The sequence below is a fragment of the Lutra lutra genome, chromosome 5 (assembly GCF_902655055.1).
Source record: "Lutra lutra chromosome 5, mLutLut1.2, whole genome shotgun sequence".
Taxonomy (NCBI): domain Eukaryota; kingdom Metazoa; phylum Chordata; class Mammalia; order Carnivora; family Mustelidae; genus Lutra; species Lutra lutra.
In genome coordinates, this window is record NC_062282.1 from 27,828,297 (window position 1) to 28,116,654 (window position 288,358).

A 288,358-nucleotide genomic window follows, 5' to 3' on the forward strand; every position below is an offset into this window, starting at 1 on the left:
AGGTCCTTTGCCCATTTTTGAGTTGGGCTGTTTTGTTGTTGAGTTGTAGGAGTTCTTGATATATTCTCAATTCCTAGTCCTTATCAGACATATGATTTGCAAACAAATTACCCCATTCCATGAGCTGTCTTTTCACTCTCTCAATTTACCTTTTTTTTCTTTTGTTGCCTTATCCAAGAAATCATTGTCAAATCCAATGGCATGAAGATTTTTTTAATTTGTTTTTTCTTCTAAACTTTTAAGGTTTTAGCTCAATATTCAAGTCTTCAGTCCATTTTGGTTAATTTTTGCATATGTTGTAAGGAAACGGTCCAGCTTCGTCCTTTTGCATATAGGTATCTGGTTTCCCCAATACCATTTGTTGAAAAACCATCCTTTCTCCATTGAATGGTCTTGGCACCCTTTTCAAAAACTAACTGACCATTTACAAGAGAGTTTATTTGCGAGCTCTCTATTTTATTCTATTCGTCTTAAATTGTGTCTTCATTCCAATACCACACTGTTCTGATTACTGGAGCTTCATAATCAGTTTTGAAAACAGGAAATGTTTTCAAACATCAAAATCCTTCAGTTTTGTTCTTCTTGTTCAAATATATTCTTTTAAAATGGTGCATTGGGACAGTATGCAGTTCTAAAATATATTTTCAAGAGTGGCAAAATCTGAATTTTCAAAACTTTGATACAGAAACTAAATGGTTTTTTGCGTTTTCTTTGCTGCACTAAAAGGATTAAGTGAAGATGCATCTTGCTTCCTTCTACCCAAACTCACCACCTCCCCCCACAAAACTTCCCAATGGGTTAGATGAGTAAGGGAGGAGTTGATTCTGGGGGTAAAGATTCTACTTCAAGAAGCACAAAGAGAGGCATACATGTAGGGGAAGGCAATGCTTCTGGGAAGGGAAAAAGCTTCCTCCTAAAAAGAAGATGGAGGGTAGAATATTGCTAAAAAGAACGAAAGTGTGTCTAGGAGTTGACTCAGGGCTGTTACCAAGGATGAAGAGGGCCGTCTAGCCCAGGTTGGTGGAACTGACTCAGGACCCCTAGAGGAGCCTGGATCAAGTCCCGGTGCCAGGTCCTGGTGGATGGCAGTGCCGAATGGAACTTGCTAGAAGAGTCGTTTTTAATGACACCTCTGCTAAAGTTCACTTACTATATTGATGTACCCCTAGTACCATCAGAGGAAGAAAAAAAAAATCCTAAAAATATTTTATTCCTGGCATAATTTCATTCTCTCCTCCTACCTTTTGCTTTTTAAAATTTTGCTCCAAGTGGCAATCAATGATGCTTCCACACTGAGGTTCTGAGCTAGAACAGAGAAATAGTTAGATAACAGGAACCACCAATGGTTTAACTCTTGCATGGGTGAGGATGGGGATGACTGGCAGGGTGGGCCATGCCACAAGGAAGGAACAGGGCAATTAGCAAGACAAAGAAGGTCCAAAAGGTACCAAGGGCCATTGCTGAAACACTCCCAACTAGCCATGACGGCTAGGGCTAGGGCAGTTAGAGGAGGTGAGGAAGCTGTGGCCAGCAGGTATGGGGTAGTACAAAGGGATGGCAGGGAGGCAAGCCAGAGTTGGAAGTTTGGGCTGGGTGGGTGGGGAATTACCGGCACTGGGAACTTAGAAGAAGAAGGGGGCTGGATCAACCTGCATTCCAGGAAGGAGGAAGAGAAGGCAGAAAGCATTTAGGGGGAATGTTCAAGAAGTTGCTGACAGCATGAGTCTCTAACCCATGAGGCCATTGTTCTGGAGCTACTTTTGGGAATCCTCAGCATCTAGATAGTCAAAAGCCTGACATTATGGATCATGGATGAAATCACTCAGATGAAGTATATGTGGGGGGAGGGAAGAGCTTAAGCTAAAAATCCCTGGGGTATAACAACATCTGGAAGCAAACTAAACAAAAACCAATGTCTAAGAATACAAAAGACTCAAGAGGTGGTTAGATGGTGGGAGAGTATGGAGCCATTATGAAAAAAAAGTAGAGGAAGAGAATTTCTAGAAGAAGAATGTGACCAACAGCCACAGAGACGCCAAGTAAGGTGAGCGCTGAAGACGTTCTGTTGAGTTTAGCAGTTCAGGGGGTGTGTTAGTCAGTGCCCTCCAGAGAAACAGAACCAATAGAACTGGGGTCCCTGGCTGGCTCAGTTGTTAGAACATACAACTCTTGATCTTGAGGTTGTGAGTTGGAGCCCTACACTGGGTGTAGCGATTACTTAAAAATAAAATCTTAAAAATAAAAAGAACCAATAGGATCTAGCTAGCTAGATATTTAGCCATCTATCTATGTAAATAGATTTTCCACATGTATATATATCTATGTAGAGAGATATATAGCTATATCTAGAAAGAAATTTATTGTAAGTTATCGGATCACATGATTAGGGAAGCTGGGAAGTCCCACAGTCTGTTGTCTGCAGGCTGGAAACTGGCCAGCTGTAGTTTGAAGGCCCGAGAACCCAGGAGAGGAGACAGAGGTGCACATTCCAGCCTGGGGCTGAAGGCTTGAGAACCAGGGATGCTGGGCAGGAGGAGATTGATTTCTCAGCTGGTCAGACAGAGACAAGGCATATCCAGTCTTCCTCCACCTTTTTGTTCTAGTCAGGCCCTCAGCAAATTGTGGGATGCCCACACAGACTGGGGAGGTCCATCTGCTTTCCACTGTCCACCAATCCAATCACCCTGATAGACACACCCAGAAAGAAAAGTTAATAAGAAATCTGGAAAAATCTCATGGCCGGTCAAGTAGCCACATAAGAATGACACTTACAGGAGTTCCAGGGGACTTTCAAAGATTTATTTATTTGTTTGAGAGAGAAAGAGAGAGAGAGAGAAAACAAAATAACTAGAGAGCGAGTGTGGGTTTGAAGTGGAGCAGAGGGAGAGGGAGAATCTCAGGCAGACTCTGCACTGACCATGGAGCCCGATGTGGGGCTCAATCTCACAATCCTGAGACCATGGCCTGAGCCGAAACCAAGAGTTGGATGCTGAGCCTACTGAACCACCCAGGCACTCCTAGTTACTGGTGACTTTTTTTTTTTTTTTATTTGACAGAGAGAGAGAGAGATCACAAGTAGGCAGAGAGGCAGGCAGAGAGAGAGAGGGGAGGAAACAGGCTCCCTGCCGAGCAGAGAGCCCGATGCGGGGCTCGATCCCAGGACCTGGATCATGACCTGAGCTGAAGGCAGAGGCCTTAACCCACTGAGCCACCCAGGCGCCCCTACTGGTGACTTTTAAAAGAACACGTTTCCAGGAGCCAGCCTGCAGGACACTGAGGAGGTGGGAGGGAGGAAAGTTTGGAGCTGCACCCCACAATTTCTTCAGAGCAACATCACTTTTAAGAAGAGGAGATGAGCTTAAAGAATTTTTTTTTTCTATAGGACAGAGAAGCGCATTTATAGGTTGAGGGGAAGAAGGAAGAAGAACATAGAAGAGGAAAATCCAGCAGAGAAAGAACGATTTATGCAGCAAGATCCTAGAGAACACGAGTGATTGAGGGGGAGAGAACAAAGGTTTCTGTGAAATAACAACCTGTCCCTGAACGTGGCTGTGGGCTCACAAAGGATGAGGAAGCGGTGGGTGGGAAAGCCTGTGGGCGCGGCAGGGGCAGCAGTGTGCGGGGAACACAGGAGGGTGAGCACAGGTCCTGGGAGAGGGAGACCAGTGTGAGCACAGCAGGGATGTGAACTGGGGACCCGAGGAGACTGCTAAGAATTGGGACATCCCCTTGGAGAAGGTAGGAGAGGTATCTGGGAACCCTTTCAATTCTTTCTGTGGATATAGGGTCTTCTCACAATTCATCCAAGGGCGGCTTCCTTACTTTCTAAAATAATCCCAGGGGCACCTGGCTGGCTCAGTTCGAGGAGCATGGGACTCGTGAACTCAGGATTCTGAGCTGGAGCCCTCTGTTAGGTGTAGAAATCACTTAAATAAATAAAACGTAAAGAAATAAACAAAATAATCCTAGGTACTTTGTTACCTGAAACTCTATACTTAAGTAATATATTTCCAAATACATATTTCTATGTTATATATGTTTTTAATTACATATTCCACATGTTTAAGAATATGTACTATATATATTTCTAAACATATAGGTTTCTGAACAAACATACACACGGGCCTGTATCCAATGGCTCATTGTTTATTTCAGATGGACTAATTGCTCTCTTCAACTGTTGGTGACATTGCAGCATCTATGGATAAAAAGCAGAGTTGGTTCTTGCCTTTCTGTGAGGTGCACTGCGTTAGGCAGGCCCATGAGGATGGAGAATACAAGGTCACCTGCCAGTAGCGTCAAGTCTGAGTAGGGAGAGGAGTTGTATATGGGAGAATAAACGTTAGCCCGAGGTAGTGAGGCCAAGCACGGACCAAGGCAGTTCTGTGTCAAAAGGCAAGGGACGCCAAGGAAAGAGTTAACATGAATTGAGCAGCTGTCTGTGTATTGTCTTATTTAATCCTCACACGGGTCCCACAAGGTTCTATTATTCTCTGGACAGGGGAAGCTTTGGCACAGGAAGGGGAATTTGCTGGAAACAAATCAAGTGGGGAGAGGGTGCAGGCTCACTCCCTTGCATCGTGTTGCTCCGACTAATTAAAAGTTTGTGTTTGCCCGAGCTGTCATCTGCAGTGACCCTCCCCGCCCAGTTCTTAATTAGATTGTGTTCTTGACATCTCTTTGTGCGGCTGCTCCTTCATCATGGACGCTAGCATGACACGTTGCGTTTTGCCAAACACTTCCTGCGTCTGGACTGGTACAAAGAAGCCTTTGTTTCTGCACCTTTGCTCTTACTGAACAAGGAGGACCCTTTGTTTTTGTTGAGATACTTTGTGGAGTTGTATTCTGCTGTGCCCATTTTTAATGGGGCAAAGCTATGACCTGTTTCTACTGCTTGTGCCCAGTAGGAAGGGAGCTTTCAGCTTTAATGAGCCCAGAGTGATGGGCTGACGCCGGCCCCGCAGCCTTCTATCTGCTCTGCCCATGACAATGATGCTCTGGGGTTGGCATTCTGATGACTGAGTGGCAAATGTTGTGATTTTTTTTTTTTATTATTCTTTCATGTTTCTTTATAAGAAAGGGAAGATTTAAGTGGGATTCAAAAGGTAGAAGAACTAAGTCCCCCCATAGTTTAGAGATACCTTCTGAGGGTAGCTTGAATTAGCTGAAAGTCAAAAACTACACTGATATAAAACAATGGAGTTTTATAAAACAAATAAGAGCATAGTTTGCTATTCTGTTATCTCTTTATAGTGTTATTTTGCATCTCTTTATAACCATTAATAATGGTATAACCAAAGATTGATTTGATGGGGTCCTTGTTTTTTTTTTAATTTTAATTACTCCCTCCTGCGTGGATTGGCATTTGAATGTTTAAAGAGCTGCGAACATTTTACTGTTTTATTCTAATCACATGATGAACTGTCGATATGTTCCTTGTGTGGAAAAAAGTTTACTGGAGCTGAGTGTTCATTACCTTCACTCTAGACCATTTTCACAAGGAAGGAAATAAAAAAGAGCTTGGCACGAATGTGGGCTCCTTGCCTTATGTAAGCTGGCTTACCTCCCACCTCCTGTGGGTAGAGCAGAAAATGGAAGGGGGGAAATGGGGGTGCGAAGCTCCTGCCCACGGCTCCAAATGGAAAGAAATAAGAATCCGTCATGTCTATAAACTCGTTAGAGCAGTGAATGACCATCCAGCCTCGGAGGCCATAATTTTTGCCCTTTCTGCTCCATGCCTCTGATGGCTTGTGCATCTTAAGTCCCTAGATACTCTTCAAAAAAGAGGAGCAGCTTCTCAGAGCCACGCAACCGTCATAGTCAGGGAATGAGGCCCGGGACCCCCTTACCGGGCAGAATTCCATTGCCGGATTTTACTCTAGAGGGACCCCTGGAGGTGAGAGAGTAAAGTGCACCGTTAGGCGTACGCAGGATCCTGTAAGACTCTGGAAGCCACAGGGAATATGTTTTAGGAATTTATCTGAACCACTAAATTCCTTTAGCCCATTTCTTCCAGGAGATGATGTCCTAGCATTGGCAAGGACCTGGACTAGAGTATGGAAACATTTTGTTTTGCTTTGGTTTTATTTAAATTTGTGTTTTATTGTTTCCTCTGCACGTTTTGCTAAATTCCCAAATGGTTATCATAAACCTTATTTTCAGTGTTCTTCCCTTTTACTTTATTTTTAAATAAAATGAGTATTTAAAATGAGAAGGCTTTGAAGAAGAACAAAGAAGTAAGTCTTGGTTTCTTTGTCCAATCCCTCTGACCCCATAATTTCCTTGGACAAGGAAGAGAGGAATAACATTCCAGGTAGAGGGAACTACAGGATCAAAGAACCTATGTGCATAACATGGAAGGAACAGCAAGAGTAAAGCTCAAAAAGGTGGTTTGGGGGCAAATTGTGAGGGCCCTTGAATGTCATAATAGTTGGGAGTTTGGACTTTGTTCCATGGACAATAGGGAACCCTCAAAGTCTTCAGGAGATGAGAGATGTGATCATATTTATTGCTCAAACAGGTGGCTCTGGTATCAGTGCAGAGAATGGATTGGGGAGGAGTCCAGAATACCAGTTAGGAGGTAGTTTAAATCGTTTAGAAGAGAGAATGATGGTCCAAATTAAGGCAGTTTCAGTATAAATGGACATATAACCAATCTAGTATTGGCTAAGAAAAACTATGTTGGAGAACATATTCATGAGACTTAGTCATATGAAGGGCAAAAAGATAACTTGAAAGAAAATAATGCCATAAGTTTTGAGGCCAACACCAAAAGGTATCACTAATCCAGAAGGAGTTCCTTGGAGGAGAGATATTCAGTGTGTTTTATGTCAGCAATGCTGAATTTGAAGTGTCCTTGTGACATCCACATGAAGGTGTCTAGACAGCTAGAATCTTGGGGTTGGGGCTCAGAATAAAGGAGGAGACGGAAGATGAATATTTGGACATCATCAGCATAGTCAGGACAGGTGAAATTCCTTGTCCTGGGAAATTACCTATTCTACTTAGAGGAGAGAGTATATCATGGAGGAAGTGATGGCCCAGGACAGACCCAGGACAGAACCTTGTAGTGGAAGAGTTGCCAGGAAGGAGATTTAGGGGGAGCCATCCGAGTTAGAAGGACCACACTGTAGAAGCCAAGAAAATTGTATTCAAGAAGGAGCAGTTGTTTAGAAAGAACATTCAGGGATGCCTGGGTGGTGTAATTGATCACGCGTCTGCCTTCGGTTCAGGTCATGATCCCAGGGTTCTTAAATGGAGCCCCACTTCCGGCTCCCTGCTCAGTGGTGAGCTTTCTTCTCCCTCTCTTTCTATGGTTTCCCCTATTTGTGCTTTCTCTCTCTCTCTCTCAAATAATTAAGTAAAAGGAAAAAAGAAGAACATTTAAAGGAAACATTAAATTTTGGCCATGAGGAAGTCACCGATGGCCTTTTGACAAGATAGTTTCCAAGGAATGAGAGGTGGCAGTGAAAATTCTAGTTGTTGAGACATGGGCAGGAAGCAAGGAAGGATCACTGAAGCACAAAAAACTGTCCTTAGGAGTTTTTGTAGTAAAGGGAAGAAGAGAAATGGAGCTTGAAGGGAAGAATTTCTATTTGCATAGTTCAAAGTGCTTTTACATTCAGTAGCTTACTTGATTACCAACACAACTCAGGATGTAGGAAGGGCAAGTATCGATAAGCCTGGGAACAAAATGAGGTTTAAAAATTGGTTAGAAGGCACACCCATCGTCATCTAGAGCAAATAACTGGTGGAAGAACTGAGCTTAGAATTCAGATCATTTGGCTCTCAATTCAATGATCTTTCCACTTGTCAAAACAGAGTACTTCGGAAATGTTTGCTCTGTTTGGAAACTGGATACAGGAGGGCATGGAGCTCCTTGTCAAAGGGGTTTTGATCTTTTATTTGTATTTTTATTTTTTTAAAAGATTTTATTTATTTATTTGACAGAGATCACAAGTAGGCAGAGAGGCAGTCAGAGAGAGAGGAGGAAGTAGGCTCCCCACTCAGCAGAGAGCCTGATGTGGGGCTTGATCCTAGGATCCTGGGATCATGACCTGAGCCGAAGGCAGAGGCTTTAACCCACTGAGCCACCCAGGCACCCCAAAGGGGTTTTGATCTTATCCAGGGTGCAGTGGGAAGCAACTGGAAGGTTTCGTACAAGGGAATGCCATGTTTAAGTCGATATCCCCGGGAGACAGATTTGGCAGTGAGGTGTAGGATATGTTAGTGGAACAGAAACCCCAGGGGGTAGGCCACAGGAACATGACATCAAACTGGACACAGTTCAAATAAACATCTAACTGCATTCTGAGAAAGTTGTTTCCCTTTCAATTCTGTGGACCCTCTTCTGTTAGTGTTTAGGAAGAGGGTATCAATTTGCTGGTAGTTTTTGACACCCTTCAAATACTCTCTAATCTCCTTTTGAACAAAGAGAGAACAAGCCTCAGACTGGGAACTTCTACAAGCAATGTTGTCTCGCTAGAAATAAATCACGTTGCTTTGCATTCATTTTATTTGTATGAGTACTTTCCAGTATGACAAAAAGTACTGATTTCCCATTTCTTATTGTTATAGAAAGGTTACCATCAAATACATCTAAGTGAAACAAGTTAAACTAAGGAAAAATGTTAAGTCAATTCTAAGACGGGTGGTGTATCCATACGGGAAAAAACACTAGGAATGTGCATTCTAATGACTAAAGTTTGGAAAATTCTAGTCTTGGAGGCTATTGCAATAGGAGTAATGAGAATTTAGTTCCAGGTGAGATGATGGAAGCAGAAATCGAGAAGAAGGCTCTGATGGGTATTTTAAGGGAGTTAAAAAAGAAGGGGACAGTTATCTACCTGGGGTATTTTCTGCATCATTTCTTAGGAGGCCTATGGCTGCAACCACAGATAATAATTTTTAATCAAAAAGGCTGTGCAATGCACAGAGTTTATTATCTCATATAACAAGAGGCTCCAAGGTAAGAATCTAGGATTGGTTAAGTCAGAGGCTCATTGACCTTACTAAGGACTCAGCTTCCTTCTACTTCCAACCCCAGCAAAGAAGCTTTGTCTTCATGGTCTCAAAATGGCTGACATAGTTTGAGCAAGAAGACACGTCTTCTGGTGATGAAGAATGAAGAGTAAACAAACCTTCACCTTAAGGCATCTACACCAAAATATTTTCTTTCAGGATTCATTGTCCCCAAGTATTGTCACACGTGATGCATCAACCAATCACTGGCAAGGGGAACTAAAAGACTGTAACCAACCTAGAATAATTAGGATTTATTCTCTGAGTTAGTTTAGATCTTTTCTTGGAGGATGGCTTTCTCAAGATAATGGAGGCTCTGGTAACACATTTGGCTGGTGGGCAGTCAACCATGTCCTATACAACTTACACCAATTATCTAATGGAATTCCTTAAATTAACCCTTGAACAGAAGTGGAAAGTTCTTGAAGCTTATGGATTTTATTTTTAAAAGTTTTATTTAGTTCTTCTCTCCATGTGTTGGATTAAGGCAGACCGAAATACTTCCACTGCAAAATGAACATCTGGTTTAGTGATGCACATGGAGGGAGCGATGCGGAATGTCTGAGGAGACAAAGGGAAACAGCAACAGATCATCATAGAATCAAATATTGCTTTGAGAAAATGCACTAAGCTAAGACTCTTACCTTATTTTTATGACATGTCTTGTATTTCCCTCCTGGGTTGGTCTCCTCCCTCACCAATGTTGCACCCAGGCCATTTCCCTTCTAGTCTAACAATTCTGGTGCCATCTGGCTCTGCCCCTCTTCCTTTATTGCCATCTGCTCACCTCCTGGTCTTTCCACCACCTTCACTGAGGTCTCGGACACCTTAGCTACACCTCATTTCTGCGAGTGTTGAGGCTGGCCTCCACGTCTGGATATACAACCCTACAAACTAGCTTCTCAGTTTCCTGATCGCTGTGACTCCGCACCCCCACTCCCCTCTCCCCCAAACTCAGCCTGCAAACAAGGAGACTTACAGGTCTGCCAGCCCAAATTCAAACCACACCAAACAAAAAGCTATCGCCTCCCCCACTTCTAGCCATTATACAAATGCTATTGTCTCCTTTTGCCCAAACTGACTCAAAAGAGGCGTTGGGGCTTATTGGCCATTACTGTTCACTCTGCCCTCATCTCTTCGCATCCCAACCCAGGGCAGCCCCGGTTGGCTCTGCTCCATCAGCCTTCTGATGCCACTCTCACCACAGCTGCCAGTGAGCTGTTAAGTGGGGAGCCTGGGTGATAGGCATTTTTTAGTCCTCACCCTCCCCGCAGGGACACTGTCTGGGTCACCTTGGTCCCTCTCTCTCCTTGAGCTTTGCCCCCTCCCTCCCACCTCATGTCTCTTGGGCTTGCTAACTCTCCGGGCACCTCTGCCCTTGCATTTCCTCCATCTGGGCACCTTGCCTCCCACCGGTCCTGTAAACACTGGTGCCCCCCAAAGTGTGTGTCCTGCTCTCACTGCGTTTCCCATGAAGACTCCCCCGCAACCTCCGAGACTTCCTCCTCTCACCACTGAGAGGCTGACAACTCAAAAAATCGTGACTTGGCCCCAATTCTCTCCTCTGAGTTACCAACTTGTCTGCAGAAACAGATGTCCATAAACTCCTTAGCCCGAGCATGTTCAAAGCAGTGTTCATCCTGGCCATGTCTCAACCAAGTTAGACATGAGGCTTGGTCCTCGACTCTCCCTCATGCTTCGCATCCCAGTCTGTACACTCCACACTCCTGGAGTTGTTTTCTGAATGTCCCCTTAATCCCAACACTGTGGAGTGGGTTCAAACAGCACCATCAGCCACCCCACCCACCCACTCACTGCTCCCTGTCTTGGCCCCTCAGGTTTGTTCTTCCCAGAGAACAGACTCAGAAATCAGGCTGCCTGAGCTTGGATCCTGGTTCTGCCACTAACTCTAGCTGTGTGACTTGGACAATTTACGTAACCACTCTGTGCCTCTTTTTTTTTAATCTGTAAAATTGGAACAATAGCCGTATTTATTTCATAGGCTTGTTGAAAGGATTAAATGAGTCAATGCAAAATGTTTATAACAGTGCCTGACCAGCATTAAGGTTTTGTATTATTCCACTCAGTGCCTCAAGCCTTATGCCTCAGCTACACTGGTGAGCGTGTAGCTCTTCACACTCTGCAACATTTCTACCTAAGCTTTAGGTGTTTATTTCATTGTGTAAGGCTCAGCCTGGTTAGAAAATCTGGAACAGGAGTCCCTTGTCTTTCTTCCTGTGATACCCCTTTATTATAGCTGTAGATGAGCTTGCTACATTGTATTCTAATTGGCTGTTTATATGTCTTTCTTTCCTGCCAGTTCTGAGAAGGGAGGGACTGGATCTTATCATTGTCACATTAGTTCTAGCATAGTAAATGCTGCCTAGCATTTGAATATTTTCCAGATAACTAAGAAATAACTAAGTAAGTAAACAATTGTTTCATGTTTTTATAAGTTATAGGATTTTTAATCATTAATTTGTAGAGAAAAAATATTTGTGATCGGGACTAGAAATAACTCCTCGAGGATGTCCCACCAAAAGTGCTCATTCTGGTTTTATTTGAGGTGGTTTGGTTTGGGTGGGAGAGCTTTAAGCTTATTTCTTAACAGGGTGAGGGGAGGTTGAGGAAAAGTTACAGATACAAGAGAACACAGTGATGTCCCCTTGAACAAAGGTAGAAAGTGTCGGGAGTTAAGATCGTCAATCCAGATCTGACAGGAGAGACACCTCATTCCCTGAATCTTCAGGAAAGGAAGTAAGAAGCGGATGTGGGGAACAGATGAGTTTACATAGAGATCTTATTTAAGAGCTTCTGTGTTTTCCGAGAAGTAGGAGGCAAGCGCGTTCACTCAACTAGAATGCGGGGCAAGAAGGGAGCAGGAAAACCAGGAAGAAGGACCGACATTTAAAACGGGACAGAAAGATGACAAGGGACAAGAACAAATTAGAGGAGGAGCAGAAGCTACCCTAAATCTTACATGTCTGCCCTGGAACCACTTCAGGGGGAGGGTCCTGCTGGTGTGAGAGATCTGGGGAGAGGGCTTTCCCAGCAGGATCAGCGCTCACCCACAGCACCCACGGTGCAGAGCTGCCCCAGGACCACACCTGCTGGGGCTATCCCTGGCCTTTCCAAGAGGGAGCAGGGAGAGCTGGACTCTGCATGGGTGAAGGGCGCTGGGAGTGGCTGATTTTGGGTTCACATTAGGGACCCAGCCAGGGTGGTCTCCCACCTCTCCTGAAGGGTCACCTGGGTCGGCCAGCACTGTTAGGTTCCTCCCGACTGGAATTGCTTTCACAGGGTTAGAATTAATTCATACATGAGAGAAATTAGTCACTGCATGATTGTGATGACTCGTTAACTAAACAATTGGAACACAGCGCCCCCGCGTGGTCTTCAGGCCTCACTGCACCTTTTTCAGGAAAAGTTCTGAGCATTATGCCCAGAGGAAGTGGGGCTGGGTGGAGAAGGAAAGAGACCAGCGCTGGGACGTCAGGGAGACGCTTACGGAAAGACACAGGGAAAGACCAGCCTTTCTCTTACCTGGGCAAAAATGCCACCTCGGCCAATTAGAAGCCCCATGCGTTTGCAGTCGTCATGGATTTCATTGACTTCTTCCCGGGGAAGAGGCTGGCAGCTCACCTGCAATACATTTTAAAATATATTTTCTAGGGCACCTGGGTGGCTCAGTTGGTTGGGCGACTGCCTTCTGCTCAGGTCATGATCCTGGAATCCTAGGGTCGAATCCCCCATCAGGCTCTCTGCTCAAGGAGGAGTCCGCTTTTCTCTCTGACCCTCCCACCTCTCATGCTCTCTCTCTCTCCCTCTCAAATAAATAAATAAAAACAAAAATAAATAAATAAATAAATAAATAAATAAATAAATAAATAAAAATAAAGCTGTTAATTGCTGGATGGAGTCTTTTTGGGGGTGGTGTTATTAAAAATATCTGTTTTTATTCCAATTCAATCCAAATGCCTAAAGAAAAAATGAAGTTGAATGCAGATAGCCAGTGAATCTTGGCTCTGCCAATGGCTATCCTGGGAATTTGCTTCTTTCCTTGCCAAATTTGGAGTCGGCTTTATTGATGTGGTAATTCTCAACTGCTCATTTTGTTTTGCTCATGTAAAGGGCTCATTTCAAAGTCCAGGAAATGGTTCCAAAGTTACACAAGGGCATGAATGATCCAGGGTTTCCCTGGGCCATAGCGTGGCTTAGGGCAGCTGAGGTGGTGCCGGCCCTCCTCATCTCCCTGGCTTGTGGAATTTGCTCTTTTTTCCCCAAGACTTAATCCTCCAGGGTTAGGAAAAGTAAGCCCTTGGCTGAGGGGTGGGGGTGGAATGAGGGTGGAAGGGTGGGGGGGGTAGGGGGCTGGTCAGAGGCTGTTTCACGTTATCAGGCATTGGAGGTTGTCTCTCCCTGGGGGGTCCAGACATGCCACTTCCCTTTTGGTGCCCACTGGGCTGGGGGCCGGCGCCTTTTCTGTGTGTCTCCTGTCTTCCGAGCCTGAGTACAGACGCCTCCCTCTGTCTTAGTCATTTCAAGTCTGGCTGTGTGTGTGCACCTCCTGGAAGCCTTTCCAAACTACAGACATTTGGGGCTCACGCTCGGCCTATGGAATGAGAAGGCTTGGGGCAGGCCGGGGCATCTGGATTGGTGAAATGCCTGGCAGGTGCCCGTGTGGGAATTGCTGCTGTGATCCTGTCTTGAGCAAGGGTCTGTCTTCTGTGGCACATGGCTGTGGTAGCATCAACACAGGTCTGGCTCTCTGGTTCACATGTAGAGGGAGGCATGATCCTGGCTCCTGGGCCAGCCCCTGTCATCCTTGTGGGACACAGGAGGACCCCCTCTAGGGGTCCCAGCTTTGTCCTTCTCAGGGCTTCCTACCTACTCTCCCTCACTCTCCCTCTAGGCTTCAATATCCATTCCCCTCCCCCAACTCATGCCCCAACCCTTCCTTCCTGCTTAGATCTCAGTGTCTCAGCACAGAATAAGACTGGACCTCCCAGGGATGTTTGCGTTGTTGTCTGTCTTAAAGCTTTGAGATAAGGAAAATAAAATTCAGACTTTCAGATTGCAAGATGATGAGGACCTGGGATGGGGGATGAGACCAGGATCTTCTCACTGATCATAAAATGTCATCATGCATTCCTGCTTGCCCTTGACATTCTCTTCAAGTAGATGGGGAAGACTGAAATATGACAAAATAATTGAGGTAAACTGTGAGAGCCGTCAAGTGGTCAGATATGGTGTGGAGATAGTGAGAGGTCAGAGGGCATTCAGCACCCTCTGGAAAGGTTTCCCTAGGGAAAGTTGAATTGGTGGGGTCTTGCTGGAGAGTGAGGGTCTGCACAGGTGGAGTCTGGCTTCACTCTGGACTGGGCCAGCACCCACTCTGCTCCCTTGCCCATTTTATCATCCCCTAGCCTCAACTGCTGTGACTCATTGAACATCTTGTGTGCATTCCACAGAGAAGAACAGGGCAGAAAACTCTGAGGGACAGCCCCAGGACAGCTGCTCAGGCCCTGTGCTCAAGCCTGTGTCCCAGCTACTTGATAATCGAGTGGAGAAGTTCTAACTGACTCCTTGGTGGGTGTGTAAATGTCCCTTCATGTTTACCTTTTTCTTTTCCCTGCCCAATAGATCTGCAGTTAAATAAAATAATCCATAGTTATCGAGAAAAAACCTTAAAATGAAATGGAGGTGCATGAAGTGGAAAGTTTTCTCTCCCCCAATCTTACTCCTAGGTTTACCCCTTGTTGATAATTTCATGTGAACCAGACACTTTTTCTATTGTGCAAATTCATCTATATGCATATTTAGAAAAATGAGTCCTACTTTATAATGTTTTTCAATTTGGTTATAACAATTTACAGTCTATCTTAGACATCTTCGCATGTCATTGTATTTGGACCTCATCTTCTTTTTATAAAATTTAATTTTAATTTTTTTAACATATAATGTATTATTAGTCACAAAGGTACAGGTCTGTGAATCGCCAGGTTTACACACTTCACAGCACTCACCATAGCACATACCTCCCCAACTGGACCTCATCTTCTTAAAGGTTACCAGATATTTCATAGTTTGTTGGTAATTTGTTTAATCATCTGTTGTTGGATTTTTTTTTTAAAGATTTTATTTATTTATTTGACAGAGAGAGATCACAAGTAGACGGAGAGGCAGGCAGAGAGAGAGAGAGAGGGTAGCAGGCTTCCCGCCGAGCAGAGAGCCCGACGCGGGACTCGATCCCAGGACCCCGAGATCATGACCCGAGCCGAAGGCAGCGGCTTAACCCACTGAGCCACCCAGGCGCCCTGTTGTTGGATATTTTTGTTGTTTCCAATTTTTTATGATTACAAACAATGCCACAAACATCCCTGCTCATCTATATCTTTCAAACTTCTATCAGTATTTATTTTGGGCATATTTTTAGAAGTGGAATCGCTAGGTCAAATGCATACATTTAAAATGTTGATAGATGCAGGCAAATTGCGATGTAAAGGGCTATACCAATACATGTCCTCACTAACAGCAAATGGGAGTTTCAATTCTGGGTTATGTCGGACAGTGTTATAGGCAAGTTCTGAGCTGTCGTAATTATGCGAACATGGTCTGAATTGTTGCAGGGACCTGAACTCAGTCAACACACACTTTTAAAGTACTTACCATCTGCATGATTCCTGGCCTCAAAAGTGTATAACTTATTTAGGTAAGTAAAATATTTCTATATGAAACCTGAATCAACAAATACATGGTTTTGAAAGATCTTTTCAGAGGAGCTTTTAAGGGAATGGGTGCTAGGGGGCTTCTCTGAGGCCTGGAGTCCCTGTCTAGGGGAGACACAAACAAGCTAGGGAGGAGGGATGATGAAGAGTTAGACCTGGAAGAAGGCTAGGACTCCACAGGTAGATACAGACTGTAGAGTACTGTGGTCCATGGCTGGGGAAAAGTTTGAGTGGCATTGGATGTAGGGGAGTGAATGGCATTGAATGGATGTTGAATGGGACTAAGGAACGGACAAGCTGGGATGTAAAGCTGAGTGGTCAGCCTTCGGAGGCTATGCTTAATACTACCAAATGGCAGAGCTCATTTAGTAGATACTATTTGATAGCCTGTTTTATTTTTTCCATCACACAGTTTGCATACCTTTCTCATCGAACATGTAACTCTGCCATTGTGGGATGGATGTACCATAGTTTGGCTTGTCCTGTATCAGTGGCCATGTGGAGGATGCTGAGGTTTAATCATGAATGATGAAGTCCTGGTGAACATTTTGTTCGTGTGTCTCTGGGTTTGTGTTTCTCTGAGTATGCAGAAACTGGGTTTGGAACAGCGGGAAAGACAGGAACACTTTCTCTCTCGTTGGGTTTTCCTCTGTGGTATCTGGACTTTAAAGCATGGATTCTTTGGGGGAGCTCCTGCGTTGGGGACTAGGATGGACTCTTCTGAGCCTTAAAACAGCTCTTGACTGGACCATAAGCTGAAGATAAGTACTTGTGGCTTATGAGCCAGAAGGCCTAGTCTCATGTTACTCATATTTTGTTGTTTTCTTCCCTTAGCTTTAAAATCCTGTTTAAACATTCCAGTTTTGTACTGGATCTGCTGTGTGGCGTTAATGGAAGAGTCTTATATCCATAGTCTTGTCTGAGTCCTAAAATAATTGAGCATCAACCCTCCTCAACTAGGATGCCGTGTTAAGATAAATAGCAAGAAGCCACTTAAGAGAAAGTTGGACAAGAGTTAGGGTGAAGGGGTTAGTTAGTCTGACTTTGTCAGCCTGGTGCTAAGATTCTCCCCCTGTTGCTCTCCTCAGTGGGTCTAGGCTTTGCTTTTATGAAGGGGAGGGACATAGGCTGCAGGGACAGCCATGGAGACACAGGGAAGGATTTGAGAGACTTGGCAAAGAAAGGATCCACAGGGCTTGCTTGACACTAGAAACAAGGAGAGAAGGATTTTCAAGTTATTTTCTGGTTTGGAGGCTGGGTAATTGGGAGAAGAGTGAAGGGTGAGAAACAGAAACCACGAACTTGGAGGAATAACTGGTTTGGAGGAAAAAGCCAAGTTCAATTGTTGTCATTCTGAGTTTGAGGTCACAGTGGGAAATGTCATCAGAAAGTCACACCCTGCCTGGTTACTTGGAGACTGAAAAATATTCACAAACAGAAAAATTCAAAATCTTGTAGATCCTTAATGTCTTCACCCCAAAACATCCTCACAACTCTCTCCTGGCCTTCTCCCTCACTTCCATGAGCTCTCTGGGCCACCAGCTGTTCCCCAAATAACTTTCTCCCTTCTTCATATCCATATGTCTGATTCTAAATATTCAGTTGTCACCAATATTCTTTGCCTTGAGCGGCAGGAAAAATACCAGCTCCCTGTTCCAAATGCCCTCCCTCACTCTTCTAGAACTCTTGACCTGCTGGCTTTTGGCACTCCCCACTTGTCTTTGCTGGGCTTCGCTGAGCTCGCTGGCATTGTGTGCTCTCCCTGAGAATGAATGAAGTGACCCTGTGGCTCACGCTTCTTACTTTAATTCTTCCCAACCCCAAGAAGTCACACGGAGCACGGCAGATCAGAACCTACCTTGTCCTTCACCATTTCTATTCCTATCATGAGGCCTTTGCCTCGGACATCTCCGACAATCTCAAACTCATCCCGCAGCTCAGCAAACTTCTGTAGCATGTAGGTGCCAACATCATGACTATTTTCCTGTAGCTTTTCTTCTTTAATCACCTGTTTAGAGAAAGTCGCAAATGGCCTTGCATTAAAAAAAAAAAATTCTAATATTGACTGAGAAGCATTGAGAGATAAATGTGTACGACCTTTTTTATAGAAACTTGACCAGATGCTTGGAACTGAAAGTCTAATGGAACCAGGTCCTGTACAACAAAGAGCTTTGCTGTAAGGAGAAAAAAGAGGCTTGGTATAGCAGATATGGTCCCCAAACCCTCCTCATCTTCAGGGGTGATTAAAAATATAGGAAAGAGTAAAGACATGTCTCCACGCAGTCTGTAACGCCGACACCATTATCCTGAGGTTCATTATTACCTGGCCTGGCTGAGAAGTAGGATACAGTCGTGGGGAAGACAGTGCTCTGAGGGGAGACCTGTCACAGATTTTCACGCTACTGGGAGATTACTGGCCTCTGAAGAGTGGCCCTCAGCCAGGCACACACTATCATTGCTTGAGTGTCCCACTACAGGGCAGTGGCCTGACAGACTGACTGAAGCCCTGTGTGGGCCCAGAGTCAGGGCCCTGAAGATACGAAAAAATTTTTACCTACTTCCACTCCTGGGAGACACCTGTGATTTTTATCTCCTACACACAATATACCACATTTATATTTAGCTGATAAGAATTACATGACTTAAGTCCTGCTTATTCACCTAAATCCTCTCTACCGGGTCGCGGGGACGCAACACTTAAACAAAAAGTTGGCAATGTCTATTGAATGAAGCAAATGAAACACTCCTCTCCCAACTTTTCATTTTGTGATTTTATCCTATTTGAAGAAACTTTTTAATCAGCAAGGGAATTTTTATTTAAATATACTCAAAATTTTTAAATCAGTGAGTCATGTGCCTTGTTCAAAAATCAGAATGTATGAAAGTGTATGCAGTACAGCAGTCCTCGCTGACTCCCATCCCCCAAACACCAAGTCTCCCTCCCCACAACCAACCACAGAGAGTCGTTTCTTGGGCATTCTTCCAGTGATACCCTGCACTACTTAAGCAAATGTTCTTATTATGCACATTAGCAAGGGCATTTACCAGAGGAGACATCAGGGAAATTGAGGGACAGGGTCTGAACAACAGCTGAATTACCTCATTGGTCCTGATGAACGCAGTTTCTCTTTATGACTGTACCACCAAAGGACTGACTTCCTTCCAAAAGGAAGGAAGACAATAAAGGCCAGGCCAAAATTAACCCGAATTCAAGGATAGCAGTTGGTGACTATCCATTACATAGCACTCAAATAAAAAAGAAATTCCAGTGCTCTCAGCTAGTGACCTTTTCTTCTATTTCCTATGCATATGAAGTTGATTATGAATTATTTTGTATCTCATACTGCAAGCACCCAAAGTAGAACTTTAAAAAGGAGTGAAGGGGCAGAATAATCACTGGAAATTGAACTTAAATGCATGGATTGGTAATTACCTCTTCACTTGAATAATATGATGTGACAGAGGTCGGATAGTGTGTGTGTGTGTGTGTGTCTGTGTGTGTGTGTGTGTGTGTGTGTGTGTGTGGTTTTGAAGTAGCCATTCTGTGAAATGAGAGATGTTGATGTGGCTGTTGGAACATACCTCGAGCACAGCTGACCCAATGGCACAGGCCATGGGGTTTCCTCCAAAGGTGTTGAAGTGAAAAAGACGTGTAGCCAGAGACTTGGCAATCTCTAGGGGGAGAAGATAAAAGGTGAGTAGAGAGTGAGACGTTCCTATCTATAATCTCCCATCACACCATTTGAATTATATTGACTTTTGGGTTGTATTAATAATGTATTTCATGGCATCATATCCAACGCATTCTTCCTTCACCAGAGAGTGGAGGTTATGGGTGGAATTACATGTCTCCCCGCCCTACTGACCCCTCTTCAGATGTTGACAATGTGGATATATTTGGAGACGGGGCCTTTAGTGAAGTAATTAAGGTTAAATGAAGTCACAAGGGTGGGGGCTTTACAGCACTGGTGTCTTTCTAAGAAGAGAAAGAGACACTAGAGCTCTCTCTCTCTCTCTCTCTCTGAGGAAAAGGACATGTAAGGACACAGCAAGAAGTTGGCCATCGGCAAGAGAGATCTCACCAGAAATCAACTTTGATGGCCCTTTGATCTTGGATTCCAGCTTCCAGAACTATGAGGAAATAAATATCTGCTGTTTAAGCCACCCAGCGTGTGGTGTCTTGATATGGTAGCCCTAGCTGACTGATCCACGTGTCCAGTGGATCGGGAAAAATTGCTTATTCACCCTATGAGAAGTGTGATAACAAAATCTGTAATGTGTTGTGTGAGTTGAAAAGTACCTTAATGTTTGATTTATGAGAATTTACATGGAATCTTCATTATTAACCTTTCTTTCTATATTATACTCTTGGGACTAAGAAGGAAAAAATTTTTCTTTTTTAAAACAACACCAAGGATTTTGTAATATTATTTCTGGATTGTTTCTGGGTGAGCATATATTTGGTTCATTATACTTTACTTTCTACATCCACATTTTAATATCTGTAACAGGTAGAAACACAGAATGTCTGATTACATATTGCTTCATTTTCCCTTGTTGTTGTGACCTATAGTTTAGAAACTTCTGCTTCACCCTGCATGTAGACGTGCTAATCACTGAAGGAATTTTGCTTATAGCTGAGATTTGCATAAACTGGTTTTTTTTTGTTGTTTGTTTTTTTACCTGAAACCTACATCATTTGAGGAGATAAGGAAGTACAAACAGAAATACCAATGTTATGTTTAAGATTTATAGGAACGAGGGGCACCTGGGTGGCTCAGTGGGCTAAGCCTCTGCCTTTGGCTCAGGTCATGATCTCAAGGTCCTGGAATGGAGCCCAGCATCAGGCTCTCTGCTCAGAGGGGAGTCTGCTTCTATTTCTTCCTCTGTGTTCTCTCTCTCTCTCTTTGAAATAAATAAATAAAAATCTTAAAAAAAAAAAGATTTACACGACACCACCAGATACCTGTAGACAAAGAGCAACTGACCAAGGACAAAGAAGTTACAAGACCTTTCTCAGATGTCTACAGACATGGGTCACCTTTGTCTCCAACCCCTTCATGCTTCCCCCTTTTGCTAACAAACAAGGAATTTAGACTTCCTGCCCAGGGGAGACATTCCTTAGGATGACAATCTGCCATCTCCTCAGTTTGCTGGGTTTTGTGCCCCCAATCTCGCCTCTCAAATTATTGGCCTGTTGTGTGGAGAGCAGAGGGAGCTTTATTCATTCAATAAAAACACTGAAATATCAGAGCACTTAATTATCCTTTAGTATATCTAAAGTGTGCTTCCTACTGGTGGGAAGAGCAAAATGGTTTAAAGACTTAATGATAAACGGTTCATAAAAATAATTTTCTGTAAAACCTCACTAAAACTGAAAATAGGGTTTATTCTTATGTTCATTTTATAGAATATTCTGACTAAATGAGATGTATTATATTTGGCTATTTTGTTGATGAGACAGAAACAGAGAAAACTGTGCACTCTGGACCCTGAGTTTATAACGTAGGGGAATAGCAAGCCCAAGGAAGAGTCTCCCTCAAAACATGATTCCCTTGGAAATCTCACAGTTATCTTCAGGTTGGTTAAAAGGGGTCTCTTGTGTGGGTTTTGTTTTTGTACAATTTCCTATACCTTGTTGGAGTGTGAGAACCTGCCTTGCATTGTGGGCATGGGAGAATTAATTTGCTTACAGCAAGAGCAAAAAGGATTGGCTTTCTTCCATCTCTTCCACCATCTGGCAGACTGTCTCTCTTTATTATCGCTTCAGAAATGCACGTAGAGCTCCCACCACTGTCTTCAACACACACAAGTTCTGAAACACCTGTTTTCTACCATCGCTGATGGGAGAGACCCAGAAGAAAATGCAACTTCCCTGTTGGCCCTACCTGGGGTTGTTACAACTGCTGCCATGGGAAAGCCATTCCCAATCCCTTTAGCCATGGTGACAATGTCTGGCAGGATGCCATGGGTTTGGAAGCCCCAGAAGTGAGAGCCCAGTCTTCCAAATCCTGTCTGCACCTGATGAAAATAAACGCCAAACCATTGGAAACCTTTCAAGAAATGATGGCTTTTCTGACTTTGATCACTTCCCTCTCCTCCTCTTCCTCTTCTGTATCATCGCTGCCAGTCATCAGCCTCACTATCTTTGTAGGATCATGGACACAACACTTAATCTGTGTCTGAGCTTTCAGTTACCAGATCCCATTTACTAGCTTCGTGGGATTTTGGACATATTTCTGAAGTCCTCTGAACCTATGTTAACTCTGTTAAGTAGAAATAGTAATAGCAATACATCACAGGGCTGCTGTGAGGGTCAGATAAGTAATGCACATGAAAGGAACATTCTGGTTAGCCATCTTTAATAAGGATCTCCAGTGGGTAAGGCAGCAGGGGAGAAGCTGCAGTTATAGGGAGGGGATTGGGGCCGGTATGGCTGCTGCCTGATAAAACCGGGGCACCAGCTGGCTGAGTCAGTTGGCCCGCTGACTCTTGGTTTCAGCTGGGTTTGTAATCTTGGGGTCCTAGGTTTGAGCCCGTGTGGAGCTCCATTCTCAACAGGGAGTCTACTTGAGATTCTCTCTCTCCCTCAGCCCCTCCCCCACACTCACGCCCTCACTCACTCTCTCAAATTAATAAATAAATCTTTAAAAAAACAGTGATAAAAACACCCATCTTAGAAAATTCTGAAAGTCTGGGCACCTGGGTGGCTCAGTGGGTTAAAGCCTCTGCCTTCGGCTCGGGTCATGATCCCAGAGTCCTGGGATGGAGCCCCACGTCGGGCTCTCTGCTTCACAGAGAGCCTGCTTCCTCCTCTCTCTCCTTGCCTGCCTCTCTGACTACTTGTGATCTCTGTTTGTCAAATAAATAAATAAAATAAAAAAAAAGAAAATTCTGAAAGTCATATATTTTTAAAATTCAATCTACTTTCTCTCATTGTTAGCCCAACTGTGGCAGCTTCACTAAGTGCTGATTCCAAAGGTTAAAATTGATTCTCTTGCTGATGTAGCAAATTGTTAATCTTCTTCTTCTTCTTTTTTTTTTAATAGCAGTTAACTTTCTTCAGGACTATGTTTGGTTTGCATTCCCTAAACTCCCAGTAGCAGGTCGGGGAAGGGGGTGTGCGGTGGGTTGGCCGTGTGTATGTGTGCAGCACTCTGGGGGGGCCATCCCGGCCACCTGGGGTTATCAAAAACCTGGCTGCACATGAGGAAATTACCAAAAAAATTTGCAGAGGGGACAGCCCAAAGACTGCCATAGGGAATGTTTAGATGAGGAAAAATGTTCAGGTGGAAGACAGCAGGACTGAAACAGGTGGGAAACATAGTCACAAGCGCCCACCTGTTCTTGGTGGGTGGAAGTGCTTGTTTGTAGAATCATGACTGGTTACCCAGGAATGAGCCAGGGGCTCTCTGTGGTCCTGGGGACCATCCTCTGGTCCTTTGACCTCTGTTGCTATTCTCAGCAGACAAAAGACTACTGTCTTTGATATACCCTGATATGAGGTGTGATTATGATAAAATTGTTACCTTTAAAAAAGACACAAGCTAATGCTTGCAGAGTTGGTGAATTTTGTTCCCTTTGGAGTGTCCCCTTGGTGCTACTGTATGCTTATTCCTCCAATGATACCTTAACTTCAGCTATTTTAGAATTTTTTTGGAACTAGTTTTTAAATATCTGGAACGGTGTCCCTCTCCTTTCTTAGAGGCTGCATTTGTTTTTCTTTTGTGGGAGGAGGGGCAGAGGGAGAGCAAGAGAGAATCTTAAGCAGGCTCCATGCCCAGCACAGAGACCGAGCTGGGGCTTGATCTCATGAGGCTAAGATGGTGACCTGAGTCGAAATCAAGGGTCAGATGCTTAATCAACTGAGCCACCCAGGTGCCCCATGCATTTTTCTTTCTTTTAATATCTTTTCCAAACAAGGTTTTTTTTTTGTTTTGTTTTGTTTTTTTTGTTTTTTTTTTTTTAAGTTAAGGTAAGATGAATGCTGCCAGGCTGGTTAATACTATTTTGGAAAAATTAGGATGAAAACTTGGTTATGAAATTAAATTTCCTGTGTGGTTTTTGAACTACCCCTGACACAGTCCCCACATGAGAACGTAGAAAGTGCCCACTAGCCACTCATTTGATAGACTCCATTTTGGATATTTAAGTTCTGTTGTGCTTGTTAAATGGACCAAATAAGCCACTAACCAACCAGGCAACTAGCAAAGGCTTCATTAATTCATACCCTCACCCTGGAATTCCCACAGGAGATGCTTTTGTCTTGGATTTCGGAGGGAGGTTCGAAGAAGTTTCTCCCTTTGCCTTTCCTGCCCTGGCTCCCTACCCATAGCCGGTCCACAGCTCACCTCATCTGCAATGCACACGCCTCCCCGCTCCCGCACCAACTTGAAGGCTTCCTGTAGAAACCCCTTTGGATACTGGACGACTCCATTTACCCCCTGCAAAAGACCAAACCTGGGTGTCCTCTAAGAACAGCATGGTCCTTTGAAACTATTAAGGAAAAAAAAAGAAGCTAGATCATTATCATCAGTAGTATTAGTAATACTAGAAATTTTTAAAATGGTCTTTAGAACTGCTCCAACTGTGGGTGAAGAGAGGGACCATTACTCTATGCCATTCCTTTGGGGAAAACGAAGCAAATGCTTATTTCTGAGATTAGATATAAAGTGGATGAAGGGGATTTGGTAAAATTGAAGAGATACTCCCCCTGGCAGTATGGGTATTAAACAACTAAAATTTGCTGGGGTTTCCATTTCTTCAGAATTTTAGGAATTCAGTAGTTTCATCTATCTGTTCAACCCGGGAATGCAGGAGTGTTTGAAGGTCAGTAGAGAATCAGGGGCCCTCTTTTTTTCAAGGAGACCAAGAGAATGAATTGAATTAGGAGAGGGACACAGCAATGGTCACTTCAATATTTTCAAATTCTCTAGAATGTCTGAGTTAAAACTCTCTGATAATTTAAAAGTCAGCCCAATTGATGTCTAAGGTCAATATACCCACTTGAATTGGCTCTGCAAAAAATCCAGCAATTGATTTGGCCACAGAAGTGTTCAGAGTATCTTTGAACTGTTCAATATACTGGTCTTTCGCTTGGCAGCAGTCTGCAAAAAAACAAGAACCACCAACCAACAAACACACAAAACATAGCATTTGAAGATGTGAGAATGGCATTCAGTAGAATGGGGGGAAACAGAAAAAAAGAAAAGAGGATGAGTAGATTGATTAGAAACCTTAGAATGCAGTAAACAGGAAATGAGGGCATAGCATTCTGAAGGGGGGACATTCTTTTGCAACAACTTGCACTTTAGTTTGAGCAGAGAGAGTAGGAGAGCCATAAAAACATACAAGAACCACTTTAGTCACTTCCATCTGACGTTCCAAAGTATCACTGAGTCTGGAATACAGAGCTATTGCACCCAAGGATGCCTATCCTCTCAACTGGGTAGATTTAATTCAAATGTAGTTGGAGCGTGGATTTCATCTATTTGAAAATAACTCTATTTACCTTTTATTGCCCCTTAATCTGATGTACCGTTTTAAAGCTATAGAGTGTCTCGGTCTTTAGAGTTAGTAAATATGTTTATAGAACAATTAGAATCTGGTCTAAAGAGGAAAGTACTGGAGTCCGATAATGTTCACCCATGGTGACAGGGGGCAGGAAGCCTTTCCCAGAGCGACTGCATCCATACACGACTGAAACTTCAGAAATTTTATCCATGTCTCTAATTTGATTCTAAACAGCACCACACAGCCCGTATCCATGGACAGCAGAAGGGTGCAGAGGGAGGTGTGGACGTGGCAGAGCCCCAGCCCCAGTGACAGTGAAAGCAATCTGGGAGGAGAGCTACCACCTGCCATCCCAGCACTCGCTGAGATGCGGGGAGGTTGTCTTATTCCATCATCATCATCAACACGGAGGCACAAATTATATTTTATACTTCAGCTCTTCATTTAAAAATGGGAAAGAACACTCCCTGGTCCCAAACATATTTTAAGGTACATGTGGTATTTGGGAGAGCTGGCTCGACCAGGGACCTGACATCTTCGGTTAGTTGGAGTTGGGGGCTGGAAGTGCAAAGAAGGAAGTAATGGAAAGGGAATCAAGCCCAGAAAGCACATTTTTTGTCATCGCTGAAGTTGTTTGATGAACAGGATATGCTAGACAAATAAACCCATGCCCCTAGAGAATGAATTTTTAAATTCTTAGTAAGAAAGGAAGAGAAAACAGTCAAAGATGACTCTAAAGGATGGAACATATGTTCAAAAGATACAATTTGGACATTTAGCAAGCTGAGCTATAAAGAGAGAGATCAGAAGGTGGAGCAAAATCAACCCTAATGGCTTACATTTGGACAAAACCAACCCGAGACAAGGTTTTGCTTAAACTGGTGATAGACCTTTCATGATTTGTCCCCCACTGCCCACAAGTGCAGTGATGAGAGGGGTCACCTGCTGTAATCAGCTTCTTATTCCATTTCACATTTCACATTTCCTTCCTGAGCTCATTGCTGTAACTCCAGGTCAGGCTGCTTTTGGAGAGGGATGGGGTGCAGTGGCATCACCATGACAACAACAAGGGTGTAAAGAGTAGATGTTCTCCTGGAGACCACATGAGCAACAGAGTAGAGACGGAAGCATTTTTACTTTAGCTGCTAAGGGAGAAACCATTAAATGGAGTGAAAGGCCAAGAAAGAACAATTCTTAAGGAAAAGGAAACTCATTTTGCAAAAGGTGGGGAAGAATGACATGATAGGTACAAAGTCTGGGGTTTCCAGGGGCTGTGGACTTTAGGAGGTGAATGTCATCATGGGTGACATCTGAAGTTCAGGGTCTGGAATGAACACTTGGAAAGACAAAATCCTGACAAAAGGATAGAGGAAGGTAATGAAGTCTCCCACAGCAGCGACTAGATCAGGCTCACAACATGGACCCTGCTTATGCCCATGTGGACCATGAGGATGTAATCCTGAGATGAAAGAACTTCTACCAAGATTGGCACCTGTATGTGCCCAGTGAACAAACCCTAAGAGGAATTGAGAACTGGAATCTTCTATACTCAAACTATTTTATATGTTGGCTTACTTCTGCAAACCTATGAATCTGCCATTTTACAACAAGGACCAAACACTTCTCAGCTCCCCAAAGCCCTGGAGGAGGCTGAAGTCCTTTTTTGCATTCCTAGTCCATTTAAATATATATCAGCGGTGTCTCTTGAAGATATGAGTTAAGAAAACAGCTGACTTCAGATATGCCAAAGACGACAGTCCAGAGAAGCAGAAATGGATTCTGTCACTATCATTTAGCCTCCAAATGCCACTAGAGAGATGACCATGGGGTTCTAGCATTTTCAAGTTGGCTTGGAGCCCAGAAAGCCTCAAAGAAGGAGGAGGTGGAGAGGATGGAAAGGGAGAGGGACCCAGTGTGGGGAGGGAAGGCAAGAGCTATCTCTTGAGCACTTCTGCCTGCTAGGTTCCATGCTCATGGTTTTGTGGTTGGGTTGAAGTCCACGAGGTACATGAAACCAATTGTAGTTCTTGATGCCATTTAGGTTGGATCCACAGGTCTGGCTCTATGGGTACACTTGACATTGCTATTATCTGCCTCCCTGTACAGAAAGCTCTCTTCCCTTGATCTCATGAAGCCTAGTAATGAGAGACGGATACAGGTGCTGCTATCTCCATCTTCCAAATGAGAAAAAAGACACAATAGGTGGAGCCTTTGCTCATAGCTGAACCAGCCGGGGCTGGGAGTGGACTCCTGGTCTGCTGACTTCACGGGTCTCCTAAGTCTGGCCAGCAGAATGGGAATTATTGTCAAGCCTGGGTTCATCCTGCTGGAATGTTAGTGTGAACAAAGATGGCCATAGGCTGGGAGCACTGGTTTGGAGTCAGAAGGCTTAGGGTGAAGTCCTAGCTCCCCAGCCTCCCCTCTGTGGGCCTTGGTTTTTTCATTTTTAAAATGGAAGGTATCTATCTATCTATCTATAGATAGATAGATACACACACACACACACACACACACACACACACACACACACACACACAGCTTTAAGTCTCCTTACAGTTTTCAGTTCTGGGACCACAGCATCCTGTTTCAATGCTCATTCTTTCATCCTCCAACCTCCATTTTGCCATTATCCCATATGAACTTTAAGGAGACAGGGATTTTTCTTCCTTTCAAAGCTCATTTTTTTTTAAGACTTCCATTTGCATTCTTTTTCTCAACCCCGTGAGCCAGACTATTTCGTCAAATACCTTCCGCAGAAGCATTTAGCTCTTTCTTTCAGCACTACTTAGAAGCAGCTATTGAAAAGTCTTGAACTGTGCTGACAGGCACCAGGGGAGACCTGTTGATTAGCAAAGAAGAGAGTCTGCTTCCAAGCCTCCTCTCAGGATAAGAATAGGTAAAGAATGTCACTAAAACTGCCATGGGTAAGTGACAGCTTTCCTTTTGAGAACGCCTTTAAAACTTGCAAGAGATATCAGCAGCCTTTGGGAATGGCCTTATGCTTTGACAGATGCTGTCATTTTGGCTGGCACTCTGAATCCCTGGGGGTGGGGTGGTGCGCTTCCTGTCTGGCATTCAAGAGATTGCAAAAAGTATTCTCCCCCACCCTTCCCCACTGGGAATTGGTAAACAATTCTACCAGCCTTATTTTCTTTTAAAATTGATAGAAGAGCTGTTGCTAATAGAGCTAAAAGAACCCCTTTAATTAAGCACCAAGTGATTGTCTGTTTAGCCCAGCTATGATAGTGTGAGATGCTTTTCCTCACAGCCAGACAGCACCGTGGTGCGAGGCATGGGAAATGCTGATTCTATGGGGGTGGGGGTGGGGTGGGGTGGGTTTCTAGTTTTGTTTCCTTGACTCCTCCCGTTTCCATTTTTTTTTTTTTTTCCAATCTGTTCACTTAGGAATAGTACAGCCTTTCTCTAGTTTCCTTGCCCCTCCTGACCTTCCACCACCCACCTCCCTCCCTGACCCCTTGAACCTGGTGCACAGCTGCATTTCCTAATCGTTTGCACTGGAGAATCTCGACAGTGGCTTCCTCCCCAAGGGCCACGGAAAACATCTGGGCACATTGTCTGCAAGTGACAAAAGAAGGAATTTGGCAAACCAGGAAGACAAGGTAGCCAATTTGAAGGAGAATGTGAGGCCATCAGGGTAAGAGGGCTTCTTAGTTTGATATTGAGATGCCTCCCTTGCTCCTCTCCCACCTTGGATGAAACTCTAATATTTTGGTTTGAAAAGATAATTTTTTTCTTAGAAATCAGTTATGTGGGCACTTTACAAAGGAAACTGATTTCAGTGTCAGCCTGGAAAGAACTCGCTCAAGAGTTTGGAGAGTAAGGGCATCTGAAAGAATAGGAATAATTAGGTATCTGAGTCTTCTGCTGAGGTGGGTATATATAGCAAGTGAGGACAGAAGGTGAGTACAGGGATGATGGTTCTATAGAAATCTTAGGCACTCAAGGCTCTGAGAACTAGTTTCAATGTATTTATTGGTAGTTTACTTGATTTTGTTTAAAAGCAGAACAAACTTTAAAAATCTCTATCACTAATTATTACTCAGACTCTGAAGGCCTTTCTAATAAACATTTCCTCCAAGTGGGCTTTGGTTCCACTAAGTCAAATTCAGCCCCTGATTAACGATAGGCTTTACATTCATTTCGAATCCCAATACCTGGACAATCTGATCAATCATAGCACCTACCCAGCAGACTTTCGAGAGACAAGATAAAAATCCCAGAACTCACTGATTGGCAGCCCATCCCACTGGGGAGCTCCATCTTGTAGGGCCCTACGTTGGTCAGGCCAAGTGTGTAAGGACTGCACCCATGGTAGCCTCCTCTACAGAGAAGAAACAGTGAGAAGATGGGGTTAAGTTCATTTTTCTTCAATTCAGTAGAACACCATTGACGTGCAACTCCAGTGATTTCTAAGAAATCTTCAAAGGCTCTGCCAGGAGAATTTACTTATTTGTCTTTTCTCCTGGGGTCAGAGATTTGAAATGGTGAAAGGAAGCTTTGGAGAACATCTGGGCAGGAACTCTGACCTTAACTGATGCCCTACTGGATTCCTCTACAGTAATGAGACCCATCTTTCAGCAACATGCCAGAGATTAGATAGCCAATGAGCATTAGTCTTCAATGTAGTCACCTTGAGAAGCCAAGTATTAGTTCCTGAGATGTGGCTGGTGCACAAATGCCTCAAAAGCCACTTTATTTGGCGTATAAAGATCACAGGTTTGTTTCTTTTTGAACCCAAGACGATCATATTTTGTCCATATCATCCTCATCACCAGTCTTGGCTTCAAAGGGGTTTTGATGGTTCCCTAAATCAAAGTCACCCTGACACGAGGATTTACAACTATTAAGACCATTCAAAAGGATGGTCATCTATCTTGAAGGAGGAGACATGAACATGTGTTGAACCCCAGTAACACATGACTGTTTTGAATAGATCAACACTTATCTGGACATGTATATTCTGGGATGTTTATTTGGGTAAAACATCAATCACTTTTTTTTTCTTGCCGTGTTTCTTTGTTAACAAATGTTTCCTTCGTTACTACATGTGCGTTTTATACGGATTATGCAGTATTGGACATGCTGTGGTATTCAATCTTCTTTTGAATGGAGACAGAAATTATGGCCAGACAGGTGACAGACCAGGACTACCTCTTCATTCCACCTACTTTGAGTATAAGCTGCTCTTTGACATAAACCTTATTATAAGAGCCTATTTCAATGTGCTATATAAAATTACCCAGAGGACACAACTGCAAACAAAATGCTTAATTTTCTATTATTTTAACGCTAGTAGAGTTGCCAAGGGTTTATAATGAAGTTACTAAATTATCAGTTTTCAAAAGCCACCCAAAGAAGGAGAAATATACAGGTTAAATATGCATCCTCTGCACTTAAAGAGAATAAAGTTAAAGCCATGAGCATCTGTGGGTGTTGACCAGTCATTCACTACTCGGCATTTGTCCTGGTCAATACCATACCTTCAAAATAAAAAACAAAACAAAACAAAAAACTGACATATGACTATCTCTTTAAATTTATAGGAAGATCTGTGACATAACTAGTACTCCAAGCTGTTTGTTACCCCAGTCAGGGACCCCTAATTTAGGGGCTCCTAACTTGGATCAGGCCAGTTTAGATGGGTTTATCCAGTCATAAAATTCACTGGACTGATTCTTCCCTAACACGTAAAATTAGAACAATACTCCTGGGAAAGCCCCCTTCCCCTCCAGGCTATGTTTTAAAGATGCCCATTTAGTACTGGAGTAAGTCAATGTTATTGAGGTTGAATATTTCAGGGCGTGGTTACCTGAAGGAAATAATGTCTGTGCTGTTTGAGTGTGCTCTGGCCATCAGCATGGCTAGATCATTGGCCTCTGAACCACTATTCACCAAGAAAATGACCTGGAGGGAAACAGAAGACACGTGACATCATACGTTCATTTATTTCCTTTTTACCCAATTAATCTGAAATTGCTAAAGACTGTGTGTCCCAGCCTCTAATTATTAAGGTGAGTTCCCTGTAGACAAGCAGTCCCATCCCCGGATTACTATGTTAACTCTACAGCTTTTCACTGAACAAGCTGCTAATTGCTAGAGATACAAAAATGGCCAAGGGATCATCCCGATTGTGAAACATTCCAAGGTTTCACTGGCTCTCATCAATGTTCTGCAAAATGCCAAGATAGGGAGACCCGAGGCTGGGTATGGAATGGTTAATGGGTGAGTGCGTCTGAGGACTGGATCATTTAGCTCTTGAACTTCAACCACCTGAGTTTTGAAGGCTGGGACAAGGCAGGCCCCTTGACTCTGTAGCCCCACGGGATGTCCTAGCCTGTCTATTCAGTGTGTGTGAATATTGAAAAAACAAGCAAATGAAGAAAAAGTGCAGCTCCTCCTGGTTAGAAGAAAAGGGAGAAGTGAGGGCACCTGGGTCCTCTGGGCTCAGGGCCTGCACCCCTGTTGACATCCCTACTTCTACTTCTCTATGAACATGACTGGGCTGCACTTAGGTTGCAGCTGGTCCAGCTTTCTTCAGCTCTATAGTAAATAGAGAATCTAGAGAATACAGAAAATAATCCTAAAAACCAACCCTGGGTGCTGGGTACTGTTCTAGGTACGACATATATTAGTTCAGTGAATCTGGAAATGCAAATCTTGGCCAACACTTCAACATCTCAGTTCAGTTAAAAAGAGACCTATTCAGTCATTTTGGATGCAGAAAAATATCTCATTTAGCAAAACTATCTCAGTGCCTCCTAGGTTGAACGGACTGAATGGGATTTAATTTTAGTAAAAAATGGCTCCACTCTGTAAAATGAGCCATGCAAATGACTTTGTAGAGGGGCCCTGGAGCCAAGAGAAGGAACTCTCCCATCCCCCAGGAACACAGAGGAGAGTGTCCAGGGAGGAGGGCTGGGCTTCTGTGAAGCGACTTTTGCAGACCCGTGGCCAAGGACAGGCAGAGGCTGGGAGGTGATGTGTGAACATTGGCTAGCTTCACCAGCGATTCTTAAGTCCCTGTCTTCTTGATCCCTTTCAGATATGGCTATTAGTTCACTATTTCAGATGCTCAAAGCATGGACCAGATTCGCTGTTCATATTCCTGCTTCCCTGGGATCATGAGACTCCTGTTCCTTTGAAGAGCATCGTACCTTTAGAGGCTCAGGAAGAAGTGCCGAAAGCTTCTCTGCGAACTCGTGGATTGGAGAGTGGAAGAAGAGGGAACTTGTGTGCCACAGGCGGCCCAGCTGCTTTTGTGCCACTGCGTTTACCTTCCTGGAGCAACAGGAGAGCAGAGTTCCCCATGCTGCTGGTGGCCATGTTCCCCCCAACATGCACACACTGGCCATTGAGCCCAAACATGGGGCTACTTCTCAAATAGTTTCAAGAGGCTGGTTTCATCCACACATGGGAAGAACTCTAACCAGCAGAGCTGGTTAACCAGTAGAGCTATCTGGCAATGGGATGGGTGGTCTTGAAATGTTGTGGGTTCTTCACCAAGGGAGGTGTTCCAAAGGAGACCAGATGACAATCTTGCAGGGATTGTAGAAGAGAAATTCCTACTTCAGGACATAGACTCTTTTTTAATTAGGTTTTCTTATTAAATATCCTTTGAACAGTTTGGAAACTAGAGATGACTAGGTGTAAGACTGAGTGTCTTTTCATTTACTCTTCTAAAGAGTTAGAGATCCATCATGCATGTGTATATAAGGACCACATTTCTTTCTTCAAAGGAGAGTCAAGTATCTGATTCCTAACAGTGGTCAATGTTGATGGACATTTTGTGACTCTGAAACTATACTCTGTCAAGGATCAGAGGGCTCATGTTGAGGGTATGTAGGACCTGACTAGGAATACCTTGAAGAGATAGGCCAGGATGTTTGAACTTGATCTAAAGGACAGCAATGGCTAGAGTTAACACACCAGTTCTATCTGTTAGTAATAGTTATTCACACATACACATACACACGCAAGTTCGGGGCTAAATAAATAAATAAAAAATGAGGAATTTAAAAAAAAAGAATAATTTGAGAAGTACCAGATCAGACAGATTTCTTTACTGTAGGACTTGCCAGTGCCTTTGTTAGCCAAATACCCACTGTTTCTTTCCAGGAGGGAGATATAGTTTAAAGTGTTTTTAAAGCTTATTTTTTCATGGGATGCTTTACCAACTGACCTCTCCTGAAATCGGGGTTCCACGACTCACTTTAGAAAATTGCAGAGTATCAATAAACTCTTAAACAGAAGAGGTAATTGATAAAAGTGTTGTTCAACAAAATAAACATGTGAGCCATATGAGGGTAGGATAGATAGGGGAAGGCTGGTAATGGTGAGGTCAGCCAGGAGGGCAAGGTGGCCTTCCAGGTGTGGGAGGAGGAAAATTCCTAGGAGGCCGGGAATTAGTGGGGTACCTGTGGGTATTAGTGGGGGAATTAGTGGGAATTAGTGGGGGGGCTGGTGGGAGAGGCATTTCAGCAGAGGGAAAGCTAGACCTTGGAATCAGGTGGGCTAAGGGGAGTGAAAGTCAGGGATGAGTCAAAGATGACCTCACCATTCTTGCCTGTAACGTCGGGGAAACTCCAGGATTAGTCAAGAGATGCAGCCAGTGGCTGCCAACTCCTGGCAGACGACCTTTGCAGATTGCGAGGCTCATGTGTGCTCCTTGAATAAATGAATATGCAAGTAGAAACAGTATAGTGGAGGGTATGAGGGGTTTGGCCTCAGTAAGGCTGAACTTCAGCTGATGGTAGACTATCATGGAGAGGGGTGGGGATGTCCTAGATGCTGTGGGAAATGTGGGGCATCCTAATGCCCACTCTGGGTTTACTGGAGTTATAATAGTAGCTTGGTGAGGGGTCAAGTTGAAGAGACAGAGCTGGGAAAGGCTGTGGAAAGGTCACTCACTGACCAGGAATGGCCCCATTCTATGGGGGAAATAATAAGGCATGAGGAGGTTATAGAGAGAAGAGCAGAAGGCTAAGGAAAGGGTCAGGGGGTCAAAGGGCAAGCTGCAGGGTCAGAGCGAGATCAGGAGAAGCACAAAGGTCATGAACACCATTGAGTGGTCGACTCACAGGGACAATATCTAACATTATTAATGAAATCAAATTTTTTCTCTCCTTTGTTTATCTTTCCTTCTTTCATGTGTGCTTATCACATATTTTAGACTGCCTCTGAATTTTATTTTACAAGCTCCTTTGGACCTCACATGGGATGAGTGCCTCCCAGAGACAGAAGCAGGAAGGAGACGGCTGTGGGAGGAAGAGGTGAGCCTAGACCCTGGAGGTAAAACTCGCTCCTCCCACCTGACAGCTGCTGGAGGGGAAGATCTTCACTCCTACTTTGACAGAAGGACCCAAACTTACTCAGTCGATTTCGGCTTGCTGCTATATTCTGGTCTTACTTGAAGTAAGCTTTGTTGGATGGATGATTAAAGGCAAGAGCGAATAGGCAGGAAAATGAGAGAGTGGCATCAAAAATAAAAGAACCATAGAAGAACCTGCCCAGGGTATTTGTGTGGGTGGGTTGATAACGAGGGTCCAGAGAATCCCAGGATTAACGGATCCATGCATTTCTAATGTAAATTTCCAGCTCTGATTACTCCTCTCTTAGCATCCTTTCTTTCCTCATCCATCCATCCAACAGTCAGAGGTGAGGAAGATCCTTAGGCTAGAAGTGATTTCTCGATTTATCATTCCACACCTGACACCCAGCCTCCCCATGGGTTTACGAGAACTGCTTGCCTTTTCCTCAGTACTTTGCCTCTCTCTGGAAAGCTGTCACTAGTGAGGACAAGTACACACATACACAACCACACTCCAATCACGTGGTACACGCCTCATGGCAGGAGAATGAATAAATCTTGCATTGTCGAGAAAACAAAAAGGACAGTGTTAAGATTTTTTTGTTACCCAGGAAATAGGGAGCACGGTGGCCATAAACCAGATATGCCTAAGGAGAGAGAATTCATAACCAGAGTCCTGAATCACTAACGTGATCACTAGCCTGGTCTCCATATATTCTTCGGGAGTGAAAATGCCAGAATTTTAAGGATACTCACGGGTGGCAGTGACCGACACTGACAGTGACAATCCCAGAAAAGAAATCCAGGTATCTGTTTCCCTCATAATCAAACAGCCATTCCATGTGACCCTGGTGAAGCAACAAAGGCTTCGGGAAATACGCCGTCGACATGGGAGCGAGGTGTTGACTGTGGATCTCCAGGACACGTTCATAGGCGAGGGACTGTAGATAGGCAAGATTTAAGGGTTTAAGATCTCTTTTTCCCTCACCTTCACATTTCTTACAAGATCAACAGCAGGGCCTAATGCAGCGTCTCGCCTCTATGCTGACCGAGCATAGGCTGCCATCCTGTGCCCACACCTGGGGGTATTTGCCCCATGTCCTCCTTGCCCAAGGTCCTTCCTTCCTCTCCAGTACAGGAAATTATTAATGTGGCCCTTTGATCACTTTCTAGATCAAATATGAAGAAGGAGGCTGAAATTTTCTACCTTTCAGTGGAAAGCCTTGTCTTTGAATTCATGTTAGCTGTAGGAAAAAATATAAGGATTTTAGAAGTAAATGTCTGTGGTAATGTTCCTCCCTCCCTCCCTCCCTTTCTCCCTTCCTTCCTTCCTCCCTTTCTCTCTCTCTCTCTTTCTCCCTTCCTTCCTTTTTTTCCTGCAGTTTTTTTTTAAGGTTTTATTTATTTATTCATGAGAGACAGAGAGAGAGAGAGAGGGAAGCAGAGGCAGAGAGAGAAGCAGATACCCAGCTGAGCAGGGAGCCCGATGAAGGACTTAATCCCAAGACCCTGGGATCATGACCTGAGCTGAAGGCAGATGCTTAACCATCTGAGCCACCTAGAGGCCCAGTTTTTTTTTTTTTTTTTTTTTTTTCTTTTGAGTGAAAAGAAAGTGAAGTGCTGGTGGTGTTCATGTCTTTACCAAACTTTCTCCTATCCTTCTCTTCTTTATGGGTACCTCCTGACTATTGACTCTACAATTTCTAACCTATGAGTATTATATAGAATAAAGTTAATGGAAAGGAAGAAAGGGAGGAAGGGAGGGAGAGAGGGAAAGAGGAAATTAGGGAAAGAGGGAGGGAGGGAGAGAGAAAGAAAGAGAAGCCCAATATTTCTTAGTCTGAAAGCAAAATTATAATTTTATATTTTGGATGGAAGGACTCCTGAAGGTCAGATCACACATTGCTGTATGAGAGTCAAAACAACATTTTACTTATTTTTAAATTTTTTACTTTTTTAAAGATTTTTAAATTTATTTATTGGTCAGAGAGACAGCAAGAGAGGACACACAAGCAGGGGGAATGGGAGAGGGAGAAGCAGGCTTCCCACACCCCGATGTGGGGCTTGATCCCCAGACCCTGGGATCATGACCTGAGCCAAAGGTAGACGCTTAAGGACTGAGCCACCCAGGCGCCCCTCAAAACAACATTTTAGAAAGCAAATGCGTAGAATCACCTTTGTGATATATGTCTTTGTGTGTCTCTATCTATATTTATATCCCTGTGACAAATAGAAATAGTCTCCTTCTTGTAGTCTTAGTCTGTCTCCGCTGTGTCCCGCACATGCACAATTCACACAACATCACTGAATGGAGTAAGAGCGTTCAGACCCTTCCAGTGACTTAAGGGATAGAATATCTAAGATGTGAGGGCTTAGTAGCAGGCAGGGCCATCTGTCTGTCTTTCTCGAGAAAACAATTAATTTAGCCCGTTCAAGAAGAACAACTTCCTTGGGTTTTCCTAAAATTCTGACTCTTACCTGGTATTTTTCCGGTGTGAAGTCACAGGGAGGCATTCTGTGTTTTGTATGAAGACCAAGCTTGGCCACAGATGTCCGGAAAGCACCTATTAAAGGTGAAGTGAGTTAGGGTCCTCAATTAAACCTCAAACATGCCTGTTTGGAAAAATCACTTGTATGTGTACACAATCTGAACCAAGATCTGTAGGCAACTTCATTTATTCCTTAGTTTAAAAGAATAATTCAAATTGACATTTGGTTTGAATTTAAAAACTAAGGTATCTCAATAACAAGTTATTGGGAGGAAGAAAAGGAGAGTTTCTTTCAAATCTAGTCCACAAAAGCATGGAGGATATTTGGGGGGAGTCCACTTTTTTCCCACTGTGGTCCCTCATGAGCTCTTCCACATCCTGCACAAGGGATGACATTTCTCTCTACTGTCCACCAAACTTCTGTGCATTCCTGGAATAGATCTTCTTTATAATAGAGGCACTTTCTAAGCTTTGAGTGGCATAGTGCCCACATCCTGGTGCCAATCTCAGTTCCTGATACCAGATTGGACTTCAGTAAACAAGGCATGAGTGGCTGTTGACTATCCTTGTAGAGAATGAGGAGAGATAGGTGTTAGGCAATGTAGTATAATAACAAATACACATAAATAGGTCCAGAAGACAAAAACCATCCTCCAAAACCCAACACAAAGACCATGACAACACAAGACCAGACCATGGCAAAGCGAAGATAAGGTGAGCCTGGGGAATCACTTAATATTTGGAGCTAGAAGGGGCCTCAGATTTTTGTTGTTGTTGTTAAAATGCTAACTTTATAGATGAGGAAACCAACCCCAAGTAGTAAATTAATTTGCTTAAGTTCACCAAGCTAGTTAGAGGCAGAACAAGAATGAAACTCCAAATATCTTGCTCCCAGCCTACTTCTCTTTTTCTCATTCATTGGCCACCTTCACCTCTCCTTTCCAGCACAGGTTTTGACCTGTCGTTAGCAGTGGGATGGGATAACGGAGTTACAGAATATCATAGTTTGGAAGAGATGTCTGGAGACCTTGTAAGTACTCTTAGAAAAGAATACTGCTACTTTTGAAGATTCAGTGTCAGTATCAAGATCATTCTACAGGTGGAGAGAGCTGAGAAAATCATGCCTCTTATTCAGCATGAAGGTTTGAATCCATAGATGAGATGTTGGTGTTTTGTGTAGTGATGAAGTCACAGTCCTGAGCAACACAATGAACATTTGTGTTTTTAAATGAATCTGGAAAGTAACAGCTCTGAATATGTTTTTCTTCCAAGAGATCTCATTCACTTTTGTCCTCTAAATAATCACTAATGTCATTAATTTGCTCTTACCTTAAAAACAAGAGACTTTAGGCTATCCATGTATTAAAATGAGGAAAAAAATAACAGTTTAAGTTTTCTGAGAATTTCACCTTTTGAAAAGCTTTTCATTGTGTATCTCTGCATTACTCTTTTGAAATGGAAAAAAATATTCTGAGTGTTTCCAAGAATTCAAATTCCCTTTACTCTTTCAGTCCTTTTTTCCTACCTGCACAATTGGAGCTGCTCATTGATAAGACTCTAAGTTCTCTTGACTCTGAAGCTATAGGGATTATGAAAGTTAGTTGGGGGTGGGGCAGAGTTGGGGAGAAGGATTTGATAAAGAAGAGCCCAAATTTCAAACAGTCAAGGCAGGTTTATTCAGTTCTTTTTTCACCAGACTGATAGGAATGTGATAGTGGAGTGAGGGATCCAAATGAAATACATAAAATCCTGTTGGAAGGAAGGAAGGAAGGGAAGAAGGAAGGAAGGGAAGAAGGGAGGAAGGAAAGTGGGAAGGGAGAAGGAAGGAAGGAAGGAAGGGGAAGAGAGGGAAGGAGGGAAAGCGGGAAGGAGGAAAGAAAAAGGAAGGAAGGAGGGAAGGAGGGTGAGTGGGAAGGAGAGGGAAAGAAGAAAAGAAGGAAGGAAGGAAGGAAAAAAAGGAAGGAAGGAACGGAGGGAGGAGGGAAGGTAAGTGGGAAGGGGGAAGGAAGGAAGATAGGAGGAAGGGAGGGAGGAAAGGAGGGAAGGAGGGAAAGTGGGAAGGAGGAGGGGAAAAGGAAGGAATGAAGGAAAGAGAGAAAGTGGGAAGGAGGAAGGAAAGAAGGAAGGAAGGAAGGGAGAAAAGAAGGAAGGGAGGAAGGAATATTTGGAAAGGAGGAAAGAAGCAAGGAGGAAAGGAATCAGTCAATAGTGAAGTCAATCTAGGTAACAGCTCATAAGTCTATTGCCTTTCATAGCTCCTCTCTCACCAAACAACTCCAACTCAAAACTAGTAGTAATGATAATAGCTGATGGACATAAAGAAACAAAGGCTTTTCTTTATTTGGTTTTCATTATTTGCCAGAAAAAAAAAGCAAAATCTAAATATCTGGATATTTGCCTGCATTCTTTGTTCAAAATAGCCTCTGTTTTGAGGATGACACGAGAGTTGAGGATTAATAAACTTCCGGGTTCTGGGAGATTGTGGCTGAGCACATACACACATGGGGGCTATGTGTGTGTGGTGCGGGGTGGCGAGACAGACCCAAGACAGTGGGGGAAGGGAAAACTGAGATCTGGGGTCATAAAATGGAATTGCAATGGAATTGATCTATTTCTGTATAGGCATTTTTTTGGGCTTCTTTGTTATTATAACTGATCTCATGTTGCCCTTTTAGGCCTGATGCTAAATACTGATGACAGTTAATGATTTTCATCCAATTCACCAATTTTCTCTCCAGTTCACCTGGACAACCCAAGACATTTAAAGGTGGAATTCTCTTTGGAGAACACTACTGCCATTGTATAAGAAATGCAAATTATAAATGGCTAGTTGGGTTTAATTTTCCAGCTACTTAATTCTTACAGAGTTCCACTACAAAGTCACATTAACTTGGTTGTCTTTCCCCAAAGTATCAAAATACTACGATCATAGTATCAAACAGTGAAAATCTGTTGGGGCAAGATAAGGGAGGGAGATCAATTTTTGTGGGCATTTGAAAATTCTGGGCAGAAATTCTCTCTGTAATGAGAAAGAGTTTTCTAACATTCATAACCAATTTTCAGTGCAGGGGGTATTTAATAAGATCTTCCTACCTTTTCAAATAAAAAAAAGGTATAAATTATTTTGTAATACACAATGAACATAGTTTGCAGAACATTAAGGTGATTTATTAAAATGCTAACTATGACTTATTTCTGCATAGCATATTAGGTAACTTTAAAAAAGCTTGTCACTCGGGGCACCTGGGTGGCTCAGTCGTTAAACGTCTGCCTTTGGCTCAGGACAGGATCCCAGGGTCCTGGAATCGAGCCCCACATCCGCTTCCCTGCTCAGTGGGAAGCCTGCTTCTCCCTCTCCCACTCCCCCCGCTTGTGTTTCCTCTCTTGCTGTGCCTCTCTCTGTCAGATAAATAAATAAAAATCTAAAAAAACCCCCAAAACCAAGAAACTTGTCCCTCAAGATATCTCATTTTCGTACGATAGCCAATGAATTAAGAAAGGAAGATCTTATTCACCTAAGGGCCAAGGGAGGGACAGATTGCATAAGGGACATTTGCAGTTTTGAGAGACTTTGGTAGGGCTGAGGGCTAGAGAAGCTGTCTCCCATAGAAGCGTGTTGAGACCATGTTGAAGTCTGGATGAATGCAGGGCCATGGCTGGCGGGGGAGAAACGTTATGTCGTCTGCTTCCAGACCCAAGAGGGGATCCTTTTCCTTAGTAAACTGTTCCACGTTCTGCAGGAAGTTACAGGGTACACTTGGCATTGAGCTAGAGCACTAGGTCCCTCTGAACTGTGTGCTCTCAGTGACAGGATGCTCACAAGGTGCCTGCCTCCCACCAGTGAGGCCAGGGGGTGGGCACAAGACCTCCAAAGGATGAGCAAGGTGTCCCCTCTTTAGGATGTGGTGTCTTGAGCAGATGCCCCCCATTGCGGGGAATGGCTGCAGGCCCTCATCAGAACCAAGACCTGCTTCCGAGGCTGTTCCTGCAAGGAGGGATGCTATCCCTGCTAGGCCCTCCTGATGTCTCTTCACATCCACTCCTGCCCACCTCCTCACCCTCCCACTGATTCTTTCGGTTCCCTACCTCCATATCTTTCCCATCGGGGTCTTTTCCTTAAGCGAGGCAGGGTGGTTGCTGGTGTCCACAAGCAAGAGGTCTGCCCGAATCCAAGGCTGGTGGGTCCATCCCTCCTCTTGGCACTTTTGGGAGCAGGCCTGCCCCTCCTGGACTTTTTCAGGGGTTCAGTCAATTCTGCAGATGGCAGCAAGGACTGCCGGGGGGCGGGAGACCTCCCTTCAGGGCTCATTTTAATAATTCTCTTGGAAAAGACTTTGCAGGAGTCTTGGGAAGTTTCTCAGCTGGAAATGGGCACCATTTGCCATCCATCTGCCCTCTGGCACACCCTTCCTTGTGGCAAAGTAGGCAGACATGGGAAAATGGTACTTTCAAGCACACAGCCCATCTCCCTAGAGACTATATACACTTAACGACTATCATTAGTAAGGAAGAAGGCACATCGGAGATATTTTTTCTCTTCTTTTATCTTGAAACAAGTTTCTCCTATAACTCTGTGCACATGTTTAGCCCCAAGTGCCCGTGCATATCAGACATAGGCAAGGCTGAGTCCTTGACCCGCACATATATCATACAGACTATATGCAGGTGTTTTACAAGGACGGTGACATATTTATTTTCGCCTGCCTGGCCACACTTAACACCTGGTGATCTCCCCATCTAAACCAGACTCTGCCTCCCTCCTCTCCCATTTTAATTTTCTATCTTCCCACCCTAATTTGGTTTTATTCATCACATGTATCTCTACTGGGTGTTTTCTACATATTTATCTGTTGGTTTGTGCTCTGTCTCCCCTACTGGGATACAAAACAAAACCATGGCTTTTTGCCCTGCCGTGGCTCTTTTCACATGTGGGTCCCTAGTAGGCACTCAGATACTTTGCTTGCATGTGTATCTTGCACAGAGTGTGTTCCTAAGAAGGGAGTGGCCAATGAGTGTGTGTTGGAATGAACAAACCCAAGAAGGCGTGTATCTAGGCACAATAGGTCAGAAAGTAGAAATAAAGGCCCAGAGTTTCTTGAAAGGGCAGGTAGAGCATGGCATGGCGTTCATGTCTCTGTGGCCTAAGTTTGCAAGAGGACTTTCCCTCCGTAGTTTCTCAGTGCAGCTATGGTAAGGAATCCCCAGGACTTACTTGATCAAGAAGATTTCACCTGCAAGCTTCACCTCTACCAGCATCAGCCCAGCTCCGCAAGGGTCAGAGGTTAGGCTAGGAAAGGGGAAGGGGGGCAGAGAGGGCACTCTCTCCTGCTTCGTCAGCAGCTGGTACTTGCAACATAGTATCCTCCTTATGGAGCATAAGACTCTGGGTATAATTATAGCTCCTTCTCAGAAAATGACAGGGTTAAATGATATTCTGACAAAATCCCATGACTGAGGAAAAGAGAAGCCCAAATAGGGTTGGAAGAAGTATAGGGAAGGAGGGGCCTAGTGGAATCATTCTGACTTAGAGCCAGACTGGGTTTAGATGGCAAGTTGTCACTTCTGTGTTTCTCTCTTTGACCAACTTTCTTAATTGCTTTTACTCTTCTGTCTCCTCAGCTGTGAAATGGATTAATAATACTCACTAGTAAGTTTGGGTTAAAGATGAAAGAATAATCCTCTAAAGCATGAGAAGTATTAAATTTGAAAGAAGAGCAACTGTTGGGAAGATATAAAGCAAATAGGAGACGAAGGAAAGAGAGAGAAAAGGGAAAGATGAGAAAATGAAGATCACATTGACCGTAATGGGGGATGGAAGAGGATTTTCTGTACCTGACTCGGGCCTGTGAGCACACGGAAACCTGCAGACAGCTGCTTACATTCACGTTCCGTGAGGGGAATTGCGGAGGAGGTGAGGTTCAGGGAAAATCACGAGCACGGAAGAGAGAATACATAAAGCCACCAATGGCTGGTGACCCCGGGTCTTCTCACACTTTGTGTCCCCGCTGGAGAGAGAGTCTGAGTGGAAGGAGAGAGCTCAGGGTCTAAGTCCTAGCTCTTGGTTGTCTCTGAGGAAATGACTGCACTCCTCTGAGTCTGTTTCCTTGTCATTGCTTGAGGTGATGGTACCACCTCCTGCGGGCATGGCGGGGGCTTCATGAGGAGGCTTAATGCCTTCCAAAGTCATCGGCCTTGAGTATCTCTTTATTGCAGTTAACAGTTAATCATGAATGGCTTTCCTTTTATTTCTCCTTTATAATACAGCTAAGTTACCACATTGTTTTCATTTGGAAATTGTGCATCGTTGGGTTTTATTATCCGTGGATTTCCGTTCAGGCAAGGGGCAGGGTGGGGGTGTAGCAAAATATTGGGCTCAGATGGCTCAGATATTGTGTCAGATGGCCTCTCTCCAAGCCCCCACGGCAGGCTTAATCCCAGAGCCCCAGGCAACAGGTTCTGAGCTCAGCCCAGACCCTCTGGCCAACACTCAGCTGACCCACGTGCCCCTGGTTTCCACTCACCGCTCAAGGAAGGGCACATCTTGGGGATCCTGGAAGAGGAGGTCTGCAGGTACCGAGCTCTCAGCAGGTGTCTCCAGGCTGGAGTCATCCCTCCCAGGCAGAGAGCGAGCCCCTGGCGAAGCAGTTCTGAGGAAGGGCTCCAACTGCTCATGGGCCAGCTGGACTTTGAGTTTTAGGATGGAAGGGGAGGAGCTCCAGGGGGGAGGGGGGTCCTGGAGTGGTTACTGCTTTCACTTTGGACAAGTCCCAGAGCTCCTAGGGCAGGACCTCAGGGAGAAAATTTCCCAGTCCGTGACATAGGGGAGAGAAAAGAAAAGAAGGTGGAAGAGAGAAAAGAGAAAGAAGGCAGGTAAACAAAGTCAAGGCCTTCTGGAGGAGTTTGGTTAGTTTTCTGTTTCAACAGTTTCTTGTTAGTAGGAGTATCTGTCTGTGAGGGTGGTGGTGGCTGTGGGGGGGAGGGGGAGGTTCCAAAAACAGTTGAAGAGGCCAGAGACTGAGAAATGAGGCGTGTGAACCCGAGAGAGAAAAGGAGGATGTGTACGAAGTGAGTGGATGAAGAAATTGCTGTGGTATGGAGAGTCTCTGAGGAGGAGAAGGGGACTATGGGAAGTCCCCTTCCCATAGAAGGTCCTCTCCCATAGAAGGAGAAGGGGCACAAAATAGCTAGGAAGGCTCTGGACAACGGTGCATCCGAGTAGGGAGAGAAGTTGAGACCTGAGGAGTAAGGGTGCTTTATTCTTATGTCTTAATTTTTCTTTTCTTTTCTTTTTTTTTTTTTTAAATCTTTTATTTACTTATTTGACAGAGAGAGATCACAAGCAGGCAGAGAGGCAGGCAGAGAGAGAGGGGTAAGCAGGCTCCCCGCTGAGCAGAGAGCCTGATATGGGGCTCAATCCCAGGACCCTGAGATCATGACCTGAGCCGAATGCAGAGGCTTTAACCCACTGAGCCACCCAGGCGCCCCTATGTTTTAATTTCTAACATTCCCATTTGTCCCTTTTGTGTCCCCCACCCCTCCTATCTCCATAGGCGACTATTTCACATATTTAATATGTGTCTTTTGGTTGGCATGTCTTCTTATAAAACTTGTATTGTGTGGCGTGGATGTGTTCTCAATTTCTAAAAATATGTCCTTTCTCTTTTGCTCAGAGCCATGGTTTTAAGACCCATCCAGGTTGTTCTCAGTACTGTGGCAGACTGAGAGTCAGTGCGCCTGTGTGCGGCAGGGCCTAAGGGGGACAGCGACAAGGGCATTTGGAACTTGGTGGGGGAGGGTCCTGTATGCAGAGGGTGCAGAGGGCTGGAAGAAAGAGGCAGGCTGCTCTGGATTGCTGGAGGGTGGGGGTGGGGTGGGGGTGGTGGGGGAGGAATGGGGGGATGGGAGAGTGGTGGGAGGAATGGGGGCTGAGGGGGGGCTCTAAAAAGCAGCAGAGCTTCTGAGGCTTTTCTTGGGGGTAGCCACAGGCCAAGTACATCTCTATGCGGTCCTAGAATCTTCCCAGTTTATATAGAGGACTTAACTAGGTTAACTGGATTCTTTCTTAGAGTTTCCACCTCTGAGGTAGACCATACAGAGGGTTCCAACCATACTCTCTCCAGGCAGAGCCTTTGGAACCGCTCTCAGTGTGGGAAAGGTGAGCAGAACATACTTTCTAGGTCCTTTCTAGGACAAAGGAGGGATGAGGGAGCTTCTAAGCGCCGGAGTCCAGCTCTGAGGGCCGCAGGAGGTCCCATCCTCTCTAAGACCTCCTGCCCCAGTGGTGGGGGTTGGGTGCACACCATACAAGGGGACCTCTTGCATCCCCTGCAGGGAGGCCATCTGGCTCAGTCATGTTCTCCACGGACATCTAGGAAACATTTTACCCCAAATGCCCAGAGGAGGTGAGGGCCCCAGATAAGCACAGAAAGTGTTTCAAGTTCATTGTGAATTGTCCCCTTCGGCATGGGCTCCCAGCTCCCAGGCCATTCTGTCTTGCGGGCTCTCAGGAGTGGATAGGGCAGCTGGCTGGCCAACGGCCATGTAGGCAAGCCCTTGCTGGGGTGGCCAGTCTGTCGTGCCTCGGCCTGAGGTGAGGACATGTTGAGTTGCTGAAGTCTGGAGTCTTCAGCTCCACTGGGCTGTGATGGTTTTTTTTTTTTTTTTAAATTTTTTTTTTTTTTAATTTATTTGACAGGCAGAGATCCCAAGTAGGCAGAGAGGCAGGCAGAGAGAGAGGGGAGGAAGCAGGCTCCCCGCTGAGCAGAGAGCCCGATGCGGGGCTTGATCCCAGGACTCTGGGATCATGACCCGAGCGGAAGGCAGATGCTTTAACCCACTGAGCCACCCAAGCGCCCCCTGTGATGGGTTTTGTGCTTGTGAACACTGTAGGCTGTAAACTCCTTTGACTTAAGATTTTCTTGGGTTGTCAGCTTAGAGACTGTTGTGGTGAGAGGCACCCAACACCATTGGGGGCTGCCTTGGGTGGGGAAGCCAAACACCGCATGCTCCCTGACTTCAAATTGGGAAGTTGCACCTTCATTACTTAAAGGGAAAACGGGCGCCTGGGTGGCTCAGTCAGTTAAGCATCAAGTTTTGGGTTTTAGTTCAGGCCTCCCTCTCAGCCCTCCTCAGGCTCCCTGCTCAGGAGGGAGTCTGATGGAGAGTCTCTCCTTCTACCCCTCTGCCACTCATGCATGTGTGCGCGCGCGCTCTCTCTCTCTCTCAAATAAATAAATAAATCTTGAAAAACATAAAGGGAAAAACTTTTTTTTCAAGTGAAAACATTTATTCTGATTATCATAATACAGGACACATTCTTTGTGAAAACAGACTCAAGTCTAGAAAAACCCAAGGAAGAAAGGAAAAACCTCAACAGATCTGACCATTATATTTCAGTAAAGAGTCTTCCAGAAATTCTTTATTACATGTGTACACCTGTGTATACACAAACCATTTCATTTCATAACCTGCTTATAGTCAATAATACAGCCTTTTATGCAAAAAATATAGATCTGAGTCACGATTCCTACTTCCTTCACAATATGCTGTCACCTGTTTTATTTGATTTTGGAAAATTCTTTAGCCATAGTCGTTTCAGTATTTCTTCTCCTGATGAGATTTCAATTGCACATATATTACACCTTTTGTAATTGTGCCACAGTCTCAGAGGTTCTGTTATGTTACCCACCCCCCATCTTTTTTTCTTGCTGTGTTTTAATCCAGCAAGTTTCTATTACTCCTCTTCAAGCTCATGGATTCTTTCCTCAGCAGGGTCCTGTCTGCTCATGAGCCCATTGGAGACAGTCTTCATTTCTGTTATAGTGCTTTGGATTCCTAACCTTTCCTTTTGATTCTTTCTGAGAGCTTTCTTCTCTCTGCTTACATTATCCATTTGATACTACGTCATGTCTGCCTTTTCCATTAGAGCCCTTAACATATTAATCATTTTTACTTTAAATTGTTCGATAATTCTAAAATGTGTGTTGTGTCTGAGTCTGATCCTACTTTTTACTTTGCCTCTAAAACTGTATTTTTTTTCCCCTGTCAGTTTAGCATCTCTTGTAACGTTCTGCTGGAAGCTGGACATGTTGCATTGGGTAATAGGATCTCTGGTGAATAAGTCTTTGGTGTGAGGTTTTATGTTAATCTGGTTAGAAGTTGGGATGTGTTTAACATTTGCTGTAGCTGTAAGCGCCAAAGGAATCAAATTCCTGTAGTTTCCTTATTTTTGGATTTCCTGTTGTCTTAGGGCTTCCCTTAAAAACTCCATAAATGGGTTCAAGATCTAGCACCTCTTTGAGTTGTAATTCACCATCATTACACAGGAAACTTAAAATATTATGATTAGATCTCAGTCTTTTAGTGGGTCTATGTCTCTGGACTGGGACTGCCACATGTGTTTCTCCAGTGTGAAAAAAAATAAAACATTTTTTAAACCTCCTACCCTCTACTGTCCTTCCTGGCCTTAGTTTTCCCAATCTATTTCCTTGAAACCTTGACTTCCTTCTTTATTTCTCTCTCATCAGTGAGGTAGGAAACAGAGACGGGGTTGGAGAGGAAGAAATGCCCTTCATGCAGCAGGCACAGGGCTCTGATCTGGTCATTTCCCCCAGAGAAGAGATCTTTACTAAAGTGAAGTCTCTGTGCATATTTCACAATGATTATTTTTCCCCTTCCCCAGCCAGAGGAATGAACGGAGCTTTACAATGACAACTTAATGATATTCCTCCTGTAGGTACAGCTCCTAACACTCTGGGGGGCCTCCAGTGACTCTAGAAACTAGGGAGCTTCTCATTCTCACGCTAGTCCACACTCAGCAATTTGTCCAAACTACTATTTAAGTGTTTCTTCCAGTTATGGCTCCAGTGGCTTCTGTTCCACGTAAAGAAGATCTAGGCTGTGACTTTCAAGATTTGTCTGTATCCCTAGATTTCACAGTGACAAGCCACCCAGCAACTTCAATTCCTTCAGAGGTTCAAGAAAATTCATTCATTTTTCCCTTTGTTCAGCTTCTTCTTGTAAGGATGTTGATGGTTCAGCTATATGCTGAAGAGAAAGTTGGAAGTCTTCATATATTTTACTTAGTAAGTCCCTATCGACAGACAGCTGTATTTATTGCATATCCTAGGACATAGAATTTTGTGCTCTAAATGAACTAGTTCCCGTTTTGGATAAATCCTTGAAGACGGCTTTCCAGGTCAGAACGTCTGTACATTTAAAATGCATTCCAGTAAGAAGGCATCAACTAACACTGCACAAGACTGTTTTCCAAGATGGTGGGTCTTTTTGATCACTTTGGAATTACAGTGATATCCACTGATTCTGAAAGCTGGATGAGGGACAAGCTTAGACTGCCTCAGATCTTCATCCTCTGTCTGAGAATCACTTGAAATAGCAATCTAAGATCTGACCCGAGGTTCACAGGCAACATTACTATTAGACAGATGTTATCTCAGGGACCCCGGGTGGCTCAGTCAGTTAAGCATCTGCCTTTGGCTCAGGTCATGATCCCAGGGTTTTGGGATTGAGTCCTGCATTGGGCTTTTCCCTCTGCCTCTGGCGGCTGCTCCCTCTGCTTGTTCTCGCTCTCTCTCTCTCTCTGACTCTTACAAATAAATAAATAAATAAGTAAATAAATAAATAAATAAATGAAATCTTAAATAAAAATAAACAGGTGTTATCTCTGAGTTATTAGGGACTTTAGGAGACATCTGCTCTGGGTCTTTTTCTTTTTCCTTCACACGGATTAGGTATAATTTTCTCCATTATATATGGGACTGGAAAAGATGAAAAAGGACCCCACTTCACATGACTGGTGACTAAGAGGGGCAGGATGTCAGTTAAGAGGCTTGCCATCTCTATTTCTCATACAATGAATTATTTTGAAGCTTAATATGTTTTATCAGGTAGGAAAATATTGGAATCTCTCCTGGAGAAAGGTAACTGATAATTATGGAAACAATGGGAAAGCCATGGGGAAGTAATGGGGAAAATTATTAACCTGACAAAATTCTGTCAAGTTACTAATTATGGGGATTTTTTTTTTTTTTTGAGCTCAGGTTTGCTAATGATTTATCAGTTAAGTCTGAGTGAACTTTGCTCTTTGATCCTAGTACTTCTGCCAGTGACAGAGCAGGGTCCATCAGAATTATTGAGAATAAATAATACTTTTCTGAAGTGATCGTTTCTCTTTCCTAACTTGCTTAGGAGTCCTGGAGTGGAGGGAAAGGGAAAATTCTGGAAGGATTTCAGATAAAACCCAATGTACTGGAAACCTCATATTTCAGGTATCCTATTTCACTGTGAATGGACTGTGAAGGAGGGCAGGGATAGAGTGCTCAGAATGAAGTAAAGAGACGGCAGGTGAGTTCAAAGAGAACAACTGCATGGAAATGTGCTCCGGTACCAAAACCCTTAGCATTTCATATAGCACTGATTTTCTTGAAAACACTCAAGAAGTTCTCAGAAGTCACATGAAGCAAAGCTGAGCGGTTGACTTTGAAACAGTGGTTGGATTGTACTCTAAACACTTAACACCTCAGATCAGCTGCACAATGGCATAGGATACTACTTCCAGACAAAGGGTAAGGAAAAAATGCATACATTTGCAGTCTCAACAGAAATATAGGAATACATTTTTTTCAGTTTCGTTTTACACACATAGACACAATCAAACTGAAATCCACAAGGACAGAATATAAGTCATTATATAATTATTTTCATTTGTATTACATGATGAGTTTCACGATACATGGATTATCTGTTTTAATGCATCAGACAGTTTGGAACCACGTAAAGCAGTAAAATATAAAATAATATAACAGTTACGTTAAAGTCAGGAATGTTACATGGCCAGTACATCCAATATGACACTGAAAGACAGTCAAAGCATGAGACACGGTAGGTATCTTTCATTTCTAAACAATAAGCAGCTTTGGAGAAAGGACTGTAGGACAAGAAGGGGAGGTAGTTACTTCTGAAAATTCAAATTCCTTTAATTTGTTTATTAGGATGAACTGTTTGGACCAGGCTCATTTGGAATTATTAGACTTAATATTTTTAAAAGCCATTCTGGAGAGCAGGACACACAATGGTTACCTCAGCTTCCCAGACTAGTGTGTGATGCCCAGGAGGACAGAGAGTTCATCATAAGGATTCCTGTATCCTGGCATGGTGCCTGGCACACAGTGCCTGTCAAGCATCACTTAGTAATTGGTCTGGTCCAATAATTGACAGGTAGTTGAGGAAGATCTATATTTAAAAGGAGGATCTTGGGGCATGTGGATGGCTCAGTCGGTTAATGACCCACTCTTGACTTTGGGCCAGGTCTTGATCTCAGGATCCTGGGATGGAGCCATGATTTGGTCTCCAAGCTCAGCAGGGAGTCTGCTTCTCTCTCTCTCTCTCTCCCTTTGCCCCTCCCCCAGCTTCCCTGCCTGCTTGCCCATGCTCACTCTCTCAAACACACAAATAAATCTTAAAAAAAAAAAAAGGTGGGTCGTGAACATCCAAATTAATCTTTTTTTGGTTAAATGCATGGGAGATATTTTATATATATGTATATATATATTTTATATATATGTATTTTGCATAGGGCCCTTAGCAGCTGGACTTTTCCAGTTGCTCATTCCCTTGAATGTTGTAACCAATGTCTCTTCCAGTGGTAGCAGAATGAGTTTCAGTGTAGAATTTGGCTCCCCATAATTGGGCTTGCTCCTGACTGAGAGAAGAGCTGGGAGAAGGCTGAGTGCCTAAATATAGGCACTCAGATACAGTGAATTATCTAACCAGGACCTTTTATTTATATCCTGTTCTTATAATGATTATTACAAAATTGGCTGACTAAAATTACAAATTACAAATTGATTCACGTTGCAAAAGAAAAACAAAGGAAAGTTTCCAGAAGAGCAAAAGGAACTGACTTATCACCTATAGGAAAAAAATCTCAAATAGAATGAAAAAACAAAGTCTAGCTATTTGCTGTTTATAAGATACACTTAAAACATAGTGACTCTGAACAATTGAAAGTAAGAAGATGGAAAGAGACCCACAATAGAATTAATCAGTGGAAAAAAAGCTAGTGGAGAAATATTAATATCAAAAAAAGAGACAAAACATCATTAAGGACAAAGAATATCATATTTAACAATGATAGACATAATTCATTAGGAAGATTGAACATTTAAATCTATATATACTTAATAATATAGCCTCAACACAAAAACTGATAGAATTACAAAGAGAAAGGGGAATTTCCATAATCCTAGATGATTGTAACTTACTTACAAATCACCTCAAAAAATTATATCTCAAGTAGCAAAAGAGATGAATCTTATGAACACAAAAATCTTAAAATAAAATTTTAGCAAGTTGAATAAAGCAAAGTTTGTAAAAATACATCATAATGAAGTAGAATTCATTCCAAGAACATGAGACTAATTTAGCATTAAAGCCTTTCTCCAAATTAATTCTGTAATAATTTATATATTAACCAAATAAAAGGGGAAAGCCACATTTTTGTATCAGTAGGTGTAGAAAAAAAATTGTTGTTAGTAGATGTAGAGCTTTTAACACCAATTTGAGATACAAAATCCATACCAAATTAGGAATGAAAGGAATTTCCTTAATATATCTGAGAGTATCTGTAAAAATATATAGGAAACCCTATGCTTAATGGCGAACTTTTGGTAAAATTCTCTTTAAAGTCAGGATCAAGAAAGAATATCCACTACCTTCAACATCCTACTGGAAATCCAACCCCAAGAAATAGATCAGGAAGAAGATACAAGAGATGTATATACTGGAAAAGAAGAAACAAAGTTGTTAACATTCTGATGATATTTGTAAACTACCATAGTTGTAAAAATGGAAAACCCAAGAAAACTTACAGACTACAAGAACTAATACTTAGAGTTCAATGAGGTTTCAGAACTCAGAATCGATATTTAGAAATTGTGGTTTCTATATATAAACAACAACTTCTCAGAATAAAATAATTTAAAAAAAAAGATACCATTTACAATAGCAACAAAAATTTTATAGTGCCTATGAATGAATCTACTAAAACACAAGCAGATATTTATGAAGGATAGCATAAAATTTTAGTATATACCACAGACAATGAAGCGGTAAACCATGTTCATTATTAGGACACAATAGTATAAAGGTCTCAATTCTTCCAGAATTAACACAAAAATTCAATTAACAAAATCTAATTCCTAACACAATTTTTAAAAAAGTTGATAAGCTTATCTCAAAATTCACATGATGAATAAATGTCAAGAACAGCCAGAAAAATCCCGAAGAAGAGATGGAGGTATAGGAATTAATATACCAGATAACAAGACTGCATAAAACTGGGGTACTTAAAACAGGAAATATCAGGGCATAGATAGATGAACCAAGCACTGGGCTGGAAGAGAAGTCTAGATGGAAGATTCAGACATATGTAGAAACTTGTAGATGACAAAGATGACATAAAAGATAAGCAGGTACAGGACGAATTAATTAGGACAATGAAAGTTAAAACAGCAACAGTGTATCATTGAATGCTCATCAAATTGTCAAACATCTGAAAATATCAGGTAATGATTAAGGAAGGAATGGAATCATCCGCACAGCTGTTGGTGATGTATATGGGTACAGCTGCTTTGGAGAACAATTTATCAATAGTATCAATAAGTGTCTCTGTATTCATTGACCACTGTCACATAAACAGGATATGTTTTTCCACTTTACGCATCTCAGTACTTCTTGAGATCAGAGCAGAGATCAAAGGAATGGAGGCAGATAAGACAATAAAGGGCATGTGGTATTGTGTTATGTACATCTCTTAGCCATAAACTCAGAACACCGAATAGATTACAGATTCACTTTGCCCAATAAAATTTGGGTTTCACAGGCTACTGTTGGCATTTTGTGGAATCCTGAGATGCCCAGACCTCTGGAAATGTCCTATTTCCTATTTTTTTCATTTTATTGAAGTGCACAATTGCAGGATTGTAGTTGTCCTTGGAGAGGGAGGGGTAGAGAATTTGGTTACTGAGAGATATGTACTATTGCATCTGTGATGCTTTGCTTTTTTTTTTTTTTTAAGGCCAGGAATAGATAGAGTAAAATGTTAGTATTTGTGAAATTCGGTGTTGGTAAATGTGTCTTTGTTATATCCCCCTCTGTAACTTTCAAGTGTGTATGAACTACTTTATGCAATCAATAGAAGATGATAAGTGGGAGATTAAATCATTGCTGAAGTTTTAGGTGAAGACAGGATAATTCTAGGTAGGAGGAATAGAACAAAAGAAAATGCGGATTTGGGGGCATTGAGATTTGTGGTTTAAACTTCATTTGGGAAAGTTGATTGTGTATCAGATTTGGGAACTCTCCTTTCGGTCATTCTTGGTTGTTCCCAGAAGGCCCAAGGAACTTCTGAATGTTTCCAAGCATATTTGCATTTTTTAGGCTCTGGTCTGGCATATGAATAAAGACTGGGTGATCTTGAGGGCAGTGGAAAAGGAAGATGTAGTACTTAGCTGAGTTGGAAGCAAGATGTCAATTTTGATTTAGATTTATTAAAAAAAAATACAGAGGTGTTGAAAGATAAGCATAAAAGGGCATGCCTGAAGTAAATCTCTTTGAAGAGTGTTCTAAGACAAATACTGCAGCATATGACTATGTGTTTTATTTCCAGAAGGACTTAGCATGTCATTTTCCCCTTCATTTGTTTCTTTATTGTTTTGAGAGAGAGGGCAGAAGGAGAGGGGGAGAGAGAATCTCCAGTAGATTCTCTGCTGAGTTTGGTGCCCTTGGTGGGACTGGATTTCACAACCCTGAGATCAAGACCTGAGCTGAAATCAGGATCTGAGCTAAAATCAGGAGTTGCAGGCTTAATCAACTGAGCCACCCATGCGCCCTTTTCCCTTCTTTTAAAAAAACACATCCTGGGGTGCGTGGGTGGCTCAGAGGGTTAAGCCTCTGCCTTCAGCTCAGGTCATGATCCCAGGGTCCTGGGATGGAGCTCCACATCAGACTCCCTGCTCAGCAGGGAGCTTGCTTCTCCCTCTCCCTCTTCTGCTCCCCACCACTTGCGCTCTCTTTCTCTATAAATAAAAAAAATCTTAAAAAAAAGACATCCTAATAAAGTGTTGAAGCAAAGGAAAAACTTCTTAAAGTTGTATTTTCATAAAATACTTGTTTGACATGTATATAGAAAGATCCTCCAAAACCGTTGCTTAGGAAGTAATTTATTGTTTCGGTTTAAACTAAGCATCGTTACCATTGCAAAAGAGGTTGCTCTAAAGAAAGATAGAAAAATACACCATAAGGTTACATAGTTCAGTAACAATATCAATATTGATCACGTTAAGTAAAACTACCGGCAAGCGTCATCTAAGCTTATCTTGGAATTTTTAATAATTTACGGAGTGAATGGGTGTCACCTTAAAAAACACCTGTGACATTTTACAAATTCTTTCAAACACATTTATAAACACAGTAATATAAATTCTTGTGCTCCCTTTTCTTATCCCAGTGTTCACCAACCCACATCCATGTAGTGCTTTATTCGCCTGATGTCTTCTAGACTTTCCTTAAAAAAAAAAAAAAATCACATTCATAAAAATATCTGTGCTTCAAGGCTGTTTGTCAGCCGAAGTTTGAATGTGAACCTGATCATAATAAGAGAAAAATGCTTGAGACTTATGCTGGCAGCAAAGTCCAGGGTGAGGTGGGATAGGAGGCAGAGGTTGTGGGTAAAAGAATTCCGCTGTAGGTGTCAAGATCTCCAAAGTAGGATGTGCTTTTCCAATCTCAAGAATGGGTTCAGTCTCACCTGCATGGTTTGGAGGGACTCTCAGAGGTAAATGCAGCAGAAATCTGCTTCCCTGGCCTTTGAGGTCTTTTTCTGGGCCTTTTCAATCAACCTATTTCCTATATCCCTGCCCAGTCCCACCCTACCCCCAACCCGCAACACTTCAAGATTGTTATTAAATGGAAGCTCTATCTCTCTGTCCCTAAAAGATAGGGAATATGTAGAATGTATACCACTTGGTTAGTAAATTGTAGGAAGTCTGGTGAGGTTAAGGTTTTCAGATGGGATTCTGACAAGAAGTGGTAAAATAGGATTTGTTTTCTTGCAGGACGTGCATTCTATTATCCTGGGAAATTGGCTACATATTTCTTCTCCTGCTCATCACTAATTATATGAATGTTGTGTCTGGTGACTGACACTCCGAATTTTTCATTTAGAAGTAAAAGTGTGCCCAAGAATTAAAGCATGTGTTACCAACATAAACATGGTCTGTGGTTCTTCAATGGAGGCCATCTTGGAACGTGCTACTCATGTAAGAAACTCCTCATTGTTCTTGTGAGACAGGGTATGAAAGAATTTGGAGGCAGAGAAGAATCTGTAAAGCAGATCCCCACACTATTCCATAATTTTTCATACAAGCATGGACAGTAGGTGAAGGTTTCTAGATATAGACCCATTAAAAAGAAAAGATTATCATTTTACACTTAATACGATGATTTTATTTTGTCAGAAACAATTGTTAGTAATGTGGACAAATCATCCCATTCAAAAGGATGCCATTTTAAAAAATCGTTTGGTCTTTCCTTTGTTTCGCAATATTTAAGAGAGTTTCTTATGTTGCTCATTCCATCTCACTTTATTTTTTAGCAGCTTCTCTTGTAAAAGTGATGGGGTGGAGGAAGGAAAGTGTATTTTGCAATCATATGGAAAGACGAAGACAAAGGAGGAAATTGTTTTGGTTCAACGTATACCAACAGTTGCCAGATTATAGATCCCTTAGTAGCAAAAATGCTTCCAGAAAATTGTTTCAGACACACACATGTTATTCTGCTTATTTACTCATCAAATAAAAATAAAGGAAGGGTAGGCAAGGGAAATAAACATTTATTGAGCCAGGCACTGGACTGGGTATTGTCAATAACATGAATAGAAATATAACGACCATATCATATGGGGATGTCTAAGATTTTGTTTGGCAAGCATTGTTTTTGGCGTGCAGTAAAAGTGAGGATGTTATGACAATAGCAGTTAGCTTAATCTTCCATACTACTGGCAAGGATTTAATGGTCCAGGTTGTCCCCTTGAAACGGAAGGAGGCAAACAAATAAATCCATGGAAAACAGAAAGTACAATGTGCAATAACCGAAATCTTACAGAATTAAAAATTCAAGATAAATCAGACAACTATAGTCCTCTAAAATTCTTTAAAGCAAGCAAGAAAAAAAGTAGGCATTACAATAAATACAAGCAGAAATGTGTTTTTAAATCAAAACAAGACTATTTCTGATATATGGCTGACTTTTCCCATACCATTAGATATTTGATGGCTAAAATCAAATAAGGAAAATATTTATTTCTAGGGATGTTAGGGAAGTCATATTGTGAGAAATATCATTATCATGGCTTTGGGTAACCACCTCGAGGTGACTCATCATTCGGAAAGAAATCTGCACTCTGTGGTTTTGTTGGTCTTTCCTCTGGTGATTTACTAAGTATTCTTTCTGGCCTTTATTCGTCAGCCAGTTTTTATAAAATGTAGAAGTGGTTATTGAGAAAACCTAGCATAAACCTACAAAGTGGTGAATTAGAAGGTGTATTCTCATGTAAAAACAAAACAAAACAAAACAATAAACCAAACCCAAACCAACCCCCAGCAACTTACTGTAACAATCACTTCTAATTTCCCACTTCATGTTGAAGAATTTTGCTTGGTATTTCCTAGGGAGAGAGGTAGTGAGAGATCCGAAAATATGGAAACTTGCTATTACATAGTCTTTGCTTCAATATGGCTTTACAAGAAGACACAGGTCACACAACAGGCTGGTTCTAGATTGCTTTGGTTTCCACATGAGACTCTTATGAAATTGTTTAAAATTAACGATCAAGCACAAAAGCAAGCCTCATGATGCAAATAACACTCAAGAAGTTCTCAGAAGTCACATAAAGCAAAGCTGAGCAGTTGACTTTGAAACAGTGGTTGGATTGTACTCTAACACCTCAGATCAGCTTAACACCTCAGATCACTGCACAATGGCATAGGATACTACTTCCAGACAAAGGGTAAGGAAAAAATGCGTACATTCACAGTCTCAACAGAAATATATGATTACACTTTTTTCAGTTTCGTTTTACAAACACAGACATAATCAAACAAATCCACAAGGACAGATTATAAGTCATTATATAATTATTTTCATTTGTATTACATGATGAGTTTCACGATACACGGATTATCTGTTTTAATGCATCGGACAGTTTGGAACCACGTAAAGCAGTATAATATAAAATAATATAACAGTTACGTTAAACTCAGGAACAATCACATGGCCAATACATCCAATATGCCACTGAAAGACAGTCAAAGCATGGGACGTGGTAGGTATCTTTCATTTCTAAACAATAAGCAGCTTTGGAGAAAGGACTGTAGGACAAGAAGGGGAGGTAGTTACTTCTGAAAATTCAAAAACATCTTACCAGAAATTTTATAAAACAAATTATTTTTCAGAGGTATCTTTGCCATACAGATTTTTGATGTCAGATTAACATATTAACAAGATTTTTATTCTTCAGGATTTGTAAAATTTGCATGGAGAAACTCAGATGGTGTTTTGAAGTTTATCCAGGTGAAGCATAATTTAAATGTAATTATTAAAGGTTATTTTTGATGTTACTCCTTCCCTCAGCAAAGGTTTTAAGGGTTTTTGCTCTTTTATTTAATCAGGAGCAGGTAAAAAGTTAATTAATAGAATACCATTGTCTAAGGGTCTCTGTATTCATTGACCACAGTCACATAAACAGGATATGTTTTTCCACTTTACACATCTCAGTACTTCTTGAGATCAGAGCAGAGATCAAAGGAATGGAGGCAGATAAGACAATAAAGGGCATGTGGTATTGTGTTATGTACATCTCTTAGCCATAAACTCAGAACACCGAATAGATTACAGATTCACTTTGCCCAATAAAATTTGGGTTTCACAGGCTATTGTTGGCATTTTGTGGAATCCTGAGATGCCCAGACCTCTGGAAATGTCCTATTTCCTATTTTTTTCATTTTATTGAAGTAGATACTATGATGATCTCAGACCCCTAATCACTTCACTGAAAGACACAAGCCTAGGGAGAGAACTATTTGATTTGGATTGTATCTGGTAATCATGGATTAAGTCCAGGTCCTAATTATAAATAGAACTTCTGGTTACAGCATAGGTTCTCGAGCAATCATTTTGTATTTTTAAATTTCTACCTAAGACTTCCAGAACTGAGTCATCAATGTACATTTATGGCCTTTGAATTAATGAAGCAGTTAATGAATTGAGTTAGCAATTTCTAACTATGCAAATCTCTAAATGAGGTGACTAATGACCCTCAATGTACAACGTGGTATCTGTGTGGCTGATTTAACATCTGAGCTCATCCTCTGAGGGGGCCAAGGTCATTGCTGATGAATGACTTAGTTTTTAGTGGATCCTATGGTTGCTAGTGTACATAATTGACTCTCAGAAACAAATACATGCCCTAGAGCAGACGAGCAAAAGGCTACAAGTACAGAAAGCTAAGAAGAGAAGAAGAAGCCAGGATGTTAAAACAAAACAACCTGACTTGGACCAACAGATGTCTATCGTTCTCTTAAGCTTTGTGACAATGCACGTTATCAGGTTAAGGGCACGTCAGCAATACTTTCTTGCATTGCACCTGCGTCTTTGAAACCTTGGATTTTACTATTGTGCTTGAGCCGAAAAAGCAAAACAAGAAATTTGTCCACTGAAGCACACACAAGGCTTTCATCAATGGGAAATCTATGTTAGTGACACTGGGGAGGGTAATGCAGAGTCACTTGCATTTTTTCTGTATGCATACAAGCTTCCACTGTGCATGCATTGTCCTTTTTAGGCCCAGGCATGCGATTTGAAGCCTTTCAAAAGCATATCAATATGTTTTTAAATTGAGGAGTCTCGATTCACGGGGTGGAGGAGCCGGCATATCCTTAAATCCTATCAATTTCTCGTTAGACAAAATAAGTTACACTATTCACATCAGCTCTATGGAAATTCATTTAAGCAATAAATACAAAAATCTGCGGAACAGTTGCTGGTTGGACCTTGGATCATTTTGTCATTCCCTTTCTGGTTTCTCCATTCTTTTACATAAAACAAGTAAAATTTACTTTCCAATCTATACGCTTTTCTTGCAAAAACAGAACTTTTTTTTTAAATAAAAGTAAAGAAAGGCACTTTGTAAACTATATACAAATCTGTTTCTTTCTTGTCCACACTAAGGAGATAGAGAAGACAATAAAGGCAGGGCCAAGTCTTTCTGCAAATGACTATACCCATGGAGAATCTTGAGAAAGGGCCAGATCTCTTCCACAGCCAAACCACATCCCGGAGCTCTTGAACTCATGGCTTCTCTGATTCAGTTGGGCACTACAGGACAAGGGGTCAAACTACTGATTCAGGTGGTAAGGGACTGAACCATGTTGGACCAAACCAGCGAAAGCAACTTTTTGGTACATACCCACCTACCAGGGGCCTTAGGCACTTAGGAAAATGGACATTCTGTTAAATGTCAGGGATGCAGCTGATAATAACTTGGGTTCACGCCGAGGTGCCTTAAATCCATTCGTTAAAACTGACCAGAGAACATTTTGTGGTTGGGGTTAGAAGATTCCATAAATCACCCATTGGCTAGCCCGTCTCTATGTGCTTTGTAATTTGAATATTTAGGTGTTTGTTTATAAAACCATGACTTTTTATAATTCAGAGTGTATGGCTCTGTAAAAACCAACCATGCAATAGTGGTTTAAATTCATCAGAAAGAAATAAAAACCAGAAGCCACTTCTTTCTAAAAATCAAAGGCTCATTCGGTATGTCTTAAAAAAAAAAAAAAAAAAAAAAACCAAAACAGCTCATGCATCTTCCCTCTACACACATACTTACATGTTTTCTTAGACACTGATGCTGTATCTACATAATTTATAGCATGCTTGTGTCATATGTTAAGACCGACTAGAACTGATGATTTAAAAGTGAAATCAGAAGAGCCCATCCCTGGAAAATGCTTGTGTGTCTCTGATGAAAGGCAATGATTAGTTAGCTTACTTATGATCAAAGCACTGGGTAAATTATCTTTGCTGGAAAATATTCAATGAGTCATGGAATCAAGGAGCCAGAGTTTGAAAGGATAGTAGAGATGATTGGCCTGACATTTTCTTCAGAGGAAACTGAGGCCCAGGAAAGGCAATTGTTCTGTCGAAGGCAACAGAGCCAGGACTGGAACCTGGGTCTCTTGACCCCCACGTCTGGATCCTTCCACTGTACCAGCTGTCTCCTTGATAGGAAATATGCCAGAAGATGAAAAAAGAATCCCACTTGATTCTAATAAAGGGTGTTAATTGACCATGGAATTGTAACCTTGGCTTACTTAGTAAGTGGCTAACTGGGGTATTTTGGAGATTTACTTCAAGGTGAGTCTTTCACCATAACATTTTTTTCCCCCCACACATGCCGAGTCATATGCCAAACAGGTTATTTTTGAATTTTCAAATTATCAGAGTGATTGATGTACATTTTGGAGGAGAATGGACTATTTTGGGAGAAGTTTGGTCTGGACTGGCTTGGAAAGGTAAAGTTTTGGCAGAGTCTATCCCAGGTGGAGTATATTCCCTAGCCCTCTTGGAGTTGTATGTACTTTTGCAAAGTTATCGTCTATCACCCTATAAATTTGAACCCTAGATGGATTTTTCAAAAAGTGTGCCTTCTCCTTACATAGAGGGTCACTGTGTACAAGTGAGACTTGACCTGTATTTCTGAGAGAGGATTGTTTCTGGGCACTAATACACCTTTAGCGGAAGTGGTCACCTGGGACAGTGCTTCTCAAACTTCCTTGTGCACATGATTCATCTGAGGACCATGGTAAGATTGGGATTCTTTAGGTCTGGGGCAGGGGATCAGAGAGTCTGCATTTCCAGGCACGGTCAGGCGATGCTGAGACAGCTGGTCCTCAGGGCCTACTTTGAGTAGGAAGGGCCTAGGGCACTGGAGGAACTTGGGCAATTTTCCCAAATGTTCCCCTCACTCTTAATGCTGGTCTATATTGGGAGAAGAGAACTCAGATCGATTTACTCTGGCATTTCTGGAAGCCCTAGTGATGTGTTCAGTTGCAAACATCAGGGCCATGGCAGAGTCCGGTTCCTGTCAGCACGGGCTTGCTGGGGGTTGGCTATTCAACTCCCAGAGTGGAGTTCCTATTCCCTACGTCCAGCTAGTGAGTGAACACACAGAATGGCTTTGCCATCAGATGAAATGAAAAACAGAGGGAGGCAGTTTCATGAGTCACAAATGCTCTCTTTTAAAATGGAGATCCGGGCGTTTGAATGCCCTCTTCTCTCTCTGGAAGGCTGCCCTTGGAACCGACGTGGGGATTCTTGCTACCAGACCCTGCCTTTGTAGCTGTTGCCACCACTCCACAGATGCCTGCCTCCTTAGAACTTGTATTTGAACGCTTCTGGGGTGAGTCCTGTCTCTGCCTCTGCCAAGGTTTTGCAAATGGATTTACTTCAGAGAGATACTAACTCCTGGCTTTGCTTACATTTTCTTGGCTGCCCAGAATTTCTCAGAACACCCAAACCAGAAAAACCCTCTCTCTAAAACAGTACGTGAGAGGTCATGGCTCACCTTTTCATGGTGGTTTTATGACTATTTACCCGGAGAAGAGCAGAAGCCCCAGAGTAGCCCTAAAATGACAGAAGTGATTTCTAGTCTGTGAAAAGCCCTAAACTTTCTAGGCTGGCGACTGTTCAAAGTATCACACAGATAAAAAGAATCAGATAAACTATAGTACGCTGTGCTGGAAATTGAATGTACTTCCTATTCCTCAGTGGGCTGTGGGTTGCTATGGCGTTTTACTCCACAAACAGGGACGGCATATACTACTACGTACTGCAAATACTCATTATAACCTCAGAGCAGAAAATACCGTACCCACTAAATACGTAAACAGCTATACTGGGAAGATAGAAAATAGTCTTTTATTTTACCTAAGTGATAGAAAAATAGTCTTCAAAAATACATTGTGAAACTTACGGGTTTATATTAAAGTAGAATTTGTATGTACAGTAAGGCAGTATTTCCATTAGCATCCTGCTGTGATTATCTTTTAAAATTAGTCTTTGGGGATTTGTTTTTTTTTTTTTTTTTTTTAACCTAACAGGAGACTAGGGTGTATAATAAATGATCTCTTATGCTGAAATGAAACAGGAAAACATTTTAGAAGAATTTAACCACGTGAAACTCATTTACCTGCCATGTTAGAAAATTTCACTTTCCAAAACTATTTTCTCTAGAGGCTTCAGAAGAAAATACAATTTAGGGGGAGGGAAAAAAAATCCATACTTATTAACAAACTCAAACCATTTTAAGAAAAAACCGGAGGCATCATTTTGGCTTGCATATTGGCAATGTATCACTAAGGGGATAGGAACCCATGTAAACAACGTGTCCAGTCTTCTGGAATGCATTCTTTCTTCAAACGGGTCATATTTGGTTAATCCGAATAAAATGAAAGAGGAGTGCAAAATTAAGCAAAGGTCAAGCAAAGGTTTGTTGGTTTCCAAAAGCGGTTTTCATGGCATTTTTCTCACATCTATCATCTTCCTGTGGTAAACAACTGTGAGTATTTCATTTCCTTCTGTCACATGTCAAATCATGAAAGCCCCTTCCAGAGGATATATTTAATGGCGCTGTCCCTCAAGAATACTAAACGGTGTGCTTTTATTTCATTGAACACATAATTTTATAACTAACAGAAAAAAAGTCAATCTACAAATCACAGGAGACAAAACGATTTGTTCTGGAATCAGCTGTTGGAGAAAGAGGCAGCTGGTTGAAAATGGTGCATGACGAGCGAACTATGGGCTGTATAGTGTCATTCTAACCACATTCTCCAGCATTCTCTAGTAGGGTGCATTTCCCGTACTTTGTAGTGTTACCTGAAAAAAAAAATCACATTTTAACCAATCATTCCGTGAATCAAGTTATCACTGGAAGGAGTGCATAAAACACGTGGGATCCAGGTAATCCAACCCACCCAGCTGGAGTCCACGGCTGCTTGGGGCTGAGGAGAAGGAGGCCAGGTCTTCTCTGGCTGGATTCTGCTGAAGAGATGGTGGAGCCTCCTTGGCTGGTTCTTCAAAAGTAGCCAGGTTCTGAGCTCGTGGATCCTGCACTAATAACAGGATGTTGTTATCCATCACCCGGGACACCTTGGCATACTCCTTACTGCCTTCACAAGTACCGGACTTCTCTGTCTGGTGGCTGTTCTCTTTCTGTTTTGGGAGCAGTGATAGTGCTCCGTCTTTGTTAACCTTGTGAATCTCCACGTAATCCAAGGGTTTCACAGAGATAAAAGGGGTTTTCTCCTGGGGCAACAGCCATGCTGTGCCTTGGTCAGTCTTGGAATGGAAGCTTTCCACTTCCTTCTGCTCAGCTGCCTTTTCCTCCCCTCCAGTCTTGGTGGTTTTTGAAGATCTTAAAGCTTGTGTGTCTGTTTTGTCCAACAAGATGGCCGATGTCCCCGTCACGCCCAGGGCCAGCTTACACATGTCAGCGATGTTGTGGTAAGAAGATCTGGGGCTGTGTTGGCTAGGGGGTTGCGGTAAAGGCCATGTTGAAGATTTGGAGCTGTCAGCAGGGAAATAGGGGATTTTGTCTTCTAAGCGTGCGCTCTGGGCGTCCTGAGTGCGGGTAACCTTTGTTTGGGGATTCTCTGGCTTCTCGATGCCCTCAGGAGTGTTAAATGTGGAGGGATTTGCCCGGGCTTCCTCACACTTTTTAGACAAAAGGGAAGGGCTGTCGCAGCTGCCTCGGCCAGAGTCGCTGTCTGGATCCAGGGATGTGGGCTTATTATCTTGCCCCGGGTGTTCTTTCGAATGGGCTGGCATCAGCTGCTGGTCCTCGCTGTCATCCACTTCCAAAAACTCCACCAGCAAGTCCTCACAGTCGGAAATGGGAGGGAAGTCTTGGCACCCCAGGGCACTCAGCAGTTCTTCAGACTTGCCCTTCTAGTAAAAGGAGAGATGTCCGTTAGCTTCCTATCATTTCACATTGGCATCACAGCCAAGCCTGCAGTCTTGACAAAGGGTGTGTGGGACGTGCTAATGGTCTCCCAGAGTTTCCCAAATGTCAGACATGTTAGTATGAGGCTATCTATAATCACCTCCTGGACTACTATACATCCCATATTTTTCTTTCAGTCAATTCATGATTTTAACTTAGTGTCTTAAGCAGTCATGATTATGAGTTTAATGGGCTAGTAGTACATGCACAAAAAATAAACATATACCTATCAAATACGAAGTTTGTGAAACATCAAAAACTATAGTGCTCATGCCCGCATTTGGTGTTTTGGGACTCACGGGCCCTGAGATCTGGTTGCTGGTCTCCTAACCAACTCCATCACCTTCTAGAGTCTGGCAGTGGTCAGCAGATTCTTGTCTCTTCCTTCTTTCTCAACTCTTCCTCTTCATACTTCTTCCTTACTCCTCCCTTCTCCTCCTACTGTACTCTTTTCTTTCTTTATGCTCCGTTTCCTGTCCTTCCTCTTACCTCTCCCTCTCTCCCTGCTGTCCCAGTTTCCTTCCTCTCCTCCTCTCTGTTCTCCTCCTTCTCTCCTCCTCCTTGCCTCTTGTTTTCCACTTTTCTTCCTGATCCCTTGACTTTGGTCAGGTACTGGTACCCAAATCTTGACTCTATCACTTTTTAAAGGGTACTGACTTTGGATGGGCTTCTCTATGGTCCTTACTTTCTCCATCTGTAAAATGGGAATAACAGTACCCATCTGTGAGAGTTCTTTTGAAGATGAGAGGTAATTGTGTTTAAGAATATGAAAACTGTGTGTGTGTGTGTGAGAGAGAGAGAGAGACACACACACACACACACACACAAACAGTAGTGATTTTATTATTAAGTCCCTGTGGCCACAGGATCAAATTTTGAGCTAGACAGTATTTAACTTACTTAGTTAAGATGTTCGTGCTGGCTCTATGAAGGTCAGTACTAGAGATGGGTAGTGGGGTAAGAGCACTGGACCAGGAGCCCAAGTTCTGGGGCTCTAATCCCTATTCCAATACTTGCAATCAAACTGAGTGTAGTCAAGCCAAATTCCCTGGGACTCACTTTTCACGTTCTTGCTGTGTTGTTAGCCTCACAGTGACTGGGTCAAGGGAGGTAATGTGCAGGCCATTGCTTTTAGATACGGCATTGTTAAGCTGAAGTCAAACTGAAACCATTTATTTCCATCTGGGCAGAAACATAAAATGTCCTAACCCCTTTTTTAATTCAAAACAGTTGAATTTAAATCCCTTTTGAATCAGCCTAAGTGGGCCTGGGCAAATAGCAGCCCCCTGGACTGCTCCAGTCTCTACTGAGTCCTCACAGTGAGCAACAATTACAATAGGATACTGCAATTGTGCAAAGAACACTCCAGTGAAAACTTTAATGGAAGTATGACAAAGGAGGTGGTGGTGGGTCCCTGTTTCATATTAATCAAAATATTCACCCTCTTTCTAAATTGGTTATTTGCACAAAATGTTTATTTCTGTGCTTATGAACAGACCTGTTCTGTTCATAAGTAATACTTACCTCGCAAGTATTACTATGTGTTTTCATGTTTTCTTGGCTTTCTCTCCTTGCCCTCTGACATCTAGTGTCTGAACGTAAGGACCCTCACACCTCCAGCCATCTTTCTGTAAACACATGTGCCAAGGAGCAGGGCAAGCTGGGCAGGGACTGAGCCTGCCAGGCTGAACTGATGGCAATTGTGTGTGCAAGTGTCCAGGTCATGATTACAAAGCAGTGAGTTATGCTACCTTCTCCACCTCTGCTACTTACCTCCAGCAGATGAGTATCAAATCCCTTTATTTTTGGCCCAGGAACTGGTGGAAGGATGCAGGTGACCATGCTATAAAATAATTTGTGAAGAAGAATTAGATGACTCACTTTCTCACTTTGTAACTTTTTTTTTTTAAGATTTTATTTATTTGTTAGAGAGAGAGAGCACGTGGGAGCAGAGGCAGACAGAGTGTCAGGCAGAGGCAGAGGGAGAAGCAGTCTCCCTGCCAAGCAAGGAGACCGATGTGGGACTCGATCCCAGGACCCTAGGATCATGACCTGAGCCGAAGGCAGCTGCCTAACCAACTGAGCCACCCAGGCGTCCCATCACTTTGTAATTTTTGAAAGATCAATATTCTTTAACTACCTGTTACATGGGCTATGGTGGACAGGAGTTAGATTTCTGGAGCTCCATGAGACTAAAGATCAATGGCAAAGACAATTAATAATTTTAGGGGCTGACATTGTAATTAGCTCTGGCTCCTAGAGGAGGCCGATGCCGAAATGAGTAGATTTTTGGGACTACTTGCTTCTCTTGATTGGAGCTGCTCTTAATGAGAGTTTAACTAATGCACCACTGGGAGTCTCAGTTTGATGGAAAGAGCATCAGTTTCAAAGGAGTCCATCCTGTTCCTTTTGCTAACACTGATAAAAGATTTTCTATGGACACACTGTAGCGAATGACTCAAAGGAAGTGTGTTTGACCTATCTGTAGGTTTCCAACATCTTTGCATTATCCTTTTTGCTGCAATTCCTGACAGCCATGATTGGGAGGAGGGTTGACAGACAGTGAAGTACCTATGGCCTTTCAGAGCCACGGCTGCGACCATAATCAGACAGATGACTGCGGAGAGAACGGCCACAAAAATCCACACAATGGTATCTTTCATGGAGACGTCTAAAAAGCAAACAGTCAGAAAGATTTGATCAAATCAAAGCATCATTAAAAACAAAAAAACACAACGAATAAGCAGAAGTTATGAACAAAACAGTTACCCCCGCTTACCTATACCTCTTTTGATTTGAATAACAATCCAAAGAGAGTAGCATCAGTGACACATTTAATTTTTATTATTAAATCTTAGTATGTTGCATATGTTTTTACAGTACTCTACTAATTTCAAAATCCTTTTACATATTATTTTATTTGATCCTTTAAGAGGAAATTCAAGGTCACATGGTCCATTGCAGTAATAATAATAAAGGCCATCATATATTAAGTTCTTGCTAAAGCCATCGAGGGTGCTAAACTCTTTACATACACTGCCTGGTATATAAAGATGAGGAAATGGAGGCTCAAAGAGCGATTTCCCCACAAACGTTTAAACTATAAACTACTGTTGGGATTTGAACCTGGACCTTCTGCCTCTAGACACTGTGCTTTTATTAATTAATAAGAGCCAAGGCTGAACTGGATGCATATATGAATCTTATGACCCACAATTCAGGGCTGTTTCAATGCCAAGCCAATGCAAGCTTTGTGCTTTGGCCAGGCAAGTTGGTAGAAGAGCTAGGCTTTGCCATGTGGTTCTGGGTAAGATCTCTAACTTCACTGAGCTTCATTTTCCTCATTTTTGATTCTTAATGCTAATCTATTCTCTCTGAAGACCTGAGAAGGTTGGAAAGGGCAAGCAAGGTCAAGACTTTATAAACCATAATGTACTTTAGGAATGCAAGATGAATCATTCTCTTGTGGAGCACAAGCCACCATGTTTATTGGCACTTAGAATTGGGTGTCTCTTTCATACTGTACCTTCATACAAGGGTCAAGATGTAATTGACATCATGGACTGAAAATTGATTAATGCCTTTGAAGTGGCATACCACCTTACAAATTTTGGGACAACTAGATGATGACCTTGAGCAAATGAAGAGGGCAAATGACTGACCATCAAACCATTTGAGACATGCCAAACCCATGTTTGTAGTCTTATCCTAGAAACAGGTCCTCACTGACAGTGACCCAGAGAGCAGTGCTACATTTCCAGGTATCTTGGTACTAGATGGAGAGATGATAAACCCACGTCTCTTTATTCTTCTGGTTAAGGCTTAAAACAGTTTTTCTGTTAGTAGTTACTACATGCAAACTTACTGAATTTATTTTGTTTTAGAAATATTTTGGAATATATGCAAAAGGGAGGCAAGACACTCACCATTAGGTATCTGGATAGAGCTCTCTGGGCTCCACTCACTCCAGAATCCATGGTCTGGCTTGCAGCGAACCTGGACAAGGTATTTCTGTCCTGGGTATAAGCTGAGAATCTTAAACTGAGTCTGCTGTCCAGCAAAATGAGTCTAGGGACAAACAAGGAAGATAGAAGTCATTCCCCTAGATAATAAACTATTGGAGAACCGAGGCCAGCAGATTCAATTTTGTAGATAAATCTCTGTTCTTCTCACCATTCCACCCTCCTAGCTCATCTTTTCCTCCTCACAGGGCTCACACAAAAATTAATGGGTTTTCTACCTCTTCATGGGGAACTCTATTGACATAGAGTCAAATATTCTGCTTCTTATCCTCTACCCACTTCTAAATTCTACTTTATGGAATACAACCAGTGAATACAATTGAAAAATTGGCTATTTTGTCAACCCTAATGACTTTATTGATTCATATTACCAATTATCTAAAGCCCCTAGGTGAAAGAGAACAGGGCCTTCAAGTTTATTGAAACAATAGTGTACAAGCAAAACAATCAAGGGATGAAGTCGTCATCTCTTTGATCCCAGAGTCAGCCTTAGCATCATTTCTGGCGGGTTAACCAGATGATTTCCATCTCCTGGCATGAGGCACCTACAATCACTTCTGAAGTATTCTTGCTAAAACTTGTTCAACCCGAACCTGATCAAGTTTCTAGATCTAATTGTCTGGTTACAGGAAATACAGGGCCAGAGAAATTAGCCAAATGACCTCACAGAGAACTCATCAGACAAATGCAGAAGGTGGGCCATTCTATAGGACAAATGACCCACTCTCCCGAGTATGTTGAGATGGAAGTGACAGAACAACCAGCCACGTGTGGGTCTTGGAGTGGATTCTGGTTTGAACAAACTAGCTGTTAAAGGTATTTCTGGAAGTAATTGGGGGAATTAAAATATGGACTGGCTATTAAATGTTATTAAGGAACTTTAATTAATTTTCTTTGTGTAGCCTTATTATTTTGGCTATGTTTGGAAATGTTCCCTTTTTAAAAATTTTATATTGCTATCATCGCTAATGGGTTTGAGAGTATCTTTTTTTAAATTGAAGCATAATTAACATAGAGGTGTTACATTAGTTTCAGATGTTCCATATAGCGGTTCAACATTTCTATACATAACTCAGTGCTCATTACAATAAGTTTACTCTTAACCCCTTCACCTATTTCATCCATCCTCCCACCCACCTGCCCTCCGGCAACCACCAGTTTGTTCTCTGTATTTGAGAGACTGTTTTTTTGTTTATCTCCTTTTTTGTTCATTTGTTTTGTTTTTAAGTTCCACATACGAGTGAAACCAAATGTTCCTTTTTTTTCTTTTTAGATTTTAAGTAGGTTCCATACCCAGTGTAGGGCTAGAACTCACAACCCTGAGATTAAGAGTCACACACTTCACTGCCTGAGCCAGCCAAATACCTGTCAAATGTTCCCTTTTTAAAAGAGAATATACAGGGAAAGGGAGGAAAAACTGAGTTATTGGAAGAAATCAGAGAAGGAGACAAACCATGAGAGATTCTGGATTCTGGGAAACAAACTGAGGGCTATGGAAGGGGGCGGTGGGCAGATGGGGTAAATGGGTGATTAAGGAGGGCACGTGTTGTGATGAACACTGGGTGTTATAATGCAACTAATGAACCGTTGGAGACTACATCAAAAACTAATGATGTACTATATGCTGGCTAATTGAACATAACAATAAAAAATAAGAAAATAAAATAAAAGAGACACAGACTAAAATATTATATAATGTTATAATACTATAAAATATTTAAGAGTAGACTATTATAATGCCTATAATTTACTGTATTATTTCTTCCTTACATTGAAGTATTTGCAAGTGAATAAAAATACCATTGATCACAGACTGGTTACACTGAGACGTTTTCCTCCTATTTAGTGCCACATAAGTACACTCACAAGTATCTCAAACTAAGGTATCCTGAAGGACATGGGTTGGAGATTGGGTGAAGGACACTGTTCAGTGCAAGGAGCTAGCTAGCCCTGGGAGAGTGTGGAGATGACCTTTATCAATTCCAGTGGAGGTGAAGGGGACCATCCATGCCAGGGTGGGTCACATCAGCATTGAGAGGGCAACAGGGTTACCCAAAAATGGGGAGGAACAACCTACTCTCAGCGCAAGGGCTTCACCTTTGCCAAGGACCAGGTTCTTTCCAAAACCTTCTAGTTGACTTACCTCCCACTCAGTAGCTTTCTCGGGTTTTAACCGAATTTCATACTGGAGTGTGAGCCAACCAGATCTAACATCAACCAGGGTGGGTGGGTACCATTTCATCCACAGGTATGTTTTTTTGTCTTCTGGCTGTTTTAATTCCAAAGTTAGGTTCACAGGAGGGTCTGGTTCAACTGTAGACAGGAAAGAAACTCCATATTTAGTAAAAGTGGTATCTGAACACAGAATGACATGTCTTAGAGGGGGCTCTCTCTACTGTTTCACTCTACTGTGGTTATGAGACTCTTGGCATTTGGTATCAGGTGCTGGTCAGCAGAACTGGGGTTAGGTTGAAGCAAGCACAATGCAAAATTTAAGAAGGCACACATGACCAACAAGGACAGGAAAGAGGCTCAAAAGTCATTGAGAAACGAAAGTCAAAACCACAATGAGATACCGTCTCATACATGCTAGGATGGCTAGAATTCAAAAGGCAAAAAATACTAAGTGTTGGTGGGATCACTGGAGAAAGTGGCACCCTTGTACATTGCTGATGGGAATGTAAAGTGGTACAGCCACTGTAGAAAAAAATTTGGATATTCCTTAGAAAGTTAAATGTGCTATTACCATGTCACCCATCAATTTCACTCTTATGTCTCTACCCAAAACAACTGAAAGCAGGTGTTCAAACAAAAACTTGTACCTGATTGCTCATAGTACACTATTCACAGTAGCCAAGAGGTGGAAACAACCCAAATGTCCATCAATGGATGAATGGATAAATAATATCCATTATCGTGGGACATGATTCAATCATTAGAGGGAAGGAAGTACTGATACATGCTAGAACATAGATGAATCTTGAGAACATTATGCGAAGTGAAAGAAGCCAGACACAAAAGGCCACATACTCTATGATTCCATATACTTGGAATATGCAGAATAGGCAAACCTTTAGAGACAGAAAGCAGACTAGTGGTTGTTCTGGGGCTAGGATAAAGCAGGGATTCCAGAGTAACGGGTTAATTATTGTGCAGTTGCCATCCAGAGTGATGAATGTGTTCTGGAACTAGAGAGTGAAGGGTGCATAGCCGTGTGAATGAACTAACACCACCGGATCACACATCTTAAAATGGCTAAGATGGTGAATTTTATGTTATGTGTATTATGCCACACACACACAAAAATAAGAAGGCACTTACTTTCAGATTCCTGTAAGTACAGCTGTGTGACTATCCCCTGAAGAGTGCCTTGTGTACCAGCTTGTCTTGCCCTAATCTCAGTCCTGCTGGTCAGTAGTATTTTCTCACTTCATTTATTACCTCCTCAAATAAGTCTCCGTGCCAGGGGGGATGTGAGTGTGATTGTAGTGTATTGGGCATTATAACCTACAGTTGCCTAGAAAAGTGGACTTCAGAAAATCTGCCACTAATCCTAATGCTTATATGTCACTAAGTAAATACCTATGAAAATCATTTTATATGTACTTACTAAACCAACCTGAGAAACGCTTTTGATCAAAAACTGTTGGTACAAAACCGCCAGCAAAATGTTTAAGCTAAATCCTTTAGAGCAAAGTTTCTCAACCTCGGCACTATGCATTTTGGACCAGACGCTTATCTATTGGCGCGTTGGGGTGGGTGGGAGGGATGCTGTCCTGAGCTCTCTAGTGTGCCTTGCGGTGTTTCTGGCCCCTACCCATTAAATGTCAGCAATACCCCGAGCCTGCCCTCCTAGGTTGCAATCATTGGAGAGGTTTCCTGTCATTGCTAAATATCCTGGGGGACACAACACAGCCCCAAGTTGAGAATCACTGCTTTCAACCATCTTCGACATTGCTAAATGTAATTCAATAGCAGTAGCAACAAGAACAGTAACGAAATCTATTTCTGAGAGATTATCTGCCAATATCGTCATTCTGAACATTCTGGGTTATCCCTGGCTGATCGAGAAGGTACTGTGGTTAATACTGATTTAAAAAATAATCTCACGCTGGCACCACACCCAGCTCAGAGCCTGACTTGGGGCTTGATGTCACAACCCTGAGATCATGACCTAGCTGAAATCAAGAGTCCGACATTCAACTGATGGAGCCACCCAGGCGCCCAGCACTGATTATTAAATGAATTCTATGGCTTGTCACCAACACTGTGTGTTGTAGGGTCATATGAGAGTTCCATAAACCCTCCTATTTTTTGGGAAATAAGGGCCAGCACTTTTTCACCAGAGAAGTTGTTTCCCAGAGCTCATGTGAAATTGGTGCCCTCATCAATTTCACTTCTTAAACGTACTACTTTTTAGTGATTCTGTTTTTGTGCATGCATGTGTGCATGTGTGAGTGTGTGCTTGTGTGTGTGTGTGTGTGTGTGTGTGTGTGCGACTACTTTCATTGTAGCAATGGCTCCTTCCAGAACTTCTTTTGCCTTTGCCGTTTTGCCCTCCTATGTTAAATCCATAAGAGATAGCCTGAGACAAAGGGATTACTTGGCATTTATCATCTTAAAGACTTTGAATCTCAAGTAATTTATATGACCGGAATTTATTGGAATTTATTTTATTCCTACTTGCCACTGGAGTTGCTTTTCTGAGTTTCTTTTTTTTTTTAAAGATTTTATTTATTTATTTGACAGAGAGAGATCACAAGTAGACAGAGAAGCAGCCAGAGAGAGAGGAGGAAGCAGGCTCCCCACCGAGCAGAGAGCCCGACGCAGGGCTCGACCCCAGGACCCTGGGATCATGACCTGAGCCAAAGGCAGAGGCATTAACCCACTGAGCCACCCAGGTGCCCCGCTTTTCTGAGTTTCTTAAACTAAGCTCAAATTCAGTTTCCACCCCCAGGCTCATTCCAGTGATTTGCTGCAAGAGAAAATATTCAAGTGTGTACTGGTTGATGTTGGAAGCTTTTCCAGTTTTTAAGGATAAACCACTGATAACATGCCATGGGGATGATATGCAAGTGAACACTTGAGAATCCTAATCTGATTTTCCTTACTGAGTGGTGTTAGGTAAATCTGGAGGACTTGGGTAACCATGAACCTAATTAGCTACTCCCTAGATTATGATGCAAGATGAGGGCTGAACCCTGGCCTGGCCAAGCCATCTCTTGTCCTAAGATTCCCTTTGTCAGCCCTGCCACACTGTCCAGGCCACAGCAGTGATGCCTAATTACCCTGCAACTCATGGTTGATCGTGTAAAGACAGAAGCAGTGTTTGGGTTGACTTTGTTTTGCTTTGCTAATGACGTCTCCAAACATTGTAGCCTGGGATCTTGGCCTTCAGACTGCTGTTCAAGTAGTAGTATTTACTCCCCAAATTATTTTTAAAATAATAGCTCCAGTTACTAAGAAGCACCTGTATATTGAGGACTGAATTTGGGGCAAATGGGTTGGCACAATCCCTGTGGGTGCAGAAGCAAATGAACACCTTCTAGGAGCTCTACTCCCTGCAGAAGCTCTGTGTTCCATGGGGAGAGAGAAAGTCAGGGAGAAGGGGACATTGATTGTGGGAGGAGGGCTGGAGGGAAGGAGTGATAAGGGACGCATAAATAGAACATTCCTTCTGGATGCAAGAGGATGAGAAGAAGGCTCAAGGGAAGGCACAGAAACATAAGGATCCCAAGTCCCAGTCCTACTCCCATGAATGACTTGATAAAAATGGGTTTGAAAAACCAGTTGAGAAAGATATTGAAATTTTCTTCTTTCTTTTTTTTCTCCAAAAGCCAAGAGGACTCAAGCTGAGTCTCACCACTGGTAAATCCATAAGGGGTAACCCATTCCTGACCTGTTGTCACCTTTCGCCTTACCTATGTAAGTCACGTCCACATAACGTGGATCCGAGGAACTGCTTCCCATCTGGTTTGTGGCATTTATTGTGATGATGTACATCGTCCATATGGAGGTGTGCTTCTTGTTGAAGTAACAGGAATTGGGGCCACTGGTTATGTAATCTGGACATTCATGTGTGGTTGTTTCTCTGCAACGAGTAGTGCATTAGCAGCAAATAAGGAAGCGGTCAACAGAGTTTAGTCTCTTTCTGAGTAGATCAGTAACACTGGCTTTTGGGGATCAGACATTCGAAATGCAAGAACCAGAGCTGAGGAACATCTCCCCAAACATCTGTGTCCTGCCCATGTCAGCTGGGGGTGAGACAGAAGAGATGGTGCTGGAGATCGTAGAAGGGTTACGTTAGATCCTCAACGACTCTGCTGCTCATTGGCACCTCCCTTCCATAGGTTTTTGTGGGCTTTGTGCTATATGCCCCCTGCCAATAAGTGCTTGAGCTCTCAATGGCCAAGGCCCAGCCCTGCCCAGGGAATGGCCATTGGTCATGTCAGGACCCGTGACCCTCCCCTATACATACAGCGGGGGCCGTGTACAATGTGGCATTTACCGTGCACATGTGTTGAATTACATTTCACTTAAAGAAGATGAAAGAGGGTAAACATTGCTGTCAGTCTATTTCAGATGGCCTTAAGTCAACAAAAGAGTAACATGACTAAGAACGGGGCTGTTTCAGGACCAGGAGGCCTCCTTAGGCTGACCCCATGTAGACATCAGGGCCTCAACAACGCAAGACCCAGCATGAGGTGTGAAAGCTTTCTTAGCTTGGTTGCCAGTTTGAGTCCCTGAACTCAATTTACACAATACCCCTCTGGGTCACACAAGGGACGACAGTGTTGCGTACAACAAAGTGTTATCTTTGGGATGTGGGCCAGGTGTTGCAACAGGTAAGTGTTTTCTTCTCTGGGGAAGGATACAGCCCTCCTGGGCTTTCCAGGACGGTTTCATTGTGAGTAAAGCAAAATCCCGCCCAGAGAGGCCCTTGTTTAGCCCTCGACGTCACCCTAGGTCCACATATGCCCTCTGGAAGATCAGAGATCCTGGCTCAGCAAACGCTAAGGAAACATCCTTATCTCCCTTCACTTATAGGGCTCTTTACTTTCTCGGTCACGGAACAAGTTTGAAAACCTAATGTACCGTGGTGGTTACGGATTACACGATAATCCTCTGAGATTGCGAAAGTAAAAAACGGCCCAAGATTTACATCTAAAGATGACTAGCCTTTAGGAAAGATCAATATGTGACCTTGGGCTACAACCTAAGCTTGGGACAGACACTAGGAATAATGCTGGGTTGTATTGCTGGGGTGTTGGATGACCTTATACTCATGGAGAGAGCTCCTCAAGGACATTAACCAGAGACCGTAGACACAGACAGTGGAGTTCTTTTCCCGGGTGGTAGGAGCCTTACTCGTGCCAATTCAGGGAAGTGTGGTAATTCTAACTTTGGGCCTCCAGATTGAGAGCAGTCATGTGGGGGTTGATAGGAGAGAAGAAAACTTCTTACCCTTCCTTGTGATACGTCAGAGTGTAATTAGTGGGAAGTCCTCCATCTTCCCCAGGTTTCCACCAACAGGTGAATGTTTCCTTTTCAGGAGAACGACATTTAGAGATCACAGGTTTTCCAGGAGGTGATTGTCCTAAAAGGAGCCAGAAGTCATTTGAGAATAAGGTGCATTCAACTAACCCTCCTACTGGTGACAGAAGCAGAGTGATGGGACCAGGTCAGTGATGAAGTGATGAAGTTTGGGATGAGGGGGCGTAGGGGTGGGGGGCTCAGAAATACCAGCAACATTCCTCTGTGGGCTGCCCTGATGTTGGCAGGACTGAGAGAGAAAGAGAGCGAGAGAGAGAGAGAGAGAGAGAGAGCTGCGTGTGCATGTGTGTGCATGTGTGTGTGTCCTGTGAGGCAGAGATGGCCACTAACCAGGACCGGTGACTAACTGTAAAATTCCAACAGGATGAACATCAAGGGTGGTCTGGATATGTGTGGACTGAAGGGTATGTGGCCCTTCCATGATCCCAGAGTCTATGCAGTTGACATCTTCCCATAGTAGAAGGGTCACCATGAAAAGCATTCTGCCCCAGGCACAGGCGTCCTGGGACCCTTTGCTGACACATTGCTCTCTAGCACTTCTCCATCCACTCACAAATCTCCATCCTTCTGCCATTCCCACACAATTAACTCAATCCTGGACCTTCTGTTTTCTTCTTTGTATTGCTGACACTCCTTTGGCTGCTTCCCCCTACCCCCCATCTTCTCCTTTCCTTCCTGTTTCCCTTCACTTTCCCTTGACTCCATTTGGCTTTGATCTCTGACCCAGTCTCACCGTCTGTCTCGTCTATCTCCTCATTCTCCTGCCCCCATTTCTGATTCTCGTTTTTTAGTCCCTTTTGTCTTATATTTCCCCCTTCCCTCTTGGGTCTTTTTGTGGTGAGGTGGCAAAGGGCTTCCTTGTATTTCTATGACCCTTTTTGGGGTGGGAGGCATGGTAGGAGGTGGCGGAGTGACTCGCTGCTCTTCTGGTTACCAGCTACCATTATTATCTAAGAGCCATATCTGACCCCAGTTGGAAGCTAGAAGGTGATGTGGAAAATACAATGTCAAGAGGATGGGGTTTTTCAGTTGCTTAATCCCCAAAGCTCTTGGTCAACTGCCTTGACCCCTTTCCTTGTCTGTCAGGTCGAAAGAGGAAGAGGGTGGCCCTGGGCCTTTGCCTTGTGCCTCCTGCTAGGCAGCAGCCCCATTGTGCCCATCCACATAACTAACCCCAGGCCATATTCTTCTTGGTCGAGTTGGATGCCTGACTGTTTAGTTCAAGAAAAGCAGCAGCAGAGAGGAAAGCTTTTGAAAGGTGTCAGTCTCAGCAATTTAGAGCAGGGGTTTTTCTCCATTTTCTCTTATACTTGTCTCCCCTGTCCCTGACCACTGGCTCCTAGGCCACAAGTTCTCTCTGAGCACCAGATCAGAAAGATCAAGTCTGGAGGAGAACATGCATGGGAAGAGGGGACCCCAGGCAAAACTGGCCAGAAAGAAGTTCATGGAATGATATGACACAGTGCACAGGCTGGGGCTGAGGACAGCAGGCCGATCTTGTCAGTGGGAGCTAAGCTACCCTCTAGCTCCCAGCTATCCCCAAAACCATCAAAGGATTATAGGAAATCTTAAAACTCCATGCCAGCCAGCGTGGGGTTAGGTCGGCCAAAATCTGTAACATTGTTTATGCTCCAGGAAAAATTTCTTTAGGATAATCTCATAGGTTGAAGTGATTTGTTTGTTGTGTGTGTGGGTTTTATCTATTTATTTATTTTTTCGTTTATTTGTTTTTTTGTGGCTGGGAATGAGCATGTGGGGCAGAAAATTTTTTTTTCTTTTTTTAAAAACCCCAAACCCTATGGCTCAATAATGAGCATCCGCAGAAGCCAATTAAGGCAACTGTTGATTATTTGAGTACTTCAAGTTTCCCTATGGATTATGCTGATCTCTGCTGTCCTTTTTCTCTCTCTGGAAGCTTATCTCTTTCACATTTCACTGGTTATTCATAGTACTTCTAGGACATTCGGGAGAGGAGAGCACAGTTGTGAAATTACAATTAGTCAAATGTTCCTTTCACTCACTTTAGCAGGGATAGTGAAAATGAATGGACTGTCTCACTATTCTTATAAAATGCACACAGACAGAAGGACAACCATGTAGAAACCGTACCCACAGGTACATATGTATGTCCACATTAGAGCCCACCTCACAAACACACAGACAGTCCCCCGCCCCCACATATATGCAACTGCATACTAGGAAGCCCACTTGGAAAATACATGGAAATATACTGGTACACAGGGATACACTCACAGATGGATACTCTCACTGGTATACACAGAGAAGCATTTGCAATCAGATACACATGGAAAAGTTAGTACACATAGAATTATATACAAAAGTATCCCCACCCAAAAATACACAGAGGTGGGCACACAGAAATGTACATACGCCAGCATGCACGCTCTGGTTGTGAACTTCATCTCTCCCATTAGCACAGGTAATAGAGTTAGCTATATGTTTCCCATCATAAAACAGCAATCCCTTTTATCTCTTTACTGTTCTTCAAAGATTTTCCACATACATCACTTCATCGGAGGTGGAGGGAACATCTTTGTCCTCACTTTGAAAATGTGGAAACTCAGAGAGATTAGGTGATGGGCTCAAGGTCACATAGCCAGTAGTAGCTGACAGAAGCCGGACCCAGAGTCTGGTCTTGTCATTCATCCAAGCTGCTTCCCTGAACTCCCAGAGTGAGGATAGAAGGCAGAGCACAGAGACACGCTTTTGCATTCATTGCCTTCATTCTTTTGCATTATTTTCTGCATTGATTTTAACGCCAAAAATATTGCAAATAATTTAACAGCAGCAAGTGGCATTTCCATCGCTTGTAACTGCAGGGCTAGCTAGACTCCCCATCCTCTCGAAAAACACCCCAGGGAATTAGAAAGAGCAGGACAGTTCCTTACTTACCATTCAGAAGACTGGTGTTGAGAAAAAGTAGCAAAAGGAAAACAACGGTGGATGCCACACTTTCCTTCATTTTGGCTCCTTTCTCTTTCTACAGGAAATGTATCAGACGTTAACTGAAAGAGAAGGCACCGGGCAACTTTTGTAAAGCAACAGGCTGGCCAGGCACATGCACTACTTTACTCTGGGTGTTTGCAACTGATCCTTGCTCCTTGCTTAATGTGAATGACAAAACAGGAGGAAAGGAATGTAGGAAAATGTAACATGGTTGAATGGCTTGGCTCAGATGCACCCGTGCACACATGCTAGGAAAAATTCTACCACCAGAGGTCATCAGATGACAATGTTCAAGGGCAGCCGCGGGGCAGCGCTCCTGCGCGCAGACCCCCAAGAAAAATTGTCCTCTTTCCACCCTTTGGTCACTTAACCATATATCACCCATTTTTTGCCACACAGATTGCATGCCCTACAAGAGAACCATTCTGGGAGGGCTTTGATCCAACAGCCAAAAATAAGTCCGCACACTCAGTAAGTAGCCTCAGTATGAATTCAACCTGGTCTCATGGATGCCAAGTGTGGGGGGAAGGGCTGTGTTTCTCTGAAAACGTAGGCTGAGCAAGAAATTTGCTGGGCTATGGGCATAACTGTGAACCACACAGTGAACTCCAGTGAACCTCCATGCGCTTTCCTTCTCCTTTTTCAACCAACGACAAACCCTGGTAATAATTCAAATCCTTGGTTTTGGAGCATTAAGTAAATTTTCAACTTGCGGGGGTTGAGAGTTTTGAACAATTTATTACTAATACTATTATTTTTACCCTTGGAACCAATTTCAAAGCCTCTAAGTGTCCTTTTGAGAAGAAAACATTTTTAAAAGACATTTGAAAAAGGTTCATTAGTCTTGTTGGACTCCAAAAAACTCTCAGAAAACAACAGATTTGATGAACTAAGTGTAAATTCTTGGAAACACATGGCATATATTTTCTTTTAAATCTTATGATTTTTTTTATTTTTTAATTTTTATTTTTTTTAATAAACATATAATATATTTTTATCCCCAGGGGTACAGGTCTGTGAATTGCCAGGTTTACACACTTCACAGCACTCACCATAGTAAATCTTATGATTTTTATAACTCAAGGGAAGACCATCCAGAGGCAAGGCTGCTCTTCTTGAGACATCTGAAACGGCTGGGTGTTGTTTGATGAGCCCTGAAGAGACCAGCCTTCGCCCATCCCTCTTGGCCAGAGCTGGTTCCCCGTGTCCCAGCTGGACACCGCCTCATGGACAGCTTCGAGGAGGCCTTCTCTACCTGCTACCACCCCCTCTGAGACCTACTTGGAAATAGAAATCTTAGTGACAACAGAGATTTGGGGCAAATAGACACCATCAAGTCCTCTCTTCTATTGGGCTCCTGTGAGGAAGCCACGATGTTGTTCTCTAGGAACCTTCTAGTTGCTCTTCCAGGATCCTTCCAAATGCCTCCCCTTCCCCAGGTTGCACTCTCTGAACTACCTTGGGTCATTCAATTTAAATCAAGTTGCTAAAGGATCACCAGGGGTGTAATCATGCCTACGGTGTCTGGAGCACTTACTACGGGCCAGACTGTGCTAAGTGTCCTCATCGTTTGCTTCCATTCAGTCCTCACGATAGCCCCATGAGTAGCACAGACTATTACCTCCCCTTTGAAGAGGTGAGGATCTTGAAGCACAGAGAGAGTTAGTAAATTGTCAGTCCTATGCCAATGGGAGAGAGAAATGTAGTGAATCTGAGAGCATCTGAGAATAATCTTGATTTGCAGACTGTGACGGACAGTGCAATGATCCCTCCTTCTGGGAGGGGGCGGGGGGTGGAGAATGGAGACAACAGCAATGGACCCAGACCTGAGGGAACAGCACGCCAGGCCTTGAGCAGGCATGGAGTCAGGAGAGCCGGAGCTCAGAGAATTCACCTCAGCTGTCAGTCCTATATATGTCTGGGGCTCTCAGAAACTTTGCTTCCTCAAATATGACTTCATTACGTCTATACAGCCCTGGAAGACTTCTTTGTCTTGGAGATCTGATCACCTCATCCTGGCTTAGGGATAGGATTTGGCCCCATGGCCAAAGAAGTTCTAGAATATCCTTTTATTAAGACTTCTCTGCTCTTTTGGGCATTGCCTCAAAATGTTTGAGATCAACATGCTGTAAATCACAATTTTTAGGCAAGGTCAGATGCTGTCTGGGCAGCTCTACCAAATCAGGGCCGCATGTGTTTGGCAAAAGAAATGGCTAGATGTGGAGAGCAGGGTGGGGACGGGAAAATCAGGCATTACCATTGCTCATGCTTCCTGGTGTGCTGGCCCAGGCTCAAAGAAACTCTCTTAAACGGAGTTTTCCTATAAGAAAGCTTTTAGGAAGTATTTTATGGGCTAAAAATCAAAGCAAAAACAAAAACCCATTTCCCCAGGGGATTTCCTGCACTGTCTTAGAATCTGGTTAATAACCACCATGCACTTTCTGGTGTCTTGAAATCCCCATTCCAGGGAATTAGATCTAGTGGTGGTGGTGTTCCTGTGTTTCAGCAGTGGTTTCTCAACTCATGCTGCATCTTAGCCCCCAGCAGGTCAAATGCTAGGTGGGCTAGGTAAACCTTCACAGAGAAAGGTGATCTTGACTGCTAACTCCAGAGGGAGCTATGCTGGATGTTAACCTGGGTCACGTATTGTGCTTTCTTCCAGAACCAAGCATACCACCTGCTTGTCCACTGACCAATGTTTAGGGCTGGGGGATACTAGGCTAGGGATAAATTTGTTTTTTGTTTCTTTAAGCCTCCCCCTGGCTACCCAGCCCCCACTGCAAGTGAGATCTTGGTCAAAGGCCTCCTTGCCCACAGCCTGCTTTCAGTGATGGTTACAGGGGCAAATTGCTCCAAATATTTGGACTTCAATTAGGAAAAAGTCAGCCCCATACCTCAGTTCAGGACAATTATCTTGGCTTCAGTCCTCACTAGCTCCCTGGGTTCAGGATAACCCATGTTCACATCATGTGATTTAAACATGCAAGACTCCGGACTGAAGAGCAGGTTTGTAGGAAGTCAGCACCTTGCCCGTGATCAGCTGCCTTGCTTCTGAATCCTCAGAGACCACCCCCCCACCCCCAACTTTGTGGTTCTCCCATTATCTTATTCAAATATACCTTCCCACAGTGCTATGTCCCACTGTGGTATGATCTCCATAAAATCCTCTGACTTCCCCATTTCACTCTGCATCAATTCTGATCCTGCCCAGGCCCTCTTTCCCAGAAGCTTCCCTTCATCACCCTCTTCCATTAAACCAAGTCTCTTCTACAGAGGCCAAGAGTTGAAAAAAGGAATTTTATGCCTTACAGCTTGCTTTTCAAGGAAATAAGAGCTGCTCTTCCTGGATGGAAAATCAGGGCCATGGTCCCACAGTGTGTGCTGACCCCACTACCCACGGTGGAAAGGGTCAACCATAGGAGGGGAGGCAGTGTGGCTCAGGAGAGTAAGAAGTAACAGATCTGAGCTCCCAAAACACCACTCCCCACTGTCTATCCACTGGCAGACCCACTCTGTGCCCACCATCTGCATATTCCGGCCCACTCAGGCCCAGATCAATTCTGAATGCCAGGGATCTCAGCTCTACCATTTTGTGTGACTTGCTCCCCAAACCTGGTGATCCCTTAAGTGAGAGAAGTCCCCACCTTGTCCTGCCTCATCTGCCCCTATTGCTCCAATGTTCTAATCAGATTTTTGACCCAGTTCCCTTGACTGTAGAAATGGACCTACTATGCTAGGCAGTGACTCTGAGGACCTACCTAGCTATGGCAAGCTCAATTTCTGATGGATAAGTAGGGCCCAAGTCAAGGTTTGGATTTCTTTTTTCCCTCACTCCCTCCCATTTAAAGATTTACTTATTTATTTAAGAGAGAGAGATAAAGAGAGAGAAAAGAGGGAGAGCCAGAGGGAGAGAACCTTCAATCAGACTCCCTGCTGAGTGAGGAGCCTGATGAGGGGCTCAATCCCATAACCCACGAGATTGTGACTTTAGTCGGAAACCAAGAGCTGACACTTAACTGACTGAGCCACCCAGGCGCCCCAGGATTTGGATTTCTTTCAAGATCATCACACATAAGATATGCACAAATTATAAGTATTATGTTTAATTAATTACTGCAAAGTGGATATGCCCATGTTATGACCAGGTCAACAAACAGAACACTAACAGTGCCCCCAACATCCCCCTGGTGTCTCCCCCTGGTGTCTACCCCACCCAATAGAAACCATTCTTCTGATTTCTAACATCACAGATTACTCTTGCCTACTTTTATACTTTATAGAAATGTAATCATACAGCATGCCTTTGTGAGTTTCCCGTGTGTCTGGCTTCCTTAATCCCACACTGCTCTATGACTCATCTTTCTACATGCAGTTCTACGAAGTTCATTTTCACTTCATCTCATTTATCTTGTTTCATATTATGTTGAATGAAAGACCATTATCTATTTGTCCTACTCTTGATGGACATTTGAGTCATTTCCAGGTTTTGGCAAACCTGGATTTTGATAAGACTGATCAAGACTCAGATGGCAGGACAGATACTGTGTGACTTCTCTTATATGTGGAACCTAAAATAGAAATCTATCTATCACCAATCTATATCTATAAAACTAAGCTCATAGATATGATGTCAGAGGCAGACGGGTGGGGGGGGGTAGGGAAAAATGGGTGAACTGTTTTTTTCTTATTTGTTTGTTTAAATAAACTGAATAAAAGACATGTGAAATTAAAAAAAATTGATGAAGCTCCTAGTTTTAAGTGGATAAATTTACATTACTTACCAAAAAGGAAAGAAATTTATATGCTACAATTTTGTAGCATATAAATTTGTTGAAACAATAAAAAGAGTAATAAATAAGAACAAATGACCTGATGAGTTTTGTTGTATAAAATGTGTTTCAAGGAAGTTATTCTAAACGGAGACAAAAATACAAGACTTATTACAATTAGTGACCTTAAATATTTACATTTTTCAATAAGAAAGAAATTGGAACAGAAAATATCACCCATTTGTTGTATTTTTCTGAGCTTACTTGATATGTCATAAAGAGTATTTTCACAATTAAGACTGTTGTGTATTTTCACAATTAAAAATGTGGGTAAGAATCAATTGCAAATTTCAATACTTCTGAATGAAGAAACTTTGAATAAGAACACAGGAGATTGGTGGTGCCTGGGTGGCTCAGTGGGTTAAAGCCTCTGCCTTCGGCTCAGGTCATGATCCCAGGGTCCTGGGACCGAGCCCCACATCGGGCTCTCTGCTCAGCGGGGACCCTGCTTCCCCCTCTCTCTCTGCCTGCCTCTCTGCCTACTTGTGATCTCTCTCTGCCAAATAAATAAATAAAATCTTAAAAAAAAATACAGGACATTATAAAAAACAACAACAACAACAAAAACAAGACTCAGATGGTGGGGAAGCCCCAAACTCCTCAAATCTTCTTGCATTCCTCTGCAGCTTGAGTTTCCCAATATCAATGGTGAGGAAGCCCCAAACTCCTCAAATCTTCTTGCATTCCTCTGCAGCTTGAGTTTCCCAACATCAATGGTGAGGACACCACCTGCCACATTCCCTGACTATGAACGCAAAACAAATTTCAAATGTCTCTCTTTTCCTAAAAATGTAAAAATGTCTTATTTCTTATAAACAAATTTTACATGTATTCATCCCTGCTTTAAGGTTAGGTGCGTCCCTTGGGGTCTGCCTGTTTGGGGTTCTCTGGCCACCGGGTCTCCTTACCGGCTGTTCCACCCTGGTTAGATGGCCTGAGGCTAAAATAACAGGGAGAGAGAACCCCATAGATATCCTTTGATTTCCAGGAGTCTGGCTGGTCGTTCCAACACAGAATGCCAATATTCAGTCTGGAAAACCGAAGCCGTAATCTGCTCAAAGTGGGGAGAGCAGCAGAAGGCTGAGATTAAGGCTCAAGATTAAGAGCATTATATAAACTTTGCCCAAATGTTTATATATGCTCAGTGACTGCCTGTAGCATGAGTAAGTGAATCTGTGAAGCCGTCAAGGTGACAAAGCCCAACAAGAATCTAATGAGATATGGGAGGAAACTGCATGCGAGAGAAGAACTGGTCCTATGTTCGTCTTATCCAACACTAGACGTGGAGCCAGCTTAGCTTTCTGTCTTTAAGAGGCGAGGGAAGAGGTTTTAAGGAGAATGGGGCAGCTGCTCTTTGACACAGACAGGGAAAGCTGGGGGTATGGTGCTAGGGGAGAGGAGATAGGGGGGAGGGGAGACTCTAGCCCTCCCTGGGATGTTGGCAAACAGGGGCCTGCAACAACGACCTGTTTCTGTGTCCGGCCAGGACAGCATTTTTACCCATTTGTCAGTGAACCTTGACCGCAGGACCCTTGTGCATGTGACCATCTGTTATTACGACTTTTTATCACTGCAGTTATCAAGTGTACATTTTATTGCTTCTCCAACAGTTGTCCATCTTATTCCCTACTGTGAGACATCCTTCGGTGGGAAACATCTGGCACTTTCCACATGGGAACCACTTTTATATAAAATGACCACTTCACAAGAGCCCGGCGGTGTGGTCTGAACACCACGGCTGTGCGGAAGTTACTAGAAACAATACAGAGGCTGATGTAAACTGTCCACCTCTGATTCCAGACACTCTCTCTCCCTCCTCTCCCAGGACCCCCAGAGGGGGCTCTGAGGGGGCACTTGGTGGAGACCGTGCTGGGAGACTGCCAGGATTCACATTAGGACAACATAGGCAACTTCTTAAAAGTGCCTATTCCTGTGACTTCTCCCTAGAGATTCTGCCTAATTGAGGGTTGGGGCCGCCTGTATGCAGGCATTTTTAAGAGGCTTTCCAGAATATTCCAGTGTGAAGTGAAAGTGGGGAAGTACTAACTGCCATAGTGTCATCTGACACAGGTCACACCTCTGCTAAGAGGCTCCGTTTGACAGGAGAGGAAACTGGGGCTCAGAGAGGTAACGGGCTCTGTCTGCCATCCTTCCAGGTGGAAGACAGAGCAAAAATGGGAATCCAGTCTTTAGACTCTGAGCCCTGTCTCAAATTAATAACAACAGCAAAGAGCAAACGACAAACCTCTTGTCTACACGATGAGTTACAGTTAGCAAAGCACTTTGCACTTTCTCACCATTATCACATTTTATTTTTACAATAATACCAGGCAGCGGGCAGGGAATTATTACTCCTCCTACTCCTTCTACTGCTGTTACTACTGTGACATCATTGCTCCCATTTCCGAGATGAGAAAACTGAAGCTCAGAGGGGTAAGTGGTTTAAGCCAACAACATTTTCTTAAAAGCCTCCAGTGTGCTCAAAAATGTGTGGTGAGAAAACTGGTAAACCTTTATATAGGACATGCTACAGGCCTCCTCCTCACAACAAGCCTGAGATGCAAGCACTGGTAATAACATGCCCATTTTACAGATGAGGACACTCGGGCCCAGAAGGACTCCATGAGTTGTCCAAGGTCATGCAGCCAGTGAGCACTGTATGGAAGGGGGCGAGCTCAGCCATTGGGCTCTGAGATCTGTATTGTTAACCATCGGCCATGGCCCCCAGAGGGCCCTTGGGGCTGTGGGGTCTGAGCTCCTTTTAAAAAAGCTCTGATAAAGGGTTCCCTCAGTGCACTTCCCCTATGCAGAGGTGGCTTTGGGGCTGGGTGCCGTGGGGACGCAGGTATGGTCCGTCAATAGGAGTGGGTGTTCCTAGATCCCTGCTTCTAGAGTGCACTAAGCACCACTGCCCATCCCAAATAGTATGGGTCAGAAGTTGTGAAGGGCAGGGCCGAGCAAGTGTCATTTAAAATTTTTTAAAAAAGTTTTATTGAAATATCATTGGCATAAAACACTGTATAAGTTCAAGGTGAACATCATGTTGATTTGCTACATTTAAATATTGCATTAGCATTACCACCTTCGTGTTAACACCTCCATCACCTGCCGTTGATGGGAACACGTAAGATCCAGTCTCTTAGCCACCCTGAAGTTTATAACAGCATTGTCATCTATAGTCATGGTGCTCTGCATTAGCTCTCTAGGACTTAGTTTTCTACTGGCTGCGAGTTCGTAGTAGAAGAGGCATTTTTAAATGCTTTGTGCTTTCAAAAATATTTTTCACTTGACTAGGGTTGCCACACAGTGTTCCATTAGTTTCAGGTGGACACCATAGGGATTCAATCTCTCTCTGTCACCTACACTCAGCATGAGGATAGCTACCATGTGTCACCGTGGGCTGCTACGAGAATACCACTGACCAGATGCCCTATGTCGTGCCTTCTACGGAAGGTGCATTTCCAGTGAACACTTAGGTGGTTCTTAGGCAAAGAGGTGGGGAAGGAAGATTGAAGGTGGAATTGGCTGCTTCTCCATCCCTGGACCCAGACAGGGCATTTCCTCAAGCAAACACCTGAGCCAGGGCATGCTCAGGGAACTTCCTGTGAGGAGAGCTCAGTGTTTCAGGAGCTGTGACATCAAGGGGACTCTCCGCAGCGTGCGTGGAGGCCAACTCCGACCAGGAGGCAATTGATCATTTTCAGGAGTGCTGTAAGCCGGGTGGCTTCCTGCTGGTAGCCAGAGATCAGGCACAGCAAGACTGTCTGTACCACAGGAACTGGCAAATGCGACAAACCAGGATTTCTTGTTTCTTCTCTTTTTCTCAGGGCAGTTGTGACATTTCTGGCACACCCCTAAGTAGGGTCCAGCTCCCAGGACTCCACGGTCTCCCACATAAGAGGAGGACATGGGAGTCAAACTTCAAGCAAGTTTGCAGACACCGCCCTCTGACTGGGAGATACCCCGTGAGCCCAGACTCGTTCCCTTCCTCCACTTCCTTTAGTGGAGATGGTTCCCCTTCTTCCTCTTCCGCACCCCTCTCCTGTGCTGACGTCAGAGGGCCCTCCTGGGCTTCTGCTCGGGCCCTGCCCATTGCTGGCTCTGTATGTTAATGCTTCAAAGTATTATTTTGTTCCTCTGGCTGACAACTGCATCCGAGATGGGGGTGGGGCAGACTGTTTAATCAGTTTTCTAAATATGGTACACAAACCAAAACAAACACAACAACCTAACCATAACCTAAAGAAATGGAGAAAAAAAAAAAAAAAGCCTCAGCCTACCTTGACTCTCCTAAGCAGGTCTCCTACCTGGCCTGGGGCTTCTGTGATAGAATGTTTTAGTTTAGCCTGAAGAGTGCCCTGATCTGGAAGCCTCTACCCACAGGTTTCCATGGCTGGAGCCCTTGGAGACCTGTCTGTAGGTGCTGGGACAAATGTCCATCCAGTGAGAGAAGCCCAAAGGAAGTCTTGCATGGGTCCCGCCCAGGGCCCTGGTCCTGTAATTCTGCTGTCCACTGTGAAGACCCTAGCTCTCCCATGAGCTGGCCCAGCAGGTCCTGGATCTCTGCCCAATGCCCAGGCATCACAGCTCATCTGGCTGCCTGCCTCCTTCCCTCTAGTACAATCCCTCTCCTCCTCCTTCTCCACTTCCCTGCTCTTCTTGGGGGGATGACTGGTTTGCAGGTCCTGGCTCCTCCTGATCTGACCCCTCTCATTCCTAGAGAGTCATAGAGAAGGAAAGCAGATATTCTCTTCTCCTCTTGCATTCTTGGTATCAGCTGGGTTTAATCTCTGCACATCACCAAAGGCTTCACACCTTCTCATTTGCTCATTGCTCTGTAATTCTATTAGCTCTGCCTGTCATCTCTGGCTCACTCATGTCTGTCACCCATCTCTGGCGTGTAAGAAGATTGGATTATACTCCTCAAATATCTGTTCTCTCCCAGTCAAAGGACTGCATTATCGTTATCCATTGTCATTGAACAGAATCCTACACCCTGTGGTAGGAATACACACCCCGTTTCAACGACTTTGGACTTGGCCATGTGAAAAGCTTTGGCCAATGGGACGTGAACGGTGGTGGTTGTTTTTGCTGTGTCCCAACAGAAGCCTGAAATACAATGGAACAGTTTGGCTTCAGGCTTCTTGTGATTGTTCTCCACTTGGTCTCCAGATGTTCCAGATAAGGGCTGCTCCCTTAGTCTGGGTTCTTGAACAAGAACACAGGTGCAACCTAGAAGAGCCCAGCAGAGGCCAGTCAAGCCTAGCAAGCCACTCTCAACCTGCAGCTGCTGGGCTGTCCTTTTGCAGAGTGAGCTGCCCCACGGCACTGAGATAGCACTGTTTGTTGGCACTGAGATAGCACTGTTTGTTACTGGACAGTGAAACTAATACTGGATAGGAGAGTAGGAGGAGAACATGTTTTGCAGGACTCTTCAAACAAGATTATTTTCTCACAGAGGGATCTTTGTGGACGTTATATGTGTGTGTGTGTGTGTGTGTGTGTGTGTGTGTGTGTGTGTGAATGTGTTATTCACCCATTCACAAAACAACTTCACTTTGCCATAAAAAATAAATCAATATGATATGGGTAACAACCTTGTCTATTATGTATAGTTTCAATTTGTAGAAATCTGGCCTCAGGAAGTAAGGCGAAAAGTTAAAATTAAAATAAAAAATAAATTATTGGCCCAGTGGCATTGCTTCCCTGGCTCCCAGCTTACTTGTCTCAGGAGGAAATGCAGAGCAGGAGTTCTAGAATTTTGCATGTGAAGGAACCAAAAGACTTGAAAGGACTGTGATCCAATCTCACTTATCTATATGGGGCAACTAAAGTCTGGAAAAATGAAGTGCACTGGCGAAGTGCCTGATGGGAGAATTTTTAAAACATTAAGAGTGGGCTTTGTGCACATCTGATAAAGTTAACATGTCTAAGAAGAACTTCTCAAGAATGTGTCAAAAGCATTTTTCCTCCTATTTCCTGCTTTTCCTATCATCTTAGAATCCTGGGAGACCATTCACAGGAGTGGTAAAAACTTAGGTTGTCCATCAGAAATTTGGTTCTCCTTTTCTTTCTGGGCATAGATTTAAAGATCACGGGACTGATTCCCTTGTAATTAGATAGGATCAGGTGACTGGGTTGTGGTGTCTGAAAGTGAGCAAAAATGATATACTTCTAATCTGGTCAGGGTGTTTGAAACTTTTCATACAGTCTCATGTTCATTCATTCATTCATTCTCTCTCTCTCATCTATTACTGGCCAGAGGAAGATGAACTTAAGGACTTGAGGGTCTTAAGAGCCAGGCATAGCCAATAGATGGAAGATCCTGTGTCCCCTGTTGATGCCTAATGAACTGGTGACTTGGGTGACAAGTAAACCCTTGGTTATCAAGCTTCCAAGATATAGAGAGATTGGGTATTATAATAGCTAGTTTTACTTAGCTTGGCTAATCCGGGGAGAGTGGGTGCAGCTTAGTTTAGATGGTAACTACTATATTTAACCAAGCAAAAGACCTGTGACTAAGTGAGAAATCTCTGACATGTGGCCTACTGCCACTGTTCCATCTTGAATATCATCATCAAACTCTCAGAGTAACCTGTCTTGCTTCCTCTACATTTTCCACTCCCACATACTGTCACATTTATGCATGTTCAGGTGTTCAACAGCACCTGTTGGATGACTGGTTGACTGAATAGTTTATAAGGCCATAGGTAATACATTATTCTGATTCACGGACCCACTGAAAGAACACTTGACCTTGAGCTCTGAAAACCGTTCTTCCTATTAATCAATAGGCCCTTCCTATTACTGAGGAACATGAGACCTTACCGATTCTTCCAATAAAGCTGTTCATGTATATTAATTTGAACTCAAGGACAGATGGGTAACAAAGCTAGCTAAGATGTGGTTGCCTAACAAGTGTGCTTTGAATATTGATGCATTTCTGTATTCCAAAGTAAGACAATGCACTTAGAAAAATATGCTAAAATAAGCTTAACAGCTTAAAAAGCAAATGCTATTGTCAATTATAAAAGGATCTCTCCCTGTATTTCTTAGTAAGTCTACCAGACCATTAGCACAACAACAAACAGTAGGTTCAACTCCCAGTAGGTTGCTAGGCTTCCTGTACAATGCACTTGCTCACAGAAGTGGAGTGGGCCTATGCAAATGTCTGCATACTTGGCCACCATGACCTTGGCTTGGTAGAATCCAGTAAATCATTGCTGACTCATTACTTTACAATAATAACATCACCTCTTTGCACAATATGTAATTGATGCTATGTTTTCCAGACAACCCTGAGACCACCAAAGGGGGAAAAAAAAGATGAAGAAGTCAATATTCAAAGGGGTAGTCAATTTCTCCCTATCTTTGTAAACACTCTTCTTGGGAGAATATCCATAATGATTTTCATCCTTGATATAGCAGACATCCTATTGTTACATTCCCATGCTTCTCAACTCAGTTTTAGGACAGAAATTAATTTTTTTTTTAATTTTTTTTTTTTAAAGATTTTATTTATTTATTTGTCAGAGAGAGAGAGAGAGAGCGAGCACAGGCAGACAGAGTGGCAGGCAGAGGCAGAGGGAGAAGCAGGCTCCCTACAGAACAAGGAGGCCGATGTGGGACTCGATCCTAGGACGCTGGGATCATGACCTGAGCCGAAGGCAGCGGCTTAACCCACTGAGCCACCCAGGCGTCCCAGAAATTAATTTTAATATGACCACAAGAACAATATGATTTGAAAGGGAAATTTGCTGCTTTGCTGATACTCAAAGTTCTGTTAATTGCCAATTTATTCACAAGTTAAAATATAAATGACTTGGGGTGCGTTTCATGGGTTTGCTTAAGGAGAGGGGTTGATACACACCTGGATTTCTGGTTTGCATTTCTAAATGTCCTCGATTGCCTAAAAGGCCCCACTGCAATCCCTGCCTCTTTTTTAAAGTTCCGTATATGTGCCAGGCACATGGAACCCAAGTGAGCCTGCTGAGCCAGGATGAGAGGAACAGCAGATAACATTCACTTTAATATTCTGTGCAGTTCAGAAGAGGGCTTTCCTGCTTCACAGAAGTCTTCTGAGCACACAGGAGTGCTCAGATGCCTACAGAATGAACGATGAATAAATCAGGTGTGGCAGCCTCCAATAGGCAGCCTTCGTTCTCACTCTCCACCCATCTGGAGACCACACGCAGCCTTACATCCCTTTATGTATTCACAAGAGCAAGGATTTGGGGGGTAGCCAGGTAGCACACTTCACAACAGTCACTTGGCAAAAGTCCTTATAAGGCATCTCTGTCTTCCCCTCCAAAGTTCCTTTCCCCCGATGCTGTATCTCACCCATTTCATCTTCCTTCTAGACCTCTCTAAAATCCCCTCTATGGTCCCAAGCAATTCTATTCTGTTTCTGCTCTCCTGCCTCACTGACTAAAAATGCCAGGCTGAGTTCTAGAGAAACTCTACCTATCCAGTGTTCCTCAAAGTATACCCACATGGGGGTCATAGCCTTTCCAGCATGTGGCTTATTAAAGTCTTCATCCCCGGAAAGAATTCCCTTTCTATGTAGGAATATAGCTGCTAGTTCAATGTGGTTTCTCCATATTGTTTCAGAAACAGTGAGGATTGGCACAGGGCCACCCAACCAAAACTCACCTGCCTCCTTACCATCAGTTTCATCTTTCCTTCCTCAAGACAGGGAATTCCTTGGATCGCCCCCAAATGGGGGAAGCCCAACCTAGAACACCTAGTACCTGATGATGACTCCCGATTTACCCTTCTTTCTCCCTCTATCTACCAAGGCTAGAAGTTCACTGATGCCAAGAACTGTGTTTATTTTTCTTCTTCTATATTCCTCAAACTTATTGCAAAGCTAGATGCATAAAAGAGCTCAATAAATGGAATTTATTGGGTATTAGCTGCATGTAGAGGGAAGTTGAGAAGGATTTTATCTTTTAAAGTGCTGTTAAGACAGTAAATAACGTGTGTTGGAGAGGATGTGGAGAAAGGGGAACCCTCTTACACTGTTGGTGGGAATGCAAGTTGGTACAGCCACTTTGGAAAACAGTGTGGAGATTCCTTAAGAAATTAAAAATAGAGCTTCCCTATGACCCTTCAATTGCACTACTGGATATTTACCCCAAAGACACAGATGTAGTGAAAAGAAGGGCCATCTGTACCCAATATTCATAGCAGCAATGGCCACAGTCGCCAAACTGTGGAAAGAACCAAGATGCCTTTCAACAGACAAATGGATAAGGAAGATGTTGTCCATATACACTATGGAGTATTACGCCTCCATCAGAAAGGATGAATACCCAACTTTTGTATCAACATGGACGGGACTGGAAGAGATTATGCTGAGTGAAACAAGTCAAGCAAAGAGAGTCAATTATCACATGGTTTCACTTGTTTGTGGAGCATAAGAAATAACATGGGGGACATGGGGAGATGGAGAGGAGAAGCTTGTTGAGGGAAATTGGAGGGGGAGATGAATCATGAGAAACTGTGGATTCTGAAAAACAATCTGAAGGTTTTGAAGGGGCAGGGAGTGGGATGTTGGGTGAGCCTGGTGGTGGGTATTATGGAAGGCACGAATTGCATGGAACATTGGGTGTGGTACATAAACAATGAATTCTGATACACTAAAAAGAAATAAGAAAAAATAAAGTGCTGTTAGTCATTGGAATATGTGGTTAAGAGAGGTAACGGCTTTTTCACCTTGGGTGGTTTAAAAATTGATAATAATGGCAACATGCGACTTCATGGAATTTTCAATTTTCGAAGTATGTTCATGTAAAGTATTTTATTTTATTCTCTTCCCACCCCTGTAAGATTTCAGGATGGTATCAGCTGAGTTTGGAAACACTTCTGGCTGCTCAAGCATAGCAGTTGGACTGACACTTTGTCTTCGGAGTGTAAATTGGTATAATCCTTTTGGTAATATATATTAAAAGTCTTGTGAATGTAGATACACTTTGAATTGAAAAATACACTTCCAGAAATTTGTTCCAAATGAACAGATATGTGCAAGAACAATTCCATACCAAAAAAAGTCCCCTCAACATTATTTGTAAAAAGAGAACACTGAGAGAAATCAAAATATCAAATGATAAGGGATTATTTAACTAGATCATGGTATAGTCCTATAATAAAGTATTAGCTAATCTTTAAAAAATGTAATAAAAAATTTAATGATATAGAAACCTGTGCAAATAGCATATACATTATTTAAGCTAATGACTTGAAATTTAGGAAAGGTCAATTCAACTGGTAAGTCGACCAGCCTCTTCCATTCTCTTTGTTATATGTTGTTAGCATTGAAATGTTCTCAGTGCTCTTGTAAAAACAGAATAAAACCTTCTCTTTCTTAAAAAAAAAAAAAAAAGAAACCTGTGCAAAACAAAAACAAAAACAAACAAACAACAACAACAACAAAAAGAAACCTGTGCAAAGGAAAAAGAAGACTGGGTATGAAAATAAATGTCTTTGACCTCAATCCTAATATCTGTATCTCTCTATCTTTTATGTGCACAGAAGAAAGACTAGCAAATATATACACCAATATATTTGCAGTAGTTACCTCTAGGAGGATGACTTTAAAATAAAAAAATAGGGGTGCCTGGGTGGCTCAATGTTAAAGCCTTTGCCTTTGGCTCAGGTCATGATCTCAGCGTCCTCGGATCTGGGATCGAGCCCCACATCAGGCTCTCTGCTCAGCAGGGAGACTGCTTCCCTTTCTCTCTCTCTGCCTGCCTCTCTGCCTACTTGTGATCTCTGTCAAATAAATAAGTAAAAATCCTAAAAAAATAAAATAAAAAAATAATGATTAATTTTGAAATAAAATAAAATATTCCTAAAATACTTAAAAAGTTATCACGTTTGTCATTGAGGAGGAAAAAAATCACAATAAAAATTTTAACACCACAAAAAGAGTCTCCTAATAACAAGCTGTCCTTTCATGGTGTAAATACATGGAAAAGGTCCCCATCTGGGGACTACAGAAACTGCTTATTTGGGTTTTGACGAAATTTTAAGCAGTGGGTGACAGCCAACTTCCCTGTGTTAACAAGTGTGTGGCAAATCTGGTGCCCCATCCCCCCACCCCTCACTCCATGCAGTAAAAAGTGTCTGCAATAGTTCTTGATGTCCCCTTGTTTGCTCCCTTGTTTTTAAGAATTCCCTCTACTTGTCTGAATTCCACCGTGTCCACCTGAGAGTTCTTTAAAATACCCAGGGGTAACTAGCCATTATTTGCCATTAAGCTTCTGAAAAGTGGGTGAAAGGCAATTTCATGGAAAATCTGTTTTTTCAGAGCCTCAGAGAAGGGTGGGGTCATCTTATTCGAGAGGAGTTTAAGAAGTTCGGTAGGGTTCTCTCTCAGGAGCTGTCCACTGGCTTTATCCTGGCCCCTCAGCCTCTGTTCATCTGTGTTAGGCAGAGCAGGAGGATCTGGAAGTTCAAAGCTTAATGAGGAGGTGGGACAGCCCGTGGGCTCCAGGGTTCAAGCCCCACCTCCTTGCTTGTTGCCCAGACTTGAAACCACTACCAGTCCCCAAATCTCCCTCTCTTCCCTCACTTTGCTCCACATCTTGTATAAGCACATCCTGTCTCTACTGGATTTAATCACCCTTTTTCAGTCGTGTACAATATGTTCTTCAAACTTGCTTCTTCCTTCAAAACATGTGAACTACTTATGCAGCAAGATAATTACTTGTCTCTCTTACGGGCTTATATTCCCTCTTTTCTCTTTTCCCCTTCACTCAGCCTCCCTGGGAAAAAGCTCTTTCTTAACAAGAAGACACTTGTCCAATCAAAGATGTTATGGTCAAGGTCCTTGAGTTTGGCTGGGCCTGGGGGTAGAATGGTAAATACTCCCAGGGCAGTTGCAGTAAGTGAGAATGGGGAGGAGGAAGGAAAACCATGATTCAGCCCTTTGTAATGCATTTTCAGAAAAAGACAAGGTCTACCTGGTTTAGTGGCTGGAACATCTATCCATCCAACCATCTGTCCATCTATCCATCCACTCATCAATCCATCTTTCAACAAATATCCACTGGGCCCATGGGTATGTTTTAACTGGGTGGCTTAGAGGTAGAGCCAGGCAGACCTTGAGAAGTATCTGTATGTTGCTGTAAAAGGGAAGCAATAAAACAATATGTTGTCGCTAGGACTATTGCTTTATTGGGCAGATTTAAAGTAATTGTTTATTTTGTCGCTATCCTTATTGTTGTATCTATTTAATTATCCTCATCCTTTTGATTTTTGCTTTCTGGTTCTCTGGACAATGGCTAATTTAGTACTAGAGCTCACCAGAAGCAAAAGTCCAATAATTACCCTGCATACTTATTTATTTCTGTACATGCTACTGTCAAAGGAAAATACAGAGTCTCATCTACCATTTAGACATGTATGTAAATGGCTCCCATACAGTGAGAAATTCTTTCAAATCTGAAAATAAGTCATAAATATTTGGCACAAACTATTGAAAGTCCAATACATGGACTAATCTGATCCAGGTTATTGGATCTTTTTCTAGCAAGCAAAAGCCACTGGCATGTTTACCACAGCAGACTTGGACTTTTGGGATTCAAGAAACAGTACTTGCCTGAGTCTCGTGCATAGGAAAGCAGATTCGGGAACAATGGTGCAGAGGCTGCCATGAACAGAATTCCCATTTTGCCATTTTCTGGATATCAGCAGTTGTCTAGAAGGGGTCTCCTAAGAAAAGTCCTATCGGTGTGCTCGTTCTAGACATGAGTTCACTTTGCCCTCTTGCCTGGCAGCTTGCGTGAGTCATTGGGAATGAAGGGTCCATGGGGCTACTAGGGGCTCTGTTGTTGGCTTGATGTTGGACACAAACTGGAGTCATGATCTGAGGCAAGGTCACACACTTTAGTGCTGACACATTTGAGGATTTGGACAGATACAAAATAACCTTCATCATCTGAGAGAGGTGACAGGAACCACAGAGTGGGGGAGGATAGTTTCCAAAGTTGTTTCTGCCAGTTAGCAGTTGATCAACTGTGGCACATGGCTTTCTCTGAGTGTGAATTTCTTCTAATAGAAAATGACAAGAAAGTACACTTGCCTTGTTTTCCTCAGCCAGTTATTGTGACGATGAGCTGGATTAATATGTGAAATGCTCCACACGATGGCACGCACCATGCAGGTGTGAACTGCTGTTATAAATAAAGGATGATAATTGCTCTTTGGATCCACCATGTCCCCCAGACTCCCTGGAGGTCTAATTCCAGATGGAGAAGTTGTTCCTTTTCCCCTAGATGTTTTTGGATTTGGACTCTTGGATACTGAATGGATGCCTTATGCTAACTGGGGTGGTGATTTCCCTCTGGCTAGAAGCCCAGTGACTTTGTGTGTGAGTGGTATGCTTAAGCCCTCTCAGTTTAGGATTTGGGATAGGGTCTCTTGCTTCAAAAGGAGCACACAGAATTGAGGGGCCATACAATGGAGGAAATGGGGCCCAAAGCTGACCCCAGTCACTCCTTTATTTGCAGGTGTCAACATAGAGAGCTTTTGACAGAGTGGCGGCATCTTTGGTCAGGGTTGGACCCTTGGTAAAGCATCCAAAGTTTGCCTTTCATCCCCTTTCACTTTCCATTTGGAATTTTGTTCCTTCTACTCTTCTTTATTCTTCCCTACCTAACTGGTGATTTTAGGGTTCCTCTCCAGAACTCCCCATCGCCAATAACAGCCTCAGGCTAGACGAGTGCTGCCTAATGAAACTTTCTATGATGATGAAATTGTTCTCTAACTGCTCTGTCCAATATGGTAGCCAGTAGGCACGTATGAACATCTGAAATGTAGCCAGAGTGACTGAGGAACTGAATTTTAAAAGTTATTTATTTTCAGTGAACTTACATGTAAATTACCACATGGGGCTAATAGTTAGTGTATTGGACAGTGTGGGTCTGGAGTTCAAGACCTCTATCATTCCAATCTCTCTGCAGCAATCCAATGACCTTGTCCTGTGTCTGAATTCCAAGGCCCTTGTCTTAAAGAAGTACCAATAAGCTACTCTGGTAAATTATTTATAAATTACAGTCTTACCCTTGTAGGTCAGGGCATAGCTTTTGAGCAATGCCATACATTAGTGAAAGCAGAGGCTCAAATGATAGGACTGAAGGACTTCAGCAGGCAAACATGGTGGGTGAAAAGATTATAAGCATAGAGTTTTAGAAACACTTCAAAGCATACTCTGTGGGGGGCATATTCCACCCCCCACCCCCAGTTCTCTGGGCTGCTCCTAAACTCCCTTGCAGTCTGGAAAATTTAAGGTCAGAGTCATGCAGATGGGAGCTTGGGAAAAGGCTGGAGGTGGAGAGTTGAAATAGGCAGAGTTGAGAGGATGCCAAGCTTTTGTTAAAAAAACCTGGTGTGCCAGTCTAAGTGGTGTTCTGTTCCACCCTCAGGAGGAGATGCCAGGGAGGGATTGTTAGGGAGATCACTGGGGCAAGACTGAAGGGCTGAAAGTTAAGTCAAAGAGACCAGACACCAGATTCAAGGCCACAAAATGGACTGTGGCACTTTTGTGGAGTCTTGGCAAGGAACTGTGATTCCAGGCTTAATTTTAATCCTCTCTTCTAGGGAGATTTTACCCTCTGAACTCCTTTATGAGCATTGCTTTCTAGTTGTTCTTTTCACCCTGAAACTGAGCTGCCTTTTTATTTCTCTTGGATGACCATGGAAATGTTCTCGAATTCTTGCCTGTGTTTTCACAGATACTGATGGGCATCAGAGGCAGCATTTCAAACCAAACACTAGGTTGAGGAAAGGGTGGAGGGAAATGGGAGGTGGGTGCAGGGAAGGGAGATTGACCAGGGACAAAAGAGGCACACTTGGAGATGAACAGGAAGAGCGTGTACCAGTCCTAGCACCTTGGGATTTACTCTTGGGCCTTGACTCATGAGTTGGTACCACAGGTAGATCTGCTTCCACAGCCTCACCTGCTCTACACTCTCTGAGCCATGGAAAAAGGTATTTCCAGCTAAACCACTGCCAAGAATGGGTGTCTAATTGTTTAAGAATATCAAATTTTATGAAGCAGTTGGAGACTGAATCCCAAATCTTTAGTTCAATAGTGTGGTACATAAACTAAAAATAGCAGCCAAATCCCCCTGGTGCTTTGCAACACAGTTCAGACTACACAAAGCTTTTCTGGAACTCTCTGTCTTCGTGAATGGAAGGACTACTCACAGTATCCAGTGCTATCCTGTTCTTCTTTGTTTTCCATTCCATTCAAACAAAATCTCAGGGGCATTTGGCATCAAAAGGCACAAACCCAGGTGACAAGATGGCGGGGAAGTAGGAGGAGGCGCCCTTTCAACCTGTACTCTGAAGTGAGCTGATAACCTTCCAAAGAACTCCAATCACCCACGAAATCAGCCTGAGATCAGAATTATACACGTCTGGATCTCTACAGGAGCAAAAGACGCCAGTGGGCAGGTAAAGAGGAGTGGGAACATCGGACTGATATCGGAAGATAAACAAAAACTGGACAGCTATATGTAGACGAATGAAACTCGACCATTCTCTTACACCGTACACAAAAATAAATTCAAAATGGATAAAAGACCTCAACGTGAGACAGGAATCCATTAGAATCCTAGAGGAGAATATAGGCAGTAACCTCTTTGATATCAGCCACAGCAACTTCTTTCAAGATATGTCTCCAAAGGCAAAGGAAACAAAACCCAAAATGAACTTTTGGGACTTCATCAAAATCAAAAGCTTCTGCACAGCAAAGGAAACAGTCAACAAAACAAGGAGGCAACCCACGGAATGGGAGAAGATATTTGCAAATGACAGTACAGACAAAAGATTGATATCCAGGATCTATAAAGAACTCCTCAAACTCAACACACACAAAACAGACAATCATATCAAAAAATGGGCAGAAGATATGAACAGACACTTCTCCAATGAAGACATACAAATGGCTATCAGACACATGAAAAAATGTTCACCATCACTAGCCATCAGGGAGATTCAAATTAAAACCACATTGAGATACCACCTTACACCACTTAGAATGGCCAAAATTAGCAAGACAGGAAACAACATGTGTTGGAGGGGATGTGGAGAAAGGGGAACCCTCTTGCACTGTTGGTGGGAATGCAAGTTGGTGCAGCCACTTTGGAGAACAGTGTGGAGATTCCTCAAGAAATTAAAAATAGAGCTTCCCTATGACCCTGCAATTGCACTACTGGGTATTTACCGAAAAGATATAGATGTAGTGAAAAGAAGGGCCATCTGTACCCCAATGTTTATAGCAGCAATGGCCACGGTCACCAAACTGTGGAAGGAACCAAGATGCCCTTCAACGGACGAATGGATAAGGAAGATGTGGTCCGTATACACTATGGAGTATTATGCCTCCATCAGAATGGATGAATACCCAACTTTTGTAGCAACATGGACGGGACTGGAAGAGATTATGCTGAGTGAAATAAGTCAAGCAGAGAGAGTCAATTATCATATGGTTTCACTGATTTGTGGAGCATAACAAATAGCATGGAGAACATGGGGAGTTAGGAGAAGGGAGGTGGGGGAAATTGGAAGGGGAGGTGAACCATGAGAGACTATGGACTCTGAAAAACAATCTGAGGGTTTTGAAGGGGCAGGGGGTGGGAGGTTGGGGGAACCAGGTGGTGGGTATTGGAGAGGGCATGGATTGCATGGAGCACTAGGTGTGGTGCAAAAACAATGAATACTGTTACGCTGAAAATAAATTAAAAAAATTAAAAAAAAAAAGAGGCACAAACCCAAATTGGCTGCTAGTTATCTGGCTAGGTTGGCTCACCAGTTGCAATGTTACCTAATACTCTTGGGCAGGCTATATTATGCCCCCAGGGCCCTGCTGTGCCAGAGGATTTTGGCAACTTCTGTCTGAATACTATACATTTAGCCCATTTGCATGAAAAACAGGAGTTCTTACTGGGCTGAGCCTCAAAGAGCTATTACTTTTTCAATTTTGGAAGACTAGTAAATATCCTGGGGGGGGGGTCAGTAAATCCTAGGACAATTTTGGCCCACTATTTTCTTCTACCAATGACCCAGTCAGTTTCAAATCTTCAAGAGCCCTTAACTTCTTCTGAAAGGCAGAGTGCATTCTCAGGTTTACATGTTCACATTGGTCTCAGTGGGTCTAGAGCCCATTTTACTGTAGTATATACAGAGGAAGGCCATATGGCTTGGTTTCTCCATTGGGCAATGGAGTCTTGATAGTTCATATGACTGATTTGTCAGCTGGGGCTGGCATCCTAGGGAGATGGAATAGGGCCTTGGTATTTGAGTTGGGATGAAGGGGGAAAATGTGAGTTAAGTAATTCTACCCAATTCCAACACCAAAATGACAACAGGATACTATAAGTGAGGAGAGGCAACCAATAGCTTGTGAGATCCCAGCCAGAAGATTGTGCCTGGGACTCAGTGGGCCATGGGGCCATAAAATGATTTTGCTTGCCGACAGTAGAAAGATAAAATCCAGGGCCTTTCACCTCTGAGTCTTTCCAGAAGGTCTGTCATTGGGCTAGGAAGATGAAGACACAAGGCAGTGATGACATTAGGGGGCTGATGAGGGCACAGAAAGCTATGGCAAAAATTTACATAGAACTGCTTGGGAAAATAAGAACAAACAGTATTTCTTTTCCTGATTTGAAAGTAGCACAGTCATTTTTGAAAATCTCTCAAGGACAGAAAAAAAAATAAGAAGAAAATAAAAATCTCTCATAATTGCACCACAAAGAGATATCAGCTATTAATAGTTTAGGTATTTCCTTTTAGAGAAATGGAAGGTTTTGAGCAGGATGGGTTGGAAGATTGAAAAGGTCTTTGAGAACAGCAGAATAAGACAATGTGGACATCGACCAGTTTGGAATTATTTTCTCTGTGAGTCAAGATAGGCAAGTCCCCACACTTGCCTGGTTGAAATGGACAGCAGGACAGATGGGAGGTATGACAGAGGGACATGTGATCAGGTTGCCCTTACCTTCAGGATTCATGTGGAAAGCTTCCGTAGTGCTCACCTCCATGAACAGAAAGGTCCTTTAGCTGAAAGACAAAATGATTCATTTTAGCTGAAGGATGACAAAGAGGGGAGATCATTTCTGACTCACTTCTCAGTGCCAGTGTGACCGCAATCACTGCCCTTCAGTGATAGGCATTCAGTGGCCCTCATTTTTTGGAATTAGTTTCTTGGCAACTTAATTATGAAGTAATTTCAAACTTAGAGAAAAGTTGCAAAAAATCATAAAAAAAGAAAATCCCATAAACCCTACACTCAGATACCCTAACAGTTAGTAATTTACTATATTTAATTTATCACTTTCTTCCCCGTATATGCAAATCATTATTTTTCTGAATCACTTGAGAATAAGTTGCAATCATGATGCCTCTTAACCCCTAAATTTTTCAGCATATTTTCCTAAGACTAAGGGCATTCTCCTACCTTAACACTTAACTTACACTTAACAGTGCAATGATTAAGATCAGGAAATTAACAGTGACATAGTACTACTATATATCTGTAGATCTTACTCAAATTTTGCCAGTCATCCTAATTGGGACTAGATTTAATGAAATTTGGTCCTTGAGACCTTGAGTGAGGTTTATTGACAAATCCCATCATGGCCAGGGCTGAATTTCTGGTGTTTGGCGGCGTTCATCTGAAGCTCAGATTTGACGCTGTCTCATGGGTTCATGTAAACCTTAGTGGAAGAATGCTTTTCCAAGTGGGACTAACTTTTGGTGAGGATAAGGTTGTTCACTGAGCCGTTGGGTGTGGGCTTGTATCACTTGGGCCATGCCCATCAGAAATCATGGTTCCCACTTTGCTCCTTCCAGTGTATCTGGCCCTGGGTTTTGTATAGGACATTCTAAACCCTGGGAATTGACTGGCCTGAGTCTGGGAGGCACAAGGTGACAACTGCCAGTACTACGGCTCTGAGGCTCTGAGTTAGAACAAAAATGATTCCAGAACTCGAATCAAAATTGGTCCATCGACGTCTGCAGTTATTTTTTAAAATTTGCTTTTTAAAAAAATTTTATTTTATTTTTTCAGTGTTCCAAGATTCATTTTTTATGCACCACACAATTCTTAATTCAGTGCCCAATTTTGTCTTGTGTGTTCCATGCTAAAACAATCTAGCTAGAGTAGCTAGCCTTCAAATTGTTTCTATGTCTTCAAAATTCAGAATCCTTAGGACTACCCCCTGGGGAATCAAGTGTTGAATACTTTCCGGGCTGACTCAACTGATGGAGGAAAGAGTGACAAGCGGGCCACTGAAGATCTCTCTCACACACACCCCTATCTCAGCGTTACTACAACTGTCCAAAGGAATGTAGAGCCCAGACATCTTTGCAATAAAAGCCTATGATGTGTTGAGAGTCACTTAGACATGAGACAGCCAGCCCCAAGGCACCTGAAAATGAGGTGTCTGGCAAATCCAGAACCTGTAAGACAAATGTCTGGGGCAGCTCTTTTAAAAGCCACCAATTGCTCTCCATATGGTACAGTGATATTGAATTTTTTTGTTTCTTTTTTAAGACTCCAAACATTCTAGAATGCATTTTAGATTCTGAGAATAACTTCAGGACTTAAAGCCCTCTCTTTTATAATGTCCCGGCTCTGTTCAGAAGAATCCAGACTTCTTTTACCCTCTTGCAGGAAACCCCACAGGGTCAGCTGAGGCTAGGGAAGGGTGCAGAGGGTGTAGAGTACAGGACAAGGCCTCCACTAAGGGGAGAAAGTCTGGAATGCCAAGCCGTAGCAGTGATGACTCTGGGGCAAGATCATAAAGGAGATCATGGCCCCAACACTCATTTCTGCAGTTCAACAAACATTAACTGAACAACGGGCCTTGAGCTCACTTCATTCATCCATCTGTTTATTCACTCAGCATTTATTAAGTGCCCGGCGCATCATTAGCCCTGTCATTCTCTCCACCAACTTCTGCACCTCCTCTCAGGCCTGCCCTGTGCCTTGTGGAGGTGACTTCTGATCCAGCACTCCAGCTTCAGCTTGGGCTCCACTCACAAGAGGCAAAGGGTGGGAGCAGAGCACATCAGGGTAATATTTTCCTTCCTCCCTGCCTTTCTCGTGGCTTGGTGCTGGCAGTGGTCGTGTCTCTACTACCACAGTTCCAGCTGGGCAGCCCTTCTTCCATGGCTCCAGCTCTCACTGGGTCCCAGCAAAATCCCTCCCTGCCATCCCCCTCTATGGGGAAGCGGTGGTCACAAATTCCCTTGTTAGTTCTCTCAACCTTGCCCACAGGTATGTCAATGGGTTCTTGATTGTATTCTCTTAAAAAATCCTAGCTTGGGCATATCATCATCTGATCCGACCCTTACCAATGCAGTCCTTTAATATATGCTCAGTTGTTTTCAGATTGCTTTGGATAGGCTGGAAAGATGTAAAGTTTTGGACACAGTTTCTAACACTAAGCTACAGCAGTGCAGGGTGGGGAGGCAGAATTTAACAGAAGCTCCTGGGGAAAATAATCTCAGAGATGTAGTCCTTTATAGACTCTAGGATTACATGTCAGTCAAAGATCAACCTAATCTCTGGCCACATCATTAGAAGTATGGTGTCCAGGACAAGGGAGGTGATATTGTGCTTTTATTCTGCCTCCATTAAATTCCACCTACAGTTCTAGGCACAGTTCTGGGCTTCCCACATATTAATTGTAAGTGTTTCAAAGCCTGCCATATACAGCAAAGGTCGAAAACTTTCCTACAAGGGACAAATAATAAATATCTTTGACTTTGTAGGCCATAAGTTCTTTGTCGCAACTAGTCTGCTATTGTGCAAAAGCAACCACAGACAATAGATAAATAAGTAGGCTTGGCTGTGTTCTAATGAACTTTATTTACAAAAATAAATGGGTAGTTGCATTGGGCCTGCTGGTCTTACTTAGCTAACTTTTGATATTTAGGGAAAAAATCATCCCCTTCAGAAGGCAGAAGTTAGATCAATGTATAGAAATCACAGAAAAATAGATCTGTGCTAATTTTAAGGAAAACCTTTCTAATTGTGACTACCATTCCCAAGTAGAATGAGATGTTTCATGAGGCAGTGAGTGGATTGCTCACTTGTAAGGGTTTAAAAGAAAGGCTAAGTGTTGGAGAGTAATTTTCTGCAAAGCACAAGAAGTCAGATGATGTGGGAGGGAATAGCTCCTAGTATTCATATATACTCAGCATAGTACTGCCTACATAGAAGCTCCTATAGATTTTTCTGTCCCTGGAGGAGAGACTCTGTCATTCCTATCCTTGCATCTTGCCCACTCCTGAAATCCTAGTATAGTATTTTAAACATGGCAGGTGTGACTGATACATGTTTTGTCAACTTGGCTCTCTAAGTAACATCTTGCTGACAGTTGAATGAAACTAATTTGTCTTTAGTACAGTCATCACTACGAGTAATACTAAATTAGTTCAGTTATCTTTAATAAGCTTCAATAGTTGAGGATTTTCACTGAAAAGAATGGCTGTAACAGTTAACATTTATCGAGTTCTGAAAATATGCCAGCTACTGTTCTAAGAACTTTAATAGGCATTCTCTTATTTAACTATCTCCCAAACCTATGAGGGATGTACCATTACCATCTTACTTTACAGATGAAGAAATTGAAATTCAGAGAAGTCTCATAGCTGGGAAGTGGCTTTGCCAGAATAGGGATCTCTCTGATGCCTAATGCTATGGTCCAACCACAATTCCATCCTGCTTCTCATTCATTCATTCATTCATTCATTCATTCATTCATTATTTAACAAACATTGACTGGTTGCCTGCTATTTGCCAAGTATTGTTTCTTAGGTTCTGAAGACAGAGCTGTGAATATAAACAGTTCAAGTCCATGCTCTGTAGGAACTTATATTCAGGCTGGGATTATAGCAAGGACAGATGCACCATTAAATGAGAAGATATTAAGTGGTAATTCATGAGGAGACACAGAGATTAGAAAGATAATGAATAAATCTTGTCCATACCAGAACTTCAGGGATAATCCCCTATTTCTGAATTTACCAAAGCTCTTTCTTGTCTACTGACATTACCCCAAGTTCAGTCTTTGGTCTTGATAAAGTTCAGATACACTCAGATATTAAGAAGGAAGCTTCAAGCATCCTGGAAAATGATGCAGATCATATATGGCAATGTGTATATACATATGTGTGATATATATATATATATATATATATATATATATATATATATATATTCCACAAAAGGAAAATAACCCAATAAAGCACTCAGGAATCATACTTCATGGGAAGGTCAAATCTGAGCACCATAAAATGGTGGCAACAGATGGAAAGGGGTGGAAAGAGCTAGTTTGGTTAACACAAAAGTAAAGAAGAAAAATAAACCAGTTAAAAAATGGGTAGAATTTAAAGTGAGGGGGTGGAAAACAATTTATCATGCTAACAGACATCAAAAGAAAGCTGGGGTGGCAATCCTTACATCAGATAAATTAGATTTTAAGCAAGGACTATAATAAGAGATGAGGAAGGACACTATATCATACTCAAAGGGTCTGTCCCACAAGAAGATCTAACAATTTTAAATATCTATGCCCCTAACATGGGATCAGCCAATTACATAAACCCATTAATAACAAAATCAAAGAAACACATCAACAATCATACAATAATAGTAGGGGACTTTAACACCCCCCTCGCTGAAATGGACCGATCATCCAAGCAAAAGATCAACAGGGAAATAAAAGCCTTAAATGACACACTGGACCAGATGGACATCACAGATATATTCAGAACATTCCATTTCAAAACAACAGAATACACATTCTTCTCTAGTGGACATGGAACATTCTCCAGAATAGATCATATCCTGGGTCACAAATCAGGTCTCAAACAGTACCAAAAGATTGGGATCATTCCCTGCATATTTTCAGACCACAATGTTCTGAAACTAGAACTCAATCACAAGAGGAAAGTTGGAAAGAACTCAAATACATGGAGGCTAAAGAGCATCGTACTAAAGAATGAATGGAACAGAGTAGAGAGCCCAGATATGGACCCTCAACTCTATGGTCAGTTAATCTTTGACAAAACAGGAAAAAATATACAGTGGAAAAAAGACAGTCTCTTCAATAAATGGTGCTGGGAAAACTGGGCAGCTATATGTACAAGAATGAAACTCGACCATTCTCTTACACCGTACACAAATATAAACTCAAAATGGATAAAAGACCTCAACGTGAGACAGGAATCCATCAGAATCCTAGAGGAGAATATAGGCAGTAATCTCTTCAATATCAGCCACAGCAACTTCTTTCAAGATATGTCTCCAAAGGCAAAGGAAACAAAACCCAAAATGAACTTTTGGGACTTCATCAAAATCAAAAGCTTCTGCACAGCAAAGGAAACAGTCAAGAAAACAAAGAGGCAACCCACGGAATGGGAGAAGATATTTGCAAATGACAGTACAGACAAAAGATTGATATCCAGGATCTATAAAGAACCCCACAAACTCAACACACACAAAACAGACAATCATATCAAAAAATGGGCAGAAGATGTGAACAGACACTTCTCCAATGAAGACATACAAATGGCTATCAGACACATGAAAAAATGTTCACCATCACTAGCCATCAGGGAGATTCAAATTAAAACCACATTGAGATACCACCTTACACCACTTAGAATGGCCAAAATTAGCAAGACAGGAAACAACATGTGTTGGAGGGGATGTGGAGAAAGGGGAACCCTCTTGCACTGTTGGTGGGAATGCAAGTTGGTGCAGCCACTTTGGAGAACAGTGTGGAGATTCCTCAAGAAATTAAAAATAGAGCTTCCCTATGACCCTGCAATTGCACTACTGGGTATTTACCGAAAAGATATAGATGTAGTGAAAAGAAGGGCCATCTGTACCCCAATGTTTATAGCAGCAATGGCCACGGTCACCAAACTGTGGAAGGAACCAAGATGCCCTTCAACGGACGAATGGATAAGGAAGATGTGGTCCGTATACACTATGGAGTATTATGCCTCCATCAGAATGGATGAATACCCAACTTTTGTAGCAACATGGACGGGACTGGAAGAGATTATGCTGAGTGAAATAAGTCAAGCAGAGAGAGTCAATTATCATATGGTTTCACTGATTTGTGGAGCATAACAAATAGCATGGAGAACATGGGGAGTTAGGAGAAGGGAGGTGGGGGAAATTGGAAGGGGAGGTGAACCATGAGAGACTATGGACTCTGAAAAACAATCTGAAGGGTTTGAAGAGGGGGGGGGGGTGGGAGGTTGGGGGAACCAGGTGGTGGGTATTGGAGAGGGCATGGATTGCATGGAGCACTGGGTGTGGTGCAAAAACAATGAATACTATTATGCTGAAAATAAATTAAAAAAATGTTAAAAAAAGAGAATGAATGGGTCAACCACGAAATTAAAGAAGAATTGAAAAAAATTCATGGAAACAAATGGTAATGAAAACAAATGATAACGATAATGGTTCAAAATCTGTGGGACACAACAAAGGTGGTCCTAAGAGGAAAGTATATAGCCATACAAGCCTTTCTCAAGAAATAAGAAGTCTCAGGTACACAACCTAACCCTACACCTAAAGGAACTGGAGAAAGAACAGCAAAGAAGGCCTAAACCCAACAGGAGAAGAGAGATAATAAAGATCAGAGCAGAAATTAATGAAATAGAAACCAAAAGGACAGTAGAACAAATCAATAAAACTAAGGGCTGGTTCTTTGAAAGAATAAATAAGATTGATAAACCCCTGGCCAGACTTATCAAAAAGAAAAGAGAAAGGACCCAAATAAATAAAATCATGAATGAAAGAGGAGAGATCACAACCAACACCAAAGAAATACAAACAATTATAAGAACATATTATGAGCAACTATACTCTAGCAAATTTGACAATCTAGAAGAAATAGATGCATTTCTAGAGACATGTAAACTACCAAAACTGAGCCAGGAAGAAATAGAAAACCTGAACAGTCCCATAACCAGTAAGGAGACTGAAGCAGTCATCAAAAATATCCCAACAAACAAGAGCCCAGGGCCAGATGGCTTCCCAGGGGAATTCTACCAAACATTTAAAGAAGAAATAATACCTATTCTGAAACTGTTCCAAAAAATAGAAATGGAAGGAAAACTTCCAAACTCATTTTATGAGGCCAGCATTACCTTGATCCCCAAACCAGACAAAAGACCCCATCAAAAAAGAGAATTACAGACCAATATCCATGATGAACACAGATGTGAAAATTCTCACCAAAATACTAGCCAATAGGATCTAACAGTACATTAAAAGGATTATTCACAAAGTGGGATTTATTCCTGGGCTGCAAGGTTGGTTCAACATCTGCAAATCAATACATTATTAATGATATAATGCAATATTAATGATACAATACTTTAATAAAAGAAAGAATAAGAACCATATGATACTCTCAATAGATGCTGAAAAGGTATTTGACAAAGTACAGCATCCTTTCTTGATCAAAACTCTTCAAAGTGTGGGGATAGAGGGTACATACCTCAATATCATTAAAGCCATCTATGAAGAACCCACAGTGAATATCATTCTCAATGGGGAAAACCTGAGAGCTTTTCTGCTAAGGTCAGGAACATAGCAGGGATGTCTAAAGTACTAGAAGTCCTAGCCTCAGCACTCAGACAACAAAAAGAGATGAAAGGCATCTGAATTGGCAAAGAAGAAGTCAAACTCTTACCCTTTGCAGATGATATGATACTTTATGTGGAAAACCCAAAAGACTCCACTCCGAAGCTGCTAGAACTCATACAGGAATTCAGTAAAGTGTCAGGATATAAAATCAATGCACAGAAATCAGTTGCATTTCTATACATCAACAACAAGATGGAAGAAAGAGAAATTAAGGAGTCAATTCCATTTATTCCTAGGTACATAAGATACCTAGGAATAAACCTATTCAAAGAGGCAAAGAATCTGTATTCAGAAAACTATAAAGTACTCATGAAAGAAATTGAAGAAGACACAAAGAAGTGGAAAAGTGTTCCATGCTCCTGGATTGGAAGAACAAATATTGTGAAAATGTCTATGCTACCTAAAGCAATCTACACATTTAATGCAATCCCTATCAAAATCCCATCAGTTTTTTTCAAAGAAATGGAACAAATAATCCTAAAATTTACATGGAACCAGACAAGACCTCGAATAGCCAGAGGAATATTGAAAAAGAAATCCAAAGTTGGTGGCATCACAATTTCAGACTTCAAGCTCTATTACAAAGATGTTATCATCGAGACAGTATGGTACTGGCACAAAAACAGACACATAGATTAATGGAACAGAATAGAGAGCCCAGAAATAGACCCTCAACTCTATGGTCAACTAATCTTCAACAAAGCAGGAAAGAATGTCCAGTGGAAAAAAGACAGTCTCTTCAACAAATGGTGTTGGGAAAAATAGACAGCCACACGTAGAAAAATGAAACTGGACCATTTCCTTACATCACACACAAAAATAGGCTCCAAGTGGATGGAAGGCCTCAATGTGAGACAGGAATCCAACAAAATCCCTGAGGAGAACACAGGCAGCAACCTCTTCGATCTCAGCCGCAGCAACTTCTTCCTAGAAACATCGCCAAAGGCAGGGGAAGCAAGGGCAAAAATGAACTATTGGGACTTCATCAAGATCAAAAGCTTTTGCACAGCAAAGGAAACAGTCAACAAAACCAAAAGACAACTGACAGAATGGGAGAAGATATTTTCAAACAATATCAATCTAGTATCCAACATCTATAAAGATCTTATCAAACTCAACACCCACAGAACAAATAATCCAATCAAGAAATGGGCAGAGGACATGAACAGACATTTCTGCAAAGAAGATATCCAGGTGGCCAACATGAAAAAATGCTCCACATCACTCGGCATCAAGGAAATACAAATCAAAACCACAATGAGATACCACCTCACACCAGTCAGAATGGCTAAAATTAACAAGTCAGGAAATGACAGATGCTGGCGAGGATGCAGAGAAAGGGGAATCCTCCTCCACTGTTGGTGGGAATGCAAGCTGGTGCAGCCACACTGGAAAACAGTATGGAGGTTTCTCAAAGAGTTGAAAATAGAGCCACCTTATGACCCAGCAATTGCACTACTGGGTATTTACACTAAAGATACAAATGTAGTGATCTGAAGGGTCATGTGCAATCCAATGTTTATAGCAGCAATGTCCACAATAGCCAAACCATGGAAAGAACCTAGATGTCCACCAACAGATGAATGGATAAAGAATAGGTGATATTATATATATATATATATATATATATATATATATATATATATATATATATATAATGCAGCCATCAAAAGAAATGAAATCTTGCCATTTGCAATGACGTGGATGGAACTAGAGGGTATTATGCTGAGTGAAATAAGTCAATCAGAGAAAGATAATTATATGATCTCTCTGATATGAGGAATTTGAGAGGCAGAGTGGGGGGTTTGCAGGGAATGGAAGGAAAAAATGAAACAAGATGGGATCTGGAGGGAGATCTACCGTAAGAGACTCTTAATCTCACAAAACAAACTGAGGGTTCCTGGGAGAGGGTGGTTGGATTATGGACATTGGGGAGGATATGTGCTATGGTGAGTGCTGTGAAGTGTGTAAACCTGGCAATTCACAGACCTATACCCCTGGGGCAAACAATACACTACATGTTAATAAAAATAATTAATAAAAAATGGGTAGAAGACATGAATTAGACGGTTTCTCAAGGAAGTCATACAGATGGCCAACAGTCCCATGAAAAGATGCTCAATATCACTCATCGGGGAAATGCAAATCAAAACCGCAGTGAGATATCACCTTGCACCTGTCAGAATGGCTAAAATTAACAACACGGGACAGAACAGGTATTGGCAAGGATGTGGAGCAAAAGGAACCTTCTTGTGTTGTTGGTGGGAATGCAAACTGGAGCAGCCATTTTGAAGAACAGTGTGGAGATTGCTCATAAAGTTAAAAATAGAGCTACCCTACAATCCAGCAATTGCATTTCTAGGTATTTACCCAAAGAATACAAAAATACTAATTCAAAGGGATACATGCACACCAACATTTATAGCAGTATTATCTACTATAGCTAAATTATGGAAAGAGATGAAATGTCCATTGACTGATGAACGGATAAAGAAAGTGTGGTGTGTATGTATGTATGTGTGTATGTGTGTGTGTGTGTGTGTGTATGTGTATAACGGATATTACTCAGCTATAAAAAAGAATGAAATCTTGCCATTTGCAACACAACAATGTGGATGGAACTAGAGTGTATTATGCTAAGCAAAATAGAGAAAGATAAAAGGCATATGATTTCACTCACGTGTGGCATTTAAGAAACTAAACAAATGAATGTGGGTGGAGGGAGAGAGAGAGGCAAACCATAAAACAGACTATTAACTATAGAGAACAAACTGAGGGGAGGTGAATGGGGGGCGTGAAATGGGTGATGGGGATTAAGGAGTACACTTGTTGTGACGAACAAGGAGCATTGTATCGAAATGTTGAATCACTATATTGTACAACTGAAACTAATATTGCACTGTATGTTAACTATACTGGAATTTCAATAAAAAGTTGGAAAAAAAAGAAGAAAAATAATTTTTATTCCTCTTCTCTGAAACACAGAAAGATGAAGAGCCTGAGTCTACCCTCCAGACCCAAGTATTAAAAATCAGCATTTCTAACAAATGCTACAAACCAGAAAGTGTGTGACCTACATATAATGCAGAGGCAGACACGCCAAAATTTGGGTCAAGTGAAAGGGCCTTGTTTAGGGGGAACAGAGCTGCCAGGATGCCTGGGAGTTCAGGGAACCAAGGGAAATTCCAGAATTTTGATTGTGATTGAGATTGAAGGAGAGAGAGCAAGAATGTGAAAGGTAAAATAGGGTAAAGCCAAACAACTTGTCAGGTCCAAGAGGCAAGTCCTGACTGGGAATGGGGGACACAGCCCAAAGGTCAGGAGCTAAGTAAACACGAGCCCAGAGAAAAAAGTTAGAGAGTTGGGACTTTGTGTCTTTTTGGGTGCCAACAACGAGGGGCAGGCATGGATTGCATAGTTAAAGGCACAGGATAGGAGTCAACAAGTCATAGTAATACTTTTGCAGTTCCTTTGGTTAGTAGACTGCAACGTGATTTTCAGATTAGTGAGTTTTTAGAGCATCAGCATAATCTTTTTAGAACAATGGCTAGAAACAGTACAATAGTAATTAGTTAACATTTACTGACTGCCAGACACTGCTTTTAAGGACTTTCATGCATTGTTTCATATAACCTTCACAAGTCCATTTGGAGCACTGAGCTCCTTAACAGACCCTTAATTAAAAAATGATTAAAAACAGAAGTGACATTTGAGGGCAACTATAGAATGTCATCCTCATAAAGGAATATTAGTCATTCATTGATTCATTTAATCATATGTTTCTTCAGCCATTCGTTATTGAGCACCTAATATGTGTTGGGTACTGTTTAGGGGTCTGTGCATGGATGACTATTGATTTCATTGTTCCACAGAGAGGCAGGAGAAGGAGGAAAGGATTGTGAGTTGGAAAATCAGGCTTCCATTTCTAGCTGGTGTTGTGGTCCTTGGACATGTCACTTCTTTTCTCAGTTTAATGTCTTAGTGTAAAACAAGAAGCCAGGAACACATGATGCTTGAGATCTTCTAGAATTTAACATTAAAGAATTCAGTAACTTCATAGTACATTGCAATTTATAATGAATATTCACTTATATATTTTTTTTAAATTTTATTTTTTATAAACATATAATATATTTTTATCCCCAGGGGTACAGGTCTGTGAATCGCCAGGTTTACACACTTCACAGCACTCACCATAGCACATACCCTCCCCAGTGTCCATAACCCCACCCCCCCAACCCCCCTCCCCCCATCAACACTCAGTTTGTTTTGTGAGATTAAGAGTCACTTATGGTTTGTCTCCCTCCCAATGCCATCTTGTTTCATTTACTCTTCTCCTACCCCCTTAACCCCCCATGTTGCATCTCCTCTCCCTCATATCACGGAGATCATATGATAGTTGTCTTTCTCCGATTGACTTAATCGCTAAGCATGATACCCTCTAGTTCCATCCACGTCATCGCAAATGGCAAGATTTCATTTCTTTTGATGGCTGCATAGTATTCCATTGTGTATATATACCACATCTTCTTTATCCATTCGTCTGTTGATGGACATCTAGGTTCTTTCCATAGTTTGGCTATTGTAGACATTGCTGCTATAAACATTTGGGTGCACGTGCCCCTTCGGATCACTACGTTCGTATCTTTAGGCTAAATAACCAGCAGTGCAATTGCTGGGTCATAGGGTAGTTCTATTTTCAACATTTTGAGGAACCTCCATGCTGTTTTCCAGAGTGGTTGCACAAGCTTGCATTCCCACCAACAGTGTAGGAGGGTTCCCCTTTCTCCGCATCCTCGCCAGCATCTGTCATTTCCTGACTTGTTAATTTTAGCCATTCTGACTGGTGTGAAGTGATATCTCATTGAGGTTTTGATTTGTATTTCCCTGATGCCGAGTGATATGGAGCACTTTTTCATGTGTCTGTTGGCCATCTGGATGTCTTCTTTGCAGAAATGTCTGTTCATGTCCTCTGCCCATTTCTTGATTGGATTATTTGTTCTTTGGGTGTTGAGTTTGCTAAGTTCTTTATAGATTTTGGACACTAGCCCTTTATCTGATATGTCATTTGCAAATATCTTCTCCCATTCTGTCAGTTATCTTTTGGTTTTGTTAACTGTTTCTTTTGCTGTTCAAAAGCTTTTGATCTTGATAAAATCCCAATAGTTCATTTTTGCCCTTGATTCCCTTGCCTTTGGCGATGTTCCTAGGAAGATGTTGCTGTGGCTGAGGTCGAAGAGGTTGCTGCCTGTGTTCTCCTCAAGGATTTTGATGGATTCCTTTCTCACATTGAGGTTCTTCATCCATTTTGAGTCTATTTTTGTGTGTGGTGTAAGGAAATGACTCAATTTCATTTTTCTACATGTGGCTGTCCAATATTCCCAACACCATTTATTGAAGAGGCTGTCTTTTTTCCATTGGACATTCTTTCCTGCTTTGTCGAAGATGAGTTGACCATAGAGTTGAGGGTCTATTTCTGGGCTCTCTATTCTGTTCTATTGATCTATGTGTCTGTTTTTGTGCCAGTACCATGCTGTCTTGATGATGACAGCTTTGTAATAGAGCTTGAAGTCCAGAATTGTGAAGCCCCCAACTTTGGCTTCTTTTTTCATATTCCTTTGGCTATTCGAGGTCTTTTCTGGTTCCATATAAATTTTAGGATTATTTGTTCCATTTCTTTGAAAAAAAAAATGGATGGTACTTTGATAGGAATTGCATTAAATGTGTAGATTGCTTTAGGTAGCATAGACATTTTCACAATATTTATTCTTCCAATCCAGGAGCATGGAACATATTTCCATTTTTTGTGTCTTCTTCAATTTCTTTCATGAGTACTTTATAGTTTTCTGAGTATAGATTCTTAGTCTCTTTGGTTAGGTTTATTCCTAGGTATCTTATAGTTTTGGATGCAATTGTAAATGGGATTGACTCCTTAATTTCTCTTTCTTCTGTCTTGTTGTTGGTGTAGAGAAATGCAACTGGTTTCTGTGCATTCATTTTATATCCTGACACTTTGCTTAATTCCTGTACAAGTCCTAGCAGTTTCGGAGTGCAGTCTTTTGGATTTTCCACATATAGTATCATATCATCTGCGAAGAGTGATTGTTTGACTTCTTATTTGCCAATTTGGATGCCTTTAATTTCCTTTTGTTGTCTGATTGCTGAGGCTAGGACTTCTAGTACTATGTTGAATAGCAGTGGTGATAATGGACATCCCTGCCGTGTTCCTGACCTTAGCGGAAAAGCTTTCAGTTTTTCTCCATTGAGAATGGTATTTGCGGTGGGTTTTTCATAGATGGCTTTGATAATATTGAGGTATGTTCCCTCTATCCCTACACTTTGAAGAGTTTTGATCAGGAAGGGATGCTGTACTTTGTCAAATGCTTTTTCAGCATCTATGAAGAGTATCATATGGTTCTTGTTCTTTCTTTTATTAATGTGTTGTATCACATTGATTGATTTGCGGATGTTGAACCAACCTTGCAGTCCTGGAATAAATCCCACTTGGTCATGGTGAATAATCCTTTTAATGTACTATTGAATCCTATTGGCTAGTATTTTGGCGAGAAATTTTGCATCTGTGTTCATCAAGGATATTGGTCTGTAGTTCTCTTTTTTGAGATCAAGTTGATGCTGGCCTCATAAAAAGAGTTTGGAAGTTTTCCTTCCATTTCTATTTTTTGGACCAGTTTCAGGAGAATAGGTATTAGTTCTTCTTTAAATGTTTGGTAGAATTCCCCTGGGAAGCCATCTGGCCCTGGGCTTTTGTTTGTTTGGAGATTTTTGATGACTGTTTCAATCTCCTTACTGGTTATGGGTCTGTTGAGGCTTTCTATTTCTTCCAGGTTCAGTTGTGGTAGTTTATATGTCTCTAGGAATGCATCCATTTCTTCCAGATTGTCAAATTTGTTGGCGTAGAGTTGCTCATAGTATGTTCTTATAATTGTCTGTATTTCTTTGGTGTTCGTTGTGATCTCTCCTCTTTCATTCATGATTTTATTTATTTGGGTCCTTTCTCTTTTCTTTTTGATAAGTCTGGCCAGGGGTTTATCAATCTTATTAATTCTTTCAAAGAACCAGCTCCTAGTTTCATTGATTTGTTCTATTGTTTTTTTGGTTTCTATTTCATTGATTTCTGCTCTGATCTTTATGATTTCTCTTCTCCTGCTGGGTTTAGGGTTTCTTTCTTGTTCTTTCTCCAGCTCCTTTAGGTGTAGGGTTAGGTTGTGTACCTGAGACCTTTCTTGTTTCTTGAGAAAGGCTTGTACGCTATATATTTTCCTCTCAGGACTGCCTTTGTTGTGTCCCACAGATTTTGAACCGTTGTGTTTTCATTAACATTTGTTTCCATGAATTTTTTCAATTCTTCTTTAATTTCCTGGTTGACCCATTCATTCTTTAGAAGGATGCTGTTTAGTCTCCATGTATTTGGGTTCTTTCCACATTTCCTCGTGTAATTGAGTTCTAGCTTCAGAGCATTGTGGTCTGAAAATATGCAGGGAATGATCCCAATCTTTTGATACTGGTTGAGACCTGATTTAGGACCAAGGATGTGATCTATTCTGGAGAATGTTCCATGTGCACTAGAGAAAAATGTGTATTCGGTTGCTTTGGGATGAAACGTTCTGAATATATCTGTGATGTCCATCTGGTCTAGTGTGTCATTTAAGGCCTTTATTTCCCTGTTGATCTTTTGCTTGGATGATCTGTCCATTTCAGTGAGGGGAGTGTTAAAGTCCCCTACTATTATTGTATTATTGTTGATGTGTTTCTTTGATTTTGTTATTAATTGATTTATATAGTTGGCTGCTCCCACATTAGGGGCATAGATATTTAAAATTGTTAGATCTTCTTGTTGGACAGATCCTTTAAGTATGATATAGTGTCCTTCCTCATCTCTTATTATAGTCTCTGGCTTAAAATCTAATTTATCTGATATAAGGATTGCCACTCCTGCTTTCTTCTCATGTCCATTAGCATGGTAAATTCTTTTCCACCCCCTCACTTTAAATCTGGAGGTTTCTTCGGGTTTAAAATGAGTTTCTTGTAGGCAACATATAGATGGGTTTTGTTTTTTTATCCATTCTGATACCCTGTGTCTTTTGATTGGGGCATTCAGCCCATTAACATTCAGGGTAACTATTGAGAGATATGAATTTAGTGCCATTGTATTGCCTGTAAGGTGACTGTTATTGTATATTGTTTCTGTTCCTTTCTGGTCTACTACTTTTACGGTCTCTCTTTGCTTAGAGGACCCCTTTCAATATTTCCTGTAGAGCTGGTTTGGTGTTTGCAAATTCTTTCAGTTTTTGTTTGTCCTGGAAGCTTTTAATCTCTCCTTCTATTTTCAATGATAGCCTAGCTGGATATAGTATTCTTGGCTGCATGTTTTTCTCGTTTAATACTCTGAATATATCATGTCAGCTCTTTCTGGCCTGCCAGGTCTCTGTGGATAAGTCTGCTGCCAATCTAATATTTTTACCATTGTACGTTACAGACTTCTTTTCCCGGGCTGCTTTCAGGATCTTCTCTTTGTCACTAAGACTTGTAAATTTTACTATTAGGTGACGGGGTGTGGACCTATTCTTATTGATTTTGAGGGGGGTTCTCTGAACCTCCTGGATTTTGATGCTTGTTCCCTTTGCTATATTGGGGAAATTCTCTCCAATAATTCTCTCCAATATACCTTCTGCTCCCCTCTCTCTTTCTTCTTCTTCTGGAATCCCAATTATTCTAATGTTGTTTGTCTTATGGTGTCACTTATTTCTCAAATTCTCCCCTCGTGGTCCAGTAGCTGTTTGTCCCTCTTTTGCTCAGCTTCTTTATTCTCTGTCATTTGGTCTTCTATATCGCTAATTCTTTCTTCTGCCTCATTTATCCTAGGAGTGAGAGCCTCCATTTTTTATTGCACCTCATTAATAGCTTTTTTGATTTCAACTTGGTTAGATTTTAGTTCTTTTATTTCTCCAGAAAGGGCTTTTATATCTCCCGGGAGGGTTTCTCTAATATCTTCCATGCCTTTTTCGAGCCCAGCTAGAACCTTGAGAATCGTCATTCTGAACTCTAGATCTGACATATTACCAATGCCTGTATTGATTAGGTCCCTAGCCTTTGGTACTGCCTCTTGTTCTTTTTTTTTGTGGTGAATTTTTCAGCCTTGTCATTTTGTCCAGATAAGAGTATATGAAGGAGCAAGTAAAATACTAAAAGGGTGGCAACAACCCCAGGAAAATATGCTTTAGCCAAATCAGAAGAGATCCCAAATCATGAGGGGGGAGAAAGTGGATGAAAATGTTCAGAAAGAAAAGAATAACAAAAGAAACTATTAAAAAAAGAAAACCAATAAAGAAAAAATATAAAAGGAAATATATATATATTAGATAAACTAGTTAAAAAACGTTAAAAAAGAAAAGGGTAAAAGTTAAAAAAATTTATCAGAAGAGAAAAAAATTGAAAAAGAAAAAAAATTAAATTAACTGCAAGGCTAAAGAATAATGGGGAGAAAGCCGTGCTTTGCTTTCTCCTCCTCTGGAATTCCGCTGCTCTCCTTGGTATTGAAACTGCACTCCTTGGTAGGTGAACTTGGTCCTGGCTGGGTTTCTTGTTGATCTTCTGGGGGAGGGGCCTGTTGTAGTGATTCTCAAGTGTCTTTGCCCCAGGCGGAGTTGCACTGCCCTTACCAGGGGCCAGGCTGAGTAATCCGCTCGGGTTCACTTTCAGGAGCTTTTGTTCCCTGAGCACTTTCCGTAGAGTTCTGGAGGTCGGGAATGAAGATGGCGGCCTCCCGGTCTCCCGACCGGAGCGGCCAAGAGCCTGGGGCCCCACTCCTCAGTGCGCCCTCAGAGAACAGCGCCCAATTACTCCCGTCACCCTGCCTCTGGCCGCGCTCCGAGCTGACCGAGCCTGCGACCGGTTCAAGGTAACCCCGAGCTGAGAGCTCACTCCTCGGCTCTGTCTCTGTAGCTGGCTTCCCCGTTCTAATTCCTGTGAGCTCTGTGACACTCAGACACCCCCGATCCTTCTGTGACCCTGAGGGACCTGAGGCCACGCTGACCCCGCATGGGCTTCACCCCGGTTAAGCCTCTGGAGCGATGTCCCTCAGCGGAGCAGACTTTTAAAAGTCGTGAACTTGTGCTCCATTGCTCCGCCACTTGCCGGGAGCCGGCCCCTCCCCCCGCGGTCTATCTTCCCGTCGCTTTGGATTCACTTTTCTGCCATTCCTACCTTTCAGAAAGTGGTTGATTTTCTGTTTCTAAAATTGCTGTTCTTCTTCTCTTCCATCTCCCATTGGATTTGTAGGTGTTTTGATTAAGCAATCTTTATATAAGCTATCTAGCTGATCTCCCGCTACCTGAAGTAGTCTCAGCCTGCTACTTCTCTGCCATCTTGACTCCTCTCTCTGAATATTCACTTATATTTTATTGTTATACTCCCACCCCTTCAGTTAAATAGTTATATCTATTATAAAGCTTCAGAGGTGAATATTTGTCAGGGTTTGAACCCTGTTCCTTTTCTCTTTCCACTGGAACCTTCTGCCTTCTGTGTATGAGTTCATGTTTAATTTCCTGAAGAATTATAAGAGAGCTGGGTGCAAATATCAGAGGAAAAGGAAGAGACAAGGGGAACTTGGGAGTAAAAAGGAAGATGTGCCAACTCTCACAGGCTTTGTGCCTTGTTTCTGAAATCATTCAGGGCTTCTGTGACTGCTGAGAAAGTATATCCAAAAGCACAGGAAGAGAAATCCTCTACCTGGAGAAAATCACATGGAAGCATATTCGAGTTCAACAAAAGAGGAGTAAAGTGCCTCATGGGACCATCCACATGCCCATTCCTGGGGAGAACCACAATGAATGGGTCATGTTAGAAGGCAGAAGGCCTGGCACCAAGAAGAAGAGTTAACTGTTTAATGATTATGGCAGTTTCAATACCAAGCGCGATGTGAGCTATCTGATAAGAGGCGAGCTCCCTAAGCAGAAAGCATATGAAATGCTAGAAGGGTTGGGCATTTGGATCAGGGCTGGAAGATCAGTTAGGGGACTGATTTCAATTCTGAAATGCTGTGATTCTTAGAGACTGTAGACTTATATTTAAGCTGCAGTCCATAATCCTTAAACTCCAGAATTTAGATATTCCTGAAATCATCTGCTGGGAAAATTCAAGGCCCCTTTCCAGCTACTGATATTCAGGCCAAATTCCTCAATTCTTATTTTTCTAAGAAGTTCCTTTTATGGATCCTTGGCAGGCTGATCCCCCTGGTCTTAGCATTTCTGCCCTCTTGCTCTTGACAAATATCCAGGATGGGAACTTCTCTGGAGGCCAGAACTGAAGCCAAAGTTGGACCAACATACTGAAACTCTAGTCCTACCAGTCTGTAGATTAAGAGGGAGACCCTTGCATTTGTCCATTGCCCTTGTTTTCCAAAGTGTTTCCGCCTGTTAGCTCTACCAGAAACATATGGGTCAACTGGTATTCTCAGAGGGTAATAACTTTAACAAGGGAAGGGTTGGAGAAGGCTTTCTAACAGTGCAGCCCTGTGAAAGGTTAGAACTTTTACGACTGTTACAATCTGCCCAAGGTCACAGTAGAGCAGAGCCGTATCTAAAGCAATTTACTTCAAATCCTTCTGGGAGTGAGTGCAAAGTAAATAAAGACTATTAGTGATAAGTTAAAAAAAACCAAAGTCCAGCTCTCCTTGATTGACTAGCAGGGAAGTGTAGAGTTTAGAGCTGCATTTTACAAGCATGACAACATCAGCTTGTGATCACCGGAAAGCAGAGTAGTTTTTCCAGTCCAGTAAAGAACCATGGCAAAAATGTGAGTCTGCACAAATGGGCCAACAATCATCTTGATTGGGGCGACCACAGGTGGAGGCAGGGATGAGGTGGCCACCAGCTGTGGGCCTGAACAAAATGGCTTCCTGCTTATTTTAGCTCAGAGATTGCAAGTGTAAATCCCCCTTCCTGAAGAAGCTTAGAGTATCTGCAAGTTAGGGTTATACTCCTAACTAAAAGGACAATAAAAAAAAAAAAAACTGATGAAAAGACATTATCCAGAATTTTCAAGGAATTGGCTTAAAAAAATAATCCCCAATTGATTGCAATATTAAGAACATTTAAAAAATATTACCTCCATCCTGATCTCTAAATCCCCGTGAGTGGGTTTATGAAAAGGTCCTTTATGCACGTGAAGCATTAATATTGTAAGTGGGGAGAGAACATACTCTTTTAATTAAAAGAGCAGATTGTTATGATTGTGGTAATATGAGTAGAGAACACCTTCCTACCTAGAAGTATAAGAGAATAAATAGTTCCTGGTTTTAGTATCCAAGGTTTAGGATTATTTAGGATTAGAAGCCAAAATTGTTTCTATTTTATACTGTATAATCAGGGAGATTGTTGAGAGAGGAATGTTAGAAGGAAAATCTGTATTAGTTTTCCTGTGACTTCAGCCAGTTGGGGACCATCGAAATGCTATTTGCCTCTAGCCTTGAAATGTTTTCTCCCTCACTCTTAGAGCAGCACAGCTAATGACCCTCATGGAGTAACAAATAACTTGCCTGTGTCAATGCTGACATAAATGTGTTTTTCTTTTTTTCTTTTTTTTTTTTTAAAGATTTAATTTATTTATTTGACAGACAGAGATCACAGGTAGACAGAGAGGCAGGCAGAGAGAGAGAGGGAAGCAGGCTCCCTGCTGAGCAGAGAGCCCGACGTGGGGCTCGATCCCAAGCCGAGATCATGACCTGAGCCGAAGGCAGAGGGTTTAACCCACTGAGCCACCCAGGCGCCCCATAAATGTGTTTTTCAATCTAGTTGCTTTTTTGACTATCAGATGTTCCTTTTTTTTTCTTTTTTTTTTTTTTAGGGGTAGTTGAATTTGGTGGAAGGCTGGGCTGTGCTCTGTTTACTCCTCTGTTCCCAATACTAATTTAAAAGTGCTGATGGTGGGTGAGTGGTGATGGTAATGGGGACATCTGAAACCATTAATCTGAGACCTGAAATGTCAACATGGGCACAAGAGGCTAATTCCTTAGCTGATGGGAATGAGTCAACATGTCAACTTTAGCTGGAGGGTGCCCTGTGCAGCTTCTCCTAGTCCCATAAACCAAGGGGCCTGGATCCCCATACTGAGGAGGCCATAGCTTCTAGCCAGACAATTTGCTTTACTTTGAGGTTTCTTAAGCCCTGCATTTGTTCCAACAGCTTCATCCTGGGATTCTACTTCTGTTTTTTTCCTTATGGGTTTTGGTGACATTTTCCAAAGTGGTCTTACTGCATCAATCATTCATTATGAAAACAAATTAGTGTGTGCTATCATGGTAATGTTCCTGCATACAGCATATTGGCTAGCACGACACATTGCATTTTGGTGAGACAGTCTAATGGATATGTACAAAATTTAGAACCAGACTGAAAGCCATAAAGATGTGACTCAGGCAACCTTCTGGCCATGTGACCTCGAGGATTTAAAGGAATTTAGTATCAATAGCAAAAAGTGATTTCTATTTAAGTTTGTGGCAGTGGATGTCTGCAGGTTGACCTAATGATGATAGCGTAATTAGATTATATTTTTGTTTTTTTTTTAATTCTCTTGATAGAATGGATTTGTATCTAAAAGTGTTCACCCCTCCCTTCTAATAAAATAACTTTAGACTGTATGAAATCTTGTCCATGATGCCAACACAGAACGTGGCACCTGCCTACAAGTTCACGGCTGAGTGTGAGGCTGAGCACTCTAGCTGGTCTGATAGGTGTCCATCTAGTGTGTCATTCTCTTTCCCTGCTTCTGGCTCAGGTATGAATGAGGAGACATGGAAAAGAGGAGGGGCAGGGAGCAAAGAGGTTCCTCGGGTCTTCGCTGGTGCCCTTGAATCCATATTCAGGCAGCTCCTCCCTGAGGTTATGAAACCCTTGCTGTCCGTTCCCCTTATGTGGGGAGTTGTGGCCAGATTGAAGCCTCTGGAAATCTGGTGTGGCCATTTCCTAGCTTTTGGATGTTGGGCAAGTATTTAACCTGTCTCATTCTCATCAGCAAAGAGAAGATAATAGTTCTTATTTCCCAGAGATGCTTTGAGGATTTCCATAATTCCTGGCATACTGAATGTGCTATCAATGTTAACTGTTAATATCATTAGCATTATTAATTACTTGCTATTTTTGGATACTGTGCATCAAATCTCCACAGCAATCTAAACAGATAGCTAATGGTATTCCCACTTCTCAGATGAAGAAATTCAGATTTAAGGAATTTATGTCATCCTCGAGGTCACATGGTTAGAAGGTGGCCTGTCCATGCTGTAGCAAGTGTCAATACTTGGGCATTGGGCATCTTTTTAGCTGTAGGTATGAGCTTATAAAACAGTTCCTGCTCATACCTACAACTAAAATGGTGCCCAATGCCGATTACAGAGATCATGGCAACTTGTCTCTTAATTAAAATACCTAGTGTGTCGTCCATCAATTGATGAAGGGATACACAAAATATCATATATCCATATCATGGAATATTGTTTGGCAGTACAAAGGGAATGACGTACTGACACTTGCTACAACATGGACAGAGCTCAAGAACATTATCCTAGGAGAAAGAAGCCAGCAACAAAAGACTTTATAAAGTATATGATTCCATTTCTGTGACTTGACAGAAAAGGCAAATCCACAGAGACACAAAGTAGATTTATGGTTGTCAGGGGTTGTGGGGGAGGGGAGAAGGAGACTGGGAATTTACTGCTAATGTGTAATCAGTTCCTTTTTGAGGTGATGAAATGCTTTCAAATCAAATTTTGAAAATGGTTGCAGAACTCTAAATATACTAGAAACCACTGAACTGTAACTTTAAACAGGTCAATTTTGTGGTATGTACATGATACCACAATAAAGATGTTCAAAAGAAATGTTAGTGTTTTATTTCCCCCACTTCCTTGCAAAAATGATTACCGTTTTTCATGGTCAGCAGCCCTCATTATCAGCATTACTCTTTTTTGGATAAACAGTGACAAATATCTTATTCCCTCTTTCCCTCTCCCCACCTCCAGAAAGCCTCATAATTAATCTTATCCTCACTTGTAACAGGTCTGTCAAGTATTTGACTGCTAGGAAGTCAGAGTTCCAGAGATAACTGTGCAACTTCAATTCTGCCTCCATCTCTGGCCCTACGCTGTGTTGCCTTTCTTTTCCTTCCAAAACCTCACTGCTGAGGACTCAGTTTTAATAGAGCCGACCCAGAGCAAGGCCTCTGTGGCTCCAGGTGTAAAGGGAACCAGAACCATCATAAATAAACACAAAGCAGGAGAGATAAAAACTGATGGAAAGAAAAAAGATGGCGGCACATTCTCTGCTTTCTGGATGGTGGTGGTGGCCATGCAGGCAGCCTTGATTTCAAGAGTGGACATCACAATAGAAGTTCCACTAGAACAGGGGTACTGACTGAGAGAACTCAGAAAAATTATGCTTGGCATTTAGGCATGGAAGGAAAAAAAGTTTCCTTCACAATGTCCTGGATTTGTCCCACATGCTGTTCAAGCCACAAATCAATGGCAAAACTGTTCCTTTGGATCGAGATCTCAATCCAGTTTCTAGAGACCGAGAGGCTTATTTTCCAATCAGCTTTCCTGTGTGCCTGAGCTGCCTGGATATGAGCTGCAGTGGAGCTGGCCACTCCGACAGACCCCTGACTCTGTTATGTGTCTTCAGTTCAACGACAGGGAGGTTTTAGGCAAAGGTCAAGTAATCAACCATGGTAAATGGGGAGCTGGGGCTTATTGGGTTTTAAGATAAGCTGGGGTTTAACTGGTTTTAAGTTGAGGCTTAACTGGTTTTCACTGGATTTTAGGAGGCCCTGAAGTCTGGAAAGATTCCAGCACATTGGCTACATCCAGTTCAACATTCGGAGATCACTACATCACTTAAGTCTTGATAGCTTTACCCAAGATTAATGTTTTCTTCCTGCTTTGACATTGATTTCCTCTTTCTTCTTGTCTCTTCTTGTTTCTGTACCTTCCATCTTCTGTGTGGCAGAGTGGTTTACCTCCTTTGCATTTGCCCAGAAGGCAAGTAATACAAGCAGTGGGGTAGGAGTGGGTACAGAGCTTTGATTCTGTAAGTACACTTTCACTGTCCCACCATCTCCCTGTTCCTCATGACAGGGGGTGGAGGGGAGGGAGAAGAGAAGAGCAGAGCTTGTGGCACCAGGACATCTACCAGAATCCAAGAAGCCCAGTGGTTTACTCTGACCATTTGCAACCAGGCAAAGTTTGGATGTTTGCTTTACAGCACAGATGGTGAAGGCAGAGCTTGCTAGATTCACTAAGGGTGTCTGGTAGGATCTGTTTGTGGATCTGAACATCCTCGATGACCAGCCTGTGCATTTCTGATGAGCACTCACCTGTTGGATGATTACCCTTCAGCAAGCTGACTCTGCAGGCAGGTAAGGCCCCAAATGCCCCCTGTCCCCATCTGAAAAAAAGCCCAGTAAATGGATAACTTGCTTGTGGTGGTGGTTGGATTTGTATGGTTTGACTTATTTGGTTTGCAGCTCAATGTAGAATTAAAATGGCTACATTTGAAGGAGCTGTGATTTCAGCAAAGCAGAGTGAATGAGCCAGGAGAGGGGGAAGAACTGAGAGGGGTGAAGGCCAATGCAGCAGAGTGAACTGTGGGGGGTAAGCCATGAACCCTGAGCAGCCCTTCCCATGGCAAGCCTGGCTCTCCCCAGCCATCATTGTGTTGGCACACCTGGCTTCGCTTGGGTTCGGTGGGTCATGTCACACAGGATGGAACATGGGTTTCTGAGGGAGCTGGTCCTGGCCATAGAGCATGGACTGTTCTCTCAATCCTGCTTGCCAAAAATCACTTTCCAGACAGAAAGGGAATTTTAGCTCTAACACAGTGTAAAGTCAGGAGCCTAGTCACAACAGTGTGCACAAATGGAAACCTTCTCACAATGCCATTTGCTTGGACCATATTATGAAGGGAACTGTATTCTGTATCCCCCACAAAGGAGATGGTAAGGTCCCCCCTCAGAATGTGACCTTATTTGGAAATAGGGTCACTGGAGATACGTTAGTTAAGATGAGGTCATCTTGGTAACAATGGGCCCTTAACCAACGATGACTGGTGTTCTCGTAAGAAGTGGAAAAGAGACATGCACACACATGTAATGATGGAGACAGAGAGTGGAAGGGCGCAGCTTGCAAGCCAAGGAAGGCTAGGGTTAGTGGCCACCACCAGACGGTCACAAGAGGTGAGGAAGGACTCCTCTCAGACCCAGAGTCTGAGAGGCAACCTGGCCCTGTTGAAACTTTGATTACAGACTTCCACCTTCCAGAACTGTGAGAAAATACATGTTGTTAAGCTATCTGGCTGTGGCCCTGTGTCATGGAAACCCCAAGAAACTAATACAGATGGTTTGTGCCTGAGTGGGCTGGTGTGTTTATATCAACATCTTTCTGTGACCAGTTCATACTTCTTTTATGAGCCAATTTAAAACCTGAGAGTATTTTTAATTAGTGAAAGTAGGTAGAATGTATAGGATTTGGTCCTCCTGACTACTATGGATGCAGCACATTCTTACTCTGGTGTAGCATCTCTGCTTCTTCTGGTGGGAAATTTACTAATGTCCTGTAAGAAGCCAGGGATGGTGTTCTCAGCTCACTGCTCTGAGATCCTGTGAATTTTATGAAAGGAGAGCTCTCACCACTGGAAAGAGTTTTAAGAATGATTAGAGAGATGTGGATACTGGACAAATGCAAAACCTGCATGGACAAGTAGGGGCCCAAAGCATATTTACACTTCTGGAACTTCCCCAGAAAGAATGGAAGGAAGTGTGGGAGAGAGGTAGTCATGGAGCCTCAGCCTTCAATCTTCATTCTGCCTTTGATGTTGCCATTAGTATGCATCCCCAGCAAGGTCACTAAAACCTCTCAGGACTTCCATTTTCCCTCTCAGGGGACATTGCTTTTGGTTTACCAACCTATCCATACAAGATAGAGGAAGGAAAAGGTAAATTAACTCAACCTCCACATCCCAGTTTTTTACAAAGACTTTGTGCAGTCTCTAAAGCTTTTAGTCCCTTGGCTCTATGCCCAGAACACTTAAGACCCTGAACATCTGCATACACCTAGCCCTTGACTCCTTTTTCTAGAACACAGACTCCATATTCAGAAAGTGTGCCAACCCAAAAGTCATCTTGAGAGATCTGGATAGATTACTGGATACACTGTTCTATTATTTTTTTAAAAAGCAAATCCCAGACATCAGGTTACTTTATCCCTACCCATTTCAGTATTAAATCTAGCAATTGTGACCATAGTCTTACATAACCATAGTGTTATTTTCATATCTAATATAATTAATAATTATTATTTGGTATCATCTAATGTGAATCTGGTTGTATTTTTGCAATTCAAAATAGGAAAGAAACTAATAGTCTGTAAATTCTTGAGTTGGAAGGAACCTCAAATAAGCAACTGCTTATCAATACCCACTCAAGACAGAAGGCTACTTGTCCTGTTTTTATATATAATATAAAATGTTGGTACATAATAAGGGACTCTGGTGATCACTTGGCTCAACTTTTCACTTGACAGATGGGAACGTGGAAGTCCTGAAAAGTCATGTAACATACATGGTTATATGGTAAGTTAGAGACCAAGGTAGGGCTGTGACCCAGTTCTCTGATCCCCATCCCATAGCAGAATGTTTCTCCAGGAATGGAGATGCCACAGACTTTCTTAGTAAGCAAATCTGTATTCAATTTTGGAGTTACTGTCTCTGGATCACTAAACTTCCAGTTAACTGCATTTTAATCTTGTTTCTTCTGTGGCAATAGAGTCCAACTAGCCTGAGTTTATTTATTTTCTTTCTTTCTCTCTTTCTCTCTTTCTTTCTTTCTTTCTTTCTTTCTTTCTTTCTTTCTTTCTTTCTTTCTTTCTTTCTTTCTTTCTTTTCCAAGGTCTATTTTATTTATTTGAGAGAGAAAGAACAAGCATGTTAGCCAGTGAGCACAGGGAGAGCAGAAAGAGGGAGAAAGAGAATGTCAAGCAGTCTCCATGCTGAGTGTGGAGCCCCACCTGGGGCTCAATCTCACAACCCTGAGAAATCAAGAGTTGTATACTTACTGGATTGAGCCACCCAGGCACCTCCTGAATTTTCTGTTTACTAATCCAGCATGCCTTCAGGGACCATCACTAAGTTGTGTGTTAGGCCCTTCCTAGAGACTGAGCAGCCCTGAGTCTGATCTCTTGCTCACAGGGTTTGCTTTCTCTCCTTCCAGGCTGTGCACCAGCAGATGAGGGTCTCTAGGCTATGGAAGCACAAAGTTGATGGAAGCATGCAAAGGTCTTGCTCCAAAGAGCTCACACTCATTTTTGCCAAATAGTTAGGAGAACATGCCTTCAAAATAGAATGTGCTCAGACGCAAGGCCCTATGGTCTTTCAAACTATCTTTATGAAAAAACAAACCACAAAACCCTTCCCCTTTGAAGATGGAAAAGAAACCAGGGAGCTGAGACGGAGCTGGAATTGGGCGAGCTCTGGAAATGTCTACTGAGATGATGAGGTGTTGCTGGAGGGGTCCTGATGGGTATTTTCTCCTTGGATTATCACACAAAGATCTGGCGCTGTGGAGAGTTTATTGTTCTCAACTGACTCTGGAGAACAAGGTGGTGAATGAGTTAGAAAATCCACAGGGTCCAAAGTTGTATCTGGATAAATTAAAACACCAGGTTACAAAGTTGAAGATTAAACTGAGAACCAAAAATCAGTGAATAAATCAATTATTTTGATGACAGGATGCCAAAGTGCCAGTTGAAGTAAGCAACTCCCGTTCTGGTTGCCTCCTGGCAATAAATTATAGCACAACTTCAGTTAACTGGGGTTTAAGTCAATTAACTGAAAAAAATGTGCTTTCTCTCACATTCGACTTTTTGATGAAAAGTAAAGAGGTGAGACAGCAGCCAGCCAGGTTTAGGGGCTTACTAATACAACCACTAAGACAGTGGTTCCCCAAAATCTGTTGCACATTGGAATCACCAGGAAACCTAAAAACATACTGATTCTTGGCTCCCATGCCCCCAAACATTCTGATTTAATGGAGGGGCCACCTGAACATTAGAATTCTAATGTATGACTAAGTTTGAGAACCACTGTTCTAAGGTACTTTTTGAGGCTGGGGTGATACATCCTAGTCACCTAACCCATGTATATAACTTAGGGTCAAGGAACTTTTTTTTTTTTTTCCTTTGAATCTATGGATCCAAAGAAGAGCAACCCAGTTAAGCCTACATAAAGAATAATACAATTTAGTGCGGTTTAGAGTTTTGTGTTATTTTTCCTTAGCATTTATTCTGTTGCTTTTAAAATTAAGACTCAGGAAACAAGTACTTCTTTACTATTTGGTCAAAAAAACAAACTAATTCTATCCTAGTGAAATGAGCTAAGGAAAAGCTAATGTCGGGAGAGAGGGACAGAGAGAAGCATTTGGAGGAGAGGCCCAGAGGGCAAATCAATGCTCAGAGCTGCTTGCTGTCTAGGCCCCTCGTCTTCCTCAGCACATGCGTCCAGCATTTCTGGCTGTCTTGTCCAACAAGCCTCTCAGCAGGGTTTTTGGGTAAACGGGTGTCTGGTGAGAAAGGAGGAGCATAAAGGCAACGAGAAGGAGACACAGTTGCCACGCTTCGGCTGATCTGTTCCATTTTACTTGTTCATTTCTGTTTCTGCTTCTGTTCTTGTTCTGTCTTGATTATGTGGAGCCCTTGAGCCCTGACCCTTCTTCCTTGCCCTGGATCACCTTTCCCACTCAACTCCATGAACCCTCATCCCAGGCTTCTGAATGTCATCTTGTCCTTGCTGTACTCTGCCTTCTGCTTAAGAGGGATGCCATGCTCTGCCTGTTTTCTAGATGGCCTGTGGCTTCTCTAGCCAAAACCCAATCCCTGGATTTTCTCCTTCTCTTTGTTAGATGTGGCAATTGTGGTGCCTGCCCCAACCTGTGCCCATTCTGAGGAAGTCTGCCCTGGACAGCCATATTTTGTACTGGACATTGCCCACCCCTGCCCCCACTGGCCTTCTCCATGCACCTGTGCTTTGACCAGGATCCCAGGGCAGCTATTACGCCGGACTGTTAGGGGCCTAGGAGGGTGTTTGATGTGAAAAGCTCTTCCTGAAGGGGACAGCAGAGATCATCAGGCTCCTCATCTTGGGAATTTGAATGGGGAAATGTAACAAAAAGAAAGCAGCAGGAAGAGTAGAAATTGAGAAGCTGTAAAGTAGAAAGACAGCAGAGTAGCCGTGATTCTAGAGGGAATGGAAACCATCAGCAAACCAAAATGTTGAATGCGCAGAACATAGAAACATACATAGAAAGCATAAGATAGGAAAAAACTTCTGGGAATTTGATGAAAGCCATGCGGCATCCTTTCCCAAATGTTGCCACTTCCCGCAAATAAATAACAAACATGAAAACAATATATATATGTTATATGTATAAATTTCGTATATTATTTTGGAAGTTGATGGACTCCTTGAGGTCCCTGAACCTCCTTCAGGTTCATGGAAGCCAGTTAAAGAGCTTGCAGGGTACAAGGTAAAGAACTGAGTTGGTTATGGGAAGAGAGATAAGTAGATCAGGAGGGAGATCTCCAGAGCAGTTTTGTGTTATTTTTCCTCAATCTTGGCACTATTGATGCTTTGGCTGGGTAGTCTGTTGCTGTGGGGCTGTCCTGTGTTTTGCAGGATGTTTTGTAGCATCCCTGGACTCGACTTATTAGATGCCAGTTCTAACTGCCTAGTCATGACCATAAAAAATGTCTCCAGATATTGCCAAATACCCCTGGGAGGCAGAACGGCCTCTGGTTGAAAACCACGGCCCTGGAAGGTCACTGATTCATGGGAAAGGCAGCACCAGGGTGAAGACCTATGAACAGTAACTGGAGACATCCATGGAACTCAACCTGGATCTCGTGTCCAGTCCTTGAGTGATCCAGTTCTTACTAGACTCTGTCTCTGCTACTGATGGGCCCACCCTGAACTTTGCTGGCTTTCCCTGTAATGGCCTTTCCACATGTGTCCCTTCTTCATTGTGGTTCTCCAACTTCAGTGTATATCAGAATCACCTAGAAGGCTTGTTAAAACACAGATTGCTAAACTGCACCCCACAGTTTCTGATGCATAGATTTGGGGAAGGCCCTGAGATTTTACATTTCTATTAATTTCTCAGGTGATATGGATGCAGTTGATCCAAGGTCAATGCTTTGAAAACTACTGCCTTCCAGAGTGGGGGCAGGAGAACACCTGCCCAAGAGTCCTCCTTGAGCTCTGAGAGCAGAGGCAGTTGGGAGGAAGGACACATATTGAAAAGATAAAGTGAGAGCACATCAACGGCAGTGAATCAGCGTTGTTCAGTACCCCACGAGTGCTGATGCAGGGTACTATCCACAAGCATTTAACAATTTAACAATGCAAACTTACTGTGAGGTACACTTAACACTTTTTTTTTTAAATCCTCATAGTGACTTGGAGATAACAATAGCTATCACTGTCCTCACTTTATTCCTAAATAAAAGGAGGCTGGCAGGGGTAGTGATGGGTCTAAAGACACACAGATTTTAAGGGACTGCACTGTAATTTCAACCCAGACCTGTTAAATAGAAAGTCTGAACTGCCACTTCATGAGGCTTTTTAGAAGCAGTGTAACTTTCTTTTCTTTCTGGAACATCTATATGGGATTGCAAAATATAGATAAGACTAGCTGAAAGAAGATAAGAAAACACACGGACCAGTCCCATCCATGTACCATAAAGCCACTTTGGAGGCACCAGCACAGAGGTCTGGGACTCTTAGAAATCCAGTAAGAAAACCCTTGTCTTACACACTTCTGCCTTCCCACTGGTTTATGTATTTTAAAACAATCTCCTTCATCAAGGATGCAGTTATCTGATTCATCTACACGTTTGAATGCGTATCATGAAAGGCTATTCTCTGACTTCAAAGAAGTCTACGCTCCTTAAATAACAAGGCAAAAGAAAAGAGACACAGAAACAATTACTGAATTGTATCAGATCCTGTAATGGAAGGAGACATACTCCTTTTTGGGGGGAGCCAACCAGTAAGAAACATTTTAAAATATTAAAGTGTTAAAATATTAAAATGTCTAACCCTATTTCATAAATGAAAATACTTGCACACACACACACACACACACTTACAGAGAGTGGCTTGACCATGCTCTCCAACCCCAAGTCCTAGGTAGGTGCCAAGATCCTGGACTGTATCATCCTGCACTTTGTTCATTATAATGCTTGCTATGTTGTATGTTAATTTTCTCTTTAGTGGTCCTTGTCCCCACCATCCCACAAGGACAGGGATAGTGTCCACCGTGTGACTGGGCACTGTTTAGCACTTTGTGGTTACTCAATAACAATTCGTAGCCTGTACTTGAACTTAGCAAAATAGGTAATCTCTCTAATATTCAGTGTTTACATGGGATGTGTGCTTAAGTACAAGCTACTTTTGGAAGCTTATACCAACCTGTGGGAATCTCTTCAGAAATGAAATATGCCCGATACACTGAGTGTTCTATGTAAACAATGAATCCTGGAACACGACATCAAAAACTAATGATGTCCTATATGGTGACTAATATAAAATAATTAAAAAAAAAAAGAAATGAACATGCTGGCAAAAAAAAAAAAGAAGATCTAGAAATACAGACATCTTTCCTAGAGATTAGAATATACAGTTTCAGGAATAGAAGTCTAGAATCTAGAAATCTAGATTGAACTGGGAACCACAGAATTGGGGATTTCTGAAATATACCTTTCAGGTGAGTTTACACACGGCTGTACCGAGTATTCCCAGGGTATTAGGGGGAGATCATCAAGCAATCTGGGAGAGGATGAAGAAGTCACATTGGATCCTTTAGAAAATAAGAAGAAGATGGTGGTATTAGCTCTAATGGCATGTCTTACAGCCAAGACAAGGAAGAAGGTTGTAGAATAATCTAGTACATTTAATAGTGAGGACATCTGGGTAATTAAATAGCAGTCTAGATTTCCAGTATGGGCCAGGCCATTTCTGAAAGCATGAATTGTTTGCCCACACTTCTCAATGAAGTCTAAGAGGCAATCACGTGGAAGCCTTCTTTACATTCTCAACGTTAAGCAAGGAATAGCTGTAAAACTTGCCTCCAAAGCAAGTTCTAAATTCTTGAGCAAGATGTCTGCTTATTTGTGCAAATTAGGAACAGACAGACAGTTTTCAGTAATGGGTCTGTTATGGTAGTGGAAAGGCAGAATGTTAAATCACAAAGTCAGTTTAAGATAGTGTTTACAACCCAGACTGTCTGGTTTTGAATCTTGATGCCACCACTTACTTGCTGTGCAGCATCAAGTAAATTACTTAACTTCTCTGTGTCTAAATTTTTTCATCTATAAGCCAGATTCCTACCATACAGGGCTATTGTGAGTTTAAGTGCTTTAAAGGGTGCCTGGGACTTAATTTCACTTAACAAATATCAACTATCTTCATTAGGTGCATTTTAGCAGAGTTTCTATAAACTATTTGTTTAATCTCACAGGGCTAAAGACAACAGAATAAAAAAGATGCAAATGCAATGATTACGCAAACTGCTGATTTATCAGGGGTTGATAACTTTTTCTATAAAGAGCCAGATAGTAAATATTTTCAGCATTGCTGTAAAACATAGTGCCTTTGTTGCCTTTACAGAGGTCTGTGGTTGTAGTGTGAAACCAGCCATAGACACTGTGAAAACAACAACAACAACAAAAGACAGGCATAGCCATGTTGAAAAAACACTTCACTTATCCAAACAGAACTAAAATTTTATTTATAAATACAGATGGTAGGTGGGATTTGCCAATATCTGATTAAGATAATTGTATATTGCTTTGGTTCAGGCAGAGCTATCTTTTGGAAACAAGAAATAAATATTCTGTTTTCTGCCTGAAATTCTTTTCTTCTCCTATTTGCATGATTGGTTCCACCTAATCACCTTATGTAAATGATCCTTCTGTGCGTGCGCGCATGCGCGCACACACACGTTCTTATACACACTGCTTGTTTTCTTTATAGCATATATCACAAGTTCTAACAGCTGGTATATTTGTTTGTCCATTTATGGTCAAATGTAAACTCAAGGAACGTAGGACTCTTAATTCCCAGTGCCTACAACAACATCTGATGGATCCACAGTAGTGGGTCAATAAATATTTGTTAAATGAATAAGTGGAAGAATTACTGACCACAAGGACTAAAACATTCTGATAGTTTAAATACCCATAAATAAAGCTAATAAAAAAAAACACTTATGTGTTCACTTAATCTAAGAAAACTGATCTATGCATCTGCTTTCAAAATGCCAAGTCTATAAATGGGGCTTTCTCCCCCAAATCCAAAGGCCCAATCATGCTGGTTTTTCAGCTTATCAATTTACTCATGGCTGTCCATTGAAATATGCGTTCCGGAGAGCTTTTGAGTTCTCTCATTCATTATTAATCATTTATTTAAAACATACATTTCATGTTCTCTTTTGTCTTTTTATGATGCCACAGATTTTGGAAAAGTTTGGGGAAAAACCTCCAACAGTGCCTGATTCAGATGCTTCCATCTTTTCCATTGTTCTATTAAACACAGCATTGGTTTAGCATAATGCCAGGCACATGGTAGGTGCTTAAAAATATTTGTAAGTAAACAAATGAATGAGTCTTCATTGAGTTATTCTAGAACATTCTACAGTGAGAGGATGAACAGAAGGGGCTGTTCTGTCTAAAATCACTGACCAAATGAAGAATGCACTATGTGTGTTGTGTGGGCACCAGGAAGGGTGACTAGGAGAAACGTAAAATCAGATTTTGGGTAATTTTGCCTTTGATTTTTGCAGCATTTATAAAAGGCAGAGTTCCAGGAATAAAAAAAGAGCAATGGGAACACTGTGTCTCTCAAATTATCATATGCATATTATTTACCAGCATGGTGTGGCAAGTAATGAATATATTAGGAGAACAGTGCTCATCCCCTTTGTATTTGTGTTAAAATATCAGCCTTGGCAAATCACCCAGGAATGATTAAGATGGGCTGTGTGAAACTAGTTCACACATCAGCCTGATCCAGCAGGTACCAAAAATTGATTTCATAAACGTTTTGTGTTAACAGAGTACAGACTCCTTCTGACTGCACAGAAATGCCTACCTGTTTTCTTCTAACACCTATTGCTGGAGCATTCAGCAATTTTTGAAAAAAACAAAACAAAAACCAACAAAAAAAAAAACAACAAAAAACAAAACAACAACAGCAACAACAAAAAAGACAAGAGAAATGTTGCTCTTCAAGGTTTGCAATTCCATTTGGTGGAATCACGGCAAGAAAAGTAGACAACACCTAACTTATGTCAACTACACGGTAAATGACTGCCTTCCTTCCTTCCTGTTAAGTGAACAAGTCTCTACTTGACGAAGTTGTTAGTAAGAACTCTGGGGCTGGAGGAATCTTTGAGGGTTTCCCATTTTTATCAAAGGCATCCTGTAGGAGCCTTTCTGTGCTTTACTCTATATTAGACAATTTTTTGAGCTCTGCTTGAGCATTTCTATCACTTTCCCTATGCATCTATTCTTACTTGGCACACAACTATTATTTTGCATTACTGCAACTCAGAGAAGATGTACTTGCTTTGCCCAGTAAGAGCATTTTGAAGACGGGGATCTTACTTCACCTCTGGATCTCCGAAACATGGCTGAGTGCCTGGCTCATGGCAGGTTTACAACAAATGTTTGCTGACTGAATTGAACAATAAACAAAAGCTTAATGCTACATGAAACAAAACTCACCTCTCTTTACTTAGAAGCATCTTCTTTATAAAATGTGTAAAAAACATAAGAAAGAGGCTACATTTCTATTTGTCAATGACTAAGGCAATTGGAATTAAGAGAGGGGAATAAATAAGCAAGAACTACCCCCCAACCCAAGAATACTTGACATATTTTTTTTTAAATTATTTTATTGTATAAGAACACTTCACATGAGATCTAACTCTTAAAAATTTCTAAGGGTACAGGATATTACAGTTGACTAAGACCAGACATGTAGAAGTTATTAATCTTGCTTAGCTAAAACTTTATGCCCATTGATTATTAACTCTCCAATCCTCCTTTTCCCAGGCAATGGCAACCATCATTCCATTTTTTGATTCTATGAATTTGACTATTTTAGATAAACAGAATCATGCAACATTTGTCTTTCTGTGACTACCTTATATCATTTAGTATAATGTCTTCAGAGTTTATCAATGTTCTTACATACTAATTTCCTTTTTTAAAAAGGCTGAATAGTATTCCATTGTATGTATATACTACATTTTTTATCCATTCATTATCCATTCATCTGTTAATGTTTGCATGTCATGGTTATTGTGAACAGTGATGCAACAAAATGGGAGTGCTAATAATTCTTAGAGATCCTGATTTCTTTTGGATATATATCCAGAAGTGGGATTGCTGAATCATATGGTAATCCTATTCTTAATTTTTTGAGAAATCTCGATATTATTTTCCATAGCAGCTGCACCATTTTGTAGTCCCATCAACAGCATGCAAGGGTCTCGATTTTCTACATTCTTCACAACACTTTTTTTGGGGGGGAGGTGTTTGTTTTTGTTTTTGCGTTTTTATAACAGCCATACTGACAGGTATGAAGTGCTATCTCACTGTGGTTTTGATTTACATTTCCCTGACTACAAATGATGATGAGGTTTTTTTTTTTTTTCCCCCAGATCTTTTGGCAATTTGTATGTCTTCATTTGGAGAAATGTCTACTGCAAATCTTAGCCCATTTTTAAATTTAGGTTATTAGTTTTTTGTTTGTTTTGGAGTTTCTTGGTATCGAGTCATAGGAGTTCTGTCCAAATTTTGAACAATAATTTCTTTTTTTAAAAGATTTTATTTATTTATTTGATAGGCAGAGATTACAAGTAGGTAGAGAGGCAGGCAGCAAGAGAGGGGGAAGCAGGCTCCCTGCTGAGCAGAGAGCCTGATGTGGGGCTTGGCCCCAGGACCCTGAGATCATGACCTGAGCCAAAGGCAGAGGCTTAACCCACTGAGCCATCCAGGTGCCCCTGGATATTAATTTCTTATCATTTATATGGTTTCAAATATTTTCTACCACTCATTAGGTTGCTCTATTATTCTGTTTATTGATTCTTTTTTTGTGCAGAAGTGTTTACTTTGATATAGTATTGCTTGTTTATTTTTATTTTGTTACCTGTATTTTGATGTCATATCCATGAAATCACTGACAAGACCAATGTCATGAAGATTTTCATTGGTGTTCTTCTAGTTGTACAGTTTCAGGTCTTACATTTAAGTCTCTAAACCATTTTGAGTTGATTTTTGTGTATGTTGTAAATTAAAGGTCCAATTTCATTCTTTCACATGTGGATATCCCATTGTCCTAGGGCTATTTGTTGAAGAGACTATCCTTTTTCTCATTATGTATTCTTAGAACCCTTCTGAAGATTGGTTGACCATATATATACTTGGATTTATTTCTGGTTTCTCTATTCAGGTCTATTGGCCAATATGCCTCTTTATGCCAGTATCATACTGTTTTGATTATTGTGACCTTTGTAATGTATTTCAAAATCAGGAAGTGTGATGTCTTCAGCTTTGGTTTTCTTTCTTAAGATTGATTTCATTGTTCATGGTCTTTTGTGGTTCCATAGGAATTGTAGAACTGTGTTTGTTTTTTCTCTAAAAAATGTTATTGGAATTTTGATAGAGATTGCATTGAATCTGGAGATTGCTTCTGGCAGTATGGACATTTTAACAATATTAAATCTTCTAATCCATGAAAATGGGGGATCTTTCCGTTGTTTGTGAGTTCTTTGATTTCTTTCATCAGTGTTTTCTTTTTTTGTAAACTTTTAGTATATAAGACTTTTACCTCTTTGGTTAACTCCTAAGTATTTTATTCTTTTTGTTGCTATTATAAATGGAACTTTTTCTCTCATTTCCTTTTTAGAAAGTCTGTTGTTTGTGTATAGAAATGCAACTAATTTTTTATGTTTATTTTTAATCTTGCACTCTACTGATTTCATATATTAGTTCTAGAAGTATTTTTATGGAGCCTTTAGAATTTCCTATATGTAAGATCATGTCACCTCCAAAGAGGGATATTTCTACTCTTTCTTTCCAATTTAGATGCCTTTTATTACTTTTCCTTGCCTAACTGTTCTGCCTAGGACTTTTAGTACTATGTTGAATAGAAGTGGTGAGAGTGGCATCCTTGTCTTTTTCCTGATCTTGGAGTAAAAGATAGCTTTTTTTTTTTAAACCTTTGAATATGAAGTTAGCCTTGGGTTTCTCATGTACAGCTTTTATAATATTGAGGTTTCCTTTCTATTCCTAGTTTGTTGAGAGTTTTTATCATGAGAGGATGCTAGATTCTGTCAACTGATTTTTCTGCATGTATTGAAATAATTATGTGATTTTCATTTAACTAATTTGCATATATTGAGCCATCTTTTGCATTCCAGCAATAAATCCACTTGGTCATGGTGTATGATCCTTTTAATGTATTACCACATTTGGTCTGCTAGTATTTTGTTGAAGATTTTTACATCTGCATTCATCAGGGATATTGGTTTGTAGGTGTCTTTGGTGTCAGGGTGATGCTGACCTCATAACATGAGTTTGGAAGTGTTCCCTTCTCTTTAAATTTTTGGAGGAGTGTGAGGAAAAATTGGCACTAATTCTTTAAATGTTTGATAGAATTCACCAGTGAAGCCATCTGGTCCTGTTTGTTGGGTAGTTTTTGATTACTGATTTGATATCCATGCTAGTTACAAGTGTGTTTAATCTTTCTATTTCTTTATAATATAGTCTTGGTAGATTAACAAGACAGGGAGCAACAAATGTTGGAGAAGATGTGGAGAAATATTACACTGTTGGTGGGAATGCAAGCTGGTATAGCCACTCTGGAAAACCAGTAGGGAGGTTCCTCAAGATATTAAAAATAGAGCTACTCTATGACCCAATTGCACTACTGGGTATTGACTCCAAAGATACAGATATAGGGAAAAGAAGGAGCACCTGCACCCCAATGTTCATAGCAGCAATGTCCACCATAGCCAAACTGTGGAAGAAGTCAAGATGTCCTTCAGCAGATGAATGGATAAAGAAGATATGGATCATATATACAATGGAATATTACTCAGCCATCAGAAAGGATGAATATATACCATTTACATTGGTATAGGTGGAACTGGAGGATAATATCTAAATGAAATAAGTCAGTTAGAGAAAGGCAATTATAACATGGTTTCACTCATATGTGGACATAAAAAAATAGTGCATTAGGATCATAAAGGAAGGGAGGGAAATTGAATGGGAAGAAATCAGAAAGGGAGACAAATCACGACAGACTCTTGACTCTGGGAAACAGACTGAGGGTTGTGGAAGGGAGAGGTAGGTAGGAGGATGGGGTAACTGGGTGATGGGCATTGAGGAAGGCACATGATGTGATGAGCAGCGGGTGTTATATGCAACTGATGAATTGTTGAACACTACAGCAAAAACTAATGATGTACTATATGTTGCCTAATTGAATTTAAATAAAAATAACTAGAAAAAATATAGTGTTGGTAGATTGTGTGGTTTTAGGAATTTATCAATTTGTTCTTATGAATAAACAGGGCTTTATGGGAGGAACTTATCTTTGTTATAATAAAACAATGTGCAGAAGAAAAGAAATAACAAAGATTAGAGTAGAAATAAATGAAATACAAAATAGAAAAACAGTACAAAAATTAATGAAACTAAGAACTGGTTTTTGGAAAAGATAAACAAAATTAACAAGCCCATACATAGACTAATTAAGTAAAAAGAGAAAAGACTCAAATAAAATAAGGAGACATCACAGGTGATACCACAGAAAGGTAAAGGACCATAAAGACCATTATGAGTTATTATATACCAAATTACTCAATAATCTAGAAGAAACACTTTAACAGAGGGTTTTCTTAAACACCAATGTATTCATATATGGGTGGCAACATTATTTTCCTGATTAAGGGTTGGGAATGCTTCAGTGTGTCCCCCCAGGTGTTTGCCATCATTATAACTCCTGCTAAGAATATGAAACCAGGCACAAATGTACAAGGTGGGGCACTACACATGCTGTCAATGGTTTAAGAATGTTAAATTTAATTCCTCTCTCTGCAGGAAAGGATGGAGACCCAGATATATAGGCTTAGAGTGGTGAAAGGCAGCCTCAGAACTTCTCTGAGAGAAGTGCTTTTGACAGAACAACTATTTACTTAACCAAGGCAATCAAGTTGGCTTTTTTTGCAGATATAAATAATGTCCTTATTTAGTCCCCCTAAGCCTGCCTGAAGCATGACTTCTTTCATTCTTTTGGAAAGGAGTGGAAGAAAAGAAAAGAAGAGGGAAGTGAAGACATCCAACTGGCCTGAGAATAGGAAAGAACCTCCAATTGCTTCAATGCACGCACGCGCGCACACACACACACACACACACACACACACACTCTTTTCTGTAAAGTTCTGGGGACCTAGAATAGGAATGGATGTTGGGTAGAAGAGTAGGATAGTGATGCCAGACCCTCTTTCCAACACTACCCCATCTGCCAAACCACTAAAAGCCAGTCCCTTTTGTTCCACTATACATCATTGATTCTTCATATAGTTTTTGGTTTCACAACTTCTTATATTAACCCAGCTATAAAACACAGCCACAACTGGGAAAGATTTACAATTGTTCCTGATCCCAGGAGACCCACTTTTCTGCTGTCAGTTCCTTCACTGCTCACTTTGCCTGAGATTTACTCCTTGCTCTAGTGGCACTGCTTCCAACTGTGCCTGAGTGACATCATTGCTTCATTTCTGGAAGCATGAAATGTTTTCTCAGATTCATGGGAGTCTGTTATTATTCCCATTTCAGGAATTATTAAACCAAAGTTTTAAAAAAGTTTCTTTCTTGGTTGAAATGAAATGAAGAAGACAGTTCATCATTTTTTACTCAAGTAGATGTTGACAGTGAGAATCTATGTCTTGGGAGGCAGAGTTTAACTGAGGCTGAATGGTAATGGGACTCATGATAGCTAAAAGCTGTGACTATATGGTTACTCAGGGTTAATTGGAAAAAAATGCTTTTGTAGATATCAGGGCCAGGGTGCCTGGGTGACTCAGTTGATTAAATGGCTGACTTTTGATTTCATCTTATCCCATGATCTCAGGGTCCTGGGATCAAGCCCCGCATTGGCCTCTGTGCTCAGCAGGGAGTCTATTTCAGGATTCTCTCTCTCCCTCTGTCCCTTCCCACCTCCCTGCTCTCTCTTAAAAAAAAATCAGGGCCAGAAATAAAGGATAAATTCCAAATCAGAAGAGGCAAACTTAAAACAACAATTTAGAAGGATCAGAATATAGAAGGCACAACGTAAGGAATATAGTCAATGATATTGTAATAATGGTGTATGGGGACAATTGGTACTACACTTGCGGTGAACATAGCATAATGTATAAACTTTTCAAATCACTATATTGTACACCTGAAAGTAATGTAATATTGTGTATCAACTACACTAAAAGAAAGAAAAGAGAGAGAGAGAGAGAGAGAGAGAGAGAGAGAGAGAGACAATGTGGCAAAAAAGAGAAAACCCAAAGATTTGTCAAATATGTCAAATATGTCAAATATGTATGTATGGGGGTGCCTGGGTGGCTCAGTGGGTTAAGCCACTGCCTTCGGCTCAGGTCATGATCTCAGGTCCTGGGATCGAGCCCCACATTGGGCTCTTTGCTCAGCAGGGAGTCTGCTTCCCCCTCTCTCTCTGCCTGCCTCTCTGCCTGCTTGTGATCTCTCTCTCTCTGTCAAATAAAAAAATAAAATAAAATTAAAAAAATATGTGTGTATGGAGCCAAATGAACAAAAAATTGTCACAAGTGGGATATGTAAATGCATTTATTATGGTGGAACTGGAAAAAACTTGCTTTTTAAAATATGAGAGGAAGGAGAAGAAGATGGTGCTATGGTAGGAGGATGCTAGCTCCTTTTGTCTAGATAACTAATGCATCTAGATAACTATCAAATCATTCTAAATACCTCAGAAATCAACCTGAAGACTGACAGAACAAACACTATAACTGAAGGGAGAAAAAAGACCATATCAAAGAAGGTAGAAAGTGAGGAGGTGTGGTTTAGGGCAGAAACAGATGGTGGCTACTGTGGAGGGAAGGAGCTATGGTAGCAGAAAAATGAGAGAGAGGGAGAGAGTGAGAGAGAGAGGAGCACACAGGGGAATGTACAAGGAGTACGTTTCCCCAAAGCTACTGGCTTTGGGGAAAATAAGAGGGGCTGAATTGTGTGAGTTCTTGCAAGTAGTAGGGCGTAAAGCCTGGAGTTTTAAAGGTTAGCAGCTTGTCTGGGATAGAATCCAGAGGGCATTGCACACTGCTCCTGGAGAGAAGTCAGGCAAACAATAGGGATAAACAGCATGGAAATGGAGATCTGGGGAATGCCTTGGGTACAGAGTGGTGAGACTGCTCTGCTCTTCTCAGAGTGTGACCCTGACAGGCAGCATTGGTGGAGATGCCTCTCTGAGAATAAGGAGCTGGCTGGCACCCCATTTCCCTCCCAGACCACTCATCATAAACACAGAGCTACTGTTTGCGTTAGGCAAACAGTTCACACCAAGCCCTACTGCTGTGTAGTCTAGCAAGACTGCCCTTCTCAGTCATAGTTCCAGTGTGGCAGTCCACTCCCCCAGAAGACCAGCATAAATACCTGCCCACACCACGTTTCCCAACAGAGGGAAAGGGTCTCAGTTCTGGTGGAGTTGGTACCAGGTCTCATTTCACAAGCCAACCAGAGCACACCTAGATAAAACTCACCACATTCAGGCCAGAGACCAAACACTGCCCACCGTGGCAAGGAGAGCCTCTGCAGATGACTGGCCTGAAGGACAGAGCAGTCAAGACACAAAGGCAGAGCACACACAGCATACACTGGAAACAAACTGGCCCTGGACACTACCTGTACACTCACCTCTTCTTCATAAAGCCATTGCTTTCAGGAGCAGAAGACATGGTTTTTCTGACACACAGAAGACAGAGACTTAGACAAAATGCCAGTACAGAGGAATTTATCTCAAATGAAAGAATAAGATAAGGCCACGGCTAGATATCTAAGTGAAAGTGATCTAGGTAACAAGCTTGATGGAGAATTTAAAGCAAAAATCATAAGGATTCTCACTGGGCTTGAGAAAAGACTAGAAGACATCAGTGAGGCCCTACCACAGAGAAAAAAGAGTTAAAAAAGAATCAATCAGAGATGAAGACTGCAACATATGAGATTGGAAACAGGCTTGATGTAATGAACAGAAGGCTGGAAGAAGTGGAGGAATGAATTAGTCACCTAAAATAAAAAATAATGAAAATAATGAAGTTGAACAAAAAGAGAAAGAATTATGGAACACAAGAACAGACTTAGGGAACTCAGTGACTCCATAAAACAATAACATTTGCATTATAGGAGTCCCAGAAGAGAGAGAAAAGAGGGCAGAAAATCTTTTTGAAGAAATAACAGCCGAAAACTTCCCTAATCTGGGGAAGGAAACAGACATCCAGATCCAGGAGGCACAGAAAATTTCCATCAAAATGAACAAAAGCAGCCCAATACAAAGACATATTTTAATTAAATTTGCAAAGTGATGAAGAAAAAGTCTTAAAAGAAGCAAGACAAAAGAAGTCCTTAACTTGCACAGGAAGACCCACAAAGCTAGCTGGAGATTTCTCAACAGAGACTTGGCAAGTCAGAAGGGAGTGGCATGATATATTCAAAGTGCTAAATGGGAAAAATCTGCAGCCAAGAATACTCTATTCAGCAACGCTGTCATTCAGAATAGAAGGAGAGAGAAAGAGTTTCCCAGACAAACAAAAACTAAAGAAGTTTGTGACCACTAAATCAGCCCTGTAAAAAATATTAAAGGGGACTCTTTGAATGCAAAAGAGAGACCAAAAGTGACAAAGACAAGAAAGGATAACAAAAGATCTCCAAAAACCATAATAAAATGATAATAAAATGGCAATAAATACATATCTATCAATAATTACTTTGAGTGTAGATGGATTAAATGCTCCCATGAAAAGATATATGATGTCAGAATGAAAAAAAAGGCAAGACCCATCTATATGTTACTTACAAAACACATTTTAGACCTAAAGACACATGCAGATTGAAAGTAAGGGTGTAGAAACATCACACGAATGGATGTCAAAGAAAGCTGGAGTAGTAAGACTTGTATTGGACAAGCTAGATTTTGAAACAAAGACTGTAAAAAGAGACAAAGAAAGGTATTATATAATCATAAAGGGGACAATTTAACTAGAAGATATAACAATTTTAAATATTTATGCACCCAATGTGGGAGCACCTGAATATGTAAAACAATTGATAAAAAATATAAAGGAACTAATTGATAATAACACTATAATGGTAGGGGACTTTAACACCCCACTTATATCAACAGACAGATCACCTAAACGGAAAGTCAACAAAGAAACAATGGCTTTGAAAGACACACTGGACCAGATGGACTTAACAGATACAGTCAGAACATTCCATCCTAAAACAACAGAATGCACATTCAAGTGCCCATGGAACATTCTGCAAAATAGATTACATATCAAGTAAAAAAAAAGGCCTCAACAAATACAAAATGACTGAAAGTATACCATGTGGCTTTTTTGACCACAGTGTTATGAAGCTAGAAGTCAACCACAAGACAAAATTTGGAAAGACCGCAAATACATTTAAGTTAAACAGTATGCTACTAAAAATGAAGGAGTCAACTAGGAAACCAAAGAAGAAATTAAAACAAACACATGGGAACAAATGAAAATGAAAACAACAGTCCAAAATATTTGGGATGTAGCAAAAGCAATCCTAAGAGGGAAGTATATAGCAATACAGGTTTACCTCAAGAAGCAAGAAAAATCTCAAAAAAACAACCAAACCTTATACCTACAGGAGCTAGAAAGAGAACAACAAATGAAGCATAAAGCCAGCAGAAGGGAGGAAATAATAAAGGTTAGAGCAGAAATAAATGACGTAGAAACTACAAAAATAATAGAATAGATCAAGGAAACCAGGAGGTGGTACTTTGAAAAAAAAAAGTAAAATTGATAAACCTCCAGCCAGACTTATCAAAAAGAAAAGAGAAAGGACCCAAATAAGTAAAATTAAAAAAGGGAGAGGAGAAGTAACAATGAACACCACAGAAATACAAACAATTATAAGAGAATATTATGAAAAACTATATGCCAACAGATTGGACAATCTGGAAGAAATGGATAAATTCATGGAAACATATAAACTACCAAAACTGAAATGGAAAGAAATAGAAAACTTGAACAAATACCCAGCAAAGAAATTGAATTCATAATGCCCCCCCCAAAAAAGTTCAGAGCCAGACAGTTTCAAAGGCAACATTTAGAGAGTTGATACCTATTCTTCTCAAACTATTCCAAAAAACAGAAAAGGAAGGAAAGCTTACAAATTCATTCTATGAGGCTAGAATTACCCTGATCCCAAAACCAGATAAAGTCTCCACTAAAAAAGAGAACTACAAGCCAATATTCCTGATGAACATGGAAGCAAAAATTCTCAATAAAATACTGGCAAACCAAATCTGCCAATACATTAAAAGAATCATTCACCACAATCAAGTGGGATTTACTCCTGGGTTCCCAGGATAGTTCAATATTCACAGATCAATCGACACGATACACTACATTTAAAAAAGGAAGGATAAGAACCATATGATCATTTCAATAGATGCAGGAAAAGCATTTGACAAAGTACAACTCCCATTCATGATAAAAGCCCTCAACAAAGCTGGTTTCAAGGGAACAGACTTCACCATAATAAAGTCCATACATGAAAAATCCACAACTAATATCCTTAATGAGGAAAAACTGAGAGCTTTTCAGCTCTCTATGGTTGAGGACAGGACAGGAATATGTATTCTCACTCTGATTTAATGGAGCCCTGGAAGTTCTTGCAATCAGACATCAAAAAGAAATAAAAGGCATCCAAATCGGCAAGGAAGAATGTAAACTTCTACTCTTTGCAGATTATTCTATACTCCATATAGAAAACCAGAAAAACTCCACCAAAAAACTGCTAGAGCAGTGTATCTCTATTAGAGATACATGAATTCAGTAAAGTTGCAGGATACAAAATCAATGCACAGAAATCTGTTGCATTACTATACACCAATAATGAAGCAGCAGAAAGAGAAATTAAGGAATTAATCCCATTTACAATTGCACCACAAACAATAAGATACCCAGGAATAAATCTAACCAAAGAGGTGAAGGACCTGTACACCGAAATTATAAAACACTGGTGAAGGAAATTGAAGAAGACACAAGGAAATGGAAAGACATTCCATGCTCATGGATTAGATGGAGGAATATTGTTAAAATGTCTGTATTACCCAAAGTGATCTAGACATTTAATGTAATCCCTATCAAAATACCAACAGCATTTTTCACAGAACTAAAACAAACAATCCTAAAATTTGTGTGGAACTATGAAAGACTCCAAATAGCCAAAGTAACTTTGAAAAAGCAAAGCAAAGCTGGAGGCATCACAATTCCTGACCTCAAGTTATATTATAAAGTCATAGTCATCAAGATCATTGATCATAGAACAATAGAAAACACAGAAATGAACCTACAACTATATCGTCCATTAATCTTTGGTAAAGCAGGAAAGTATATGCAAGGGGAAAAAAGACAGTCTCTTCAATAAATGGTGCTGGGAAACCTGGATAGCAATAGGCAAAAGAATGAAACTGGGCCACTTGCTTATATCAAACACAAAAATAAATTCAAAATGGATGAAAGACCTAAATGTGAGATCTGAAACCATAAAAATCCTACAGGAGAACACAGGTAGTAACCTTTTTGACATCAGCTGCAGTAACTTCTTTCTAGGTATGTCTCCTGAGGCAATAGAAACAAAAGCAAAAATAAACCATTGGGACTTCATTAAAATAAAAAGCTTCTGCACAGCAAAGGAAACCATCAACAAAACCAACAGGCAACCTACAGAATGGGAGAAGATATTTGCAAAGTATATATCTGATAAATGGTTATTATCCAAAATATATAAAGAACTTATTAAAACTCAACACGAAAAAATGAATAATCCCAATAAAAATGGTCAGAAGACACGAATAAATGTTTTCCCAAAGAAGATATTTAGATGCTTAACAGACACATGAAAATATGCTCAACGTCACTCATTATCAGGGAAGTGCAAATCAAAGCTACAATGAGATAATGAGATATCACCTCATACCTGTCAGAATGGCTAAAATCAACAACACAAGAAACAACAGGTCTTGGCAGGGATGTGGAGAAAGGAGAACCCTCTTGCACTGCTGGAGGGAATGCAAACCAGTGCAGCCATTCTGGAAAATAGTATGGAGGTTCCTCGTAAAGTCAAAAATAGAAATACCCTACGATCCACATTTATGTTACTAGGTATTTACCCAAAGAATACAAAAACATTAATTCAAAGGGATATATGCCTCCTGATATTTATAGCCACATTACCTATAATAGCCAAACTGTGGAAATAGCCCACCATTTCATTCATTCCACTGATGAATGAATAAAGAAGCTGTAGTGTATACACCACACACACACACAAATGCACACACAGTGGAATATAACTCAGTCATAAAAAATGAAATCTTGCTATTTGCAACCTTGTGGATGGAACTAGAGAGTATTATGCTAAGTGAAATGAGTAAGTCAGAGAAAGACAAATAACATATGATTTCACTCATATGTAGAATTTAAGAAACAAAGCAAACAAGCGACGGGAAAAAACAAGAGAGAGATAGTGAGAGAGAGAAACAGGTTAAGAAAGTTCAGAAACAGGTTCTTAACTCTAGAGGAAAAACTGATGGTAACCAGAGGGGAGGTGGGTGGGGGAATGGGTGAAATAGGTGATGGGGATTAAGGAGTACACTTGTGGTGAGCACAGGGCAATAAATTACTGTATTGTACACTTGAAAATAACATAACTCTAACTAACTAGACTTAAAATAAAAACTTAAAAAAAATAAAAACATGATACTAAAAAATAAGACCTCATGAGAAAAATATTTAAAATACATTTATGCTTACAAAGCAGATAAGTAAATAACACAAAATCAATATAGGTTTAATTTTTCCTCTCTCTCTTTTTTAAAGATTTTATTTATTTTAGATAAAGATTTTAAAGATTTTATTTGAGAAAAAGAGAGAGAGAGTAGGAGCGTGGGAGAGAGGTGGAGGGAGAGGGAGAAGCAGATTCTTCTAGAACAGGGAGTCTGAGTGGGGCTTGATCCTAGGACCCTGAGACCATGACCTGAGCCAAAGGCAGACACTTAACCAACTAAGCCACGCAGGTGCTGCTCCACTCATTTTTAAAGGAATAAATTTGGAAACGTGTTTTGATTAAATTCTCTAAGTATATGGCACTAACTTAAGTTGGAAAATTTTATTACTCATTCTCTTAAATAGTTGAAGCTGTTTTTTCCTTCATAGCAATTATTTTGACCTTAATTAATTAGAAAATGTTTCTAATTTCAACTTCACTTTGTGCAAACAATTAGATGTAATAATATTCCAACCATTATATGTAGGCTGAATTTCCAGGGTACAGGTTTTTGCCATTATTGTTGTTGTTGCATATATTTGTGAAACTTTTTATGATGCTAGTAAACGGAGTAGAAGTTTTGGCTCTAACCTCTCTTGAGTAAAAAAGAAAAAGAAAAAAAGAAAAAAAAGAAAAAAAAAGGAAAGGCTCAATGTTATGTGGGGTAGATAGTCATTGCTTACTGCATAGCACGTAAAGTGAGGAGGGGCAAGGATGGGAGACAGTGGGCGATGCTGGACAGATTTGGAGTGGAAGTCCAGCTTCAGGGCTGATTGGTCACGTCAATTCGCACAAACTAATTTTTAGGAAGTTGGGGTTTTCATTTGTAAGAGAAGACTAGTAACATTTACTTGATGGGGTTGTTGTGAGGATTAAATAAGACACTGTATGTAAGCATGGGGGGGTATATGGTACATGTCCAATAAATACTAGTTCCTTTCCTTCTCTCAGAGAAGGGAGAGATTTTAGAAGCCATTTAGTTCAAACCTTGATTTTAAAGGAGAAAATTCTTTAAAGTAATAGTTTAAAGGCATTTGATATTGCCAGCAAGGGAATCCCTGGTTTCACATTCAAAAATGTCATTATTTGGGGGCGCCTGGGTGGCTCAGTGGGTTAAAGCCCAGGTGGGTATTAGGGAGGGCATGTATTGCATGGAGCACTGGGTGTGGTGCAAAAACAATGAATACTGTTACGCTGAAAAGAAATTAAAAAAAAAAAAAAAAGCCCATGCCTTTGGCTCAGGTCATGATCCCAGGGTGCTGGGATCGAGCCCCGCATCAGGCTCTCTGCTCAGCAGGGAGCCTGCTTCCTCCTCTCTGCCTGCCTGCCTCTCTGCCTACTTGTGATTTCTGTCTGTCAAATAAATAAATAAATAATCTTTAATAAAATGCCATTATTTGTACATAAGCATGGAAAAGAAATAAATGATAGATAGCATGTACATTGAGGGATATAAGAAGTACACATACATGTAGAATTTTAAAGATGCAAGACGAACACATAAAACTTAAACATCCATACAGAGTTTCTTTAATTTTTAAGGACTGGTGAGGTTTCAAAAGTTTTAGAAGAATGTCAGAAGATGAACTTGAGAATAAGTGCTTTGAACTTCAAAACGCCAAGTAAGTGAAGTTGGTTACCATGATGTAACTAAAATTCTTGGAATTCAAAATGTTGTGCTGCTAAGTAACTTTCCTTTTAGTACAATCATCTTCTAGCTTAGTTTACATCTGACTGACCTTAAAAGACCTGAGATTTCATTAAAAGGTAAAGTTATCATCAGAAGGCCCATTGACAGATTTGCTTGTGGTTTTGATAGTATCTGCTTGTTCCTTTTGGCTCAGCCAAATATGGTATGCGAGATCTGAGGGCTGACTGGTTGACCTAGTTTGTAAAACTTCACAAAGCCATATAGCTGTAACAAACTAAAACCTATGATAATAATCCTACAAATTCCAGTTTTTGCCTGCATACACATTAGATTCTGGGATAGGCTAGCAGACCAGTAAGTTTTTTATACAATTTCTCACAGGGGTTCTTGTCACTGTGGGTGCACTTCAAAAGTTAGGGGTCTCACTGAAGAGCTTTATCAATCCTGAGTTTTAATTTTACCAGCTACACATTGACTTAAACTTATCTTGAAGATATTTTTAGTACGTACCTCCAACGATTTCCATTGTTTACATTTCCCATTATTTGATTTTAAATAATAACTTCCCCTAAGTTCACAATACCTTAGAAATTCCATTGGGAGATTTGATGCATTGGATAGACCAAGGTTAAGAGTGATTTTCTACACACCTAAAGTCACTTAAGAAGACAGCTACCCAGGCAAAACCACAGTATCATTACTTCAGTCTATCATAGAGCTTATTTCTTCCTCGTCGTTCTTTCTCACCAGGGAGTGAGGACTGTCCTATGGTTTTCCACTAGAAACACAGTTTTCTAATTGAAGACTGAAAACAAATGGGCCCAAACAGAGTTCCTGCTGGTTTTCGTTCCTTTCATTGTTGAAATGTGGTTACAAGCTCTGCTTTTGGAAAATAGAGGAGACTTCTGTCCAGACTTATCTACAGTTTGCAGCCTTGATATCTAAATCTCCTTTTAAAACAACAACAAATGGAACTGGGCTATAGAATCAGGCTGTCAGACTAATGATGCATGATTACTCTAAACTGGATTAAAGTCATTTAATTTATCACACAATTTATTGCCATGGCAGTGTCCAATTTAATAGCCACCATCTGCATTTTCTGGAAATACAGCTGCATCCCCAATAGTCTGTCATGAAATTATGGCCACAAAAGGGGAGATAGATGATGAACACTGAAGAAAAAGGGTTTTGACTATAATGGTGTATAAAAATGATAAAATCACTATCATGGGAGGTAAGGAGAGAAAAAAAGTCTTATGTCATAGTCCTTGGAGGGGGCAGGACAGTGTAGGATCTGTCCCCCCCCATCCCCTAACAAAGGAATCAACAACAAAGTAACTGAAATTTTAACTGGTTTTCTGGAGAAAAATCATATGCTTTTTGAAGGTAGCTGAATCCTGAATTCTTTCTGGGAACTAGCCACTGATGTGTTGCACATAGTAGGCATCAAACACATATTTGTTATGGATGAAGGAATGAATGAATTTGACATACAGAAACCAGTGCTGGTGGGAATTACAGTACTTCACCACTCAGGCAAGATGTCTGTGGTAAATATTACAATTGGCATTTTCCAGCATTTCTAGCTCTATTTTCTTGGCAGGCACACAGGAAGACCACACTTGCTTGCTCCGTTAAATGTAGGCATGGCTATGTGAGCCGTGAAGTGTGAGCAGAAGTCACTTACGTTCCTTCCAGGTCGTGCCTCTAAGAGCTGGTATGGGATTTTCCATGCTGCTCTTCCCCTGCAGAAGTGTTGGGGGAGTCACGAGTGACGTGGAGAAGCTGTGAGATGGAAGCAGCAGCCTGGATTGCTAGGCCCACAATCCACTCTGGAGAATTGCCTGGGTCCACAGCAGACTCTGAGCATTAAATAAGCCCTTGTTGTAAACCAATGCATGGCAGATGGTGTGTTCCAAAGACGATCATGATGGCCCATAATACTGCTCATCCAACATGTTCTTCTTCCACATGACTTTACCATTCTCCTGGAAGGACTCTATTTCTCCTCCCCTCTTTGAGCTGAGGGTCTGAAGTGATGCTTCACAACTATGGAAACTGGGTCAGAAGAGACTCTTTTGGAACACTGGCTGTCTGCATGCTCCTTCTCTGAACCTGGCCACCCCAGACTCCAAGCTGCACAGAAGGTTCATAGGAAGGTGCTCTTGTTACGCATCCCAGTGAGTCTGAGTTAGCCCAGCCAGGCACCCAACACATGAGTGGAGACGCTTCTAGATGATTTCGGCCCCCAAGCCATTTGAGTGTTCCCAGCCAAGACCCCAAGTGTTACGCCGCAGACAAAAGACACCACCCTTATGTTGTGTCAGATTTCCTGACGTGCAGAATTTGTGAGCATGATTAATGTGATTGTTATTTTATACCGCTAGGTTGGGACAGTTTGTCATAAAGCAACCGGTAACTGGAACATACTGATAGAGTTTGTTTGTGGCCACACTGTAATTTAGCTCATTTTAATACAAAGGTTTTTTTTTTTTTAAAGAAAAAAAAATAACAAAGTAAGATAAAAAATGACATTTTTAGTTTTCGGTAATAATGCCCTATATGATATCACCATAATAGGGAAGTTTATAGGCTTAATCTGTGTGATCCATTCTCCTTAACTATAGACCACATTCCCAGTACCTCACTCATGTATGCAAGGCTTAATAAGCAATTTACTGGTGCATAGCAATTTTTCTTGTTTCATCCAGGTGAGATATATTCTGTAAATAGCTATATCCTTTTGTACCTCCAGAAGACAAATGGTACATTGGAAAATATTTACACATGATAAAATGCTATGCAGAAAACTGGAAAGCTCAAATTTTGGAATGATTGATACTTCAGGACCAGCATATTACATGTAAGCTTCAGATACTGTCATGTAAGTTGGGACACTTCTTAGTATATGTCGCTCTTCACCTTCAAATTATTAGCCTCCCAAAATTTAACAAAACCACTAGGACAGCTTAGGAGCTCACATCACATTATATTTAGAAGCACAGATGCCAGGAAAGGAAAAGCAGAGAATAAAAGTGCCAACGTTGCACATAACAATAGTACCGATTAGCTTAATTTGAACGTTCTATAGCTCTAGGGACAAAGGGATGCCATGAATCCAGACTAATGCAAGTATTGTCTGACTAAGGTCTATTTTACAGCTTCTTAATTAAATATCTTAAGCCAATTTTCATTATTCATAATATGTTGAGAGAGATGTATCCCGAAGAAAATACAAAATTTATATTGTTGGTTTGTAGCAAAGGCAAAATAAATATTGCAACAAGGGAGGAAACCAATGCAGAACAAGGAACCAACTATATGCTGACGACAATGATGTATATTATGATTTCCTGTTACCCATATCTCACTCACAGCAATAAGACTGACAGAATGGAGAGAAGTATATAAAGGCCCACTAGGGTGATGGGCACATTTGCCAAGTCAGCAGACAATCAAACAGAGGCAAGCTACAGTATGGAAAAGGGCATAGAACTTGCTACTGGCAAGACTGGGAATTAAATCATAGCTCCTCTGTTAACTTGTTATTTGACTCTGAGGTAATAACTTTCCTAGGTCTCAGTTTTCTTACCTTTAATATATGCAGAATAATATCCATCATGCAGAATTATTTTGAGGAAGGGTAATCATATGCATAAAATGCCTAGTATATTTTGAGTACTTAATAAAGGGTGGTCATCATATTTCAATAAAAAAGATAATTAGCAGAAACCCCTCCAACAAAAGCCACACGCATTAACCTTTGGAGTTTGTTGCTTCTCCGTAATTTGCTGAGAGAACTGTGATTTAGATTTAGGCAAAGGCTTTGGAAGGTCCTCTGGTTCTGCCCTTCCTTTTGCTCTGGGGCCAACTCATCAGAGATTTCGGCTCTCAAAAATTAGGTAATGACCAGTCTCAAATCTGTCAGTTCAGGCCTGTGGGCCAAAGATTTAGAACCCCATGTATGAAGCTTTATTCTACACAAAAGCCATAGGCAGAGCTTACCAGTAAGCCCTCATTTCCTTCTGGGCTTTCATCATCAACACTGAAATGACCATTTTTATATAACAAATGAAGGAAATGATTTTCCAGCCAATTATTCACACACAGCCAGAGTTGCATTCTACAAAATTCTTTTATTTGTTCAGGGTGGGTTGCTGTCTTTGTGATTGTCTTTTCCCCTCCCAATTCTCCCTCATGTCTCTGCCAGCTGCCCCCCATCCTTCTACCCCTTTACACACACACACACACACACACACACACACACACACACACACACACACACACACATTATTATTTCTGCAAGGCTACAAGGAAGACAGCTGCCTTGTATCTGTCCTGAGGATAATGACTGCCCATTTGGTTAAGTCTGAAACAGTAGCTAAATCTCAGGTGTCATCCCAGGTTGGTTCACTCTTATGGCAAACCCTGCCACTGAGATTCCTTCCTTCCACAGAGAGCCCTGCTGATAGATTTCAAAATCAATCACACAGGGTTGACAACTCCATTAATTGGTTTGGATAATAATTTTCTCAGATGCCAGAGGATTTGCTGACACCTACAAATCAATGCAGCTCACCAGAACTGGATCCCGAAGTGTAGGATTAAATAAAATGCATGTGAATATATTTACTGTGCCAGCTGGAAGGAACGGTTTCCAGGAAGAGGACTCAGAGTACTGATCTCTTAAGCTGGAAGATGTTTTTGAGGTAAAGGCGTCCAACTTCTTGGTTTGCATTTGAAGAAGCAAAGATTCTGAGAGCTCGAACTGGAAGCTCCAACAGTTTAAGGTGTAGAAATTCTGGGAGGCTATGAAAGAATGTCTCAACTCTTTTAGTGCCCAAATACTTCATGAGACATTTTAAAACTTTACAGTTACTTAGTCTTATATGGTCCTTGCTATATTGCGCTTATTTACTTATGTACGTGCTTATTCTTTGCCATGATCACAAGGGATTCAAGGTTGTGTCCTTCAAATACGAAGACAATATTACTACCAGCAGGGATGCTTGTTTCTTGAGCTGTTTTCTCAACGGGAGTGATAGATTTACACTCTCTGCTCCAATCCATGTTGCAATCAATTCCACACATATGTGAAGCTGAGGTGACGTGTGTGACCAAAAAACAGAGTGGAACTAATTGGTGAACACACACAAAAAGAGCATCTCATGAATTTCAGCATATAACCAAATGAGCTAACTGGTTTTACTTCTTTGATCACATAAATCACAGCTAAAAAAAAGCACCCAGTCATCAACTGCTCAGAGCAAGAAAGAAAAATGAACAAGAGTATAAATTATGATACGGGTAACACCAAATATTTGTTTAAATTTTTGCTTAAGTGGAGGCCATTAATATTTAATGACACCTGAGATTTGGATGCTGTTTCGGGGCTGACAAATGGGCAACCGTCATCCACGTTTTTAAGATGTGGGCACTGAGGCTTGAAAAAATTAAAGGTCTTGCTGGAGATCCCAAAGCTAAGAAGGGCCACGCCCAGGGCTGATGACAGGACCAAGGGCTCATTCTACCGTACCGCAGTAATTTCAGGGAGTGCCCTTTTGATTAAAGGCATAAAATGAAGTTCAGACAAAAGATATTTATGATTTTGCAAACAAGTTCTGTCCAGCTGTGAATATTTTTAGTGTACAAAAAATACACACGTGTATGTAGTTTTGCACACTGCTTGCATAGGATGATACAAGTTATCTCCCTTCTTATTTAAAACCTTTTGCTCTAATTGCACTTCAAATCATCCAGAGGTTTTTATAGACTGCTGCCAGTAATATGGTTTATAATTATGTTCACTCCTATGTTACGGATAAACAAAGTAAATAAAACTTTTGACTTCATCTCTGGGGTTGCTCAAGCCAAAAATTCTCTGGAGTCATCCTTGACTCTTCTCTCTTTTCCCTCCGCAGCCAACCCACTCGCAAATCCTGTTAACTCTACCTTTAAATGAGATTAAAAATGAAACCTCTTTTCATTTCCTTCACTGCCACCACTTTGGGTAAAGCAGTTGCGCTTTGCCTGGATGATTACGTGAGCCTTCTGGCTGGCCTCCCACCTCTGTCTTTGCCCCTTGTCATCTAGTTCCAGCACCAGCCAGTATGATTCTTTTAAAACATAAGTCATATCTGGAAGACATAAACAGAAAATTCTCCAAAGAAGATATCTAAGTGGCCAATAGACCATGAAAAAATGCTCCACATCACATGTTATCAGGGAAATACAAATCAAAACCACAATGAGATACCAACTCACACCAGTCAGAATGGCTAAAATTAATAAGATTGAACAAAAAATGGTAGTGAGGATGTGGAGAAAGGGGAACCCTCCTACACTGTTGGTGGGAATACAAGCTGGTACAACCATTCTCAAAAACAGTATGGAGTTTCCTCAAGACATTAAAAATAGAGCTACTGTATGACTCAGCAATTGCCCTAGTAGATATTTGCCCCTAAGATACAAATGTAGTGAAACGAAGGGGCACCTGCACCCCAATGTTCATAGCAGCAATGTCCACAATAGCCAAACTGTGGAAGGAGCTGAGAGTCCATCAACAGATGAAAGATAAGTAGATGTGTGTATGCACACACACACACACACACACACACACACACACACACACACACACACAGGACTATTACTCAGCCATCAGAAAGGATGAATGCTTACCATTTGCGTAAATGTGGATGGGACTGGAGGGCATTACGCTGAGTGAAATAAGTCAATCAGAGAAAGACAATTATATGGTTTAACTCATATGTGGATTATAAGAAACAATGCAGAGGATCATAAGGGAAGGGAGGGAAACTGAATGGGAAGAAATCAAAGAGGGAGAAAAACCGTAAGAGACTCTTAACTCTGGGAAACAAACTGAGGATTGCTGGAGGGGTGGTGGGTGGGGAGATGGGGTAATTGGGTGATGGACATTGAGGAGGGTACATGGTGTGATGAGCACTGGGTGTTATGCACAACTGATGAATTATTGAACAGTACATCTCAAACTAATGATGTACTATATGTAGGCTAATTGAATTTTTAATATTTTAAATAAAACTTAAGTTAGATCCTCCCACCTCTCTATTTACACCTTGCCAGTGACTTCCCATCTTGCTCAAATGAAAGTCCAAGTCATTACAATGACCTATAAGATGTTTCAGGATCTGGCCTCCAGAACCTTTCTCTGAGATCACCACTCCCTTCACGTGTGTCCCTCTAGCCTCTCTGGTCTCCTTGATGCTCCTGGAACACATCATGCATGTTCCTCCTTCAGGACTTTGCACTCGCCACTTCTACTGTCCACAATATTCTTTCCTCAAATATCCTCCATGGACTGCTCTCTCAACTTCTTTGGGTCTTTGCTCAAAATTACCATGTCAGTGGGTTCTTCACGGGTTCTTTCCTTTGACCCAGGTAAGAAGGGCAACTGTCCCAGAACTCCCTCTTTAGAGAGGCAAGGAGTATGCAGGGCTAAAGTGAGGTGCCTACTGAGAGACCCCTCCCCAACTCCTAGAGAACATTCTGAGTAGCCAGAGTTCCCTGCCCCAATAGCCCAACCCTACTTCTAACACCATGCTGCCAGTGCCATATGCCTAAGCCCGAGAGGAGGGCTGAGATGCAACTGTTTATGGGGTACGTGCATGGAACTGGGACTTCTGGGCTGGAGCATTCACTCACATGTATTTGAGAACCTTTATGGTATAGGACCTTGTTTTAGGAAAGAAGAGAACAGGTGGGAATGGGGAGGGACACTGGCTAGAGGCAAAACACTTCACATTCTAGTCCAGCACTCTGAGGATTTAAAAACTCCAAATCTGAGCATGGCCTTCCAAGATGTAATGAAGGTATCAGGTCAAGATGGGAAGACAGTCTATGACTGATTTCATAGTTTATCAAGTATTTAGGTATATAGCAGAGAATTCTTTACTTATATCTTTCCCCCATGCCTTGCACATCCTAGAGGTGTGTCTACTCTTCCATGACTGCTCTATTTGCAATTGTTTCTTTTCCCATGTACACTCCATCATACTCCTCCTTTCTTTTTATTTATCTCTTTAGCACTTATCACCATCTGACATACTATTTGTTTAGTTTATCTCCTATACAGAAAACATAATTTCCTTTCATGGTGTTGTTTGCTGCTATCCCTAGCATTAAGAGTAGCTCATGTTCATGGTAGATAACTCAATAAACATCTGTTGAATGGATGAGTGGTTGATGGTTATCCTCTAATAAGCACCTACATTTTACATGTGTCATACCATTTAAATTTAACTAACCCTATGGGCCCACTATAAAAAAAATCCCACTATTATTTCCATCTTAAAGTGTAGTCTCAGAGGGCTGGCGTAAAAGAAACAATATCTAAGATGGTCTGGGTCAGCTTTCTTCGATATGTCAAAAACATTAATTCCTTTATCCTTCCCTAAAGAGAACTTTCTGTAGCTGGACCAAGGGCAACACCTAGGAACTGAAATATGTACTTCTTCCCCAAGTATGGGGGCAGAACTCTCATGGGCAGTCCAAATTTTTATCAGCACAGTATCTTCTAGACTTCCTATGCAAGGCATGAATTTTGGGGGCACCTCAGGGACACTCCAGGGAGGCTGAGGTACAGTTGCTATCATATCCAGTTTGACTAACCACTTCCTGATTGATCAGATGTCTCACCACAGGGAGGACTTGTCCTCTTCCCTTAACAGCAGCACTTGGGGATTCGCAGGGTTTGCTATGCCACATTCTGTAAATACTCAGAATATAGATCAGAAAGGTGGGCACGGGATTACCACATGTCCACGCTGGACAGAACCATGGGTCCCATTAAACCAAACACCTCGTTTTACTCATGGGAGTCTGGAGTTCTAAAACCCTCAGGCTTCTACTCTGAGCACACATAGCCTCATGTCTTGAAAACCACTGGAAAGCTTAAAAAAAATGAGGAAAGATCCAAAGGAGTAAAATCCTGATGATTTTATCCTTGTTTTCTCCTAGAGACTATAATTTCTCTTCTTGAAGAGTCACCTGCCTTCCTATTTTAACATTACTTTGGCTAAGTTTTGGCAGTTTTTAAAGGGAACCTTCCTTGAAAAATACTTTTTATGTGTGTGTTCTCTCTAATAGCTCCTTGCCAGCTGAGGAATCTACTGATTAATTTTCTATTAAAATTGATTAAAAATGTATTATTTTCTTGCTATGTTCTTGCCGTGGTATGAGGTTTCCTCAGCAAGCCATATATTTGCTAGCTTTACACTTTTGGTATTTAGGGAACCTGTGGGTTGTGCCAAAAATGATGATCCTTTTATCAGAATTGAAGCAGGCTTCCATAAGGCAGTGATGCTAGGACTGGCATCAAAGTCTTTGCCCTGTCTAAATCCTCACGATAGCAGAGGAAGATGAACTCCTTTATCCCTGTTGTCTTTGGCCCACAGTGAGTGGATCACCAGCCCCTTGAGCAAGAATCACAGCCCACTGCAGTTACTTGCACCTTGCTGGTTTATGTGCTGTCCTCCTGAACTAGAGCACAAGAGTAATGAGAACAAGATAGAGTCCCTTTCATTTGCATTTCTTCAGCTCATAGCTCAGTGATGAAAAGAAAGATGACCAGGGAATAGAGAGAGAATAAAGAAATATCTAGAGATAACTAATGATTCACCAGGTAGCTTCTGATTTGCCTACTTTTTATGAAAACAATGTTCTTGCTAAATGCAAATGAGTAATTTATCAGTGTAGTGCACAGCTTTTTGTTTTGTATCTGCCCCCCATTCTTTCATTATCAAAACCTCCTCCTGCTCACTCCACATGATTCTAGCAACACTGAACAGGTGAACATCCGGCATATGCTAGCTGATCAGAGTATTCCATCCCACCGGACTCATCGTTAAGTCCAAGGGTGAACATATGACTGAAGCAGGGACAATTGAGGTCTTTTCACAGAAACAGAAATAGATGCTGGAAGAGAAGCTCTTTCCTTTTGAGACTGTGAGTTGCAAAGACCCTGTGAGTCTGGAAATGCCAGGGTCCAGCTTTCTGTACATGTAGAGAAAGCCTGTCAGAGGATGAAGACAACACATGAAAGCAGAGATAGGAAAGGAGAGATGATGTCGTCTTCTTCTTCTTCCCCCTCCCCCTCCTCTTCCCCCTCCCCCTCCTCCCCCTCCCACTCCCCCTCCTCCCCCCCTCCTCCTGCTCTTCTTCTTCTTCTTCTTCTTTTTTCCTCCTCCTCCTTCTCCTCCTTCTTCTCCTTCCTCTCCTTCTCCTTCCTTCCTCTTCCTCTTTTTTTCTTCCTCTTCTTCTTCCTTTTCTTCTTCTTCCTCTCCAACTCCTCCTCCTTCTTTTTTAAAAGATCTTATTTATTTATTTGACAGAGACCCACTGAGAGAGGGAACACAAGCAGGGGGCGAGGGAGAGGTAGAAGCAGGCTTCCCACTGAGCAAGGAGCCCAATGCGGGGCTCAATCCCAGGATCCTGGGACCATGACCTGAGCTGAAGGTAGACGCTTAACAACTGAGCCACTCAGGCACCCCTGATATTCGTTTCTTAAATAATGGATACAATTATGTCTAAAGATCAAACTATAGGTTTTTCAGACTTCTGAGCTAATAGTACTTATTTTTTTGTGTATTTATTTTTGACCAGTTTGAGTTGGGTTCCATCACTTGCAACCAAAAAGTCTTAATGACCATAAACATAAAAATAGGCAACATTAAACCAGCATTAGTAATTCTTGTGAGGTAGTATTATATGTGAAAAGATTGCAAGAGCACTGTGGATTAGTCCTCACTGTGGATTAGGTCCTCAGGGCCTTTTAGCCCATGGTAGGGGCCTGGAGTATAGCTCTAGAGATCCACCTAAAGCCTTTCATTTGTGGTGGTTCCAGCCAAAAGTCACCAGTGTGGCAAGTAACTGATGTAATATCCTTTAGCTTTCTTTTGGCTTCCAGAAAACCTTCTTGGATCACTCTTTTCCTCTGAGGGCATTCCAGTCAAAAAAGGAAAAAGAGCAAAAAGCATTATTACCTTAGTTTAGACCTACTGCCCTCATCCAAGTCCTGCATCTGCTTAATCTCAACCCAGAAAGAACAAGTCACTAGAGGACTTTCTACCCTTCTGATACAAACAGTGTTAGTAGCAGAGAAAGCCCTTGGAATTGAAGAGAATGCTTGGCTGAATGCTAAGTGAGCAAACAAACCAGGCCTGCCCAAGGAATGGGCCACTAGAACTCCCACTGATCCAAGGAAGGGGGTAGATTTCTTGAGGAAGTTATTTACATATAAAGCCAAGTATTTCCTTTCATTGCAAACATGCAGTCAGTAATGTTAGCAAGGAGTTTGGGGGTATTTTCTGTATTTTCCACGAAATCCATGCCAATAGGCAACATCATACTTTCTTTTGACTGACGTTATTAGGTTCGATACAAACCAGCACCACTCACTGACAACAGAACTGGCATTTGTGGCCAGGTCTGTTTGTCAGAAGGAATTCTTACTTTCTGTCCTTTTCTAAGTCCAATGACCTTTGTCATACTTAGGTTGACTTTTATATAATAAGAGACACTTCATAGATGAAATGTAAAGTGACTTAACTTCACAGTTTAATGTGACAGCACCTCTGCAGAGGACAAATGAGTGAGATTTAAGGTTCTTGGGTGTGGCATGGAGACAGAGAGGATGGGTACCCTCTAGGATAAAGGATCAATTTTCTCCTGGGCTGAGATATGTTACTTTACCATAGGTAGGCAGCTCCTCCCCAGGCCAAATCCAGCCCACCATGAGCTAAGAATGCTTTTTACATTTTTAAAGATTGTATGTATGTATGTATGTATGTATTTGAGAGAGCGAGAGAGAGTGCCTGAGCCAGAGCACACTCATAGTGAAGGGGGGGAGTGGGAGGAGCAGGGCAGGGGAGTGAGAGGGACTAGCAGACTCCACACTGAGTACAGAGCCAATGTGGGTCTCAGTCTCACAAGCCTGAGATCATGATCTGAGCCAAAATCAAGAGTCGGCCACCCAACCGATTGCACCACTCAGATGCCCCTGGTTTTTCATTTTTAAATAATTGAAAAAAAAAATCCAAATTGAAACAATATTTTGTGACATGTGATAACTGAAATTCATACTTCAGTGTTCATTAATAAAGTTTTATTGGCATACAGTCACACCTATTCCATTACGTACTGTCTGTGGCTGCTTTAATTCTACAGTAATGGAGTCAGGTGGTTGCGACAAAGACCATTTGACCTGCAAAGCCAAAAAATTTGACTATCTAGTATCTTACAAAAATAGTTTGCTTACCCCTACCTGACAAAGGTCTTTCTTCCAAGGCTATGCATTATGTTGCTCTCCCTTGCCAGCCATCAGAGAAGCATAATGATTCAATGAGAGATCCACCAATTCTCATCCTGGCTTCATGCCCAGCCCCCTGTGTGACCCTAGAAAGTGATTTAACTCCTGGTAGGGCCTTGCTTCCCTGCTCTTGTCTTCTCTTACAGAGATGATTACTGCTCTGAAATTATTTGATCCCACAGAGGCCTAATGCTGGTTGCAAAGGGATGAACTAGATGTTTTGGATGCCCCTTCATCAAGACCACAGATTACTGCTAGGAAAGTGACCTCTGCAGGATCATCATTCTACCAATGAACATGGTACTATTCCTCAAAGGGATTCTGATCCCTAAAGATTCAACTTTACCCACATAAGTCATAATAAAGTTATTTTCAAAACTGTGGCCATAATTACAGAAGCAAAGTGCAGTGGAAAATTGAAGGAACTGGCTGAATGTTATCCAGCTCACCAAAGGCTTTATCCTGAAAATATCTGACTTGGCATAAGTCATAGAAGATACACTGTCTATCTAATTCGCAAGGCTCCTTGCTTTATCAGGCAAGCTTCTTTTCATTTTCCGAGGGAAATAGTGCTGATGTGGGATTATCTTCATACATGCCTCCACTGTCCTCTTGACTTGGCCGATGAAGACCCAGCCAGAGCTTGCACACTTGGTCGTGCAGACAGATCCATATTGGAAACTCAAGCTTCACAGAGGATAATTTTCCAAGCAATAACATCTTTTCCTTGAGAGCCTTGAAATACCTGTAACCTTAGTCCTATCCCAAAATTCTTGTGAGAAAGGAAAGCTAGAAGTGTTACAGGTGATATTTTTTGCTGGGGCACCTGGGTGGCTCAGTGGGTTAAAGCCTCTGCCTTCAGCTCAGGTCATGATCCCAGGGTCCTGGGATAGAGTCCCACATGGGGCTCTCTGCTCAGCGGGGAGACTGCTTCCCCCTCTCTCTCTTTCTGCTGGCCTCTCTGCCTACTTGTAATCTCTCTCCCTCTCTGTCAAATAAATAAATAAATAAAAAATCTTGAGATGTTGTGATGGGCCTAGAGGATATGATGCTAACTGAAATAATTCAGACAGAGAAAGACAAATGCTATATGATTTCACTTTTATGTGGAATCTGAAAAACAACAACAAAGGAACAAACAAACAAAAGCAGAAGTAGACCCATAAATAGAGAGAGCAGTCTGATGGCTGCCAGACTGGGCAGAGGAGATTGGGCAAAATGGATGAAGGGGAGTGGAAGCTACAGGAGTCCAGTTATATAGAATGAGTAAGTCACAGGGGTGAAAGGTAAGACATAGATAGCATAGTCAATGGAATTGTAGTAGCAGTGTATGGTCATAGATGATAACCATACTTAAAGTGAGCATAGCATGAGCTATAGTCTTGTCCCTTCACTCTGCTGTACTCCTGGAACTAGTGTAACATTGTGCCAAATATACTTCAATTAAAACAAAACAAAACAAAACAAAATAAAACAAAACAAAACCTTGAGCTGCTGGGGATTTAGCATCTCATCATATTCTTCTGTGGATGTTATACATGGTCACCATAAATGGCTGTCACTTACCCAGTGAGTCTTATCATAAAGACAAATTCTGGGCATTTAATTCTAACATTTGTCTAGAGACCTTTTTTTTTTTTGTATGTAAACTTTTATGTATTTTATTTATTTAAAATTTTAAATTTTTTTTAAAAAATTTTATTTTTTAGTGTTCCGAGATTCATTATTTATGCACCACACCCAGTCCTCCATGCAATACTTGCCCTCCTTAATACCCACCACCAGGCTCACCCATCCTTCCATCCCCCTCCCTTCCAAAAACCTCAGTTTGTTTCTCAGAGTCCACAGTCTCTCATGATTCATCTCCCCCTCTGATTTCCCCCAATTCGCTTATCCTCTTCTTCTCCTAATGTCCTCCATGTTATTCTTTATGCTCCAAAAGTAAGTGAAACCATATGATAATTGACTTTCTCTGCTTGACTTATTTCACTCAGCATAATCTCCTCCAGTCCCACCCATGTTGATGCAAAAGTACGGTATTCATCATTTCTGAAGGAGGTGTAATATTCCATTATATATATGGACCAGTGGAACAGAGTAGAGAGTCCAGATATGGACCTGCAACTCTATGGTCAAATAATCTTTGACAAAGTAGGAAAAAATACACAGTGGAAAAAAGACAGTCTCTTCAATAAATGGTGCTGGGAAAATTGGACAGCCATGTATAGAAGAATGAAACTCGACCATTCTCTTACACCATACACAAAGATAAACTTGAAATGGATAAAAGACCTCAATGTTAGGCAGGAATCTATCAATAGCCTAGAGAAGAACACAGGCAGTAACCTCTTTGACATCGGCCACGGCAACTTCTTTCCAGACATGTCTCCAAAAGCAAAGGAAACAAAAGTGAAAATGAACTTTTGGGACTTCATCAAGATAAAAACCTTCTGCACATCAAAGGAAACAGTCAACAAAACAAAGAGGTAACCCACAGAATGGGAGAAGATATTCTCAAATGACATTACAGACAAAGAGCTGATATCTAAGATCTATAAAGAACTCCTCAAACTCAATACCCCAAAAACAGATAATCAAGTCAAAAAATGGGCAGAAGAAATGAACAGACACTTCTCCAAAGAAGACATACAAATGGCTAACAGAAACATGAATAACTTTTTAAATTTTTTAACTTAAATTCCAGTTAGGTTAACATATAGTGTAATATTAGTTTCAGGTTACAATATAGTGATTCAACACTTCCACGCAACACTCAGGGCTCATCACAACAGGTGCACTCCTTAATCCCCATCACCTATTTCACCCATCCGCCTCACTTGCCTCCCCTCTGGAAACTACCAGTGTGTTCTTCAGAGTTAAGAGTCTGATTCTTGGTTTGCCTCTTTCTCTCTTTGTTTCCTTATGCTCATTTTTTTTTTGTTTTTTTTTGTTTCTTAAATTCCACCTAATAGTGAAACCATGTGTTATTTGTCTTGCTCTGACTTATTTCCCTTAGCATAATACTCTAACTCCATCCATGTCATTGCAAATGGCAAGATTTCATTCTTCTTTATGACCGTGTCAAGACCTGCCAACCTTTTATCCTTCCCAGTAAAAAAAGGCTTATTAGTGGTTGTGGTAAAAGAAGTCCTGTGGCAGGAAGTAAAAAGTATCTATCTTAGCATCAGTATTTTGTAAACTTCAATTTCCTTTAGCTTTCTGATTGATTACACAAGAGCTTAAATTCAAGATTAGCTCCGATAACAAACCACAGAGTTCAAGCAGCCCAGATTCACTGGATCTAACCTTGTCTTTGACCAAAGAAGCATGTAGACCTCCAGGGTGCATTTTTCATATTTTTCTTCCATGTTTTGAGGAAGTATACACAAGGATTTTTCTATTCAAAATAAGCAGGAATACAAAAGTAGCATTAAAATAATTTCACTGGATTCTTATTTTATGAAACTTTGTGAGAACAGTAAGTATATAATTACCATACAACCCATTGAGAAGATTATTGCTTGAGACTGCAGTTTCAGACTACAAGATTTCTCAAATCAAAGAGTCAGTGCCGAGAGAGCTGAATGAGATGATCTGGTTCAGTGGTTTCATAACTCACATGAAGAGAGGGAGGCTGCAGGGGTGGGCATTGGTTGTAGGTCTGGTTCAGATTCTACTTTTCCATATGTTTAGTCTCTGCATCTACCAGGAAGTTTCCTCTACCCCATTTCCATTTTGACAGCTCTAAACGGAAATGATTAACTGTTTTTGTTGTTGTTGTTGTGGCAGTGTTTTTTTTTTTAACTCAAGTATAATTAATGTACAGTGCTATATTAGTTTCTATTCAGGTATACAATTAGAATGCTTCAACAATTTCTCAGTGCTCATCAAGATAAGTGTACTCTTTTATTTTATTTTTTAATTTCTTTTCAGTGTTCCAGAATTCATTGTTTATGCACCACACCCCTTTATCTTTTCACCATTCCCTCACCTACCTCTATTTTTAAGAGTTACCACCGTGTGAGTGGAGAGAGGGTACACTGATATATTCCAATCAACACCTTGAGTGAACATGCCTATATTTTCTAGCAGTGAGTCTCTTTGGATTATATTTTCATCTACAACTGCGAGTTCCCTGTTCTTATTTGTACCTTTCAGGCAGCAAAGGCCTGAGCCTCCTGGCAAGCCTGCTAGAATGATGCAGGATTTCTTTTGCCTGAACACTGGGACTCAATGTATCCAGATAAACACTACTTCCTGAGGAAGAACAAGGACACAAGATAATGACCAAGTAAACTGACATTTAAGCCACATGAACACAAAATGCCCTGAAGGAGTGAAGGCTGTCTCTCCTTTCAGTTCTGCTCAAGGTTGGCCCTCTCACAGTCAAATTTGTAAGGCACAGTCTGACATGTCACCTTCACTACAGGAAGCCTGTGTATTCCTGAAATTTTACATGTAAAGTGAATCACAGATTCCATAGAAATATAAAAGAAGGTTTATCTCAACTTCCTAATGCTTTTCAAGTGCCAAAATTTCTTAACTTTTCAAACTTCAAGTTTCTCTGGCTCTAGCACTCCTGAAAAAGTTCATTCATTCTTTTATGGCTGTGTTAAATACTAACTGATTGCTTACTATATAAAAGCACTGTACTAGGGAACATGGTGATGAATAGATAGACTTGGTCACTGCTCAAATACAGCTCAAGTGAATATAGACACCGTATTATGACTTGTCAGGAGGCTCGACAATCCATATGCTTCAGAAATCTGGCCAGGAGCTCTGCTTATTGAAGCTGAGGTTTGAGATGAAGTGAGACATATTTTGAGCCAAGACAAGATACAAGTAAGAGACAACTCTTTTATTAAAAAAATAAAAACTGCTGGGGTGCCTGGGTGGTTCAGTGGGTTAAGCCTCTGCCTTCATCTCAGGTCATGATCTCAGGGTCCTGGGATCAAGCTCCACATCAAGTTCTCTGCTTGGCAGGGAGCCTGCTTCCCACCCCCCACCCCCGCCTGCCTCTCTTACTACTTGTGATCTCTGTCAAATAACTCAATAAAATCTTTTAAAAAATAAAAATAAAAACTGCTGATAAATACAACAGTGATAGACAATGGTAAGTTTTTTTTTTTTAAGATTTTATTTACTTGACAGATAGAGATCACAAATAGGCAGAGAGGCAGGCAGAGAGAGAGAGGAGAAAGCAGGCTCCCCGCGGAGCAGAGAGCCCGATGTGGGGCTCGATCCGAGGACCCTGGGATCATGACCTGAGCCGAAGGCAGAGGCTTTAACCCACTGAGCCACCCAGGTGCCCTGACAATGGTAAGTTTTAAGGAGAAAATAAATGTGGTATTGTGACAACCCATGAAGCCAATGACAGTTTACTAATGTGAGGTCAGCAAAGGGCTCTCTGAATATGAACTATATAAACTGGGCATAAGAAATGGAGAAGTCAACTGCTTGAGAGCCAGAGAAAAAGCCTCCCCGGCAGAGGAAATAGCAGGTGCAAAAAGCCCTGAGCTGTGAGAGCACTGGGGTTGCCTGAGGTACTCAAGAAGCCAGTATGGCTTGAGTGTATGGCAAAAGGAGTCTTAAGGAAGATTAAGGAAGCAGATAGGGACTGATGCCTCAGGGTCTAGAAGTTTGGTTTCTAGTCAAAGTACACTGAGAAGCTACACAATATTTAGTATGCGATACAGCTTTTTTCCTGGATCATTTTGGCAACTCTGTGGAAAATGCAAGTGGAGAGACAGGGTGGAAGGAATGACGGAAACAGGCTTCTGGAGGAGGCTACTAGAGGATTAAGTACAGCTCAGAGATGATGACCTTATGACCAGCATGGGAAGAGTAGAACTGAGATGGGAAGAGAAAGAGGATTAGAGACAGATCTTTGAGATAAAGATAATAAGACCTGCTAATGCATAGGGGAGTGGAAAAGTATAATATAAAATAATCTGTAAATTTCTGGTTTGAGCCTGGGTTGAGGATGGTTCACTTACTAGGGTGAGAGAAATAAGGAGATCACTTTGTACATTTATGTTTGAAATGTCAGTTAATGGATGACCTATGAAGCTTTCACAACCCCCACATTTCCTGACTTACTTCTTACTTAAGCAGTTCTATTCAGTGTAAGGACTTAGAGACTCAGAGATATTAGTCACAGTCTTTTAATGGGGCAAAACCCTACTCAGAATGACTTCAGAATGACTTCTCCAACCATCGTCTTGCTCCCTGCCCAAATCACTGCAATGTTTTACTACAGGAACAAAAAACTAACGAGAAAACAAAAGGGGTAAAAACATCAGCAGTACACACCTGCATCCCATGCAGCTGCCTACTACTGACTCTCTGATTAACTTATATGAAAGTATCGGGGGGAATGGCTAAGACAAATTAAGATAGTGCAGCTCCATGAGCAGAACCAAATCCTGCTGGTGAACATGTGACAGAATCACACTCTGAGAGAACACTGAAACTTTTTAATGGTCAGTCTCCTTGGACCAACTCCATCATGACAATCTTTGCAACATGACCATTTGCTTGACAGTAATGATTTCCATCCACTCATTTCTGATGTACAACTTGAATATATGTGGGTACATGGTGGAAAATAATACTGTTTAGCATTCATGTGTTGCAAATAATATCCAGAGCTTTGATTGTTGAGAAGAAACAAGGTATGTTTTGGGACATTTTAAGATGGAATCCTCCACAATCATTTCTTTTTCATTTGTCTTAGAATAGTCCTTCAGAATGAGCATGAATTTATGTCCAAGGCTTCATGGTCATATTCCATGGTGGGGGGGTTATTCTAAGTAGTATGGCATATTTCATAGTTTTCTTGAATCTTTTCAATATCGGGATAAACTTACAGCCATAACTAGTTCTGTTTGGGGCAGCATGACCTGTAAATGTTAACACTTGGGTTTTGTAATAACAATGTCCATAAAAGACACTGTAGGAGCAAAGAACTCAAGATAATAACTGTGGAATATCATGCTTTCTTAACTATAATCTCAATTTTTCTCAACTTTCTTCCTCTCCCATGCTCAGTTAGATTTGGTAGTCTGCAGAGGTAACCAGGTGACTTAATCAACTTGGATGGGTGAGGCTGAGTGGATTTAGCCAAGTTTCTAGGATGTTACTGCAGATGTTCAGAGCATTAGCATTCAACATTCTCCTATCAGTCATGAAGAGAAATATGAGACAAAGCTCTGATATTTTATGTTTATAGGCATAAAAATGGGAGTAGACTTATTCTTAAAGATTCTCAAAGAGAACTTCAATGAGGACAAGTTGTGAGGCATAAATATAATGCTTGTATTGTAGAACTCTCGCAGTCCCTGCAGTAAAAGTTGCAATCTTTTCATCAACTGATTGTGTTTGTTTCCTCCTGTGGATTATGTTGTTTTTTTAATACAGATTTTTTGGAATAGTAATCATTTATATCTCAGTGTCATCTGGCAGTTTGTGGCTAAGCTTGACTCCCTCACACATCCTTAAACATATAACTAGAAATAGTGGTTTCTGACTTTTAAAAAAATTATTATTTTTTTGTTATATTATGTTAGTCACTATACAGTGCGTCATTAGTTTTTGACACAGTGTTCCAAGATTCATTGTTTACATATAACACCCAGTGTTCCATGCAATACGTGGCCTCCTTAATAACCATCACCAGGCCAACCCATCCCTCCAGTCCCACCCCTCTAAAAACCTCAGTTTGTTTCTTGGAGTCCACAGTCTCTCATGTTTCATCTCCCACTCTGAATTCCTCCATGCTATTCCTTATGTTCCACAAGTAAGTGAAACCATACGATAATTGACTTTCTCTGCTTGACTTATTTCACTCAGCATAATCTCCTCCAGTCCCATCCATCCATGTTGATGCAAAAGTACGGTATTCATCATTTCTGATGGCTGAGTAATATTCCACTGTATATATGGGCCACATCTTCTTTATCCATTAGTCTGTTGAAGGGCATCTTGGCTCTTTCTACAGTTTGGCTATTGTGGACATTGTTGCTATGAACATTGTGGTGCATATGGCCCTTCTTTTCACTACATCTGTATATTTGGAGTAAATACCCAGTAGTGCAATTGCTGGGTCATAGGGTAGCTCTATTTTTAATTTTCTGAGGAACCTCCACCCTGTTTTCCAAAGTGGCTGCATCAACTTGCATTCCCACCAACAACGTAAGAGGGTTCCCCTTTCTCCACATCCTCTCCAACATTTGCTATTTCTTGCATTGTTAATTTTTGCCATTCTAACTGGTATATGGTGGTATCTTAATGTGGTTTTGATTTGAATTTCCCTGGATGGCTAATGATGATGAACACTTTTTCATGTGTCTGTTAGCCATTTGTATGTCTTCATTGGACAAGTGTCTCTTCATTTCTTCTGCCCATTTTTTGACTTGATTATCTGTCTTTTTAGGCGTTGAGTTTGAGAAGTTCTTTATAGATCTTGGCTATCAGCCCCTTGTCTGTAGTATCATTTGCAAATATCTTTTCCCATTCTGTGGGTTACCTCTTTGTTTTGTTGACTTTTTCCTTTGCTATGCAGAAGGTTTTTATCTTGATGAAGTCCCAAATGTTCATTTTCACTTTTGTTTCCTTTGCCTTTGGAGATGTGTCTTGAAAGAAGTTGCTGTGGCTGATGGCGAAGAGGTTACTGCCTATGTTCCTGAATATACAAACCCTCTTTACACCTTAAAGAACTGGAGAGTCAACAACAAATTAAGCCTACCCCATGCAGGAGAAGGGAATTAAAATTAGAGCAGATATCAATGAATTAGAAACCAGAGATACAGTAGAACACAATGAAAGGGGTAGCTGGTTCTTTGAAAGAATTAATAAGATAGATAAACCACTGGCTAGACTAATCCAAAAGAAAAGAGAAAGGACCCAAATTAGTAAAATTATGAATGAAAGGAAAGAGATCACGAATAATACCAAGTAAGTAGAAAAAATCATCAGAAATCATTATCAGCAGCTATATACCAGTAAGTTAAGCAACCAAGAAGAACTGGATGCATTCCTAGAAATCTATAAACTTCCAAGACTAAAAGAGGGAGAAATTGACAACCTGAATAGACCAATAACTAGCAACGAGATTGAAGCAGTGATCAAAAACCTCCCAAAGAACAAGAGTCCAGAACCTGGTGGATTCCCTGGGGAATTCTACCAACATTCAAAGAAGAAATAATACCTATTCTGAAGCTGTTTCAAAAAATAAAAACAGAAGGAAAACTTCCAGACTCTTTCTATGAGGTCAGCAACACCTTGATCCCCAAACCAGGCAAAGACCCCATCAAAAAGGAGAATTTCAGATCAATATCCCTGATGAATATGGATGCCAAGATTCTCAACAAGATACTAGCTAATAGGATCAAACAGTACATTAAAAAGATTATCCACCATAACCAGGTGGGATTTATCCCTGGGATCAAGGATGGTTCAACATTCTCAAATCAATCAATGTGATAGAACAAATTAATCAGAGAAGAGAGAAGAATCACATGGTCCTCTCAACTGATGAAGAAAAAGCAACTGACAAAATACAGCATCCATTCCTGACTAAAACTCTTCAGAGTATAGGGATAGAGGGAATATTCCTCAATGTCATAAAATCCATTTATGAGAAACCCACAGCAAATATCATTCTCAATGGGGAAAAGTTGAGGGCCTTTCCCTTAAGATCAGATTTCTGACTTCTGTGTGTGCTAAAGAGTTTTGGGAATCCACACAGCCTGACATTTGAGAATGTCTTTATGATGGTAAATTCAATGTTATAAAATCCTTTTCCCTACTCTTTAAGTGAGAAGTTCCACCTTACCTCTACTAAACATAGAGTAATTTGCTTCACACTATTCACACTAATATACTAAGAACAACTACATATTTATATAATACACATATATGTAATATAAATAAATACAATACAAATATATATTAAAGATATAATACATAATAAAGATACATATATTTTTTCTTTCTTCCTATCAATTTATCTATCTATCTATCTATCTATCTATCTATCTATCTCTATTACCAAGTTCTTAAAGGTATTGGAGTCAACCAGAGGGATACAAGATCCCAGGGATAATGGAAGCCCACTGAAGCAATTCTCACATTGGTCTCTGCTCTTTTCCTCTTAAGGCATTTGCCAATTTGGGGGCAGGGAATAGATGTGGACTAGTATAAAATGTCCTGGGATTGGAGTCTCACCAGGCAAGGAGCTGCCAAGGTGACTGAGTCTTAAAAGGCAATACTGAAGAAGGAGGGGACCACAGAGAAATGAGTCCAAACTAAAACTGAGAAAATACACAGCCAGGAGCTCTGAACTCAAAGAAATACTAGCATAAATTCTACAGGCAGTAAGAACATGATCATGGACAGAAGCATGGTAATGCAGGAAAGAACAAAGATCACCGGAAAAAGCAAATATTGGGTAAAGCTAAATAAATATCAGCCTATTTAAAACAACAATGATGTCTTATGGGTTTATCAATATATGTAGAATCAAAATGCATAACAATAAAACAAAAGGCTGAAAGAATTATAAATGACATTAAGTTTTTGTAAGCTACTTGCATGATCTCAGAAGGTATTAAAATACTAACAAAGTAGACTGAAATTAAGTGAAAGATGAATACTATAACCCTTGAGTAGCTACTAAAACAGTTATAACAGAGGACTACTTAACAAGGTAATAAAAAGAACAAACAGAATAATTTAGAAATTGTCGTTGATCAAAATTTTTAAAAAGGCAAGAAGGGATTAATAAGGGAACAAAAAACAGATGGACAAAATGAAAACAAATATTAAGATAGCATATTTAAATGCAAATAATTCAGTAGTAACATCAAATGTAAATGGGTTAAATACTTCAATTGTAAGATTGTAAGGACACAGAAAGTTTGAAAATAAAGGTATGGAAAAAGACACATCATCAAAATACTAATCGAAAAGAAAATTAGTACAGTTATACCTAATAACAGATGAAGTAGTAGTAGTAGATAAAAGTAGTAGTAGTAGATAAAAACAGTGATACTTCATAATGATAAAAGGATCCACTCATTAGGAAAGTAAAAAACATACCCTCAAAATATATAAGGCAAAAATTTCCAGAACTGAAAGGAAAAAGAGACAAATACATAATCATAGGAGATGTTAATATACCATTCTCATATGAAATTGAACATGTAAATAAAAATTAGTAAGTATATATATACATAGATGGTTTGTATAACATGATTAAAAACTTAACTGACATTTATAGAACACTATAGCCAACAACTGTAGAATGCGAGTTCTTTTCAAATGCACTTGGAATATCCATTAAAATAGACCATACACTAAGCCATAAAACAAATTTCAGCAAAGTTCAAAGGGTTGAAGTCCCAGAGTATGCTTTCTGACCATAGAATTAAATTAGGAATTAATATCAGAGTAACTAGAAAATCCCCTAAATGTTTGTAAATTAAGCAATATATTTTTGACAAGCCTACAGGTCTAAAAAGAAATCACAATGGAAATTAGAAAATATATTGAACTGAATTATAATGTAAGTATTTCATTCCAAGAGAAGCAATGAAAAGACTAAGCCAATGAAAGGGCTAGGGTTGTCCTTCCTGAAAGAAAAATATGGCAGAATTAAATAGTCCTGGGAATACTGAAATCTTGTTTTATTTATGGTGTGACTACATCACAGTTTGCAGATTTGATAAAATGATGCTACATGTTCTAATTTTACATTTCTCTTATTCAATTGATGTGTAATATTGATATAGGAATTCAAGCTCACAAGTTTGTCCTCTATTCATATCCCACTAGGTTATCAGCAAATCAAGAACGGGCATCTCAAATCCTGGAAGCTCTGGATGATAGCAAAGACAGAACAAATTCTTCTCAAGTGCTTAACTGAGACTCTTCATCAAATGATGATGAAGAAACCAATTCTGGTGGGTTGTGGTGAATCAATAATTGATTAGAATTCCCCTGATCAGGCTGATTTCCTACAGTTGTATTGTGATTAATCAGTTTCATATTTAATGCTGAGTTTTATATAGACTTTCCTTCTAACAAGAAAAACAAGGCACTGAATTACTCAAGACAGAACATGGACATTTGTCCATGTAGACTGATAGTATTTTGGAGTCTTTACCTGACCATTTAACTCTGCTTAATCTCTCTCTGTGTATAGCTTGTGGAAGACCTTATTTTATTAGATATTAAGGTCTTCTTTATTATTTTATCAGTAAGGCAAAAATACATTTCATGCATATAAACATCTTGGTGTGGTAGTTGGGCCAATATAAAAATATTAATTTCTACATACCAGCTTTTGGTTCCTGAGAACGGTCTAGGAAATCTCAAGAAAATGTCTTTGGGACAGTGGGTATCCTAATGATGTGAATTAATATTGACAAGATGAAATCATTATACTGTAAAATAGATAACCACTTCAACAGTACACCCTGTTTGCAATCTTGTTTGCAAGAGAACACTGCAATCTTAGAAGGCTGTGTGATCACTGCAACCACTTTTAGCAATGATCCTTATGAGGAAATATTGTGGAAGATCACTAATCAATTATTGAATTATTACCACCACTAGAATTGGCTTCCATCTTGCTTCTTGCCCTAGACTCTCTGAATTATCACACAACTCCTTAGACATCACTTAATTATTAACTGGACAACCAAAATCATCAGGTGCTATGCAATGCTCTCCATTTCTATACACCATGATCTCTTATGGTGGCCATTTTGCTTTCATTGTCTGCTTTTTGCACTTTTAAAGACTTATTTTCTCAGTAGGATCCACGCTCAGTGTGGAGCCCAGTGCAGGGTTTGAACTCACAACCCTGAGATCAAGACCTGAGCTGAGATTAAAAAGTTGGATGCTCAGCTGACTGAGCCACCCAAGTGCCCCTGCTTTTGTGAATGCAAGCAGCCTGAGGCACCTCTCTGAGTCCATCTACAGCATGAGTTTCCTGTGCGCTGCCTACAGTTTGGGAAAGGTTGGGTCTCTGTGACTGGGAGTGTAGTTCTTTAAGATGTTACCTTTTAATTTCCTAGGACATGGCAGTAGAGATTGCCACTAAGACTGTTCACAGAGGTTTATAAAAATGTAAATTTTAGCTCAGTCAAAGAGGCTCTGTTGAGAACATATCTTTGTCATCCCATAATGCATCCTGTAAGAAATCACCCAAACTGACATGGTAGGATGGATGGTCTGTGCTGCCATATAGTCTGCAGCAGACTTTTTTTTTTTTTTTTTGGCCAAAATTAGTAAACTTTATTTAAACTTCAAAAAATAAAATAACAGACAAAAGGCAGCTTTAGCTTTGTTCTTCCCAAGGATCAGCTAGAACGACCCAGAGCAGGAACTACCCCTAAGAAGTTAACATCCCCTGTACCCCCAATCAAGCCACAGGCAAGGAGGGAGCCTCGATGTGGGGACAGGCCTGGGGCGGGTGGGGCAGGAAGGAGACCACCACAGCCAGGAGTGGGTTCTGAGTCAGCACAGGTGGAGAACAAGACAGTGGAAACGGGACCAGAACATCAACGAAGAACTTTGTCACAGGTGCTATCTACAAGGGAGGCGGGCCGGGGGCCTGCGCCCCACAAAGGCACCGCTTGGGCTGCCCTGAGCCCCACGCACCCTCAGTTCTCCTCATCTCTGTCATCTGGGCTGATGGCCCGACTGGTGAGGCTGTAGGTGGGGCTGGTGGGCGAGTACTTGGGCGAGGTCAGGGTATAGACCAGAGAGGTCGGCAAGTAAGTAAGAGATGTTGGGGAGTACTTTGGGGTGGTGGGCGAGTAGGTAGGGCTGGTGGGTGAGTACTTGGGGGAGGTGGGCGAGTACTTTGGGCTGGTAGGTGAGTACTTGGGAGAGGTCGGGGTGTACTCTGAGGAGCTGGGGCTGTACGAGGGGCTGGTGGGGGTGTACTTCGGTGAGGTGGGGCTGTAGCTGGGGGAGCTGGGGCTGTAGCTGGGGGAGCTTGGGGTATAGGTCGGAGACTGTGGTGTGTATTGTGTATGCTGTGGCTTTGGATTGCAAAATTTGAAAGTGAGGAAAATCATGCCAATGAGAATATACTTCAAACCTCATTGGAAGTTCATCACATGCATGAAATGAAAAGAAACCACTGTGAGGCTTAGACACCTGCTGGGGGACAGCCAGGAGTGGAGGACAGGTCTCCCCACTCTTTTATTTGGTAGCATTGGCTTGTTTGTTTCAAAATAGAAATAAAAGACTCCTTGCCTATAAATGCCAGAAGTAGATGAACTGACCTAAAAATTTACTAGATCCTACAACAGCTACTGGAAGCACAGGATTAGCACCAGAAGCAAGGTCTGAGCCTAATTTATTGGGTCAATTAATTAGATAAATACATATTAAGTATCAACTGTGTATCAGACATTATTACAGGTACTCAGAATAATAAACAAATGGACATAGTCCCTACTCTTGAGAAAGTCTATAATTTGATGGGAGAGGGAAAATGCTTACTAGTTCTGAGAGTGGATTTAGTTTCCTCTTTTTCAGTTTGTTTTCTGTTTACTTGTTTGTTTTTTCCTTGTGTTTGCTCATAAAGGAAAGTTCACTTTTATCCCCAGATCATGTTTAATGATGGAACTAAATGGCCATGAGCAATAATTCTTTATCTGGTATTACAACCGCTCTGAGAAACCTTGCCATATAACCACAGCAGACAGCTCTTAAGATCGCGAACAAAAAGCCACACAGGGAATCAAAAAATAAAGAAACAAGAATGATAGCAACCCCGGCTTACATAACAACTTGAATGTTACAGTATCTGTCCTCAGAAGAGCATTCCAAATTCACTCCAGAGAAATTTATGAATACTTCCACCAACAGCCATTGGATAGCTGTGTTACTCAGTGCACTGAGTCTTAACAATGGATGATGTGGTGGCCTGCAGAAGGAGATGGCCAAAATAAGAGCTGATTGCTTCTAAAGGGGGGGTGCTATTTATTCTCTCAGTAGGTGTGGAGTGTCACCCAAGTAACTCTTGTGTCAATAGGGGTAATGTCCACACTCTCTAGCAGCAGGTGCATCCTGGGCACTGACCACTCAGAACAGATGCACTTGGCTGTGCTGGATAGGAAGAGGGAGACCTTTTTATCACTGGATATTGGGGTCCCTGATAATGTTGGAGGGACCAGGAATAAAGGTCTAGGGCAGCTGGAATAGCAGGGGAGGAAGCCCAGGGGCTAAGGCAGTGGGTATTTGTCTACCAGAAGAGGAAGTATTTCAACAAATTTAAGGTATGACCTTAAAGGTGCATGAATGTCAGTTGGGGTTGTAGGACACAGATCCGGGTTTGGGAACTGCTGGAGCTCAAACCCTTAAAATGTCTTCCCTAGAGACTGCCATGGTTTCTAAATGAGCTCTTAGTTCTACTCACTCTAGAAGGTATCTTTTAAAGAAATTTTACTTTTTGAAAAAGTGTAGAATTGTGTGTGTGTGTGTTATGCAAATAATCTCACCTAAATGTGTGAGAGCAAAACTGTACTATGTATTCAGTAAGCTATGTCAATATTGAAAGCTAATAATATTATTTTTTCCCTGAGCCACTGCAATCAGATGGTTTAACACGAGGGGCTGGGGCAGGTTGGAGAAACAAGCTCCTAAAATAGCTAAACTGATGGGGAGGTACCAGCACTCTGGGTTTCAGAAAGCATGGGCATGCTCCTCCAGACTCAAGGCTCTGTAATCCAGAGGCTTGCTTCGTGCTCACGATCCGGAACAGGGGAGGGCTCCCTCTCTACTATCTGGACCTGGAGCGTGCTCAGTGTCTACTACACAGACTGTCCACCCCACCTCCTCCCTGCCCTGCCTGGTCTGAACTGCTTCCATGGTTCACTTGCCTTCAGACTTCCAGGATGAATTAGTGCCACAGGAGACCAAGGGAGGCCAGGAGTGCGGTTGGGGCATTTATCCCCTCGCTGCCTTGCTGGGAGGTCACCGTGGGCTGACCTAAGGCCACTGCTTCGCTCAAGGCAGAGCTTTCAACACCAGGGCCCTTCCGGAGGGCAGGTAGAACTGTCCCCGCCCCTCGCCTCAGCGGCCGGAGACGGTCCTGCACTTGCCAACCCCGATACCAACTTCTGTCCTGAATACTTGACTCACACCTTTGGAAGGAGTTCCATTATCCAACCCGTCTCAAATTGCCCTGTTCCTATGGAGACCTGATGCTAGCTGAGGCAGCTCCAATCTCCTGCCAGTTCCTGGGGCAGAGTGAGGTCCCTCTCTTCACACTGTAGGGGACACGCTTCCCTTTCCCAGAACCACAGTGGAGACCTGGTGTCTGCTTTCCTGCTGGAGGTGCTTTCTCTTCCAGGGAAACAGATAGCACTTCATTTGTTCCAAGGAAAGTGTTAATATTTTTATTTAAGCTCAAATGAGTTCTGCTTGGTGAAAAATGCCATAAATTCATTTTTGCTTCAACCTTGTGGATGAGAAGAAAGTTTCTGATACTTGTGAGGTTATTTTTTCTTAAATATAAATATAAATATAGATTTTGTTTTGTTTCTGTGGGTTTTCTTATTGTGATTGTTCATTTTTTAAAAAGATTTATTTATTTATTTTAGAGAGAGTGGGAACGGGTTGGGGTGGTTGGAGGGGCAGAAGAGGAGGGAGGGGAGAGAGAATCTCAAGTCGACTTTCTGCTGAGCAGGGAGCCCAACACAGGGCTTGATCCCACAAGCCTGAGATCATGACCTGAGCCAAAACCAAGAGTTGGATGCTTAACCGACTAAGCCACCCAGATGCCTCAGCCTTGAAAAATCTTGTCTGGTAGGTGAAGCATGTCTTATCCCTACCCTTTGACTCCACACTCTTCACGCCTTTTGTCCTTATTCTCACCTTCTCCTACTCTTCTTCTGGACGGGAACCCCATGCCGTCTGTGGTGTCATTTATCAAGGTCTTGTTCTCTAGGGACATCTGTGCAGCTATTGGCTGATAAAATTCAATACCTTTCAGATGTGGGTTCATTTTTATGAGAGTTTCTTGCAATCTAGAAGACCTTCATTGTGACGGTACAGTGGCAGGCAGAGAAAATCCAGTTATTATTCTGGGCAAGGATCCAGTCATCACCTGCTTTTTCTATTCCACAGCCCTGATCCCGTTCCCTGGGAAGCGCTGTTCCTGTGAAGACGCAGCCAAAGTAGGTCTGCTGGACCCTACAAAGCTCAATTCTAAGGGATTTGGCAGAATCACTTAGGAGCTCAAGTGACAAGATTGGCCTGAAGTCCACAACCCTTTATTTAAGGAAAAACACTAGGAAACAAAATGCAGAATGTTGCCCTTCTCAAAGGCCTCTGGCAAGAGTGACCTTCTAGTTCAGAAGTTAAATTCTTCCCAGTTTCCCTTTTAATTTTGGCAACTGAAATTTTTTTTGCCTCTTACCCTTTCAAAAAGATATGTCACATTCACTTGAAAGACACTCCAAAGATGCTTCAGCAAACAAATTGTGAAGGGAAGAAGCAGTTGTTAACATGCAGTCCTTTCAAGAGTAGTTTTTTGCTGTTCTTCATTTTCTGTGTTGACACATACCACTCCAGCTAATTAATTTTCTATGCAGAAAATGTGATTAGTTGAATACCCCACAATTAACTTGTTCACTCCTGTTGATGGTAACTGTTTCCCACATTTTTCTCTCACAAACAATGCTGCTGTGAACGTTCTCTAGCTTGATGCCAGGCACCAATGCAGACACTTTGCCACTTTTCTCCATCTACCACTCCTCTCTTTCTTTCACCTAGTTTCCAGTGAACCCCATTTTTTCCTGCCCCACATCTAAACCATTCTGTTTGGGCTCTATGTCTTGGCTCCTATTGTCTGACTGGACCCTTGTTTCTGAATTGTTTTGGGACTTGCCACCTTGGCTTTCCTCTTGGGAACTCTTCGAGGATGGGATTCTTGTCTCTCCCCTCCAGCTTCAGACTGGAAATTATGGGTAAGATCCCTACCCTGAGCGTCACAAAGCCTGTGGGGCTTGTCCTACCCCGACTGACTTCTTCCTGGCTTCTGCCAGCCTCAGAGGCAAGCTCAGAGGCAAGAACGTGTCTGACTTAGTCAGTGGCATGTGCTCAGCTCAGGTGAGGGTTCTGGCATGTGGTATAATCTTAACAGTGATTTTAAAGTTATTTTGTGACTTAGCAAAGGAATTTCATTATGTTTACGAATTCCTTTTAGACATCCTAATTAAAGATAGATTGATCAATTGATCGATCGATAGAGATACATGGCTGGATAGAGAGAGAGATGATAGATCTATGACAGGTCCAGTACCTAGTGACTATGTAGATTATACATGCGGATGCCTCAACCTGAGGGAGAATCTATTAAGCCAGGGGAAAAGGCCTTTTGTAGACTCTGCTTTCAGAGTTTCTAAGACTAAGTTTTCTAAGCAATATCGAGTGATGCCACTTTATGTGATTTTCTCCCAACGTCTTCCCAAAGGCAAGTCTCCTCAAGTAGGACATTATTTTTTCTGTAAGACTTTAAAAACTGATCCTATTTTCTTCATCTGATCAGAGAGTACACTTTCTCAAGAGACATCCTACCACACCCACTTTTTTTTTCTTTAAGATTTTATTTTCAAGTAATCTCTACACCCAATGTGGAACTTGAACTTGCAATCCTGAGATCAAGAGTTGCATGCTCAACTGACTGAGCCCAGCCAGGTGCCTCCCATTTTCTTCTTATTATTCATTTATTATATGATTGCACACAAAGTAAGAGAATACTGAGAAGGAAAAGCAAGAAAAAGATTTTAATTACCTTGAAATAGAAACAATTATTGTTAACATTTAGTCATCTATTCTATGAGAATTTTTCTCATGTGAATATATATAATTACATAATATATATAACATATAATAAAGTATATGTATATTATAATATATAGTATGTATTATATACACTAAAATATTAAACCTATTTACATGTATATATTACAAATACACACACATATGCACCACGGTCCCCATGTACATCTGCCTGATTGTTTTCAGAAACCACAATTTAATCTCCGTGGACTGTTTCTTGTTATCATTTATTTCTCCCCTAATTTTCTTGAGTCATCCATTTCTCTGCTTGTAACTTCTCCCAATTATACTCCCCCCCCCCATGGCTTTCTTCAGATCAAGGACCAATTTTACTACATACCAAATGGCTTAAAAAAATAAAAACCATCAATAATTCCAAATTTCATCTTTTTTTTGCCTTCCTTTTAAAATTTTTTTTTAAATTAAGAAATAATTCACAGGTCATAAAATTCACCCTTTCAAAGTGTACAACTCAGGGAGTTTTTGGTATGCTTTTAAGGTTGAACATCCATCCACACAACCAATTTCAGAATATTTTTATCACCCCCAGAAGAAACCCTGTAACATGAAAAGTCACTTCCTATGGTCCCTCCCCCAGCCCCTGGCAACCACTGATCTACTGTTTATCTCTGTGGATTTCCCTATTCTGGACACTCTATATATATGGAATCATCAAAAATCTTCACTGATTAGATCTTTTTACTTTGCATAATGTTTCGGAGGTTCATTTCTGTCCTAGCCTGTCAACCACTACTTCAGTCCCTTCCATGGAATGATATTCCATTGTACAGATTATAAAATTTTGTTTACCCACAAACCTGTTGATGGACACCTGGGTTGTTTCTTCTAGAGAGTGTGAATAGCACGCTTATGAACATTTGTGCAAGTCTTTGTTGGAGTATCTGTTTTCAATTTGGGGGGATAGAGACTTAACATTGGAATTGCTGGATCATGTAGTCACTCTATGTTTAACTTTTTGAGGGACTGCCAAACTGTTTTCTGAAGTGGCTGCACCATTGTAATATGTCCATCAGCAGAGTGTGAGGGTTTTAATTTCTTCACATCCTCACTAACACTACTAACACTGTCATCTTAATTACAGCCATTCTTGTGTGTGTGACATGGTATCTCATTGTGGTTTTGATTTGTCTCCCTCTAGTGAGTGAATAACCATGGTGAGCATCTTTTCATGTGCTTACTGGCCATTTGGATATCTTTTTTTTTTAAAGATTTTTTTTTAAAAGATCTTATTTGTTTATTTGACACAGAGAGAGATCACAAGTAGGCAGAGAGGCAGGCAGAGAGAAAGGGGGGGAAGCAGGCTCCCCACTGAGCAGAGAGCCCGATGCGGGGCTTGATCCTAGGACCCTGGGATCATGACCTGAGCTGAAGGCAGAGGCTTTAACCCACTGAGCCACCCAGGCGCACCCATTTGGATATCTTTTACAGAGATGTGCTTATTCAGATCCTGTGCCTGTTTTTAATTAGGTTATTTGTCTTTTTACCATACCAAATTTAACCTTTTCAAATACGGATTTTTGACACTCAGTTGCAAAGTAGGCCTTTGTGAAAGATGGTGTTAAGGTGCATTTCTATACTCAGATCTTCCTTGTCTTCCCACTTGTCCTTAGAAGCTGAATATGCTTGGCTCTTACATGTCATAAACACTCCTTATTGTAAGTTGACGTCTGTGCCACTGGCTGTGGTTTGCATTATTTATGGGGTCTAAAGATAGTTACACACCCTGTGAAAGAACTAGCTTGCGACCAGAATACACATTATTAAAATCTGGATGCGTATGCAAAATGCAAAATATTCACTGCGTGCTCCATGGGAAACATCATGTTGAAGAGGTAGGTGAGTTACTGATGTTAGTTGTAACACTGTCTGGCCCTACAGAAAGGTCACAGAGCAGATAAATTCTAGCGAAGTTTCTCTACGAACTTAGTATGAGCAAGTCCCATCACTCCATTAAAGTATATCATAAAAAAAAAGGGCAGTTGGCTAGAAAAGATTTTTGTCTATAAATATACTAAAACCACATTTTAACAAGACACTGAAGCTATTTAAGAGTGTAATATTTAAGGAAATAAGTTGTATTTATGGAAAAAATTACAAAACACTGTTAATAGTATTAATATACTCATTAGGTATTAGGTAAAAATTAAACAATAAAAATGCAAATATCACCCAGTCCTGGAAATTTCTGCTTGTGTGAATATATATCTCACTTTTCCTAAAGTATTGAGTTCTTGGTGTTGCAACTAAAGTTTCCATTGGTAACAAACCTTCTCCTAACAATGACGTCATGGTGACTTTTGTGACCTTTCCAATGACTTTTTAACCTTCCTTAATTTTTTTTTTTTGCTGGTTTTCACTGTCATCAAGATGAAGGTCCCATGGTGTTTCACACCAAATATTCTTCACAGCTCTCCAATCCTAACCACTCCTAATCCCAGCCAGCCTCTCCCACCTCACACCATCCAGGTTGGTCTGAAAATCTCTTCTCAGCCCATGGGAATGATGCTTCTTCACCTTTGTGCCTATATTGCCCACACAGTATCTAGCAGATGGGGAAGTATCCATAAATGTTTACTGAGACAGTAAAAGGATATATTTGCCATGCTAATTCTTGCTTCCTGTCTTGGCTTATGTGTTCATTCAACCTTTAAACACCTATATCTGTTCAAGTTCTGCCCATCCTTTGCCCTACTTTCTCTATGTAGTTTCCTCCGTGCTATAATCTTTTACTGATTGCTAGTTACAGACCAGGTGAGACAGGTGGTATAATAATGAGTTATGGGCCCTGCCCTCATGAAGCTTCCAGTCCAGCAGAGTGGGACATTAATATGCTAGTGAGCAGATAAAGAACTGTCTACCATGGTAAGTGCTTACAGAGTGCCTACATTACCCTGGGAGGGTCACACAGTAATTTCATACAGCACTTCTCTATGCTTCTTGTTTTGACCTTTATTGTGTACAGTTCTGTACAGTTAGTGAATTTCTTTCTGAAGATAAGTATCGCCTACCTCCTCAATCCAAGACTGGAAGTGGTATATAGTAGGTATTTTAAAATGTATCATTGGTTAGTATGTCCTGGGACAAAAGTAATGAGCAAAAGGGGCGCCTGGGTGGCACGCTGCCTGTGGCTCAGGTCATGGTCTCAGGGTCCTGGGATCGAGCCCCACATCGGGCTCTCTGCTCAGCAGGGAGCCTGCTTCCCCCCCCCCTCCTGTCTCTCTGCTTACTTGTGATCTCTCTCTCTGTCAAATAAATAAATAAAATCTTTAAAAAAAAAGTAATGAGCAATACATTCAGTTAAACCCTAAAATGTTCAATTCTTAAGGTTTCATAGGGATGAAAATGTGTCCTAATAATTCTACTGGGATATACTGTTGAATGTCCAAAACCAGCCAACAATATTTACATAGGAATTCCACTGGTCATTCTGTTTATGTAACCAAGGGTGATCTTCTTAGGGCTAAAGTCAATTGAAGTCATGCTTACTAATCCTGGCATTGTTTTTTTTTTTTTCAAAGATTTTATTAATTTATTTGACAGACAAAGATCACAAGTAGGCAAGAGGCAGGCAGAGAGAGAGGGGGAAGCAGGCTCCCTGCTGAGCAGAGAGCCTGATGTGGGGCTCCATCCCAGGACCCTGAGATCATGACCTGATCCAAAGGCAGAGGCTTTAACCCAATGAGCCACCCAGGCGCCCCATAATCCTGGTATTGTTGTACATTAATTAGTTAGGCATTAGAGTCCAGTTAGCCTAATAGTGGGAGGAGCCATACCTTTCCACTGTGAAGTAATAACGAGAGAATGATTTGGCACCCTTAATTTCAGTAAGATTGTGGGAGGAAAGAGCTCTGCACTTATAGTAATTTTGAATTATTTAATGTAACTGTTAAGTTCAGAAACATCTCTGGGCAGATCCCTAGTAAGTGAGAGATCTCCCTCACATTACGTTATTCTTCTAAAAGAGTCTTTCTCCTCTCTTATTAAGTTTAATAATACCAATTTGCACCATCCTATTCTCTAACATCAGAACTCATTTACAGATTAAGTGCAATTCTTTGTGAAGTAAGGAATAAAGTGGAGGCTAAAATTTTCCAACCCAGTGAATTCCTTTTTTATGATTAAGGGGAATAGATCCTAAAGCCTTCTTAAACAGAAAGGCTTTTAGGAGGGAAGGAGACCAGGGACAATTACTCAGGCTCTGTGCATGCGAATAGAAGGTACAAGTTGTCCACGTTGCTCTCTTCCTTTGTCCACACACATTTAAATATTTCTCTACCTTTTGCTTTCTGGAGATCTTTTGTGGAGTCCAATAGCAGTGGTAAGGTCTCCAACTATTGTTCAGTAGAGTTGATAAGTTGTTGCACATGGCTGAGAGTGGACTTAGAGTGTGTCACACTTACATCTGACCCCTGTTCTACCATAATCCACTAAATTTTTTAAAGACCCATTTACTATCTCGGAGAATCTACCCTGTAGCCCGTGTTCTCATACCAAGAGGTTTTGTGAGCATTCTTTACAGTTTAGTGGGTAAAACATTTTGGACAAGTGAAACCTTTTTGAAGAAAGTTTTGCTGAGTTTAACCACCATCAACATATATGCTAGGTCAAATAAAGAATAGCTTATAATTGCCAACCTAGAGAGACCTATGACTATGCCTAGCTCTTCATCCCACAGTTAGCTGGCCAAAGTGATACTGTTGCCAGAAATAATTTTCCCTCCATAAATGAGGTTATGTAACCTTCTGTGTAATGGACAGATCTGCTTGCAGATAGATTTTATGGCTAGTATCATAAAAAGTACAAGAAAGAGGAAGAAATAATAAAGAAATAAATAATAAAGAAATAAAATAATGAAGAAATAAATAATAAAGAACAAGGAAATCAGGAGAAATAATTTTCATCTCACACTTGAGTCTAGCCACTGTTTCATCCTTACTCAAAATTTCAGGGGAAGCATGAACATACCAGTTGGGAGAGTCCTAGAAGATGGGCTTGATTAGAGAATGATTAGTACATATTATCCCCAAGACTGAATCATGTCCCAGAGCACACTAATGAATCAAAATAGTTCTTAGTATTTTTTAATAATGGTGGTTTTATAAATAACTCAGGAGAAAGGAAGCAATTTAAATTCCTGTTCTTGGCACCATACAGTTTCCAAAGAGACCATCCAGAGTTGTCTGTGGTTTCATTGTATTTACTGAGAGCATGAAGAATAAGCTCATTCCATCATATGCAATTGATCATTTAGTGTTAGGACAGAGCAGCCTTATTTCACATAGAACCAAAGTGGTGTAACTCACAAGACTGGAAAACATTTTTCTCAACAGCAGAAGACTTTTGCTGTTTCCCCAGGGATCTATTTCATCTGGACAACTAAGAAGGGAGAATCTCAAGAGCCACATAATATGTCCTGAGAGGGGCAATCAAGATCTTTCTCCTTTCTTTTCATTAGCTGCCAGTTAAGCAAAGTGATTAGAGTCTGGGAAATTCAAAGGACCAAAGTTGGGATGAAGAGCTCCCAGACCCCCAACAAGCCCTCTCAGGCAATTATCAAGATGAGAAACTAAGCCCTCTTGTGTCTTTTTCTCCTCTTTCCCCCTGGTCATACAGGTCTTTTATGATAAGAAAAAATGTTTAGAGTAGAGATAATTAAGTTGTCAATCAGATGTTACTGCACTGTCAACACCAGGGTAGATGAGTAATCTGGATGAAGCTTTGACTTTTCTCTCTCTTGGGGAACCAAGAAGCCATATCATAGTCCAAGGAAACAGTCCAGGGAAATCCTAGGAACTCGGCTACCCTTCCATTCTCCTTGGGCTTCACTAACCCCCAAAAAACACCAGGGTCCATTTTTCTATTTCTTCATGGGACTAGCTGTCATTCACTCCACTTACAAAATTAATCACTTCTGAACATGTATGCTTTCTGTTGAAAGCAATGCCGTGCTGTTTAAATTCTCTTATGGACTTAAGAAATCATGATGATTTCTCCTTCTGCAACCACAATCATTAACATTTACTGAGCGCTCACCATGTGCCAGACAGAGTTCTCAAATTTTAGGTGCAGTAACTGACTCACAACAACAGTAGAAGTAACATGTTATTTCTACTTTACAGATACAAATGTGAAGGCATATCTAAGTTGGATAATCCATTCAAGATCATGGAGCTCAATGGGGGCAGAGGCAGGACCTGAACACCTGTGGCCTTGTCTTCCACAGCGCATGCTCTTACACTATGCTCCTGCCATTTGTGATCCAAGGTATTTTTTAAAAATATCGTGCTACCTTTTAGCTTCCCTGCTTCTCAGGTTTTCTGTGCATGAAATAGTTGACGTAGAAAGTCAAAGTTTGTGGGATACAGAGAACACACACCCACTTTATTTTTCATCCACTTAAAAAATCATTTTTACAGTTAGCAACAATGAGTCCAGTCTCCTGCCCAAGGGAAGGCATTTCCTCTTCAACCTCTCTGACTGGTGTTCCCTCTGCCCTTCCCCCACAACATGCCCCCACCACTGAAACAACACATCAAACACCAAGTAAGGCATCAGCCTGCGCAATGCTTCTCCACTCTAGACAACTCTAATTGCTAGAAAAACTTGGTTATCCTATAACCTCCTTTCCCTGGCCCTACTTTTATCATTTGGGGCAAAGAAGAATCCTTCTTCCATATGACAGTCCTTTGAAGAATAGATAGTCACCATATTCCTTTGGGAAACAGACTCTCATCTCTCACATTTCTAGGTGTCATCAGTCTGTCTCCGTGTTGCCATCCACTGGACAATCTGTTAAGTTGCCAATGCCCCTGGTCAAAGGCATATCACAGAATTGAACACAGGATTCTTGATGTGTCCTACCCTTAATCCTTGTGTTCTCCAGTAGAGCTGGCAGGCCCATGGCATACCTTCCATATCCAGAAAGTGTGGCCTGATGCCAGGTCCTGCACCTCTCTCCTATGGATCCCATGCCATTTGCTTAATTTAATTTAATCCAGGCCAAGGGTCTCTAAGGTATGGAAAATGGGGTCCCCTTAGGGTCCATGTGCTTTTCCTTTTACTTCACACATGGAGAGAGGCCACACAGTTCAAAACAAATCCTGGTACTGCACTGTGGTCAGCTGTAGACACACATGCTGGCCGGTGACCCTTTGCTTTTAAATAGAGAGCCCAGAACTGAGTGGAATATTAAGACCTCAGGGTCTGGACGGATACACATCTGGGAAAAATAAAATAGGCACTGTTTCTGAAGCACTCCGTCACCTTCTTTTGGCATAAGAGTTTTCAAAATATTTTTCCTACCTGCAGGTAGGCAACCCACTAAACCCTGAATCTATTCTTACAGAAAAAGTCACTTTGGAGTGAATCCATCCTGATGGTCTGAATTCTCTCTCATCAGAAGATTGGCCTTTTCTTTGTCCCTTTGTTGCTCTTTTAGGTTCCTGGGAAGATGTAAAAGAATTCCTGATAATGGTTGGCTGATTAAAATGATATCCCTCAGAAGAGTTATTTACCTCTAATCGCGGCACCCTTAACCTTTTGAGATTATGAAACAGTGAGAACTTGGTGGACTAGAATGAATTAGACGTGGGCATGGGGACCCCTGCAATGCATGTGTGCCCACCTACTGTGTTTACAGATAAGGTCAACTTGGCCCACACCCTACCTCCTTCCCTTTTTCACAGGGCTTGGTTGTACTTGGTCAAAACCAAGTACACACGGAGCAGGGACACACTGAGGCTGCAGTGGAGTTCTAAGCACTTTGCATGTATTTAGTCAGTCTTCCAAATAACGTAAGTATCCATGAAGCATCTAAAGGTAAGTCATCTGACTTACTCTTCACAGTTTACCCTAGTACTACCTGTATCACAAGTGCTAAGCAAATGTAGGGTTACTACCAGTTCAGAGTGATGAGATTTTGGCATGATTCAGGCCAAGATCCACTTCTGTATTACATCAATAAAAAGTTCTATTTCACATAAAGTTCTATTTCACATAAAAAATTTTAGGAACATTAGAGAAACATTGATTACAGGGCATTCTGAAGCATCCCAGGCTTTCAGATTTCCTTGGCAGGAAGTGAACTGACCTAGGAGACAACAGTCTTGCTCTCTAGACATGGGAAATCTTTAACTACAGAAGCCTCATCCATATACCGAGAAAGAGCAAAATGAATTCCCACCTCCCTTCCGACCTAAATTCCAAAATGTGTTCATTTCATGGTGGGTGTACATATGCAATGAGTCAAATTCTCCTAACAGTTCATCATCATTTAGAGTTCTTTTGTACTCTGAATGATATTCTCTCTAAATAATCCCCAAGTCAGGCCACACTACTACAGTTCCTTCTAAGGTAATGTGATTTTTATTCCCTCCAAACACCTGTTTGGAGATGTCAAATAGGGAATTCCACTTTCCTAGGAAAACCTTGCAAGTGAGTTCCTGGAGGTTTCGGGCTTGGAGGCTTGTGTCTCTTCAGGCTGAAACCACAGACCTGATGTTTGTCTAGCTCTCTGTCCTGCGCCACGACAAGGAATCCAGTGGGGGTGAAGTCCTCCTGGAAATGTGCTTCTGGAAAATGCATGAGCCATGCAACAAGACTGAATTCACACTCACTATGAATTTGGTTGGTTGTTAATAATTATCTCTGGACTCCTAACAGGAGTGGTGCCCTGGTAAGATTTCTACATGCACACTGCTGGGAAAGAGAGCTGGAGGCTTATCAAGGAGCAAGAACAGTTGTCTCCGCTCTGACCACGTGTCTGTTGCTCTTAGAGAAGCCTGTTGAGTCCTTGTGGTGAGAGGCTGGGTTGGGGAGGAGAAAGTTAGGGTGATATTTGGTTGCATCTCTTTCTGTTAAAATACTGGGAGCAGGAGAAAGTTCTCCCAAGCACATTAGTGCCCTGTATTTCTCCTGGGCAGTGCTGGTGTCTTGAGTATTGATAACTTGGCTTCACAGTTCTCCCATGGTGCGACACTATAGTGCTGGCTGGGCTGCCCAGCATGCAGACTAGAACGTAACCTGGACTTGCCCTGGAAAGCTCTTTGAGGTATAGAGGGTATGTCTCATCTTGACTCAAAGGAGCCCTTAGGTTCTGGGCCTCTGTATCCTTCACAGGGGATTGTGAGACCACTCACTGGTATTAGCTGCTGGAGCTTTGGGAACAGAGGACCGCAAGCTGGGCGGCTTCAACATCTGACATCTGCTGTCTCCCACTTCTGGAGGCTAGCTTTCACCAGAAGGGAACAGTCACATGATAGTGATTTGACAAGATGGTGACTGTAAAACAAAGCCATTACAGCCACCAGGAGCACAAAGACGATGAGACAATGAATGAGTTGCTTACAAGCCCTTTTCTCCAGCTTGCATTCCCTTCTGACCAGAAGCCCAAGGAGGACAGGTGTGGAGAAAGGCTTCCAAGGGTATCATTTCCAGCCAATTGTATTGTAACAGACTCCAATGCATTCTCTGTGTCTACTATCTTGTCCCTTCTAAACTATTCTCCACATTTCAGCCAGGCTTTCCTTCTGGAAGTATAAATCTGATTGCACACCTCTCCGGTCCACTGTCCTCTCATGCAAAGACCTCAGTGTCCCTCCTGAGCCAGCTCTGCCTTTTCTGGTCTCACTCTCTCTGGTCCATGCACCCAGGTCTCCAGCCACTTTAATCCCAGTGACCTCCTTGCTTGCGTGGTGCCCTAGCTTCTGCATTGGCTCCTGTCAGGAACATGCTATTCAGTGACCTCCTCCTCTCAACCTTACCTTGAAGACTCAGTTCAGGTGTCAAGTCCTTAGGACTTCTTCCCAGATCAGCTCAGATGGGATCCCAGCACCTCAGGCAGACCCACTGCCCAGGTATCTTTCAGGAGCCCAGACTTCACACTTTTTTACCACATTATGGGTCCAGGTGTCTGTGTCCCTCAGAAGCTTCTTGGGTGCAAGGACTGTATTTTGGGTATCTTCCTGTTCCAGTCCTACCCTGTTATATGACTGGTGCTCAGTCAGCATTTGCTGAGAGAACACATGAGTAAGGGAGTGACCTGTTATTTCGTTATAAACTGTAAGTACATGGCTCTGGGCTCTGTCATAAATGTCTGTTTTTAATGGTCCTGGGAATTCAGGGCTCCTTGTGAAAGAGCAAGAGCCTACCTCTGCCTGCTATTCTCAGCTCTGTGACCCTCTCTTTCCCCTACCTCCCAATTTCCTGGGGACTCTGAGACCCGTGCTTAGATTTTACATTGGTTATGGGTGGATATTCAAAGGGGCTTCCATGTCTGTGGCTAACAAACAGGATGGGTGGGAAGGAAGGGCATAGACTAGGATGGAAGGAGCCAAGTCTGAAGAATGTTCTGGAAAGCCAGGGAGGAAAAGCATGAATGGGAAGAGAGAATGGGAGGTGTCATAGTGATGTGTATTCCCAGGGCAGAGTAGCCTAGGCTCACACTGTCTCTTTGCCACTATTGCCAAATGGTGGACTGTGTCCTGGATTTCCAGGCAGGCCCTCCATGTGAAGACAAAAGTAAATGAGCAAGAAATTAGGGCAAAAATTCCGTGCTAGGAGGTATCTAAATTGCAGATACCTTAAGAAAACAGGTGCTGGTGAAGCGCAGACACTATCTTCCTCACAGAAATTTTGGATACGGAAAATTCTGTTGCAGTTCCAGGGTGGGGGTAGAGGGAGGTGTTCTGCATGTGCAAGCAATGCCCCAGACACCAGTCAGGTGCAGCAGAAGGGGCCAGATGCTGTGGCACAAGGAGAGGCCAGCTGTCCCCAAGACTGACTGTCTGTTGTGGTTTGAGCTCAACTCTCCTCTGCTTGTGTTTTTGATTACACAGAGAAGTTTGGGCTGCTCTTGCTGCCCCTCCAGGAACACGCAGAATCAACACTGGACCGTCCACCTTGCAGACATGTCTTCCTTCCTCAGGGGATTGCCATTTGGGTGCTTCAGGGTGGGAAGGCAGCTCTTCCTCACTCTACCCAATGTTTCTACCTCTGCCTTCTAACTACCCACAGTAACTCTGCCTCCTCTAGTTACATAACAGTGGGGACAAGGAGTCAATGTGTGTCTCTGGAGGAGCCCCACTGTTCAGGAAGCCTTTGGGCCAAATAGCCACTACCTTCTTTTTCGTAGATACAAAATTCTCAAGAGTTCTCCACTGCGTGTGGTCACCGTGCAAGACACATGGGCATGCACGTGGGTAGAACAGGACCGGATCCCAAGCCAAATACCACCATTGTCTTCCTGGCCCCATTTACCCTTTTTATTACACTGAGAGAAAGTGATATGAGTACCAAGGAACACCAATGCCATGCTCTAGGAGACGACCAGATTTTAAGCAATGACCTTGCACCAGCACATTAGGTCTGAGTGATATACTCTTTTGCCCAGGGAGCACCATGGAGCTAGTAATTCATAACAGGCACATTGCTATTTGTCCTGCAATTTTTGACCTGACTTACCAGCTCCTCTGGAGAGCAACCCCTTCCACTCAGCTGCACTCCCCTGGCTGGGCTCCAACCATTCCCACCCATGGACCATGACTAGTGTGGCAGAGACTTTGCTCCCACATGGGAACATCTTTGCCGAGTAGAAGGCATGGCTCATCTTGCTCTCATAGCTGTTTCTTACCATCTGAATCACCCTGCTTATTCCTTCTGTTCTACAGAAGCTGTGTGGGCTAATTCTACTGGCATGTGATTGGGTTGAAAAATGAGTGCGCAGAAAGCTAGATTCCAATCCTATGGCGAGAATGCCTTTTTTTTTTTTTAACCTGATATGTTAGGTTGGTCTGTATCTCCCTTGGTTCTCCTGCCTCCCTACAGTTGGTTTTGCTTGTGTCCAAACAACATCTCACAAGGCAGGTGAAGATGGTGGCAAGAGAGATGAATTCCCAGTGCAGAAGGTGAACGTCCCAGGTATACTTTGCCTTACCCTGTGGCAAAGGGGGGCTCAGCCAAGTGGGCAGCTGAGACCCACCTGAGATGATGGGCCAGCCTCAGGGGCTTCAGGCCTTCTGGTGATTTGGCAAGGTTCCTATTTGGAAAAGATTCTGGAGGTTTAGATGGCTCAACAATTATTTATTGGCTATCTGCCACATGTTGGGTTCTCAGGTTGAGGCTGGCATGATTCCTGCCCGTAGGAAGTTTCTATAAAACTTCCTGTCTATAAAAGCAGGGGAGGCCTGGTGGGAGTCAGTGAGGCTCTGGCCTGAATACAGGTTTCAAGAACCTTGCCTTAGGCTGCTTCAGGCCTCTGCACTCAAGTTTGTTATTCTACTTCTTCAAACCTTTTTCTTCTTTCACATCTTGAGGCCTTGCTACTTTCTCTTCATCCACTCTTTGCATTGCTTTGCCATTTTTTAAAAAAGACTTGACTTATTTGAAAGAGAGAGGGCTTGTGTGTGCATGTGTGTGCGCACATACACGCACACGCACGCACACACACACACACACACACACACACACACCACGAGAGAGCAAAAGTGTACACGCCAGGGTCGGGGGTGGGGAGGGCAGAGAGAGAGAGAGGGAAGCAGACTCCCCGCTGAGCAGGGAGCCTGACATAGGAGACATAGGACTCAGTCCGAGGAACCTGCGATCATGACCTGACCTGAAGGCAGACACTTAACCGACTGAGCCACCCAACCATCCTTTCCTTTTGCCCTTTAACTCACTGAAAAGTCTGCTCGAATGGATAAATAGGTTGTGGCACATCCATACAATGGGATATTACTCATAGCTGAAAATAAACGACCCATCAAGCCATGAAAAGACATGGAAGAAGCTTAAACGCATATTTGCTAAGGGAAAGAAGGCAATCCGAAAAGGCTACATTCTTTATGATTCTGGTTATATGACATCGTGGAAAGCACACAACATAGACAGTAAAAAGCTCAGTGTCTGCTGACGGTTTGGGAGAAAGGAGGATTGAGGGAGCTGGGATTTTAGGGCAGTGAAACTATTCCATATAACGTCGTAATGGTGGATACCTGACATTAGGCATCGGTCAAAACCCACAGAACTGTACAACACAAAGAGTGAACCCTAATGTAAGCTACATACTTGAGTTAATACTAATGCATACATATTGGATCATCATTATAATAAATGTAGCACACGGATGTAAGTTGTTAATAGTAGAGGAATTTTTAGGTAAGGAAGACTGGGAGACATTGGAACTCTCTGTATTTTCTTTGCAATTTTTCTGTAAACTTAAGACTGCTCTCAAAAAATGACATCTGTTAAAAAAACAAAAGAAAACACCTCAGCCCAATCACCCCAACTTGAAGCAAGCTTGGGCTCCAGTGGCTCTGCATAGCTCACTGACTGGCCTCCCCCTTGTCTCTCTACTTTGCAGCTGGATCTGGAAATGTTTCCAACTCCACATCAAGGCAATGCGTCCTTGACTCCAGCATCTTTTAGTTCCCCCTGCCCTACCCCAGTTTGCCCCTTCCCACTCCCCTAGGATGGACAGATCTGTCATATGATCATGCTAGTATATTATCATGCTGGACTTTTGATCTTTGTGCCCAGACCCAGGGAAGTGTGCCACACTTTCCTCTTGGAATACCTGAGCTCCACAGTGGGCCTTCATGTTAGTCTTTATCTTAACACGGAATGTCCTTGACCATTTCGTATCAAAACACAGACTGTTCCCTAAGACTTTGTACGACCATTGAGATCCTAGTCATGCTTCCTGCCCCCCTGCCCATTCTCAATCTCACAAGAGAAACAGGGGAGAAAAGAAGAATCAAAATTGACAAAGAAAGGTGAAAGTCACCAAGGCTCACCTGTGACATTCCTGCTGCCTGTCACTCCACTCACATTTCTGGCTGGAGCTTGCCACATCTTTGTTACGAGCCTTAGAGACAAGTGGTCTGAGATGTCATCCTCCCCTACATTTCCTACATGGATAAGGAGAATGTTGGGACTCTAACCAGTCATCCTTTTACAACCTGGGAAAAGGTACAACCCACTGTTAATAATTTATCTACATATTAAAGTACAGAGGTTTGTAATCACTGCTCAGTAATGGGGATAGGGCAGGTAAGAAAACCTGCTGCTGAAAAACATGAGGGCTTTTGTTTCAGCTTGTTCCAAGGGTCAGAGCATGGGGTCAGGGGAAGGCTTGTTCACCTATGTCTACTGGGTTTGGCTGGCTCCGGGATGGGGAGAAGACCTTTGTCTTTCACAGGCTCTAAGCAAAAGGTAAAGTTGATTTTAAAGGGAAAATATTAATCCTCAAGTTCCCAGAAAAAGCAGCCCATCAACTCCTGTGAAATACAGGTGCTGAAAAAGACCAAGAGAATGGTTCTTTCAGATAGCATACTCAACAGTCCTATACTGAGCCTGGCAAGCTAAGAAGTCTGAACTCAATCCTGTAGGCAGGGAGGAGCCACTAAGCTTCTGGGGAGGTGCCAAGAGTAGGACAGGATAAAAGGAAAGGAAGCGAAGAGAGGAACTTAAATAGAGAAAAAGCAAAAAGAGTGAGAGAACAGTCCTCTCTTAAGGTTCTCCCTCACGTGCTGTCTGCCTGTTCAGAAACTGGACACACATGAAGAACAGGCAGCTCTTATAGGGGCAAGCACATTTTGGGTTACTTAAGGCTCACTGAAACTCTTGTAAGAATTCTCCAAAGCCTGACTCCCTGAGGAGAAGCACATTCTTGGACCCTTGCTCCTCCTACCTTATCACTTCTTCCCACCAGAAGAAGCCAGTAAGGGGGGCAGTTCCCCATAGCAGAAGCTAGTTGGGGCCAAGGGACATCTGCCCTGAGTTTAGAATCCTCACTGGCTGTGAGGGTCCACCCTAGACTCAACTCCCCAGGTCTTGCAATAGTACCAACTGTCATTCACCTTATAGCACTAGAACCCTGGTGCACACTATGTGCTCAATAAACACTAGGTGAAGAAATGGCTGTATAAAATTGGAGCCACAGCTTCAGAATAATCTCTTTCGAACTGACTATGCCAACCATTTTCTTCTGGAACATCCTACCCCTTGTCCTCTGTTTGCATTAAGGATTAGAACACCCAGGAAGGCTGGGTGTGGAAGTGGTGGTATGAAAGCCATAGATTTCTTTTCTTCTGCCTCCTCCAGCATGAGAAAGTGCCCAGGGCATAGCAAACTGTTACACCTTTGGAAGAATGTCTCCAAGTTTTCTAAAGAAGACATGCCAGAGTTGTGGGACACATTTAGCAATTCCCTGGATCTTTGAGGGAAAAATAGGAAAGAGAAGAAGTCAACTGAGTTTTGCTTATCAGAATAGAGATGTTCAATGTGTTCTGATCATCCACGGCTCTGGCCCCCAAAGGAAACCATTGCAATGGCAGTTAGGAGAAGAGAAGTCCTCTTATTCCTTTGAGGAGGTTGACAAACTCCCTAGTTGGAATTTCTTATGAAGTCACATTCTGAAATGTGACAGGGGTATGGTCTTGGCATGAAGGTGAAGGAGTCTTGCTTGGCAGAGGGTAGTACTATCTGCCAGGGGGTTAGAAGAAAAGTGAATAAAGGGTAGAGTGTAGGCTGGGACCTCCATGAACAAAAGCAGAACAAACCTCACCTAGCAGGGCTTGTCTCCTCAAGAGAATTGCTTTTGTTGAAATAATGTTCTTCACTCCCTGGGCTAAGGTATGAGGACCACTGCACAGGAAGGAGGACAGGGCATGGAGCTCCTGATCAGAAGCCTCAAGAGCAGCCTAAAGCCACTGGCAAAGAGACTCCAGTGTGTTTGCAAATGGACTAAGTGGGGACCAATCAAGCCCTTTCCAAGGGAATGTGTCTCGGGAGCAAGGATGTGGAGGTCCTTGGGCACCACTTTCCTCTCTGACCCCAACTTTTTCTTATCCAAGCTAAATCATTTTGCCAAGAACTTTAGTCATGAAGAGAAATGAGTCACACATGGGAAAGGAAGAGGTTGAGGTCAGCTCTCCCCTGTGCTTTGCTCTAGGACATGGAGGGATTCACAGACTCAATGGAAGTGTTTAAAGCTATAATCAATTCTTCACTCTTCTCTTTTCTGTCTTTGAACACCACTTAGTGAGAGGGCCAAGTCCTCCCCCTCTGGCTGCTTCCCCAACCCCTGGGCTTCCCTGTGGGCCGGCTCCCTCCTGGCTCAGATCTGGGACTAAAGATGGGGCTAGAGCCCAGGTTGAGTTTGTATCCTTGCCTCCCCACTCAGCTCAGCTTCCTACTATCCCTCCCGACCACCATGACTGCTGGTCCTCTCATCCCAGCCATTCAATCGTGAGGCTGGACAGAAGGACCTACAGGGTGTAAATGTAGATGGCGGCTGGAGGTAGACCAGTGCACTAACCCAGCAACATCCCTGAGAGACAATTCTGAGGCTGGGCTGAGATCCACCCACTTCAGTAAGCTTCTGTCACCAGTACGTGCTGCTCTGAGCACACATCCTTGTTCAATTTGTGGACTGGAACAAAGCTACCAGAATCCAAGGCTCAGGGCTTTCTTACCACTTGAGTTTGCCAACTTGGATCTACCTCAGCCCCTGGGGATGCTCCTTGGGCATGTAAAAGCATGTGGATGAGACGGGCAGGCGGAGGAGCCCTGCCCTGACAGTTGTGCAGCTGTTCTGGGCATTGCAGTAGAGAGGCATATGGGACCATTTCTCTAGCCAGCCCTTCAATTCCTCTTATAACATCCTTCGCTCCTCCCCCCCAGCTCCCCCAGTGACAGAGCAGTTTTCTGGGGAGCCCAGATCCACTTAAGGAATTTGTCAATGATGCTGACAAATTGTATACTCACTCCTCCTGGATCCATCTCAGGGCCCCTCTGAGAGCAGGAGGGTTGAGAAAACCTTATCCCAGAGAAAGATTCCCTTTTCCTGCTCACACCTGCCAAAGTACCCAAACAGAATCATTTATTATTCGTGTGTAGCTCCATGGAGCCCCTAGGGAGGCTACAAAGCTGATAACCTGGCATCAGACAGAAGACATGTTTCTGCAGGATGCTTACAGAAGTCTCTCTATTTTACAGAACAGACAATGGCATTTTTATCTTCTCTTTGCCTTGTTCCTTTCTCAAAGACAAGGCAGGAATTTTGACTCTAATTTCCCTGTCCCTATTGAGTAATTGGCCATTTAATCTTAATTTATTTTATTCTTTTTTTTTCTTTTAAAGATTTATTGAGAGAGAGTGAGAGAGAGAAAGAGAAAGAGAGAGCATGGTAGAGAGGAGTGGAGGGGAGGGAGAGAGAATCTTAAGCATACTCCACACTGACTGTGGAACTGGACATGAGGCTCGATCCCAGGACTCTGAGACCACCACCTGAGGTGAAATCAAGAGTCGACTGCTAAACCCACTGCACCATCCAGGTGCCCTGATTGATTTTATTCTTTGTTATTTATGGTTAAGGAGGGGACAGGTGTTCTCTAAACAGAAAATACGCTGGCTGTTGAAAGAAACATTTTTCTGGTTTCTTGCTTTGTTTTTATTCCTAAATTCCACCACTTGGGTCTTTGTTCTCTCCTTCTTCCCCTCCCTTTCTTTACGACTAAAAAGCACGTAATACCTACCTGGTTTAGGTTCTAAAATCAGTCACTTAGACTGTGTTTACTGCAGCTCTGATGGCATTGTCCTCAGTGAGCTGCAGACACTCTACAAGTAAGCTCGTAGTCCAATGAGCCTGCCACTGTCCCAGCCTGCTGATCTGTCCCTCCTTGAACTCTTTGACCCTAAACAACCACCACCATTACAATAACAGCAAAGTTCAAAGGAGCTAATTACATGTCCTCTGCCTGTGAGGTCAGCTGGCTGTCCCCAATAGGCCTGGATTTCTGGTTCTCCAGAGCTGGCCACAGAGAAAGCAGAGGCAGTCCCTTTGCAGGAAACCCCAGGGTCAGAGGGAATGGGGCTTCTTTTCCTCTGAAGCAGGACCCCTGACTTCCCCCTCCCCTTTCCCTTCCACCCCCAGCCAGGCTGCATGACTTGGGGACATAAGCAGCTTAAGATTTCCCAGAGGTGAAAATGGTTACATTTATGAGACAGATAACATATCTGGTTGAAAATGTTATTTTCTGAAAGGAAGAGTTGTGATCTACTTTGCGATTCTATACGACTAGCAGTAAAAAATTTCCATCAATTTCCTGTGAATCTGGTAAGGACAGAAAGGTTTTTAAGGCATCATTCTTCCAATTGTATGTTTACCTTAAAGGGAGTAAAATTTAGAAAACTTCTAAAATATTGTCTAAAAACCTTCCTTCAAAAGTTGAAAATTGAAAAAAAAACAACAAGTTGTCCAACATACATTCTCTCTCTTTATACTTTGTCCTTTATAGCTCTTTAAATAAAATCTGGTTATTACATGAGCAACAGTAACCACATAACTTATTTTGATATTCCCAAATAAGGTGCTGTAGACCTGTAAAGGAGACTGAAAACTAGTATTTGGCATACTTCAATTCCTGCTATATTTTGTAGCTTCCTCAATTGTCATAAATTCCAAATTTGTACTCCAAGGCAGCAAAATGTCCAAAAATATTTTATCTGTCATTGCAACTAAATAGAAACCCAGGACTGAATGAACAGAAGAAAAACAAAGGCTTTGATAAAGTCCTCCGCTTCCTCCCCGCAAAAAAAAAATGTAGAGACAGAGGGCAGTGGTCCTACTCCAGACCCAATCCAAAGCATGGGTGTGAATTTCAGAAAATGTAGTTTCTTTCCTGCAAACATGGTCCTTTAAGCCCTGAATGGTTCTGATGACTGGCAGGAAGGGGGACTGCTGGGGAGGAGGGGCAGGAAACTGGGAACTTGAGTAGTTGCTGAGGTGACAGGGGATGGATGACATGACAGGAAGACCAGTATAAAACTTACTAGCTCTAGGAGTATTTCTCCCAGAACCTCACTTTTTTCCATTGGAAATTGGGGATAAAAATACTTCACAGGGCAGTCGGGAGAAATAATATATTAATGCACCATCCCATAGGAGGCAATAGGTAAATGGCAACTATCATGATAGTCAACAACCCTAGACACAAGAGCAATTCAGTTCTTGGCCTTGGCCAAAAGCTGCCGCAGGTTCTTCCATCTGAAAGCCATACTTGCTCCAGGGTAAGAGAAGACTGTAAGTCATTCTCAGAATATAAACACTCTCCAGGCAGTGACTGACAATGTAATTTGTTGACTGACAATGGCTTTGCCCAGAAGAGGAAGAGACTGCTCAAAAATATACTGTTTTGGGGAAGCCTGGGTGGCTCAGTCGGTTAAACATCTGCTTTCAGCTTGGGTCATGATCCCAGAGTCCTGGGATCAAGTCCCACATTGTGGGGGGGGGGTGTCTTTGTCTCCCTCTGCCACTTCCCCTGCTTGCGCTCTCTCTCTGTCAAATAAATAAATAAAATCTTTGAAAAAAATACACTGTTTGTAGAGGGTAGCTTAATCTCACTCAATAAATTTTCATTCTACAAGGACATGGAGATACTCTTACACACTCTGAGAATGAAGCTCTTCTTAACCAAGCTTATCTGCAGCTATGGAGGGAACATGGGACTGAGGGAAGAGCCCAGGCTTTCCAGCAGTGCTCTGACACATCAGGACACTGGGGGTACAGTCACAATTCCAACACTAAGAATGATACCTTCTCTTTGTACAGTGCTCTCCAGCTTCCAGAGACTCTAGGCTTGTCTGGCCTGATTAGATCCTCCTCTCTGAGACATCAGGCCAAACGGTACTAGCCCCATTTTATAATAAACAAATAGTCCAAAGAGTCAACAGCTTCGTCAGAGATCACACAGAGGGATAGTGGCAGAGTTAGAACTTGGACTCAGATTTTTCAGATCTTTTATCCTTCTTACTCAGGATTCTATTCACAAGGCCCTGTTTTTGTTTTTTGTTTTTTTGTTTTTTGTTTTTGTTTGTTGTTGTTGTTGTTGTTTTTATTTTTTGTTTATTTTTGTTTTTTTCCTTCCCTCAACTTTTTGCTTTATGGATCTAGAAAATTCCATGGTCAATACCTGGGGATGGATTCTGTCTCCATCAACCCATGTACCTTTGAGCAAGTCACTTCTGCTATATGAAACTGAGTTTTTTCTTTCAGTGGGGATGAAGATAGTGGCCCTCAAAAATTATGAGAGGGTAGAAGCAATATGGTATCTAGCACACGGCAAATGTTAAAAAGTCGATCCTTAATTTTACTCTTGTTGTTGCTATTTACCCTTCCAGGCTTGGGTTCTTTCCATGAAAATGGGAAGGCAGCCATGAAGGAGAAAGAAGAGGCTTGGATATGGCATGTGTCAGAAGACCTGTGCCCAAGCCCTGGCCTGGCTGCTTCTCAGCCGCATGGCTAAGAGCACACCATTTCACCATTTTGCCTTACTCTCTTCATCTCTGAAAAACGAGACTGATAATACATACCTTCTGGAGTGTCTGTGAGAGTGGAATGAAAAATAAATCCCTGGAAGTATTCTGCAAAGCCAAAGTGATGTGCAAGAGTGGGCAGAAATCCCTCTACTGGAAACCTTCTCTCACTCTTGTCCCATGTTTTCGCAATGAAGTATGTTGCCGAAGAATCTTCCATCTCATGAGAATGGCAAAAAACATGGATCCATCTTCTATGACTCAGGGAAACTGCATTAAGCAGAGGTCAAAGTTCAATCGCTCACCCTCCTGGTGCCATCTTCAGAATCCATAATGAAAGGGGCATAAGCATACCAAACACTGCTTTGGGGCAAAGGGATAAGATGAAAGGGAAGAAGTAATAATTCAGCTAGACAAGAAAAATAAAGGTGGAATTTTCACCAGTTGGGACAGGTCAGCTTTTTGAGGGCACCCCAATAGAGAAAAAGAAAAGCATGTGACACTGATCCATGCTTGCCTAAGTTCAAAGCTTGGAGAATGACTAATGAGTACTGCAAAGGAATCTTTATGGCAAGAGAGAATAACCTATGTTGGCTTGGAACACAGACCAGCCTTAGGGAGTGGGCTTATTTGATTTAGTGTCTACCGAGATGCCTCAGAAACATTAGCAATTCTAAGACGACACTCAGTTCTTAGTGAAACCACTGGCTTGGGGAAACACAGTCCAGTGTCTTGTAAAACCATGACCTTATAGAAATACGTAGTTGATCCTTGAGTGAGATTTCTTATACAAAACCAAAGCAGAAAGAGGTTCAGGGACGCCTGCGTGGCTCAGTCATTGAGCATCTGACTCTTGGTTTCGGCTCAGGTTATGATCTCATGGGTCATGGAACTGACTTCAGGGGGTCTGCTTGAAGATTCTCTCCTTCTCCCTTTCCCCTTTCTCTTTCTCTCTCTAAAATAAAATAAATAAATAAAAAAGAGAGAGAAAGAAAAAGGTTGACTCCTTATTTCCAAGTAGAGGACTCTGAATCCTTTTTTGGGCTCTCTGGCAGGGTCTAGCCAAACAACCACCCCTGCCTCTCAACATCACAACAGGAAAACAAACCAATTCTCCTTTCAGTCTAGCAGTTATCTCTGCTTTCTACAGCCTCCCTAAGGCAAAAGAGGTTGGGGCCAGTTTTACAAATACTTCTGAGAAATTTATCATGTGACTCAGGCAGGCGCTGATTTATGGAGGGAAGTCTTGTTTGGCCACCCATACACGTTTATCTTGCTACTTCTACATTAATCCTGGGAGCATCACATTACCTGAGATTTGCCCTATTGTCAGGATGCTTTGACTTGTAGCCATCTCATCAGACGTAAGCTGTGCATAGCCTCCTTTTGCTCTAACCCGAGACTAGAAAAGTGCTAACATGACAACTCAATTTAACATGTGCTTCTTAAATATTAACTACATGTGAGGAGGGGAAATCTTAGACTAGGAATGATGCAGTCTAACAGCAAAACAAAAGATAAGATCTCTACATAGAAAGCTATTCCAAATCTCTCAGGCCCCTCCCTTATGTAGTTTTTGTTGTAATTAAAACTGAACAAAATAGCCACACATAAAATAAAGGACCCTATTCAAAGGGCCATTACCAAACAAGGCTCAGAAGCAGGAGAATGTGGGAAGATCCTGGGCCCATGTTTTTTCATCTGTACTATAATCATAGAAATACCTCTTATGTTCTACCCTGCAAACATGGTCAGAGGATTAAGGAAATGCTGTTATAGGTATTTGCCATATGCATATACACATATACATATATACATATACATATACATATACACACAGATACATAGATCTACATATCTCTATATAGGTATATAATATATGAATATATAACATAGGTATATAATATCTATATGCTCAACATATATTAAAATTTCAGAGATATAAGAATGAACATGAAGATGACAATGATTTCCAAAACATGGACTGAATATCCTTTCCATATGGAAAGGATGAGTATGATAAAATGGAATACTAATGTCTTTGTGCAGGCCAGTAATTGCAAATTATTTCATAACACTTTAGAGCTGGAGGAACCTTCGTAGGCCAGTCTAGCTCAGCCTCAGACATCATGCTTTTATTCCAGCTTGGCATCACCCTCCAACAGTTATTCGATCCCTGGTCAAACACATCTGGGTCAATGGAGATCACTACTTCGCATAGTAGTTGCAGAGTATCACAGGCAAACAGTCTCCAACGTAACCATGGTTTGACTTAGGATTTTCCCAATTTAAGGTGATATTAAAGCAATATGCATTTAGTAGAAATCATACTTTGGATTGTGATTTTTGATCTTTTCCTGGGCGAGGGATATGTGGGAAGAGCCTTTCTGGTGATATTGAGCAGTGGCAAAGAGCCATTATGAGAGTGAACAAATGGTGCACTTACAACCTTCTGTCTACAGACAACCATGCTATTTTCCCTTTCAGTACAATATCACATAGATTACGTAAGAGTCAACCCTTCATTATAAAATAGGCTTTGTGTTAGATGATTTGGACCAACTGGAGGCTCATGGAAGTGTTCTGAGCACATTATAGCCTAAGCTATAATGTTCGATACGTTAGGTGTCCTAAATACATTTTCAACTTAACAATATTTTCAACTGACCATGGGTGCACTGGGACGTGACTTCACTGTAAGTCGAGGAAGTTCTGTACTAGTAAATTGAAAGCTTTTCTTTGCACTCATAGATATGTACTGCTCTAACAGTGCCCACCGTACTGGTTCTGTGTTTCGGAGGAACTCTGCCTCCTCCACCTAACGGGTCTTTGATGTTAAACTTCCAGCAAATACTGACTCCTAATAAGGTATCAAAGTCTATAGATATTCAAAACACAGGAGGTGATTTTTAAAACCACAATATCTGAATCATATTGTGGAGTATACTTAACATTCAAGCTTCCAAGGTAAATGATATCTTACTCCTTCGGTAAGTACAAAGTAAGAAGACAGCCTTAAGGCCTATCTGGATGTTATTAATATCATTGCTTAAAGGGAAACACTTGTAGGGCCTGTCTGTCCTGGTTTAACTTCAACTTACATTTCAATTTCTTTTCCATTCTCTTCATGAATATTTAAACAAAACCAAATAACCTGTACTACTCAGGGGCAAAATCCATCTCCCTGATTTGCAGGATTTAACTTTTGAAGTCTCGGGTAGTGAGGACAGTTGCAGTGTTAGTAATGTCTCAGAGTATCTTCCTTCTAGTACTTCACTGCTCTTAACAGGACAAGGCTGCCCAGTCCCAGATGCCTGGTTTCAAAAAGCCAGGAAAGGGTAAAGAAAAAGATACCTGGAGACATGACCAGGGGTATCTTTCATTCCTCAATCCCAAGACCTGTGTTACAGACCATTCATCCTTTCGGTTTCAAACTTAGCCAGTTATCAGATATATTCTGGAACAGAGCCTGTCCTTACCAACACTCACTGCAGTAGAACACACAAATGCATGAAGGTCTCTAGATTCAAGGGGGATATGTGCTGTATTTAAGGCTAGAGACTCTGAAGCCAGGTTGCCTGGGATCACCTAACTTAACTCTTTATATTTTACTTTCCTCATTTGTTAGATGGAGATAATAATAAGAAAACTCACTGATTGCTTCTGTCAGACATTTATGTATTTGCACTTAGTGATCTTTGGTCAAATCCAGTGTGGTGGTCATTTGCTTTTGGAGGGATGAATGTAATCTTGCAGAGAAAACCATGCCTATGAATCAAGAGATCTGACTTCAAGTGTTCTACTAACGGTGACTCCCATGCATCACAGAAGAAAGCACTGAGCACAGTATTCAGCTCTTTACAGTCTGACCCAACCTGTTTTTCTCAGCTATACTTGCTGTCCTTTCCTACTTCTTCCTCATGTGTTTTGCCCATCAGGTTACTTGCAACTGCTCCAGATCTCAGGAACATGTGACGTGCTGTTAAGTTTGTGTGTGCTATTTTCTCTATAAAATCTCCTCCTTACTCTCTTCTTCCACTTGTTCAGTAACTGCCCCCAACCGCATCCATGACTCTATCACAGCTCTTTCCTCCACCAGACTTGCGCATTTTTTGAGGGTGGAAAATGGTCCCCTTTTCATCTTGGTGCCTTAGATCATATCCAGCACAAAATGGGCAAGAAATAGCAGTTGGAAAATGACTGAGAGATTAAATGCATATCTTTTAGGTAATTCTTTTAAGAAGGGTGATCATAATATGACTTGTTTCCACTTTAGAAAAATATGTCAGGGCATCTGTTTGAAAGCAAACTAATAATACAAGGTATATTAACAAAAGACATGATAAGAAAGCAATATAGCCTTAGGTCATTCCTCTGCTCCTGTGAAAGCTGACAATTATTTTATGTGTCTCTGAAAATGTCAGTGGAAATTTCTCCTTTAATGCAATCAAATAGGGGATGTTGTATAATGATCCTAACTCCTGGCCTCATTCTTAAACATGTTACAAATCCCTGATGTTGTCTCAGTGTCAGCTGTGTCCTTGGTAGATTTTGCTCCATAGTGGGAAGGAAGATGATCTGAGCCCACCCCACATCTTTCATCTGGCTTTGGAAGGAACACCAATTACCAGGTTACCTTGTTGATGTGTTGCCTCTGCACCCCTGTTTGAGAACAATCCTTTCAGAAAGACTGAGCTGTCCTTCTCTACAGGCAGTAGAAAAGTGAATGGAGTCTAGTGCTATGGAAGTTGGGCTCCTGGCAAAATACAGTTAAAAAATCCTTTAGCTATCTAACATGTGGTTATGCCAGAGGGGACAGTAGCTGCAGGAGATGCCACGCTCAGCAGGACATTCTGCTGAGTGTGTAACTAACAAGACCCACTGGATGGAAGAAAAGAAATGATGAACCAAGATTTCTTGAGTTCCTACCATGGCCAGGGTCATTCCACTGGGTCTGAAATCATCACAAGGAGGCAGACAACACCCTGTCATGCCAAAACTTTGGATTCAACATGTTTTGCCCATTTGTGGTCTGAAGTATTGTCTACCACTCATGGCATAAAAGGGAGTAGAAATCTACTAAGTGATGGTTCAGTGGCTGTTAGTACAGATCTCATGGGGCTCTGTGCTAGTCTAACATAGCTTTGCTAAGAACTTGTCAAACATATGTGTAAAGAGACCAATAATTCATAACGGAGCAGGAGAAGTATTAGTGGGGCTACCTTTCTTCTTGAATATGGTTTCTTAATAACTAAGCTCCTTTTTTCATCTAGTGGACAAACATAGGAATTTTGAATCTATCAAAAGCTCAGAATTGCTGTGCTAAATATTTTGAGCAGGTAGTTGATCTTTTTCTCCTTGAACCTTTATCTTTGTTTGGTATCCTTAGGGTTGCAAGTCAAGATTGAGAAAGTCAACACTGAAGTTTTTCTTTTTTTTTTCTTTCTTTCTTTCTTCTTCTTCTTCTTTTTTTTTTTTTTTTTTTGAGGGTCATGAAGAGAACAATCTAGCTCTTATTTTTATTGGTGGTGATAAGAAAAATCAAGGGCAGGGACGTATGTGTTTCTTAGAAGCACTGTTTTATGGGGCAATGTTTTCATGGTACTTTAGGGAATATATCTACAAGGCTAATTGTGTGAAACTTTTCTCTCCAAAGAAGATTATAATTTAACTTTGTTGCCTCACTTCTTTATTAGAAAAGGATCCTGTGTATAATACATACTTACATATGATGATAAAATAATTAATAGCTATGTTTTGAATCTTATGGCTAGGATAAGCCTATTTCCTGAGGAAGCAGGGTTTGTGATTTTCATTGTATGCAGCAGTGGGTTCCTACAGGATGCCTTGAGAACTGCACTGAAGCCTCAGTCTTAGTTCCTGTATTATTTAGTGTTATTCTTCAAAGACTCTCACCTTACTAGTCTTAGTACCCCCAGATAACAATGTAATATAATTCCAAAGTCAAGAACTTTCTTGAGAGACAACGAATATAATCCTAAGAGGAAAAATAGATTATTTTTATTTATTTGCCAGAGAAAGAGAGATAGAGAGAAAGTACAAGGAGGGGGAGCAGCAGTCAGAGAGAGAAGCAGGCTTCCTGCTGAGCAAGGAGCCTGATGCAGGACTCGAGTCCAGGACCATGGAATCATGATTTGAGCTGAAGGCAGACGTTTAATGACTGAGTCACCTAGGTGTCCCTCGTCAAAAGATTTTTAAACAATGTGGCTGACTTCCAAATTCCAAAGGCTGGACTCACTGTCCTGCACATGACAATGGTAGAGGTAGGAAGAAGACCTTGAATTCCCCAGTGCAAGAAATCTTGTCTTCTATAACTCTATATATCTACTTTTTAGTACAGTTCCTGATACATCATAGGACCTCAGTAAGCATTCATTGTCTTGAATTCAGATGCCACTCAGAGATAATAATGCCACATCTTTGAAGACATACACCTAATCATCCTTTTAAGAAAATAACAAAAATAGGATTAATTAGATTTCTGTCACCCTTCTCTCCCAGGATATTTGGTCCTCTGTGAGAGGTTTCTCTTGTTGAGATAGCACTTCAAAATGCTAAAGAATGATAGAGAATTCATCATGCAAAATAGAGAAACATGATAGTTGTTCACACAAACTTGGACTGGATTAAATGAGGAAGTTAGCCAAGATTCATGGGGGAAATGTGCAGAATGATAAAATTTTAAAACTTAAAAGGACATAAGACATTTATTAGATTTCTGGAAACAAGTACCTATTTTGACTACTTAAATAGACATGGGTTGGAGGAAGGAAGAGAAGAAAAGGTCTAGACAATATTAAAAAAACCAAGACCTATGGTCAGACTGTAGCCAGAAACTCCAAGGAAATGTGAGGACTAATGGGACCCCTGGCACGGAAAGGCGAATCCCATTTACTAATAAACATACAATTTGCTGCTGAAAACAAAATAAAACCTTTGACTTCAAAGAAGACAGGCAGATAGTTCACTCCCTTCCTGAAAACTGTTCAGCTACCCTCTTGCTGAATGCAACCATCTTTAACCCAGCAGAACATCCCCTCTATATCCATAAGAAAATCTCAACCTTTGGGGCGCCTGGGTGGCTCAGTGGGTTAAAGCCTTTGCCTTCGGCGCAGGGCATGGTCCCGGAGTCCTGGGATCGAGTCCCGCATCGGGTTCTCTGCTCAGCAGGAAGCCTGCTTCCTCCTCTCGCTCTGCCTGCTTCTCTGCCTACTTATGATCTCTATCGAATAAATAAATAAATCACATCTTAAAAAAAAAAAGAAAAAGAAAATCTCAACCTTCGGGAAATAGTGAATTGGGATATTACAAGAACAGGCAGTGGCACATTGGATCCTGGAACATATATCTGACAGGTAAAGACTGTGGGGGGAGAGAGGAAGAGTCCTGGAAGAAAGGCATCCTGAAGACAATGAATTTTTGTGGTTCCTGTGTTGTGGGTAGGAGAATAGGTGGTGCAGGAAGAGAAGATCTTACCTCAATACACAAAACTACACCAGTGGCATTCCTGTTAGATGCTGATAACTAGGACACGTCATTCTGCCCTCCAGCTGTGAACCAGAAAACTTATAGTCTGGTACATAATGAGCAGGTCCCAGAACACATTGCACATGCCATGTGTTCACAAATATTGGGTCCAGGTGGATTCAGTTTCATTCCTGGATGAGTAAACATGAAAAACAAATAGCACAGATAGTAGGTAAAGTATATAACAAGGAAACTGAAACATCCTCTCAAAGACAATTTTAGAAAACCATTTCTCGTTCTCAGTTGATGTAACAAAAAGACACCGTGAAAGTGGACAGGTAGCTGTTATGAGATAAAAGGCTGGGGAAGACCAGGAGGATGGTGGGGAAACCAAAAAATGAATAGTATTAATAATCATATTAATATGTCCACTGAAGGCAGTAAGAGGTAAGACTGACACTACAGGACACAGAATCAGGTACTTCTTAAAATACAGAGGCTCTACGTTGCTCTCTTTAAAAGGAAGCAATGAGATGAGATGCTAGATACATAAAGTGAGGCACACAATCAAATTAGGGCTATTTTATACTCATGAAAAAAGGACCAGTAATCATGAGATAATGCTACATGCCTATTGGGAGGGCTAAATGAGAGAGTGACAACGCCGGTGTCACCAGGGATATAGAGCAACTGAAACTCCTAAATTGCTGGGAGGCATGTAAAATGGCAACAAGCACTTCGGAAAACTGTTGTCAGTTTCTTAACAGTTAAATATATTCTTAGTCTTTGACCCCCAAATCTCACCCCTACAGAATTATCAGGAAAAAAAAGGAAAGATAAAGAAGACTACGTTCATGACAAATTTAAAAAGAATGTTAATAGCCACTTTATTTATAATAGCCCTGAATTGAAAATAGCCCAGGTAACCAAAAACAGGAAAATCTATCAACAAATCAGAGTGTATCCATACGACAGAATAGTATTTAGCAACACATGAAATGAATCAATGACACAAGCAACAACATGGACAATAACCATGTGCACAGAAACAGATAACCATGTAATTATCCAAGAATGCATTGTAAATATGACTACATTGCTGAAGAGATAAAATAACTCATGACAGAGAAGTGAAAGAATATAAAATATGTAACTGACAGTAACCTGAATAAAAAAATGTTTAAAAACATTAAAAAAACTAAAAAATTCATGCAAGAAGTCTCATACATAGTATTATTGTATAATTCCATTTATATGATATTCAGAACAAGCAAAAAAAAATCTTAAGTGATAGAAATCATATCAGGGGTTGCTTCTGGGATTGGGATTCCCCGGGAAGGGGTATGAGGAAATTCTGTGATGGGAATGTTCTCTAGGGATTGACAGGGATGTGGGTTACTCGGATATATGAGTTTGGCCAAACACATAGGGTCTTTGTATTTCATTGGATGTTAAGTTACATCTCTACAAAAAAAGCATTCAAATTTTAAGAATGTATTTTTTAAAAGAGGATATATTATGGAGGGCACGTATTGCATGGAGCACTGGGTGTGGTGCATAAACAATGAATTTTGGAACACTGGAAAAAAATAAAATAAAATCAAAATTTTTAAAAAAGAGGATAAATAAAACATAACTGAAGAAACATTCAAAAATCACAAAAGAAGTTTTGAAAATAGAAAACTTCCCAGGGCTAATGAAAGGTCTGATTCTGAAAATTGACATGATTCAGCACATTCTATTAAAATCCAAAAAAAAAAACCACCTCACATCTAGATGTGTTATGACAAAATATTTGAATTGGAAAGTAAAACCTATAAGTCCCAGGGAAAAAAATTATGAAGAAACAAAAATATGAATCATCTCAGATTTTTCCACCACATGACTAAATGTAAAAGGCAAGAAAGATGTTTGAGACAAGAATTTCATACACAATAAAATCATTATGTTCAAAGAAAACAGAGGTTTGTTTAAACAGATCAAAGGATTCAAAAGATATGATGCTCTTGCTTCACTTACAATAATCCTTTTAAAAAAATTTTTTTTTCAGTGTTCCAAAATCCATTGTTTATGCACCACATCCAGTGCTCTATGCAACACATGTCCTCCATAATAACTCTTAAAGATCTCATTAGCTGTCTGAAAGATTAATTAAAATGAGTCAAAAATAAGAAATTTAGGGGTGCCTGGGTGGCTCAGTGGGTTAAAGCCTCTGCCTTCTGCTCAGATCATGATCTCAGGGTCCTGGGATGGAGCCACGCATCAGGCTTTCTGCTCGGCAGGGAGCCTGCTTCCCCCTCTCTCTCTGCCTGCCTCTCTGCCTACTTGTGATCTGTCTCTGCCAAAGAAATAAATAAAATCTTAAAAAAAAAGTCTGAGATTTAAAAAATAAAAATAAGAAATTTATAGTGTAAATGGCCAATAACTATGTACACAGAAACTAGGTAACCATGTAACTATCCCAGAATGTATTGTAACTATGATTGCATTGTTATTGGATAAATAAAAAAAATTCATAAAGAGAAGTAAAATAATATAAAATGTGTAACTGACAGTAACCTGAAAAAAATGTCAAATTATTCTTACAAATGCTAAGAAATGGTTGAAAGGAAGTAAAATGGGTTGACTGTCTCATCTTTAATAGGGCTATTCAAGCATATCCTTTCATTCTGAACTTAATTATAAAAGTAGATGATCTCTATGACTTACGTATAAAATACAGGGGCAAGTGTTTGAAAAACTTTAAATCCAATCACTCATAGAATAAAAAGAGGGTAACTATCTTCTAAATTATTGGAAAAAAATAAAAGCAAAACCAAACCATAGTCCATGTGGCAATAGATTGAAAAAAATAATAATAAGGGACAAGGGTGAACAGAAAAACTGAAAAAAGTAGGATCAAATAAATATTAATGTTGACTGTTATGATTGGTGTAAATTTCCAAATGAGAGAAAAAGTCTTCTGTCGTCAAATACATTTAAGAAATGTTGGGTTCAACTCAGTTCAGCTAGTTTCTTTATTAAAGATCTCACACCATTAATTTGTGAATATGAATTATTAATCCTTGGGAGAGAGGATTTCATTTGTAATATTTCCCATGCTTGTTTTATTAGCTCTCATTGAACATACTTTTAAAAAAAATGTTAAATAACAGACATTCTTCTTAAAATTGATACTAATGATGGTCACTATTATCACGACTATTTAATAGATGTTGTAATCAATGCTAGAAGACTTCAAATAAAAATTGGATGGGCAACTATAGGAAGGAAGAAAATTATCATTAATGGACACCATGATCACAAACTCTTATTATCAAATAAAAATTCTTATAATCAATTGAGAGTTAGTTAGACAAAAAGAAAATATATGTACATTAGTATTTTTCTTTTAGTCCAGCAATATCAGAGAGAAGATATGAAAAAAGGTCCATTCATAAGAAAAAACTAAAATTACAAGATACATAAGAATAACTAACAAAAAAAAATAACCTATTGGAGTAAAACTATAACATTTTAACAAGAAATGTAAGAGAAAATTCAAGTACCTAGGTAAATGTTCAATGCTTCCTAATGGGCCGACTCTATTAAAAAGATTGTCAGGGGGCGCCTGGTTGGCTCAGTGGGTTAAAGCCTCTGCCTTCGGCTCAGGTCATAATCTCAGGGTCCTGGAATGGAGCTCCACATCGGGGTGGCGGGGTGGGGGGGGCTCTCTGCTCAGCAGGGAGCCTGCTTCCCTTCCTCTCTCTCTGCCTACCTCTCTGCCTACTTGTGATCTCTGTCAAATGAATAAACAAAATCTTTAGAAAAAAAAAAAGATTGTCAGTTTTGGGGCACCTGGGTGACTCAGTCATTAAGCATCTGCCTTTGGCTCAGGTCATGATCCTGGGGTCCTGGGATTGAGCCCCATATCGGGCTCCCTGCTCAGTGGGAAGCCTGCTTCTCCCTCTTCCGCTCCCCCTGACTGTGTTCCTTCTTTCACTGTCTCTCTCTCTGTCAAATAAATAAAATCTTTAAAAAAAAGATTGTCGGTTCTTTCATAACTGATCTACAGGCTTAATGCATTATCCAATTACCAATGAGAGATTGTGTGTGTGTGTGTGTGTGTACACATGCATATATGTACATACATATACATATATCTATACACACACACATATATACGCGCACACACACATATATATACACACACACATGCTTTTCTAACTTTTAACAATCATTTTAGAGTTCACTCAGAACACACGAACGAGAGTAGATAAATTAATTTTGGAAGTGAAAAGTGATGAGAGGATACATGTCCTAACAGTTTAAATGTTTCATAAAACTCAAAACCAGTATGGTGCTGGCCCCCAAACTGACTGACATATGGCAATAAAACTAAGTAAATTATTCTGCAGTAGACACTAAGCTATGCCTAAGAACTGAATATATAATTTATCCAGGGAAAAGGGGTGACTGATGCAGTACATTCCTTGCCCATCATCATTCTCTCTCCCTAAACTACTGTAAACAGTGGGCTCCACAGTGGGCTCTTGCTCACATCCTCTGCCATCACTCCCCTCCCCTGAGGCACGTACACACTCCACGTTGTAGTACGCACAGGTGACATTTAGCATTTAGGTCACTGAACACGAACCTTTGCACATACTGTTTTTCTCTGCCCCAACTGATATCACCCTGTCTCTTCATCCCAACTGACATCACACTGTCTCTTCATCCTCAGCTAGAAAGTTGCTTCATTCCAGAAGGCTTCTCTTAACTCAGCGCCCAGATTAGGTGCCTCACGCCACCCTGTACTTCCTCTCACAGAGCTTATAATGTGCCATGTTACACATAAAGTGTAATATAATGTGTCTGGCTCCTGTCTGTCTTCCTCATTAGACTATAAGCTCTGAGAAGCCAAAGCCATCCCTGTCTTGTTCTGTTTTACTCCCAGTATGATGTTTTCTGCCTGAGACATAACATTCATAACATAACATTCATGAAGCATTATTGAATAAACAGCTACAAAGGAAAGCAGGGATAGCTTTCAAGCCATAAAAATCTACAAGTGTGTTTACCAAAAAAACTTTACACAGAATTAAAAGACAAAGACCAAACTGGGTAAAAACATGTATAATAAATATTATAGAAAATAGGTTAATACTCTTAAAATATAAAGAGTTCATTTTTAAAAAATTGAGACAATATTGAGAAACAAATAGAAATCTTGATAACAGACATAAAAAGTAACTCATAAAAGAAGACATATGAAGGGTGGTAAATGTCAGAAAAAGATAATTATGCATAGTGATCAAAGAAATGAAAGTTAATATTATTTTAGACTTATCAAATTGGCAAACTCAGTACATTCCTATGATGGAATGTTAGGATGGCTTCAAAAACATGTTTTCGGAAACATATATATGATTATCATGTAACATTAAGTTTTAAAAAGAAGTTTTAAAAATATTATTATATATATTAATATTATATATATTAATTAATATATTACATAAATTAATTAATATTATATATATTAATGAGAGAGGAAAAATTTTACCATTATGTAAATAGTAATCTTTTCTAGGTGGTAGGATATGGGTGATAATAATTTTTTTTATTTCATTCTATAATGCCAGAAAAAAGTAATTAAAATTTTAAGCCTGTATAAAAATCTGTTTTTCTAACCATTCACTGACTCCTCACATACTCTATGATATGCTGAACTGCAACCATTTATATTTTTATGCAAAATTACCTTATTTTATCTCCTTAAAGTATCAAATAAAATCAAACTTTCTCAGATTCCAATGATCTTAAAACAGTTCTTCTCCCGGGGTAAATTTGATTGGCTCTATTTCCTCATTATACTGTAAGCTCTGCATGGGAAGAGACCATTCTGCTCACTATTATTTCTCCAGCCCTTGGCATAGTGTCAAAATAGTTTGATATATTTGTATTGTGAATTTTGCAGAGTTACTCACAAAGATGATTATGATAAATTTTAATTTGAACTTCAGCACAGAACTTTTTCTTTTCTTCCAATTTGGGGATCGATCTCACAACCCTGAGATCATGATGTGAACCGAAATCAAGGGTCAAAAGGTTAACCAACTGAGCCACTCAGATGTCCCTGCACAAGCCTTCTGAAGACGACACAGTCCCTCTATAACTGATCTCACTAACCAGGTTAACTTTTCCCACTGGGTCAGGAGGGCAGAAGAGAGAATTCAATGCAAAGGTAGATGTTCCCAGATTAGTAGTGTAGTTCTGTCAGGGCAGCAGAGCTCATTCCAGAGCCATTTAGCCCATTGTGCTGAAGTATGTCCCAAATTTTCTCCCCTCATAGATATGTCATTTGTGTAAACTCTGCTTGGTTGGTTTCCATCACAGACAAGCTCTTACCAGAGCTCTTCACTTTAAATTTCTACAGGATGTTAGTTTTGCTTTCACGCTTTCAACCCTCCAGAAGGCTGAAGTGTGGTCCACAGCTAAGATTTAAAGGAATTATGGAATGCATCAGTAGTAGTTCAGACTGTTTTGCAAGAGCCAGCGTTTCCTTTTCATGTGGTCCACTTTGCTCTTCCAAAAAATCCTCTGGGTTTTTTCAATTTCTTCCCCACTTTCACTTTTTTTTCTTACTTAGTTTACTGCTTGCTGCAGGCAAAAGGTACAACTGGGCAGCTTTAGGAAGACATGATGTGACCAAGCTGAAACCGCCTGTTCCAGTCTAGTCACTACACTACTAGGACCCCCAAAAGCCCAAAGAGACTCAGTGATGGAGGCGTATAGTGATCAAGGATATGAGGGAGGGGGTCATTGAAGGACAAATCATGAAGATTACAACAATTCAGTCTACAAAGATAAAAAGCTATCACAGGATATGGTTAATAGAACGAGACATAGGGCTAAGGTAAAAAGATTTATTCCCAATACAGTAATTACCTAAAATCTCCTTGCATCAGAAAGAGTTAAAGAAGGGGAAGAGGATTTACTACATTACCCATTAGACAGTTAAGAGACTTGTTAGCTCAAGTCGTGTTTGTTATTGACTACAAATATTGATAGAATAAACAAAGATTTTTAAAAATTCACATACAACAACATATTTATGATGTAATATTGTTTAAATATTAATAAATCAAACAAAAATTTAGATACAATCACATACGGTGTGACACCAGTTTCATAATGTATTATATAACATTAACCAAAATATTAATATGTTAAACAGAATTTAGTCTGAATTAAATGTGTGTTATGACAACAGATGGACGCTGAGGCGTCAAGAAAGTCCAGAACAGAGGTCAGCAAAATAAAGCTCATGGGCCAAATCTGACCCCTTGGCTATTTTTGATAATGAAGTTTTGTTGAAAAATTGATCTCTCTTCTGAGAGTAGTGCCCAGAATATTGAGACCATTGGTAAAGCCGGAGCTTGTAGTTGAATGTAGTTCCCATGTGACAAACTGATACCAGCTGGAAGGCAAGGAGTTGTTATTTTGGGGTTGGCAATATTAAAATCCTTTCTTATTTTCTAAAGCATCAAATCCCTTAGAGAATTTAAATTTTCTGTCAAAACCAAGGGGAAAAAAGCCCCAGCAGTTCATGATCAAAATCTCGACTTTGAGACATGATGTTTGAGCACTTCATGAACAGAACTAGGGCTCTGACTCAGTTCCCAAGTCCAAGTATGAGATTCATTAAGGTGATTTCATTTTTAAACATCATCATCAATAATCAGTGTCATCCTTCCTCTCCCACTGAAGGTCTGCCATGTGCTGGGCAAATTCACCCACAAAATAGAGGTCTCCATAGCACCTGCCTACCTGCACAGAAGAAAGATTCCTGGAGAAGCTTAATGCTTTGCCTCTGAATAATGTCCTAGGTCCTTGGATAATCAGAGCTACCTATCACATTGTATGATAATCACGTCCTATTGGGAACTCATTGCTTCCAAAGTGAAAAGTTCCCAGTAAATGTCCAACTTATCCGTGAAAAGTTCCCAGTCAATGTCTGCTTTTGTAAAGTGGGTCTCCATGAAATACCACTGTGGGAAGTGGTTTTGCATTTGACCTGTTCTTACTCAGTTTCCCAAGAACTCTGTTGAGAATCCATAAGCATTCCTTATGTTCCACTTGAAGATTTCCCTAAGCCGCCATATGTGATTTTGATTTTAAAAGAAACTCACAACCTTTCATGTGGTTACACAGGGATCGTGCCCTAGGTTTCCAAGTATTCCCCTTGGACATTACTGATTCTCAGTAGTGAGAATCAGGATATTACTGATTCTCACCTTAACAATACAACACAGATATTTGGAGCCCTTGTTACTGCTGTTCCTATACCTGTTTTAGTCTTTTGCAGATTTTTGCTGTTGGATTCTTACTACACACTTCGTTCACAAATGGAAGTGTCCTTTTCATACCATTAGACACAACTGTGTTTAAGGAATTAGAAATATATGGAAAGAATAAAAATTAAACTGAAAACAACCACAAGCATCTAAACCTAATAGTTTCTTCTGGTGCAGTCCACAAACTAGTGCCACACAGCCACCAAATCTGAGGCCCCCACCATGGGGCCACAGGAAAGCAGGCAGTTTTCGCCCTTGTAATTATTTGGTTTTCCACAAAACCCTTATCATTTCATCTCTCACAAATGGAAACAGACATGCTTTGTTAGGTTGGTTTTTCCATCCCAGGTGCCTGGGGCCCAGTTCTCCTAGAAGCGTCCAGCCCCTGGCCATTCGGGCCTTTGTTTGGTCTGAGGCCAGCCTGATACCCTCTCTAGCATGAGTGAGAAGCCATGTTTTCACCAGCAGTGTGATTTCTGCAGCACATTTCCAACCTTCCCCATTGTGCTTGCAAAGGTACAAGATATTTCTGAGCTATTCCATTTGCCTTGGCTTTACTGGAGGAAGAACAGGTGCTTCTTCACTTCCCTCATTTCTCAGAATTGCACATTGCCCAACCAGCTCTGATCTGCCTGCTGGCATCAAATGTAGGGCAGCTGGAGAAAGTGTATTTAGCTAATCTCTGAGCTCCATCTCTCTTGAGTTTTCTTGAATACTTACCAGATTTGGGTTCCAAAGGCCCCTGAACTCCAAATAATTACTTATCTGGCTATAAGCACGGGCCTGAAAGTGCACCATTTGGGGCTGGGTGTGCAAGTCACCAAATTAACAAACTATTGTCAACCCTGAGCCTTTCTTCTATGTACGATGTGCTGCTCTAACCATCCAAACATAGGGATCACGGGAGAAGGGCTCAGGCTCATTTTGAGGGCCGAAGATAGAGAAGGTGTATGTCATCCTTTATTGTACTCCATCCTCAAAACAGTCCTGGAATGTAGGCACTATCTTCTCTGTTTTCACCAATAAGAACCCTGAAGCTTAAGAGAGGTTTAGCAAACTTTCTATGGATCCTTCCTAGTGGCATGACTTTGAAGAAGACTCAGCAGAAAGAAGGAATATGCTGCTTTAGTATGCAGGTAAATTCTTTTATAAGGACTGCCAGCTAGAGGTGCCATGTTGGTCTGCTGGTGAAATGCAGGAAGGAAGGGAAATGGTTGAATTGAATGACACAGTTGGGATTTTTGAGAGACTTACAGGCTCATTAATCATGCTAAGCTCATATCCCACACTGAGTCCGTGCCCTTGAAATTATGCCTCACTGACTACCATTTGTTGGTCTCCCCATTAAATCATGGGTTCTTTGATGAAGGTGAAACTAATGACTCCGATGAATGGAGTGCTTTCTTGGTGCCAAGGGTTCTACATACTCTCTTCTTAATCTCCCAGCAACTGTGGAATGGATGTATTTGTGTCTTGATTGTAGAGATGAGAAAATAAGGCACAGAGCGGTAACTCTCACTCTAATACTTAACTCCATCTGGATTATTTGTAAAATCACCTTTGAAAGCATATGCCTTCCAATACCCACACATGGGCATCTTATGTAATTTCATCTCCTCCTCGTACTTGTTGGATGAACCCTTCTCCAAAAATTCATCCTCTATTAGCCACACTGAATGATATACTTGAGTTTAGACAGGAAGTTCTGGGACCAATATACAATCAGTGTTAATAGGACTGGGAAGTCCGCAATAGAAAGCAGGCTTTGGTTTCAAGGGATCACAGCATCTCATTTATGAAGTAACTAAAAAAAAAGTCCATATTCATATAGCTAGTGTACCTTCATAAAAGCATAGCATATTTTTTATAATTATTCACTAAGAATGATTGCCCATGGAGGTAATGGGTGGCTGTGAGATAGGAGAGAGAAGTATTTTTCAATGAACATTCTTTTGCACCTTGAATTTTATTTTATTTTATTTTTTAAAAAGATTTTATTTATTTATTTGACAGAGATCACAAGTAGGCAGAGAGGCAGGCGGGGGGTGGGGGAAGCAGGCTCCCCACTGAGCAGAGAGCCCGATGAGGGGATCTATCCCAGGGCCCTGAGATCATGACCTGAGCCAAAGGCAGAGGCTTTAACCCACTGAGCCACTCAGGTGCCCCTGTACCTTGAATTTTAAACCATGAAAAAAAATAGAGTTTTAAAAGTCACAGGTCTGAACAGTGTTATGATTTCAGTGATGGCCTTTGAAAAGTAAAATCAGAAAAGTTCGCTAAGAGAGAAATAAAACTTCTAGTCAAACCCTGAATGAGGTGATGGATGGAGTCACACTTGTGACTAAATAGCTCCCATCACATTGCTCTGATATTTGAATGACTTGGTTTCTGGACATATCCACATTAGTACATATTCACTCTCACTTTTTGCTGAGTACTTAGTCAAACCTGTCCAATAGAAGAGGATTACCTTTTTGGTTTGAAATTACCGTATTGGTTTGAAGATGAATTTTTTTTAAAAGATTTTATTTATTTATTTGACAAACAGAGATCACAAGTAGGCAGAGAGGCAGGCAGAAGTTGGGGGGGCGGGAAGCAGGTTCCCTGCTGAGCAGAGTGCCTGATGCGGGGCTCAATCCCAGAACCCTGAGATCATGACCTGAGCCAAAGGCAGAGGCTTTAACCCACTGAGCCATCCAGGCGCCCCTGAAGATGAATTCTTTTAAGTGAAGCTATCTATAGGGTTCTAAGCTATTTGGAAGATATTCAAACACTTCAAATGACTTTCAAACTTTTTAAATTAATTGGTGTCTCACTGTAGTCTTTCTAACTTAAATAAGATGAAAGTCTAATGCAACTATAACTATAGTTCTCTTTTTCCTTTGTACTTTGGAATTTGGAAGTTATTATAACCATAGGAAATATCTGACATATATTGTATAACGTTTTAAAATAATACTTCTATTGAAAATCAAACAATCGAGTGAATAGTTTGATGACTTGATTACATAAATTCAACACTTCTAATGAATGCATGTCAGTTTCTACAGAAAATTACACTATAGTAAATGGAGCAAAAAAATGCCTTCTATTTAACTGAAATATGTAATAAATTAAAACTTCCATCATAGAAGATGAATTTTTACAATTATTGCCTCTACAGTTATTATTGAAGAATTCACTAAAGGGATAAACTTTAATACATTTCTTTGTATAAATGTCAATTCTGTTAAATTCATTGCTGATACTACCATTACGAAAGGAGGAAGGTCTCTTACTTTCATGCTGATTATTGGAAAACCAAGTAACTTGAGAGAATTTTCTGGACGAAGATATGCAATGGAGGATAGAGAAAATAGCCTGGACTATTGTGTTCCCCAGGCTTATTTCACTTATAATAATGAAACTGTGGAGAGAATCTTCAATATTTTTAGAGTAAAAATGTGGTAACACATAAAGTATCATGTCATCTGCAAAGAGTGAGAGTTTGACTTCTTCTTTGCCAATTTAAATGTCTTTTATTTCTTTTTGTTGTCCTAGCAAGGACAACTGCGTGTAGAAAAATGAAAGTGGACCATTTTATTACACCATACACAAAGATAAACTCAAAATGGATATAAGATCTAAATGTGAGATAGGAATCCATCAAAATCCTAGAAGAGAACATAGACAGCAACCTCTTCAATCTAGGCTGCAGCAACTTCTTGCTAGACATGTCTCCAAAGGCAAGGGAACCAAGAGCAAAAATGAACAACTGGGACTTCATCAAAATAAAAATATTCTTCACAGCAAAGGAAATGGTCAATAAAACTAAAAGGCAACCTATGGAATGGGAGAAGATATTTGCAAATGACACATCAGATAAAGAACTAGTATCCAAAACCTATGAAGAACTTAACAAACTCAACACCCAAATCCCAAATAATCCAGTCAAGAAATGGGCAGAAGGCATGAACAGACACTTTTCCAAAGAAGACATACAAATCGCCAACAGACAGGTGAAAAAATGCTCCACATCACTTGGCTTCAGGGAAATACAAATCAAAATGACAATGAGATACCACCTCACACCAGTCAGAATGGCTAAAATTAATGAGACAGGAAAAAACAAATGTTGCCAAGGATGCAGAGAAAGGGGAACCCTCCTACACTGTTGGTGGGAATGCAAGCTGGTGCAGTCACTTTGGAAAATAGTATGGAGGTTCCTCAAGATGTTAAGAATAGAGCTACCCCATGAGCTTACAATTCCACTACTAGGTATCTACACCAAAGATACAAATGTATTGAATTGAAGGGGCACCTGCACTGCAATGTTCATAGCAAAAATGTCTACCATAGCCAAACTGGAAAGAGCGTAGATGTCCATCGATGGATGAATGGATAAAGAAGATGTGGTTCATATATACAATGAGATATTACTCAGCCATCAGAAAGGATGAATATCTACCATTTACATTGACATGGATGGAACTGGAGAGTATTATGCTGAGCAAAATAAGTCAGTCAGAGAAACACAATTATCATTTGGTTTTACTCCTATGTGGAATATAACAAACAATGCAGAGGAAGGGAGGGAAAACTGAATGAGAAGTCATCAGAGAGGGAGAAAAACCATGAGAGACACTTAACTACAGGAAACAAACTGAGGGTTGCCAGAGGGGAGGTGGGTGGGGGATGGGGTAACTGGATGACGGGGATTAAAGAGGGCATGTGATGTGATGAGCACTGGGTATTATATGCAACTGGTAAATTACTGATAAATTATTGAGCATTATATCTGATGACACCTTTGCTGTGGTGAGTTTCTAAAGGCCAGCCTCAGATGATCTTGAGGAGCAACCAGAATTTGTTGCACAACATATTGAGAAACTTTGAGTTCTTTCATCTTTTGAGAAGAGACCAGTAGGTGGGCACAACATAGGAACTGCGTGGTGGGCAGACGATGAGGTAGGGTGAAGAGGGGGCATTTGTCCAGCAGCTCCCTGGGGCGGGGGGTTTCTCTTCCCACCTTGGCTGGGTGGCTTAAATGCAGAGTCCTCCTGGAGGGAGAGGGGCTGAATCATCCAGCCTCTGAATTACGGCATTTCCTCTCCAGTTCCGCTTCCAGAAGCCCTGGCCCACCAAAGCACCTCTTAGTGGCACATGGGGGTTTTTGCAAGGGAAACAAGTCTGATTCTGAAGGTACCAATTTCAGTTACATAGGAAAGAGCGGAAAGGAGACAGAGGGAAAGCAGCACAACTTAGTGACTGAGAACCTGGAGCTCTGCTTCCAGACTCGTGCAAAACCTGGCTTTGTGACTTACCAGCTGTGTGAACTTAGGTAGGTGACTTCACCTCTTTCTTTCTTTTTATTTTTTGCTTCAGTTTCTTCATTTATAAAGTGATAGTGATAACAATACTGACTCAAAGGGTGGCTGGGAGGAATAAATGTGAATTTATAATGTGAATTATAAATGTGAATTCTTAAAACAATACCTTGGATATTGTAAGTGCTCATTACATGCTTGCTATTATGATGTCAGCATTTACTTGGGAAAACTGACCAACGGCAAAAAGCCATGTGTACATGTCTGATGGCATGAAGAATTCAGTAAATGAAACCAGAGTCTTAAAAAACTCGGAAAAAAAGATAAACTTAGAAATGTGAATGTGACTTTTCTAGCCTTTACGGAAAGCATAGTAATCAACAAAATGGTCTTATGAGACAGGATGACATTTTAAGGGTTAGGAGTAAAAAGCAGCAAACAAATTTCTCCCTGGACAGGAATTTGATTTTTTTTTCCTGCTTAAATAAGCTAAGGTAAAATCCCTAATGTTTCCAAATAGAATTAGATGTTACTCCATTTTGGCTCAAAACCAGTGACCTGAGTAGGGATGGGGTGGAAGCAGTGATCTCAGACAGGACTAGGTCTGCCATTACTATTGCTGGCCTTATCAACCTGGAAGGCATGCTGACCCTACCTCAAGAATCACTCCTGAATCTCATCCTTCTTCTACTCCCCTGCTCCCACCCTAGCTGATCCATCCTTCCCTGCTGTACCTGCCACATTCCCTCTCTGCTTCCAGTTTACACTGCATTCTCCACCCAGAAGCCCAAGAGAGCTCTAAAATGCAATGTAGAACACATTACGCTCGATTTTGTCTTATTTTATTTTCCCTCCCTTCTCCTATGATCATCTGTTTTGTTTCTTAAATTCCAAATATGAGTGAGATCTTATGATAATTGTCTTTCTCTGACGGACTTATTTTGCTTAGCATAATACCCTCTAGAGACAAACCCTAAGAGACACTTAACTCTAGGAAAGAAACTGAGAGTCACTGGAGGGGAGGTGGGGGGGGATAGGGTCACTGGGTGACGGGCACTAAGGGGGCACGTGATGTGATGAGCACTGGGTGTTATATGCAACTAATGAATCACTAAATTCTACCTCTGAAACTATACTCTGTGTTAATAATACATAGTATAAGGTATGTTATAACACACTATATGTTAATTAATTGAATTTAAAAAAGAACACATCACCCCTCTCCTTAAAACCTCCCAATGATTTCCTTAAAGCACTTAAAATCCTAACTAACTTCATCCCATGACCTCCACCCTCTGGGCTGTTTCCCTGCCTGACGCTCTATTTCTTCCTCGATGAGATCCAGCCATACTGGTCTCCTTTCTGTTTCCTGAACATGACAACCCTTTTCCAACCTCAGGGCATCTTGTTGTTCCCTCTACCTGGCCTTCTTTCTTCCTGACCTCTGTATTGCTTTGACACTGATGTGTGAGCTCAGAGGCCACCACATCAGAGAGCACACCTCTTGTGATCCTATTCAAAGCAGCCCTCATCAGACGCCATGCCCTTTACCTCCCTTCATTTGTCTGCAAAGCACTAACCAACTTACTGGATTTTACTTATTGGCTTCTCAATGTGGAGTATCTGTTTCCTGTCAATGGAGTATAAATTCCATGTGAGCAGAAACTTTATCACTCTCCTTCCAGGTCTTGTAACAGCCTCTGGCTGTAGGGGGCCCTCCATCAAAGTTGAGTGAATGAAAACTGGGGACATCCATGATGCTTGGCTCCCAGGAGGGCTCTGCTGACCCTACTCTCTGCATCCTCCTTCACTATTTCTTATCTTCTAACTCTGCAACCTCAACACTCCAGAAAACTATAATGGTACATCACTCTCTTTCTTTCCTTCCCTCCAAATCTAGTATAGAAACTTGGTTGCTTCTTTTTTTTAACCATTTCTTATTTGGGAGAGGGAGGGAGAGTGAGAATGGGCAGGGTGAGGGACAGAGGGAGAAGCAGTCTCCCTGTTGGGCGGGGAGCCCAATGTGGGGCTCGATCCCAAGACTCCAGGATCATGACCTGAGCCAAAGGCAGGTGCTTAACTGATTGAGCCACCCAGGCACCCAAAACTTGGTTGCTTTTTGGCATTAATACAACCTTCTGAGAATGGTTAATTAGACCCTGGATAATTATTCTCAAATAATTATTCTCAGATTGATTCCACACCCATTTTCTGTATCCTAGATTATGTTATATTTGGGTGACTTGTAACTGTTTCTTTCCACACTAAAATTCATGTCTCACCTAGCCTACCGTGGGGCTGGGAGTCCCCTGCATCCCATATGATTTCTTGGGGCTGAGATGGTTTACACAACCTAGTTAGTTCTTGGCCATTTCACGTTGTAAAGTCTATCCAATGACGATCCCTAGAGAATACTGCTGTAATTATATTTTTAATAAGGGTGTGGACAAGAATGGAGTTAATTGGCTTTGAAATGGCTGAGAGAGGAAAGCAAGTATTGCTTAAGATCAACATAGCAATTGGGAAATTTAATGCATGAGTGGCAGGGATGCTTAACCTCTGTCTCTCAATCTCATAGTTATCAAGCTTCTGGCAATCTGATCTCCAAATTGCACTTACAGAAATTTTCGTCATGAGGCTATGCTGGGCATTCGGAGTTTGGAGTTAGTGTAGATAGGTAGAAGACTTAATATTATGCTGGAAACCATGTTTCCCAAAGAGTAGAATGACAACCCAAATATAGTTTGGATGGTTCTCTGGGGTCATGTGATCTAAAACAAGACAAAAGGAGAAATACGAATAAGAAACTAAGATTTGGATTTTAGCTGAGCAGTAAGATCAGCTCATATTGATGCACATTATAGTCACCTGGAGAATTGTAAATAAATACAGATGCCCTGGCTCCATTCCCGAAATCTTGATTCAATGGGTCTATGGGTGGGGCCTGGGGATCTGTATTCTTAAAGCTCCTGAGATGCCTGTCGCGAGCAATCGGTGCTGAGGACTACTGTTTTAGAGACTTTCTTTTTGCTATAACAGAAGATACTGGAAATTGTTCTTAAATCGGTAATGGACTTGAAGATGGAGAAAAAGGAAATAACCATTGGTGGAGGGTGCAAAATTAACTGCTCTTCTTAGTTCTAAAGAGTCTAGTGTCCAGACTCTAGCTTTCTTCTGCTACCTTTCATAAAGACCTCCCAGCCTCATCATTGCCAATAAACCTAGAAGTTCCCAAAACACGTAAAGGATTCTTTTAAAAATGCAGCTGTAAAAACGGCTGGGCTTTCTTCTCTTCTTTTCAGATGTGTAACAAAAATCAATCTCCTTTCCGTGAACGGGAGTTTTGGAGAGGAATTAGAATAGCCCACAAGCTATGGGACCCAGGAGACTTCATTTCACGGAGGTAGGGCTGGAATTGCTATCATAGGCCTGGCCAGACTTTCACTGGAATAGGAACTCCCAGATCATAGGGATGGTCCTCCAGAGACTGCTGTGGCTGTCCCTGCCTCTTCTGATACTCACTATCCCAGTGCTGCAGCTCGGGCCAACCTGTCATCTTTCACCTACTGATCTGTAACACTGACTCATTCATTGAAGAAACAGCATTGTCAGGACAGAGTATTCTAACAGCAGCACAAGGCTGGGCTGCCTCGCTTTGGGAGCCAAATAAGATACAGGGAATGCAGTAGCTGAGAATTCTAATTTCACCTCTGTTGCCAGTTAGCCTCAAGGCCCAAGGCAAGTAATTAAACTCTATTGCCCAATTTGTCAAGTTGGAGAGGTGAGGGAGGTTTACAGATTATTGTAAAATAGCTACCGTAGGCACAAATGGGCACGATGATAAAGTCCTTCGCAAAAATTACACCAAGCCTGGTGGATCTGAGCGGCTGTGGTGTACCAGCTGTCACAGACTTAGCTAGGACTGACTACAGGACAGTGCAAGAACACACAGAGTAAGGAAATAGGGAGCGAATTACAACTTTTAGCCACTCCCAAGTGGATAGGATCACTATGGATAACAGTTACCGGTGAATTAAAAAGACTACATAGAAATATACATATATAGGGGCTCCTGGGTGGCTCAGTTGGTTAAGCATCCGACTCTTGATCTCAGCTCAGGTCTTAATCTCAGCGACATGAGTTCAAGCCCCATGCTGGGCTCCATACTAGGCACGGAGCTTACTTAAAAAAGAAAAGAAAAAAAAAAAAAGAAATATACATGTATGTCAATTTCCCTAAAGACCACAATTCTTTTTTTTTTTTTAAAGATTTTATTTATTTATTTGACAGAGAGAAATCACAAGTAGGCAAAGAGGCAGGCAGAGAGAGAGGAGGAAGCAGGCTCCCCGCTGAGCAGAAAGCCCGATGTGGGGCTTGAACCCAGGACCTGGGATCATGACCTGAGCCGAAGGCAGCGGCTTAACCCACTGAGCCACCCAGGCGCCCCAAGACCACAATTCTTGATTGTCCATTGAATCCCCTTTAAAATATTACCCTTTAAATTTTACTTCCTATGACTATGATATAAAAACCTTGTTTTCTTTGCTCAGTGGTTTTCAACTCTGACTCAGAATATTCATTTTAGAATATTCTGGAGAATTAAAAAAAAAATTTAAAAAAAAAATTTTTTAAAATGTAAAAAAAAAAATTAAAAACAACAACAACAACAATAATACCTAACAATAGTCCCTACTCCTAATCTGATTAAATGCAAACTCTGGGAGTGCGTTGAGGCATCAGTATGTTGTAAAAGTTTCTCCGGCAATGCCACTTGTTCTTTTTCACAACACCAAACCGTCCCTGCACATTCCTATTTTCATGGGCCTACATGGGACTACATGCATGTTTTCTTACTGGAAATACCCTCTCTCCCCAGCTCCATTTGTCTTTAGCCTCATTTTATGTCCTTTGATGTCCATCTCGTACCTTCTCTTTCTCAGGCACACTGCCCTCTGGAATCTCCAAATTCTGTTTCATTCACATAACACTTGGAGAATATTGTCTGACATTGCTCCTGGTGTTTTTCTGTTTATGTCCATCTTCTCAACAAGATAACCTGCTTCCCCAGAGCAATGACCTCTGTTTTGCTCTGTTATTTTCCCTATGGAGTCTGGCACAGACTTCTTGGCTTAGAAGATGCTGAAAGATGTGGCTGCTGTTGATGTAGATTTACTAAAATTCACTTGTGCTCAGCTTCACATTGTCATCCCCCCCATGTAGATTTCAAGTGAAAAGGAACAAATACTATTTGCATATCCGAAAGAACATCTCTTCTTCTTCTTCTTCTTTTTTAAAAGATTTTATTTATTTATTTGTCAGAAAGAAAGAGCACAAGTGGGGAAGCAGCAGGCAGAGGGAGAAGCAGGCAGAGGGAAAAGCAGACTCCCTGCTAAGAAAGGAGCTCAAAGTGGGACTTGATCCCTGGATTCTGGGATCATGACCTGAGCCAAAGGCAGATGCTTAACCGACTGATCACCCAGGCATCCCAGAACATCTCATATAATGCTTTGCTCAAGCTACAGAAAGGAATCTTTTCCCCATGGATGAACGCCTACAATCCTCAGGTCATCAGTGGTACCCATGGCCAACATCTGTATAGCTCATTTCTTCATGAGCATTTTATGTGGCATTATCTCATCATCTCTGAACTTACTACAGTATTGTTGGGGGAAGCAGGGTGAGGGCTAACACACAAACCAGTAGACAAAGTAGAACCCAGGCCTCCGATATCTCAAGTCAGAGGCTTCCTCTAACAATTTCAGAAATCGGACTGCTCTCCCTTTGGCATACATGAAACTGCAAGAAAAAAACCACATCTTTACTTTGGTGATATGATATTCAAGGACCACTTTAGCCAGCAGACAAAAGAAACCAAAATGGCCTTCTGTCATATTCTTGGAGCAGTCCTTCTGGAAACTGGGACTGCATGTTGTTCAGGCTGCTTTAAGTGAAAGGAAGAGAGGAAGAAACATCACCCCAGTGAGATGTCTTATTTGATGGGCTTTGCACACCAAACATGAAGCCCTAGCTGTCTCTTTTTTTTTTTTAAGATTTTATTTATTTATTTGAGAGAGAGACAATGAGAGAGAGCATGAGCTAGGAGAAGGTCAGAGAGAGAAGCAGACTCCCCGTGGAGCTGGGACCCCGATGTGGGACTCGATCCCGGGACTCCAGGATCATGACCTGAGCCGAAGGCAGTCGTCCAACCAACTGAGCCACCCAGGCATCCCCCTAGCTGTCTCTTAATCTGATTTTACAAGTGCCAGAATGACAAAGACATTGTCCGGGAAGTAACTTTAAGGTAAATCTAAATTTAGATTCAAAATGATCCTTTGGTCTGAGATTTGCCCAATGAGTAAGACTTGAGAAGTCTGAGCCAAAAATGAGAAGAAATGGTGTTAGGAAGAAGGGAGGAAAGCTTCCTATTATATATTTGTCAACTCATTGGTCATTACCAGTTGTGTTAAATGCAAATATAATGCAAGTCATACATGCAATTTAAATTTTCCTATTAATTGCAGTAAAAAATTAAAAGGAAACAGATAAAATTAATTTTAATAATATATTTCATCTAAACCAATGCATCCAAAATGTTATTCTAACATATGATCAGTGTAAGAATTAACGAAGTGGGTTTTTTTTTTCCCTAGGTCTTTGAAATCTAGGGTATATTTTTACACTTACAGCTCTTCTCAGTTTGGACTAATCACATTTCAACTTTTCAGTCATCACACGTGGCTAGGGCTAGTGTGCTGCACTGAGCAAGTTTAGACACACTCACTGGAATTTGGGGCATGAGATACAAATTGCCTGTCAGCATTTAGTCACCTAATACACTTTTGACGCTTTCCGTCTATTAGCTCCTGGCTATCTTCTGGAAGAGATTATCTCAAAGGCCACATGCTGTGTTAACAAAAGGTTTTAGGCTTTGGAGCAAAACAGACTACCAGGTTCCAAGACCAGCTTTGTGACCTTGTGCTAGCTGCTTACCTTCTATGAATCTTGGTTTCCTCCACTATCAAATCAAGACAAAAATAGCTAACTCGCCAGATGGTTGGGGAGGTTAAATAAGATAGGAGGTAAGTACACAGCACAGCCACGAAGAGTATGGTAGGCAGTCAATGAGGAATTTCTCCTACGTAAAACTCAAATTGATTTGCAAGTCTCCATCTCACTATCTTTGAGGCTCTAATGTTTCATTTATTCCACTTCCAGCTCTTTCCCTAGAGGTTTTTCTGCTAAGACAGCCCTTTCCCCAGACCTTCATCAGGCTGGCTCCCTCTTTTTATGCAGGTTTAAGTTCAAGAGTGACCTCTCTGTGGACATCGTCTCGGCTGCCCTCTTCAAGCTGCCTCCAAGCCCCGCTCTATTGAGTCCCTGGCCTCTCTTTACTTTCTTCATGGCATTTCTCAGTAGCTGAAATTATCTTATTTCTGCATTTGCTCACCTGCCTCTGATCTGTCACTCTCTCCACCACAGAAGCTCCACAGGAGCTGGGATGTTGTCTGCCTTATTCAGAGCTCAGCAAGTGTTTGTTAAATGAATACATGAATGAATAAATAGTTCACACGGGGACGTAACTGTAAATGGTGTCCTGATTCTCAAAGTAGTCAAGAGTGAACATTACAGAGCTCTTTTCAACCTAAAAGAGAGGCTCAGGGAGTTAGTGGCTGGGAGCCAGCCTAGCCTGCCCAGGCCTGGTGTTGCCTAACTCGACTCCCAGCTCGGTCTGGAAAGGCTTGGGAACGTTCTTCTTCATAAGCCATTTCATTGTCGCTGCCAGTTAATATGTATCACATGCAAAGTGTATGTTCACTCCGCTTAAATCATCTAGAAGATTCGGTTATTCCTGCTCTAAATGCTCTGAAGACGAAGAACTGGGTTGGGATGCAATTGGCATGAAGCAACCTTCTGATGCCAGGGAGCGTGGAGGCACTAAGCAGTGCAAAAAGAGTGAGCGTTCAAGTCCGACAGACCTGGGTTTGGATCCTGGTTCTTCTGTCTTTTAGCAGCTATGCAGATTGGACAAGTTATGAACACTTTTTAAAGTCTCAATGTATCTGTAAAGCTTTACATGATAATTCATACCCTGCAGCGTTGCTATGAGAATTAATTGAGGTCATATAGCAAAGTGCTTAGTCCATCTTGAAGGCTCGATGGAAAGTTGGTATCAGTATTGTCATCTTTGCCTTGCCAGAATATCCCTGTCCATCTTTGGAATGGCCACTTTGAGGGTATTCAATTTCCTTTTAGGATTCTGATACTTCTTTCCTACATCTCAATGTCATCCAGCTTCTTGCAACCGAAGGGCCAGTACCAAAGAGAGAGACAGAGACACAGAGAGAGATGGAGAGACAGGGTAAACTGAATTGGCTATATCTATGCCACCCTTCGAACAATGACAGTGGAGACAATTTTCTGTACAGAGACAGTCTCGAGGGTTTCTGGAGATGGATGCAACCATGAGACCTCTCCAGTGTCCACGCAGCAGTGTCTTGTCGCTAGAAGTAGAGAGATACCTATGTCATGTTCAAGATCATGGGCCAAAAGAGAATTGGGAGGAAGGGTTGAGAACATATGTTACTCTGGACACACTTTATTTGCTGGCCACACAGAGTGCTCTGCTTGAAAAAGGTGAAGCAGTAAAGTCAACTGTGTATTCTGAACCCACCCCTCATCTTTGAGAATAATTAGAGCAGAATTGACTTCACTCCTTCTTTTGCTGACATAAGCCCCATAGAAGAGTAAGTTGCTCTAGAAAAGCATAAAACTATTTAACACTTACTGATAACTTCATGTTAATATTAATAATACCAGTTTCTTACTAACTATAAACCAGGCATTTCCATTTCTCATTTTCCATTCTCCTAATAACTGTGCAAGAATGACAGTATTGTTCCCCTTTTACAAACAGGGAAAGCGAGGCTTAGAGTAGTTCAGTGATTTGTCCAAGTATGGGAGTCAAGATTTGAAGCCCAGTCTGTCGGATTCCAAAGCTCCATGTGTCCTCTGCTGTACCCTGCTGGCACTGGCAATGGAAGACTTGGGTCCCACAAGACAGGAGTCCTTAGTACTTAATTTTTTTTAATTATTATTTTTTTTCTTTTTGAGAGGTAAGGGGAAGAGGGAGAGGGCAAGAATCTTGAGCAGGCTCCATGTCCAGCATTGACAAAATTAAGAGTCGGACCCTTCACCAACTGAGCACCCAGATGCCCCAATACAAATCCTTAGTACTTTAAAAGAAAAGTGCATAGGTCCAAAAGAACACTATTACTATCCCTACTACACACAGGGGAGTGAACAGCGCTCTGTTCCAAAACAAAGCTTTGGCTTCACTGTTTGACATCCAGCTTGGTGACCCGAAGATCTATCTTTGAGACAGTGACTTTCTACAGGTGGCCCTAGAGTGTTGTGTACAGGACTGAAAACTCCAGGGTTGAGGACCTCCCCTTTGGAAAGTCATGAAAAGAGTTTGTGAGGAAGGTTCCCCAGAGGCAGAGACTGGTGAAACCTTTGGGAAACCGTATCCCAGGAGCTTACTCGTGACAGGAGTGCTTTCTCCTTCAGCAGCATGGCTGACTTCAGACCCCACCGGAGGGCTATAGATTACGTCCAGAGCCAGCCCAGCGGCTAGCAGAGGTTTAGCTGGGTGGTCTTAATACAAAAGGTCCTCAGAAGGAAGGAAATGAATGTTTATCTGGGGTTCAGGTCTTCAGGGAGCAACCACAAACCCTGAGGGACTGCTTGCAAAACTTTATGTACATTACATAAGAATATTTTTGCCCCTTGGGAAAAGACTCACCGCTAATTCTCAAAAGGACCCATGAGTTCCAATTTTTAAAAACCACTAAAATTAAAAATTTCATCTGCTTCTTCCTTATACCATCCAGCATATTTACCCCATATATTATTTATAATATAGAATACATACACTATATAATGTATAGTATATAGTATATATAATTATAAATAAAATACACTATGTATATACACATATTATGTTTAATGATACATACACACACACACACATACGTGTATATATGTATATCTATATATGGGATGATTAATTTGCTTAAATATTTCAAGAAAGACGGAGGCCCAGAGAGGATGACTGCCTTGACTGAGTTTGCACAGCCAGAGGCGCGGCTAGGAATAGCAGCATTCCACTGACCAAGAAGCAGGAGACTGGGGGAGAATCTTTACCAGCCAACGCGATGAATGAAAACAAACGAATCTCTCCAGATTAATAATACTATTTTACAACCGTTTTCAAGTCCGATCACAGAAAACCCTAAATTGCTTATTAGAGCAACGTGCGCTGCTTCCCCAGGACACAGGTAGAGGTCACTACAAGGATATTCTCCTGCTGGAAGGGCTGGCACTCCCGCCCCGCTGTCCCCCGCACGGCGCCGGGCTCCGAGGTCCCGCGAGTGTGCGGCTCCCCGCCGGCGGGATCGGCTGGCCGCTGCCTCCCTGGCTGGAAGGCCTCCCTCCCGCCCCCGCTCGGGGCTACGGTTCCGGCGGGAGCCTCGGACCTGCCGTGGCGCTCACTGCCTTCGCGCGGGAGCCCCGCCTTTCGGGCCAGCACCGGCGACACTGAACTTTCCCCACCCGCTGCCCGGGAGTCCGCGGCGCCGCCGCCGGGAGGCCCCGCGAGCCCGCGGGCATCGCCTCACCGGCCCGAGACCCTTCCCGCTATATTTTCTTTTCAGTTTCACATAAATAATTTACATTGCGAGAATGCCACGGTCACGCCGAAACTCACTCTCCAGGGCGCATCCCACGGCGCCTTTAAAAAGACCAAGGTGTGCTGCTGTTAGGGAGAGGGGGCACTTTTAGTTTCTCTCCGAAGGGGGCAGCAGTGCTGCCTGCTGTCAGAGCCCCGGATTTCGCACCTGAGGCCGCCGCCCGGCAGCGCCTCTGCCCCCTCAGGCTGGGCTCTGGTGCTTTCCGGGAGCCGCAGCCCGGCCTCGAACCCGCAGCCCCCAGCGCCGCGCACCTGGCCGGCCTCGAAAGCGCAGCCTCCGGCGCCGCGCTCCTGGCCGACCTCGAGTCCGCAGCCTCCCGCGCCGCGCGCCTGGCGGGCCTCGAACCTGCAGCCCCCGCGTCCGCCGCAGGCCCAGCCAGGCGGTGGCTACTCACTTTTGCCTGGGAGCAAAGTCTGCCATATCAGTCCGTCAGCACTTCCTGCAAAAGGACGTGGAGATCCATTGTGTGTAAAGCTGTTTGGCGGACAGCGGGTAAAATCCAGAGTCAGGGAGAGGATCCACTAAGACGGAAAGCGGCGGGGACGGGGGCGGGGTGGGGGCGGGGTGGGGGGAAGCCCTGCAGACCCGCGCTCTCGGTCGCTGCCCGGGCGCCGCCGTCCCCAGCCGGGTGGCTCTCTGAGAAGCTCAACTCGGTGCACTTGTTCACTCTTTCTTCATTAGAGGAGGAGTCAGTGTTGCAACACTTAATGTTCCTTGCTGGAGGCAAAACAGTGATTTTCTTCAGCATGCAAAATGTCCAGAGCCTGCCAGGTTTGCAAGGTGAGGGAGGTGCTTGGGGGAGCCGGAACACCCCAGAGACCTGGAGAAGAGATAACTGATCATCCCAGATTGGTTTCGCATGATCGGGGCCACACAGCTTCCACGGAGACTGCTCCAGAAAACACAGAGGCAAAACAATCATAAAAATGGCTTAATACATCGAATCGCCTTGAAGATGGTATTCCTGCCGGCCGTCAAGATAGGGAATATCTCCATGTCAAATTTCTTTCCTTATTTCTGAATAACAGCAGCTTGACAATATTTGACGGGGGCTCCAGGGAGTTGAATCTCCCCTTCTCTGACAAGAAGGAGGGGTCAGAGTGAAAGGGGCAAAAGAAAATAGTCAGTGACCTGAGTAGGGTTTCGCTTTCTTTTTTGTTACCCCAAAACCCAAATTTCCAGGGTGCGGTGTTTTCACCGCACAAATAGAACAGAAACAGTGGTAGGGGCACCCTTTTCTTATTTTCGACAAATGCAGATTTTTTTTCTAATTTTTTTTTTAATTTGGTCATAACAAAACCATGCACAACTGCAAATTTTTCTCTTGCAAAAAAGTACCGAAACCCGTAATAACTGTCTGAATCAAACAGTTATCCACCAATTACTAAGTGGGTAGTGTGTTTGATGCCCTTGATGACTGCTGCAGCTGATTGCTTCCTAATCCAGAGCGGGTACCAAGGAGATATTCTAAACGAAGCCTCTCGAGTTTCAGAAATAAAAGTTAGTGGAACATTGGGCTTTCCCCGTTTGATGCCACTTTTCCTGTCACCCTGGAGTAACTGGCAAATAATATTCATTGGCAGCCACTTGCCTGGTCTCAGAAAGACGTTGAAAATCCCAGGATGGTTTTGTGATCTTTTTGGACCTGAAGCCCACCGACATCTCCTGATGCTTCCTGTTCAGTTACATGACCAGAGATTCCATCTGGTTCTCTGAGTCCAGGGAGAGATGCATCTTTCATGCACAGTCCTCCACCTGCTTCCCGTGATACTCCAGATACGTTTGCCTCCTCTCCTGGGGGTCACAAAAGCATGCAACTCCTATTTATTTCCCGAACCCCTGGGTGACATGAGATCTTCGATGACAGAATATTTCTATATGACCTTTGCAAGGCAAAGGATTACTCTGTTTTCTTGGAGTTGTTCTAGTCAGACAGTTTTCATAGTCGGTGAAAAAGATAGCACACTAGGTAAGTCCAGACTGTCAGCTCTTGGTAGGTGGAGACCTCGCTTTTCTTCTTGTGGTTCCCAGTCAGCTGCAGGCTGGTCCTCTCAGCTGTGCTCCTGGCTTCTGGTAGGTGATAGATTGGTTGTTGAGTGACTAGTGGGCATCTCACCAGGAGAGAAAGGCAAGACTGGCTTTCTGCTCCGTGGTGCGGTGCACAGACCCTGTCCCTAAGCCACTAGCAGTCACCGTGCCTCCAAGACCCTGCTCTGTGGCTGATTGCTTTGGGTGTGGGTTTGAGTCCTTGCTCTTCATACACATTTCCTAAGCTCAGTTGCCTCACAGTAAATACTAGGATACAGTAATACAGTCCTCAAAAATAATAATAATAATGGTGGTTATTAATCTCCAGTAAAAGAAATAATAATGGTGATAGCATATGTAAAATAGCTGACAAATAACAGAAAGTCTAGAAACAAATTCTTTTGTTTTCTTTTATGACCTCTTTCTTTTATGACCTCTTTCTTTTATGACCTCTTTCTTTCCTCTTTCTTTTATGACCACCTTCCTTGAATATTTAATCTCTTCTGCCCATGGGCTGCTTCATCTTAGCCTTCATCTTAGCCTACATCTTAGCCTTCATCTTAGCCTACAACATCTTAGCTCCTATCGTCCTTGACCCTGGTGACCTGTTTGTGCTTTACCATGTTCTAGTAGCTTTTATTCATTTAATTCACTCCTTTCTGCACCTGTCAAATTTAGTGGGAAAGAATGAACTACACTCCTCTGCTTCCCTGACTCACTACCCTTTCAATGCCTTCAATCAGTGGTTGTCAACCTTGACCGCACACCACCATCATGGGGGAGGGCATGTTTCAAAGCTACTGTGTCTGGGTGTCACTTGAAAGGCTTCTAATTCAGGAGGTTTAGGGTGAGGCCCTGATTCTCTGTTTCTCCAGAGATGCACAGGCATAGTGCACCCCGGCTTGCAACACTGCCTCCCTCCCTCCCTCCTCCTGAAGCTGTCCTTCCTTGATTCTCAGCCCCTGCCCTCCCCAGACCCTTTCTGTCCCTGACTTCTCTGGGTTGCCTTTTGCCATGTCTCTCTTTGTTCTCCTCCTTCATGGCTGTGAACAGTCTTCCCTTTGGTTCTCCATCTTTCTTCTTTGAGGATTATATTTTTTTCTCAAAAAAAAAAAAAGAAAAAGAAAAATGCTAAAAAAAAAAAAAAACCACAGGGGTGAAAAAAAATCACTCACATCACAGCACTGTTAAAAAAAAAAAATCTGTATCTCTAAAGTCAGATATAACCTTCTCAGATCACACCCTCCTCCTTTCCTCTGATCTCATCTCTAGAGGTGACTGCTATGAACAGATTTGAGCATATCTATCCCTTCCCTACATGTATGTTGTCATGTCTCCATATGCACATGCAAATATTCTTTAAACTAAAAATGTAACAATTTCTGTGATGTGTCTTTTTTAAGATTAGTGCAATTATACATTCTAGGTTACTGGCTACAGACTTAACTCGTTCTTTTTAATGGCTGTCTAGTTTGTAATTTATTCTATCATTCTTCCTTTGTTAGATCTTCAGTAATTTCAGCTTTTTATTGTAAAAAATGCTGCCATGATTATCTTTGCATGTACCTTAGGATACACATTTAGAAACGGCATTGTTGGGTCGGAGGGAATGAGAACTGAACACTGCCAAGTTTGCTCTCCAAAACTGTGATAGAAGAAAATCCTGGAAGTGAAATTACTGAATCATAACATAGGTAACTATTCCCCAAATATTTAGCAATATACACTCTTACTGATATACCCTCCCACCAAGGATGTTTTCTCACATTCTTTCAGCCACTGGGTTTTATCAGTCTGATTTTTGCCAGTCTGGTAGGCAAAATATGGTGTCTTATTGTTTTAATTCACAGTTTCCTGACTTCATGGAAGGTTGAGTCCATATGTTTATTATTTGAATTCTTTTTTATGCTGTGACTGTTCAATCCTATGCCTATTTTCCTTCTGGTATGTTTGTCTTTTTGAAAACCAATCTTTGAGGTTCTGTTTCTATTATACACATTAACACCTAGTGAAATATATCCTAAACATTTCTCTGTCCTATTTCCCTTGATTTTGTTTATGGACTATTTTAATGGAGGTAAGTTTTGATTTTTCATCTTGCCAAATCTGTCCATTATATTCTGGATTAAGGCTCTGGGTTTTCTCTATTGCTTCTTTGCTTCGAAAACTGTTAATTTTTTAACAGTAGATTTTTAATCATCCTAGGAATTAAAAAAATATTATAAACATTAGATTTATTATATTTTATATTATATTTATAGCTGTATAAATATAATATAAATATCACATATATTAACTACATAATTGATATTTAATTATAATATATTTAAATCAAAATGTGATCAAACAATATATTAATTAATATATTAGTATATTAAATATATGTGAATTACACACATTAAATGTAATTATATATTTTATTTATAAATATTATAAACATTAACTTTCTTCTGAATGCATAGTCAGTTATCCCATTACCCTTTATTGAAAAACCATGATTTCACCAATGATTTCTAATGTCAATATCATATGTTACATTTACATATATTTTATATCTATTCTGAGTACTACTCTGTTCTGTTTGCTTGCCAATAATGCACAATTTTGATAACTCTATTATAAAAATTGTATATTATAATACCTATTAGTGCAAGTATTTTATCATAGTCTTTCTTTAAAAATTTTCTTGATAAATGTAATATATGTATTTTTCATAAAATTTTAGAATCAATTTGTTCAAATTAGAAAAAATTTCTTTGGCATTACATTGCACTTATTTATTCATTTGAAAAAAAATTATAGCATTGAAGCATTAATTCTTCCACCCAGGAAATATGTCTTTGTGTTTATTTAGGTCTTTTAAAAGTATTCTTCAATTTTTTCTTAATCTTATAATGTCATTTTGCACAATAATTTACTTAATCATACCATCTTAAGAACATTTCAGTTGTTCCCAAACTTTCACTGTTACAAATAATATTACAATGGACATGTCTGTGAAAAGACATTTTGCCTTTGGGGGATTTATTTCTTTAGCCCAGAATCCCAGTGAGACATAATTAAGTCAAAGGGCATGCACATTTTTATGGTCCTTGAGATATAAAAGCTTATCTTTTCTGAAGCCTTCACCTGTTACTGTTCCCTCTGTCACAATCTACATCCAGTCAGGCACAAAAGCTTTTGATCCCTTTCCACTGCTAATGCTCTAGGTCATGCCTTCATCATTTCTTTCTTCTTCCCCTTTCCCAGCTCCCTACTGGATGGCCTCACTCCCACCAGCTTTGCCTGTGTGAAACTCAAATGCTCCCACGCTGAATCTGATTCGATTACTCCCTGAACCAAAATTCTTTAATGGTGCCTACTTCCCCCAGACTAAAGTTAGAATGTCTTTGCTTCTGCTGACCTTACTGGTTTGGGGAGTAGTAGCTCAATAAATATTTATAGTGTATTTGAATACCATCTTCCCTTCTTGGCATGTTATTGCCCCCAGTCCTCACCTACTCAAAACTGTACCCATTTCTCATCTTCATATTCAAAGTCACTTTCTTCTAAAAGTTTTCCCAGAAAGCTCCAATTCTGAAGGCAGTTGCTTCTATCGGTTTGCTTCTATCAAGTTGGTTTAAAATATACTCCTCTGTTCTATGTCTAAGAATTATTGTGAGGCTGATAGGAACTGACGTGTGAATACATTTGGTAAATTATAAACCACATGTAAATATAAGGCACTATTATTATTAGATAATATTTTCGTCCTTCCAAGGAAACCCTCACCAGTGGATAAATAGTTAGGTTAAGTACAATGAGCCTTTATCATTGTTGGAATGGGAATATTTTTCTCCCGGTGGAAGATGCTAAGAGAGTTGCTCTGTTGGCTGATGAGGATCCGTGTCTCCTAACCTCAAAGAGGGAAACTGAGAATGTTGAATAAAATGCAACTGTCGGTCTCTGCCTCAGAAGCATGGGTTTCTTACTACCCAAAGTGTGGTCCCTAGACGAGCTGCATTGGCGTCACCTGGGAACTTGCTAGAAATGCAGGATCTCAGACCCCACCTTTACCTTCTGAATCTGACTTTGTATTTTGATACTATCTGCTGCTTCAGGACTAGAGTTTGTAAAGCCCAAGGGATAGTAAAAGGAGAGTTCCTCCTGAAGTGCCCGACAGGTCCCAGAGGGAAAAATTGACTTTGACTTATATGCTTTTTCCATCTCTATCTTGTTTGTGTATTTTGGGAGGGATGGAGGGAAATGTAAGGACAACTGGGTGTTACAAATTCCACTTCTCAGATTGTAAAACCGAGAAATCCTATGATTGGAAACCTACTGTCAGATGAATTTCCAACTGCATTTCTGATACAGGATGAATATTGGTTTATTTTATTGTATGTTAAATGGCAGCAAGAACACTTAACATGAGTCTACTCTCTTAACAAAATTTTAAGTGTGCTATATACAATACATTGTTAACTATAGCCCCAATATTGTACAGCAGCTCTCCTGGAACTTATTCATTTTGTAGAACTGAAATTTTACACCTCTTGAACAATAACTTTTCATTTTCTCCTCCCTCCAGTCCCTAGGAATTACCATTCTACTTTCTGCTTCTATGAGTTTGACTATTTTATTTTTTAGAGATTGATTGATTGATTTGAGAGAGACAGAAAGAGAGAGTGCGCATACATGTGCACGCACACATACGTGTACACATGCATGTGCAAGAGGGGAGGGGTAAGGGAGAGGGAGAATCTCCAGCAGATTCCCCACAGATCATGGAACACAAGGTGGGGCTGGATCCTAAGACCATGGGATCAAGACCTGAGGCAAAATCAAGAGTCAGATTCTTTTTTTTTTTTCTTTTTTTTTTTAAAAGATTTTATCTATTTATTTGTCAGAGAGAGAGAGAGAGGGAGAGAGAGCGAGCACAGGCAGACAGAATGGCAGGCAGAGGCAGAGGGAGAAGCAGGCTCCCTGATGAGCAAGGAGCCCGATGTGGGACTCAATCCCAGGACGCTGGGATCATGACCTGAGCCGAAGGCAGCTGCTTAACCAACTGAGCCACCCAGGCGTCCCTCAAGAGTCAGATTCTTAACTGACTGAGGCACCCAGGCATCCCTGTGAATTTGACTATTTTAGATACCAAATAGAAGTAAAAGCATGCAGTATTTGTCTTTCTGTGGCTGGATCCTGTCTCCCAGAATCATGTCCTCCAGGTTCATCCATGTTCTTTCCTATGGCAGGATTTCCTTTTTCGAAGGCTGAATAGTATCCCATTGTGTGGATATCCATTTTCTTTATCCACTCATCTGTTCATGGATACTTGGGTTTCCCTATCTTGGCTATTGTGACTAATACTGCAATGACCTTGAGAGCACAGATAATCTCTTTGAGATCCTAACATCAGTTTCAGGGATATATATTCAAAGTGGGATTGCTGGATCATATTAATTCTATTTTTAATTTTTGTGGAACCTTCATAGTATTTTCCATAAGCAACTACACTATTTTGAATTCCTACCAACAGCACACAAGATTCTCTTGTGTAGTCCCTTATGATCCATTTTATTCTCTCCTGTCAGATGTAATATTTCCCCTTTCACTTATAATATTATTTATTTGATTCTTTTAATTTTTCTTAGTCTGTGAAAGATTTGTCTGTCCTTTAAAAAAAAAATAACATGATTTTGTTGGTTTTTTTTCTATTTGTTTTTCCGTTCTCTATTTCATTGATTTCTTCTCTAATCCCTATTGTTAATTCTTTCTGTTAAGTTTTGGCTTGTTTTTTTTTTTTTCTTTTTCTTCTTCTTTTTTCAAGTTTCTTGAGGTTTAAGGTTGGTTTTTTGTTTGTTTGTTTGTTTGTTTTTAGATTTTTCTTCTTTAATGCAGGTGTTTATCACTTAAACTTCCCTCCTGGTTCTGCTTTCACTGTATCCCATATGTTTTTGTATGTTATACTTTTGTTTTTATTTTCTCAAGTAATTTTCCGGTTTCCCTTTTGATATCTTCTCTGACCCAATGGTTGTTCAAGAGTGTGTTATTTAACTTCCACATATTTGTGAATTTTCTAGTTTTCCTTCTCTTACTGATTTCTAGTTTCATTCCACTTTGCTTTTGAAATGCTAATTGGTATGATTTCAATATTCTTACCATTGAAATTAAGACTTGTTTTGTGACCTAACATGTGCTTTTTCCTGGAGAATGTTCCATGTGTGATTGAAGAAAATGTGTATTTTCCTGCTGTTGAGTGGAATGTTCTGTTTCTGTTAGGTTCACCTGGTCTTTAGTGTTGTCCAGTCCCCTGTTTCCTTACTGCTCTTCTGTCTGGATATTCTGTCCATTATTGAAAGTGAGTTATTGAGGTCTTTTACTATTATTATGTTACTGTCTGTTTTTCCTTTCAGATCTGTCAATGTTTGCTTTATTTATTTAGGTGCTCTCTTATCAGGTGAATATATATTTGTAATTGTTTTATCTTGATGAAATGATCTTTTTGTCGTTACATAATGTCCTTCTTTGCCTTTAGTGACATTTTACTTAAAGTCTGTTTTGTCTGATATAAGTTTGGTCATCTCTGCTCTTTTTATTTTTAACCATTTTTATGGCCTATCTTTATCATGTCTTCACTTTTAGCCCGTTTATCCTTAAAGCTAACGTGAGCCTGTTGTAAATAGCATATAGTTGTTTCTCTCTCTCCCTCTCTATCTTTTTTGTATTAATTTATTCATCTTTTTGATTCGAGAGTCTAATTCATTTATGTTAAAGTAATTATTGATGTGAAAGGATTTATTATTGACATTTTGCCATGTTTTTGTCTGTTTTGTAGTTCTTTTGTGCTTTGTTTTTTCTTTTGCTTTCTTCCTTTTGTATTTTGTTGGGGGTTTTTGTGGTAATATGTTTGATTTCTTTCTCTTTGTTTATTTTTTTTTAAACTTTTTAAAAAAGATTTTATTTATTTATTTGACAGAGATCACAAGTAGGCAGAGAGGCAGGCAGAGAGAGCAGGAAGCAGGTTCCCTGCTCAGCAGAGAGCCCTATGTGAGGCTCGATCCCCAGACCCTGGGATCATGACCTGAGCAGAAGGCAGAGGCTTTAACCCACTGAGCCAACCAGGCACCCATCTCTTTGTTTATCTTTTATAGGTATTTTTTTGTGGTTACCGTGAGGCTTACATAAAACATCTTATGGCCATGAGTATTTTAAACAGATAACAACATTACTCCTATAGTATATAAAAACTCTACACTTTGACCTCTCCCCCCATATTCTTTATGGTGATAATTCACATCTTTTTATATTGTATATCCATTTATTTGTGTATCCAAATATTTGTGGTTATAGTTATTCTTAATACTAATCCCTAATCTTTAATATTAAAATAAAAAAATTATTTACATACTGCCATTCCAGTATTATTGTGTATTCATTTGTATAATTACTTTCACCAATGAATTCTATACTTTCATATGCTTTCTTATTGCTGTTTGAGGTCCTTTCATTTAAACTTGAGGAACTCACTTTAACACTGTGCAGGTTACCAACCATTTAATTTAATTTAACTTAAATTAATTACTGAGGTGAACATAAAATCAACTATTCTAAAGTGTACAACACAGTGTCATTTATTATATTCACAATGCGTACAACCATTACCTATATCTAGTTCCAAAACATTTTTATCATCCCCAAAAGAGAACCCATATACACCCATTAAGCACCCATCCCTCTCCTCCCAGTCCTTGGCAACCAATCTGCTTTCTGTTTCTGTGGATTTATTTATTCTGTTTATTTCATCTTAACAGAATCATACAATGGGTGACATTCTTTGTCTGGCTACTTTCACATAGCTCACTTTTTTTTTTTTTTAGGTATATCCATGTATCATAATTTCATTCCTTTCTGTGACTGAATAATATACAACATTTTGTTCCCATTCATCCATTGATGGACATTTGAGTTGTGTTCAACTTTTGGTTATTGTGAATAAATTACTTAACTTTTTGCCCCCACTTTCCTCATCTGCAAAGTGAGGATAATAATTCCTTACTCTCAGGGTCACTGTGAAGACTGGAGCTAATACAGTTCATATGTCTGGCTCAAAGTAAGTAAGTACTAAATAAAAACTATTGGAATCATTTTTGTATGTGTGAGATCAGAGAAAAAGCTATAAAAATAGGCTTTTGGTTGGTTTGCAGGCAAGATGAACATTACTATTTTTTAAACCCCTAAAGACTCAATCAGTTCCTCTCATCTTGTCTTATCTTCCTGTTCCATATTTGGGTTACACACTTCATTTTTCAGGTCTCCTTACTATAGAAATTATTCATCTTTTTGCTATCCTCTTTACCTATCTGCTTTCATTTTTTCCTCTGAATTTTGTTCATTCATTTTTTTCATTCATTCATTCATTCATGCATCCATCAACAATTACCAGTTTCAGTTTTAAATGCTGGATTATAGCAGGAAAAAATATTAGACTCAGACTGAGATGTCTTCCATAGTATTATATTCTGGAGTTGGGGGGAGGAGAGACTAAAAACAAACAAACCCTATGTCAGGTTCATGGTATATGCTAAGAAGTAAAACAAAGCAGAGAAATGGGATAGAGAGAATTTGAATTAAGTCAGAGGACCCTCTCTGGTCATCTAAGTTCAGCAGAGTTCTGAATGAGGACTCTGCGATGCCTTTCTGAATTAAGTGTCCTGTTGGGAGGGAAGAGGGAAGCCACTGGGACATTGAGCAACATAGCTTGAGCTAACTTTCACGTTGGATAGATCACTTTGCTTGCTGCCAAATGCTATTGACAACTGATTATGCTATTGACAATCATCATCTCGGTCTCCTTCCTTGGTTTCTTTCTCTGAGATTTTGTTTCATGAGCCCTTCCTGAGAGTTCACTTTCTTGATGAAATCTTTCAGATGCAGCTTTACAAGCTGAGGCCATCCCTTTCACCTTATTCCACCTCTTAGCTCTTTGGGGAAGAAGGAAAACACCACACAAAAGAAGCTTTCACCACTGAATTTTCACCATCTCAACAGCCTCAGGTGACAAGGATCTGTAGCTGGAGGCCACTGCTCCCTTCCTCGTTAGAAGTGAAGACTTCCCTGATCTTTGTCTTCACTGGTGACTAAGGTGTGAGAATTAGGCAGAATCTTAGAAGTTTTTTCCTATAGCAAGACTACCTTTTGTCTTTGCCAATGTGCATTTTTCCCAACTAAATTCAGAAGTAGGGAAGGTTATTTTTGGTAATTGAAGTGAAAGATCAACAGATAACCAGTTCTTCTGGGGATTCAGATTTGGAAATTCCATACCCAGTTCTTACTCCCCTAAACTCCCTTACTTTCTCCCAGGGGCATTCTGTCCACACTCAGGATAAAGTGACATGGTGAAAAGAGCATTGGACTAGGAGCCAGAAGGTCTGAATCTTAGACTGGACTGATACTAACCAACCATGGGTTTGTTAGTGAATAGGTGTGTTAAAATTAAAAAACAGATACTTGCTTTGAAAATTCCTTGAGTAGACAAAACCAGTTAAGTCATACAAACAAAACTTAACTTAGTTTATTTTTGCAAGACTAACTAAACTAAAGTGACCTGGGTCACTTTTTGCTTGTGCCTATAAAAATCATAAGCAAAACTTAAACTCTTTCTCAAGGTGGATATAAGGTAACCATTGAACAATTTCTCATTATTTAGGAAAATTCTAATATTATAACCAATCACTGTGAAGAATAAAATCACAGCTTTCCCATGATATAAGCTGCATTATAACAGTGTACCCTTGAGCCTCTTTCCATGCTTTGGTTTGAGTGCTCTTGGTTTGCAAATTCTCTTTTTGGTGAGTGCACAATTAACTTTTACTAGGTAGTACTTCAGTGATTCACTGGTTTTACTTCTGTTACTTCTGAACTTCTGACAGGTGGTAGAACAGAATGAGGGAATAATATGAGCTCTAGAGTCAAACTACCAAATTTAAGTGTGTGGCTCTACAACTTATTGGTTATATATAATTAGGTAAATTATTTACCTCCTATATTTCCTATTGTCCTTTTCTATAAAATAGGAATCATAATTGTACTTACCTCCCAGGACTGCTTGAATATTAAATGAGATAATTGAACTAAAAGCACTTAGAACAGCATTGGGTGTATGGTAATGTTTATGGTTAGTATAACTGTTGACAAGTCAATCACCTAAGCTGTGTTCAAGTGCTTGCAATCATTTATGGAATGTCTTATAGAACTGATGATGTTTGGCAGAGGAAGAACAAGGCAACTGGTTGGCTTTATTCAATCATAAAAATGATTGTCACATGAAAGAGATTCTTCTGAATTGTTTAGAAAGTTCTTCAGAATTTAATTTAAAATAATGGAGAACTTTCAATATAATCAATGGGGCATGAGAATTGGAATGACCATTTTGCAAAACAGTGAGCTGTTTATCACTGAAAGAGTTTAAGCAAAGATGGGCTCTCTGTTTGGATTAGCATAAAAGGGATTCCCTTCTCTAAAATGTGACTGCAAAAAAGTTGGAGGAGTCCTTTTTCCCTATAACAATGCAAAAGTTATTTCTCATCCCCCTTTATTCTCTTACTGTTTTTTTGACCCCTCCCCTTCCTTAAAGGAACGAGTGAGTGTTTACCAAAGAGGTGTGATGGTGTCTGTAGTGCTCAAGGCTGGTAAAGCTATTTTTTAGATGAGAAAACTATTGCCGAAAGACAATTGCATTGTGCCATGAGCAGCCAATGAAAAAGTCCAGATCAGCTAATGACTGGAAATATGAAAGCTTCCAGGGCATGCCTAAAGCCTGGCAGTAAGACCTAATTAATAATGGGAAACCATGCAAGTCGATATAGAAAGCTTACTTTATTTTTTATTTTTAGAAAGCTTGCTTAAAAAAATAAACATATATGAGTGTTGGTAGAAGTTTTGAAATGTTCCCACACAACCCCTGACACCTCTGTCAGCATCTCTGCCTGCCTGCTATTACCACATTTCCTGACTTTAAATAACATGGTATACTTTTGAATCAGGTTTCCAGTTGTAAAACCCTCAAACAGTAATACATCATCAGAAAACAAAATGGTGAGGTTAAAAGCGACTACTTAGATATGCCTCCTATATCTCAGACCTCTCCCATGAATCTCCTGTCTTTTCTTGTCATTCCATTGGTCGTCTTAGTCAATTAGGGCAGCTCTAACAAAATAGCCTAGATATTATGGGTGGTGTGAACAGAAATTTATTTCTTCTGGTTCCAGAAGGTGGATATCTAAGATTGGGGTATCACCATGGTCAGGTTCTGGTGAGAACTCTCTTCCTCATTCACAGATGGCTGTCTTCTTGCTATATCCCTACATGACTGGAAGAGGACTGGTTGCCTTCTTCTCATTGAAAGGGCATTAATCTCATCATGGAGGATCCACTTTCATGACTTCATTCAAACCTATTTACCTCCCAAAGGTCCATCTCCAAATACCATCAGACTGAAAATTAAGGCTTCAATGTATGAATTTGAGATGATACATTTAGTCCTTGCACTGGTCCCCTTACTCTTGTTTCTGGGTCTTTACATTTGTTGTTCCCCTTGTCTGAAACATACTCTCTCTTCCATGTCCATATATTTTCTCCCTTCCTGTCTTCAGGACTTTCCTCAAATAGCACTGATTTCTTATCAGTGAGGTCTTCCCAGATCTCCCCATTTGAAATTATCCCCTATGGACCTCCCTAACCTCTTTTCCTATTTAATTTTTTATCACAACATGTATCATCTTCTTTCACAGTTTTGAGTTATCCCAGAAGTAGACACTGTGCCAAGATTTCAAAGGTAAGTGGTTCCTTGGGAGATGTTCCAAAGTTACGCCACTCAAGTGCAGAAGAAGCTGGGGTATTTTTATGCCAACTTCCATTAGTCATTGGCTGTAGGCTTCTTGGGGATGAAGTATTAATTTCTGCTTTACTCAAGGTGGGCAAATAAGCCTTCTGTGACTTTGGAAAAAGTCTCAAAGCAAAGACATGCAGATCTCGGCTCCTGGAATAGGAAGATGCACACCGAAGTGATAATATGATATGGTATTCAGGGTTATGAGTGCAGCACCAATATCTGCTACACCATCTGGCATACCATATAGTTTATAGGGATATATCATATGTATCACATATTATAACGCGCGCGCGTGTGTGTGTGTGTGTGTGTATTCCCACTTCTAGAATGTAAGCTCTATGGGGGCAAGAATTGTCTGTTTAGTTCTCTGCTGAACTTAGAACAATGCCTAACAACCTGGTACATGCTAGTGTTGAATAAATACTTTTATATGGATTAATGATATAGATCAGAGATTTTAAACTGTGCATTGTGACCCGCTTAGCAGGTCATGAAATTAATTTCACAATTATCAGCAATAGAAAGAGAGAGAAAAGAAGTATATTGCTGGTAGTAAGGGTCAGTACTGTTTTATAAAATTTTGCAATTCAATATAGTGATTTAATGTATATACTATAATTATTCAATTAAAATAAAACATATAAATTAAATTTATATTGGCTCCTATTATAAAATGTACTTTTCACTCAGGGTTGTCATTTTTGACAATAACTGATCTAGTTTTCACTTTGGAATTGGAATGATACTGAGAAGATTAGTGTGGCCCCTGCACAAGGATGACATGCAAATTCATGAAGGCTCCCATACTTTTAGAATGCATTTGAATTTAAATGACTATCAGCTTAAAATAGATTGCAGTGTGTGTGTGTGTGTGTGTGTGTGTGTGTGTGTGTATGCCATTATAACCACAAAACAAACACCTATAATAGGGACACAAAAAACATAGCAAAAAACAAACAACACTGAAAACCATCAAACCACAAAAAGACCAAGAGAAGAAGGAAGGAACAGAGAACCTCAAAAACAACCAAAAAACAATTAACACAATGTCAATAAATAATACCTATCAATAATTACTTTAAAATGAATTAAATGATGCAATCAAAAGACATAGGGTGGCTGAATGGATTAAAAAAAAAAACAAAAAACCAGGCCCATCTCTGTGTTGCCTATCACAGGCTCACTTCAGATCTAAAAATACACATAGGCTGAGAGTAAAAGAATGGAAAAGAATATTCCATGCAAATGTAAACAAAAAGAAAGCTGGAGTAGCAATACTCATATCAGATAATACCAGTCTTTAAAATAAAGACTGTAACAAGACAAAGAAGGATATTACATAATGATAAAAGGGTCAATCCAAGAAGAGGATATAACATTCATACATATGTATGCACCCACACTAGAAAAAGTGAAAAGTATAAAGCAAACATTAGCAGACATAAAGAGAGAAATTGACAATTATTCTGTAATGGTAGGGGACTTAAAAAACCTACTTACATCAATGGATAGATCATTCAGACAGAAAATTAATAAGGAAACGGCCCTAGATGATACATTAGACTAGGTGAACTTATTATATACAGAACATTTCATCCAAAACCTGCAGAAAACACATTTATTTCAAATACATATGAAACATTTTCCAGGATAGATCACATGTTAGATCACAAAACAAGTCGTAATAAACACAAAAAGATTAAAATCAGATCAATCATCTTCTCTGGGCACAATGGTATGAAACTAGAAATCAATTACAAGATGAAAACTGGAAAAAACACAAATGTGGAGCCTAAAACAACATACTTTGAAACACATAGTGAAGCATTCAAAGAGGAAATCAATGAAGAAATCAAGGAGGAAAACAAAAAATACCTTGAGAGAAACTGAAAATGGGAACGTTATTTTCTAAGTTCTATGGGACATAGCAAAAACAGTCCTAAGAGGAAAGTTCATAATGATACAGGCACCTCAAGAAACAAGGAAAGTCTCAAATAATATGACTTTATACCCAAAGAAACCAAACAAAAAGTAAAAATAAACAAAACTGAAAGTTAGTAGAAGGAAGAAAATAAGATCATCGCAGAAATAAATGAAATAGAGACTAAAAAAAAATAGGAAAGGTCAATGAAACTAAAAAGATTCTTTGAAAAGACAATAAGAAAATGATGAACCTCTAGCCAAACTCATAAAGAGAGAAAGAACAAGATCTCAAATAATAATAAAATGAAAGAGAAGTTACAACTGATATCACAACAAAAAATAATAAGGTATTACTATGAACAATTATACATCAACAAATTGCAAACCTGGAAGAAATGGATAAATTCCTAGAAACACGCAACTTTTTAAGACTGAATCACAAGAAAATAGGAAATCTGAAAAGACTGAATGCAAGCAATTAAAATTGAATCGGTACTTTCAAGGTTTCTTAAAAAGTAAAAACCTAGGACCGGATAGTATTATAGATGAATTCTATCAAACATTTAAAGAAGTTGTAGTATACATACATGTGTAAAGATAATGGAATATTACTCAGCTATGTAAAAGAATGAAATCTCACCATTTGCAACAATAAAGCTAGAAAGTATTATAAGTGAAATAAGTCAGTCAGAAAAAGACAAATACCATGTGATTTCACTCATAAGTGGAATTTAAGAAACAAAACAGATGAACCATAAAACAGACTCTTAACTCTAGAGAACAAACTGAGGGTTGTTGGAGGGGGATGGGATAGGAGAGATGGGTGATGGGTATTAAGGAGGGCATTTGATTGTGATGAGCACTGGGTGTTAGATGTGAATGATGAATCCCTGAATCCTATACCTGAAACTAATATTACACTTTATGCTATCTAACTGGAACTTAAATAAAATTTGGAAGAAAAAAAAGAATAAAACACCTAGGAATAAATTTAACCAAGGAATTGAAAGACCTGTATTCTGAAAACTGTGACATTGATGAAAGAAATTGAAGACAAAATCTTCAATTAATAAATGGAAATAAGTGAAAATAAATGCAGAGATAGACTATGCTAATGGATTGGAAGAATTAATATTAAAATGTCCATTTTACTTAAAGACACCTACAGATTCAATGCAATCCCCATCAAATTACCAAAGGTATTTTGCACACAGCTAGAACAAGAAGTGCCAAAATTTGTATGAACCACAAAAGACTCTGAAAGCCAAAGCAATCTTGAGAAAGAACAATAATACTGGAAGTTTCATGCTCCCTGATTTCAAACTATATCACAAAGCTGTAGTAATCAAAACAGTATGGTACTGGCATGAAAACAAGACGGTGGGTAGACTAGAGACTTTAGAAATAAACCGACTCATATATAGTCAGTTAATCTATGATAAAGATGGCAAGAATATGCAATGGGGAATGGACAATCTACTCAATAAATAGTATTGAGAAAACTGGACAGCTACATGCAAAAAAATGAAACTGGACCACTTTTTTACAATACATAGAAAAATAAACTCAAAACTGGTTAAAGACTTGAATGTAAGACCTAAAATTTCTTGAAGATAACATTGGTAGTTATCTATGATATTAGTGTTTTCTTTCTCTCTCTCTCTCTTTCTTTCTTTCTTTCTTTCTTTCTTTCTTTCTTTCTTTCTTTCTTTCTTTCTTTCTTTCGACTCTGTCTTCTCAGTTAAGGGCAACAAAACCTAAAATAAAGAAATGGACTTGCATCAAACCAAAAAGCTTTTGCACAGTGAAGAAAACCACTAACAAAATGAAAAGGAAACATACTGAATAGGAGAAGATGTTTGCAAATCACACATCCAATAAGAGGTTAAGATCCAAAATATATAAAGAACCTACACAACTTAATATACAAAAAACCAAATAACTTGATCATAAAATGGGCAGAGGACCTGAATAGAAGACCTACAGATGGCCACAGGCCAGTGAAAAGACGCTCAATATCATTGATCATCTGAGAAATGCAAATCAAAGCCACAACGAGATACTGCCTCCTACCCATCAGACTGGCTATTATCAAAAAGACAAATAACAAAGTTGGAGAGGATATGGAGAAAAGGTAGGAGGGTAAGTTGGTGAAGCTACTATGGAAAACAGTATAGAGTTTCCTCAAAAAATTAAAAATTCAACAATTCCACTTCTTGGCATTTATCTAAAGAAAACAAAAACATCAATTCAAAGAAATATATGCACTTCTATGTCTATTGCAACATTATTTACAGTAGCCAAGACATGGAAGCAACCTAAGTGTCCACTGAGAGATGAAGAGATAAAGAAGATGGGGAGTATACATATCATGGAATAGTACTCTGCCACACACACACACAAAAAAAAAACCACAAAAGAAATCTTGCCACTTGTGACAACAGGGATGGAATTAGAGTACTGTGTTAAGTGAAATAAGTCAGACAGAGAAAGAAAAATACCATATGATTTTACTTATATGTGGAATCTAAAAAACAAAACAAAACAAAGCAAAACAAACAGACTCATAGATGTAGGAAGCAAACTGCTGGTTTCTAGAGAGAAGAGAGGATGAGGGGATGGGAAAGATTGGGGAAGGCAAATAGGAAGTACAAACTCTCACTTAAGAAATAAATAAATCACAGGGCCGTAATGTACAGCACAGGCATTACAGTGAGTGAAATTGTGATAGCTTTGTATGACGAGAGATGGGAGCTACACTCCCTGTGGGGGTCATTTCAAATACACAAAAATATCAAATCATGACGACATACACCTGATGCTAGTGGGATATTGTTTGGAATTCTACTTCAATAAGGAGACACTTCCAACACACTAGGAAAGCTAAAATAAAAGACAGATAGTAACAAGCATTGATGAGGATGTGGAGAAATTGGAACCCTGGTTCAGCACTGCCAGTGGGAATGTAAAATGGTGTGGCCCAAAGCAGTCTGCCAGTTTCCCAAAATGCTAAATGTGGAGTTCCTATAGATGTGACCCAGCAATTCCGCTCCTGGGTATCCACCCAAGACAAATGAAAACATATGTCCACAAAAACGCTTTTCCATGAATGTTGATAGAGACACTATTTATAATAGCCCCAAAGTGAAAATAATCCAAATGTCCATCAACAGAAAGATGGATAGACAAAATGTGATACACAGTGGAATTATTACTTGGCCATAAAAAGGAATGAGGTATTGACACACGCTATAACACGGATGAAATTTGAAAACATCGTACTAAGTGAAAGGAGCCAAACAAAAAAGGGCATATGATTCCATTTTATTTTATTTATTTATTTTTAAAGATTTTATTTATTTGTCAGAGAGAGTGAGCACAGACAGACAGAGTGACAGGCAGAGGCAGAGGGAGAAGCAGGCTGCCTGCCAAGCAAGGAGCCTGATGTGGGACTCGATACCAGGAAGCTGGGGTCATGACCCGAGCCAAAGGCAGCTGCTTAACCAACTGAACCACCCAGGCATCCTGTATGATTCCACTTTATATGAAGTGTCCAAAAGAGGGAAATCCACAGAGGCAGAAAGTAAATTAGTGGTTGCCAGCGACTGAGGGAAGGGGGAAATGCGATTGACTGCTTAAATGGTACAGTTTCTTTATGTGTTGAGGAAAATGTTCTAAAATTAGATGGTGGTGATGGTTGCCCAGCTCTGTGAATACACTAGAAAGCATTGAATTGTAGTGCTTTCTAGTGTAGTGTAAATTTGATGGTCTGTGAATTTTATCTCAATAAGGCTATTATAACAAGAAAAAAAACTATTTCCCCCCTAATTTTAGAAATGAAGGGGTTGAGGGCAGAGGAGATCATGAAACTGAGCCCAGGCCAAGCAGGCCCATGACATCATAGCACCGCTGTGAGTCTAGCTACTGTTAGACATTGTCAGTTTAGTTGATGGGACAGAAGCCTCCAGCCAGGTCGCCCTCTGAGCCAAAGAAGACCTGATCCTTCATAAACTTCTAAAAAGCCAAGTTGCAAACTGTAAGGACCTGGCATTCTGTGGGTGACAGAGAGACAGGCTGGGCTCCCAGGTGGCCTCCGTATCAGTGCCTACCTTCCAGATGGCCTGCTCTGTGCGCATCAGGATGGGCTGGCTTTGCCCTCAGCATCCCAGTAGGGAAGCAGGCTCCTGAGGAGGCTAGCCTGGCCTGTAGGCTGCCTTCACAGTCCTAAAAACATGCTGACACTAGGGCGTCCAGTTCAAAGAGATTTTCTTAAGCCTTATCTTTTCTATCATTTACTTCCTTTGGTTTTTTTCAGCTTGGAAGCAAAAACTTTCTCTGAGCCTGCCCCTCTTCTCACTTACCATTTACTCTCTTCTTCCCTTGCACTTTCTCCATGGAAAGAGGTATGTGTAGGACATTTTCCTGGCTTCAGAGCTCAGGACTGTGCTTTAAGAGGACAGTGAGTCCAAGTACTGTCCTCTGGAAGGTGTTTGACGATTTCCTTCATAACTCGGCAGTACTTGGCTAGACGGAATTAAGGGCTGTAGGTAATGGTGGTACCCGGCTGTGCTCAGCTCACCACTGCTGGGCTTTAACCTCAAGTCACAGGGAAGTGAACAAACAAAATACCACTAGGTTGTTGGGAATTTTGTGAAACACATTCTCAGTCGCCCCCGTAGGCACAGTGGATCTCCGTTTAGTTGCATCAGGTGGGGTGTGGCTCTGGGTAGGGTCTGTTGAAACCAAACCAAACCAAACCAAACAAAACACCACTAGTTTGCTGGGACCAGAAGAGTCAGGATGAGCCCTTTGGGAAGTGAAAGTACACTACCCAAAGGATGTTTTCCTATTAATTTCAACATTCCTGTGTAGGGAGAATCAACAGAGGGAAGATGTGGATGGGTGGTGGGGGGAAGAGAAGACAGAAGGGACCAGAAAGGCAGGCAGGAAGGGAGAATGAAAGGCAGGGGAGGGCATGGTAGGGGGGAGAGGAGAATAGAAGGAAATTTTTTTTTTTTTTTTTTTTTTTTGGTCCCCTGAACTGCGGGCCTGCTGTCTTGCTCCTTTGCAATGAATTGGCCTTTTTTGGGCCAGGAACACAGATCCCCTCACCTATAGGCAGGAGCTCCTGGCCCCGGCCTAGGCCTATTTTGATCAAAATCATCCATCCAGACGGAGTCAGCTCTCCTCTGTCCTCAGACAGGTCCTTGGGGTGGGTTACTGGGTTGGTAGGAGCAGAGCTAGGAAGATCTTGTGGCCCCACTCTGAGTAAATCATCAGCTTGCTGGCTGTTAGCTAAAAAGTGGGGAAGACACAAAATCTAGGAGATTATCATTTGATCTGCTGTTCCTTCTCTCTCTCTCTCTCTCTCTCTTTAATTTTAAAAGGAAAGTTCACTCTCTTTCTGTCCAGTCTATGGTGTATCAAACAAGCTGCTTCCTTCTGGAGCAAGGAAAGCCTCCATGAAGGCCGAGGGGGGCCGAGCTGCACAGCTGCGGCACCACTTGGCAGGAGGAGTGCCTGTCCCATCAGTTAGGGCTGGAACAGCCTTGGCCAGCGGCTTCTCTCAGCCCTTCCAGGCCCTCTCCCTCACCCGTGGAGCTCCTTTGTTGGCTGGAATCCTGAAGCCAACTCTTGCTCCATATGGGAGGTACTGTCTACCTCAGGATTCACAATTAGAGAAAGAGATGAGCTGGGCGGTTGGCAGGGTCTCTACTCCTTGCCCTCTTCACCCTGTATCCTGTTGTCTAATAATTCTGGGGTAGGATGGGCAATTCAGAGAAATCCTCTGTGCCAGGGCTCTCCGTGTGGATAGGTGGTGGCTGCCAAGGCAAACAGCACACTCCGCTCCACGGAAAGGCAAATCCCGCCTCTCATCACTCACACGAGGAAGCCAACCTTGGCAAGGTACGCACAGGTGGGTGGCACCAGCCCTCTTCACCTGTACTGGGGATAAAATGATTTGTTTTACTGGAGTTGTGCTCCCTGTCCTCTATCATTCAGCTTTAAATGGGTAGTGGATCAAAGGTCTCAGGTCAAGTGGCGATTATACCTTTGCTTGAGTCAGTTGGCTTATTGTCTTCCTGAATTAAAAAGGCCGTAGGACCTTGAACGTCATGGGATTTTACAGTCTTACTGGAAGTGAGGTTGTTCTCAAAATTGTCCTGATGTTTGCTCCCCTGATAAATACCTTTAAAAAAAATTTTTTTTTAAATTTATTTGAGCAAGAGAGACAGAGATAGTGACAGAGAGCATGAGCAGGGAGGACGGGAGAAACAGGCTCCTTGCTGAGCAGGGAACCCAATGTGGGGCTCGATTCCAGGACCCCAGGACCATGACCTGAGCAGAGGGCAGACACTTAACCGAGTCACCCAGACATCCCTGATAAACACCTATCTTAAAAGGAGGCTGCCTCCTTTTTTATCACCTACACAAATCTTCGAGGAGATAATACTTCTGGCAACATTTAATGTCTGTTCGTGCTGTTGCAACCTGAGTGGATCGCTTGGTGCGGGGTTTCTATGCTGCTACAATGTCACTTCGTTTATAAATAGAACGGAGGCCTTAAAGGGCAGTACTAGCAATGAAACGGAATGTCGCTCATATACTTCTTTCAAAAATGGAGAATTTTTCAAATTTTTGTATTGTGTTAATTTTTTTATTGAAGCATAATTCACACACAGTGTTCTGTTAGTTTCTGGTGTACAACATATTGGTCCAACAATTCTGTCCTTTCTTCAGTGCTCACCACAATAAGTGTAGTTGCCACCTGTCACCATACAACATCATTACAATATTATTGACTGTATCCTCTATGCTGTACTTCTCATCTCCAGGGCTTACTTATTTTATAACTGGAAGTTTGTACCTCTTTATCCTCTTTATTTATGTAATGTGTTCTTCACACTCCCTTCTGGCAACCACCACTTTGTTTGTTTTCTGTATTTATGAATCTGTTTGTTGGTTTTGCTTTTTATAGATTCACATCCAGGTGAATCTACTCAGGTTGCTATTTGTCATTCTCTGACTTATTTGACTTAGCGTAATAGCCTCTAGGTCCATCCATGCTGTCACAAATGGCAAGACTTCATTCTTTTTTGTTGCTGAGCAATATTCCATTGAATATATCTACCACATCTCTTTTATACATTCAGTTTTTATGGGCACTTGGGTTGTTTCCATATCTTGGCTACTGTAAATAATGCTGCTATAAATATAGGGGTGCATAGATCTTTTCAAATTAGTGTTTTCAGTTTCTTTGGGTTAATGCCCAGCAATAGAATGACTCGATCACACGGCATTTAAAAATCAGGAGATTTTACCAAAAATGTATAGTTGCAGCTTTTCTTGAAAAAACACTGTCTGTCTCCCCAGGGGTTCCCATTCTCATCTGTCAACAGTCTGCTCGCCCTGAGCGGTGGCTCCTCTGTCACATGGTGCTGGCTCCCTGTTGTCTCCTGGACCTGGAAGCCAGCTGCTTGCCAGTTGTTATTTATTATTTCACTTGCGTTGTTGTTTTTCCTAGACTAGACAAATATTTTTCTTTGTCTAGGTTTCTACTAAAAGTGAGAAAATAAATGTTAAACTGATAGAGCCCCATGTTTCTAAGAAACACGTGGAAAGATTCTAATGGTCAAAGGAAAGGATGGTTTTTATCTCCAGACTCATTTCTCTTGTTTGTGTCGCCTTCTGACTGCTGTGAGAATTCGTGACTGTGACACCATGTATATTCATTTTCAGCATTCCACACATTCTGAAAAGGCAATTCACATGCTATAGCTTGTCTTTGGTGTTACCTTCATCCTTTTCTCATGCTTTTTATGACATGCTTTTAGTCAAAGAAACTAATAACAAATGACTCAAGAATGTCAGAGACCAACGGATCAAAGGTAAGCAGTGAAATTCACCATGGTCATTAGCAAAGGCCAAAACCAAAATTTAGAAATAATAGGAGATGTGTGTTTTTCCCTTTTTGCTGACTGGCTGGAGAAACACGTTGTCTATATTTTGAAAAATCACTGTTAGGTCTCATCAGAGACATACGCTCACTTTTCATCACATGTGGGTTTAATTTGCATTAATTTTCTTCAGAACTACATGTAAGATTCTGCAAAGGTACTCAAGTTGCTAACTATGAATACCCTTCATTTCCACAAAAGCTTCAAATTAGAGATTTTAGGAAAGTGCTTCAAGGCAGAAGACAGGTTCCAGAACAAAGCCTCAAGATATCAAACTCAGAAACTAACTTTATTCCTGTTGGTCTGGACTGGAACGCAGATAGAGTGATAATGAAAAAAGTAGATCTTTTATTAAATGTTTCCAGTTCTGGGAGAATTTCATAAATCCCTAAGGTCCTGCAGACTACCCCCTGCAGTGAATCCCAAGAACCCGTCATCCCGTCTTATCACTTGCCCTGGGAAATAGAACCTAAGTGAGCGAAACACATCAACATTAGGCAGCTGTTTTCTATGCCAGAAAGGTGTGAATCATCCAGAATGAGACATGGAAAAGATGCAGTTTTTAGGAGCAATGAGCAGTGAGGAAATGAACGGTGTGGGTGGGTGGGTGGGGGGGGTGGGTTTGGAAAGGAGGGAGCTTAGAACCTCAAGAATGGAATTAATCTGTTTAGGATTTCAAGGGAGAGTTATTTTGCCAGAATCTATGTTCGTGTTGGCATGCGAGAGAAATAGAGACCAGGGAAAATTTGAGAGGTGAATATCTAAAAGGGGTATACTTTCTAGATTTTAGGGAGAGAAAGAAATCCTCACAGACAGTTATTTAACATTTACCATTTTTTCTTTATCATTCATTCTCTGTGTGTGTGCATGTAGACATAAATACATCTCTTTCTGTATCTATAGCTGAATCATCGCATTTCACAGCACCTTATCTCTCACTGGCATGTGTCTATTTCTTTATCTTTTTGGAACTATTATTATATTTGTTGTTACAAATGGTTACAATTATTATAGTTGTAGAAAGCACAAGACTACATCTCCAAATGCTTTAACCTGCAACATCTAATACAAACATTCTTTTGTAGTACCACAAAAGTATAAAATTTAACATCCTTATCTAATACACAATCCATACCCAAATTTCCAAAATTGTCCCCAACTGTCCTGTACAGCTTGTGTTTTTCCCAGACCAGGATTCATTTAAGGATCATGTTTTGCATTTAATTGTCCATTGTCTTTAATCTTTATTCTAGAGCAATCATCCTGCGTTCCATGACACTGACATTTTTAATGAGTCCATACTAGTCGTCTTGTGTCTTCCTGTATTTTTTCACAAGTTGAGTGTGAGTGTGTGTGTGTGTGTGTGTGCGTGCATGCGTACATTTGTTTTGATTGCACTAACAGATCTCATGATTTAGGCTTTGAAACCAGAGGGTTGGAATCATAGGTTCACCTACCAGTTTTAGGATCTTATACAAGTTAAGTAATCTCTCTGCACCCCAGTCACAGCTACACAATGGGCATAAAATGGGTGTAATCGTTGCATGAATATTTATGCACATACTAGTGGCTAGCTATTGTTTTTGTTAGAGAATACATTAAACTTCAGTCTTACAGTAGGTGGGAGAATTTCATGTGATTTTGGATATGTTTCAGTTACAAATGCCTTAAAAGTAATTTATTCTTGATTTAGAATATTAACAATTATAGTAACATATCACCTCTTTTTAAGATAAAACTATGTAGTCTCTAATTACTATATCTAATGGTACAGATTTAAGATGAGGCCAACATTATATGGTTAATTTTAATGGCAAGTGCATAAAGGTTAATTGTGTGGTGTTGGGAGTAAAAATACCTTGATTCACCACTCACCTTGGCTACTCACGACCCATTTGAGCACATCACTTACTTTCTGAACTGTCATTTTTTCAGCTGGTAAGTGGGGATAATCACAACTATCTGAGAGATGTGTTTCTAAAACTCCAGGTTCCTTCCCTGGCACTCAGCAAGCCCTTTAAAATGCTTGCTTTCAGAGTATTACTGTGAAGTCTTCCGTGGAAAGACAAAATCTAAAATCTGCTCACTAGCTTGCTTTCAATAGGTGTTACCAACACTCAGTGAAATTACTAAAAATTACTGAACATTGGTGATTTAGTGACAATTCATTTTTTATTAGCTGGACCATCCTATCTCTTATACATTTCTAAAGGATCTGGACCTTTTTAGGTGACATAAGTCTCTGCCTCATAGGGTAAAAGCACTTGAAGATTTGCATTTGCTTATGGAGGTTGTTTTGTTTCATTCTGTCACTAGCAAAAGTTGATAAGCATTTCAAAGGGGCAAGACAACATTTGCAAAGAACGTGCGCTGTGGAGAGAGTGAGAGAGACGGGTACCACCTCTTACTAGGTGTTTGGGGGTGAGAAAATAACTCAACACTTTGAGGCCCTCATTTCCTTTTTCATGAGAAAGCATATAAACAACAGTGCCGAAAACCTAGGGACCATATTCCATGAATGCTTCCCTCCCTCCCTGGCTTCCTCCCTCTCTCCCTCCTTCTTTCCTTTCTTCCTTCCTTCCCTTCCTGCTTTTCTTCTTTCATCTTTAGCATCTTCCCTTTCTCTCCCACCCTCTTCTCCCTTCTTGGATACAGGAGCCAATGCTAAATACATAAGTTAAGACAGGTCCAGGAAAATATTTTTAGAGACTTTTTGAGAAAGATCCCACCCATTCTCCCTGACAGCTTGAAAAATACTGCATTTGTGTCCTACATGTCTCTCTGACCTTGGGGCCAGGGCTTCATATGCACCTACACCAAGGAAGTGTCTACCTTTCTTTTTTGCTTTTTAAGATTTATTTATTTATTTGAGAGAGAGCGTGAGCACAAGTAGGGGTTTGGGGGGAGGGCAAAGGTAGGGAGAGAAGCAGTCTACCCCACCTAACGGGGAGTCTGATGTGGAGCTTGATCCCAGGACCCCATCCCAGGACCCTGGGATCATGACCTGAGCTGAAGGCAGACACTGAACGACTGAGCCACCCAGGTGGCCCATGGAAGTATCTAGCTTTCTACATGCAAGTTAAGGTGTCTGGAAAACTACATCTCTCCCACAAGCCAATTGGAGATTGACATTCTTTTTTTTTTTTTTTTTAACATCTTATTAACAAATTCACAAGAAGTTGCAAAAACTGTGTAATAGGGTCTGGTGTACCCTTGCTCCAATTTCCTCCATTGGTTACATGTTATTACATTTTATGTAGCTAGGCTGCAACACTGGAGCTTGACATTCTGTATTAGAAAAGATCACCTTTCGTTCCTCAGTGAGACAAAGACATACGATGCCATCTTTTTTGGAAATGGGAAAATAATGACTTAAATATTGCAGTCTTCAACAGAAAACAGGCAAAGGACGCCTGAGTGGGCGAGACACAGCAGAAAGAGGAGCTGAGATTGCCGCCTCCTCTTCAAACCTCACCAGAAACAACGGAGGCAGAAGCTACTCCACGGCTGTGAGGATTTCACTGACATCTAGCTTGGCAGACAGGTTTGAGAAGGTGCTCGTACGTTTTGTTTGCAGTGTGGTACGTGGAGAGGTTGAAGGGAAAGCTTTCAGCTGTGTCAGTTTCAGGATATGTTCATACTCTTCAAAATATGGAAACCCCCCCGGAACCCCCCCCTTACATTTCTGTATGAAGATATTTATCATATTAGAAATTAAAAATGTACCGTATGGTGATTAATATAACATAATAAAAAATTTAAGAAATAAAAAATATATAAAAATCTGAAGTATTAATTCCTCCAAAAATAAAAAAATATGTTCTGTGTTAATAGAGACACTGTTTTTTATTTATTTATTCATTTATTTTTTAAAAAGATTTTTTTTTTTTATTTATTTGGCAGACAGAGATCACAAGTAGGCAGAGAGGCAGGCAGAGAGAGAGGGGGAAGCAGGCTCCCTGCTGAGCAGGAAAGCAGAGCCGAAAGCAGAGGCTTTAACCCACTGAACCACCCAGGCGCCCGAGACACTGTTTAAAAAAAATATATGTGTATATATATATATATATATATATATCCCCCCAACAAAACCATTGTGTGAGAAGTGACATTGGTTTATATTTTTGTCAGTTCCTTTTACATTTTGGGTTAATAGAAAATAGCTGGAGTTTATATCCGCCTCTGCATTCCCTCTGTTTTGATATGTTACTTTGAAATGGATGAAGAAAAGCTGGCTTCATACATATATATAATTGAAAGATGTTTTTGTATTTTTTAATATTTGAAATGTTTTATTTTTTAAAAATATTTTATCTATTTATTTGACAGAGAGCACAAGCAGGGGGAGCACCAGAGGGAGCTGCAGAGAGGGAGAAGGAGAAGCAGACTCTTCACTGAGCAGGGAGCCCAATGTGGGGCTGGATCCCAGGACCCCGAGGTCATGACCTGAACTGAAGGCAGATGTTTAACTGACTGAGCCACCTAGGAGCCATTAATATTTTAAATAGTCTATTCAGATAATTCCGGATATAGTTCTTTGATACTGCACTGAAACTCAACAAGTAGTAGTTCCTTCAAAGTTAGCTGTTATGTGGAATCTGACCTAAAACTGTACCAGAAAACTTTTGGGAGTCTGTTGTGCTGGAGTGTGCAGTTGTACGTTGTACCCTGAGTGGGTCTTTTACGCACGCAAGAGCGTATAATATCACACCTTGGGCATGTCAAAAATATTGGTTCACTGGGTTATCAATGTCTTCCAAATGGTGACACATTTCATCCTACAATATAAAACAAAAATCACATTTGTTAACACCATTAAGTCTTCAAATATTAGGGAGCTGTCAAGCTCACAGAGACGAATTTTCTAAATTTTTAATTTTCCCTGGAAGGCTCAAATTTTGTCATTGACAACAAATGCTGTTAGTTGGGTTTTTGTGTTTTTCTTTTTTTTTTTTTTGACTTGACAGGTTTACTTTGTTCATTTCTGAGGTGATGTCTGTCAGATGCTTGAGTCTGAATAGCCACAGTTTGTCACGCCTTCTTTCAAGTATGGCTGATGTTACCTGAAAAAACAACAACAACAAAAAATCCTCCCAAAAAACCAAAACAAACCTCAAGCTCCAGTTGGTTTAGCTTACTGCTCAATCCTGTGGGTGCTTTCCCTCTCACATCCCTCTACTTGGGTATGAGGAAAAGTATTAACGCTCCATCACACGGTCTGCAAAATTTGTATGCAAGGTTTGTGATTTCATAGCGTTAATAAAATTTCCTGCCTCATTAAGGACATTCTTAAGTAAAACTGGCAGTTTTGAGTTTTCCCTGTGAATGCGTGTCTGTAAAGGACACCGTGACCGCTAACCTAGCAGGGGCCCCATGTTGATTTACACTGAAGCGTCAGCAGTTTTAGCCATTATGACCTGCATCAGTGCAAATATCAAAACAGCGAAAAAGCAAATAAGTGCTGCGATTATTATGAAAATAGTTTTGACCTTGTAGTCCCAGCCTTGAAAGGGTCTCAGGTACCCCCAGGGGTCTGTGGACCACACTTGTGAAGGCTGTGGGTCAATTCGGTTGTAATTCAGTTGGCAGGCTTTCTGATAGGCTTTAGGAAGAATACTACATAGTCTGAACCTCAGTCTTGGAGGCTAAAAATTCAGTGGACAAGACAGATATGACACAACTAGGTAAAAACCATGCTAAATACTGGGTACTCTGAATGCTGAGGAAGGAGTAATCTTTTGATTGGAGGAGGTGGGGGAAGTCTTAAGAAGATCCTCTGTGCTGGGTCTTGCAAACCACATACGATTTCCACGTGACCAGCAGAGGACACATTAATTTAGCCTAGAGCAGTGGATTACAAAGTGTGATCCCTGACCAGTGGTGTCTGCATCATGTGAGGACTTAAAAATGCAGAGTCTTGGGCCCCACCAAGCCCTACTGAATCAGAGACTCTGAGGGTGGGGCCCAACCATCTGTTCAGGTTCTGATGTCTGTGGAGGTGGGGGAACCACTGGCCTAGAGCTGAGATTGTTTATCTTTAAGAAGTCTCACCTGCATCAGAATTATCTTGGGGTGTGGGGTGCTATACCGGCCTTCCTGGGCCCTACTTCAGTGCTATGGATTCAGAACTTATAAAGAGGAGTCTAGGAACCTGGGTGTTCATAAGCTTGTTGGGTGATACTGACTAGAATACAAGCATCATTGACCTGGCAAAGATGAGGCTGAAGGAAAACTTCTGAATTTATACCAAATTTTTTATTTTGGTAGGAGGAATTTTGGAGGAAGGGATATACACTTACATTGCACCTAATTTCCATTGTAAATTCTATTCATTTGCATTTTGACAGGGTCATGAGTGAACCAGGAATTCTCTGTAGATCCACCAAGTAGACCCACAGTTCTTTCTGGAAGCCTCTCAGTGGATTAACGATCTTCACAATTTGTGGTGTGGAGTTGGGGGTTGAGAGCGAAGTAGGTAATCAAGTGCATTGGTAGATGCAAAGAGTAATATGTTTTCTGGCAGAAGAGATCACCAGAGTGAAGGCCCACATTATGATTCTCTAACGGAGGTTTGCCCCACTGGTAGCTCCTGAGGACATCTGGATAGCTGTTTTTGCTCTTCTCCAAGTTAAACATGTTAAGAGACACCCACAACTTAATTCCTGTGATTAGAGTAGTTACTCTAATCAGACGTGTTATTTTCTCACTCTCTACATAAACTTGAGTTAAATAGAATGTAGCTGGATGTTAAATGGACAGTAATTTGTCAGGCACTTCAAAATTATACAATATCCCACATAGATCTGTGAGAGATGAAGGAAAATACCTTGAGTGTATTGGGTTTAGGTATTTGAGCATAGGAAGGGAACGCTGATCTAGGAAGTAAGAACTCTTGGAGAATTCCTGTGTAACCAGCTACATGGATGAGACAGGGTGAAGAGTGGGCACAATCAGAGGAAAGGCAGAGTTTGAGGAGGAGAGGTTCTTTTTTTTTTTTTTTTAACTTTTCTTCTTCTAAAAGGAAAATAAAAGCCATTTAATATGCTTATTATAAAAACCTTATAAATGAGGTGGGGATAGAAAAGGCTAGATTTTTGGCAGTATTTGGTTAGTGTCCTCAGTTTGAAAGTGGCTGGATGTTAGTTCCCTGTGTTTTATAAAGTGCTTTGGGACACATGTACCCTAAAATCAGAAAAAGACAATATTATATATTCAATTCCCAAGTCTTTCTCCCTGCTCTGTGTCCCAGAAGCCATCTGAATAAAAAGGTCCTTGTGATTTGATAAACTTAAAAAAAGTCCATTTTCCATTTGGAAGAAAATTTCACATAATCAGAACAGTCTGTTCCTGCAAACTGAATGCGATTTAAGAGAAAAGGTGTTATGGAGCTGTGGGTGAAGGAAGGGAGTTCTCAGACCCCACCTCAAGGCACCTCAATCAGAAACCTACGCTTCTTATAGACACTTTCTGGTCCCATTTGCATTGGAACATTGGTTTCTGAGGTGCTTGACAGAAAATGAAACTGCCCTACCCCATGTGCTGTGAGCATCTGTGGGGCACTGGGAGTCGTCCCCCCTGGCAGGAAATATGTTCCTGAAGTACAGCCAAACCGATCAAAGGCAGGGTGCCTGGGTGGCTCAGTCGGGTGCGCATATGACTCTTGATTTTGGCTCTGGTCATGATCTCAGGGTCATGATCTCGGGATCATGAGGTGGAGCCCTGGGTCGCCCCAGGTCGGACTCTGTTCTCAGTGGGAAGTCTGCTTCAGAGTCTCCCTCTGCCCCTTCCCCCACTCATGCATGCTCTCAAATAAATAAATAAATCTTAAAAAAAGGGAAAACTTGGGGTGCTGGGTGGCTCAGTGGGTTAAAGACTCTGCCTTCAAAGGAATCCATCAAAATCCTCGAGGAGAACACAGGCAGCAACCTCTTCGACCTCAGCCACAGCAACATCTTCCTAGGAACGTCACCAAAGGCAAGGGAAGCAAGGGCAAAAATGAACTTTTGGGATTTTATCAAGATCAAAAGCTTTTGCACAGCAAAGGAAACAGTTAACAAAACCAAAAGACAACTGACAGAATGGGAGAAGATATTTGCAAATGACATATCAGATAAAGGGCTAGTGTCCAAAATCTATAAAGAACTTAGCAAACTCAACACCCAAAGAACAAATAATCCAATCAAGAAATGGGCAGAGGACATGAACAGACATTTCTGCAAAGAAGACATCCAGATGGCCAACGGACACATGAAAAAGTGCTCCATATCACTCGGCATCAGGGAAATACAAATCAAAACCACCATGAGATATCACCTCACACCAGTCAGAATGGCTAAAATTAACAAGTCCGGAAATGACAGATGCTGGCGAGGATGCGGAGAAAGGGGAACCCTCCTACACTGTTGGTGGGAATGCAAGCTGGTGCAACCACTCTGGAAAACGGCATGGAGGTTCCTCAAAATGTTGAAAATAGAACTACCCTATGACCCAGCAACTGCACTGCTGGGTATTTACCCTAAAGATACAAACGTAGTGATCCGAAGGGGCACGTGCACCCGAATGCTTATAGCAGCAATGTCTACAATAGCCAAACTATGGAAAGAACCTAGATGTCCATCAACAGACGAATGGATAAAGAAGATGTGGTATATATACACAATGGAATACTATGCAGCCATCAAAAGAAATGAAATCTTGCCATTTGCGACGACGTGGATGGAACTAGAGGGTATCATGCTTAGCGAAATAAGTCAATCGGAGAAAGACAACTATCATATGATCTCCCTGATATGAGGGAGAGGAGATGCAACATGGGGGGTTGAGGGGGTAGGAGAAGAGTAAATGAAACAAGATGGGATTGGGAGGGAGACAAACCATAAGTGACTCTTAATCTCACAAAACAAACTGAGGGTTGATGGGGGGAGGGGGTTGGGAGAGGGGGGGTGGGGTTATGGATATTGGGGAGGGTATGTGCTATGGTGAGTGCTGTGAAGTGTGTAAACCTGGCGATTCGCAGACCTGTACCCCTGGGGATAAAAATATATGTTTATAAAGCTGTAAAATAAAAAAAAAGAAAGGATGAATACCCAAGTTTAGTAGCAACATGGACGGGACTGGAAGAGATTATGCTGAGTGAAATAAGTCAAGCAGAGAGAGTCAATTATCATATGGTTTCCCTTATTTGTGGAGCATAACAAATAGCATGGAGGACAAGGGGAGATGGAGAGGAGAAGGGAGTTGAGGGAAATTGGAAGGGGAGGTGAACCATGAGAGACTATGGACTCTGAAAAACGATCTGAGAATTTTGAAGGGGTGGGGGGTGGGAGGTTGGGGGCACCAGGTGGTGGGTATTGTAGAGGGCACGGATTGCATGGAGCACTGGGTGTGGTGCAAAAATAATGAATACTGTTATGCTGAAAAAATAAAAAAATTAAAAAAAAAAAAAAAAGACTCTGCCTTCAGCTCAGGTCATGATCCCCGGGTCCTGGGATCGATACCAGCATTGGGCTCTGTGCTCAGCAGGGAGCCTGCTTCCTTCTCTCTCTCTGCCTGCCTCTCTGCTTCCTTCTGATCTCTGTCTGTCAAATAAATAAAATCTTAAGAAAAAAAAAAGGGAAAACTTGATAAAAAGGTAGGGCTGGACCAGAAAATATAGTTTTTGGCTTTTTACTTCAAAAGAAAAGCCTGTCCATGACAGTTTAGAACACACACAGTCTTGTAAGAAATCATTTGGGAAGAACCTACCCATGCTTTAATCAAGAAAAATAAACTCCAGCTCACTGGCACTTGGAGTCTTTTCTGCTTTGGAACTGTCCATGTTGGTGAGACTGGCCACATTTTCCAAGGAGGAAGAAATACCACTTTGGCTGACCCGCAACTGCAACCTCGCTGATACTCACAATTCGTCTGGCTTGAGCAGTGTAAGTAAGCATGAACCCGATATGGCTCTCTTGGCAAAACCTGCCACGCCCGAATGAGCATCTCCTAATATTTCATCTCACTCCGAATTAAACCCAAATTTATTGCGAACTGTCCATATGCAAAGCCCTGTGTGTGCTGGAGCCAGGGGAAGTCTCCAAGTAAGGAGAGCTCTGGTCCGTGTACCTCGGGATGTCCAATTCACAGGAGGAAGACAACCATGCATGTAAGCAATTTTAATATAAAGCAGATTCTGAGGTGGAGACTCAGGGTCTCACAAATTGTATAACCGCATGCGTAAAGTACTGTACACACTCATGCACACATACCCTGAATACATGATACGTTTCTAAAGCCTGGTCTACTAATTCAAGTTAGATACCTTCAGTACATCTATTTCAGCTTCACTGAAGGAGAGGGAGTGACTGTCTGCTTCTTGAGGGGGCAGGTGGAGAGGAGATTAAAGCATATTTAGGAGATTTCTTTATCATTCAATGACACCCGAGAAATGCTATTTGAAACCTCAGACAAATTTTATCAGACAATCTTGTGTTCCTTAGAAATATTGTTCCCCAAATCCAGATCTGAATCGTCCTTGTCTGCGAAGAAATACACGTGTGCTATAAATGGGATGATTGAATGTGAGACATGGAAAGATGTGTGAAGTCCCAGGAGAACCTCCCGAGGTTAGTCTGAAGATGAGAGCCAGGTGAACAGGGGAGGTATTTGGGACAGTTTTCCAGATCACATGGGCAGAGCCGGCGGAGATCCTCTAAGTGTGATTCGCTGGCAAGAGCAGCAACATCAGCAAAGACTCACAGTAGGCTTCCCATTACAGCGTATTATATGTTGGAAACACAAAAGCAACAAGACACAAATGACATCGCCCTCCAGGGCCTCCCAATATGTTGGGAAGGCAGATCGAAATGGGTCAAAGGAAAGATGAATGATAATAGATGAGAAAAAGAGAGGGGTAGCAGAGCTTCCCAGGAGGAGGATGGCTGGGAGGTACCATGATGGGTGGCTGGGAGAAGGCTTCTAGGAGGAGGTGGGATGGGGGTTGAACCTTCAGGACCAGGTCAGGGTGAGACAGCCAGCAGGGATGCCTGCATTCCAGGCAGAGAAATACTCAACATACCCACGTCTACATCGTGTTTTGCATCCAACTTCAGGGGACGTTATCACACCCCTGTAGTCCCATGGACCCTCTGGGAGTCCATAGATCTGAGGTTAAGATGCTTTCCTTCCGTGTTTATGAAGTCTCAGTATTGCATGCTCATTGAGCAAAATAGGTTTCCTTTTGTACTTATTTATTTATTTGTTTAATATTTTATTTATTTGAGAGAGAGAGAGAGAGAGCAAAAGCAGGAAGGAGAGGGAGTTGTAGGCTCCCTGATGAGCAAGGAGCCCAAAGTGGGGCTCGATCCTAGGACTCTGGGATCATGACCTGAGCAGAAGGTAGATGCGAAACAGGCTGAGCCACTCAGGCGCCCCATAGGATTCCCTTTCTGCTAATAGAGTAGGAAGCAACACACAATGCTAAGCAATCAGGATGAAAATCCTTCTGCCACTCAAATTACTTAATTATAAAAACTAATTACTCAAACATAAAAAAAATACTCCTGTGTATGTGCCCCATTTCCTTTGAGTGTTCTTTGAATGTGGGTGCTTGCTGTGCGTTTAAAAGCAATGGGTGTGGTTTCACTTAAAACAGAGATGGTTGCTTGCTACTCTTTCTTGTAACCAGATGTTTTTAGGTGTTTTCCCTCCTACTCCTCAGTAAATGAAACTACAGGCATTCATAATTTAATCAAAGTCATCTGGAAATAAATTATGGTTACAAATACTTTACATTTTATAAAGTTATTGTGTTTCAAATATCTCTACCTAATACTCATTGACTATTAATAAAATTTGAGGCAGGTGGAAGCTGACATTGAGATTAATTTCACTGTAGAACTATACCATCCTCCTAAGTTTGATGTTAGAGTCTGTTTTTCAAGAATAAGTATTTATATTCTATTCCTCACACTCTTCACCTCTAATGAAAGGACTTTTTTTTTTTTTTTTTTTTTGCATAATAGTTCTTTCTTCTCAAGGGTTCTGGCAAACTATGTCCAGATTAGTTATCATGAACTAGAACTCACGGAGGAGAATAATTTGTCATTTTTCCATTCTATGGTCAAGTTAGAGCAGGCTCAGTAAACGGATATGACACGAGTTGATTTAAGACCTACCATACAGTATCATGCAATATTACAAGTGGTGGGGTCAGCTTTCACCAATGTGGCAGCATCTCCTCAAAGGGACTGCACATCTCCTCTGAAGGAGAACCCACCCTTGAAAACCAGGGATGTCACTTGTTAGCAATACAAGGGAGATCTGTGTCCCAGACCAACTGCCATCTAGATGATTCACCACAGGGAAAATGGGTACTAATAGGAACACATTCCGACTAGTGACAAATGATGCAATACAGTATGAACCAAACCATTTGCCCCCATCCCCAAAGGTCTGGATTATTTGGAAACAGGTAATACCACACTCATCATATAATTCTTTCAGAAGTAACAGGGGACGGCTGGAGTGTGTACACTAGCTGCTTAGTTTGCTGGCCTAGTGAAAAGTGAAAATACAGGGCCCCTTATTCAAAATTTATTCATAATTTCAAGAGGGCAAGAGAAGAGCATTAAACCAAGAAGCATGGAGCCCTTCTAAACACAGGATTCTGTGTGACTGCCTTGCCTTTATCTGCAAAGGAGGTAGTTGTTAACTAACTTTTGTCTATGCAGTCTTCTAAATTCAATGTTTTATTATTATTTTTTAAAGATTTTATTTATTTATTTGACAGAGAGAGAGAGAGAGAGCGAGCACACAAATTAAGGGAATGGGAGAGGGAGAGGCAGTCTCCCTGCTGAGCAGGGAGCCCAACGTGGGGCTTGATCCCAGGACCCTGGGATCATGACCTGAGCTGAAAGCAAAGGTTTAAAACCAGCTGAACCACCCAGGCGTCCCACATTTTATTATTCTTATTACAACTTCTTATTTGGTCTAGTGCTCTACAATCATGAGATTAAGAGACGATTTTCCTAAAGCCATTTCTCCCACCCACTCCCTACTGATGTTTCTTTCATGATTACTATTGTCCTCATAATTTCACAGTCATCTTGTTTTGTGTTTCCCTCTACTCCTTTGATCAGTAAACCATGCAATCTTGTCCATTATAATGTCTTATGCTCCTTTATTCCTTACCATTGTAATGGCCAATACCATGTTCCAAGTCCTCGCTTGTTACAACAATCTTTATTTTAAGGTTAGCCTGACCATCTCCATTGATCATATAATTCTGCATAACAAGTCATCCCTAAGCCTATCTTTGCAGTTTTTCTGTCTCAGAAATCCAGCAATAGGTTGGTTAACTGAGGGGTCTGGCTGAGGATCTCACTCGTACGGTTGTAGTCAGGATAACCCCGGGGTGCAGTCATCTGAAGGTTTGGTGGGCTGGAGGATGTGTTTCCCAGTGACTCACACCTGAGGATGGCAGGTTGATGCTGGCTGTTGGTGAGAGCGCTCATTTTCCTCTCCTGATGGACCTTTCCATTGGGAAGCCCGAGTGTCCACAATACACAGGGGCTGACCTCCCTGAAGTGAGGTGTCCAAGAGAGACTGTCATGCAGAAACTACAAGTTTGAGAACCTCACCTCAGAAGTCATGCACTATTCTTTCTGCCACATTCTATTCTTTAGAAGTGAGTCACTTAGGGGGGCCTGGGATTCTCAGTTGGTTAAGTGTCTTACTCTTGGTTTTTGCTCAGGTCATGATCTCAGGGTCCTGGGTTCTAACCCCATGTTGGGCTCCCCACTCAGCCAGGATTCTGCTTGAAGATTCTTTCTCTCTGCCCCTCCCCCAACTAGATCACATGCATAGACACTTTCGCTCTCTCCCAAATAAATAAATAAATCTTAAAAAAAAAAAAAAAGGAAGTGAGTCACTTCATTCAGCCCACATTCAAGGATGGGGGTAGAATTAGACTTCACTCTGTGAAGAAAGGAATGTCAAAAATTTTACCCACATATTGTAAAAACATTACATCATCTTTTTCCTCTATGTGCTGTAAGCAACCTTATAGGTTCCTTCCAAATCCAGCTTCCTAAACAAAGACTTTCATTAATTCACCTGATTTAGTTGATACATTTTGGATCAGAAAAAATGTAGTGACTTTAAAGTGCCAAAGGATGACTTAAAGAAAATCCCTTATTTTTCTACTCAGCAAATCTGTGATCCATCTTATTTCTGGACCTTGTCATGTTTTCTAGCCAGGGCTGCCCAGTCATGAACCCCAGACATACCTAGGTCAATGTCAGGTGTGGACCTCAGGTTTTTGTCCTCACTCTTCCTCCAGTTTGAATGTTCTCTGCTCCAGCATCTTCAGGTTCAAAATAAAACCCATTCAAATTTTCTGTGTCAAGTCTGCCAGAGTCAAGGAACACACAGTGTTTCTCTCTTTGATTTCAGTTTTTAGCCAATCAGTGGCAATTTATTAGACACCAATCTTTGACAATATAGGCAGCTGTGCAGAGTTAGGGATATAAAGTGAACTTGTCTTAAAGTTTTGGAAGTATTCCTCTCTAATGTTCATAGCCATTTCTTTGACCTTTCCCTTTGGCAGATTTCGTAGGGGTCTTCTTCACTGGGCCTAGTGCAGTGCTAGGAATATGCTGGGTATTCAATAAATATTCACTGATTGAAGAAGCAAGTCAAGATTAAAAAGGTGAGCCTAATTTACTCTTGCCAAAAAATGACATTTTGTTCCTGTTTCTTTAAAAAACAATGATAGCTATTTGGAAGCACTTGAGAGAATTAAACCTATTTTGTCTTAAGCTGGGGTTTTAAGACTTGAACATTAAACCGATTACAGCAGCAAAAAAGGCAATAGCTTCAAATTGTTCACTGGTTTTCTATTACCTTCCTCAACCCATTTGCTAGTCTTATAGCTGCTTGTCATATTGTCACTCTGAATTGATCTCTGTTTGAGATTCAAATTAGCTCTTCATGAATTTGGAATCATCATATGATAGAGCCAACGTTATAAGGAAAAAGGCCCTTTCTGAATGTTTCGGGAGACCCCACCGCGACCTTCTATAGGAATATTCTTGCAATTGACTATCAAATGTTCCAATGTTTCTTGTTTTGATTTTCTATCTATACTTGACATGACTGAGGAGCAAATCGTTGTAGTGAAACATTTCAGCTGGCAGAGCTCTGCTTTCACAAATGCGCACTAAAAGCTTTGGAGCCAATCATGAGTCTGACTCCAGGAAAACCTTTGGGCGTGTGGATGTGAATCACTCCTCCCAAGAGAGCAAACAAGGTGCTAAACAAAACTGCCTGATGAAGATCTTACGAAATACAAGGAATTTTCTGTTGGGTAGGTTTGAACTTTGTTTTTGTTTTGTTTGTTTTTTAAATCCATACTTAAACTGTAAGCATCAATCAATAGGGGACGTTTACTTTATTTGGCCTATAGGAAAAAAAAAAATCTGACCAGCTAGAATCACGACTGGCTCCTCTAGGCTGTTGAGGAGAGATCTTGTGGGACACACTGTATTAGTAGGCTGAATTAACTACTTAGGAGTCCTTACTGCTGAAAGAAAGAAATTTAGAGATCATAATTGAAGATACTTCTGAAATTAAGTCTTCTCCACCAGAGTCAAAGATAACAACTGTGTCTTCTGATTTTCTTCCTGGGAGTGTAGTGTGGCTCTATGGTCTGTACTGAAGTTCATCTTGTTAAAAAAAAAAAATCAGCCATCAACTAAGAATGACATGATGGTCTCTTAATGTTTTACCTACACAAAGGCAGTATGAAGTTGTATTATATTGTTTCCAAATGCATCCTTTCAAGCTTCAGCTGCCTTGGAGTTGGGTATGGAGTAAACTTCTTGATAGTGCATTAGCTAAATGCTAGGAAAATTAGAAAGTAGGTCATAAAACTTTTGAGAATACAACAAACAAACAAAACCAGGACACATCCTCTTTAAAAGGGGAAAATAGCAAGAGAGTCCTTTCTGAGATAGAGGGCATCACTCAAACCTTCTTTAAAACATGACTTGATGATCACATTTTCATTTTTATGACACACCTTTCTGCAATGATAAGAACATGTCATTGTCCATGGACTTTCTCTTTCTCTAAAAACAGATTGTCACCTTTCAGTTGTATTCTGGGTTGTCTAATGGTTTATGTGCACAGATAACTGAGCTTAGGTAAAGCTACATTGTACGACAAGCGTGCCTATAGGCATTAGATAACCAATCTTGTAATTCTGGGACAGCAGGACATCCTGGGCTGTTCTGCCCCGCACAGTTGTTGAACCAAGAGCTCGGCCTCTTGGGAGGGCATTGTCCATGGTGCCTCTGCAGGGCTGGGTCCCTCTGACTTCTCACCTCGGGCTCCAGTTATGACTCCTTCTTTCCCACACCAGGCTTTGGCCAGGGAAGCAGTATGCCCTGGGGGCACAAGCCAGGTTCTCAAAACTTTTTTCTGGGGAGGTCCGAATCATGGCTGAAAGGAAAGTCACCTGCAGGACAACTTCTCATGAGGATTTGTTGTTCAATTTTTTAAAAAAAATGACAATAGCACAGATAACAGATTATGGAAAATTTGGGGTTGAGTGTAATTATTACTTAATTCCTCTCTTATCCACTGATCTGAGTCACAGTGACCTTCTTGAGAATCCTCACTAAGCAATACATCAGTATTTTTAACAGTATTTCTGTTACTGAATGTATCCTGGGGGCTCCATTGGCTTTAAGAATCATTAGATACTTATTAACTGTAATAATATTGAAGAGAAAGGAATATAACAAATGAGCCTACTGGGACCTGCCAGTCTAGGGGATCTACTGTGATCTCTGTCCCCAGCTAACTTTGTGACACTGGGTCTGATTTAATCTGTACCTCATTTTCCTCATGTGTAAAATTAGGGAACCAGACCAGATAGCCTCAAAAATCCCTTCTGTATAATCTTGTGAATTTATAAATTCACACAAAGACTTTTTTTAACTTTTATTGCCTTTATTTTTCATGATTATCAAAAGAATTTTTTTAATGAAGAAACTTCCCAATATTAACTTTGAATTCACTTAATTCTACCATAAAGCATTCTGACCGTCACTTTTCAGAAAGACTACAATGAAAAGAAAATAGACTCTAGGAGACTGTTGCCTCACAGAATACACAGGGATTAAATAAGGGAATTCACACGAAGGTTTAGCATAGTCTTGAGCACTTAGTAAGTTTTCAATAAATGGAAAAAATTATTATTGCTAGTAGCATTATCATTAATCCATTCAATAAATGTTAGTGCCTATATGATCTAATGGAGATAGATAAAATGTCAATAAGACAGACAAGTTTATTATCTTTGGTATTACTGTTTATGGAGCCATAGCAATTCCTAAGCTGACTCAAGTGGTTTTAGAACCTGATGAACATACATCCATGAGCCCAAGTGCTCTCTTCTCTTTGGTCCTACCCTGGGAGGGGCCAGGAAATAGCCCCATAGATGGAATGAGTCTGGGATATTGCATCAAGGGAAAGAACCCTCTCTTGCTCTGATTTGCCAAAGAGTCATGTGGACAATTTCTCATATTTCTACTCAACAAACTCCACTCCAAGCTTATGTTAATAAGTCTTGGTCCCCACCCCCTTCCAGAATATAGGGGCACTGGGCTTGCCTAAGGTTATGTGACTATCCTTTCCTCAAATCATTTACTGGTATTTTTTACCCCTTTTAAGAGCTAAGAAACAATAATAAAGTGTAACAATATGGCTGGTAAGCCCATGGATATATACTAGTTAATCAATCTGTACTTGGATGCAAGTTACATCTAAAATAAAGTGATCCTCCTACCTCCACATTCAGAAAAACTTTAATTTGGTCACATCCATGACAGGAGATTTGACAGTGAAAAGTCAATAGTGACAACCTTGACTAGATAAGCCTGGTTCTACTATTTTTGTTCAGTTTTTCATTGAGATTTTTGAAAGTTCAAAAGGACACATTTACTTTTTATTTCCTAGTGAGATTCTTATATAAAATCTTCCTAGCTTTCAAATATATAAACCAACACTTAATAAAGCACTAATTTTTTGACTTCTTTTCCCTCAACCTAGGCACACATTTGGCCACACACAATGAAATTCCATTCCTAGGGGCAACCTAATCCAATTAATGGAATTAAGACTTTGTGATGCTCAGATGCACAGATGGGCTCCAAATCATATGTGACTTTGAGATGCTTTTCTACTCTTCTTTCTCCCACCTATCCTCCCCGCTCCTTCTAGTCACACACTGGCGGGGAATGGGATGTTGGCAAGTGGGAGGAAGAGAATTTTATCTTCTTTGCTGCTACTAATTCCAATGGATGGTAAGAAAGGTAGCATCTTTGATGACATTAAATGCTTTAATTAACAGGAAGAAATAAGAAGAATTTTTTGAGTGTTGTACAGAGACACCCCGAGGGATTTTAAATACCTTTCCTTTGAAAGAGCAGACAACAAGTTAAGCTATGATCATTTTAGAAAGAGTATAAAAGTCATACTTTTACTATTATTGTGTTTGGCTACCATCAACATTATGTGCACTTCTGTCTCAGAGCCGCATAACCCACTGTGGTGGGACAAAATCATCCTCAGGACCTTCATTCCCCTGTCAACAAGCTCTGCCTTTCTCCCAAAGTCAACTTGAATTAATTCTGCTGCTTGCTAGGCTCACTTCTCTCTCCTATAAATGGGTTTTTTGAATTCAAAAAAGGACAAAGAAGAATGATCACTTCCTTAGTGGAGTGATAGGAAAAAGAGTTGAAAGACAGAGACAAAGGTCCTTGAATTTGGACCAACTTCTACTTCTTGGCACACTTCACTATCTATTTTGTCACTGATTATTGTTTATCACAGTGGCAGTTTGCCATGAGCTGTGGAGGACACAGCAATGAGTCAAGGAAAAAAAAATATGTACCCAATTGAATGTAATATATTCTTTAAATCAAGCATTTATTTATGTATTTTTATTAAGCTAAATTTACTTATTTTAAAGAGACAGAGAGAAGAGTATGGAGGGGCAGTGAGTGGAGGAGAGAGGATCTCAAGCAGACTCCCCACTGAGCAGAGAGTCTGATGGGGGACTGGATCTTATGACCCTGAGGTCATGACCTGAGCTGAAACCAAGAGTCAGATGCTTTACTGACTGAGCCACGAGGGGCTCCTCAAGTATGTATTTTTAAACTTAAATTGAATTATGATGACAAGCTATTTTCAGGGCTAGGTGCTGGTGATACAAAGATTAAAGACAGTCTTGACCCTCTACTATAAAATATATTAAAAATAATACAGATTAAGTGCTTTGGGAATCTTAAGAGGGAAAAGTAATAAAATGTCAGAGAACTTTTTTTTTTTAAGGGAGATTGGGTGCTCATAAGGGAAATAAAATTATCAAGATGTTAATGCAAAACTTTTGTCCAAGGCCGCAGATACTGAAAATAAAAGCAGAAGCCATCATTTTAATTTTGGTTGTTATTAGTTGCTCAGTAGAAGATAAAAATATTTTAAAAATTCATTAAAGCAGCTCTGGGTAATGGTTCCTGGATATACCTCAAACTAAATAAAGGACATAACAAGGAGGCATGAGAAAGCTACAGAATTACTTGTCAATCAAAATAAATCTCTGTGAAATGAGATAAGAATTAAATTTTCATCATGGAAATCTGGGACTTGGTGAAAGGAGGAAATAAATTGGATTGCTTACAAGTAAGCCAAATACACATCCCTCTTTTTTCAAACAATCAGGTTTAAAGCATTTAAATAGTTTAAACAATTAAACCTTCTGTGCAGTTTTTGGAGATAAAGCAAACTCAAGCTGTGCCCCCTAAGAATCCTTGAAGAAGGAAGAGGTGCTTGAAATGACCCCAGGTTCCCCATTACACTCTGCCCTGCACGAGACAGCCAGTTCTACTGGGTCCTACCATGAGCCTACCTCTTTAATTCTAGAAAAAATATCTAATTCTAATGCTATGTATCTCAAGAAGGAAAAAAAAAGTCCAATTAAAAGAGATAATTACTTTCTGGCACAACTGTAAATTTGTTTCTGGCTGTCCAAAGATTAATGACAGTAGTCCATCATGCCTGGTCTTTTCCCCCAGTAGCTTGCACACTGTGCCTCTATAAATCTGTTTTCTTATCCAAATAGGAAACAGTGAGATTCCACAGACCTCATCGCTCTTGGCCTTCCACTGTCTGGACAATAGATCTGTTGGCATTCCCAATGGGAAAAGTTAATTAAGTCTTTCTCCAACTCTCAGGCCAGAATAGAATTACTTTTTTGGATTACGGCATTGTTAAGTGGTTTATTACATCTTTGCACTAGAGAAGTAATATTTCAACTGCTAATTTTGCCCTGGTTCCACAACCCACAACCCACAACCCTTAAGAGGAGGGGATAGACATTTAGAAGCATGCTAGTGAGCCCTATTGCTCTTGGTCTCTGCTCTCCCTTAATTTTTCTTAAGGAGAGAAGTTGTTCAAATGATGGTGGAAATTAAGAATAACTTGGACTGGAAAAAAAAATGGATAAATTGATGTCTGAGCTCCTGAAACTACACTTTGATTTTGAAAAATTAATGTAAAAATATCCCATCAAAATCTGTTCTTGTTTTCTAAGCTTAATGTAGTTCAAACTTGAAAGTAGATAGATGGCGACACCTTGGTGACACAGTTGGTTGGGTGTCTACCTTTGGCTCAAGTCATGATCCTGGGCTCCTGGGATGGAGTCCCACACTGGGCTCCTTGCTCAGTGGGGAGATTGCTTCTCCCTCTGCCTGCTGCTCCCTGCTTGTGCTCTTTCTCTCTCTGGCAAATAAATAAATAAACAAATAAATAAATAAGATCTTTAAAAAAAAGTAGCTAGAAGATAACATTCCTATCATGTACCCAGCATCTTTTGGCCACTAAGACATCTATGCGTTAATATTTGGAAACATCTTAATTGACCCATAAAGTTACATTGATATGGGCCTTTAAATGGATTTACAATGGGAAGTAAGGAAGATCATACTCTTGTCAAAATCTGATCTTTTTTAAAAAATTAGACTTAGATATTGATCCCACTTTCTCCCTGTTGTGGTTATGTTTTTTCTATTAAGGCGATAAATCTTAGAATTTTCTAGAAAACTCTTGTGGGAACTTACCACTTTAGTAGTAAGGTTGTATTCTGTACACTTAAAAATGGAGGCTTTAATGAAATCTGGAGTTTTAGAAAACATAAGTAGAGAAGATTATACTTTACTAAAGACTCCACTATATTATCTTACTAAACATCAGTTTTGTCTTATGTGTCAAAATTATTACTCAGACTTTCAGAATAAAACTATAGTTTAAAAACTGATCCATCAGAAACCAACTAAATATGACTTTAACATGTTTATTTTTTTCTCTGTAGTCTACTTCTTTTTTTTTTTAAGATTTTATTTATTTATTCGACAGAGAGAAATCACAAGTAAGCAGAGAGGCAGGCAGAGAGAGAGGAGGAAGCAGGCTCCCCGCTGAGCAGAAAGCCCGATGTGGGGCTCGAACCCAGGACCTGGGATCATGACCTGAGCCGAAAGCAGCGGCTTAACCCACTGAGCCACCCAGGCGCCCCAAAGTCTATTTCTATGATAAAGAGGAAAATCACAAGAACAAAACACTGATTTCAGGAATTTATTTACTTACACATTTATTTACATTTACATATTTATTTACATATTTACAAAGCAGCGTGATTTGCACCCAATCATCCTCCTTCCCTTCTTCTCTTTCTTCCCTTCTTCTCTGAGCTCCTAAATGTTTACTGAACCTCACCTGTGTCTCAATCTTGTGTTAAATGCAGCAACGCAATGGTGAGCAAGGTAAGCCAGGTATCAGGCCTGATGGAGGCTGCATTCCCCTGGAAGTAATGAGCAAGCAAGCGGGACATTCCAGTACAGCCCAGGGACCACAAAGGAGGGCACTGTACTCAGACTGGGAATTGGGGCAGGGACATCTAAGCTGAGATCTCAGGGATCAAGAGCAGGTGCCAGCCAGGGAGTGTGGAAGTGTCTTCCACCTAGAAGGTACAGTGCGTAGGAAGGCCCGGGTGTGTGGGAAAGAATATAATCTTTGAGGAATTATAAAAACCTAGACACAGCTGAAAGGCCTGTCTGGAGGAGTGTCAGGGGAAAGATAGAGATGGAAAGACTAACTGATTGGAAGGCTGTTAACAGTCACCAAGCTATTGGCAGTATGACTTCCACTGCCATCGTGGCTGTGGGACAGAGCTCAGGAGTTGGTTTTCAGAGATATTGGAAAGGTAGCCAGTAGGTGGCTTTGAGGAATGAGTGAGTGTGCATGTGTGTGTATGAGCATGTATGTGTGTGTGCAGTGGGCTGTGGAGAAAGAGGGAGAGGGAGATGTAAGACATTCTACAGAATTTCCAGTTTTGACAACCAGGACAGTAGGACGATGCCTGAGATCCACAAAGAAGGAGGAGGAGCAGGTGTAGTAGAGATTGTGACTTCAGTTCAGTGAGAAACCAGAGTCAAAATGACGGGTAGACAGTTACATGATTCTGAAGATGAGAAGAGAGACCATAGTTGGAGATGCATAATGGGGGGGTGGGGTGGTCATTGGCACAAAAATGATTAGTAAAGCTCTGAGAGGGAGTGAGGTCCCAGGAAGCATGGGAGGGTAAAGTGAGAATTTAGTGGGATGCTAGTCCATGCAGGCAATGAGCTCTCAATGTTCCTCTCTTGGGCCTCTTCTCATCTGTAGAGATTTCTGATTATGACTCCCTCCTAGGGCCTTTCACAATGTATTGTAGGGGCAGCTGCTTTGGAGAACCACCCACACACCTAGGTGGAGTCCTGGCTCCATAGTGGTTGGTTCAAGCCACACAGAAAGCGTGTTGATCCATTTCTCCATGGAGTTTGTTCCTGGGTTCCAGAGAGGGGCAGGCAGTTGTGGAAAGAGTCCAACTATTTGGGTACGAGTTGCTTTAAAAGCTGCCACTTTTCCCTGGGCATAATCACACCAGTTACATTCACACAACATGCTTCAAACTGGGGAGAAAATGTAGGATGATATCCCACTCTAATCCATATAGAACTGTGCATCCATTTTCTGTAGGATTCCTTCTCATTGTTGGCCATCCATTAGTACATACAGAGTGCAAGACTTTTCATCTTAAACTAGACATTGGTTTGCTCTCAAAATAAAGCTAATGGCAGATGTGTTTGTGTCTGGTGGTCATTCTCTGCATTTAAGCAGGTGCAGGAAGAGAACAGCACTTTCTAACTATAAAACCAAGTGAGTTCATACGAATAGTAAGTAGAATTACCCACCTTTATTTCTCTACAACCTATGTGCTTTTTGAGAATGCCCACAACTATTGAAAGGAAACAAGGAATCCATCAGAAACTCACTTGAAAATATAGGATAAAGGGCAGAATAAAGGGCAGCCATTATACATTCAATAAGATTTCCAGACAAATTTCTGGTGATGTTTATAATGATTCCCTTAGGTAGGGCTTTCGTCCCAATCAGAGTTCAGAATTTCATTTTGGGGAAAATGGCTTGAAATAATTGAGCACCATAATGAGGCAAAGCTATATAATTCAGGTTGGTAAAAGCAGTATTTTAGAAAGACACACAGCTCAATAAATAAAAAATAAAAACATGCCGGTGAAATACCTTGAGAATTAAAGGTGAAGGGAAAAAAACAGAAAAATTGGTTACGCCAGAAAATGGTCAGGAAACTAGGATTTGACTTGCATGATAATGGACACCAACACTTACACTACATTGTTCGATTCCTGTGTAAGGAGTGAACAAGCACGTGTATACACTGAAATGCCGTGGGGATTAATGAGTGTGTGTTTAAAGTCTTGCAAAGAACCCAGATGAAAGATGCTGTGTGTAAACAAAGCATTTGTATTGTTTAATTTCGCCGTGGCTAAAAATTCAATACCACAAAAAAGCATCTGTCACTGTGAAGGAACTTGAACTTCAAAGAAAGAGCCAAGTGCTTAGTATAATGGACACATCCTAAATTTCCCTGTTCCAGATTTCCTTGAAGGCTGTGATTTTTTTTCTTTTAAAACGCCCTGGATCTGAAACAACTAAAGAACATTCTCTCCTTATAAAGGTGGTTTGTTCTGAAATTACAGACCATTTCGGCCTCTTCCTTCGCTTCTCTATGATGCAACAGCACACTCCTTCGGAGGTGTGGAGGGAATGTGCTGTATTGGCCAGACCCTTCTCGGGCATATCCAAGGCACTCAGATTTTCATGTGGGGATAATTAACAGTGAAATACAAAATGGAAAAGTTCAGGGATCTTAGTGTAGACTTAGGTTAGTGTTGTCCTAGCTTGTGTTATGACAACACTGAAGCCTTTTCCTTTGTCATTTGGCCAGACCGTAAATGTGCAACCACAGGTAGAACTGTTGCCCACGGTCTACATGGGCTCAGAGTGATGACCTTGACCACCATAGGGCATGTCACTGATGTTCTTCAAGGGCATCTGTGCTGGCTGATGTTCTCAGTTGATGTTCCCAATAGGAGGGGACTCTTCCTAAGAGGAATTTACCCAAAGAAGTGGAGAAACCGAAGAGAATAAACCACCAAAAATAACAGACCACCAAAGAGGGTGCAGATGGAAAATAGTCAGACTGGAGAAGCAGAAAGCCACATTATCACATACACATTTCTGTTAACTAGTAAAGGCAGCAGCCAGCCTTTTCTGGAATGAACTAGAGGAAAACAGAACCTTCTGCAGAAATTACTGAGGCACTATCTGAGTACACAAAGTTGAGGAACCATGGGTGATTTTAAGTTCTTTGAAGCAGGAAGCGGATGTCCCCACGAGGAGTATGGGGCGTGTAGAGGAGGTTTGAGAGGAGCCGAGGACAGGTTCTTCTCTTCAACACGGGGATAAGGGACATCTCTAAATACTTAGGGGAGAGAAGAGTAAAGTGATATAAAACTCTCTTAAACTTTTATAAACCATCATTTTTAAGTCTATATCTCAATAGGGAGTATGGTCCAGGCCTACTCACAAATCTGATAAGATCCTGTTTAGATACAAGGACACATGAAGTGGGTGGTGCCTCCCCAATTATTCAAAGGAGATTATGGTGGCGGGGTGGGTGGGGGAGACTAATCTAGGCAAGAAACACTCTTATGGAATTCTGTAATGAGGTATACTTGTGACTAAAAGAGGTCAATGTTTCAGGAAAGTCCCTCTTCTCTTTTCTCATCTGTAAAATAACTGAAAAGTAGCCCCCATTTCATAGGAGTATTGTGGAGACCAGAAGAGAAATGCATATAAAGTATAGCAAACAAAGAGTGTTTAGTAAATGTTTATGATTATTCACCATCGCCCCTCACACATAGGCATGTTTGTGTGAGCCCCTATACAGAGACACCCAAAGGAGCCATAATCCAGTTTTTTTTTAAAATAAGAGTCTTGGAAAAGAAAACACAGATCAGAATGAAAGCAGCGTGTAATTGGTTTTGGAAGAAGTGGGATCATTTTTCTCCTCCCAGCATACAACAGATTGCATTACTTTATTCAATGATCCTTGAAGATAGATACAAAGATAACAAACTGGGGGTTGTTTTTTTTTTTTTTTTTTCAATTTTGAAGAGAAAGTTTCTGCCTATGAATGGTGTCTAATTAATTTGTTGGGGGGGAGGCATTTTTATTCCCTTAATGTGTATTTTTCATTTATATGGATTCCATCTCATGTGAAACTACATATAAAGGTTAGTAAACAGTCCCACAAGAGTGTTCAACTCTAACATTTCTATCCTGGTTACGTTAACAGTGATAACATATTTTCCGGAGTGTGTTACTCACATCACACATGACTCTTAGAGGGCTGTGCCCATTTGTAGCAGGAAAACTTGGTAGCATAAAAGTTGGAGTTAGTTTGGAAATGTTTTGCTTTCCCTCAGATGTCCCCTGGCTTTTTATTTCTGCTACACCTTTTGGCAAAATCTTTTCTCTGCTCCTGTGTTTTCTAATCCTTTATCTTCTCTGACTCTCTGCCAAAGACACAGTCAGGTTACATTTGAGATTTGGAAACAATTACAGTCCGCATGCTCACTGTTGAAGTGGCTGGGGAAAGGGGGCAGTTGGGAGGCGGCAGCTCTGTCCTGATGAATGGTCTCCCGTTTTCATTCCCTTTACCAGCAAGGACTTGTCGGAGGTTGCTCAGGGCACACTAAGTTAATGGTGTCAAGACTGTTTCTGACAGCACAACATTTCTACCCAGCATCTTTTGCCTGTCTTTTACAAATACCTGCCTGCCTTGCAGAATTTGAAAAGTTGGCCGGCAGTCATTGCCAAGTGTGAATCAAAAAGACAGTTGCAGAGCGCCTGGGTGGCTCAGTGGGTTAAAGCCTCTGCCTTCGGCTCAGGTCATGATCTCAGGGTCCTGGGATCGAGCTCCGCATCGGGCTCTCTGCTCAGCAGGGAGCCTGCTTCCCCCCCCTTCTCTCTGCCTGCCTCTCTGCCTACTTGTGATCTCTGTCAAATAAATAAATAAAATCTTAAAAAAAAAAGTTGCAAGTTTGTGGACCATGGTTTGACGTGGGCCACAGGGAAATGCTGAAGCTGTTTGAAGGTACCAGGCTGCTTCATGTGTGTAAAACCGTGCAGCCAATAATCCAGGTGTTCAACTTGGATTGAACCCAACAGAGGATGTCTACGTTTATAGTCTTTGCCCGATTTTTTTCAGCTGGGTAAGAAAATTGGCCAGCTTACTTAAATTACAAGCATAGCAGGTGGTCAAAAGAAGTTTATTGGAACCCTACAGAAATCGGTGTCACTGAAAGCAATAATTTTATTCAGCCTCCAATCGACCTGTTTGTTGTTTCTCACTGTGTCACATAGCTTTCTGAATTTCTTTCAAGATTTGTACAGATTTTACAATGCTTAATTAAAAGAGCATTATATTCCTAGGCTCTTCATAGTCATAGGTGCCTGGGCAGAAAGAAGGTTCCAAAGGTTCTAGTGGAACAATAATTATTTGATTTTATAGAGCCTTGCCAAAGCAAAATTAAATGGAAGTAAATACAAGAATGGGGTGTTTTTTATTTTTAAGGAGAAATCACTCACAAGTTCTACTGTTAAAGTTGTTCTATGGAAACATTGCCATAATATCACAAAATAATGATGACAATGAACATTTATTGATTTCTCACTGAGATTCAGAATAAATGCCAGGTACTTCCATGCATTGAATCATTTGAATCCATGATGGGAGTACTTTGATTATCCTCATTTTGTATATTAGGAAACAGGCTGGCAAGAGTCAGAGAAGGAAAACAAAGTTAAGTCTGCCTAGCTTAGTGCCTGTAGACTTATATACTGCCTCTATGCCCGAGAGAAAGTTCTAGAGGTCTGTGGAGATGGCATGAGTGACCATTCTAGTATCATGCACTGAGTTCTGCTTCAGAACCACAGCCGTTGTTCAGGTAAATCAATACCAGTATTTTCTCAACATGCAACCGAATCACCATCCCTCTGATGTTATGGTTGAGGGATCCATGATTTATTACCCCCACTTTATTTACAAGCAATAGGTCGGCACACACAGTTGTCTTTATCAAAGAGGAAAAATAGTGAAGAAAATAGACTGATGGACCTTGAGTCATGAGACCTGGATTTTGACTCACTGTTCTACTAATTAACTGTGTGCCTTTGGGCAAGTCACTCTACTTTTTTTTTTTTTTTTTAACCTCAGTGTTGGTTACATTTGTCTACAAGACAGGACAAGACTACCTGTGGTTGCATTTTTACTTGGCAGGAGAAATTACGTGACTTTCTACTTCCAGACACTCTGAGGAATTCGGGGACACGGGAATTTAGCTAGCTTCCCCTGTGGTGTTCACTCAATTCTGGCCATATTAGACCTCAAATTCTCTGGGGCAGGATCTATGATCGCTTAACTATTTTTTTTTGGAAGGATAGACAAGACCATCTTTTTGGTAATGTTATTTGATAATGACAGAAATAAATTGTGGGGGTAGAGGGCAGTAAAGTATATATGAAAAGACAATTTTAGACATCAGACAACAGGCAGCCCATGACAGAAATTCATGAGAAAAGGGAAACCAATGACGTGAATCCTGTGTTTTCAGGGCAGGTTTCATTCCGAGGCTTCTTCTCATGGCTTGCAGATGACATCTGTCTGTGGCCTTACGTGGTCTGTCCTCTGTGCATGTTTATGTCCTAATCTCCTCTTTTTACAAGGATTTCAATTATATTGGATCAGGGCCTAACTTAATGACTCATTTAAATTTAATTCCTCTTTAAATAACTTATGTCCAACTATACTTACATTCTGGGATGGCAAGGTGAAGACTTCAACATATGAATTCAGAGGGGAGAGACACAATTTGGCTCATGACACAGAGTATGAGGGATCAGGTGGGATTTGGAAGAATATTGAGTGAAGGGAGATTTACGTATGTGTGGGTAGTGTTAGGAAGATGAACAAGGGATGATGAGGAATCTGATAGGAAGCTGTTTGTCTCCTCTAGACCTGCTGTTAATATATCAAGGGAGAGCTGGTTTCATGAACCAGTGGCTTCATGATAGGATCTGTGGGCACTGGGGACCTGTCCTCCAAGGAGGAGGACATATTCTGACCTTCCTCTCCTCTCACATATGAATTTCTTGCTCACATTGGCCAAACTCAGTATGGGGCTGAAGAGTAAGGGCAAGGAGGGGAGGCAGTCGTTAAGGATTGGCACCCCCTAGAGCCCAGATCTTGAGAGAGAAAAGCAGGCAGCAAGTCTAGGGAGCAAAAAAAGAAATGACCATGCCTCCAGTTTGTAATGCTGAGAGACTTCATTGTGAATCAATTTCCATTTTATTGAATCCTTTTTCTGCATCTGTTGGAAAATAATCCTGTTTTTTTTTTTTTCTTTCTTTAACGCAGTGAGTTACAAATAATTAGTTTCCTGTTTTTCTAGGATAAATCCAACATGGTCATAATATATGATCTGTTATATTTATTGCTGGTTTTGGGTGCTAATGTTCTGTAGAGCATTTTTCCATCTGTACTCATGAGTGAGACTGGCCTTGTGATTTTCTTTGTTGTACTTCTCTTGATTAAATTTGATAACAAGGTAAGGTTGGCCTCTGAACATGACTTTTTGAGCATCTTCCTCTCCCTCTCTCTCTCTCTCTCTCTTTTATTGCAAGGAAGAACTTGTATGAGCTTGGAATTATCTGTCCTCTGAATGACAGGATTCTCTAGTAAAGCTATGTAGATCTAGTAATTCTGTGTGTTAGGGAAATTTTATCTACTGATTCAGTTTCTTTAAAGGAAACTTTAAAGAAATGTGTCTTTTTGAATAACTTTTAATAAATTGTATTTTTAATTTTTAATTAAAACAAATTTTTAATTAATACAATTTTAATAATTGTATTTTTCACAGCATTTACCTGTTTCACTCAATGTTTTCAAGTATACAAAAGGTCATTCACTCTGTTTTTAATTTTGTATTTAGATTTTTATATCATTTATTAGTAAATGTCTGTATTCCTAATAATGCTTTTTGCTTTGAGCTCAATTTTGCCTAATAACTTCATTAGTAATTCCCTGGTCATTTTTTCCATATTTTGACTTTAGTATTTCTGCTTCTTTAAATGATGGGTATGTCTCTTCTGAACAGCATGTACCTGGATTTCTAAAACTATTTGCTGAGTAATAAATCATGAGTATATTGCTCAATGATTGCTCTCTCAACTGAGAACTAGACTCCATTGTGTAACCAAGACTCAAATGAAGAAAGAAAACCCTACTGCTTGGCCAGATTCCCCCACCTGTCTCCTTTCTAGTCTTGTCTTCCTTTTCCTCTCACCAAGGGCCACCACTATTCTCACTTCTAACCTCATGGATAAGTTTTGCCTGTTTTTATGCTTTATGTAAATGGAATTATACATTATACTATCATGTCTACCTTCTTTCACTCAACATGTTTGAGAGATTCATCCATCTTGTTGCATATAATTGTAAATTATTCAATATTATCACTGTATGGGATTCTATTGTATAAAATATACCACCCCTTATGTCTCCATTCTCCTGCAGAAAGAGTGTTGGAGAAGTTTCTGGGTTTTGGGTCTTATGAATATGTTGCTCAGGAAACTTTAGTTCATGATTTTCTGTGAAGTAACATTAACATTGGGTATATACTAAGGCTTAATTCATGCCATTTCTTCTCAATATTGATATATTTATATTAATTTTCCCATCTTATTATGTGCCTCTTATTTGTACCATTTTGACCTGTTTCTTTTTCTTTTCTTCCTTGCTTTGTTTTCAATTATTTGAGATTGTTTTTCTTTTTCCATTTTCTCTCCTCTGCTTGTTGGGAAGTTATATATTCTATATCCATTCTTCTTCTGGCCTCCCTGGCTTTTTTAACACATATGCTTAGTATAATACATTTTATCTCTACTCTTCCCTTGAATAATAAAAGAGTCCATTTTTTCCATATCCCCATGCAGTTTACAAGCGCTCCCTGTTCAGTATTTTCATTTTGATCTATCAGTCAACTATCGTACATTGGAAATTTTTATTGGTTTGCATTCTGTCAATATTTGCTTGGTATTATGTACATATTTACCAATATATTTGTCTATGGTTTCTTTTATTGTGTCGTAGACCTCCTATCTAGCATAGTTTTCTTGTGCTTAAAGTATATTCTTTAAAATTTCCTTTTAAGAGTTCTTTTGGCAGTGAACTCCCTAGGTTTATGACTGTTTACAAAATGCCTTGATTTTCCCTTCAGATTTGAAAGTTTGCTCGTGTCTGGCTCTTGTCTGACAAGAGTGTTTTCTAAGCAGAATACATTAATGTTTTTTACCTCATTCTGGCTTTTATTATTACTGTTGAGAGTAGGCTGACATTGCTGCTTGTGACAGTGGGCTGTTAATTATCTCTGGTTACTCTTTTCCTCTGGTAT

General features: G+C 41.1%; 2 protein-coding genes, 1 long non-coding RNA gene and 1 other non-coding gene across 5 annotated transcripts; 2 read left to right on the forward strand and 2 right to left on the reverse strand.

Moving 5' to 3' along the window:
* Positions 1 to 8,918: 8,918 nt before the first annotated feature.
* AGXT2 (alanine--glyoxylate aminotransferase 2) lies at positions 8,919 to 43,743 on the reverse strand. The gene is made up of 14 exons (XM_047731237.1): positions 43,601 to 43,743; positions 37,069 to 37,154; positions 35,347 to 35,531; positions 32,438 to 32,561; positions 31,093 to 31,187; positions 29,511 to 29,604; positions 28,745 to 28,838; positions 24,756 to 24,856; positions 24,101 to 24,193; positions 21,638 to 21,770; positions 19,332 to 19,423; positions 17,608 to 17,757; positions 12,565 to 12,663; positions 8,919 to 9,582 (listed from the first exon to the last, which is right to left on the reverse strand). Exons 1-14 carry the CDS (start codon positions 43,686 to 43,688, stop codon positions 9,475 to 9,477), a joined length of 1,542 nt encoding a protein of 513 aa, XP_047587193.1. The 5' UTR covers positions 43,689 to 43,743; the 3' UTR covers positions 8,919 to 9,474.
* Positions 43,744 to 43,860: 117 nt separating this feature from the next.
* On the forward strand, positions 43,861 to 57,623 carry LOC125100358 (uncharacterized). Its single transcript, XR_007127514.1, has 3 exons — positions 43,861 to 43,982; positions 49,287 to 50,045; positions 57,547 to 57,623. It is a non-coding gene; the product is annotated as an uncharacterized LOC125100358 (long non-coding RNA).
* Positions 54,304 to 234,393, reverse strand: PRLR (prolactin receptor). Of its 2 annotated transcripts, none has more exons than XM_047730518.1 (11): positions 233,998 to 234,393; positions 101,601 to 101,662; positions 78,711 to 78,823; positions 75,708 to 75,840; positions 74,165 to 74,334; positions 70,387 to 70,556; positions 68,148 to 68,289; positions 66,793 to 66,892; positions 65,995 to 66,064; positions 63,194 to 64,166; positions 54,304 to 63,095 (listed from the first exon to the last, which is right to left on the reverse strand). In XM_047730518.1, exons 3-11 carry the CDS (start codon positions 78,778 to 78,780, stop codon positions 63,037 to 63,039), a joined length of 1,887 nt encoding a protein of 628 aa, XP_047586474.1. In that variant the 5' UTR covers positions 78,781 to 78,823; positions 101,601 to 101,662; positions 233,998 to 234,393; the 3' UTR covers positions 54,304 to 63,036. The 2 variants fall into 2 exon arrangements, with proteins under 2 accessions (XP_047586474.1, XP_047586475.1); XM_047730519.1 differs by lacking the exon at positions 233,998 to 234,393 and adding an exon at positions 195,203 to 195,323.
* Positions 234,394 to 248,211: 13,818 nt separating this feature from the next.
* Positions 248,212 to 248,314, forward strand: LOC125101400 (U6 spliceosomal RNA). The gene has a single exon (XR_007127816.1). It is a non-coding gene; the product is annotated as a U6 spliceosomal RNA (small nuclear RNA).
* The last annotated feature ends 40,044 nt before the right edge of the window (positions 248,315 to 288,358 follow it).

What these genes read in the sequence shown, in the direction of transcription:
- AGXT2 (XM_047731237.1), bottom strand. Translation starts at nt 43,688, where the DNA reads ATGACTCCAGCCTGGAGACACCTGCTGAGAGCTCGGTACCTGCAGACC. An exon ending in GCGTGTGCATTGCAGATGAG is followed by an intron (nt 21,771 to 24,100) that starts GTGAGCTGTGGA and finishes TATTTTCATCAG; the next exon opens with GTGCAGACAGGATTTGGAAG. An exon ending in TTGGGTCAGCTGTGCTCGAG is followed by an intron (nt 17,758 to 19,331) that starts GTATGTTCCAAC and finishes TTCTCTAAACAG; the next exon opens with GTGATTAAAGAAGAAAAGCT.
- PRLR (XM_047730518.1), bottom strand. Translation starts at nt 78,780, where the DNA reads ATGAAGGAAAGTGTGGCATCCACCGTTGTTTTCCTTTTGCTACTTTTT. An exon ending in TGTGGACGTGACTTACATAG is followed by an intron (nt 70,557 to 74,164) that starts GTAAGGCGAAAG and finishes TCCTGTCTACAG; the next exon opens with TTGAACCAGACCCTCCTGTG. An exon ending in CTCTATCCAGATACCTAATG is followed by an intron (nt 66,893 to 68,147) that starts GTGAGTGTCTTG and finishes TTTGCTTTTTAG; the next exon opens with ACGTCTCCATGAAAGATACC.